Raw genomic sequence first — 211,139 nt, forward strand, 5'->3', positions numbered from 1 at the left:
GCACATGCCAAATAGGGAAAGAAAAGATGTGTGTGTTTGATTTATGTGGATTGAAAATGTCCTGTTCTTTTTCACCTGACTCTTGAACCCCCCCCAAAAAAAAAAAACCAATCCAAAACAAAACAAAACTAGACTCTAAAAAGCTGTGCTTGTAAGTTTCTCACTCAGAGGTCAAAGGTGCAACATCTTTCCAAGTCAATGTAAATGAAACCTTACACCTCAAATGTGACGATCAATCAAATATTTTTTTCTGTATCTTTGTTAGTCATGTTTAATTAGATTAATCACAATCTGAGTGTTAAGAAAAATCTGGTTGCTGATTCACTGATTTCCACTGACACAGATTAGAATGTGTCAGCTGAGACAGGAGGAGGACAGACAAAGAAGTCAGCAAAGCGAGATCACAGTAAAGACCCTTAGAGCTCTCTTTGACGTGATTTTGCAACAGTAACAACAGGGACAACCAGTGGACTCAAAGAATGATCCGGCTGATCTCTCTCTCATCTAGTTCACAACCTCTGAATTGAAACCAGGACGAGAAAGAGAGAGAGAGAGAGGAGGGGCAGAAATACTTGAAGGCGGGGGGAAAGGGGTAAGAATGGAGTAAGAAACTTGAGGAAGAGGTTGTATTTGTGGTAGTGTGTGTGTGTGTGTGTAGGAGAGGGTGTCTGTAAGAGTAGGGGGACACTGTGGGGTATGAGACAGCACCCCGCAGTCCCACGTAATGGCAGAATAGAACTTAATAGGGTAGAAAAAGGCTGGAGGCTGTTAACTCACAAACGGTCATTTTGAACTCCCCATTTTCTCTCTCAGTCACTCCCTTCTCCCTCATCCCTTTTTCCATGCACGTCCTATATCTTTAACTTGGTTTCCCATCCCTGTCTGCCTGTGTAATTTGTCGATTTTCCCTCCATCCCCCAGCACCCTCAACCTTTCTCCCACCGTTCACCTTTCAGTTGTTTCCCCCTTTAGGCTGTTTTCCCCTTTCTTCCTCCCTTTTTCACCTCTGTCTCTAACCACCACTACTTCTCCTCTCCTCTCCTACACCCGTACTTCTTCCCATCCATCCTTCCTTCCCTGTCTCATCTCTCCCTCCCCTTCTCACCTCCCCCTCCCTCTCCTCCTCCTCCTGTGTCTCCTTGGAGGAGGTGTAATGATAGCTATTTGAGTGTCATCAGAGGACCGCTGTAATGGCCTCTAAAGCACTATCCTGTGGTTGCCACGGTGAACCTGGCACAGCCACAGTCCCAGAATAAGGGGTGAAAAAAAAGGAGAGAGAGAAAAAAAAAACTAAAAACATCTGGTTGGCTATCGACAGGCATCACCGTGCCAACGGCAGCAGGAGTGCTGGCGCATCAGCAGACGATGACGCAGCCCCCGGGGGCCACAGAGAGCGAGCTAATGATGCGTGGGATAGGATACATATGAGGAGGAAGTACAGTAATAGTGATAATAGTGATACTAATGAAAATAATAGCACTGAAACAATAACAGTATATGACTTTTTTCATTTGTGAGCAGTATATCTGTCTCCCCCTGCCACCCCCTCTTTTCTCCCACTCTCAGCAGTGTTCTCAATATGTGTGTGTATGTGCATTACTGTGTGTACAGGTTTGTGTGTAAATTTGTGGTTGAATCTAGGAAATAGGGAGCAATAGAGGGTGTATGCAAATGTAAGGATCTGAGTTTCCTTTGTTTTTATTTTCAGATAAGGAGTGTTGTGAGCTGAATGAATCGTACACACATAAACACACAAGCACAGTGCAGCTCCTCTTACCAATGACAGATCAGATGGCTGGCCCAAGTAGAGGAGCAGAATGAACGATAACAGTGAAGTGATTTCATCCGCATAATTAAACATGTCTACAAAGACATTTTAAATTGCTTTTGTCCAGATTAATTTGACAGAGTAGCCAATATGTGTGAACCTGCAAACGTATTGTATCCTTTAACATCTTAGCTCAAATGGCAAATGTCAAGTTAATTAACTTAAACACGTTGAAAGAAAAGCTATAACTCTCTGATCTTTACGATGAGTTTTCAGGGTTCACACCAGACTATGATGGCCTGTGCTGGACCCCCTGTCTGCGGAACAGGGACGCCCTCTGTAGGTTATGGTCAGTAGAATAAAAGTATAATAAATAAAAGTATAAAAGAATAAAAGTAGAATAAATACTTAAAATCCAGCCATAGGTTTGGTCTCATGTCTGCTGTCAGTGATGATTTTGAAACTGTTTCAAAAGCTCCTCCCGATTTATTTCAAATGAAATACTGTCAGTATATAATTATCATTCATTTTAGATGTTTGAATATATGATTTTTTTTATTTTTTTTTTTAAACCTGTCTGCCTGCTAAAAAGAGCAGCAATCCATCCACGCAGCTGACTGGTGATCATTCTGTTAATGCAGATAAGTGTCAGATTTGAAACAGAGAAGCCCTAAGATCTTGAATCAGTTCCATAGAAATGTCAGATGTCTGTGTGTTTAGTGTTAACAACAGTATAGGAACAATGACACCACTCATGTCTTTCGGTGTCTGCGTGTGTGTCTGTGTGAATTTGTGTGACATGCATTGTTTATCACATTTTGTGCAGCGGTTCAAGACCGGGTCAAGGGGAGTAAATCTTTAAATGGCTGGCTTTTTCTTCAAAGCCTGAGACCCTTTACCGACCTTTGTGTGTGTGTATGTGTGTTTCTATGTGTTTGACGATATATATGTTGCTGTGGGTCACTGGGTCTATGTGTATGTTTATGGGCAGCATGAGGGGGAGCGTGTGTGTGTGTTTTCTAAAAGGAGTAGTGATGGTAGATTAGCCAGACTGGGATGATTGGGTTGAGGATTAGATGGATTCAGGAACAGACACGTCTGTTTACACTGCAAAGAAGAGTTATAATAGGCTGATTGGTAAGGCTGACTACTCACTCACACACACACACACACACACACACACACACACACATACTTTCAACCGCCACACATGTTGATCAGCTTGTTACTGTTGCTTTTAAAACACCCACAATCTTTTGTCCCTTTGCTTGTTTCTCAAATTCAGATGTAAAGTCCAACTGCTCCAGCCTCTCAGACGCATTTCCCATTAGGACTGACCCAGAGAGCTTGCAATCAGAGAAGGTGTGTAACAAAATCTTCAGCATTGGCAGGTAAGGAGAGCTGCACTTAGGCAACTACCCCTAAGGCACGGGGAGCACTCTAGTTACCCGGCACTGTGTGTGTGTGTGTGCGTGTGTGTGAGCATTGTTTCTACTTACCTGTCTTTTTATGTGTCACAGAAAGAGGTGAAGTGCAGAGCTCAGAATAAAGAACCGAGGCAGAGAAAGGCAGGATTATACACATGGCAGGTTAGAGAAAGGCAGTGAGAGAGAAGGAGAGGATGGGAGGAAAAGGCGACAGGGAGAGGCTTAAGATTACAGAGGCAAGCACCCTTTGTTGCTGAGTTCAGTTGTGATGGACGGCTTATGTTTAGGGAATGAGTGAAGGAGTCCTTCAATGCACCACCATAAAATCTGCAGGACTGCTGAGGATGTTCTTCTTCACTGATCAAACTTTTGCCTGACAAACAAGGAACCTGGATTTGGAGGAAGGTGAGGCAGAAGTCAGAGTCAGAGTCTTCAATGGGATCCAAACACTATAGGCAAAGGAGGGGTAAGAACAAAACCCAAGAGCAGTCTAGTCTCAGGAGTGGGGGGGTGATTGAGCCTTCAAGGTAAATAACAAGTCAAGCAAGAGCAGGAGTGAGGCTGGGCGAGAGAGCACTGTTCAACAGGAGAAAAAGAGAAAAGAGGGAGCGGGTCGGCTGCAGAAGTGGAGATAAGCAGTCAGGAACAAAATTAGTCTACAGTGGTAGAGAGCTTGACGCAGGACTGAAGAGAGATCAAGGTTGACTCAAGTCTGTGCTGCTTCTAACCTGATTAAGGAGAAGAGAGGTGGTGGTGGAGGTCAGCTAGGAGACCCAATCTACAACGTTTGAGCCGTCAAGAGAAGGAGGGGAGAGAGAAAGAATTACAAGGGGACGCTTGTTGAAAGAAGCCTCTTAAGTCTGGGAGCTGGAATTAGAGCCACAGAAACTACAGAGGGGAAGCCACAAAACCACAGTAAGTAAATTAGGAGGCTGTGGCTGGAAAAATGTATAATAAAGCCTTGGGCGGGGAAGGAATTTGTGGTCATGGAAGTGCTTTATATACTGTACCTTAATGAATTGATTTCCTGCCTTTAAAACATTTGGATTTCATCATTCTCCATGATATCACCTCCTTCCTCATTTCTCACCCCTTTAAAAACCCTTATTCCACCTTTTCAGACATACACTGCGGTGCTCGGTCTATTTGCCCCACTCTTTCTTTTTCTCCCCATCCCTGATTTGTCTCAGCCCCGCTCCTCCACCATCTTCCAACTCTCACTCTGCTGAATCTACAGGTGGAGATGCCAGCTAACGGGAACCCTCCTCTGAAGCTGCAGTTTGGTCTAATCAACCATGAGGGTCGATACCTCACTGCTGAGACCTTTGGCTTCAAGGTACGAGGAGAAGGCCTGCCATATACTATCTACAGGATTATTGGTGTAGTGGTTCTCAGGCTAGGCCAGGCTTGTTGTAAATAGATTTTAGACTGAAGTTTTTTTGTTTTTCAGGTGAACGCATCAGCTCCCAGTCTAAAGAAGAAGCAGATATGGACTCTTGAGCAGGACTCCAAGGACACCCAGGTAGTTTACTTGCGCAGCCACCTGGGGCGGTACCTGGCCTCAGACAAGGATGGCAAGGTCACCTGCGAGGCCGACGGGCACAATTCAGACTGTCGTTTCCTCATTGTGGCTCAGTCTGATGGTCGCTGGGCCTTGCAGTCTGAACAGTACCTCCGCTTCTTTGGAGGCTCTCGGGACTACCTGTCCTGCTTTGCCCAGATAATCACAGATGCTGAGCTGTGGGCAGTACACCTGGCTCTGCATCCGCAGGCCAACCTGCTGTCTGTGGCCCGCAAGCGTTACGCCCACCTCTCCATGGAAGACGGGGAGATCGCTGTGGATTTGAACATTCCCTGGGGCGTGGCGGCTCTCCTCACCCTTGTCTACCTGGATGGGAAATACTGCCTAAAGACCTGCGACAGCCGCTTTCTGAGCAGTGATGGGAAGCTCTTAACACAGAGTGGGCGGGCCACGGCATACACACTGGAGCTGAAGTGTGGGAAGCTGGCTTTTAAAGACTGTGAGGGGAAGTATTTGTCTCCCATGGGGCCCACAGGCACCCTAAGGTCTGGACGCTGCTCCAAGCCGGGCAAAGACGAACTGTTTGACCTGGAGGAAAGCCACCCGCAGGTGGTTCTCATGGCAGCCAATGGGCGATATGTCTCTATAAGACAAGGTAGGAAAACAGAGATATACTAACAAAAGAAAGGATGTTATAGTTTTCCCTAAAGCCCAAGCATGAACAAGCAGCAACTGTTGCAGTTTCCTACATTGCCTAAAATGTTACATTGAATCTCAAAAGTCTGATTAAATGGATAAAGTCTGTCCTTAGGTGCCTCTGAGGGTGATCACATGAGACTTTAGCTGACACAAAGTGACCTATTCACATACATAATGAAAGAGAGGGCAAGCAAATACTACAACTACTATAGTTACTACAATTGACCTACATAAATACTGTGCACTAATGCACTCCCAGAAAACAGAGCTTTCAATTCACAGGAAGTACCTTATCATGTGGACATGTTGAATATGCATGATTAGGAGACTAGACCACTCTCTAATGGTGACAGCTGATAGGGGGTGCATAGTAATTATGTGTAATGTATTCTGCACATCAACATGCACGGACATCACATTGGATAGTCGCAACTTTTCAGGAACTCAAGATAGATGAGCCGATATGGGAGACTATCAGCCTCATCTGGGAGACCAGAGAGGAATACATCATTTGTTTTAGGGTTTCAGCTGATTTAGGTTACACTAGTGGGTGATTTGGTTCAGTGACAGATTTATTGTGTACCCACGTTGATAATAATTACGAGTATAGATTTCTCAACAACAATTAGCAATGAGTTTAAATTTTGGTAACGTTAAAGTGCAATAACATTAAACAACTCTAACATAAATGTGGAAAGAGCAGGAGCTTGTTTTCTCTTACCAAATAATGATTGGTGATCTTTTTGAAAACCCCCTTTTTAATGCCTCTCAAATTTACCACCTGGCTTTGTTGGGTAATGGCGTTAACATTTTACACTTTTGCCCCTTGGGCTTATTGAAACAGCTGCTTGTAACTTATATGCAGTACAGTAATTCTGTGCTGATGGTGTATCACGTATTTTCTCTTTGGTCTTATGACAGGGCTGCCTGAGTGTGTTATTCAATCAGCAAACAGACATGACACCACAATACTTTACCGATGGATTACTCCTGCTCCACAGGGGCTTCGAACTTACTTCATTTGGAAAACAAGGTTGAATTTCTTTGATCAGTTTAAAAACTAGAAAAATTGTAATTGTGGGTGTTATGTTACATCTAAGCAGAAGTGCACCAAGTACTTGCCAAGAGTTTCAGTTGCAGATGGGCAAAGGGGTTTGCTGGTCTGATTTGAAACTGGATTTGGGATGGATTAGCATACACCAACAGTGCTTGTCAGCATATTTGGCCTTGACACCCATCTGCAGGCTGCAGATTCTTGTCTGCAGGGTTGAGTTACCTCAGCCCTGGGTGCTGTAACTGAATCTCTAACTGCTCATTGTTCCTGGTTAGCAGTGGGAGCTTCAGGCAGAAACCAAACGACTGGGACCTCTGTAAACCAATTGGTTGAAAAGAAAGAGCTATGCAGCAGAATGAGGAGTGGAGCACACATCCAGTATGAAGAAAACCATAATGTATACACGCATATTCTCACACAAAGCTATAGTCACAGCATGCTCTCTGCCTTTTTTCAGTCTCTTCCTACACTTGTTCTGCACAAACAAAAGCTTTATCCTTTCTCGACACACTCACCCACACATAAACATACCATCCCGCTGCGGTGAGTGCTGAAGTGAGGTGTGTTGAATAATTGATGAAGTTGGCCCCTGTTCCTGGAAGGCAAGGGGGAGTCTGCTTTCAGAAACCCAAGCTGCCTCTCACCTGGGGCCAGAGCTTCTAAACCCCTAATCTAACCCCCTAACCCCTGCCTTCAGTCTGAGCCTATGTGCTGCTGAAAATCAAGGAAACACTCAGTCAAAGATAGTCTGTATTTAGCACTACGTGACACTGCATAATCACGGCAGAAGATTGCATTTTTGTTGCTGCTGTTAGTTTTGTTTCCTGTTTTTTAGGAAATGCATTTTGTTAAAGCTTGTTATACGCAGTTGTCTGCATGTTACTCGCAGCTTACACACAAGGTAACAATATATATATCTATATTAGACAAAAGGTTGAATTGTTAGGTTACACTAAACGTTGGCTAAAAGAGAAAATCCTTTCATGCTGGTGCCACAGAGTTGTTCGGCGCTTGTGTATTGCCTTCTATCTGAGGGTTTAATGAGATGATTAAAGGAGAAGATGAGCAGATATTAATGCAAACGAGGAAGAATACAACTGCTGGAGGACTCTGAAAGGATTCTGTGATTATGGTAGTATACGTGGAGACAGGTGGGCTCTCCATCCTCCCTAATGTCGCTTGTATCTTTGCACATAAATTGGCACCTTTGTCTATTCTCCAGTTAATACAGAGGAGTGTGCTAAATGGCTGTGCACTGAAGAGAATCCTCATATTTGACATATAGCACAAGCGTAAGTCTTTGTATACAACAGTGAAATGCAGTTCTTTACTTTCCATCAGCTGTGCTCTTTATTGCCTGGGGAGTGTACACATGCGTGTGTGTTTGCTTTCGTATGTGATGTAGATCTGTCATCATGTCTCTCATCACCTCCCTGTCTTCTTCAGGTCTAAGTGATCCACTCTGCCCTGAAAGTGAAGAAGAAATGATAGTTCAAAGACGCATACAACATTCATATTCACACATGCATATATATATATATGCATGCATTGATAATGCACTCATGCACAGACACACATAAGAGATAAATAAGAAGAAATGAGGGGGCCGAAAAAAAAAAACTGCAGAAAGTGCAGTTTTAAAGGATGCAGGATTGGAAGAAAGAAGAAAATAAGGTACAGGGCGATAGCAGCATTATCTTACTATAAATAATAGATGTCAGCTGCATCTATCACTGATGGATTAGTCAAGCCTGCTCCACTTGCAGGCTGCAGGTAGGACAACACCAGAAAGTGGAGCTGGATCTGGGGTCTAGTCCAAAATGTGCCACGGCCAAAGATATCTGTGCATGTGTGTGTGTGTGTGTACCTGTGTGCACTATTGCACAGTTTGTCAGTGAGCATAGCTGTGATGACAACAAACCAAATCACATCAAATTTACTTTCTGCGCCAAATCACATAGAGCAGGTCAAGACTAAACTCTAAAGGATTAGTTCCTGGTACTACTTAATGTACATTAGTGAATATTAGCAGTAAGTAAAAATGGGGGGTTTAGCTGAAGAAGTAATAATGGAATTGATTAATCGAGCTTAATGATAACTAATGGTAGCTTTTTCAGCAGCAGTTATTGAGAAGGAACATGGAGCAGAGATTATTTAGTACCTGTAGGATGAAGCCACACAAAGGACAACACAGACTATGGGAAAAAACAAAGCTAATGGTATGTAATGCTGAGTTGGTTCCATAGAAGAGGAGCCTGATAGCTGAAAGATCTGCGTCCCGATTTACTGTTGGAGACTTGTGGAACCACGAGTACACCTACATCCAGAGAGCAAAGCGGCCTACCGAGACTATAAGGAACTATGAGCTCTCTGAGATACGATGAAGCTTGGTCATTAAGAGCTTTGTATGTTAGAGGGATTTTAAATTCGATTCAGAATTTTACTAGGAGCCACTGAAAAGACGCTAGCACAAAAAATGTGATCTCTTTTTCTTGCTCCTGTTAATATTCATCCAGCGGCATTCTGGATACAATGGAGGCCTTTCAGAGATATTTTGGGACATCTCAATGTAATGAATTACAGTAGTCCAGTCAGGAGGGAGCAAATGGGTGGACTAGTTTTTCTGCATCCTCTTGGGACAGGATATATCTGATTTTTACAATACTGTCCAGGTGAAAGAATGCTGTCCTAGATACTTGTTTTATCTTATTTTGTATGCTTGAGCACCTGGTGTGTCAAAGATGGCCATCAACATACCTATTGATATCTTCAGATTGCTGGCTGCTGGCTTGGATTTCGCTGTATCTAATGTCTTTCGCCCCCATTCCCTTTCTCCCGTTCTCACTTCATCCGTCTCTCCTTCCTCTGTCTCATCTCCTCTCATCTATCAGATAGTGGCTGTGAGGTCCCAGCTGAGCCCAGTCTGAAGATCATTTCTAGGTTGAATTAGTGTGAAATGGACACATGGAATAGGTAGACAAAGCATGACATTGAGTGGGGATGAGGGAGAAAGCGAGTGATGGGCCCCCAGGCATAGGTGGAAAGTAGAGGGGCAGAAATGTATGCTTGAAATGCACTTAAGATCAATGATAATTTAACCAGTCGTAAGACCTCATGATACCAAGCTTATCTGGTGTGAATAAGACATGATTAAAGCGTCCCGGTAGCTCAGTAACCATGACATCTACAGTCAGATATGAAAGTGATGCTAAATCCCTGAAAATAATCTTTAAAACAGATGCAGGTACATTTGTTGATTCTTGGTCTGAACAGCAATTTTTGGTGTGGAAGAAAAGACTGTAGTAACTAGGCTCCGCAGAGTGGCATGTATATCTGCATCTGACTTGTATTATGTAGATGTAATTTATATGCATGGATCCATCAGAGGCCTTAAACCACTGAAGTGTATCACAGGTTTAGTACGAGTGATGTAGCCCTCCAAAAGCACAGCACCATAAAATGCAGAGCCCACCTGTCCTGACCTCACCAAGGACATGCAGACAGTATCTTTGCCCTGTGTTGTTTTAAGCCATGCCAGGCAGCAGTTAGTGGATGGTTTCTGTACAGTCCTGTTCATTCATGATCCCTCATCAGGTCAAACGTTTCATTTGTCATTGGTCATAATAGTTTACATCACAGCTCCATGTACATGTATACTCAACTAAACACACTGTTCAAGAGCTTCACAACTCAGCATCTTGTGTGTGATAGTTACTGCTTTAGGACACACAAAACTGCAGGCGTGCTTTTGTAGCTTCATAAAACCGATCATCTATATCCGCAGTAGTTGTCTTGTTCTTTGTAATGCTTTCATAAATATTTCAGTGGACATTTTATTTTATTTACCTGCGCTTCTTAAAATTCAATTTTCTTAAATAAACTGAGGTAATCCTTCATGAAATTATATTTGGGGTCATTTAAGATGGATAAAACAATGAAACTCTCAGTATATTTGATTATTTATGCTGACGGTCGTTGCATGGATGGGGTCAGTAATTATTTGCACGTCCTGCTAAGTACAGACCATAAAATCCTTTGGTCTGTCCTGTTTTTCTTTTATTCTTTCATGGAGGGGATTGGGGGATTGGAGGAGTAGCACTCAAAAGCTGATTATATGAGAGTCCCACAGTGAAGAGGGCAGACGGGCAGGCCTTGAGGTGGGGCAATGGTGAGAGGTGGGGGTTGGGAGGGTCAGGGTTAAGGAGGGAGAGATGGGGGATGGGAGGACGGTAGAAAAAGATGATCAGGGAGCAAGTTTGGGGGATTTATCGCTGTTGTTTACAGATTAAGAAAGATCTTCTTGGATTTAGCCCTGTGCAATCTGTCTGTAAGTGGTGTGATAAACTGTCGTCTTTTGGTTTGTTTACCAACATGAGTTGGAAGAAAATATTCTACCGGACTGTTTGAGCAAAACGTGCATTTAATAAAACATTTCAAAGTTTGTTAGCTAACAAACAGTGACTGTGAAAAGTAGAGAGGGAAGGTCGTCACTGCTTTTTTGTTTACCCAAGTGTTTCATACCAATTGTTCGTTTGTGTTTCGGTGTTAAGTGGTATCAGTGTAATTGCCGCAGAGCTTATCAGTGCAAGTCTCAACTTTTTCCGAATCTACACATGTATTTTGTCTTTGTAAGATTTGCCTGTATAGTCACATTTAGTCCATTTACTGTGTGTTCTGTTCATAAATGCATCCAGGAGTCAGTTCAGTCAAAATATATTTGCCTGCCTGGGCAGAGTTTAAGACAGAACCGAAACACCCAAGGATCAGACACAGTTACCAACTCTTTCATGCTTCGCCACGTTAAACACAACAATTCAACCTGATTAGCAAGCAGCTGTCAGTGGCCTTTTTACTTGCCTTTGTAAATCCAGGGAGTAATAAAATATATCTGTAGACACATCTATAAAAATTCTTTTGGGACCTTCAGAGGCAAAACTGCCACTGAGAAATGACTGAACAGTTAAGTCAAAGGAATCTCTGTGCAGCAACTGAAGGATGGGTCTCTCCAAAAATGAAATAGTCCTCAAGTTAGCTTTCTTGCTGAAGAGGATGTGCTCACCATTCCCAGGGGTCAGCCTTGCAGCCAATCAGGAGGATGAGACAGACATGGAGACGTTTCAGATGGAGATTGACAAGGAATCTAGGAAGTGCACGTTTCGGACCAGCCAAGGGAACTACTGGGCCCTGGTGGCTCACGGAGGCATCCAGTCTACTGCCACTGAAGTGTGAGTGAAGGCCCTTTTTTCAACACACACGACTCACAATAAGCTGAGGTGTATGTGTCACTTCTACATTTTAAATTATGTACAACATGATTCATTGACAGGAATTTCATATAATTATAAAATAATAATTTCATATACATCTATTAATAATAGAAATGATTGATTGAAGCAATAGTTGGTGGCACTCATGAGATTATAGCACTGGCTTGAGTACATGATGTGAACCCCTGAAAGATATGTTGGCAAGTTAAATTTTACAGACACACCTGTCTTTTATTGGTCCTGCTTTACCTTCTTCAGTTTGTAACTCTCATCTTCCTCTGAAATGGTGCAGGTCAGCTGAAACCATGTTTGCAGTGGAGTGGCTTGGCCACAAGGTGGCAATAAAAGCTAACAATGGAAAATATATCTGCACCAAAAAGAATGGCCAGCTCTTGGCTGTCAGTGACTCCATAGGTAGAGCAGCTTTTTCCTTTTCCGCACAATCCTCCAAGCATCTTTTCAGCAACAGTTCTATTTCCAGTTTTTCTCATGCTCCCTCTGATGTGTTTCATTCATTCACTGTCAACTTTTTTAACAGGTGAGGACGAGCAGCTCACTCTGAAACTGATTAACCGACCTATGCTGATCCTAAGAGGGGAGAATGGCTTCATCTGCCACCACAAGAACTCCAACACACTGGACGCAAGCAGATCTGTCTATGATATTTTCACCCTGCTATTCAGTAATGGGGCCTACCATATTAAAGGTCAGGGCTCACTCACTCAAACTGGCCTCTGCCTCTCACATCTTGTTTGCTTGTTTTTCACTGTACAGGTCACTAGCAGCAAATTTTTTATTCTGTCTGACTGTGCATTCTTGCTCTATATCCTGCAGGAGTGAATGGCCAGTTCTGGTATGTAAACAGCGCCGGGTTAGTGTGCTCAGACGGTGACACCCCTGAGGATTTCACCCTGGAGCTCTTGGAACACAGGCGGCTCGTCATCCGTTGCAAGAATGGCAAATACCTGCATGGAGACCAAGGAGGCACCCTGAAAGGAGACGGACACAGACTGAGCAGCTCAGCACTGTGGGAGTATTAAAACAAACCTGTACCCTGACTCCTCTCATCCCGAAGCGATCTGTCATTAAGTGCCTCTTTAGCATTCAAACATATCTAAAGTTGAACTTAGTGGCATTTCATTCCATCACCCCCCCCATCCCTTCCTGTTGCACTGATGGTCCAGCAGAGGATGATGATGCAGGAAGAGGAAGAGAAACTGACCATAGATAATGAGGCAAGAGGAGTCTTGATGCATTGTTTGCGACAGCACGTGATCTGGAAAAAACATTGGTGTGACTGAACATTAGAGTTTTTGTGTTATTCCTTTAGATTTCTCCAGGGGGTATTTTCTGCAAGAATAAACAAATAAACTGAACAGAAACATTACTGCAGAAATTTTGATTCTCCAGTAATGTTCCATTGATCTAAAACTAAGTGTCAGCATAGCATAGAGCTATCTTTTCACTTTTCACTTTCAACTTGTTTAGTTTACCTTCCTTGTTTCACTCCTAACAGATATTGCATTTGTGAGAGCAAGGCAGCCAAGTCAAGGTACAGGTGTCACACGTAAAGGATCATATTGAAGCCTACAGTTGCAGGGTAGATATATTATATTATTTACTTTGCATTGTATGAAAGTTCATGGTAGAATAAAATCATTCAAGGTAAAGCTTAAGATTTGTAGAGTGCTGAAAAAAATATGAATAACCATAAAATAAAAATGGATGTGTGTCAACTAGTCATGACATTGAGAATAAGATTGAAAAAGTGGAAAGTGGGTCTGTAGTTTTGAAATTAATCCTTCTGTCTGAAGAAAGAATCAGAAAGAAACATCCTGCCGATTTATGAATTATATTCAAAATGTGTGAAAACTATCTCATTACCACAAGAAACTCTATTCGAATAGCTTCAATTCTCACCTCCACCGACAGCTCTGCAAAGCAACAATTCATTTCACCACCATGCGGATTGAAACAACGGTCACCTGCAGACTTGAACTCAGCACTTTCCCAGGTAGAGATGTGAGAAGAGGTAGCATCCTGTTGAAAGAGAAGAGTTTCATTTTCCTCATTATTTCTTCCGTTTGCCAAACTGAGACAAAACTCTGCTGTTTTTGGGCGACTGTGTTTGCTGCCATTTGGGGAATCGTACAGGCCTCAGAGGTCCCACAGCTCAGGGTCTGGTGCTGCTCTGGACTTGTGGAGATCAGCAGTTTTCACTGTGCTCAGCACATGTCAGAAGGCCCTCACTGGTCATCTGATCTGTTCTACTGGTTCACTTCTTTAGCCTGCTACTGTTGGTTAAGTTGATGTTTCCACACAATGGCAGACTTTTTCACCCATGGCAGGATATAATCTGTATTGTTGCCATGGTGAGAGCTGGACTCTTCTGGTTTGCATCCCAGGACAGGAGCAGCACCTGTGGTCAAACTGGTACACCACACAGCAGCAGCAGATCTTCTGGTTCTTCATGAAAGAGTCAGGTGATTATTTTGTCAACCGATGCCAGAGATCCTGGTGGTGAGTCACTCTTCCCTTCTGCTTTTCATTGAGGAGATAAATATTCATGGTCTCTTCGTGGTTATCCATGAATGCAATGCATTATATGCCCAACCTGCATCAGAGCTCATTATCCAGAGAGGGCAGAGGTTCACACAGCAAAGCCCCGAAGCTCCAGATGTGCTGAGCTGCTTCTCCACGCTTAGTGTTTTTGGACACCTTGCAGACACATAAAGAATGAATTGCAGTAATAAACACAGGCACAACAGCCTAGAGAGTGATGTAAGATAAAATGTTTCAGCCCACTGATGTCTGCAAGTGGGAATAGGAGATGCTATTTGACATAAAACATCTCATGCGCAGGCAGCAATGACAACAATGTTTAGTGAACAACAGTCTGCATCTGACTTGTTTTTTAAGAATGAACACAACGTTTAATGGAAGCATGGGTCACCTACACAACTGTTTTCACTTCATGTCTGATTACGCCTCTTTTCACCCTCATAATATTTACCTCAGTAACAAGATGTAACCAGATAACTGAACTCTGGCCAAATCCACCAGCCTCAGTCCCAGGAATATTAAACTCTCAGTTTGGTCTTGAATGAGGACACTCAACAAGCCCCAGTGGTGCAATCGGTCAGCGTGTGGTACTTAACTTTTAAGACAGTAAGTTGAACAGTGATGCTGAGCTTGAGCGCTCAAGTGTCACCTAGAGCAGCTGAGTTTTAACATGGTCGCTAAGGAAAGGAATATACAACAAAAAGTGATTTACAAATAACGACCAGAAAACGCCAAATGCTGCACCGCAAGTACAGGCTTTATCCTTCATATGTGATCTCCTGCGTACTATAACCTCTCTTACTTAAAATTGCTTTCAATCCTCAGTCCACAGGCTCCTGAAGGGCAGGACATCAGCACTGTGCTATTACAAACTGAAGATGTGATAGCTCGTGCTTATTCCTGTTGGTCAAACAGCAAAGACCCCGTCATATGTGCTTAAAAGGCTTTTTGATTCACACTAAGATGTCTGCCATGGAAATATGAGACACAGCTCACATTGCCCCTATAAAACATTTAAGGATTGGAGTGAAAACCAGCCTGCAACATCACAGTGGCTGCGGTGTATGTCAGTTAGCAGCTTCCTCGTGTAAACAATAGGAGCGAATTGCTTTCTTTCATTAGAAGTTGATACCCTGAACTGGAACGAAGAGTGCTCCTCGGGTCCAGCTGTGTCAGAGGTGAAAGTGTAGAGTGATACTCCTGTTTTGAGTTTTACCTGCACTGGGCAAGATGGCAACACATACTCTTGTGATTGTGTTCAGTGTCTCAAAGAGAAGACCATTTCTGCCATTTCTTTTATCTCACTCTAGTTTTGATTCCTTTATCCTTATTAGCTGCTGTCTGGAGAACCACAACTCATGAAAAACACCTGACACCGGTTGCGTCTGGAACTGGTTGAATTTCTGACAATTTGATTCTCTGCAAAACCTACAAGGCTATTTCAATTAGTTTGCAATAACATTAGTAGTAATGTTGTTTTTCAAAAGTGCACCAGACCATGATACAAGGTTTAATTAAGTAAGTTGCTCAATTAAGCCCCTACAATCCACCAGTTGGCTGTGAATGTATTTGTCTGCAGCCTTGTCCAAATAATATCTACAGCAGGCACTAGTACCTGAGTAAATGCTACACCTACTTACTTGTCACATCAGTGGACGGTGGACGTCTCTAAGATTGTAATTTGCATAGATTTTTCCTCAGTGGTTATGTGCTGAACGCACTGGTTTGTAACCAGTAACTGAGTTCTTACTTAAGCTACAATAAAACAGCAAGACAATAATGACAAATAATGGGTTGGATGAAGACACAGGCTCTTACAGTGACACAAAAGTATATTTACAGAAAAAAAATTGTTATGAACATTATTTCTCAATCAGCTGCAAAGATAGGTTACATAAGACCAACAAGGTTGAGGGCAGATGTGCAGGTTTGGCTAAGAAAAAATGATTAAATTATAAGAAGAGGATTTTCTCTGAGTTCTGTGTAAACATTGAGGAGTGATCGGGTCATCTGCCCTGTGGACACGCCCACGTCAAAAGCTCCTGAGAGCCGACTTTGCCGGATCTCCTGCAACAGGCGCTGACATGAGAGGAGAAAGGAGAAAACATAGAGCTGCATAATAATGGACAATAACATTCGTGGTCTCATAAGTCTTGGGTTGAATGGGTTTAAAATTATTACAACCTCTTGAATTGCTTCAAAAAATTTATGAAACAGTCGCTGCACTGTATCAGGTTTATAGGATAACTGTTCACTAATGTAACGGAAAACAGAAAAAGTCTGATCTTTGACTTAGTTGCAGTCACCATTGAACAAATTGAAGCACATGTAGGTCTTACCTCGGCTCGCTGCACTGCCTGTCTTAAACCCAAACTCTGGAGTTGAAGTGTCGAAGTGGCACTCTCAGGGGCATTATGCAGCAGAGCCTGTGTCAGGGACCAGAGTGACAGATGAAAAAGAAGGAAAAACATGCTCTTTTTAAAGCGTAAAACAGGATTCACAAGTCTAATGAGATCAAACTGTATGTGGTCCACTTACGGCTACAGCCACTATGAATTGCCTGTACATGGAAGAAAAACTGAGCTCCACTTTGTTAAAGTTTTAAAGAATTTTTAAAGCAGGTGAGGGAATAAAAGAAATACCAACAACCGAAAACTTCAGCTTTATTTGTTATTACAAGGCATGCATGCAACCAGCTGCAGGCAGTTCCTCACTCATTTCACAGCTCACATTCAGTGTTTGTGTCCTTCTTTTTTGACATCAAACCAAAGCAGAGAAAAATCACACACCCCATGTGTGCCAATTTAATTTTGCAATCAAAAGTGTGCACACAATTTTTGGCTTTTGAGAACAGAAGTACCATGAACTCCATTACTACATCTTAGATTTTTTAACAGTATAAGATAAAGCACTCAATGAATCTCCAAGTGGCCGCTCATCATAGGTTTCTCTGAAATGCTATAAAGGCAACAGGGTGTGCGTACATACATGTGTGTGTGTTTGTACCTGTATGCGGTGCAGAACAGCATGGTGCAGTCCGCACACTGCTGCTAAAGAGGAGCTCTCTATCCTAACTTCTATGGCGCTCAGGGACTCCTCCTTCCCCGTGCTCTCCTCCCTAACATTTTCCTGGAGAGCAAAAGAGTATTGTATAATACACATCTGGTCTATTCACATTATATGCTTTTAGAAAGGTTTATAAACTTTTACCTCTTTTGCAGTGAGTTTGACTATGTCTCCATTTGGACCTCGAGCATTGATGACTGAGTGGCTCAGCGCCATCTTTTCTCTTTGATGCCCCATCATAACTCCACCAGCACCTTCAGACCACAGCCAGTGCAACAGAGAAAGGCAGAGATTCTGTGGGGCCACCTTGGGCCCCTGAGGGTCCGAATCTGAGCATTTCAACACCAGCGTGTCCCTCAGTAAGTGTGATGACACCCGTACACTCGCTGAATACCTCTCTTGCTCAGCCTTTGAAGCACTCTCTCCTCCAGCCCCTGCCCGTCCCACGCACCCATGAGTGCGATGTGATCTTAAAAAAGCTTGAATGCATTCTGCTGGGATGCTGTTGGATTGAGACGTGGCATTTTTCTTGTTGGGACTGTTAAGCCGCAAGGCATGCAGCCAGTCTACTGTCAGTGTGTTCAAGGGCAAACTGATAAAACTACTCTGCGAGGCAGAAAAGTGCAGCGCCGCCTCCTCTCCCAGTAGGCTTGAGAGTGAGAAGATGAGTGAGCAGCTGACTCGCATAGGAAACGATGTGTCGCCTGCAGCTGCCAGGGGCAGTGATACTTCTAATGTTTCCCCAGGCTGGAGGTCATGGAATGGGAATGAAAAACTAGTGGAGGAGTTTTCCCCTCCTGCATTGGTGAGTGAGTGAGGGAATGGAAAGACTGTGATGCTGAGTGTCCAGCCTTGTTCAAAAGTGTAAGGACTTGAATTGTGCAGGACACACATCAAGTTCAGGGAGTCTCTTTGCAGCAGTCTGCTCCACTCAATCATGGCACTACACTTAATTTGCTTCTCCGACACGGAAAGATGTTCTTCGGTATTTGCACTGGGTATCAGCAAGAAGCTGATGTTGAGCACCTGATTCAGGCGCTTCAGAATCTGGTTTTTGGATTTGATGGCAGCTTTCAGCTCAGATGCTCTAAATGAAATCAAGGAAATGGTGTGTTTAGTTTAACAACTCTCAGCTGTATTTGACTTCAGTGTTGTATCTTTAAAATATCAAAAAAGGAATCATTTTGTACATACCTTTCACAAACATCCCCAATAGAAGATAGGAGATCTCTTACACTGCAGCCCACATGAATGGAAGGCAGTTTGGGAACTCCTGTATCCTCTGTCTCCACAGGAAAGCTAATTCTCTGGATCTGTCCTCTGACAGACAGCCCCAGCAGCTCCACGTCGCCTGGTATGTCAGAAAAAAATAGAAAATTATGATTTATTCTTGAGAGTTGTGCTACACATATGTCGACACAGTAACAAACACTACAATACAAGAAGATACAGACAGGTAAATGACTTCGACTGAAACTAAAATGTCAGCTTAGTTACTCATCGACAGAACACATATTTTGCAGTCACATCTAGGAAGGAACTATTTAAAACTGGGGCAAGGAAGTATTATACCTTTTGTGTAGTGGCCATACAGAAAGGTAGAATACAAGGACCACAACTCATTTTCAGATTTCTTTTCTGTCAGAGTCACACAAAATTCATGAAGATCATGTCAGCAGCTGATTCAGCATCCACTTGAACCCACAAGGAAGAGTTTTCAAAACAGTCACTGCTTGAGTCACTTTACTAAACCAAACTAAAACTCACTCACTTGCAGACCTGTGTGCAGGTGCAGCCAAGGCGATGACTCTACACACATTTAAACTGGAGACGCTTTGAACTACAGCAAGTGTCTTGCTGGATGTCTCCTCATCCCTGTCCTGGTCTTCTGTCCAAGACAATCCCGCTGGTAGATACAGTGACAGCAGGTCTGCGCCAGTGCTGTAGTAAAGATGCTGTTTATCCAAAAGGCCACACACCACAGGCCCTGGTACACATCCCTCAATAAATCCAGCTGTGTAGCAGCCTTCCTCTGCTCCCCCACTGACAGTCTTTATCAGCACTAATCTTCCTTGTTCACCCAGTGCTACCAAACATTGTGAATGTCCTGCACCCATTTCCATGACAACAGATGCTCCAACAAACATAACTGTCTGCTCAAGGCTATGCAGGACTCTGAGTCGTGATCCTGGGAGATGCATAGGGAGGAAACACAGACGTCCATCTGGCAGGCCACAGAGAATGACAGGCAATTTGGCAAGGGCAGCATCAATGCCAAATAAAAGTTTGAAGAGGAGAGGCTCGAGGCAGAAGTGGGTGTCGGATGAGATTGCCTCTGACAAAGAAGTGCAGGATGAATATGATGCGTTGGTATCACCAGAATGGACACAGATCAGTACGGGCCTCCTTCTCACTCCTGTCCTTCCCTCAGTATCTCCTTGTACAACAGCTGAGACCGCTGGTAGACTGAAAGCACTGACCTTCTCATAGCTGCCACAATGTGCTTGTTTAGTTGTTTTGTACAGACTCAGGATCCAGAACGTGTCTCTCTGCGATAGGAGCAGGAGGACAGAGCCGAGGAGGAGCAGGGATAACACACCTTCTTCACCAACAACAAGGCATTCAGAGGAGATTTTCAGCTCAGCTGGAGCGAGAGACGCATCACCCGAAGAGCTTGCAGACCTGCATCGGTGACAGATCATATCAAGAGTGAGGCATTCATGAACTAACACAGTTGTGAGTGCAGTGAGTGTAGACAGTTTATGTCAATGTACATGCCTGGACAGCACAGAGGGCTTGCTGACACAGTAAACTCCCTCTGTGCAGGACACATAGAGGAACTGTTTGTCGTGACTCTCAACCAGGTCAGTCACAGGACCAGGTAACTGGAGGATAGCCTGTAACAAATCAACATAACGTAGTGAGGGATTTATCTTTACCCTCTGACTGGATCTGTGTTCAACATTTCACTCACCGCGAGTTTTCTCTCTTGAGTATTGAAGACATAAACCTCTTCGGTGCCAGTGCAGAAGAAAACATCCGACTCGGCACCTGACTTGATCTTTGCTGTGCATGAAGAGCCTGAAAAACCAAACTCTGCCCAGGTCTCGACAGCACACCGGCCCTCCATAACAACAACACCGAAGAAGAAGAAGAAGAAGAAGAAGAAGAAGAAGAAGAAGCAGCAGCAAGTGTCTCCAAGGGTGGAGTTAGATAAACACACAGTACCTCCGAACACGGAGAAGGGTCTGTTACGTTAAAGTCACCAGGAAAAAAAACATACTATGCCCTCCAGAGCCGGAAGTTGACAGAAGATACAAAGCTCTTACAAAATTCCGCGCATCTACTTCTGGACCAATAACCGTAAAGAACTACATTACCCATAGAAGGAACAGGACGTGAGATGTTGGGCGGCGGATGTGTGTTCAGTCCTCAATATTACCAACACATTTAAGATATTGACCAGAGGAAAGGGAAACGGCTTTACTGTGCATTCTTTGAAATAGAAACGTAATGGTTAGTTGCTGTGGCTTTATGGTAGTTTGGTGGTTTTTGTGTGAGGTTTGTTTCAAATCATCCAACGCTGGGAGGCGCACTTACCCATAAACGTTCTTTAATTTGCCCACGAAGAAGAGCTTACCCTCGTCGTCCAATCAAAGCAGCCGAAGCGAAAATTAGTCGAAATTTGAAAGCGCTGTGTTCACTGCAGAAAGAGACGGTCGGCCTATTTTTTATCCTTGAGCACGATGGAGCCGTTCGTTGAAGAAAATATCAAGATGTATTTTTATGAGAACAGACTGAAAACGTTTGAGGGCTGGCCGTTTGACGAGGACTGCATGTGCACCCCGGAGAACGTGAGTGAACGTTACAAACGGTGAACGAGCTAACAAGCTAACACAACAGTTAGCCTTGAAGCAAGGAAAAAAAACATTCATATGTAAATAAAACTGACTGTAACATTTTTATCTGCTCCTAGCGTGTGTTTATCAGCAAAACACCCTCTCTACTGCGATCAAACTGTCACCGAGGTGTAAAGATTACTCTGAGTTAGTTTAGTCTCATGCCGCGGCGATAAAGATTTGAAGAAGTGGAACGAAATTGGGACATTTTCTTTTTTTTTAGCTGTCAAGTTTGATGTCAAAAGTTAGCGAAGGTTGTTTTGAATTCAACTTACGGAATAAGCCTGCTTCTATGTATTATATGTCCCCACTTATTGTGCAACACAACAACCGCATCACATAGAAATGGTGTCAAATCGGACAAGCTGTAATGTGCCTGCCAGATCGACGACCTCTTTAATGTACACATCCAATGTGAGGTGAAATTACAGTTAAAAAGTTAACACTTAGCATATCCATATGTTTGTTAAAATAATAGGCAGCTCAAAATTCATGGACTTTAATAGTAGATGACTTTTCTGTGGGTTAATCAATCATTTAATCTGCTTATTGCTTCAGTTCTGGACATGTTTATATGAATGGTATAGCGAAGTTGTTGATTCATTTGTGAGTGATCAATTTGCAGCTGCGAAAAAAATGTAATAAAATTAAAATTATATTTTTCTCCAGATGGCCAAGGCTGGCTTCATCCACACTCCTTCAGAGAATAGCCCAGATATTGCCATGTGTTTCTTCTGCCTCAAAGAGCTGGAAGGATGGGAGCCAGATGATGATCCAGAGTAAGAAGACCACATTACTGGGGTTGTGAGTCAGAAATGCAATTAAGAGGAAAGATCTGTGTTAATTAGTCCAGTTCAATAGATTTTTAGGGCAATGTGGAAACTAATGTGTAATGTGATTGAGCAGGGTCAAAAAAACAAATGGCTCATAATATTAGGTTTAAGAAGAACTCCCTTGTTTAAATGTCAGGGGAGTATTTAACCAGGAGTAGTCAAATTTGATGAAGAATTTTAATCATGATTTTCAGCTGGGTCAATGCGTGCACCACAGTCTGTCCATCACGCGGTAGCCGTACCCTAATGCACATGCTTCTTTATAATCTAGTTTCCTGGAAATATGACCATTTAAAAAAAAAAAAAAACATGAACACTGCATTGCATGGTAGAAGACTTGAAACTACTGGTTGGGTACTCAACTCAAAATATTTACTAAGCTAGAAAATCAAGTGAGAATAACGAGATTTCAATAGACTTCTTTACAGTTCATCTTCGTTTTTCAATCAGTGAAGAATGCAGGTTTGGTTCTCTAGTGCATTGGTTCCACTTTTCAGCCTTGGTGTTAACATCCATTGTATTATAAACTTACTTTTTTAATGCCTTCTCTCACCATTAAATAGCCATAAATTTTAAGCTCCATCCCCAATCACTAAAAAAATGAAAACCTAAAAGAAACTGCAGAGGCTAGGCCAACCCTTTAAGACACTGAGGTTTATCTTGACAGGAAACCTACTTAATGCATCTGCTTTTCTGGATGCCTGGTACCTATTAAATGAAAGTCTTTGCAATACACTATCTATTTATTGTGTTCACATTATCAAACTTGCATCTTACAGCACGGTGCAGCTTAGCACTAAACTTTCCTATCTGCGATACAAATAGTGAGCACAATCATTAAAGTACTCTACAGTTAAAAATATGGTTAGAATTCACTCTGCTGAATGATTTCATTGAGAGTATAGCCCCATGGCCATAAATACTGTCAAACACACATCCTCCAAAGTGTGAGGATTTAATTGTAACCATTGTTTATCGTTCTAGTGAAATTTTCCACTTTCCACTTGCAACTGATAGAACAGCAGTATCAACCATTCACTCAATGAATGTAAACATTTTTACATTCATGCTCATTAAAGTGACAATGTTTGAATTAATTATTGTACCAATTTCACATGCACCTTCATCCATATTTTTGTGTGGGCAATTTAATATTAGTCTCCTTGTTAAAGTTCACCTCCTCATCAATGTGCTGTTTTATTTCCAGAAAGGAGCACAAATCTCATTCTCCATCCTGTCACTTCAGTTTGCTGAAGAAGAAAGTGGAAGAGATTACTGTGGAGGAATTCTTTAAACTCCAGAAGGAGCGACACAAGTTCATTATTGTACGTTCTTTAGAGGACTCCATAGCTATTAAATTACTATTAATGCAATTAAATTACTGCTTTACACAATGCAAATATAAAGCCAGAGTATGCCAAATAGAAGTATGGAGCTATTGATATATTTTAGCTGGCTGTGCCACTGTCTTTTTTTTTTTTTCCTCCTTTGGGAATGTCTACTAGATAAAGATATTGCACAGTAAGATTAAATCTGCAAATTCCTGTGAATAAATGAGACCAAGGCTTTGTTCCTGATTCATATTTCATTTCCTCCACCCGCAGAACAAATCCTGCAATGAGGCTGTTACCAAGTTTGAAGAGGCAGCCAAAGTGAGAAGAGCAGATATCATTAAGACAGCCATGGGGGAAGAGTGACTGATTAATCAAATTGGGAGTATGAGAGACTCATTGTGGTTGGCAACAGAGTGGTTCCTCACTGGGCTCCTGTTTTGCTTCTGTCATGTCTTTAATGCTTTCATGTCATCTTTGCAATAATGGTGTCACTTTTATTGGTTTTTTTCTCCTGTTGTTTTTTTTTTATGTGCTCATTAAACTTGTTCCTTTTTGGTAAGAAATGACTGCTACAATCCTCATGACCTTAAGTCTGGCTTTAATTGATATAACTTTTATAACAACTGCATTTTATGACATGAGTATGACAGTTTCATCATATAATCTGCATACACTTAGGCTTTATTTATTATTCATATTAGCAATTAGCATTAGAATAAATAATTGACATCTCGGTGACTGAAAATAACAGTTCAGTTTATAGAGACCAAAGACAAAGTTTCTTGCTTAACTAATCCTAACCCCCGCCCCCCCCCCTCTTCACTCTGATGCGATGCGTTGACGCGCCTCCAGCATAAATTGAGGGTCCTCCCAGACGAGCAGTATCCGATCCGTTAAGCAGCTGAGCACAGCAGACTTCCACCTTTCCGCTGTCACAACAGCTCGGTGTTACCCTCCGCTCCGGTCTTGGCGCATCCTGGCGCTGTCTGGGTTGGTCGCCTCACATCCAGCGATGAGCGCGTAAACTGTTGCGGTCATTGCGGATGCAGACTTCACCGTTATGCGTGAATTTCACCTCCGCCTGTGCAGGATGAAGGTGTCCTTTGGTTCCCTGGTGATCGGGGCCGGAGTCTGTGGTCTGCTGAGCTTCGTCTGCTTGGCCACTTCCCTTGGAACCGACTATTGGTACATCATCCAGATGAATCCTGGGAACGTCAGCGACTTTGAGGACATGAGCTCCCACTCTGGGCTGTGGACCATCAACGAAGGCGAGGCCATTACTTTTCCAGAACTGCATGTCATGGCTGGGTTTTCATTGCCTTTTCAGATTTTTTGGATAAGTTGGTATGCAATTGAAAAGATTTTTTAGAACTTAATTGTGCTTTCCTGTTCACACATCATCCAGGTGGGAAGATGCATGCAGGATCCATCGACTCTTTCAAAGCTGACTACTCCAGGTACTCTGAGACTGAGGTGCACATGCTGAGTAAGTTTAAAGCAATCATGTGCTCACCAACACACAGCCTGCTAATGAAGTCTCATTGCAAAGATGGCCATAACTCTGCAGATGCTCTATAATCCATCTGTCTGTGTGTTGTGTGTACACAGACATGCACAGTGCAATAGTGGTGGTGCTTTCCCTCAGCCTGGTCCTTCTGCTGTTCGGTAGCATCTGTGGTCTGGTCAGCTCCCTGGCTCGGAGCCCTGTTCTCCTCACCAGCACGGCCTCCTATTTCTTCATCTGCAGTGAGTTCATCTCAAGCTCCTTCATTCCGCAAAGTAGCATTTGTCACTTCTCAGCTGAAGGGGGGTCCAGCTGTTTCACCCCAGTGCTTAAAGTGACAACAGATACAAGGTGTATGAAGGCAGGCAACACTTGGTCGATCTTTTTTTTTTTTTGTTGTTTTTTTTTGGTAAATCCACGTGAGCATTTTTATCATTTGGCAAGACATAAAATAGCGACAGGAGAGAAGGTGTTAATAAAGATGAGGGAATACATCACAGTGAGTAGTAGTTGTAGTAAGAGAGCTGTGCAGTACCACAATTCTGCTGTGCATCATTCCCCCGGTTAGATTAAGCCAGAGCCATTAGGTTGTGGTGCGGATGAAAGCTGCTTCGATCATGGCAACACAGCTGTGTAGCCCGAGGAGCAGGATGTGTGACAAACACACGTTCATTTTGCATCACATTTTTTTTTCACAGATGTATAGCAGCAATGGGAGCTGTGCATCAAAAAATGAGCTGTTATAAAAATACACTGGAAACTATTTTTCAACCGTGTCATTTGATCTAACAAAAACTAAGAATATGGAAATTGCAACACAGATATATAACAGCAGAAGGTCACATAGTTTTCACGAAGCGTTTTTGTCTCTCAGATTGAAAAGACAAAAGCAGAATGAGTAAAGGTCTGCCTGTGACAGAAGAAGGATCGGAACAGCAGAAAGCTGGAGAGTGTGTTGGACTGCATGGCAATAAAGCAGGGCCATGTGGCTAGACAGAGTGGATGGGAGCTCTGCAGGGCTCACATAACCTGGCATCACATCTGATTATTGAACCCATATGACCAAAGAGACTGAAGTTAATTTATCTCCATGCCAGTATTAGGCTACACTGGTTAAGTATGCGTGGGTGTGGGTGTGTGCACGCGTATTCTGTGTTTGTTTGCTCCTGCTTGTGTTTCATCCTGCACGCCTGTCAGATGGTATGTTAGAGCTGTTATTGGTCTGTGGGGAGGCACAACAGTGAAGCAAAATTGCTTTGGAAACAACTGCAAGCCAAATTTTGTGTTACACCTTCATTATCTATTTCATGTCTGTAATTTCACAGGGTGTTGAGGGCAGATGAAGATAACACTTGTAAAGTCAGCAGGAAACCAAGAAAGATTTGAATATAAAGGATATACATAAACAGACGAGTGTGTCTTTTAGAAAGGTGTATATCCAAGAAAAATCATTTTCAAAGAGACTGTATTTTCTGTATTCATGCATCTCAGAATACGTTCAGTGCACTAAAGCCCGACCAACTGGTGTCAGCGTTTGATATAATGTGTTTGGCGGCACTACTGTTTTGTAGCAGAAGCCTTTAAAAACATTACATATGTTCAGGAGTTAGAACCGAAAGATGGGATTGAAGTGAACCAAAACTAGAACTAAATGTTATATCTATAAGTGAATAGTATGTTTTTGTTATTAATTTATAAAAGCAACTTCTCCGCTAATTTGCTGTCTAATCACTCAAAGTGCATTTATTCATCTCAGATCAGAAGACTGATTGGCTTCTAGACTGTTGTTTGTTGTTTTATAGGTGATTATTTTGATGTGTCAATAAAAAAATGTCTCACTCTCTTGCTTCACAATGTGAAACATATAAAATGATATGAATTTTCAGACTCTTTCTGCATTATAATGAGTCCCCATGTCAGCACTTGTCACGCTTAGCCCTTTAATCTGAAAAGATGTTTGTGCTGGAGCAGAGGAAACCTGTATCTGTTATTTATTTATTTTTTATATTTGTCTGCGTTTGTCCTCGTAGTTTAACACCATGGGGTGTCAACATTATTGATGCGGTTATAGTCTTGCAGCTAAATATTTTATTGTTTCAGTGCGTGCGTGTGACCGTCACCAGCCCTCCCTGGAAGCTAGTTTGTTGATCTTTATTGGGTGGAGTGACCTTTGTGTGGCAGGGCGGGCAGTGCCCCACCTCAATGAATACAGCGGGGAATAAAGGATGGAGAAGGTGTGGAAGGATGCACAGGTGGTGCTGGTAGGAACTGTATCTATTAAAACACCTGGACAAAACCTGCCCTCTGCCGAACACTGCTAAGAGAACAGCCCAAATATTGCAGCTGTCATGTAAAGTGTTAACCTGATTATCTGATCCAGTTTCATAACCAGAGCGAGCAGAACGGATAAACTGTCAATATTTCAAATGAAATTAGACTCTGTGTCACAAAACAAACTTAATAAGACAAGCTAAATGAGAGACCTTCAGCTGTTAGTTACAGATAAATGGCACTTTCTTTTTGCAAGAAAAAAAAATGGTATGCATCTTGAAAACTAAAACTGCTTGTTCTTGTGCTCTAATGTCATTTATGTTAATACAAACAAGAATGACAACAAATGCACCATTTTCTCTTATTTTGTTCTCCCTCTGTCTAAGCTACCAGAGCAGATCTGATCATTATCTTACCATTAAGGATATCAAGTAAATTTGGGTTGCAGGCAGAGTTAGATTGCCGTTCACCATTTAACACCATTCTGTTCTTCAATCTGGGTATTTACAGTAATCAAGTTAGTTGTCTGTGATTAACATAGCGTCTGAGCATCTGGCAGAGCTCTCACTTCTGGATCTGTGGGATCTGCTCTTGCCAACGCCTTATGACCTGCATAAAGAGGACCTTGTGACAGAACACTTATTTAAAAAGACTCTTTATTGTCCTCCCAGTAATAAGCAGCACATGGTAATGAGTGCAAAGGAATATAGTAATGAATTAGATTGCAGTCATCTTGTGAACTTGTTGACCATCTGACTTTAAAAGAAAAAATTCCACCCTCCTTCTAATACAGACATTCCTCTTATTTTCAGGAGACTTTGTTCTCTCCCCCAAATTTTTCTTTGACCTGTTTGCTGCTAAGAGCGTATCCTCATGTGTCATGTCAACAAACCCCAAAACAAACTGGATATTGTGTGTTGTACAATAACATCACCTCCTGAAGGCAATAATGACATCACGCCTTTTTATTAACCATAGTTTGATCTGAAATGAGATACACACTCACATGTGTAGAGATGTGAAATATGTATGTGCAAGTTAAATTCTTTGTTAATTGCTTTGTTCTGCTTTCCCTCTAACGCTGTAATGACTTTACTCACCAACCATCAAACGACATGCCGCTTCCTGCCGGGCTGCTTCGTTTGTTCTTTATTTTCATTGTCACTGATATTCCGAGGAAGGTTTCTTCTGCAGTCAGAGGGTTTTCAATTACCCTTTTTTAAAAACCATTCTATGTTTATGACAAAATTTTAAATACTTAACGTCATAACGTCACTAATAACGTGTGAATGACAGCGTATTTCATTGGTATTACAGTAAGTTGTTTACAATTAAGTTATCAACAATTAATCAATAAGTGATCAAGCAAGCATGTTTAAAGGTATATTGTTCACCATGTAAATATCTAACAATAATATGATAGACTACTAACATCTAATTAGCACTAAGTACAGGTCAAACTGATTATTAGTATTTAGGCATTTATCAAAAACAGAATTGGATTTTTTGGAAATTACATGGCAACAGCTGTTAACATATTCAAGCGAACTGTCCAACTGATCATCATTGCCATCTGTGGATCCACCAGCCTGGCTAGTGGGCCACATCCAAAGGTGATGGCTTATTTGTTTGCTTGGCAGCCTCAGAAACAGAAACACCCATTTCCTGTGAAGTAAAGAGAATCAAAACGAAGAACAGCAGCAGATTTTCACATCCCTGGAGCTGGTGTTGATTTTTTGCGTGACTGAACCAATTAATGAATTAAAATAAAGCTATTAGCTATTTCATTTAGTTCAAACACTAGTAGTTCATTCTGCTTAAATATTATGGCAGGCAGTTTCCCCTTTTTTTCTCCATTAGTCATGTTTGCCTGCCCTCCGCAGTGAACTGCATAAAAATGAGACATCAGATGCAGCTTCCTCATAATTCTCCAAACTCGTAGCACCCCAGGGTGTAATAGTAATAAAATGATTATTAGTCCCACCCTAGGTAGCCTCTGTGCACCACTTGCATCCCCTTAAAACAAGCCATAAGCCTTCAAAATTGCGAGGGTTTCCAATAGCAACACTGACACTTGTGAGGACTGTGTGGGTGTGTGTCTGTCTTAGTTCAGTCTCAGTTGGCTTGGATTATGTGTGAGACGAATATACTTGCGTCAATGTATTTCCTGTGTCTCACAATATGAGATTTTTGGTAGCTAACTGTCCTGGTGTTATTGTCGCTTTTATTGCCTGACTAGGATTCATTTCCTCTGATAAGAACTTGAGGACAAGTTCATGGCAGCTTGTTAGGAAGCCTTCAGCGTATATCCTCTGGAAGCGACTTAATTGAAGTTTTTTAACTGATAATGCGAGAATTTTAAAATGAGGACTCCAACATACCAACACTTGATAGGTGATGTCTCAGTTTAACCCTAATTATGGGTTCAGTGATAAGATGGATAAACATAAATGTCTATACAATTATGGTTAGAAACAGAACTATTGAATTTATAATCAATATTAGACAGACTATACTTACCTATGAAAAACAATAATGTCTATTCCATTTTGAAGAATATCCAAGAAAAGCCCCTTTGTCAGTAAGTGCTTTTGTCTGCTAGCCATGTGTTGAGTTATGAAAAATGAACGAATGATGATGAATCATCAACCTGCCTATAGTTATATAGCAAGAAGAGACAATATTATTCTGGTATTATTACAGCTTTTAGTACTATTGGTTTTGTTCTTCATGTTGATTTTGCAACATTTACCATTATCAAAAATCACACATTTTTCCTGAGTCAACTTTAACCCATAATGATTTCTTTCCTTTTTTTTTCCCCATCAGAGTTCTTTCTAAGATAAATAATGGTCCCCCCCAAAAAAAATAATTCATATTCTTAGAGACCAGCTAAGTTTGGAAACCCAGCTTTGATTCGATCCATTTTTTCAGTGCGCATGTGTGCATCTGTGTCTCCAGGTTTGCTGACCCTGTCTGGCGTGAGTCTCTACATCATCTACTCCTACCAGGCCCTGGCAGAGACAGAGAGGCAGGTGGGCCCCGGAGGCCTTGCCCACATCCACACATCCTTTGGCTGGTCTCTGGGTATGGCCTGGCTGTCCTATGGCCTGGAGCTCCTCACTGCTCTGCTGCTGCTCGCAGCAGCAAAAATGGCCAAACAGCAGCACAGCAGTCCCACCATGGCCTGATCTGAGCCGTTACAGTGGATCCAACGTGTGCAGGACAGTGAACTCTACTGAATGGTATGCATGAACGGGAAGAAATAAAAGTCAGGCGTGTCACAGCCAAGCGGTTCTTCTTTAGAACAAGGTAAGAAACTGTTAGCTAAAATGTAAGGATTTGAAAAGGATTGTAAATGATTAAATTAAGGATTATTTTTAAATTAAGACTTCAAAGTTTAATACACTTAAATTGTCCTCAGACTACAGATTAATACCCTGGCAGTTAAGGGAGTTGAGGTGATGAGTTCAATTACACCTTTCCTGCCCTCTTGTGGTCAGAAGTGAAGTGACTCCTTGTATCCACTGTTCCCAACCCTGTTGTCACAAAGTAGTAATTTAATCTGTGCAAAACTAAACAGTCAATCTGACATCTGAAGATCGCTTCATGATATGTCAAATATGTAGATACATTTTTATTTTCACCACATCTTACGTGCACATTGTGTGTATTTTTAGCGGTGTTGGTCGATTCTATTGTGTATTTGTTTGTTTTCTGTTTTTCAACATGTTAGATTGTGTGAAAATCTGTGGTAAATTATGGCTCTATGTGAAGGCATCTTAAAAATGTCTCACTACTGCAGCAGACTACTTGTGTGTATTTTCAGACCATTGATCTTGTCACATTATTCTCAAGGTCCTAACAGTTTGTCATGGTACTGCAGTGGTTTGGGTTTGATGTACATCTGTGTCTGTGCCTCACCGTGTTTCTTCTCAGTGCCCAGTTACTTTAATAAAAAAAAAAAAAGGGTTTACTTCTCACCCAGTTGATAAAAATAACATCTGATAATAGTCTTCTTCTCATTTCATAAGTTCTAGTAACATCACAATAAGATGACACAAAATGTAGCAATTCTCTGTAATTTAAATTTTACATCTGGATGTGGATCAGACCAGAGCTGGGTTCACCTTTTAGACCCACAAGTGGTTTAAATTAATGCTGGTTATTAAAGCAGGCGAGCTAATACTTGGTTTAACAGGATTAAAATCCTTCTCTCTTTATCCTGACAGGAAGTTTCGGTTCAAGGTCAAAGGCAGAGTAAGATGCAAGTTTAAACAAACTGGCTTCCAGCTGCTGGCACTTAAAGCTTCCTGAATCCATCCACTTACACACACTTCAAGTATTTCCGAGTGGAAAAAAATTACTTCTAACCTCGAAGAGTTTGTCATTATTAGATAGTACAAATACATCTTTCTTGTAATCTCACTGCTGATTCTGTCCATCCTTGAGGTTTAGAAACGCTCCATTATAACCCCTCACATCATATGTCACACATTGTTCTGCATTTCTGCTGCTGAGAGCTTCCTCAGCCTTGTTGGTTGTACTTTATTTATATTGTTAGACTCTGCCTTAATTGATTATGGTTTATATTTCACTCTCTGTCCCATCTATATTACTCTAAAAATGTGAATGAGAAATACATAATTTGAGATTGACACAATTACAATGACATCATACTCCCACAATAACAATAAAGCTGTTGAATCTTCTTTGATTATTAAAAACGTATGGCTTAATGAGCTGTCAGGATGTTTACACTTATTGCTGAAACAAATTGATGAGACAATCAGTGTTCTTCAATGCATCATTTTTAATGAGATGAAATCTTCCATGCTCATTCGCCACCATCACAGTGTTTCTAGTAAACGCCACAGAATGGCTGTCTGTTCATAAGAAGGAGGCATTAACTGTATAAAACATGGTCATTTCATTTGATACAGTGTTTCAACAACGGGAAATGCTTAAAAAGGTGGAGAATACATTCACTACATCACTAAAAATAGCAAAGCTGTAACAGAGACCGGCTGATGTCTGGTGCTCACCACTGATCCTGGAGTGTGAATATTACGCAGCACCAGCTGTTTTAGACACATGGTGCAGGCAGCCCATTATAAATGTCCAGAACATTTCAATTGATCCTATCTCAACCTCAACAATGTTATTTTAAGGTTAACAGCTCTTTAAGGCAAGGTGATCCACCAAACAGGCAGAGAGGCTCTGGGACACATTAGGCCTCGTATTAAGAGACACCTTTACAAAAGACGTAACTGAACAATTAAACAAATAAATAAAATGCGCAGAGAAAATGAAACATCATTGTGTATATTACAGATTGTTCAATATGGTCAGGGTAGAACCTCCATCATAGTGAGAGTGACCTGCTGATATTGACCAGTATCAGTCTCATCTCAACATGTGCTCCTTGGCCTGTGTGATGAGAACAGTGGGACCTGTTTTTCATCTGTTATTCATTCCTTAGATGATGGATCATATAACCCTCTGAAAGTTTTGATGTTTGAATCTCTCCTCATCACGTATTCTCTGATATTACCCTGACAGTTCAGACGCAGTGATCAAGGCGACGTGGGTCGCTCCAGAGCTCCGTGTGCAGACAGACGGGTGGCAACCATTTAGACTCCAGTTACAAGCATCGTGATAATTCATCCAGAAGGACAAACACAGTTAGGTGCTTCTTAGTTTTCTTCCAACACTGTCAGGGAGAAGTCAGTTCAACTAAAAAAAGCCTCCAAAGATACGAGAAGAGAGGAGGAGGGCATGTCAGCCAGGTAAGCACACCTTCCCGGCAAATAGCAGACCCACAATGGTGAAGAATATGGAGAGAACAAAGAGCACGTAGGATGAGCCCACCACTGTGTTGTTGGGCAGCTTATATGGCTGACCACCAACCTCGCTGATGTAGAAGCCAATTGGGAAGATGAGAGCAGCCATGCAGAAGAGGACCACTGTGACAGAGGAGAGAGAGGAGAGCATGAGCACACCATGTGGAGCAGTGATCAACCACAAGCACCTGCAATCAGGGACCAAACAGTCAGCAGCAAGTACTGGATCAGCGATTAATTAACCACAACTACAGTATAAATAATAAAAGGAAGGAATAAGCAGTAATAAGTGGTGAGATAAAATAATTGACTTCCACGTGTTCATTGTCTGTTTTGAGGAATCTTACAGATTTCAAAGTACCTTCTGAGTTAAAAAGCTTCTCTCAATATTGATTCTCTGTCAGCCAGAAGCCACTTCACATTTCTCAGTTCATAGAGTGGCATGAAGCCCGTCCCTGCTCTGCTGCTCACTAATGCAGAGCAATTTTGTCTCCTGTCTCTAAATGTAGCCATCACCCCATCAATTAGAGCTCGTCTACAGTGACTTGGTCTGGATAGTCATAATTATCTGACTAAGAGTCTCCAGGAAAAGAAATGTACAATTCTGCCATTAAGATGTTGAACTTTAGTGGCATTTTATAACTATAAAGGGCAATTTTACCTGGAGACAGTTATTTTCTGACCTTGGTGTAGAATTAATGCAGATCATTTGATGTGTAAAAAACTACCTCTGCTCTCAAGTCTTCTCAGTCTTTAAGTGTCATAATGGAAAGAGACAGTATCAATTATGTCCATATATAGAGTGGAGCACACACTTTCTACATAAATGTTTAGTTTTGTTCTGATTGGCAACAAGTGAATCCAATCAGGCAGCTGGTTAAAATGAGAAGTGACAGTGAACACTCACTTCCAGTGAAAGCGATCCATCTGGCATATCGGGTGGCCTCACGGCGCCAGTGTGACATCACCAGTAGGCCACAAGTGACAGTGAGGGAGATGATGCCCAGTATGATGAAGAAGAGTGTGGTGACCCATTCCGGGGGCAGCTGTGGGGGGATGCAGCTCCGGTCTCGACCGTGGATGGTCTGGCACTGCCGGACCAGACCCACAGTCAGAGAGCCTGCATGGAGACAGAGCAGAGAGGTTGGTGTAAGTTTCCTGTTGGATCCTTTAAACGGCAGCAAATGTACCAAAAAATACAAACTACATTCACGTGTTGCGCCCAAAAAACAGATCAGACAAAACAATACAACAATGAAAATTTTTGTGTGTTAAAGTGTTAAATACAGCCTATATTGATTATCCAGTGCTACACAATGATTCCGGCAGAGCACAGGCAGAAATAAGACAACACTTCATCATCAGGACCGGACACTGCTTAGCAGACTGAGAGACATTGGCCCCTAAATCCTCAATATGCCGTTTCTCCTGCTTATCTGAGTCTGAGCACAATGGATACCTTGTCAACAGCCTACAGCTTTCAGCAGACCACTGACTGCTTCAGCTGACATTCCTGCAGTAGCTGACTTGAAAGAAATCTGATTTGTTCATTTTCCATCTGGATACCAAAAACCCAACTGCTGCAGGTGCAGTACAAAGTTTGGTTTTCCCCAGAAGAGCAGGCCTTTCTGATGCACTCATACAAAACCTTAAAGTTCCTTTCACAAACACACTTCATTACATAGATAAAATGTTTCTGCATAACTTAAATCAAATCTTAAAACAGCATTTAAAGCTGCACACAGACCAACTTGAAAGCAGAAAGTTAAGTTTCAAAAGATGTTTTACTTTGTGTATGAAAAAACATACACACCAGTTAAATTCCACAAAATATTTCATTATTTAAAACCATAATAACACTCAGTATTTCCATGGATTCCAATATTTTTGGATGTGTGTTTTACTTTCTCTGCCCTCCACACTTGATTGAAATCACTTTGCGCCAATCAAAATACAGCGACTTTTAAAGTAAAAGGATTTTTTTGAACTTATTCATTCATTCGTTTTTAACCTTTTATGAAAGGTTTAAAATCAAGCTCTTGAGAGCTTTAAATTTAACAGTTATCATTTTAGCCTGTATAAAATTACAGTGGCTCATAAAAATATGGTGCGTTAAAATGTGAAAAGCAGCTTACAGAACGTCTGCAGCTGACGTTAACAGCTTTTGTCTCTGTATGTCTTTAGAAGACAAACTAAGCAAACACAGCATTTGGCATAATGTGTCCATATAAGGACTGTGGCTATAGGACACACTAACCTCCCAGGAGTCTCTCTGATTCTACGCTGAGCCAAAATGCCTGTTGATATTTGAACGTGTGAATCGCCAGCAGCCCACTGGGATTCACATGCAACATCAAAATGGTCAGAGTTCTTATATGAATTATATAAAGGCTGACAGAGATAAATAGGAAGACAGAAGGCGGAACCAGAGCGATCTGAAGGCCTCCAATGTCCCGGAGCCTGGTGGGTGCTGTAATGTTAGGTTGGAGACTTCATTGTATAACACACACAGCCCAACAGCGACAGCGTCTGTTCAGCCCTCCATCCACACTGACTGATCCACCCAGCATCAGCTCATAATGAGAGGTCCTCCCACACCTTCATTTATTCTGTTCTCTCCCTTCTTTCTCTTTCTTTCCTGGAATTGTCTTGAGGAAGCAGTGCGAGCTACGCATGCGGGACCAGAAGAAAGAGAAGCTTTGTGTGCTCTATGGATTTATTCAAAGGAACTCAAGCTGCAATTCTATTAAAAATAATTGAAAGCACGTCATCAGACAGTGCGTTATGACCTTGACAAAGTGTTGAAAATGCCAATAAAGTTTCTTTGAATCTCCTTTTTCTCCTGCTATCTGACGTGCCTCCGAAATAAAATGATCTTTGAATATTTAATGTTTTCATGGAAAAGCTTCAGTTCCTGACCATTGATCACACACAGTGCCGGGCAACGTTACCAATAGCAGAATAATGGGAACATCAGGCCTTAATCACATCCGCATGCAGGCTGACCTCTTCCTCTGATACACAGGATATCCTGCTCCCTCTAAGCACATCCTTTCATAGGACAGGGTGGGGAACAATTTAGGTAGTGCAATCATTTTCCTGAGTACTGGACTTCATAACAAAACAAGCAAGCCACAACCAGAATATGTTTTCGTAAAATGCCATTAAAGTTAATTGAATTTTAATGAATAATATTCAGAGAGCAATAATTACCTTGAAGAAAAAGCAACAACACAATGCGAACAATGGCAGGATGAGAATAATATAAGAATTAGTAAGAGAAATTATTGTGATCCTAATAAATATCAGTATGATGCATTTTAATAGAGAACTTACTTTAAAAGAGAAAGCAAGTGCCTATGAAAAAAACTACTACGAAGTCCTGCTATTTCACATGCTCACCCAGATTCATCTGGCACAGGAACCAAGAAAAGAGGGAACCTGTCTTTAACTGACCAAAACCCTGGAAACGTACAGCTTTTCCATTTAATACCAAATATCACATAAACTATATCAATCAACAGCTATATGTGGAAAAAAAGTGAGCACAGATTACAGAGACTTGTGATATATCTAATATACAATTGTCAAATAGGGATTCCCATTGCAAGTATATTATGATACTGAGTTCATCGTTTACAACTGAGTGAGGAGGCCAACTGTGACAGCAAATGTTTAGTCATAGTTGTAGAGTGCAGACCAGGATGCATGTGGGTGTGATAGTGTCACATTTTAAACTTAATAGATTCATCTGACTCAGGCAACTGGTAGAAGAATTGTTTGAGAGAAAATGATTCTGTGTAGACATTAAGCACTCGGAGCCAAAATAAAATACAACATGACTGAGGAGTCTCAATTCTCCAGGTGGAAAGCACTTCTTTCCCAGGAGGTGGAATTAAAAGCCACACATCTTCATTTAAAGTAACACTACCTGCCTTGGGTGATTACTAGCCAGCTAATTTAACAGGAACAACAGACTTTTAAGACAGTAAGTACGGTAATTTACCACCATTGTTTACTATGAGGATGCTCAGCCTGTTCTGGTTCCATTATGGAAAAAAAAAAAAAAACTTAATGTGTGAATATTGATTTAATTATGCAAAACTATTTAAAAAACCCATTTTGTTATATGCTCAACTTACAGCTGCAGCCTGTGTTTTTTGTTTAATTTTTTCACAATAAATTAAACTCTGAAATAAGCACTCAGCACACCTGCTACGTGCTTATCATCGCAGGATTAGTTTGGGGGTTGACAAGAACTTCTGGGCAGCTGTGCATATATTGTAGTGGTGCTGTTTGTCTGTTGCATCAGTTATCGGCAATGTTTAGCTTTGGACTTTGCATCTGAATATTGCACTCCTGCTATAACCAGGGACGTGGTCTGTCTGCAGAAGATTGTGGGATTTGGTCAACACCTGTATTCTAAACTTTAATTGCAGGGCTGCACAAACAATGAAATCCAGCTTTCTACTAATGCTAATTACTGGCTGCAATACCATCCCATTGGGTGTAGCCAATTATGAGCTATATCTACGTTTACGTTTTGTTCACATTCCTGGTACAGGGGAAAAAATTACCAGTATCTGGTGGTTCATGTTGGAGGACTTGTGTTGAATATAAAATAACCAAAGCTGTTCAGATTTTACCAAATTTCGTTTTTAATAGTAGACTTTTCAGAGAGATTGAGCTTCCAGGGCCTTTCAAGTGGCTACCTGTTTTTTTTTTTTTTTTGAATGTGTTAATCTGAGTTAGAAATTGAATTGCCCAGGTCATGGTGTTATTCTAATTAAGTCAGCTTCAACCACTCTTGAGGAATCGTTTCAGAAACTTTCATTGTATTCCCATCACACATGGATTGAATTTCTCAGTTTATTGTTATGCCTGCAGGCGCTTTGGCCTTCAAACCCTGAATCAGTTTCCACTTCAACAACTATGGATGATGATAGATTTAGTAACCTGGGTGTGTTGACTGTGGAGTCCAAATAAGCCACTTCCCCTGATTTTTTAAATTGAGTTGCTCACACAGCAGCACAGCAACCGAAGAATAGGACTTCTGTGAAGCGTGTTCTGTGACACCATAATGTGATCAGTCTGAGAATCAACTTAGCAGATATGTTTGATAAATGTGCCTGTAATATACTTATGTAGTTGATATTGTAGTTATGGTGTGAGCTTTATTGTCAAATAAAAAGGCACAACATCACAACTGTTTCAGATTATTATTAATATTATTGTTATTTTTTTTAATCATCTTATGAACATTGCCATATCTAGAGACTTAGGACACAGAAAAAGTTTCTGTGCCCTCTGTGTGAGCAAAGGCCTCAGTCTTGCCCTCCCTGTGAAAACTGTCTGTGACAAATGGAGAATTTCCACTTTTGCATGGAAATTTGTACAGTTGACTTCTTATCTTTTTAAACTTAAAGGCTTTGGTTACCCAGTGTGGCATTAACAACTCACCCCATCTGGCCACAAACCCCTGGATGGCCCTCACTGGCCCCTGACGCTGGTTTGTTGATGGCTTTCAATCAAGTGGGATGACAAAACTTTTGAAATCTTGTCAAATTGCAAATTTAAAAAATCGCGATCAAATGAAATCAGTGATATTGGCTAAAACGGATGCTTTGTTTTAGTTTTAGATTTAAAGCTCCATCAACTCCCATCGGCAGCGACCTACCGGCGGACTCTCCGGTGTTGATCCAGTCCGGGTTGGCGATGCTGGCGATGGCGAAGATGTCGGCAGCGAGGAAGAGGCACCCTGATATCACGGTGAGTTTATCCATGACGGTGGACTCAGCTGGAGGTCAAAGTGTTTGTGCGCCGGGAGACGGGACATTTAGACGTCAGAAACCTGAACCCTGGAAGCAGGTCCCGCCAGCCCGGTCCCCGTTGGTGTGGCGGTGATGGGGTCGGTTTGATCCGCTGTTTGTCCCCGCATCCTGTTGAATCCCGCACGGCCAGACCCGCAGAGAGAAGCCTCTGGGTGACACCTTTTACTGATCCTCCACCGACCTGCTGCCTCCTATCCAGCCCGGGAGCTGAGGGTCGCAGTCTGGGCTCATGGATCACTTCCCCCCGGGTATATTTACCAAAAGCAGATTAATGGGGAGTTGACAGAAACGCTTCGGTCGCTGATCGGTCCTCCGGCAGAGAAAAATGAGTCCATGCAACCCGTCGATCTATGTTGTGAGTCCGCCCGGAGCCCCCGGTCCTCTGGACGCCCACATGTCCGCCCCGGAGCCTGAAGTCTCCAAGTCCCGCCGGGTTAAAGTCCTTCAGAAAGCACGGCCATGCGAGTCGAGACCCCCACTAATGGAAACTAAAATCCAGTCATCTCGCGTCTCCATGTCAGTGGTAGGTAAATCTCGCGAGAAACCCCGTAAATTGTCGACGTCCTGTCACCTTTGGCATCACCACAGATTATACAAATGGATCATTTGAATGTGTTTCTGAGCACCTTTCTCTTAATGACGTTCAAATGAACCATGTGACCTCACATTGAACTTTCCCAGATGCAATACGTGTGTGAATTTACTCGATTTTCATCATTTCTTTTAGCATGACCTTCCCATGAAGTCATTCTTATTTCTTCAGATTTGGATGAAAGCTCCACAATAGACGAGTAAGTTGGACTTTGAGTGGATACAGTATTGTCTGCTGCTCAACTCCAAGGCGGACTGTTAAATCAAAACCAACAGATCTTATAGCATAAAGATGCAGACAACAATAAACAACTACAACTCTTAGGTTGATAGAATTTATTTATTATTTTACATCAGCTGTACAGTAAACGTGGACAGATGAGTGGAGCACGACACCGAGTTGTACCAGAGCAGCATCACCAGAAAATATACTGACAACACCTATAAATATCATGTGGTGTTACGACATATCTCTGAGGACAACGCTGCAAGAGAAAATGATAACCTCCAATTTGTTCCTGTTTGTTTCCAAAATGTGGCAAAGGACAGAATTTACGTCAGTGAGATAAAAATACTATGGTGATGAGGACGGTTTTAGATCTCATCCACAAAAGGTGTTTTTATGAGGTTTCCGCTGGATGCCATAGTCTTCTTTCCAGACATGAATTTCTTGGCAGCCTAGATAAAAAAAAAAGTATACATTTAAAACAAAAAAATAAAATTGAACAGGATTAATAACCACAAAGGATATCTACTGTTACATTGTATCAAAAAATTTCACCCATTTCATGATTATTAACTGGTGAATTTAAATCACAACTAAATTCCTTCTAAACCATCCTAACAAATGACAACAAATAAATGTCTTACGTTGGTCACATCAGCCAAGGAGACATTGTCGATACTCTTGGAGATTTCCTCAGGGGAGATGTAGCTTCCTTGAGTCAGAGCCTGAGTGCCAAGAGCTTCCAACAAACCCTCGGAGGTCTCCAAAGACATGAGGAACTGCCCTTTCAGCTGCAACCTGAAGTAAACAAAGACAAGCCCAGCTTAAGACCACAATGATACAAATTAGATGAGAGAAGCAACTATCATGTGTGAAGGTTTTTAAGTGTTTTTGAGTGGAAATAGGAAATCATTTGGTTCTATTCTCATCACAATAACAGTATGTTGTGACATGTGGTTTAGATTTGGGTGGGGTGTTTTTATTATTATTATCACTACCATTTTTTTCTGCTTATTTGAAGGTGAGATGTTTGGATAGAGTCAACCTATTTATTTCCCAGTTTTCAGTCTTTATACTATCCTAAGATAAACTATATGGCTGCTGACACCACCGACCTTTGTGCCAGCAAATGTCACAAATTTATTTATTAGCTGTTTTAAAGTATCCAGTTTGTAATTCCACTGTCACCATCTTGGTTTTAGGAACCAGGAGAAGCTTGAGGGAAGGATCTGCCCTGGTCTGGACTAACCCTGACTCTAATCTAGCTTGCAGTTTCTGGTACAGTCTATCAATCATGGTTCAACCACACAAAACTGAAACCCTGCTCTATTTTTCCCAAAATGACAGCTTAATAAAATCTGAATTGATTTGATTTGAAATGCTTACTGAGATAAATGAAGTTAGCAGGAAGTCCCTTTTTCCAGAGACTTCAATGCAATCTGACTTCTTTTTACAATGTTTATATGTCTATATGAACATTTGAACTATCGCTACTTGTTACCTCTATTGTACAAAAAAATGACATTAAATTGTTTCACAGTGAATTAATGATTTGGACTTTGCATCAGGGAGCAGCTCCGCTGCATGCCTTACTTGGCCCGAGTGATGTCAGAAGCTGTGATTTCCCCATCAGCAACAGCCTTCACCTGGGCAAGAGCACTCTTAACCACCTGCACAGAGGACAGAGGTCAGGCCAAAATGTTTTACTGCCAATAAACAGGCTCCTTTCATGACTACTGAATACTCACATCACCAACAGCTGCAGCCTGGGAGATGGTGTAAAATCCAAACAGACCAGAGTCAGAGTAGCTCGCATTGAAAGCAGTGACCTGTTTGTAGGGAAAGGCTTTTTACATGTACCGTCGTATGAGTCTCCTCTGTAGTTGAATTCACAGTTTCATATTGAACCAGTCCCTGGTGGATAAACTGTTTCTGACAACTACTCACATCAAAGGGGTCAGCAGTTGCTTTGGCAACAGCCTGGACGAGTTTGCCTGAGCTGTTGGATCCTCTCTTGACATGAGGACCAGCTCCCAGTACCTGCTGCAGCACACTGAAGGCCAGAGCTTCGCTGCTGCCCACTGCTGCTGACTGGCTCACCACAGCTGAGTGTACCAGGCCACTGCTGCTGGCCAAACGGCTCTCACCTGAAAAGGAGCAGGAGGAGATCAAACAGGGACAGTGTTCCATTTTCTTTGGTTCAAGTGTTAAAACTGTAGTATGCTTAGGGTTATTTTTTAAGCATTCTTTTAGCTCACCTCCACGATACAGAGCTTTGGCCCCTGTGGTGCCTGCGCCACTGCGGATATTGAGGAATTGTTCTCCAACTTGCTTAAGCACAGCATGGTCAACACCTGGAGAAAATATGAATACCATAAAATTCAATTATCTTTAATAATGACTATATTACTTTACTTCCCTTTTCCATTAACAGTCCCCTTACCGAGTCCCACAAGAGCCATTCTTGCACTTGTGAAATGGTTCTGGACAAACTGGTGCAGCTGGAAGGAAAATGCAAACATTAGAGAAAGGGAAGTCATTAACACCATCAGTCTTAATGACTACGGAGTATACTCACATGTTCAGACTGAATGTTATCAACCATGTAGTCAGGGCAGTACAGAGAGTTACAGAGCGTGTTCTTGTAGGCTGCACCATGCAGAGCTTCAACCACAGCTAGAAAGGGAGAGGGAGAGTCATGATCATAAACTGCAAAATTTATACCTCTGGACATGGAGCGTGTGTATCAAACTATTTTTTTAATCACTCATAGAAAATAAAAATACTGATTTTAGTTAAAACAAACAGTTTTTTGATTGATTGTTTCTAAAACAACCAGATGAAATAAAGCCATAAATAATCAGCGACAATACCTCCTAAAAACTTGGCCTGTAGAAGAGCATTTTCTACTTAATTAGCCCAAAAATAATAACTGATTGTAACCCATTGGATGCCAGATTTGATTCACTGGAGAAAGTCTTTACTAATGAAGATCTTTTCTGATGTTTGCAGTAAATATGAGCTTTTTCACAAAGTTTTCTTTTACTTCTACTTAACACATTCCACCGTCTCAATTTGCACCTTATTTATGTTGTTCAAGTATCAACATGGCAAATCAAGTCATTAATTAGAGTGTGTTCTGCAGCATGCAGACAGGAATAAAAAGAATGCAATTCAATGATCAATCAATAGGTCGAAAGAAGCAATGGTGCAAAGTCATATTATTGCAAGTGAAATAAATGATCTGGGTGCATTAAAAGAGATATAAAGTCTCTACCTATCTGAGTGTTCTGTGCAGCCTGAGCTTTGTCCGTTTTCACTCTAGGTCTGAGGTCTGAAACCTCCCATGGCCGAAATTCTGGGGCAGTTGTCACATTGATCAAATACTCCATCACTGTATCACTGCAGATAAGAGAGAAAAACATGCAAGTGATTAATTTGTAAATGTTGTGTTGATAGTATGAGCACAACATTGTTATTATTCACAGACTTACATATCATCTCTCAAGCAGTCAACAGTGTAGATCATGCTCTCTCTGGATGAAGTCACGCTGCAAAAAAAAAAACACAAGCATGAAGATAAGCCTCAAGACACTTGAGTACAGCGGTTAACTATAATCCATCTGTCTTGGTATCTGACCTCAGACTGCCCCCCACTGCCTCAATGCCATGGCATATCTTAAAAGCTGAGGCTCCTTTGGTTGTCTGGTGTAACAGAGAAATAAGCATTAGCACAATGGAGTGAGATTAACTAAATATTCATGCTCCAGATAAACAGTGTAAAGAAAAAAAAGCGGGGGCCATATTGAAGCGTTATACCAGGTTGGAGGCCAGTCGGAGGAGGTGGGTGACCCCCTGATTTTCAGAGGTCTCATAACGACAGCCGGCCTTGACAAACACTCCGATCTTGGAGGCTGGGGAATAGTTCTCAAGTGAGGTGATCACCAGCCCACTGGGCAGTTTGGTCACCTGCAGAGAAGTTTATCATTTCCATCAGGTATAGACATTCAGGCAAAACATACCAACCAAAACACACATCCAATTCAGTCTGCTTCAGAGTTTAAAATTGTAATTTAACATCACTGTCCCAGGGACAGAGCATTTGATATTTTGTACTCAGAGGAGAGAAATAGCTACTCCATAAAAGAATAACCAAAATACTTCATTCCCACATCTGAAACCACACTGTCTGGACCAAGCCAATTCTGCAGAGGTACCTCAGCACAGCAACCCTAATCTCCTTCCCAACATACATGCACATCCTAGTGAGAGTGGGTAGCCCCTGGAGAGAGCTTGAGACCAGCCAGTGGCTCCTCAAGGGGGTGGCCTGTTCTGGCAGCTGCATAAAATCATCTCTGTGGAGGGTACTGTAAAGAGAAGTCAAACGCCATTTACCTGCACGTCTTGCGGATGAAGCTTTACATGTTCGGCAGCCCCAGTAAACTCCACCTTACGGGAAGCCTGGGCTGCATAAAGCCTCCTCTGGAAAAACAGAGAACATGGCAAGGCAGGACATTACAGCTAATGTGTTGCTTGCTGACGGATGAAAGCGGAGTACAAGGGTAAAAAACACATCAGATACCTGACACAAAGAAATGACAGGCTTGTGGCTCTAGATGTTGTTGACATGGAGTGATTTTGTCTTTTTCTTGAAAAATAGTAAAATATTTCTATTCTATCACAATTATATATAAGACCATTCATAAAACTGAAGTTTTTGTAACTGTTCCTGGCTACACGTTACTAATAAGTGACAAAATCTGATCACAAACTTTGGTACCTCTCTCAAAGCTTTCAGCTTCTCATAACAGTTTCATAAGCAGTGATTTTGGTGATTAAAAGAAATGGAAATGGGGGGGAAAGCTAATTACGTTAACTTACTGATCTTTAAACACATATTAACATTTCAGTCACCACATTTAAAACCATAAAACCTGCTAGGAAATATGGATTTTTTTTAAGTGAGCCAATCACAGATAGAGTTCAGACAAATTGAATTGAATTGAATTGAATGGAATGGATGATGCTAAATCAAGTCTACACAGACAAGAAGGTGGCTCTCCTCGGTACAGTGGACTGGGTTAATAGCAGTTACTGTCCCCACTGGACGGTACCGGTGATGATGTACCGGTGTCGGTCGCTTCAGTGTTTCTGCTTTAACACAGCCATGTCAGTCTTGAGCTGACCCACTCCTCCTCCGATCTTCATCGCAGCTTTAGAGCTCGTAACTGAATATTTCCACCACAGAGTGAAACGGAGACAGGCGGCCGCTGCATCTGCAGCTCTACCGACACAAAACACAAAGAGTAGGTTTGTAAAGTCCTTACCGACAACCGACTGATTCCCCGGATCATCGCCCCTCTCTCCTTCAGTCAGAACGCTGAGGCAATATGGCCGGCGTCAAAGTGCCCTACCCAGAATGCACAGCGCGTTCACGTCCCTTACGGAAGTGCCGCAGAGCCAATGAGAGCTCGCCCTCTGCTGCCACAGCGGAGAAAGGAGAGGTAAAAACAAATAGAAATAATGTAATGTCACTTTGATTACTGATTATTATTTGACTCACAATGTCCCCCATGTATGTTATTAATGGAATGTTGAGGTTTTATGTTACTCGTGTTTTATAGTTGCGTGAACTAACTGTCCTTTGTTAATATGGTCACGTGTTAAATATTAGTGAAAGGCCTCCATGACTGAGACTACTGAATTAATTCATGCCATGCAGCAAATGTTAGTGCTATGTGTTCACTTTCCATGTGCGCAATCATGCACTAGGACACAACTATTGTTTGGAAAATAAAATACAATGCTTTCAGTGTTTCATGCTGTCAAAGCACCAGGTTAGCCAGGATATCAGATAGACACGGATACATCTACAACTCAGCTAGAAGAACAGAACTCTCTAACAGTCCAGCCCAGTTTGTCTGATTATTTTGTCTTAATGAATATCTTACATGTTATTATGGATATGTGGCACAGTTTGCGAACTAACGACTATCTGTGCTCACTGTTGTATTACTGTTGTTATTGACCACAATACACTGTGGCTAGCATGAATGAGAGAATCACCTGAAGTCATATATTGAAATTTCCAATGCATTTTCAATGCCCCGATGCACACTGCACAGCTCAGCTCACTTTATTTGACATAGGAATCAAAATGTACAAATGTTTGCTGCGATCCATTAGCCTCTGTCATCGTAGTTTATTAGTAACTAAAACGTGACACTTTTTTGATCACATTAAAAATTGACAGCTTGAAACCAAAGTGACAACACCCTCCAGTCACTATAATAAATAGATACAGTGGGATGGCAGTATAAGCTTAATTCATTTTAAATCACTTCATCATTCTGCAGGAAAAACTGCACACGAATGTTACATTTATTCATTCAACTCATTTATTGAAATAATTATATTGACTTTGTAAATGTGTAACAAAAACGTACTTGTCAATCCAAGTCTGCTTCACAAGGCTATTCAAGTCTGTTCTACTTCTTCCTTTCCTTAGTTGATGGAAACGTGTTCTTCTTTGATTGACTCAAGAAACAACATATTCAGCTTTTTGTTCATTGTCTAAATAGTCGAGGATGAACGCTTTTTTAAATGGGTCCTGAGTTTGTGTTAATCACTGCGCATTGAAAATCCAGACTTTAGGAAAAGACAACCGGAAGTGTAAAAAATGTACCGACTACCCTTTTCCTAATATGTGATTTGATTTATATTACAGTTGCAGTAAATATTTACTGATATAATTAGCATATTGCCAGTAAGGCACTTGAGATGACCGCTGTGATCGTAAATATGTTTTGTATGTTTGTGTGTAAAAGTGTTTCCGGTCGCTTTCGGCCTGTGTCCGAAGTGCGCATGTGCCTCCCCTCACACGTGCGGGAAACGTTAGTACTGGTGTGCATGTAATTCAGCTCCGACGGCCGGTTGAACTATTAAAGATCACTTCTACAAACTGCAGATTGCGTTTTGTTGCCCTTTTCAACTCAGTGGAAGGAAATAGTCCTCCGTGAAGCATTTCGCCGAGAGGGCCGGAATATCAGAGAAAAGATTCAAAATGGTGAGTGTGAATGAACGAAAAAAGCTAACAGGCTAGCTAACATTTAGCAAACTGGAGAAACCGGACTTCGGATAAAACTTGCCCGGAAGTGAGATTGCTCCTCCGGGTTTGTGTGTGTAAAATTTTGATTTCGGCGATTAATTTGGCTTTTTCTTTGTTTTAACTATGGTGACCAGACCGATCCTCAAGTGAACCCAAAGGCCTACCCCCTGGCCGACGCCACCCTGACCAAAACCATCCTGGATCTGGTGCAGCAAGCCTCCAACTACAAGCAGCTGAGGAAGGGAGCCAACGAGGGTGAGCGTTTGACTAAATCTGAGTAGATTATAACTCGTCAAGTGGTAAACAAATTTACAATGTGGTGACCCACACGTGGTGCTAACTCAGGTTAACACAAGCGCTGTCATAAGAGTCTGATCTGCAAAAGTAACTTTGCTGTGCTAACACAATTACTAAAGCATTCGTGAGCAGCAAAGATTAGGTTAAGGACCAATATATCTGTTATGTTTTGCAAATGGGTTTCCTGTTTGTTTGTTTTTGCGGTGTTTGGATGGAGGAAATTAGACAACTATTGCCAGTGGGAATTTGCAATGAGCCTTTTATTGCATTATCGGAAAAATAACTTGCAAAGTGTCATGTAGCGATCAGTGTTTTGCTTTGTTTCATAAATTATAAATTGCTTTTGGATTGCTTGGGTGGATTTTGGTTTTAAAGTAGTCCTTTTGGTCTATAAAAATAGAAATGGTCTACGAATAAAAGGTACTTGATGGGCCCCAAATTGCTCTCTGTGCTGTTTTGTTCAGAGCGATTCAGCTGCAGTGTTGCAAGTGAACTTCAATTGCTTCTGATTTTGGAAATGTAAACATTTATTGCTCTATTTCTCCCTCAGCTACGAAAACCCTGAACAGAGGCATTGCTGAGTTCATTGTGATGGCTGCTGATGCTGAACCACTGGAGATCATCCTTCACCTGCCACTGCTTTGTGAGGACAAGAACGTCCCATATGTGTTTGTCCGATCAAAGCAGGCTCTGGGACGGGCCTGCGGGGTGTCACGACCCGTCATTGCTACCTCTGTCACTATAAAGGAGGGGTCTCAGCTCAAGCCCCAGATTCAGTCTGTCCAAATGGCTATTGAAAGACTGCTCGTATAAGCATTGTTCCACTAGTGACCAAGTCTCCTGAAGGAAGGGGAAGATGAATACCTGTATGAAAGTAATTCTGTTTTATGTTTGGTTTAAAAAAAAAAAACAAACAGATGTTGTAAAGGAAATTGAATTGCTCTTTTATTTTTTAGGACATTGAGTCCATTTCAGTGTATCAGTCTGCTATGGCATCACTGGATTCATAATAAAATAATTTTTTTTATGTAGGAAACCTTAAACACTGTCAGTAGTGGTAAGTGATTTATAATTCATTTTTGGAATTGATGTATTTGTATCAGCCATTACAACAATTCATGTGAAAGTCAACTGAAGGTGGGACTGGTATAAACTCAGACAGCTGAAACAAGACATGTCTGCAATTGCAGACTGATTTTTAGGAAAGGAATAGGAACTACAGGATTAAAACTTACAACTGGTGATTATAATATTTATTTTTTGAGCCCATCTTTTATCTGAAATATGTTAAGCAGGTATTACAGCTGTGAGTGATTATTATATCATGCGAGTTCCCTTATGCACCTTTCTGATATGCAAACCCAAAGTTTAATCTGGCATGAAAATGAAATACAACTCAAAGGTACTAAAGCACAGAACTAAAGTGAAGATAAACCACAGTGAGGTGGAAGGTATTATAAAACTATTATGTACATGTTATCTAGATTTTCTAAATATCTTTTCATAACGGAATTAATGCAATATTTTATCCTCCCGCAATTACACGTGTAATTGGACTAATGCCACAGTTTATAAATAGTGTTTATTACCACTGCATGCTGTAGTGACATAGGTGACGGTCCACTGCAGTTCTTCATCAGGAAAGGATAAGTCATGACATGCAAGGCCCATTAAGGCGGCACCGTGGTTTCCCTACAATGGTCCACTGCACACAAGTGTTGGTATCCTGGGAAGGTTCCTTAAAGACTGATATGGCATATCGGAGCAAATAAGCTGTAATTACTCACATCATATCTACTTAAGATCATATCTCTACAGGGAGAAAATACTTCCCATTTCATTTTCATAGCAGCATAAGGAAACTCAGTTTTTGTTTTAGCGCTGCAGATTTAGATAAAAGAGCACCTGTAAGTCCATCTGTAGTTATTTACTGTTTAGGCCAGGTAGTCATGAAAGGCACGAATATACGGTAATGAATAATAAAAACCTATACGGCAAACATATGTCTAAATATAGGACACTCAGGGCCCTACTAGTTTTCATATTATTATTTATACATAACATTTTGTCACATGATCTGCAGTTTGTTCTGCGTTTCTAGTTGGTGAAGGAGGCTCCTTAAACTGGCCCAGTGATATAAATAAAGTTAGTTAGCGGCATCTTGGTCAAAGTTCAGTCTGGCTGTTAAACTTTTAGCCGCAGCTCCCTTTTCTTAAGCCCATACTTTTTGTGTCGAGAGTGGTGTTAGCAAAAAAAAAAAAATACTGGACTTATTGGGACTTCACAGATCTGCTAGTTTAATTAATAAAACACCACATTTGCATCATACATTGCTCGCTGTCATCTAAAGTTGAGTGAAAAAGAATGAAAAATTCGACAGCACTGTAACGGTGTTTACCAATCACACAAATCTTCTCAACCTAAACAAACAACAAAAAAAAAGAGGCTGCTCAGTGGCATCACAACCGTTACAGTCTCCCAAAGTTTTTTTTTACAGAACTTGTGACTTCCGCAGTGGGGTTGACGTGGTTCCGATTGTAATCTTGTTATTGCGGATAGGGAGCTGAAATCATGGCGGGTTCTCCGGTCATTATATCGGAGCAGGAGGTTGCGGGGCTGCTGCAGTACGGAGACCTGATTCCCCGACTGCAGGAGGCTCTGGGGAAGTTCTCCAGGAGGGAGGTGGACCAGCCGGTCCGGACCACGGTGCCCCTGCAGAAACACAACGGGTAAGCTTACTCACACAATCCAGCTCAACCTTCATTGAAGTAAAACCTTAACAGTGTGCTGTTGACACTGGAAGGTTTCTTGGACTCATGCCGACTTACATAGAGACCGAAGGACTTCTGTGCACCAAGTTAGTGTGTTTCTACCAGAGGGAGGCCGGTTCCACTCTACCATCCACCCAGGCCACAGTGGTGCTGCTGGATCCAGAGTATGGGAATGTCAAGGCTGTGAGTAAAGCCAGATAAAGCACTCAACATTCAGGCTGCGCCATTTGACCTCAGACCTGACGTGTTTCCAACCTGCAGGTCATGGACGGAGAGGTCATTACGGCCATGAGGACAGCTGCAGTCTCTGCAATCTCTGCAAAGGTACAACACAGTTTGCATCTCTAAAGCAACAGTCCACAGTACCTGCTCTCTCCTGTTGCACCAGCTTTTCTCACTCTGGTGCGATTTTGTCTGGCAGCTGTTGATGCGCCCACAGGCTGAAGTTTTGGCAATCTTAGGCACTGGGAAACAGGCTCAGAGCCACTACAATGTCTTCACTCAGATATTCTCATTTAAAGAGGTATTTGGAAAGTCAGCTTCTCTGTCCCTCTCAATGCTTTTCTTTGCCATACCGTAAATTATTTCAGCGTTCAGTTTGTATGAATTTATCATCTGTAACTGATTAAATTCTTTGTTGAAATGTTGAGTCATAAAAGGTTAAAATTTTTTGATTGCAACCTAAGAAAGCAAAAGAACTATTTGCCCTGGATCTTCACCTCAGGTACGTGTGTGGAGCCACACTAAAGAGCGAGCTGAGCAGTTCATGAGCTCCGTCACAGGTCCTGTGACGCCGTGTGTCTCAGTGGAAGCGGCAGTGCGGGGAGCAGACGCCATAGTCACTGTAACCAGGTGCACTGAGCCAGTGCTCTTTGGCGAGTGGGTGAAACCAGGCGCCCATGTGGCAGGTGAGAGGAAGTAATTCACACACAAAAGACAAAATTAGAGAGCAAATATTGGGGTCTTTTCAGTTAATGCATTGTGAAATAGGCTGAATTCAGAGGACATTCACTGTTTAAAACAAAAAGGGATTTTTCAGCTCTGTGTACTTTCACGCATATTTCACACATTCTTCCTCTGGTTGCTGAGCAGCAGTGGGAGCTTGCAGGCCAAACTGGCGGGAGCTGGACGACGTGTTGATGAAGGAGGCAGTGGTGTACGCTGACAGCAGAGAGGGAGCAGCAACTGAGTCTGGTGATGTCATACTCTCTGGGGTCAGTGTGTCATTGCGCTTTTGAAGCAACTTCATAAGTGAGGCATGTTTCTTTGGCCACCATTTGCAGAACATGGAAAAAATGAGAGTGGATCTGTTTTCAGGCAGATGTGTTTGCAGAGCTAGGAGATGTTATAAATGGGACAAAACCTGCTCATAGAGAGAAGACAACTGTGTTCAAATCCCTTGGTAAGCCCCAGTTATCAATCAATAGCCTGTTTAGGGTACTTCATTTTTCCAGCTCAGAACATTAAATAAATCCACATTTCAACTCTGCTTTCATGTTGATCAGTGTAATTGAACTTGTGTCTTATAACAGGAATGGGAGTTCAGGATGCAGTGTCTGCTAAACTGGTATTTGACCAATGGAAAGCCAAAAACAGCCAACAATAACTGTCTGTGTATTGGAGCTGTTTCACCTCCATGGTGTATAATCTGAAAAATGAGCCATGAACACACCACTGCTGCATTATCTCGTACTGAAAATCATCTAACTTTGGTTAGAAATTGCTAAGAGAAAATGAAAGAAATGTAAAGCCCTCTAATAATTAATCCTCATAATTTTCTTATGTTAGTGAATGGCCACTATATGAACAAAATGAATCATGTGATGAGCCTCATTAGATGTGTTGCATAAATGTATGTAATGAAATGAAGAGCATTTTCAAAAAATTTATTTGCTTTAAAAAAATCTGCATATTTCTACGTGAAAATGAAACCACATTTAGCAAGAAAGTAAATCCAAGTGTACATTTAACTGTCATGGGAACACTGATAAAATGAACTCAGATCTATAGTGATTTCCTTTAGCGCTCATGCTATATGATCATCACTCATTTCAAAATAAAATGGAACTCCTTAATCCTTAATGCTGAAGGTCATATTGTTCATCATATTGTTAGCAAGTTGACTTACAACCATTAAGTGCTAATACACTGGCTCAAAGACTTCATTAACACAGTAATAGATGGGGTCCAAATGATACGGTCGCACACCATTATCACAGCAATGAGCATCTAGTACTGAGTAAAAAGCCTGAATGTTATAAGCACTTTCTGAGCAGAAAATTGAAATGATGGGCATAACCTTTATAGTTAAATAGGGAATGAGCCGACAACAACTGTGGCTGCACAGTACCTTCACATGCCAGACCAGAAGTCATAAAATAAAAAATAAAAAACACTGTGTGTATTCATTTATCACATAGTGAAAAGAGCGTAGCGATTCACCTAGGAAGCTGTTATTAACAAAATGAAAGAACCCCCTGTTCAATATCTATCAAACACTGTGAAATGTATAATTATTATTCAACTTATATATTGAAGCAGCTGCTACAAGATGTTGAAACTCAAGTCAGTTTAGGTTAAAACCATTTCTTTATAACTGCATTGATGGAAGGTTAAAACAAAAATGAAAGGAAGGAAGAAAAAGCATTTTAGTATTCATGGAGTGATTACAAAGTAATGACCACTGACTGGGTTTTGGCAGCACCTCAGTCTCGTCAGATGATGCATGTAAACAAAACGGTCTGTCAAACCACAGCTGACTAGAGACTGGCAATGAAAAAGGAGAAATTAGAGCCTCTAAAAAACCATTTTATCTTAAAGTAAAATTTAATCAAGGCAGCAGGAATCTCTTAGTGTTGTAGGGTATAGAGCGCAGTGCAGGACTTCCTTCTTTTCTAGAGTTAAATCTACAATAATTTCATGATAAATTCACGTTCAAGTAGTGTTTCTTCACAATGTCTGAGCCTGAACCTAAATCAAATCCCTACCCTCACATTCCCCAAGGCCTTGGTAAATCACTTCATTCCTGTCAATCTGAAAGGGCTAAACAGATGTAAGACACCACAAGCCAGACTTGACTGAAAACAGCCAGCACTGCTTAAATCTGTCAAGTTCTTTCAGATATAAGTCAGACATACCAGCGCTTCTATGTAAGCAAAGACACGGGGGTGAATAGATATTTGGGAAACCATGTTCTTTCACCTTCTTCCCTCTGAGTAGGCGAGCTTCAACTGCAACTGTATTTTCTACTCCCGGTAGTTTTCTTTTACAAAATTCTGCACTTCCTCTTCCTCTTCTTAATAGGTGGGGGGCAAAGGACTGCCCTGATGGCTTCATCAAACACTGTCTTAAGGCCGCGCTGCGTCAAAGCTGAGCACTCCAGGTATTTCACTGCACCTGGAAGAGGGAAAGAGAAAAAGCAGAGAACCAAAGTCAATAACAAGACTGTTGTGTCTTTGCATGATCTTCAAGTCCAAAAATAACTATTCATCCCACATTTGAACACAAGGTTCCTAACAGTGAAATCATTGTGGTGAGAAAGAAAGAAACGTTTAAGCAAAGTAAGTAAACCCATCTTTATCAATCTAGATTAAATTGAAATGAACCATTATTTGGTTTAATGTACAAACATATGGTTACTGGTTCCATTGATAAATTCTGTAAGTTTTGTAACATTTAATTAAAACTCAAATGCCAAAATCAAAATTTGTAGTTCACCAAAAATAAAAACACCAGCAAACAAATCGGGCAGCATCTTGCTATCCTGAAAAAAAATATGTATACAACTTTACACAAAGAAGGAAGTGTGACTGTGAAATAGTGCCTTCTACTCCTTTTCATAAAATACATTTCTGGTGTCAGAAAAAAAGCCACAAATAAAACTCCCCTGAGAAAAGACTCAGTTTGAAAACAAGAGCATCAACTCACTTATTTCTTTTGCCATGGCTAAGCCCTGAGGGTATATAATGGGGGAGAGTTTCTTTTCCTTCAGCTTTTCAATAGTGTCCTTGTCGTCTCTCAGGTCCAGCTTGGTGCCCACCAGGATGATGGGTGTGTTGGGGCAGTGGTGTCTCACTTCAGGGTACCACTACAAGAGAGAGATAGAATCAGCGTATGCACACAAGACACAGTACAACACACTGTGTGGAATCTGGGTGGGTTACTAAAAGGAAGAGTCCCCCTCCCCCCCAATTTCCTGGTTGTTTTCCAAATTCAACATGATGTGACCTCTGAAGAACTCAGGAAGGGGGGAAAAAGATCCAACAACACTTCAAAGTCAAAGCAATCATTATCATTAACATTTTCAATTAAAAAAACATGAACACAATGGCCACAGGGGCTGGTGATTAACAGTTTGTAAAAAAAAATGTAAATCTTTTTCAAGGCTTTAACATCACATAAACAGACAATAGTACATGATAACAATGAGAGGTGGAAATTCTAAACGTACACTTTCGCCTTCATTTTCAATTGAATCCCTGAAATAAATAAGTCCTAGTTCTATCTTTTACTTTTCTTTTACTGAGTCTGAAATGGAAAGGCACAAATTCCACATCTGGATTACTGACAAAATGAACTCAATTCTTCTTCCACCCAAAATGATCTGTCCATTAAACTTGGTGGAAAACAGTTTGAGGTTGATTGCTAACAGATGTAAAAACTGGGGACAAAAGCCATCGCTGGCAAAAGTAAAGCAGACTGTTTTCACCTTGGCACGGACGTTTTCAAAGGAAGCTGGACTGACAAGTGAAAAGCAAATCAGGAACACATCCTGAGGAGGGAAAATGACATTGTTAGCCAACATTCAAACAAATAATCAATGCCAGATAAAGAAAATTTAGTGTTTCTGTTGCAACTGAGAACTTAATCTAAAATGTATTTGGATAAGATTCACAACTGATTGTGAACTGGTCCTGTTGGTTAAATACAAACTGACTCCTACTTTCAGCTCGCTGGGAGTCACTGGCACAGTGACTTGTTTGTTGGTAAGAGGACAAAGAGGGCAAACAAATAGCTCCCTTTCACTTTCCTTCAGCCGTCCTCCAGACAGTGTATAGGTACTGTGGATACAAGGCTCTACTCTCCTGAGAGCACAGACTCTGGCTGAAGTACTACAGGCCAGTAAATGAGTCCAAATCAATACTGGCAAAGTGAAAACAGCATTCATGCCAACACTGTCTGACTGATAGAGTCTGTGAAGGACAGTGGACAGAGAAAAACTGTTGTTCCTGTTGGTGTGTGCACAAGCGAAAAAAAAAAATGTACACATACTGTCTGTGGGTAAGACAGAGGCCTGAGCCTGTCATAGTCTTCTTGTCCTGCTGTATCCCACAGCCCCAGGTTCACTGGTTTCCCATCAACCATTACATTGGCAGAGTAGTTGTCGAAGCTGTAGCAGGAAAGGTGAATATTAGTTTTCATTTAAGGAAAAAATGTTTCAGTTCATGCTATAATGTACAACATTGTACAGTGTCAGTTGCTGATGAACTACTCCAACCATTTACAGCTCTGACCACAGCTGTTCTTGAGAGGTTCTTCAGTGTGTTACTTACACAGTGGGGATGTACTCTCCAGGGAAGGCATTGGTAGTATAACTGATGAGCAGGCATGTTTTACCAACAGCCCTGGCAGGAGAAAGAAGTGACCAAAGGGAGAGCAGAAAAACAGAGTGATAAATGCCCAAGAATAAAGTTCAGCTTATACCTATTAGACAAGTTTATTCATTAGTTTTGACAGATTAGTTTGTGTGTTGTCCTCAGTGACATTAAGAGGCAATTTAAGTAACCCTGATACTATGTATAGTAGGTTTGACCTGCCTTCCTTGCAGGAGTTCAACAACTGTGAAACTGAGACTGAAATCAAACATCCACACTTTTATGGCGTGATAATGGATGATAAAAAAAAGGAAAGTGTGGACAACGTTAAGCCCTAACTTGCCACATGAGTCACATGAGAGAGGTTTTACCAGAGGATCTGGCCACCTTATTCTTAATTTTAAATAAAAGAAAACGAAAAAAAAAAAACAATGTTTTGGGTGTATCCTCTACAATTCTACTGATTAGACATTTTAACCAGTTAAAAAGTTTATTTTAAGGAAGCAATAACCCTACGTTATACACCAAGTATAACAATGAGTACCCTCAAATACAACAGACCTCCCCTTGTCCTGGAAAAAGTTTCCTCTAGAGGATGATCACACAAATGTTACAAAATGCCTTGTCTGGTTGAACATTATTTTAACAAAATCTGTTCATTTATGAGTCTAAAAGAGCATCAGTATTTGTATGCTTGCATATATACTCAAATGGCATTCATTAATGTAAAGTGTAAATTATTATCCTATAAATCGAAACATTTGTCTTACCAGAAATCGAAAATCAGTTTATGTTATGTTTACACTGGGATGTGTGGCCAGTTAAGTAGACTTCAACCCCTTATCTGTATCTGTAAAAATATATCAGTTGGATGTTTTTGTTCTTTAGTTTTGATGTGTTGGAAAAGTAATGCTTTCATTAATTACATTTTGCTCTAAATCTTGTCAGAGGAACTACTTTCATCGAAGATAGATTTTCACTCTTATGAAAAGGTGTTTGTCTAAGTGTTATTGTTCATGTAAAAATAAGTCACTGGAATGTGATTTCATTTAGACATGAAGCAATAAATAATGCGCACGACTGCCCAAAGTAGCTTTAGATTTTCAGTTAAGGTTAATGGGAAAAACATTGGAATGCAATAGCTTCTTCGTGAATCCATATCTTGTGTATAGGACTAGATTGAAGTTAAAGACTTTTGTCGACATGGCAGACGTCAGAGCTAATAAATGGCAAGCTGTGGCCCATGGAGTCACACCTCAGCGGAGCATGCAGATAAATCTGTCTGACCCAGCTGGAGCGGAGAGCGGCCACAACAACAGCTGTCGCTCAAGTTGGCGTGTTATCCGAGGCTGCTGAGTTGCTAGCCAACTGTTGATAACTGGGTCAACGCTAACAATCGTGTTTTAGCCTTAAATTGTCCTCTCACGACTCAAGCTCGGACATTTTAGAGGTCAAAGTAGGAATAAAAAAAAAAAGACGCTTTCACTTACCCGTCCCCCACCACCACACACTTTATGGCCTGCATCGGACGGCTCTCTCGCTGGTGACCCAGCCAACGTTACAGCAGCTCGGTGTCGGTTAGCCTAGCGAGCTAACGGCGGCTAAAGTGGACCGGTCCCGTGGCGTGAAAAGTCCAGCGGACACGGAACGACGGTGGCCCGGAGAGTTCACAGTCTAACCGCTGCACAAACTAGCCGGTTTGAGCCGTTTCCTTCTCGCCAACACCCCGGCAGGACGGGGAGGCAACACCCAAGGAAAAACCACAAAAGAAAACTCTGGAGTCAAGGCTGGGGTGGTGAGGGGACCGCCCACAGTTTGGAAGCTGCGGCTCCGATATCCCTGCAAGTCACATCCGGTCACACACGGAGAGACAAACGCCGCCATCTACCGGTTACCACGGCAACAAGGCTGCCGGGTAACAGGACAGGTGGAGGGCTGCTTGGAAACGGTCACTTCCTCCATCACACAGCAAGGTAAGATCATGTGTTTAAAGTATAAAATGCACAAATGCTTTGTTTCATGTTATATTACCACTTCATTTTTTGATGGAAAATGATTTCATTGACTCAGCCTATCGAGGTGGCGCTGTTAGTATTTCAATTTCTAAAGTAACTTGATGTCAAATAAAATTTGCGAAGTAACAATAATGAAATGTAGTGCTGAGTTGTAATCTAAAAGTAGGCGCAGTACTTATTGTTTGTGGAAAGTGATTCTCATTGATATTTAAGAGCTGACTCTGGATGTGTGATATTTTGAACAAATGAACAAGGGATCCACTTCATCAGCCTGTATTTTAATATTAACCGACAGTAAAAGAGATTTTTGGTCGTATTTCTGTTCTGGTTGTATGTAGTAATAGCTTAATTGATTTGTCTTGTCTTTTTTCAATCTACATTTGAGTGGGAAATATTGGCTTTTTAGATTTGTGTATTGGCTAAATGAATTGTCAAAAAATATGATGCATTTGCATAGATGTATGTATCCAATGTATGCAATGACATACTTGATTTACTTGTTATCTCTTATATTAGAAGAAAAATCTAATGCAGGACTTTTTCTTTGGGGGGGGGTTACTCAAAGATTTTTACTCTTCCGTCTTTATTTGTAAAGTGTTCAACGTCTTCCTTTATTCCTGCAACACAATCAAGCGTCAGCTTGACATATGAACACTAGAGAGCAGTATTTTACAGTTTTAAAGCTCAGAGAGGTCAGTATATAATAGTGAATATTTTTTTTTCCTACCACAGTAAAATATAAACTTCTCTCAGCCTCCAGCTCTCTCCCATTCAAAGTCTTAAACCATAATCTTTGTAATGGTTTTATTTATCCATCAATTAATCACAGGCTGCGTGACAACCATTCAGTATAGCATCATCCTCATGCTTTTAGTGCACCACACACACATTAGCAACCTTTAGACTGGATTATGTTTTTTGGGGATTTTTCATCAACCAACACATTAATAGGATAAATGTCACCATCGGGAGGGGGGGATTTAAAGCAGGAGAGAGAGATTAATGAAGGATAAACAGGCCTGTCGCTGGCACATCAGGGAGGCTGTAAAACACAGAGGAGTCATACTCTGGGCCCTCTGCCTGTCAAACTGAGAAGACATTAAGGAATAAAATCTTCCCTGAGGCAAATAAACACATAGTCGGATTTATGTCTTACATCAGTTACAAAACTATTGGGCATTTAGGCAGTGTATCTTTTGTGTTTTTTTTTTCTAAAAATCTTTTGTTAATAATTTTGAGGCTGCCCTATAGCCAGTGTATTTTTCACCATATGTTGTGTAATTTTAGGGAAAACCTTCTGAGTTCTACTATTTCACAGTGAGGTGTTTCTGTGTTCTATTGTTGTAATAGTTGAGTTTAGCACAAGAACTGGGACAAATTTTTCAGAAATGAAAACAAAGATGCCTAAAGAAACCATTTTAAAAAGCACATGATGGTAAGCTATTGTTCAGGCTGCACTTTCACTAAGACATTTTATCACTTCATTATGTCCAACCATTAGTACTCTAAATAATCATCAAGATTTAACGACCCCTATCGGCGCCCTCATTTGCATAGGTGTCAGATTGACAGTCTGCAGGCAATCAGCATTTAAATATCTGAATGTGCTCTGTAATGTGAAATCACAACAGAATCCACAGGATGTCTGCTGTCAGTAGAAGATGGATAAAGTCAACATTTTTAACAGAATGGAGGCTGAATAGAGAAAGTATTCGCAAGATTTTCCCAGGATTTCATCATTCCAGCTGAACTGAACACATCTGATTGGGCATTGCAAATATGTATTTTTATTTGGTAAAAGATTTTTCAGACTATTGACTTTTTATTTCGCAGCTACATTAAAGAATAGCATTTCACCCATCATTTAGGCCTTTAAATCAAACTCATAATATACATGTACACAGTGCTGTAGTAAATGCATAGATACACTCTTTATTCCAATGATAAGTCTGTGTGTAATCTGCATTTATGGCTGCAAAACAAAACAACATTTCTCTCCTGAAACTGAGTTAGTAATTCAAATCAATTTGTTTTTATTCTTTGAACTGTGGTCTGCCCTCAGACATTCTCTGGGTGCTTTGCACAAACATGCGACTGCTTGTTGAGCAGTTACAGGATAGTTTCATGCATCCCTGTGCAGCTTGTTGTTTAGCTCACCATAAATAAACTGCACTTTTGAATAAGTCCTCGCTCTGTGAGTATGACACACAACAAACACAGAGCTTTAGTCATGAGATGGCAGGGGAATTGAATCCTTTTGCGATCAGATTCAATCCGATATAGTGGTGAGTCACATGCTGCCACATGGGATGTTTCCAGCCAATAGGTCAAATCGCAGCAAGTTGGAAAGATGTCCCACGTGTTTCCTTTGTCTGTCTCTTTCTGTGTGTGTGTGTCTCTTATCCAGCTTCTCTTCCCTTCTTTACCGGCACTGCCTGCCTCCACTCTTTTGACCACTGTGAGAAAGGAAGTGTGTCACATTTCTTGTATGTTTGCATTGAGAGGAATGTGTGTGGGACTCCTGCAGATGGTCTTCAATGGATGTAGGAATTCTTCGGACACTCTTCAGGCTTAAATTCAAATGATCGAACAAAATGCTTTACTCTTTAATTAAAAAAAAAAAAAAACCTGTATTTGCTGCTCTCAATCATTACCATGAGAACAAATAAATCAAGTGTAGCTCACTGCTAAACACTGTCGACATAAATGCGAAATATTTTATTGCTTTGAGGCGCTCTTCAAGGGAACAGTATTTCACTCTGTCTCAAATGGACATTTTTCAGGGCTGTGGAGATGTTGAATAATAAGTTTGTCTCGCTCAAAATACATCAGAATCTTTCATACAAAAGCCCTTATGTAGTATTTCTCAATATGTACCTCATTATAACAGTATGGGTCATGAAGCAGGTTACTCTGGCGCAACATTAGTGCCACACAAATGTAGCCAAGATATGTACTGGATGAATCCGGTTCCTCACAGCACAGGGTCATTTCCTTGATGAGTGCAACAAAAGTCCAGGGCATTACATTTTCAATGAGTGTCTTTGGTGGGAAGAAAAAACACCCATCACTACAAAGGTAGCGTGCTGAAATGAGAGGTGTGTACTGAATTACATGTTTTGTTCTTTGAGATTCCAGTGATTATTTTACAAAAAATTATTATTATTATTATTATTATTCATCAACTGCCCATAGTCTGCCCCCTAACCTAGACTAGGCCATTGGCTGCCCCAAGACATGACATGGTTTTGACGACTTTGAGGTAAGGAAAAAAAAAAGTATCAATAAAAAGGCTGTTTTTTAACAGACTATTCATGTGATGTATGACAAAAGATTATTTTTGCATTCACATCTCCAAAAAAACAATGAATTGTTCCAGCTTTTTTGACATTTGGTGACTTTTCATTTCACTACAACAAAAGGTTAATATTTGGAGCTCAAAGTGAAAAGACTGAAATTGTTGACATAAATCCCCATCTTTTTATCCAGCCATATGGTTGGTTCCATTAGTTTCAACTTTACCTTGCGTTAGGTTACATGCTGTCATCCAAATGTTAGCATATAGCTGCTACTCTGTGAGAATAGAGTTGGTCTTCACGTCATCAGTTCATCCAGTCACTCCTTGACTCTGTTAATGGGAAGCTGCGATGTGGCTGGCACACAGGCTGCCTGGCAGAGATCTGCTTTCTGAAAGACATGGCATGCATTTGTGCGGTATTCTCAGCTGGCTTGTAAATGGAAAAGTAAATAAAACTACATTTTAGCACAGGCATAGATGATTTCAGGCTTAGGTTAACTTTATGGTTCAAAAATTAATCACTGGTTCAGCCAAGCAGTGGCTGCTCCTTACTTTTCCTGATCTTTTCTATTTTAGAGAGGGATGAGCAAACTTCACATTGACTCACATGATATTTTTGGTATCTGTTTGGAAGACGATTTCTCTGTTTTTCCAATTGGATTTAATTCTGGTAAAGACTGTGCACATTGTGGGTACAGCAAACTAACAATTGTGCATCACTGATTCGAGAAAATAATTGAATTGGCTGATGGAGATGGCTCCTGTTGGACTCTGCTTCCACTGAAACTGGAAATGGAGCCTCTTCCTGTACTGGTCCGGAAATCTGCACTTAACACAGGATTATTCCTATAACTGACGGCCTTCCCCTCCCTAACACAAAGCACCTTTTATTTGCATGTCATGGGGAACTACAGCCATAAAAATGAAAGGAAAGAGAGATACTAATGAAGATGTCATGTGTCCAAAAACCTTTCTCTGATGTTTTTTTTTTTTTTTTTTGAATCCAACTATGTTTTGTTTTTGGCTGCAGGCAGGCCTCTGGGAGGTGGGGGCGTTAGGAGGAATTTATGAGAATTTACTGGAAATTAATTGTAACTACCACTGCTGCAAAGTCAGTATTTGTTTGTGCCTGGAGCCTTTGAGGGGAAAAACAAGTGAAAACATTAATTTTCTATTTTTAGAAAAAGAGAAGGAAGTTGTTTTGACAGTGTGCTGTCATCCATTTGGAGTTGGAACCTTTAAGTGAGAAATAGTTTTCACTAAAGGCAGTAAAAAGCCTCTTATCTTTGAGAGCAGCATATCAATTAGTAACATGTGACGCGATCATAAGATTGACCCTGAACTCGAACTGAATGACTGAAGGAATTGCATCCTAATGTTAAAGGCTTGTTTTTCTGTTTCACATATATATTATTGCAATTGTGGTGCCTAATCAGTGTTCGACTCAGTGCCACAATTGAATCAAGTTTGTGTATTTGAAGAGAAATTGGGTTAAGATCATATTTGAAATTTCGCTGTTTGCTGATATAATAAATTTGAAACAGAAGATTTATAAGTAGCTCGATTGCCAAGTTGGCAGATTGAATAGCCACCCTCAGGGGCCTGAATTTCCATAGACCAAAAGATCTCAGTTCTAAAGTGATACATTTCCTCTACAAAAGAAGAAGAAAATGGCAAAAAATAAAAAATAAAAATGGTGTAACAGGTACATGGAGTCTACAGGACAGACACACACACACACGCTCTGCACATATGTAGGAGATGTGGGGGTGGAAAGGTGAAAAAAGCTGGTGCTTGCTCCTGTTTAATATGTTTAAACTGTTAAATCTGCAAATGCCTGCAATTTAGGAGTTATTAGCTCATAATTTGTATATTTTAGGTAGCATTACAGCTAAATAAATTCTCAAAAATCAATTCAATGTGAGACAGATCAGATTTCATAACAATATGAGGGTGGAGGAGGGCAGGGTCATCACATCATTTCCCTTTCTGTAACTCTCTCCCATTGTCCCCCTGTAGTGCTGCACAATGAGTCTGCAGCACAACTCCTTTCCTGAACTTTGGACTGCACACTGGGCCATCCTTTATATTCCGCCCATCAGTGCATCACTCTTGGCGTGGCTAGGATCCTCCCTGGAAAAGCCTCAGTGAGCCGTGAGCTCACACAGGCAGGAAGTATCCAAGCTGGATCCTTTTGACCATGAGCTGTTGACGATGTCATCATACCTGCATTGCCAATGACGAATGTTGGGCGGATGTATGAGATCGGGCTCAAAGAAGCAGCAGATATTTAGTGGATAACCTACATATAAGACTAAGCAGTTCTCCGACAGGGTGGATTTAATTGAAATAGGCCTGTAGAGACAAAGTAATTAATCTTAAAAATCAGTTTATCTTCATATTATTGATTCAGCAATTTAAACCTAAATACTACCCAGTGTGTGTGTGTTTGCTGTATTACTATTTGGCATGTGTGTGGCATGACCTTTTGTAAAACATGCAATGTTTATTTCATCCATCTTCTAACACTTTCCCTTTCCGGGTTGTGGGAGGTGTAATATTAATCTGAGACTGAAAGTAAATTTTTGACCTTTCTATATGGTTGATATGATCATAAGCTATTTTGAAGCTTACAACTTACTGGCTTACAGCTCAGTGACATCTTTGCAACTACTGCTTATCTGCTGAAAAAAGACCATGTGATATGAAGGCTGTTCGGTAACTTTAGATCAGATTAAGTGGTCATCAGATACAATAGCTGCAGAGAGGCCACTGAGTTGAAATGTTAAAATGAACTTGAACATCTCTGAGCCACATCTGATGAAACAAAGTGTTTTGGGGTGGATTTGGGGAGTTTCTCCCATTCTTCCTTGCACATACTCTCAAGCTCAGTGAGGCTAGATAGGCAGCGTCGGTGCACAGCTACTTTCAGGTCTTTCCAAAGATGTTCAATCAGGTTCAAGTGTGGGCCACTCAAGGACATTCAGAGACTTGTCCTGAAGCCAGTCCTTTGTCTTCTTGGCCATGTGCTTAGGGTCACTGTCATGCTGGAAGATGAAGCGTCGCCCCAGTCTAAGGTCTCAAATGCTCTTGAGCATGATTTCATCAAGGATGTCGATGTACTTAGCGGCATTCATTTTTCACTCAATCCTGACAAGTCTCCCAGTTCCTGCTGCTGAAAAACATGCCCACAGCATGATGCTGCCACCACCATGCTTCACTGTAGGGATGGTATTGGCCAGGTGGTGAGCAGTGCCTGGTTTCCTCCAGACATGAAGCTTGGCATTCAGGCCAAAGAGAATTTTGTTTCTCCTGGTCTGTGAGTCCTTCAGGTGCCTTCTAGCAAAGTCCAAGCGGGCTGTCATGTGCTTTTTTACTGAGGAGTGGCTTCTGTCTGGCCACTCGACCATAAATGCCTGACTGGTGGAGTGCTGCAGAGATGGTGGTCCTTCTGTAAGGTTTTCCCATCTCCTCAGAGGAATGCTGGAGCTCTGTCAGAGTGACCATTAGGTTCTTGGTCACCTCCCTGACCAAGGCCCTTCTCCCCCCGCTTGCTCATTTTGGCTGGGCGGCCAGCTCTAGGAAGAGTCTTCCATTTCTGAATGATGGAGACCACTGTGCTTTTTGGGATCTTCAATGCAGCAGATATTTTTCTGTAAACTTCCCCAGAGCTGTGCCCTGATACAACCCTGTTTAGGCGGTCTACAGACAATTCTTTCAACTTCATGGTTTGGTTTGGTTTGTGTGCTGACGTGGGATCTTATATAGACAGGTGTGGCTTTCCAAATCATGTCCAGTCAATTGAATTTGCCACAGGTGGACTGCAATCAAGTTGGAGGAACATTTCAAGGCTGATCAGTGGAAACAGGATGCACCTGAGCTCAATTTTGAGCTTTATAGCAAAGGGTGTGAATACTTATGTATGTGCAACATTTCAGTGTCTTATTTTTAATAAATTTGCAAAATGTTCTAAAAAAGTTTTTTCACTTCATAATGGGGTATTTTGTGTGGAATTTTTGAGGGAAATAAGGAATTGAATCCATTTTGGAATAATGCTGTAACATAACAAAATGTGGAAAAAGTGAAGTGGTATGAATACTTTCCGGATGCACTGTATATCTTCAGCAATTGCACTATTCAAGGATACACGACACTGAACACCTGTGGGTCACTGGCATGTAATGCATAGTGTGTGTGTGTGTGTGTAGGCAGTGGTGGGGGGGGGGGCAGGCCAGGGGCGGGGCTTGATGACGTCCAGTCTTCGCAGTGGAGCCTGAGTGAACGCAGCCGGAGCAGCTGAGGATGGAGCCGGAGCAGAGCCGGAGATCCGCCGCTGCTGTCTCACCCCGCCGCGGTCACACACCGCTCAAACATCCCATCCGCACCTGAGGATCCCGCTTTCATTCACACCCAGACCGCGACTTGTGCTTATTTATTTAGCTCTTGTTTTTTCCTCCGTCTCTTCTCCTCGTTCATTTTTTTTTTGCCGCTGACGGTCCACTTCGCCGCCCGCCTGTCATCAACACAGCGCCGGCTTCGACTGAGAGGAAGCTCCCGGTAAAAACCGCCCGGAGAAATCCCCGGTCCCCCGGACACACCTTATCCTGGACTGGCCCTTCCCTGCTGCCGTAAATATGGATGAAGATAATCACGGTAAGGCTGTTTCTGTCTGTGTGTCCTCACGGACGGACGGTTTGAATGGACGACGTGCACAGATTGAGCTCTAACGTATCACCGGCTGGGTGAGAAAAATAAAAGGGTTTAACACCTGTTAATAAAGGAGCAGGTCACACAAATACTCTGCACGCTGGGAAACAGGCTGCTGCTCCTCCACAGAAATGCAGCAAAACCCCAAACACAGCAGCGTTTTTCATGCAGCCACCTTTTCCGTCTGTTTGATGTCTTGCTGTTAGACTTTGAAGTTCCCTCACTATCTCCTTGCTCTGTTTGAAGCCTGTAAACTGGTGGACGTTGATAAGATGTGTAGCTGACAGGCATCCACATGGAGGACAAATCCTACAGCTTCCACATGTTTTCAATGTGCAAAGCATAACAAAAATAAAGAAAGCAAAATCCCTGTTTTAACACTGAAGGAATACAGAGATGCCACAGGAGGCTAACTCTATAATTGTTATGGTCCCTATAAAGTTTATATAGTCATGTGAAATATTATGAATGTGTAGAAATGTCACATGCAGACACTCTAACCACATTAATTATAGAGAAAGAAAACTGGCTTAAATCAGCAGTTATTTTGGATTTGTTTGCAGATCAACTGAAAAATATATACATTTCTTGTTGTTACATTTCTTGTTGATTTCTTGTTGTATGATAAAGAGAAGCAGCAGATTTTCACAATACGTTTCAACCTTAGAATATTTTGCACTTTAATTAAGAAAAAAAAAAAAACCTGACCGAAATGATAAATCAATTGACCAATGGGACATTTTTTCATCTATACAGAGGAACATCAATAGGTGAGGTGCCATAACAAAACCATAACAAAATGACCCATACAAACTACACTAGGCTACATTACCACCAGGGATGTGTGTTAAGTGAGGTAAAATCGAGTGCCAAAGACGAGCTGTAGTGAGATACTATGTGTAAAAAGTATGTCGCACCTCGTCTCGACAGTGTGATTCTGTGAAAGCTGATTGAATTAAACCTGTGCAGCTTCATATTGAACCTGGATTTACTGCTCACATGGCGGCTGGAGCTTTATGATATGATAGAGGCTACACAGACAGGACGCCTCTCAGCAGATAATCCAAACCGCCTTGTGGGCCTTAAGGCCTTGAAGGTGGTGTAGTGTAAACAAATGGCTATAGTCTGATAACAGTTTGTCAGTTAAACTGTGACGATTAGCCGAGGCAGGGGAGACCCTCATCTGAACTTCCACCAGCATTATCCTCATGTGTGGACTGACTGAATGTATATATTCCTCATGGAGGTGTGCATATTGTTGTGCTGTTGTGCTACGGTTACTTTCTATAAAATAACCTTGTACTTTTCATCATTACATTACTTTTGGCATTAATTTTTGCTCTGTACATTCATAGCACTCAGAGGATGATTCATCCTTCAGCCCAGATTTCCCATCTTGGTTTGAAATACATAAAAATTTGACAAAAGAGTGCCATTAATTGACTTATTTTGCACATTTGAGTCCACTTGACTCTGGGGAAAATGTTACCTTTGCATAAATGATCTTACATTTTTAATGGAGGTGAGAGTTTACGGTATTTTGTGATCTATCTGACATTTCAGAGGCCTGTTTGAAGTTAATATTATTCTCAATAACAGTTATTATTGCCTTTCTGTAATATGAACCAGATAGTCTGTTTGTACCACATGGACACCACCTCTGAATGAGGCAGGTCTGAAAGATATCAGGCACTAAATCATGTGACAGGATGTCTGGGAGCACAGAGGCTACATGGAAATATGTACGACATCAGCTCAGGAGGAGTGTATGCAGCTCCTTGCAGCTCTGTGTAGTGTGACGATTATTAAAATAACTTACCATAAATGCTCAACTAATCAAGGGCTGTTGTTCGCTCTCTCACACCCTCACTTCCCCTTGATGACCTGCACACAGCACTTAACATTATTCACATGCACACCTTGATATGCTGCTATCACAGCTTGCATGCTTTGAGCTCCACTCGTACAAAATAATATATTAGTGAAACAATACCTTTTTGTATTTAAGCTGTAAATGGTAGTTTTACTAATATCCTTATACACGCTGTGTGATGTCAAAGGTTATATGACTATTGATAAAGGTTACAAAGCAATTTTGGGGGGCATTTTAGCTCAGTGCTTTTAAATACATCCTGGCGAACTGTGCTTTGTAGCACTAGGTGTTTGATTATTATTATTTCTTTTGTTTCTTTCATGCCCATAGTAAGTGTGTGTACATTAGGGACACTCATGCCCGAGTGTGCAGTTGGTTATGTGTGCAACATATGTTCAAAGTTGGGGCTATAATTTGTTCTGCACCAGTGAATCAATCTGAGAACAACTGAGAGGGCGGAGGGGCAGCAGATGCCATGATATTCTATAGGATTAAGAAATGGTTTATAAAGAGCTAATGCTCCCCAAAGCCACTTCTCATGAAAGTGAAACAGAATATGGATGTGACAATAAAGAGCTGAATCAGGGCAAAAACACCCTGTTCTCTCAGTGATGGACATCACTGCTGGAAAAATAGTTGAACATGTGGAGGCTGACCTGCACAGAGGATCCACTTTTTTATTTTTTCTTTTACTCAGTGTCTGAATGAAATTATAATGTGTGCCACTGTGTGTTATTTGTGGGACTCAGCTGCAGCATGGAATTCATTAGTACATGTTTACTGCGCTCACTAATCAGAGTTGGCGCTTCTCTGCTCAGTTTACATGCCATAGAGCAGACAGGGCCTGGCCTCAAAATGGATGAAAATCAGCAACAGGCTTGAAATCCAAAGTGTTTTTATTACTCACGTGTCTATTTTTAGCATCATTGTATAGCTGGAGTGAGAAGTGGAAAGAACACAGAAGCAGAAACTGGCTGGGAAACAGTTCACTGAGCGGCTGGAGGCAGGCCATGAATTTTAACACTTGGCTTTCTTGTATTTTCTCTTGAGCGCTATGATGCGCTAGTCAGGGGATTAATGTGGAGTGAATGAAAGGCTGTCATGGGAGTTAGGGCTAATGAAACATCAAGATGAATATAATTGACCTTTTGGAATATTCCTGCACCTTTCCAGTCTGAAAGAAGATGTCTGATGTGAATGAGGCTCCGGACAAAATATGTTTTGTGCAAAAAAAAATTGGCAAATATGTCTATTTATGAGGTCCTGTGAGATTTCCTTGGCCATATTTCCTGTGTGAGTGTCGCGATAACCTCAGGGTGTCAATCAACGCTCTTCTCACTATCTGAACGTGGGAAAAGTTGAATGGGAAAGCCCTTTCCTTCAATTCTTCTATTCTCTTTGGACTGAACGTGTGAGTGTGTGTCTTAAAAATAACAACTGATATCACACTGCAGCACTGATATTTTGTCTGTATGTGGACTTTTTAATGGTGCAGGCATGGCAGTGCCTGTCTGCAGATTGATGAATGCACACCTTGGTCTTGTTTTTCAGTGAAACTCTCCCTTAGAGGAAAAGTCTGTGCCTTTGTACTCTGCATTTTTTTAAATTATGTCCTCTTAAGTTAATGGATTCCTGACTTTGAGCATTTATTGTCTTTTATTATATTCACCAGGGAAGGCATTAAACCCGGTGGCTTTTGTAAATATGTGAATCAATATACTCTTATATGTGTGATTTCTTTGGATGTAGGACTGTATTTCTGAGGGGAGTTATTTGGTAAGAAGAAGAACTTGCACTCGGGGCATGTCTGTGTTGTGGCTGTTAGGTAGTGTGTGGGTGGACAGGCGACAGTCACTTGGGGCGAGCTGGAGCTGCTCGTATACTTCGTCCCGGGAGGCTGAAGGGCTTAAAGTAAGTGGTTGGTACTGAATGGCTAGACAGCAGTGAAACAGAGATCTGACATCTGTTTCTCTCTGCATCTGCCTGTTTCATCTGCCCTAATGTCACCCTGGAGATATGTCTCATGTGTATCTTAAAAGAGAAATGCATTAGAGCTGAATTGATCAGTGTAGTAGTTGATTAGCTGAGAGTTAACCAGCAACTATTTTGGTTATTTATTTATGGGGAAAATTACAAAAAAATAAAATAAAATAAAAATCAACAGTTCAGGCTCTCGAAACCTGTGTGTTTGTTATCTGTAAGAAGACCAAAAGTAAAGCTATGACAGACCCGTAGAGTCCCCCCCCTTCCATGTGGAATAAAAGGTGTTACAAATAAAGATTTAGTGATATCTTTTGGTGAATATAGGCAACAATAAATCAGTCAGAGAGAAAGGGCAAATGAAAGTAAACAACAAGCCGGGCCCTGTCCAAAGGTAACGGTGTCAACCAACCAACAGGGGTTAGGCCCCACACCATTTGTAAAAGAATGTATATGACAGAAAAAAATGACTAAACACATTGATTCTTTTATTAATTATCAGTGAACAATACCAACACCACCAACTCTGTGTGACAGCATCCAAATGTTACCTAATTCCTTTTAAAAGATGTTGCTGGCACGTGAAAGTCTACTTTTGTTCACCTGGAAACAGAAAGAATTTGCCCTTTAGTGGAAAAACATTGAGTTGGATTAGCCCTAAGCCAGGAATATAGCCGTGAGTGAACGTCTGCATTGGTTTAGGCAAAATTTTGGCACAGATGCCAAAAATGCGTTAAAATGAACTCTTTACAATCTTACGGGTTGACCCGGCAGGCTGGTGGTGTTGGTTAAAGGCTTAAGGGGAGATTTTGCAAGAACAGAAATTCATTTTGACTGCCAAGATTATGGGTTTTGTGGTGCAACATTAGATGATTAAACATACAGAACATTACACCACATGCAACAAGACAAATGCACAAACACAGACAGAGACACTGTTGGCGCATTATGGGCAGGGACTGAGCCTGAGCTTATAACAAACTGCACTATTTAAGTGTTGAGACTACACATGGACCTGATTAGGAGAGACTGGGGAGGCTTTGCAACATGTTCCCATCTCCATGGTAGTGTGTGTCTCTGTGTGTGTGTGTGCGTGTGTGTTGGGAGTGAAGACATTGTTGCTGTCTCTCAGCAGACAACATCTCCTCTGTTGTGATAGCGGGTACGCCTCGCCTGGAATTATGTCTGGGAGCTGTCGAGAAGGTAGGCTCTTTAAGTGTGAGATGGAGAGCAGATGGGAGACAAAAGGAGCAGCAAATTAAATGAGTGGGCATCAGAAAAGAACACAGGCAGACATTAATGGCAGCAGAGATGGACTGTGTTCGAGTAATCCACACCTAATTTCAGTGGAAGGAGAGAGTAGAGAAAACAAGCTGCAGCTGACCATACAGACTGAATGAAGGGGGGGGGGGGGGGGGGGGGGGGGGGGGCTGGATGGCAGACATGTTTCCTGGCTTCTTGCTTACTTCAAACGCAGACTCACCAGAGCCCAGCTCCGTCTCACCTTTGCAAAATGTCCTGGCACTCTGTCACTTCATTTCCTGCACTTCATAGTGTATATTTTCTCTTCTGCTCTGCTTCAAACAGACTTTTGTGAGGATAGAGCTGCTTTTAATGGAAAGTCCTGCAGGTAGCCATGGGACAGGTTGATATTTGACCTGATCCATCCTTAAGAGTCTGTAGTGAGCTTGGAGTCAGAACCAAAAGAGGCCAACGAAGCAAACTTTGTGGGTGGTTTGTAAAGCTGTTGTTTTGATGAAAGGCTTCTCTGGTCTTATTGTGAATGGGATTGTGGTGGTCCGCCAAAGTCAGTGTTTTTGCAGGCAGGCGCACAACCATCACAGGAACATCCTGGACAAGCAGAACGGTTTTCCGTCATCCAGGGTGACCCCTCCTCTTCTCCCTTTTTCTGCCGGTCTCTGCACATTGTCAGCGTGTTTGGAGATATCAAATCGTATTTGCTCTTGTTCATTGTAGTGGATAAAAAGAATAGCACCCAAGCCTACAGATTTCAAAATTGCTCCCTAGCTAGATATCTGTCACAATAATGGAGGGGAGCATGTTCATATCAGATAAAGCGTTATATTCATTCGGCTTCCTGTCAATCACCTGACACCCACAGGAAGCAGCAGAGGTGTCTGCCAGAAAATAATCCAACAGATATGTTGCCTTTCAAAATGTATTGTAACATCAGTTCCTTTCATCCTTCAGCTCAACCTTTAACGTTTTAATTTTAAAGGGATAGAATCATTGAAATGGTGATACAAGAATTAACACAACAGGAGATTTTATTTGAGCTTGTGTTTGAGCTAAACGCTAATTATCAGCATACATATTGTCTAATCTTTACAATGTGTAAAGTTTACCGGGATTATCATCATTTCAATGCAGCAATCTAGCATGCAAAAATTTTCAATCCAGTCAGTTTACTGACTCTCCCATGGCCATAATTGTTGATGTGGCTGATGCTAAGATCACATAGTTTCAACTGTAATTACAGGCAACTGCATAGGACGATGATTCGGATCCTCCTCCTCCCTCTGGATGACAAGAGGAACAGTCAAGAAACCTATATGATATGATATTAACCTGGAGATTATAACTGTTTCCCATAAATAGTTTTTAAAACCTGGACATTCAACTAAGATCTGTTGCAACGGGTGAAGAGTGAGCTACTTGGACAGCACTCAGCTTGGGAAAGTCCCTCATCCTGCCTGGATGCCAGAAGAAACAGCATCCTTCTAATTCATTCTCAGGCTGATCAAATCATCAGATTATAGTTACTATGGTGGCCAGTATATGTCAGTGGAAGCCCCTCAGATCCTACTGGCCTATTCATTGACTCAAATATTGACATAGTGCTGATGCTGAGCAGATGTGTCATATAAGGAGGACATGGTGTGCAGACCGCCTCATACGCATCCACACACTAGCACAAATACATTCACAGCAGGAGGTCTCACCACAAAACTGCAGATTAACCAGAGCAATCAGTGTGAAGGCTCTTCAGCTCCCCAAGCCCCAAATTCTCCCTCGGACCCCGGAGGTAGTTAAAAACTAGAAGCCATTGTAGCTCGAACTGTTTGTACTAAATAATTACTGATCAGGCCCCAGCAGGGTGCACTGTAATGATGCATGCTGTCACAGACACAAGTATTATAACAGGCACATTTTTTAGATATTCAGGCAATCTGAATGAAGTTATTCAATCAACACTACAAAAATAGAAAATTTTGCTAGTAATCAACAAACGCAAATTGCTAAATATTGGTTCGCTTTCCTCAGCTTGTCAATTGGGAGGATTTGTGGCATTCTTGTATCATACATCATTTCATATCACACATCTTCAGGATTTGCAGTGTGGATTGGATAAATTAATATTTTCTGACATTTTCTGGATCAAATGGTAAATTAGTTAATTGAACTGAATAACCGGCAGATTGATCAGTCATGAAAACCTACAACTGGTTGTTTCCACAGCAGCAGGTATTTTGTCACCATGAACTTGGCTTTTTTAAAATTAAGACTTTTTGTGTTGAACCTTTTTAGAGAATGAAAGAGAATAAAAAGCTTCTTACTACCACATAGCAGCTTTTTACACGAATATGCCGACTCCTGTGTACTTGACCTTTCACCTTCTCCTTATCTTCACATTGGCCTTTGTGTTGAGTCATTCCTGCTTTGTGGCTCAGAAAGTACCTCTACAGACAGTTTCGCTAGTCTATCTGCTGCTAACATCACATCATTTTATCCAACATCAGTGAGGCTAAAGTAGGTTAAATTAAAGCAGCGACTAGTTGGTAGGAGCACTTCTGCTCTAACAGAGTTGCAATGGGCTTAAAGAGTGGTGGCGAGTGCAGATGTGTGGGATTAGTGCCAGCTGTCCTTGGTGTGTATGTGCTCATGTGCATTTCTATCCATGCATCTGTCTGTCTGCATGTGTGACGCCGGCTGTAATTCAGAACATGTCTTCGTCTACAGATAGAGGGATTGGGGGTGGCGGGCGTCAGATTAGAGCCTGGTTCTGGTGGAACTTCCCCCCTGCCTTCCTGCTTCCTTGTATGTGTACCATTGTGCTGCAGGGCCAACCAGGGTAACAGGGTTATCTTTTTTTTTTTTTTTTTTTTTTTTTTTTTTAAAAAAGCTCATCCACTCTAAAAGACATTACAGAAGCTAAAGTCGCTAGTTCAAAGCCAGTGGATCTGGACAAATCCTCTCTCACATACATGAGTCAGTGAAAACTGGGACTGCAGCCAGTGTTAAGTAAGCGTGGGATTTTCACTCTGAGCTCCATGTGAACTGAGGACCTTGTTGCATTTCCTGCAGAACACATATGAATGCTGGGTGTAGGTCCTTGAATCGGATCTCAGGATGTGGCTATTATATATTTTTCTCTCTGTGTCCTAAAGAAATGGCTTTTACTGTCTCCATCCAAAACAAACATCGTAAAAGTTATGAAACTGATAGAGATCGTTGATGGTGTGTATGTGGGCTAAAGTATCCCTGCATTAGTTTAAATGCCATTAAAGCCCTTGGCTTCAGTGGGCGGTCAGGGACAGTTGTTAGTTTTGGGTGTGAAGAGCGGCAGGAGATTAAATCCTAAAAGTAGATTTTGAGGGATTTAGATTTTTTTGGGGGAGAATTACTGGAGCATCTTGTTCGATGGTGCACATGTTGTAGTTTAAACCTTTTGCACCCTCTCAACCTGCCACTCAAGACAATGGATTGCGGAGTTCTCACATGCTAGACTTCTTTTAGAAGTCTCGGACCTTACAATGTGTTTCAAAGTCAAGCTTTCTGTACATTTAGCTATATTTAAATCGGTGCATCGGCAGCAAAAGCTTCCCTGCCCTCTCCTTCCTGTGAAGAAATGACTCACACTGAAATTGATTTTAGCATATTGCCATTCAAGTGTGGCTGTTGGTTGGCTTGATTTCTGCTGAACGAAGCTTCAGCCCCATGACGCCCTTTTTGCTTGCCGAAGACACTAAACTCATTTCCTGAACCAGACATAGAAGGTCACGCGGGGGAAGTTTGTTAATAATATAATTGCATTCCCACCACTGTAGAGGGGCCCTTTGCCACTAAACAAGATTTTCCCTGCAGTTTGAACTGTATATTATAGTATATTCAGCAAGAGAAACCTGGTTTGGAGGATAATGGTTGTCAAAGGCTGCATCCTCTGCTATTCATTAGATTAGTAATGAATGAAGATTGTAATCATGCACACTGCTGCAGCCAGTGGATATCTCCATTTGCTAATGCACGGCCCCAGGCAAATGGGAAAACATGATGCTGTCTGCTGTGTGCACATTACCTTGCTCTGGGCAAACGACTCAAAAACAAAATCCTAATATGATAGCTGTAAGTCAATTGCGAATTGATGTTTTTCTCTATTGATTCAACTACTCTTAACTACTAGTCGCTTTTTTTTTGTTTGTTTTTTCCAAAAGCAGAAGCTCAAAGTTCAACGTTTGCTCATTGCTTTGTCCCCTGAAGAGTTCAGATGTACAGTGTCTGAAATAAAAACATTCACATTTGAAAGCTGAAGTGTACTCTTAAGGAAAGCCATCTATAGATGTAATGTGGAACAGAGGAAAATCACAACATGAACACGCTAACAAACTTACAGTATTAACAATGTATTGTAGCAGGTCTAGCAATGTTAGCTTAAGCTTAATGTGTTAGCAGCATAAAGCAGACCAATGAAAATAATGTGTTTTTTCAGGCAGCTTCTTATAAATGTACTGTAATACTTAATCATTCATCATCTCTTAGTTTTCTTAAAACTGCAACAGTGTTGTGGCAGCAACAACTATTTGAAGTTTTTCCTTGAGTCATGTTTTTGGTCTTTTTAGATAAAATGCATCAACACATGGTGTCCTCCAAATATAACTGGGTGAGTCTGAGTTAGTCACTTTTACATTGAGCAAGTTTCAGTTCACAATTTTGGAAATGCTGCTATTTCCTTACTTGCTGACAGTTAAATGAGAAGCTTGTTACATTCTTATGTGAAATGTTCAGTCAGCAGTCAATTGGCTTTTCTTTGCTTTAAAAACTGCCAGGACAAACAGCAGCAGCGCGTCTTCATCCCTGGTTAACGCTCCTTCCTAAATTCTTTGCATGTAGTCTAAAAAAATCTGAAAACATTCCTCAAGTAAAACATTAAAGAATAGTGTAGCAGTTTGGAAACTTTTGTCGGCACACTAATTGGCTTTAAAGCTGCATCACTCATAGTTGTATCGCTGAAGCGCTGGGATTTAGCCAGAGGTTAACATAGCTAATTAACGGCTTTATTTTCAAACTTTACCTCGCCCTCTGTTACTCTGTTCTCTGTTAAAAACATGCCTCACAAAGGGAATCCCTCAGCTGTTTCTCCCACTGCTTACCTGACCCTGCTCACAGTGCCTCACAATTGCATAACCAGATCAGGAAGAGCCTTTGGTCTCATTGTTAATCTGAATGTTGTCTATAACACTTAACTCTTTTACAAGCTGTTCAATTAAATTCCTCCTGTTAAGCTCAGTGACCTTTTTCTTTAACTTTTAATTGGCACAAATTTATGCCTGCAAGGGAGAATAACACGCAAACATGCATATATATATATATATATATGCATGTTTGCGTGCATATATACTTAAACATTTCTCTTTAGCAACATGTAGGCATAAAGCTGAAACTGTGATATTACTGTTTTCCTGTTTTCCTGCCCCCAGACTAGCTTAATGAAGTGAAATTGCATGAGCTCTCCATGAGTCAGAAAGATCTTAGAAAATTAGAAATGAAGTGTGTGTGAGTGGGGAGGGGGGGTGGGGAATAGGGGAACAAGGCTAAAACAAAAAGGCAGAAATCAGCACTAAGTAGAGAGCAAGTCATACTCCCTTCTTGCCCAGAGCTGTAAAAGCCTCATGGCCCGGGGAATCAGGGTTGTGGGCCGTGTTAAATTACCAAATTCACATGTAATGAAAGAAAAATTAATCTGGATTGGTTTTATTAATAGAATTGCCCCCTGAGCCAAATGGAGAAGGAGGGAAGGAGCAAAAGACTTTCATGCGGAATAATTAAGATCCTTTGCTTCTTCTCTCTAGTTAATTAAGACAAACGTGCAGGCTCTTGATATGTGTTGCTTTAGTAGAACCAGAAGAAAGCACTGACAGCAGTGACAGCACATCCCTGGTTGTGGAAGGATGAATCGATAACTCCTGATGAACCTGATTTAGACTGGATTTAGGGCTCATGTCTGTTCTCCTTCATAATCTTTGCCCTTTTCCTGGTATGGAGGGCTGGTGGACACGAAAGCTAAGGTGTACTGTGTTTTCTCCATCATGTGTTTCAGTTCCTGAGGATCTTTCCCTGGAGGAGAGGGATGAACTCTCAAACATCCGATGGCGGAAGAGAGAGCTGCTCGATGATATTGAGGTGTGTATGATACTGTAACAGCCAGGCAAGCCTGTGGTATAGCGATGTATGACTGCCTTGTTGATCATTATAAAGATTTTGTCAGCAGTAGGTTACAGTTCATATATTTTGCTTCCTTCTTTTTGCTTATCTACTGCTGCATTGTGGGTTGATTTGCAAGCTGTAACTGATGCAAATTGACTCATGGTACATCTATGCACTCCTTGTTGCTGCATAAACTAATGTGACCCTCATCTGTGCTTTGTGCTGTTTTGCCTGACCCTCTTCCTTCAGAGGCTGAAGTTTGAGATAGCAGAGGTCATGACGGAGATCGAGCAGCTGACATGCGTTGGTGAAAGGTAAGTCACTGAAGTCAAGATGCTTTGTGTATTGGAGGTTTTCAGTATCCAAGTGTCAAGTGTGAGTTGTACTAGCTTGTACAGTCTATTACTGCAAAGCTCTATGTTTATCACCCTTTAATGTCATAGTTTTAGTAACATTTAGTTGGAGAGGTTGAAATCCAAATTATTCAGGTAGTAGTCACTGGCAGAAATCAAAACACCTCAGCGTAATGCAGCTGAGTGAAAAAATCACCAATTTAAGCTTGATATTAAAATTTAATGGACATCTCTTTGCAGCGTTGCCAAAAACTGAATCTCATAATCTTAGTAAAGCTCGAAAAGGATCCGGTCTGAGTTTGAAATGTCATGTGTCATTTTCACTTACAATTAGATCAATTTATTGTGTTTGCGTTCAAAATGCGGAATCAAAACTTATTTCCATCTTTTAAAAATATTTTTTAATATTTGATATTAAATTGTAGAATGAAGTTCAATAAAAGTTAATCAAACAAATGGAGACAACGTGACCTGGACAGCCATAAATGGCAGCCAGTTAGTGGTGGCTCTTTCAGACCCTGCTCTGCCTCTGTTTTGGCTAAATGTGGGATTTGCATGATGCTTTTTGTTTTGAATGACACGCTGCATGCTGTATATGAATAGGGTAGCTATTGCCGGGGAAGGATGTGGGTGTTTATGGCAACAAGGTCATCACAGAATTACTGTATCTAAACAAACTGATTGTTTGCCTAGATGCATTAAATTTATTACACACATTGAAGCATGTGAGTCTGACCAGACAGTGACATTCAATGTGTGTCATCACAAATCAATAAGGCCTGTTGTTTCCTTAGTGATTCATTGTGTGTCCACAATGTGTGCTGTTTGTCATTCCTACTTTCTCTTCTTATCTGTCACTTAATCATCCCCCTGCGTTAGACAGACACACATACACACACAGATGCGGGTTAGTTCATTCACAGTGGGGGTTTTATTTGTTTCTCTGTGCATATGTCTTTCAGATTAGATTCAAACATGACCATACAAACATCTAATGAGTAGAACAGATGTAGCAGGAAATAATCTCCTCAGTTGTGTTTGACATTCAGGTATTTGCAGTCAGCGACATAAAGTCTTGCTTTCTGTGTGTTTGGGGGGAAAAATGGTGGCGTCCCCTGTTTAAATGTGGACCCTTATGCTCCTATGTTCCAGTAAAACGTCCCAGAGAAACAAACAGATTGCCATGGGCAGAAAGAAATTTAACATGGACCCAAAGAAGGTAACGCTTCCACTTGGTTATCGTAAACCACCACAGCCTTCAAAGCCTTCAAATGAGACAAATCAATTCTCATCCTCAGTGATGAAATCTTTTCATTTTCCTCCATCTGTAACTATATGAGGTGTATAGCCAGATTGTTTTCTCCTCTTTTGTCCCCAGGGCATCCAGTTCCTGTTGGAGAACGACCTCCTTCAGCACACTCCAGAAGACATCGCCCAGTTCCTCTATAAAGGCGAAGGTCTCAACAAGACCGTCATCGGAGACTACTTAGGCGAGCGGTAAGACAGCCAGGCGGAGGGAGAAAGCCCTGCTTACATGGGATTTATATCCCCACTGTGATTAGAGAGGGAAATTATGGGCTGGATTTATTGACTAAAGAGGGAGAGCATGATTGAACCGCCAACCTCCCAACATGAATCTTTGAGTCAGTGTGGGCATCTTGTCATGGTCTATGCACGTGGACTTATAACTGGAAATAAAAGGGCCGTCCAGCTCCTCAGATCTGTGGCCAGACTGCAGGATAATGAAGAAGAAGTGCATTCCTGCAGCTGTAGCCCAGCGACTGTCTGGGATGACCAGAGGACGACTGAGATGAATGGTGCTATCTGAAGGTTAGATTAGATAGTTGCACTTTACACTATATGAAGAGCAATGGAAAGGGAGAGAGGAAAACATCTGAGGTCCAGCACACAAAAGACACCAAACGAAACTGAACTTGACTGAACTAAGCTGAATTAAAAATGATTAAAGCCCAATAACAATGAGAAAATCATCAATTTACACCATTTACTAAAGAGAGGGAATTTAAATATAATAAACAGTTAGCAGTACCATTAATACATAAACAGCTCGTCCAGTTGGCTTCATCAACACTGATAAAACACAGAGCTCCAGTTTGACCAGTGATCCAGCCTTACCTCTACTCCTCTGAAGTCTGGTACTGTGCTCAAGGTTCTTCACAATATCATCTCTGTACTGAACAGAAAGTAATGCGTTTTGCATGTTTAATTTTACAACCCAACACTGACCTTGGCCAATGCAGATATCCTGTTTAAAGGATCCTATGAGAGTCGGTATCAAATTTTTGGTGTTGGTGTCTTTTAGAAGTTGCCGCACAGACATATAAAAAAGGCCTGGATAAGAAGAGATGATCCATTTCAATCTGCCCATCATGTTATCAAAGCAGGAAATCACATCAGCCTTAGCCTCTCTAAATATTAACTGTGCTACAGGTCTCATTGTGCGTCAGTGGATCAAGTGACAGTAGCTGAAACAAACCCACACAAATGCACCCTGAATGAGGCTCATATGAAGGTTGGGAGGTTGTGGGGGGGTGGACTCTGGGGACTCTGGTGACTCTGCTCGGCAGCGGGCTTTATTCATGGAGAATCATCAAAGAGGCCACCTACCATGTGGAAATCATACTAAACACATGCTTGGGTTTGCACTCAGTAATTATCACTAATTAAGCTTGTGTGGGGAGCAGCAACCTATCGTTTCATGCTGAGGGGGTGGGAGACAGTGGGAGATGTTTGCAGGCTGAAGGGAGCAGACAGTTTTTGTTTGTCAGCTTGTTTTTTTTTTTTTTTTTCCTTCATTGTTCCTGCATAATTCTGGTATTTGTCGCATACACAACACCCACCTCATGCTGAAAGCAATATATATTTATTTTTAATTAATGTTTCACCTTTACAAACAGCAGGCCACATCCATGTTTCTTTTTAATACCTTCACCTATAGCAATAACCTGTATAAGCCTCCCAGGACAGGACTGGTTTTATTCGGCAGACAACGGTAAAAAGTGCAATACAATATAGTCATAACAAAACCCAGTTCATCCTCCAAATAATCCAAGATTGTTATTGCTACACAAGTTTGTTGTTTGCTTCTTGTATGAGCCAGAACTCTCTGTTCTCTTCTCAACCTTTCCACTGCGTCTTTGGACAAAAAAACCCACACAAAACACTAAGTCGGAGAATTCCTGGTTTCAGTGGAACAATACACAATAGAAAACAAAAAAAGGATCCCAGACCCTGATGTTCAACAAACAGGATCAGCGACGTGGTGGCTACAGCTAGAGAGCAGCTGTTGATTCTTCCTCTGAAACCGCTATGATGGACAACAAACCCCTGAGAGCAAAGAACCTTTGTTAGTTTGGTTTTGTTTTTCATCAGTCAAACGTACCGATCCCCCCCTCAGGGTGGAGAAATGCTCAACACTGGCCAGCTGTTGAAATTGCTTGCAGACCCACTCAGCGTCCGGTATGAATAAGGCCACAAACATGATAGGAATGCTGAGAAGGAAAAAATCAGGTTGAGAAATGCTTTTATGAAGGAAATATGTTTTTCCTCCACCCAGGCCTCTGGGTTCACATTGTGTTTAGAGGTATCCTGGATCAGTTTCAAAAAAGAAATGGCTCCAGGTAAAACATAGAGTTAAAATCAGGTTTTCTCCTTTTCTCTTCACCAGGGATGACTTCAACATCAAGGTGCTGCAGGCTTTTGTGGAGCTGCATGAGTTTGCAGACCTCAACCTTGTCCAAGCACTACGGTGAGTGGGTTATTAACCCAAACAGTGCACCACGTGTATCCTGGCATGCGTTGTGAACTAAGATCCTCTCCTCCTTCACTACGCAGGCAGTTCTTGTGGAGTTTCCGTTTGCCAGGTGAAGCCCAGAAGATTGACCGAATGATGGAAGCGTTTGCCTCACGGTACTGCCAGTGCAACCCGGGAGTCTTCCAGTCCACAGGTCAGACAGAGCCAGGGCTTATTCTTCACCAGCTGTCTCCTTAGCTGCCTATCAGATGTGAACTCAGAACCTCTTCATCATCACCACCTGCCACATCATGACCGATTTTTAAATGTTATTTCATGATTTATATAAAAGTTTTTTTTTAACTGTTTATTTCATATTGGTAACGTTTGTTCAAGTTAAATTTTTATCCATAACCTAAATGTCTTCATATATTCATTGCTATTAGCTATTTCAACTTCCCCATTATTTGTTACTAACTATTCTATTCATTCATTCATTTTACTTAACTTTTCAACCCATTTGTACATTGAATTTAGCTAATATCAGCAATGCATTATTTACTCCCAGCTGACTCAACATTCACTCTCATAAATGGTATTCAAATATTTATTTTTATTTTATTACTTTTAGCTCACAAGCTCATATATTTCTGGCCAACAGTTTCGTTTATATCTTATCCATTCACCCAAATTTTATAACGTCCACCTATCATAAAATTTTTTTTATTTGTCTTATTTCATATGAAGTTTTAAGGTTAAAGTTAATTTAATCTTTTCAGATTGCCCTTGTCTAAAGCATCTATGGTAGATACCCCTGGTCGGGAGCTGGGAGTCACTTTGTCAGTGTGAGCGATGTGTGAAATCCAAATCTGTCCACCATCACATGCCAGCAGAAATCCAGCCTGTGGGTCTATAATAGGATGACCTGTTTTATTTAATGCATTTGAATCATTAAACCGTAACAGTTACTGTAAGTAAGGTTCAATGAGGATTAGCCAGATTGTCGTTTCCAGTTCAGTGCAGCAGATGAGTTCAGAGTAAACAACCAGCAACAACGGGACATCCATTATTGAGGAAGACTCCACCTGGCTAAGTGATACATGTGTTGTGATAAACAAAACCATCCTCAACAGTTAGTAAATAATTAAAAGGGTTGTAGAGCAACCTATATAGACTACAAGCTATTAGACAAAATACAGTGTGTGTGTTTGTGTGTGTGTGTGTGTGTTCCTTTGAAGGTGAAGGGATGCTCCACATTTAGGTGCCCTTCAGGTACTGAATTAAGTTTAGGACATTTCTATGTTATCAAATTGCATGAAGATCGATGATGATTTGTGTGTTTTTCAGACACTGATTTAGGCTTTGTGGCCTCTTTTTTTCCACATACTTTGTGTGTGTGTTGCAGTTTAATTAAAAAATAAATGCTTCCTTTCTTCAGTCATCCGATAATCTGCACATCAGCATGCGTGTGTGTGTGTGTGTGTGTGTGTACAGGGCAGAGAATCAGTACAGGACCGCGTGTGGCAGGAACTGCAGACTGAGCCCATTAAAAACATAAAATGATCAGAGCTCTTTAATTATCAGGGTGTTGAGCAGCCTGCACTCATCAGTGCTTGTGCTTCCTCACCATCATCAGTTCTATCGATGCACTGGCTTTCCTCTTCGCCCATAGTGCACGCTGTGTGCCAAGCTCCTGTGTGTTTTTTCCTATAAAGATTGTGCGCTGGCAGACAATAAGCAGCACAGGACAGCCAGCACCAAAGTGTGTCAGTGTGAGGAGACAGACAGAGTGGAATGAATGATTCATTTTCAGGCACGAGTCCGAGCATTAACACACAGTAGAGAGATTGCAGACCTGCAGCTCCACTGCTCTGTCCTACAACACACACACATACACACGCAACTTTTCAAATGCAGTACAAATGTAAAATGACTGAAGAAATTGCCACATAATAGACTACAGGGTAAATATGTGCTTGTCTGTTATTACTTAACTTTGCAGTGTTCTTCATTGTATGTTTAATTTTTGCCATATGGCCAGAGATTTGGGAGATTTCGATCTACAGGTATATTCATAGAGAACATGTATTAATACTGGCAGTAATTGGGCCCCCGTGGCAGGATTTACACTTTCATAACCCACTTTTTTCTCTCCCTGCTGCTTCCAGATACCTGCTACGTATTGTCATTTGCCATCATCATGCTGAACACCAGCCTACACAACCCCAACGTCAGAGACAAGCCCCCCGTGGAGCGCTTCATCTCTATGAACAGAGGCATTAATGAAGGAGGAGATCTGCCAGAGGAGCTTCTCAGGGTTAGGATTTCTCTCCAGTTTATGTGTGTGTGCATTCATGTGTGATGACAGATCTCTGTGACCCTTCAGTCACACTCATTCCATATGACTGAGGTGTTCCCTGCGCTGTTTCCCCTTTTGATTAACAGCTTTCCTCCCCTGTCTGCAGAACCTTTACGACAGCATCAAAAATGAGCCCTTCAAAATCCCAGAGGATGATGGGAATGATCTAACCCACACATTCTTCAACCCCGACAGAGAAGGCTGGCTCTTAAAGCTTGGTATGTGCGTTCAGTGTTGCCAAAGTCTCCTTGTTTACATTGCTTTAAGTCAGGACGACCTCAGTATTTGATGAGCAGTTACCTGTGTTTCCCTGGCGAAGAGTGTGTGACCTGTATGTTTAGCTTTCAGGTGGTCATGTTGAAGGACAATAGATCTTGGGCAAGAACAAATATCCAAATAACTCACTTGATTTAGTGGAACATTATTTAATGAAATGATACAGTATAAGTGCTGACAGATATCATGAGCTGTTTTTTTGATTTGAAAGAAGTCATTGCAATCAATGCATTTGTTCACTAGGTCAAACTGCACCTGCAATTTTGATGAATTGTCATGTATGAGTTTGTGTTTCCTTGATTGGTGCTGGGTGACGTTGTCTTTGCGTTCCACAGTTCACTACATTCAAATACTGAGTGGATTTATGACACATCCTGGCATTTTAAATGGCTCTTTGTGTTTATTTTTCCACTGTGCTCACCAACTTGGGCCTCTACTGGCTGATTACGTACCATGCAGTTCATGAAACAGAGCTGACTCTCACCACCCACCATCAGCAGGAACATTTGGAAAATATGAACCTTTCCAGACTTGATGTTAACAGTGACACTAAACAGAACAACAGAAATAACTTTTCTGTCAGTTCATGATTTCAGTCCATCCTTGCCCAAGAAACACATCTGCACCGAAGATCTGTGATGATGTGATCTCTTTGTCTTTCATCTCATGACCTCTCCTCTTTGTTTTGTCTCATACTGTCCTGCTCCTTTTTCTGATTACAACCTGTCTCTCTCTCTTTTTCCTGCTCTCAGTCTCTCTGCCATGGTGAATTTGGTGCTTGCTGTCTGTCTGTGTCCTTGTGCTTTTTGTTCCTCGCTCCCTTTCTAACCTTTCACCCTGTCGCTCTGTGCTCTGTTCTTTCATTCTGTTCTGTGATGGCTGTACCTTCTTAAATCTCTGTATTAGGAGGTAGGTAACGCTCCTTCATCCATGGCAGCCATTATCTCCTTTGTACACTAGGCCTCTGAACATGCTAGCCACCTCATCTAATTGGTTTGTAGATCTAAGCTGTTACTGGGTAACTAAGTGATGGCTCTTTAAGGTGATTGTTTATCTCATTTAAAGGAAAGTCAAGCTGGAGGTCAATGATCTCTCTCATTCTGCATGGGGACTGGCTACATTCCTGTTGTGGCTCTGGAGGAGCCTGCATGATGCTTAGGGCTTGTCCTGTTGGTGCTAATTTAGCATAAAATGAAGCAATGTCTTAAAAAATACACCTCATGAAACCTTATACTCTATTTTAACCTTCCTTTTCACATACATTATACGTGTCAGAGCCATCCACAAATAAGCTGCGTGCTTTGTGCAGATAAAATTCAAATATAGTCCAATGATTTTTGGCCAAATACTGGAAGGACTTCTTGGTGATCCTGCACCGATATTTAGAGAGGTGCTAAAGTTCAACTTTGACTTTGTGTACAGCTGCTCACCCCTCAAGTTCAATTCACTGTTGAACTGTACTGCCCTTCTGTAGTAAAATTCACCAATGAGCACCTTTAAAGTTCACAAGTTCACAAAAGCTTTGTCTTCCTGTTCTCATAATAATAGCATAATTGTAGCATCATACAAATTGAACAGACATAAGTTAAGCTAATTCTTATTTACACAACAACAACACTTTAAGCACTAAAGGACTAAATCAAGACTCTTCTCAACAAAACTGCTGCAACTGTTTGGCTATTTCTCCCAATACCAGCAATGCATAGCTCTGAAGTGAGTGACTGAAACAGGTTCCCAGGGGTCAGATGAACAGGTCCCCTCATGCTTTGCACCAGTGGACTCTGCCCTGCGCGTCATGCAGCTCCTGTGTATCTATCCGTCAGAACACGCAGTCATGCTCGAGCTTCAGTGAATGGGCTGCTTGAATCTGCACTGTGGGAATGCATACGGGCCGCTGCGTGACCGCTCATGCAGTGGAATAAAGGAGACCCCTTGCCCCCTTTTCATTTTTGCCCCTCTGTTCCTGCCCCCCAGGCCTCCATACCTCCCACCACTGCTTCACAGATCCCCCTCTCTCTGTCTCTTTTGCACTCTGTCCCACTAGCTGCACTTGCCAGATCATTTTAGATTTTCCCCATTAGTGAATTCCACTTTACTAATTTTAGCACCACCGGAGGAGTCCCTGCTTAATGATGGGAAGACTCTCAATATGACATAAAGCCGCACTGCTGAGGTTGTGAGGCTCCGCAAGCTCTCATAAGAACTCCTCTGTTAACTAAAACTGAGCCCACCACTATGCCTGAATCCATCATCATTGAACTCGATAATAAAACTCTGTCGTTTTACATTATATTTCAGAGTATCTACAAGCTGGGGAGTGTCCCAAAGACACAGAGCACTCTGTTAGTCCAGTTTTCCTGTTGTAAGAAAATGGTTAAGCCGTGTTCTGACACAAAGACAGCTCTAGAAAGTTGCAGCATGTAAATTGACTGATGTATCGTCTAATCTAGATTTATATCGGATATATGACCAATCAGTTTAAAATACTGTGAGAACTTATTTTACATGGGCAATATCTTTATCAGGTCTAAGAATCATAAAAATAGACAATATGAGACTACTCCCTCACATTTGTTTGTAATTTTGAACCTTCCCACATTTATTTTAATCCGCTCTATAAACAAAACAGCTGAATGATAAATCTGCATCAAGGCCCTGCAGTGGATCTCTGTTACAAATGTCAGGTTTAGAGGATGAAATGAAACACATGTCTGAAGGGGATAAAGAGCTCTCCAGGCCGCCTTATGGTTGACTGTAGCAGAAGAAAACGTATTCCCACATTTACCCAACATAAATAATCTATATTTTTCATGCTTGTTTCAGTTGCGTGAGTAACATGCAGTAGCTGCACGGTAAAGTAAATGTTGCTCATGAATAATACACCATGGATGTTGGATTTGACCATATAGCAGTATAGAAAATAAAATCGGGGTCACATGCACATTACATATTGATTACATCAGTAACGGCAGCTTCCTGCTTGTTCTGTGAAGTCAGCAAACATGTTATTATAGTGCACATACTGCAGACTGTACATTGACATCAGCCACATTATGTTTTTTTGATTACATAGGTAGATTTCAGATTGTCTAATAAACAGAAAATACAATAATCCCAATAATCCACTTATAAAGTATGATCAAGGCAGATGGAGAGTTTTGGTTTCTTACAAAGAAATCTCTCCAGATTATTCCTACGGTGTTTGACTAGAGCCCTCCCCCCACTGCTTGCCTGCAGAGCCCTCAGGGAGTGATCCCTGGGGACTGGGAGCGGTTGGTGGAGGAGTAGCCAGCCTCTGATTGAGCCTCATAATGCAGAGACACGTTTATCTGAACCAGATGTGGCACGTGGACCTGAGATCTCCCGCAGGTTAGCCGTTATGAGCACAAACACTGTCACCTCTTTCGTTTGAAATCAACCGCTGTGTGTTTCTTTCCGCAGGCGGTCGGGTGAAAACGTGGAAGAGGAGGTGGTTCATTCTGACCGACAACTGCCTCTATTACTTTGAGTACACAACAGTAAGTAGGCAGATGTGTGTTTGTGCTACAGAACAAACTGCACCACATGGACATGGCAACTACTTTGAGAGTCAGTTGTGAGTGCAGAATGAAACTCATGCATTTACCTGCGTAACTAAAAAAGAAAAAAAAATGTGGAGAGGATTTTATATTTTGTTAAACGTCTAGCCACTTTTATGACCCTTAATTGTGACTTCCTGGAGTTGCTTGTCAGAAACTCAAAGAAGTCATTCACATCTGGCCAACATGAATTCTACTCATAGTCCCAACCAAGTGGCAGCTTCCTCAGCTGAAAAATGAGCATTGCTGGCTCCAAAAGTGAGTCAATTCATTTCCACGTTAAACAGACTCAAGCGAGGTCAGACAAGATGCTGATGGCAGAACAGCCCACTTACCCTCAAAACAGCTCCTTGCAAACTTATGGGTGACGTCAATAAGGTTAGTCTGTTGTTACGGAAATTTGCGCAAGACAGATAGTTAGTAACTAGTATACAGACATGATGACACACGCACACACACACACACACACACACACACACACATACACACACTAAGAGGCAGAGGTCTTTTCCCTCCAGCTCTGCTCTTTAACAGATGTAGCCCCTTTGACCTAAATGAACCTCACTCCAGAAATTAACATGAGTGAAGCATCATGGGAAACATCTGCAAAGTCTGAGGCACACATCTGGCCCCCACCGCGCTGTAAGCCAAGCTCCTCCCCCAACCCACCGAGAGTCACCCCACGCTTCACCCCAGCAACCCAGCAGCCCAAATTCTGGGAACACACCCCCTCCCCAGACACACACACGTGCCAGCTGTGAGCAGCCGTCCCCATTTCCTTCCCCTGCTGTGCCCCCTCGTTAGTAGAAAGATGACAAGCTGGACAAGGGGCTGTTCCTCAAGGTCCCCAGTATAGCACACACACACACACACACATACACAAAGATGCTTCACATGTGGCCCTGCAGACACAATAGCAGTCGCTGGAGGATGGAGAGTGTTAGGTTACGTCTCCCTCGGGTGCTGTCCCCTACGTGACCAGGATGAATGAAAACCTCCAGTGTGTTTTAATCACCACGTTGACTTGTTTTACTTCAAGCTGTCAGACTCAATATAATGTAAAGATAATAATTCAAATACATGCTAGCCTGCTGCAGAGGAATCTGAAGGTGCCACATATCGCAGCAAGAAGACATTCAGATTTTATATGATATTTTCATTTTTTTGTGTGTAGCTTGAAATTGCTTAAAAAAAAAAAAAAAAAGAAGCTCACCACTGTGGATGGAGTCCTTGTTCTCATGTACATGGAGAGTTTTGCATGCAGAACGAGTGGTGTGTTGATGCTAGTTGCATGTGTGTGTCTCCAGGATAAAGAGCCTCGTGGAATTATTCCTCTGGAGAACCTGAGTATCAGAGAGGTGGACGAGCCCAGGAAACCTGTAAGAAGCGACCCCAGACACAGATCACAAAACAACAACAAAACAACAAGCAAACTTTATTTTTTCTCAGAGGTGGTATATTTTCTTCACCCTTCATATCATTTGTTTGCCGTCTCATTTCTTCCCAGAACTGTTTTGAGCTCTACAATCCCAACCACAAAGGTCAGGTGATCAAGGCCTGCAAGACGGAGGCAGACGGGCGGGTGGTTGAGGGCAACCACGTGGTGTACAGGATATCAGCGCCCACGCCAGAGGAGAAGGAGGAGTGGATGAAATCCATCAAGTAAGAGGCAGCAAATAAGTGTGGCTCCATTTTCACTGACAGGGCACTTAGCCAACACTGGGCTGCTCCCATGTGGGCCTTTCTCATGTCTGACCTTGACTTCAAGAAACCTCCAAACACACGCAGAGCTGAGAGCTTAATCGTAGATGTGCACACCAGCACAAATACACACACACATGCTGGTGACTAAATGTGTCTTTGTCTCTCAAACTTCTACATAGATAACGCTCAGAGGCGATTTCTGCTCTGCTGGATAAGCTCACTTCCTGTTGAGTAGCATTCAGCGAAGAAACAGACACCTCCTCCGTGCACTATACCTTACTGCACGCTCAGGAGCGTTTTGGCAGCTTTTAAAGCCCATTTTTTACATCCTAATGCCACCTTGTTAAAAAGTGAGGAGAGCGGAGGTGCAGCAGTGAGTTGGAGCCAGTGGATAATTCATCAGCTGGTTATCATCCACTCAGCTGCACCTTCACTGGCCTAAATGATCAATATCAGAGGAAAAATCATATTACACAGTCTGCCCATGCTCTAATGATATTAGAAGACCACTTAGCATTGACAGAAGTGCATCCATGAAATGAAAGTGACAGGTTGTTACTGCAGCCTTGTTCAGGTGGCACTGCTTTGTGTCAGGTAACGTGATTGCAATGAAGAGAGAGCTGCTCGTTTTTCCGTTGACCTTTAGATGACACTAGATTACTGTTTCCACATTCCTGTTGCAGGCCTCAGAGCTTTTGGTGGAAAAGCAGGAGCGCTGCGTGTTGCGCATTGTACGGTAAAGCCTCTGCCTGTTGTTGGAGAGATAAAGATCACAGGTTGGACTCAGCAGCACAGACTCAATTGCACTCTGACTTGACTCAGCTGCTGCGGCGGCAGACTGTTCTGCGGTCAGCAGATTCACTCACACATTAAACCCACACTTGACTCATCTGCACGGGTGGAAACGGCTGTAACCAGTCTGTGTACACACATATAAACACGTACAGGACTGGCCCGCTTGGCTGCTGTGAAGGACGTGGATTACTCAGCGTTATTCTCTTTAGTGGATTCAGTCATTAGTCATCTTTAGTTTGACACTGATGACACACATCACACAGTAGCAACATTTCAAAGCACCTAAAACCCAAATTTAACAACAATTAATCAAACATCTGTGATGTCAGGTGTCAATCTGCTGAAGAGCCAGATAAGAGTTAGTGGAAACCAAAACAAAATTAAAAGGACAGTCAATATTCTACTTAATATTCATTATGAAGTCACAAAACCCATTTTAAATTGTTAAATTAATTATTTCTTTATAACAGAGCATAAAGTTAAAAGGCAGAAATATTCCAGCGTGTCTGTGGCTCCTTTTCTTTTTAGCAAATACTCAGCTTCCCTGTGATCAAAGTCCACAATCTTCACTAAGAGAGTCTTGTGTTGATCAGACATTTTCGTGAATCCGCCTTAATAAGCAGGCAAAGGGAGGAACAGTTACACAGACACGTTGGAAACCTCACCCTATGAATCAGGAACAGCACTGTGGTCATCAGGCATTGTTGTACTTGAATGGGGATAGTTGATGACAGCTGCATTTGAATGCTGGGGGCACTTTGTTGTCTTGAAGATGATACAAATGATGTTGAGATATTAATGGCACAGCAAGTGGAGTTTGAGTAAAGAACAGACTCTGAAAGTGAAGGAAGTCAGTGTAAACTTCAGGTTTTGATTTTGATCAGTCAGAATCAGAGCAAAGGGTTTTTCTTTTTCTGAACCCTCCAGAAGCCAGTACAGGCATGTAATTTGTTTTGGGAGGGATGCACTGACTGTTAGCAACAAGACAGATTAGGGTCAGGTTAGTATACAGAGAAGAAAATGAATCCATCCCAAAATAGTCCAGAACACTCCAAAAATCACAGTGATCCTGTGAATGTTGTTTTCTGCCAGCTCTACAGTGGAGCTGAGGACGTATCAGTCCAACAAATCCACAGTCCTAAAATCAGAGTCAAGCGTGTGTGTAGGACTGATGTCCTTTGTGTCTTCTCTTCACAGAGCCAGCATCAGCAGGGATCCTTTCTATGACATGCTGGCCACCAGGAAGCGGAGGATAGCAAATAAGAAATGATGATCTTCATCCACCTCTGCATCGCCACTGTTTCTGTGACCAGCAGAGTCCTTGTGAGTGTGTGAGCGTGTGTGTGTGTGTGTGTGCGCGCGCTACAGTGGTTATAAAGGACTCCCAGTTGCTATTTCAGGGCCAGAGGACAGGTGGAGTTTTTCAGTCTGAGCAGGTGAAGTTTATTTCCGCCTGGAGATAAAGGAGACAGATGTGAATGAGCTCTTATTTTGGCTGGTGCAGCGTTTTCACCCTGGGACGAAACAGCATCAAAGGAACTGCACCATGTTGACCTAACTGGATATGAATGGGCAGCAGGATAAAGACTGGCATGAACCATAACTCGCTGTGGCGTTATCGCCGCCTGCTGGATGAGGGAGGGATCACGTCCCCTGCACTGCCAAACAGATTAGAGGATTTGCACCCTGAACTGCCCTGATGTTGTGGATTTCCTTTCCTCTGCTCTCAGCCAGATGCCAGTCAACATTTCATCTTCACCTCACATGTCCTCGCCCACACCAACGATGTTTTACAACATCCTCTGATGACAGGAAGCCTCAAACTTTAAATCAGCTGGTCTGATTGTCAGCCCTCAAATGACTTATCTGTATATGCAAACACCGATTTAGTCAATCCTAGTCTCTTTTTTTAAAATATATTTGCAGTGCGCCCCCTGACTTCTTTGAAAACAGAGGCATACAGTTCAGGGAGGAACAGCTGACAGAGTGGAATGACCCTTTTAAGTGGCCACAATTTGAAAAAGCTATAATGCATCAGTTATGAATTCTGTTGGGTTATGTATTGAATATCCACCCCTGTGATCAAGTTCATTTCCTTTGTATTTATTTTCCTTATTGTTTAACAAGAGGCACCCCCCCCCTCCACTCAGACTTACATTATGCATGTGTAGTATATAAATGTACATACTGGTTTTTTGTTCTTTGTCGTGTTTATGTGGCATGGAAATCATAAAGGTCAGAGTCTTTACCCAATCACATTTTCAGTTGACCAGCTAGAAGTTTACAGTTATGGAGGAGGGACTGTGTGCAGAGCAGTGAAACCTCCTCACTCTTATTACTAAAGATCAGATAATACATGATGTTATCAAAGAATAAGTCAGAATGCTGAGGAAGCATTGCAAACAAGCGGGTATTAAAACACCCTCATCTCCAATCATGTGAATGCACCCCCTCCCAGACTGATCAAACCAACCCAACGCTTTTATGTTTCAACATAGTTTGATGTTGGTTTGGGAAAACTGGACCTGAATACTTTGAATAAAAATACATGCTGATCAGAAAACAGCTCTGTGAATTCAGTGACACACAATCAACTCAACAGAACTTACCAGCTCTTTGGTGATTTCAAACAGATTACATGACAGCAAGCGGAACTGCCTGGATGATCCTGACCAACAGAGATGTGACGAGTGTGGCCAGCCTCCATCCACACTGACTAACCACACAGTGGAGGCAGACAGGAGCTTTTCCAAAACTCCCTGGTAATTCTCAATCAGAATTATTCATCCATTTCAATGCAAAGTATAAACAACGTAAAAGACGAAGAACAGATTACCATTTATGACATTAACAAATGTATTTTAAGGCTTTTACCTCATACAATGTATAAATTCTGACATGCTAAACTAAAAGGTATAACAGCAGTTTTCCCAACATCAGTCTAAAAGTGAAACAAAAACAAACACAAAAGCTAACTATACCCATTATTGTCTGTTGTCCAAAGAATATGGTCAATATTAACAGATTTTTCTAAAAACAAACCAAAACAACGTAACGTCTACTGATAATCCTGATACAGGATTTTATGTATAAAAATAACTGATAGTACAGTTCAAAATTAAATTCACAGTATTTTTTTATGATGCTAGAAGACACAAACTGTAGTTTTTCATTAAAAAGCAAACACAAATGGTCCACAGCTATGATAGCAAATTTGATGTTTTTCTTTTTGAACATTTAAAAAGAAAGAATGTGTGAGATGAGAGAGTGCCAGGATTGAGAGGAAGAACCTCCGCAACGTGTGAAAAAGTTTAAAAACCACAAAGAGTGAATCTTAGGCTTCGGAGCAAAAAGGGAAACACAATAAAAAAAAATAAAAAAAAAGTAGCTGGGAATTGTCCTCAAGTCTGTCCAGGGTTAACGTGGAGGTATCAGTCAGTGAAGCCTTGTTCCCAGCACTGCACTGGTCTGCCAAATCCATACAGATCTCTCTCTTTCAGGTTGTCTGCTCCCAGTGGGATCAAAGAAAATGAAAAAATGAAGGGAAAAAAAAAAGCTAAATATTTCCAGCTCTGTAGATATGGTGACATCTTAAACTTGCAGTCAATATGATGTCTTTCAGTTCTTGGAGGCAATTTCCCTTTTGTTTCATTCTCTATTGAAGCATGTGGATATCTGTAATGGATGTTAACAAGTTTTCAAGTCCTGAGTTCCACTGAGCAGCAGCTGAGATGTTTAAGCTCCAGGCTTTGTTTCTGTTCATACAAGTATATATTAATATTTGTCATCATAAATGTTCAACAAGGTGAGTTTTAGTTTTTAACCATAGTCGGCGGCAAATAAATCTATGCCTTAAAAAAAAGACTTCACGTCATTTTAAAACACTTCTGTTGTGGTAAAAATACAATATATTCCCGATGAAGAAGCACCGTGTCAAAAAGATGTTGATGTCATTCCTCTGCTGTTGTTAAAATGGTCTTGATGTATCTGAAACAAGGAACAAGAGGCATTCTTCATTTGTGTTGAGACTTCCTCCTGTTCAATAGCACTGACAGCATTTCAGCACACTGTGATGATCATTGAAAACAATGCCCACTCACCGAGTCAGTGATTCACGCCAATGGAGATTACGTGGGAATCGCCGTTCGTCCGGCTGTAGCCATTTCCTACAAAACAGCATCAATGCTTTAAACTGACGAGCTCTGCGGCAGCAGTGAATTCCGCATCATAGTGATGGACACTGAATGGGGAAAATCCGTAATACCTGCATGTCCGTTTAGATGGCGGTGAGCTGAACCGTTGGTGGGTGAGTTGTGATGTGAGGGGGGTAGATGGTCACTGCTGCCATCAGGGTGGTCTGTGCGCCGACGTTTTTCGGGTAAACAGCCATTGTCGTATTTAGTGTCCTTGATGTTGTGGCGGCGCTTGCGGTTCTCACTTTCCTCGCTGCTTCTGTTCTTGTGGCTCTGTGTGGCTCCCGGGCTCTTGCCCTCACTGTCCCGGTGTCTCCTGCTCTTCTTTTTCTTCTTCTTCATTTCATTTCCTCGGTCTGAATCCATGTCAGAACTTCTAGTGGAAGACACACAACACAACATGATCATTATTAATCTGCTTAAATTTAGAAATGACTGATACTCATGGACTTCATCAGCTCATAATGCAAGTCATGTAGCCATTAAATATCAAAACAAAATTTAAACACATTAGAAAAAGAAAAAAGAAAAGCCACCCCAACAACAGAATGTGAGGTGAAATCGTCAAAAGGTCTTCCTTCTCAGTCCAAAACTCTTCTATGACAGAGAAAGGCATGAACACCTTACTGTTGAGAAGCTGAAACACTTTCACACTTCAAAAATTGATTATCACTAGCATCACTCACCCGCTCTCACGGTGTCTCTCTTTATCTTTTGACTTCTTCTTTTTCTTGCTCTTTTTGTGTTTTCTAGAGTGAAAGGCCTCAGAGTTGTCATCTCTCTCCTTGCTCAGATAATCAAGAGTCCTCTTGGGATTTTCATTCTCCCTGTTTGGAGCCGATCTGGAGATGGAGGGAGGAGCCTGAGGGGGCAAGCCCTTGGGCTTTGAGGATGTTTCTGTTGCTGTGGTGGACAAGGAAGTCTCCTCTTTTGAAGAGTAATAGTTCCTCTCCCTGCCGTTGCTCTTGTCCTTTGTGACCCTGGATTCTCGACTCTCTTGTTTCCACCTTCTGCGGCTGATAGAGTCATTGTTGTATGTAGAACCATGTCCCCTCCGCTCAGAGTCCCGGTCCTCTCTGGATCTGGGGTATTGGTTAGAGTACCTGTTACGATCACGCTCCCTTGGGTGAGGGACAGGTCGCTCGGAATCCCGTTCTCTGTAGTATCGATTATGAGGATGCAAGCGGTCCCTGTACGAGTGACGATTGCGGTGGTATTCTCTGTAGTCACGTCTGTACCTACGATGATCACCGTCACTTTCGCGCTCCTGACTCCTGTCCCTGTAGTGTCTTTCTCTCTCTCTGCTCCAGTCAGAGTGCACTCTGTCTCTCTCCCCTTCTCGGGTGGATCGTTTTTCATTGCCTTTAGAGCTGGGCTTGTACTGATTCTGCTCCTTAGCAACTGTACGTCCTTCAGTCCCTGCTGACGGTCCATTGCTCTGTGGTAGATCCTTGGCTTCAGCCAACTTCTGTGAAGCATCAGATGTCCCACTGGTGTTCTGGGAGCAGTCCGGGAGGGTGGATAAGGCTGCAGGGTTGCCATCATATGCAGAAGAGGAAGCAGATTCTCTACATCTTACAGAATGAGTCTTTGTAGCAGCAGATGAGGGGGGTGTATTGACAGCAGAGAGTGCTGTACTCTGAAATGGGGGTTCAGATACAGTTTTAGCCCTTGTATGAGAAATGGGGAGGTTCTTGCTTTCACCGTCTGAAGGACTGATGCTCTGAGAGGAAGTGGACTGTTGGGATGAGCTTGAATCATATGCTTCTTTGCTGAAAACACAAAAACAGACAAGCGGATCGTTTTACTTTAAAATTTAAAATGTATATTTACACTGAAGCCTTAGATTAGATTCCTACTTCTCATATTTGCTTGGCATATGCTCAGTTTTTTCCCCTCTCATTGTTAGAAACCCCCTTACCTTGGTTGATCATGGTCACCATCCTGTCCATTAGCAAAAATGGTAGCAAAAGAGGACAAATTTCCCAGATTACTACCAGAGGTCTGAAAGGTGCAAACATTATGTCATTACTCATTATAAATGACTGTGCAAAGAAGAAATATTTTACAAAGAGATAGAAAAATACTAACCATATAATTTACCTTTTCAGAGTTGTTATGCCCATTGACTTTGTGTTGTCCATAATTATGTCCATTTTGGCCTGGTTTAGAAACGCCATAGGTTGAACCATTCAATCCGTTACTGTTGTGATGTACTCCTGACTCTCCATTTGTGGCTTGAGGAGAATTATCAAAGATATCACCTGCTGTGTTGTTTCCATTAAGATGAGACTTGGCTAAGCAGCCATTATCCAGGGTGCCACAATTCTCCTGATCCGATTCCTCTGAAGACTCATGGCCGTACGGTACCAGGAACGATGCTCCATTGCCTCCGGTGTGGTGATCACCATTACTGCAAGATGTTCCGTTAACATGGTTAAGCTGACGTGGAACAAAGCGAACGTCTGAGTGGACATCTGAGGTAGACTGTGAAGAGGATAAAGAGCTGGAGGAGGAGCTGCTACTGGCAGAGGATGGCTGGCTGCAAGAGGAGGAGGAGGAGGAGGAGGAAGAAGAGGACGGGCGATTCTGTTTGCCTTGTCCAATGAAGAATGAAAGTTTCTGCCGTTTGTCATGGTCTGGAATCATTGTGGGCCGGCTGATCGAGTGGGAGATGGAGGAGGAAGAGGCCAGCCCATGGCTAGGTTTTCCCATAACACTGCTGCTGGTGCTGGGCTTGGAGCTTGTGGGATAGTCCCTCAGAGATCCATTCCCATTGACGTAGAGTCCGCTCTGATGAGAAAACAAGGACACAAAAACCAGTCAAATCCTGGCCACGTACTTAAGACTAATAACATATAGATACTCTGAAAGTTAGATGAAAGCATGTCCGCAGTACCTTAGTCATATGTGGGGGCAGCTGGGGACCTATGAAGCCAATGTTGTTGTGGTGGACAGTGGTGTTGATGCGTGGTATCACCACAGGTCGTGGAGACGACTGACCAGGGATTCCTGGATTATGGCTCATATGACTGTAGTCCCCTTTTTTCATATCATTGGATCTGATGGTACATAATAGAGGCACATCAACAGTGGAAAACACTAACACAGCTAAGCCTCTTGTCAAGAGCTGGAACTTTTTACTCAAGGAAGAAGAAGAAAAAAAAAATTACCAGTGTGCTGAATGCAGTGTAAAGCAGCATTAAAGGCTACATCAATTTTATATGAAATTATGTTAACGTGCTATTTTACAAGAATATTAGAAAGCAAACTGAGTGAGACCAGTTAACAATGCTGTAAAGAGTTTCTTTGACTGTATTTCTCTAAGATCTTACACTCGTAAGTTAAATAATACAATCATAGTTTACTTACTTGATGTAGAAAAGGACATAGGCCTGCTGGTTGAGAACAGACCTGATGTCACTGACAGACACAGAGGAGTCGTTCATTTGATACCACTGGCCGTTGCTTCCCTGTGAGGCCAAAAAAAAAAAAAAAAAAAAGTTGGCTGATTGACACTGCAGATTTATCTGTCTTACATTGCAAATATTTACTGTCTCCAATTTTTCAATGTGATTTGTTATAATGAATGTTTAACTGTTGAGTAGGAACCATTTTAACACTTTCAGATAGATACCACCATACAAAGGTTATATATATATATATATATATATATATAAAAAAAACCTTTGTATGTATACAATGCCATATTGCTGAAATGTGGTCTGAAGCGACAATCCAGAATCTCTGTATTTTCCCAGTAGAGACCTAAATCTGTCTCAGCCTGGGTTTTGGAAGAACTCTGCTTTGGATTCTGATAAAGTGAGTTGTTGATAGTGTTGTAGAGATAAATATGCCCATGTGCACTTGGCAACAACAGGCATTTGGATTAGAACAGTGATCTGTAGCAGTGCCAGTACCTTAATATAGCAGAAATAGTGTCCAGCATGACAGCTGAATCCAGAGTGGACCAGCACGGCATACAGCCCGTATATCTGGGAGTCTCCCTGGGACTGAGACATGAAGGGCCGCAAGTCCAGGTATTCTGTATATTTCACATCCTATTGACCACAGAACATCTGATTAATACCAAACCACAATTAATACATCACTTACCCATCTATGGGTATATTATGGCTCTGATACACACTGTCAGGGTACCTTTGTAATTTTGCCTCCGCTGAAGTTTGCAAAGCGTTTGAGTGAAAGTGTGAGCACATTAGAGCTGCGGTGGATGGTAAATCTCTTTGAGGCTGTGACCATTTTTTTGCACCTAAGCAGGAGAAACATTTACTGGTTAGTCAACAAATGAACATATACATGAACAAACAAATACACTTTGCATCTTTCCTAAATTCCTTTTGTTAATCCAATAACTTACTTGGTGCACTTGTAGGCGTTCTCTCCATCCAGCTGCTCTGGCTTAACAAACTGCTCCAGAGCCTTGGAGACACTGGGAGCAGTCTGCACAGAAAGAAACATAGATTTCGAGTTCAGGTACTGTTAAAGATCTGTGATTAAACCTGAATTAATTGATTTAATAGACATTTGACTAAAACAAAAGATATCAACTTAATTTACCTTAATTTCCAGAGTAATATCCAAAAAAGGGTCAAATGTGTCTGAGACTGCTTTGCAGTTTAAACATTTAACTGGAAAAGACAGGTCAGTGCTATTAGAGTTATTCGGGAAGTTGTATATACATACATAATATATAAACATTAGGTCAGATTGAAGACCCAAATCAAGACAACAAATCAACATTGATAACTTACCTCTGGACCTTAGATACCCGCCAAATACTTGATGGATGAACGTGGTTGCCTGTGTTTGCCTGTCCAATCTGTCACAAAGATAAATATGATGAGGAACAAAAAGAAACTATAAAAGGTATTGACATAATTTACTGTCAGGCCTATTAATCAAATACATAAACTAATATTTTCTGGGTACACTGGTAAAAGGGGGTCAAAACACCCTATTTGGCACTGTCTGGATTTGCACAAGTTAGGAAATACTAGAGCACAAAAAGCATGAATTAGAACAGGGGGAATGAGAGCAAGAGTTGGTAGTTAAGTCACTGAAAAAGACATTATTAGCAGTAAATATATCAAATAGGTCCTGCCATAACTTTAGTTAAAAATACATGCAGGCCAATGGCTCTACACTGATCTCATACATATCAGCAGTAATTTTATGGAGGGATCTCTCCTGAGAGGTCTCTGCTGAAAGTTCTGAGAATAAACAAAATACCCAGATTCAAATTTCTTTCTAACATTTGACTTCAGTTTGTCACTTCTATTAAAATGTAAATATCCAGTAACGAGCTGATGCCTTTCAAAGTAAATATGCCATTGTATGCTATCTATTCATTATTCCATGCACACTTTAGGATGAAACTTACTTGGTTCCAGGTAAACAGGACTTTTGCATAGCATCCACTGTGTACCGCAGGAACTCATGGGCATCCTCTTGGCTTCCATAGCGGAAGTGCTTTGCTATCCCTACAGAGGAAAAGCACAAAGGGAAGACATAAGTCATTATGAAAGATTTCTAACTCTTAACTCTCACTGAAAAGTTTCCCTCCAAAATAAAAAGGTAAACAGCCACACAGCGCCTCCTGTCATTCATTTTTGGTAAGTATTTTACAGAAGGCCACAACTTCAGTGTTCTAACATTATGGACATTAACTTACTTTTGAGCTCATTGAGCACACCAATGGGCTTAATAACATTCCCAGAGTTGGCAAAAACCTGAATGATGTGGTTTTGCATGGTGCACATCATACAGAACCCCGGCTCGTGACCTGTGGAAGACACAGATGCACAAAAACACTGACGAGTAAGACGCGATTCAAGCAAGAAAAGTAGCTCATTGAGACGCACTAATAAATCAGTTCTGTGCCTGTAAAATTAAGAGCTTTGGTGCAAAGGTGCATTATGACAAACTGAACATTAACTCACATGTTTTAGAGTGCTCCCGTGTCAGCATGTAGTTGGCAAATGGAGGAGTGTAGGTGAGACACTGCAGAGCTGAATTCAGGAAGCAGGTGTTCCCCATGTTCTGCAAACCTGCTCCAATGCGGTGAACTTGGGTCCACTTCAGGTTAAGCCGCTCTGGAGGGAACAGGACCTTCTGGGGCAAGTCAATGCCATCACCGCCGCTTATCACTGGACACAGAAATGCAACATCATTGCTAAAATTAGTCGATGTATAAGTCAGGTCCAGTACATCAACAAGTATCCATGTGTGTGCTATGTTGTTTGTGTAAGTCCAAATCTACACATGGTAAATGAAAATTACGACAATACAGTCATACATATCACTCTAATCGGTTATCTAATCGGATTAAAGATACTAAGTAAGACTTCAAAAAAGTGTCAGATGAAAAAAAACAAAACAATAATACATAGTTTACTTTCTCTTGTTTTTCCCAAAACCAGTCAGGCTGCTGCTCTTTATATCCAAACACCAATTGCGTCATGAGCTAAAATGATTGATCATGCTCCCACCTTAAAACTAGCTTAGTTATATAACTGGATGAATGAAGATAGAGAAGCAGCACCGCAACATCCACATAACTGGTTGTGTCACATACTAATACAGAAACAATGGAATACATATCAGAAAGGCATGTTTTTTTTGTGTTTCTTTTTACAAAATCATGTGCATAACAGCCTTTCCAGTATGAGCAACTAAATAATGACTACTGACATTAGTCTTAAAAAGATGCAGAATTGTTGCTTGCTCTTGCCTTGCTCCTTGGGCCGATCCACAGAGGTGGGTGTACTGTTGTAGACAGCAGCTCCAGGTGTCGGGCCCAGGCAACCCCCTGGAGCCTTCAGCCTAGGAGAGTCACTGGGCATGGTAGGGCCCACCGCCCAGCTGCTGGAACAGCTGCCGTCCATCCCCACGTCTCCACTGGTGAAGGGGGATCGCTTACACCGGACTGACTCGTGGTCAGATTTTTCTGAAGATCTGTCAACTATGGTCATTGTTCATTGCTGTGTGAGGGGCAGAAAGAGAGTGGTACAACTTCAGAAATAGTAGGAAATGTAAATAACTTAATTTGTTTTTCATTTATGATATGCTTTTACATATAGAAGCATGTAGGGGACATACGGTTTTCTTAACTTATTTACCTGATTGATGACACATGATAGATTGCCAAGCTTTCACCAGGTTGACTGATCAATCGCTCTCACGTTCATCCATTACCTTAAACTATGAATCTGTCATGCAGTGTCGCCTCGTATCGAAAACGAAATTACATTAAGCTCAGTGACAGGCATTCATGGTGCCTTATAAGGTTTAATTTGTCTACAAAACAACGTCCGAAAACACTTGTAGGATATTCTTTTCTATATGAATGTACTCGCTGGACATTTTTGAAGATTTATGAAGCTTTAAGTTGAAATTAGTTAACAAAAACTTACGAGGTCCGTGTTTTTGCTTCAGAAACGCAACCGAGGAAATGTCCTGGTCGGAAGCACGTTTAAACCAGCAGCTGTTCCCTCCCACCTGCTCGAGCAGGCTGGCTCACATTGGCTAACAGACGGCTGCTAGGCCTTTACCACGCAGCGCCGCTAAGGTTCAATAATACACGCATTAAGGCTCCGTTAGCCCCCGTGGGGGACGGAGCACCGGCTGAAAGATGCCCTTTGTAGTCGAAGGCCGGGTGAGAAGGACCGAAGAGGACCGAGCGGCCCGAGAAACCACCGCCGCCGCCATGGAAACGGGGAACCTAACACATAGCCACCGAACGCTGCTAACATTACGTGCGGCGGTGCTCGTGCGGCAATATTGATGCTAATGCTGCTAGCTAGCGTGGCACGACGGACGCTCTCTGACACGGCGGAGGACAACGTAGCGCTCCGATACGGATTTCTTTGGGTAGCTTTCGGTTTCCGCTTCGACGGAATTTCGATTTGAGACGCATAGGCCCGAGAGACAGGACGCCCGGCTAGCCGAGAAAGGAGGGGCTCGGCACCGGCGGCTGTGTGCTCATTGCGCTGCTCTCTCCGACATGACAGAGAACCGGTGTAAGGATATTACAACCGCTGTCCGAGGCTTAGGCCCGCCGAATTACTGCGGCTGCACAGCTAAACTGCCATTTGATCGTATGAACATCAACACACTCACCTATAATCTGTTACGAATACGTCAATAGCGGTTGTAAATTCATTCCTTATTTCCAGCGGGTGTCCGGCGGTGAACAATGACGTAGCTAATTGCCCCACGGGTACATCCGGGTACCTGCGATGAAACGAGTTCTGTGATTGGCCCATTCCGCCGTTTCTGAGGAACGTGTTTCGGGAAGTCGCATGTACACACCTCTGACCTTTGTGTTCATGATGTACAATCAATATTAAGTACTTTATTTCCCTTAATCAAAAGAATAACAGTTATTAAAGGTTATTAATAGATGCCAAAGTGACCAGTAACAAAACATCCAAACCATCAACTAAATGCACAGACAACCACTGCATTTTTGAACATCCATGTGTAGGAATAAATGTATCCAAATCTCCATAACAAAATTGGAGGGATTACTATGTCCACAGCATTTCCTTCATGATCACGAGGCTGCATGGAATACCTGTGATGCACCTTTTTCATAGATGGGCCACTTTCAAAGCAACATATCCAAATTACTGCTTCTTAGAAATGTCATTAAACATAGGAGCGTTTATTGAATAGCTGAATGAAGCTAAATAATCGCACCCTGACATCCACATGTAAATGAGACAGTCAAATGCTTACACAGACACATGCATACACACTCGCTCCACCACTCATACCAAATCACTGACACATAGTATAGCAGTAGTTAAATTAAGTCAAGTTTTAACAGTCTGTTAGGTGTTAAAAATCTTAAAGCTCAGGTCTTGTTTGACTCAGAAAAATTAACTGTGGCCCGTGAGCTCTGAAGTTGACTGATCTGTCTCCTCAGCTGCATAATCTCTTCTTCCTGCTCCTCAACCCTTCTCTGCAAACCATGGATCACCTGATGGGAAAAGAATTAGGTATCTTCAGCGCAGGTGAAAATGAAATAATTCTAACAAATTCTAACAAAAACACAAAATTAATTAAAAGCTTAAATGTGGTTACTTGTTTCCATGAAATAATGTGCAAACTGTAGATTTTCAGTTTTGTATTTTTTTTTTTTTTTTGAACATGTTTCTTCAAAATCTGGGATGATTAATTACTTTTTAAAGCTAAAAGACTTCGTACCATGTCTTTACCACAGAAGAGTTTGCTCTGCAGAAGCTGGCTGGCCGTGGGCCGAACACTAGGCTCTTTACTTGTTAGCTTCATGATGTAATTAGTCAGGACTGGCCACCTGAGGCGGAATGAGTCTGGGATTTTCCCCTCTTTCACATCGCTAAGGGTCCGGACTCGTTCCATTTCTGTCCCAAAGGGCTGGAATAGCTCGACAGCCAGCACTCCAATGCTGTACATGTCTGACTACAAGAGAAACAATAATACAAATTAAATTTTAATTTTACAGATTGACAGTTGTTAAAAAAGAGGAGCTTAAAATAATGAACAAAACCAAACCCTGTTACATGAAAAATCCTTGTTCATCATATTCGACCTGCTGTACTGTCACAGTGTTTACCTTTGAATCATAGTGGGACCCCGCCAATTGTTCAGGTGCAGCATACACAAATGTACCAACACCTGCAGTATGTGAGGAATCTGCAAAAGACACAGAAAGGTGACATATAAGCAAATAGCACCATCCACTGGATCCGTGAGGTACTGTGTCATGAAAATATAACAAGCAAGGAACTCAGTTTTACCACTGATGGAAGGGGTTGCGCTTTTATGTCCATCCAGTAATAAATCCCTGCAGGCCAAACCAAAGTCCCCTATCCGAACATGGTAGTCATTTGTATGAAGGAAAATGTTCCTTGGCTGTAAAAAAATAAAATATTATGAAATTAGGTCCATAAGATGCAGATGTCCAGTTTTTTTTTTTGCATGAGGCCACAGTGTTTCATATAAATAATAAGATCCACAGAGTCTGTGAGGGAAGACAGAGATATATACTTAATGTGGTAGTGAATGTGTTCATCGTTATAACAATTAATATAAAAATGAATAAGAAATGAAAAATATCAAACAAAAACTTATCTACTATGAATTTGGAAATATAGAACTGCTGGTCAGATTAAAGTTCAAGCATTTACAAGAGAATACACAATAAGCACAGGAACACCTTGGTAATTACTCCACAGGGTGTCAACCGCCCCTATAATTGGCCCCACAGTCACTAACAAGTTATCACTTGTGGCAGATTCTGGAAAGTTAGCAGCAACTCTCAAACCTGTATGATGAAATCAGACTGAAAACATTGAGCAGAAAAAAACAGAAGTAGCTGCTGAAAACATCAAACATGAAAGAGAGAAGTAGTGACATTTCAATTTCCACACCCACAAATTAACTGCTATCCCTCTGACAAATTCATATTTGCAACAGCAAATTAGAACAACCTTATTCAAGCAGCAGTGGAGTACTTGGAGAGGCAAATGGTATACATAGACAGGAGAGGTAACACTACGAAGATTCAGAACACTGAGTTGTACACTGCCATGATGGATGATCACTTGGGACGTACAGAATGTGTGTCAAGAAAGTATGGGAGCGACTTTGCAAAAGTTTTTTCGAAGGTAAATAAAACCAACACATTTTTTTCATTGCTGAAGCGAGCATAAGTTTGAAAAATGTCAAACATGACTTCATATAACAGAAAAGTCACATCATCATGTTCTATTACCAAATATAAGCAGTCATACAAACGGTGATAATCGCAAAAGCATAAAAATTACAGTTGCTTTTTTTACGCTCCTATGGGATAAATTTCAGAGTGAAATAAAAATGCAGCAGGCATTGTGGGGTTAAGACCAGTTCTATCTTGTTTTGACCTATCTTGCTTTAGGGGCGTGCTACTCCCCCCCTTCATCTGGCTGCCTCTTACAGACAAGTAAAGAGAATGAAGAGCCTGCTGTCAGGAGGAACACACCCTGAAATGAGGTGTGGGTAATCACACAACTCTCAATGCTACAGCATTTTTCAATTCCCTTTTTTTTTTTTTAAACAATCCAAACCTCTCCATAAATAAATAAATTAATCCAGATAGAGTTGTAGTATAAATACAGTATAAATTAAATTCTATATTCAGTGACTTGAAGACTCCCTGTTCCAACTGCTATGAATGCAGACAAACTGACAACCATTACAATGATATACTTGACACTTTTTTTTAATCCATTGAAAGTACACCAGTGTCACACACTCTTTCTGTCACAGGGACCATCTAGGTCGAACTGCACTACATGTGGTGATAACTTGTTGGCCAAGCATCCTGACTATTAAGCCAAAACCAGACTCGAAGTTGAAGACAGCTGTGATCAATGCACAGAGGAAGGCAGAGGCCTGTCTACAGCTCCTGTGGGACCATGGTGCTGACATCAATGCGCAGGTGAACACTTTATCCTCTTTTTGCACCAATCTGAGCACAGCCTACTGCACATGTATTACAACAGATGTTAACTGAAACTTTAACTACCAACATGCTCAAACTTGTTCAAACAGTTCCTGGTGAACAACAGCTCGTTAGTGGAGTTTCACTGGCCATTGATAGTCATGTGAGGCCTCCAGTTCAGGAGGCGAAATGTCTTGGATGAATGAGAATATGCACAGACATTTAGCAAAGGTATGGTTCCTTTTAGCTAGATTAACCCTTCCCACAATTCTAACTTCCCTAGGTGGAAGGAGAGAGTTGGGCGACAGCTCTCCACCTATCAGTGCGCTATGCTGTGCCATCAGCTGTCCAGATTCTTGCCAGCTACGGTGCTGATGTTAATGCTGTGGACAGCAGCGGGATGACACCTCTGCACATGGCTGCTGGGATACTCCATACGGATATTACAGCCATCTTGATCAGGCAGGGAGCAGATATCAACAAGGTTTGTCTTGTTCTGTTGAGAACTTCACATTTCCTGCAGTTTTTTCTGGCTTGAGTTTTCACAATAAAATGTAAAAATGAACTAATGTAGACATTTTCAAATACGTTTGCCTGGCCAGTCCAATAACTTAACACATAAAATTACAGATTGTTGACAACATGAAAAATTTGTTATTTTAGATCAATTTTGAGAGTGAATGATAGTTAATTAATCAACACAAAAGAACCTAAGGTCTTTATACCAACTGTCACATCATATGTTGTAAGTTCCATTAATTCCTTACAATCTTCAAGGGTGTGAAGAGCACTGGTAGAACTCCTCTGCATCTAGCTGCTGTAGCAACGGCTATGAAGAGCACTGAAACTCTGGAATGTGACTTTAGCTGCATCTCCGAATTGCTTCAACATGGAGCAGACCCCAATGCAGAGAGCAAGACACGAATGACCCCTTTACATGAGGTGTGCAGCATGGGCAACGAGGCACTGGTCGACCTGCTGCTCAGGTTTGGAGCAAACATCAATAAGCTCAGCCAAGAAAAGGAGAACTGTCTCTTTCTGTTCCTGAACCACAGGTGTAACATAAGGAGAATCTCCCTACTGGTGAAACTCCTCAGCATCACTTCCCCTCTCACCGTCTACAACCAAAATGGCCACCTGCCCTTCACATTGACATTGCCCTGTTATTTTAAGCAGAGAGACCAGCTACTAGAACTCATTTGGCAGCCAAGACGGCTACAGGACATTTGCAAGAGGGATATTTATCTGAGACATGTCCAAGGCAAGGAGAGGGAATTGAAACAAAGCCTGCCACAGAAACTATATGACTTTGTCTTCAACCACTGGGAGAACATACATAACATCTACTTTGAGAATGACCATGAACAAACGGGCTCTGATATTACCTCTAGATGACATCTCTTTACATCAATCTACAAAAATGCCTTAAATCTAATAACTTCAAACAAACATGCACATTCTAATGACATAAAATCCATCAAGGCCCCTTACCTTCAAGTCTCTGTGTATAATTCCCCTGGAGTGAATGTATTCCACCCCTTCAAGTATGTTTCTGAACAAGTGGAGAGTGTGTTCAGTATCAATACATCCATAAGGACCTGAAAACATAAAAGTGCAATGTATTTGAAATTGTATTTGTATCTTACAACATTTGTGAAATAAAGCACCACAATTAATGCATTAAATTAAATTGCCAGCCATTTAGAGAGAAACTTAATTTCGATGAACGACAAAATCTGACCAATACAATATTGCAGAATCACGCAATGTGTAAAACAATTACATCCTGAACTTTTTTCTTCTTTGGGTTTGGCATTTCTCTCAGAGATCCAGTCCTTCATTGAGCGCTCACACAGCTGCATCTGGATGTAGAGCATCAGGTGGAACTGTACCTGCAGATCGGGAGGAAGTATTTGAATTCTTAAATATAGCAATCTTTATTTTTACAGTAATTAGTCTAACTTCTGAGAGAAACCTGAAGCTGCTACCTCTTTGTAAGGCTTCCTTTTGCATCTGTCAGCCAACTGTTGATACTCCTTGTCGATGCAGGAGTTGTTGTTCAGCTCGATGCTACTCCTGCTGGATTCCTCCTCTAATATTGCTGAGGTTTCCCAACCTGTGGCAGGACATTTGGAGCTCTTCAAGGCACCTTGCTGTCCCAAGAACACACAGGGGACGTAGTTCTCTGGGATGCGGCACGTTGTCTTGGGACACACCATCTGGTCCTTCTCTTGGTTTGGAACTAAGGCTTTGATGGACTGGGTCTCTCTCTGACATACTTTAGCAGTTGCAGCTGTTTCTTTTGATGCTTGACTGAGGCTTTCAAAAACTATAGAAGAGCTGCTGTTGCTGCTTTCAGGGCTCTCATCAAAACTATATTAAAAAAAAAAGTTTAAAGCTGTTATTACCTCATACATTTGATTCATAATTTATTCAAGAGTAAGCGTTACTAACAGTATTGCTTCAAGAAGTCATCAGCAAGCATAAGGAAAATTTAAATGTTATTTTTGTTGATGCATTGATCCCTACCTATCTTGTTGTCCAGGTGATTCCAGAGCAGGAAAAAGAGACTCAGGATCTGCAAAAAGACAGTTAACATATAAAGCAAGTCTTATGAAGATTATATTGTTATTATTTACCAGTTTCTGCCCATAATTTCAGCCATCCCAGAATGTTGCAGGCCACCAATCAAATACTCACATGCTGTGGGCTGAACATGTTCCATCCATGCAGTGTGATAGCCTACAACATTTACATGCTGCAGGCTGGACAGCACTTTGACTTCTCTTAGGACCTAGAGTGAGCAAACTGTGGGTGTCAATTACAGTGTAATTGGAGTGTAAAAGGAGTCTGTTTAAAAACCCTGAGGACTCACCTTCATACAGTCATCCTTTGAGACTTTTTTAATTAGAACTTTCTTCACAGCATAATATTGTCCATCCAGTTTGTTCATAACCTAAAAGATGATGTCCAAGACACAACTGTGTTAATCACTTCACATTGAGTTTTTAAAAGAGCTTGATCTGAGGAATGATTTGAATTAGAACTGAGTAAAACACCTTAAAAACATTTCCATATGATCCTTTCCCAAGTCTGCAGATTTCTTCCCACTCACTAAGATACCGTGATGTCTGTGCTTGAAATAATCCCTCCTTAGGCCTGTGGGAAGGCAAAACCAACATGTTTTATGAAAAACACAAATGTTCCTTCAAAGCAACTCAGCATTGAAAACAACATAAGACACTTTACCTTGCAGAAGGATTGTGTACATTTGTGCTAAAACCCTGTAAAAATCAGATAAAGACACATTAATTGATTCATTTTAAAAGCAATAGCCAATTTTCAAATCTAAGGTGAATGTTCTTTGAACAAAGTGACTAATGACATCTATTATGCCAAGCAAAAACACCCACTTGACATAACAACTGACCCACTGCTACAGATCCATATGTATCAACCCAAACTATAATTTGTCCATTTACCTGTGGATAGAATGAGGAGCTGGCAGCATTAAGCAGCTCAGTGAAGGCCCTGTTGTGCTGGAGTCTGACAGTGCTGAACTCATCACTTATGGCCAATGGTGACAGGAGGTTCATGGCCGCTAAACGCTGCCCAATGACTGTCAGACAAAACAATGGGGGTTTAAACAACTTTAAACATCTCACAATACCTCACACAGCCTGATGCAGGCACAGAATACCAAATGTATGTTTCACATTTCTCTTTTATGACTGCAAAACATTTTAGTAACTACCTTTAAAAAGCATTTGTGAGCGTGCTGGATTGCTTTCATAGACGAAGCACAAGTGCTCCAGCAGAGAGCCCAGGAGAAGGTGGTTGGGAATTGCTGAAGCAAACTCTTGGATGGACGGGTAATGTTTACCAGCTATTAACAGCTCACGGTCATTATCTGTGTCAGAAGCTGAACATACACAGAAATGAAAAAAATGAGAGAGGGTAAGCAGTGTGAATTTCCAGTTTTAGCATTTTTATGATTTTATTTTATTTTTTACAGTGAAACATTTTATGAGGCCCAAACTGAACACTGTAGCACAAAATACAGTTCAGACAGTAGATAAAGTAACACAATATACATTTCAGATTATTTCTGACTTTGTTCAACATCCAATAACATCAAATGCTTATATATCTTTATTTTTCTTGTATTGAATTATGTTTGGCTTACCTTCTTCAATAATTTTTGCAATCATTTCAACAATGTTTTTCTCTCCTAGGTCCATTTTCCACTTTTGGTGGAGTATTAAGCCCTGCAATAATAATTATCCTGTTCACCCCCAAGACACAAAATGAGCGCATCTTGAATATACATAAGGAGGCGTGCACAGCAGAAATGCTTATCTGTCTGGTCCAGTGGACACCAGCCTCCTCCACCTAGTGCAGGCGTTACTATAAACACATGACCAAGCTTGGCCCCAGTGCCAGAAAGGGAAGGAGGGACTGTATCATCTGTCAAAATTCCCTGACACTTCTTTACTTTCATTTGATCACCCTGCATGATGTGTGGAGTAGCAAGTCTGGACTTCATGTTGTATCCAGTCATATCTAGGTAGATCGGAAATAATTTTAGAAGAGCTAGAATAAAGTGTTTCTTTGTAGACTGTAAACTGGGAATTGCTAATGCCCAATTGGTCATTAAATGAACTCTAAAACCTGTGATCTGACATATGGATGGGTATGATGTGTTAAATGATCACTGCACAGGTGTAGAAAGATAGTGGACACTGTCCAGCTGTTCACATATTCTATACGTGTAATATTAGTTTCCTTTAACATCGTTGACAGTCCACCGATTTGCCTCCTGTGGTACACTCTGGGCCACATGATGGTGATGTCTATGAGTCTAAGAGTTATGACAGTTGTCTGTTGATTGTTGATATGACTGTATTTACAGATGAAGTCTGGGGAGGATGGGCCCAAACCTGCAACTTGTTTTGGCCATGGTCTGGAAATCTCTAATAACACCGTACAGCCCGGTAAATGAAATCGGAATAGCCGTGTCAGTCGATCACTGAGGGATCACCGTGTTTGCTCCGCACGGATGGGCCAGCGTTACTTTAAACACCTGGAAAAAAAGCTGCTTACTGTCAAACTGGACCTCGTCGTCCTCTTCGCTTGCCAAACTTAGCAGGCTATTGTTAGCCCAGTCCTCCTGTTTCCTCATGGCGACGTTAAGGCTGTGTCTCCCCAGAAGTTTGCTGCTATTAGCAGAACTTCCCTCCGACAGCAGGCGTCCGTTGTTGGATGTTGAACTGTCCATTTTACTTCAATGTGAATCACGATAGCTTGACGGAACAAAGCTGCTCGGTTCACAGTAGCTATCCCATATTTAAAGCGAGAGCCGGCAAAAAAAAAGAAAAGGCTTTAGCTTCTCGGGTGTTTACATCACGTGGACTTAGAAAGAAGGACATAGAAAACTACCCTGAAAGTCCCCATGCTGTCCGCCATGATCACCGACGGCCATGATATCAGGGACCGTCTGAAAATATAAACAAGCGCTTTACCACGTCCTGAAGTAGGGGGGAAACGCTAAACCTAAAATTACAGCGTGAAAGCAGCAAGGATATTTTGCCTTAAAAACATCTATAATCCACAACTTTACACAGCGAAGTGGGAACCGGAAACATAAAGTGAGATATTCGTTTTTCAACAGAAGGAGTCACTTGCACATGCGCCCTGACACACACAAATTCCAGTTTGTCCAGTGATGAAATCGTACAACATTAGAAGCAGCGAGTTTATTTTTATTTAGACTATGTGATGCGATTTTATTTTTTGGGGCTATTTTGTGTCCATAATATTTTGCGTTCGTCTTGTGATGTTGTTTTTTATTACACACTCCATATTAAAAATTATCACTTTTGTCAGTCAAGCTGCGTAGTTTTCGCGCAAAGGTGATGTTCGTGAACAATATCCGTCCTGCGCGCGGAACAGCTTCATTTTTGTGTTTTCACCACGATGCTGTAAGCGGCTGGACTTCCAACTCTTACTGAAAACAAAGTAGTCACATTTGCATGAATACCATCACATTGACCGGCACCTTTTGGTTTGTCTACTTCAAATTAAGTGTCATCAAAGTTTGAGAGAATTCACTCTGAAGCTTAAAGATGTCTGATACTTGGTAAGTTAGCCTATCAGATTGTATTTATTTTTTAAACATTCCCCGCAGATATATGTTTTTGCACCATGCAGGTCTACGTGTTAATATGCAACGCTAAATGTTAACATATTTTAGTCCCAGTTGTCACCTTGGTCATGTAGGTTTTCTTAGAACTGTAGCATACATCCCTTAACAAATTGCTAAACTTTGTATATGTATGTGCCTACATCCAAAGAAACATACTCTGATCAAGTCACGTTTCCACAAAAGACACATGCAGTGGTCACCATTTAGACAGTTAAATGGTTAAGGGGTTAAGTGTAATTATGTTGGTGCATCATTAACACAGCATTGTGCTTGTTTTCTTCTCAGTAGCTCTGAACCTGCGGGAGCTATAAAGGCCATTGACAAGCACTCAGTACATCAGATATGCTCAGGACAGGTGGTGCTGACTTTGGCCACTGCTGTTAAAGAGCTGGTGGAGAACAGCATTGATGCAGGAGCCACCAACATTGGTATGCAAAGATGTAGACTTTTTTTCCCCCATGGAGGGTTTTTATAGCTGTCAGTTTAAAAAGCTGAAATTGCTCGTCCTTTTTTCTAGTTGGATTAATTTTAAATGTAGCACTTGATAGAGCTTGCGTTGTGGACAGAGCCTGGCATTGCTGGGCTCATTATTCAACAAGGTTAAAGTTCAGGTTAAAGAAACCCAGATTGCATATTGTTGCTTGTTACTGCCGCTGTATGCTCAGCATCGCATTGTTCCATATTCCAGATGTGAAACTGAAGGAGAGCGGAACTGAGTTAGTGGAAGTGTCAGACAATGGCAAAGGAGTAGAGGAGTCCAACTTTGAAGGACTAAGTAAGTGTCATCTTTGTATATGTCTGCTCCATTAAACATAGCTCACCTACTGAAACCTGTTTCTCTGTTTCCACAGCACTGAAGCATCACACATCAAAGCTAAGAGATTTCTCTGAGCTCATCCATGTGGAAACATTTGGCTTCAGAGGTGAAGCCCTCAGTTCTTTATGTGCTCTGAGGTAAAACACTGAAACAGCCATGTAAATTTAACACATCATTACTGTTCACCTCATGTACCTCCAACTCCTTGTTCCAGTGATCTGAGTGTGGTCACATGCCATGAGTCCACTCAGGTGGGGACCAAGCTGGTGTTTGACCATAAGGGCCATATGGTTCAGCAGTCACCCCATCCCCGTCAGCAAGGCACCACAGTCAGCCTGCAGCAGCTTTTCTACACCCTGCCTGTTCGACACAAGGAGTTCCAGCGTAATATAAAGAAGGTCAATCATTATAGGATCATTTTAATGTTTTTGCATGTTTTCCCCCTGCTTACTGATCACATACATTTGATATAACTCCTCACAGTTTCCAAATCGTATTAAAGTGTTCTTTTTGTTTACACAATTTCATTAGTTATTTTTAAATGTATTCCTTTATCTAAACTGCACATATAATTCATAACAAATCCCCATTCATTTTCAGGAATATTCCAAAATGATACATGTGCTACAGTCGTACTGTATCATCTCTACAGGAGTGCGCATTACCTGCTCCAACCAAAACGGGCAAGGAAAGCGCAACACAGTGCTCAGCACTAGTGGAAGCCAGAACATGAGAGACAATATAGGAGCTATATTTGGACCAAAACAGGTTGGAACTTGCAGAAATAGTTTTTGCATTTATGCTGACCATCATGTTTTTTCAAGTGTAGGTGTGGGTCCAACCAAACATTCATAACACACACAATATACATATATGCCTAATATTTCCAAATTTCTGCCCATGTCTAAGTAAAACTGAATTGCTTGTGGTTTGATGGTCATTGCCGTTTTTTATCTATATTTTATAGTTTAGCATCGTAGAACTTCCCCAACACCCCGAGAACTTAAATGTCTGATATTTGCCCTGCAGCTACAGAGTCTTCTGCCTTTTCAACAAGTGTCCCCCACAGAAAATATCATTGAGGAATATGGACTCAATGATGCAGATCTTCCCAAACAGCTTTTCACGTGAGTGGCACCACTACATGGAAGTGTTGTATCCCTCTGTTTACACACAGAGCTGTTTTTTCATTGTAAAAATTGTGTTTGGCAGGATCTCAGGGTTTGTGTCAAGAGGAGACCACGGTGTTGGGAGAAGCTCCACAGACAGACAGTTCTTTTTCATTAACAACCGGCCATGTGATCCCCTTAAGGTAATTCATGTGTTGCAGATTTATTAGAAAATTTAATTTTAAGGATTCACAGAACTTAGCCTGATCTCTAGATTTTCACAACTTGCAGGTGACCAAACTTGTGAATGAAGTTTATCACATGTATAACAGGCATCAGTATCCATTTGTTGCCTTGAACATAGCTGTTGCTTCGGGTAAGAAATTTGAAGCATCAAAACTCTGCTCCTGAAATATGTAATGGGCTTCATGTAATACATGTTTTCACACTGTTATTTCAGAGTGTGTGGATGTGAACGTAACCCCAGACAAACGACAGATTTTCCTTCAGGAGGAGAAACTGTTGCTGGCTATTCTAAAGACTTCTCTGGTCAGCATGTATGAAGCTGGAGTCAATAAGATCAGTCTGAACTATACGCCCATGCCCGGCAGCAGTAAGATCAGCTCATTATATTCATGCTGTATATCAACAGTTAAGCTGTACAGTGATGTTACTGATTCTGTTGAGATGTTTCCATTACAGTGCTTTTCTGTCACTTGTCTCTAGATGGATCTACATCTGAGCTGTCACAAGCTGCCCCACCTAATGTGAACATCCCAGAGCCTGGAGAGGCCACAGTACCACAGAGACAGAAGCCAAATTCAGCCTTGAACCTGGCTGGCCTAAAGGCGGCATTTTCAAGTCATCACAGCTCCTATTCAGGGAACAAGTTGGGCACGCCGAAATCTGTCAACAATGGCCCAACACAGAAAACACTACAGTCTTTTTTTAAGGGTTCTGCAAAACCTCCTGCATCCAACCCAAATGTTAGATCTCTTTTGAAACCTGCAAAAGAGCTGGCTGAGTGTTCCCCAGTAGGAAAGTCCGTGCTAGATGGATTTAGATACAGAGCAATGCCATCTAGTGATACTGACCACCTAAAAGATAGAGCTGAGTCCAGTTTTGTTTCCACTACAGCTGTTCCAAACAGTTCATGTTCTGGGCTTGAACCTGCTTCTCCAGAACCAATGATTGATATACCAAATGTAAAAGATGAAACATTTGGAGAACGGGCAGACAATAGTCGGACTGTTCCTGAAGACCCAGAATTACTGACTGACCCATGCACTTCAAATCAGGACGGGCCTGTGAGCCCTGATGCCAAGAGACCCAGGAAAGAGAATCTACAGTTTCCTGCAGAACTCAAAACTAAAACTTTCCTAAATTGTCCTGATGATGCCTGTTCCTCTAATTTGGATGCTCCAGTCAGCTTACAGAGGAGGATAGTGCCTCTCCAGTTCTCCCTCCAAGAGCTGGAAGGGAAGATAAGGAGAATGAAAGACAGAGACAAGCATAAGGCCAGTGAGGAGCTACACTACCGACGGTTCAGGGCCAAGATCAATCCTGGAGAAAACCAAAGTGCAGAGGAAGAGCTGAGGAAGGAGATCAGGTGGGATTTTACCACCATACTAAAACTACTGCTGACTGGAGTTGGCAGCATTGGAGTGTAACGTTCAGAGCAGTAAACAGTCTTATTTTCATCTCCACAGCAAAGACATGTTTAGAGAGATGAATATCATTGGCCAGTTTAACCTGGGCTTCATTATCACTAAACTCAACTCGGATATCTTCATGATTGACCAACACGCCACTGATGAGAAATACAACTTTGAGATGCTGCAGCAGCACACTGTGCTCCAAGGACAGAAACTCATAGTGTGAGTATCTCAGTGTGTAGATATGTTTTTTTCCCACCGTACTCTTTCACCTTTACACTGGTCAGGGGATTAATTTTATTCCATTTTGTTCACAGCCCACAGAAACTTCACCTCCCTGCAGTCAGTGAGAACATATTGTTAGAGAACATTGAGATTTTCAGAAAGAATGGCTTTGAATTCCTTGTTGATGAAGATGGTATGGATGTGATTTTGACTCATTTCATTTACTTTACGGATTTCCCATTTTGATAATCCAAATTACCACATTTTTCACTGCGACTGCAGCTCAGGTGATGGAGAGGGTGAAGCTGGTATCTCTGCCCACCAGTAAGAACTGGACATTTGGTCCAGCTGATATTGAGGAGCTGATCTTCATGTTGAGTGACAGCCCAGGTGTCATGTGTCGACCATCTAGAGTCAGACAGATGTTTGCCTCCAGAGCTTGCCGGAAATCTGTGAGTTTATACTGATAATATACTTGGAACTTGTAAAAATTTACACAGATAAGGTTTTGGGTTTATCAAACCAGTGTTTGTTTGTTTATGCAATTGGCTAACCTCTTTTCAGTAAGTACTAGCTTAACTGTCTTTTTGTTAAATATACCTTTACAGTAGCACAGATTTCCCTTTATAATGAATCTCATAATGAAAGTATTTTCATTCTACCCTGATTTGTTAATGTGTTGCAATTTAACAGTACTGTTAATTTTGTTGCAATTGCAATAATATTTTGATTTGAGTGAAAAAGTAAATATCTGCACATGTCAAGAAACTTTTGTCTGCAAGTTTAATGCAGTAATTTACTGAAATGAATGGAAACATGTTGCTGTGTGAAGGAGCAAGTAAAAAAACAAACTTCAAGTTTTAGTAGTAACACGAATGTTTGTGATTTGTAGTAAAATGATAAATGTAATGTAACATGGCAGTAAAGATTTCAGTTTTAATGCAGTGGTTTTGCATATGTTCACCCTCAGGTGATGATTGGCACTGCTCTGAGTGTCAGTGAGATGAAGAAGCTGGTGGTCCACATGGGGGAAATTGAACATCCGTGGAACTGTCCTCATGGCAGGCCGACCATGAGGCACCTTGCCAACCTGGACATCATCTCACAGGACTGATCATAACAAGGAAGAAACTGTTAAGAGGAATTTATGACGTACATTTCATTTTAGTTTATCTCTGTTAAACATCCAAGTCACCCTTACTGATTCAAGGACCCTAAATATCACTGTAGATATTGTATACCTGTATTTTATAATTTAATGTTCACGTTCCTGGTTTTATTATAGTTGAAGGAAATAAAAAAATCGTTGCACTTTTTGACCGAATAAGTTTGCCGTAGTTGTAGGCGTTCTTCCGTTGCCATGGTGAGAGGACTAGCTTGTACATGAGAAATACAAACGAAACAAGATGACAAAGGGCAGAGACGAGAAGAAAACTGCTACAACAGGTGATAAACAGGAAAACGAGGGGAAACGGGGAAAAACTAAGCGGCCACAGATAGCGGAAGAAAAAGAAGGGAAGTTCTGGAGCTACTCCGGAGGTTCGAAGGAAAATTTAACGGAGCTGAACCAGCGGCCCGAAATCGACGACCTGTTACAGCTCCCCGCACTTTTTAGCCTGACTGTCCACAGGTAAACAATCATTCACCCTTTATTTTAGAGCATCCTCACCATGAACATGATCAACCTGGGCAGGAAACACCCAGTGAAGTGTAACCTGGTGTCTCTGACAGATATGAAGGGGAAACCTGGGAGGGCCAGCGTCATGGAGAAGGTCTGGCTTGTTTTGAGGGAGGCCAAATGTACAAGGTGCAAACGCAAATAACCACTCTGAATCAGCTGAAGAAGTCCAAACTGCAAGATGCACACGCACACTTTGCAATACAGTTCCCTATGTTTGAAATAATCACTAAAAGTTTAAAATAAATAACAAATGTGTTTATTTAAATGCAGTGGGTTGTCATGCTCTTGTGCAATACACATACATAGCTTAAAATGCATTGATAAATCTTTTCTGTGACTACACAATGAAATGTATTTTCATTGTGTTTTCCATAAGGAACTATAATGATGTCACTGCTTTGTTTTTGTGAAGGGCATGTTTAAAAAGGGCCTTATGGATGGAGTTGGTGTCTTCACATGGTCAGGCGGAATCAAATACGAGGTAGGGAAACACACGCAAATTGGCATAAATTCGATAGCCTGTGATGCCATTTGTTTCTTAACATGTATCCTTCCTGTAAAAATTAAATCAAGAATAAGTGCAAAAAGTGCATTTGTGCTCCAATCCAACAGGGAGAATTTGTGTGTAACATGCCCATGGGCCAGGGTAAATACACCTGGCCAAATGGCAGCTCCTATGTTGGGGAGGTGTACAATGGTGTGCGACATGGGACTGGATCTTTTAAAGATGGCATAAACGGTGTATCATACAGGGGCCAGTGGGATCAGGGCAAGAGGCATGGAAAGGTATGATCCAGCACTTCATTATTGGGTACAGTTTTCTTGTTGTTGTACATGTTTTGTAATAGATGAACTTTTTTGTTAGGGTACTGTGTATTATAGCCACGATAAAACCTCTTGGTACAAAGGAGACTGGGTGAAGAACAACAGAGAGGGAATGGGAGTGAGGTGGTATGTATGTGTGAATGATCGAACATTGTAGCCTGACTTGCATTTGAATTCCTCATGGTGACATATGTTTAATAACAGCTACCCGTCTGGCAACATTTACTCTGGTGAGTGGAAGAACAACCTGAGACATGGAGAGGGCACCATGAAATGGCTGAAGCAGGGACAAGAGTATGTTGGGATGTGGCAGGACGGCGTTCAGGTATGGAACACTAAGCAAACTTGCACCTTAGTCTGTATCATCCTCGACCTCTTTCAGAGAGTCGACAGTTCTTTTATCACAGCCTATGTAGCTTTTTTTTATCTGAATAAAAACATCAGTCTATATATATGTTTTAGCTGTGATCCACATGAGTTCATTTCTCTGGCAGCATGGGCAAGGAACACACACATGGATCCTGAGGCGAGTGGATGGTTCCCAGTATTTGCAGAGTAACCAGTACACAGGAGATTTTGTACATGGTCAGAGGCATGGGCAGGGAACATTTCACTACGCCGGTGGAGCGATCTACAAAGGCGGATGGAAGAACAATAAAAAACATGGGAAGGTTAATAAGAGCTGCAATTTTATTTCATTTTTAATAAGTATAGGTCACAGATTCAATGAAATGCACATTTTTCCTCATTATATTCAGTAACTTGCCTTTAGTTGTCAGCAGTTTTTTGAAAATGGTCACTGTGCTTTATGGTTCATAGGGAAAATTCACTTTTAAGGATGGGCATGTTTTTGAGGGCGAGTTTGTAGATGATCAGATGATGGCACCCAATTTGCATGGAAACAGAGCACCCACTCCTCTGTGTGGTAAACACCAAAGCACATTCTCTCCATTCATAACGTTCACTCCACTTAAAGTGACTTACAATTTTGTATCTTGTTATAGGTGCATTCCCTCGGTCAGGGAGTGATTCTTCTTTCTCAGGGCCAGACAGGGCTCTGAACATTGAATGTCTTCTAGATAAAATTCCTCAGAGAAAGTGGGACAGTGAGCGCAAACAGGTAAGGTCCTACTTCATCATAAAACTGTCAACATACAGTATGATCTTATCCCTGCACATCCTTATTGTCAATCCTATTTTTTCCCTGATGCTGTTCCATGAGTAACAGGTGGGGTTTGTGCTACTCAGGAACGACACAGAGCTGCGATCTATCTATAGTTTCTACAGTAGACTTGGCCATTCCCACTCGCCAGATAACACCTTCCTGCTGTCCCGCCTGCAGCTGTGGTGCCTGCTCAAAGACTGCAACATCAGCCATCACGACATCACTCTGACACAGATAGACCGTTTTATCAAAGGTGAGAGAGTCCACCAGTGACCAGTTTCTCTTACATCTCACATTTAGAGGATGTGGTACTTAGATACTATGGTTAATGCTACCACATTTTATGCCTAGATGATACATCTGCAGTGATCCACTGTCCTTTCACCCCAATGAAGTTTCATGGATTCCTCAGCTGTCTAGTGATTGTAGCCTACCACATCTACAAGAAACACATGGTGTAAGCAATAAAACCTATTCCAAAAGGTCAACACTGACTTATCCACCAGTGGATTTGAACACGTGTATCTCTTCATACAGAACTTTGAAGCAATGTAAAGTAATTACCAAGCGCCAAACATGCATGGTTTTATGGATGGAAATCAGTTGTTTATCACTTGGACTGAAATGTCTGTCAAGACTGTCAAGACTTGGATGGTTTCCACAGCATAAATCCTGATGAATTTGTGATCCTCTGACCTTTCGAGTACATTTGAATTTAGCTATTGGATAGATTGAAATTAAATCACCTCCTTGAGAAATAATTTTAAAAGCTCTTTAGGTAAAATAGATACATTATACATCATAAATTTAACTGTGAATTAAAAACACGACTTTTCCTCTTTTGACAGAGAACAAAAGTACCTTCTAGCTGCGTGCTTATCCAAACTGCTGACAAATGACATCCTTCCTAATGCTACAAATGTCAAAGGTAAAAGTTTAGCATCATAAACTCATGCATACAAACAGAGTAACCTGCAAGTGGATTTATTACAGTGAAATAATGAAACTAGAGAAATCACAGATAGGAGAACCAATTATTTAATGAGATTTAGTCCAAGACAGTGGAGAAGAAACTATTCCTGGAAATATTTCTGTCCTTCAGGCCAAAGCAGTTTGGAAGTTTCCCAGCTCCATTTCATGCGCTGATAGTTTTGCTCAATATTTGCTTCTTTATCCAGGCTTTCTGTTTGGACAATCAGGCCTGTCAGTGGTGGCTCTGAAGAACACACAAAGATGCTGGGAAGTCTATCAGACTTTTTGTAGTGTCCTTGCAAGAGATGACCAGACCATGACCTGCAGACACCTGCTGTGGATGTTTAAGGTACAACAGACTGTCACATGAAGGTTTCTGTGCATGTGAACCGTGTTTTGTCAATTTTCCCTCTTAACATGCAATAAGTAATTCATGCTGATTTTTTGCTTTATTCCTTTCAGCTGCATCTTCCCTTTACTTATAGAGAGCATATCACACTCAAGATAAATTAAAACAAACTTGTCACATGTTTAATCCAGACTATGTTAATGATATTGTGCTGCCTGTGACACTGCCAGGATCTCCGTCTGTTGGATGATCAGCTGACCACAGCGAGGTTACTGAAGATCATCAAAGCAGATAGCCGAGACCCCGACAACCTGTCCTCTTGCCTGGATCTGGAGGTCTGCCTGTGGAGATCTGCTGGCTCACTTGTCCACCCTTTTTTCATTTCCTATTGAAAGGACAGTCATTCACCTAACCTCTTTTGCTCCTTTGTTGTTGTCTTGCTGTTTTTATGCTGCAGATTACATTCCTGGAGTTTTTTGATGTGCTTCTGGGCTGTGCTGAGGTGAAATCTCAGTGTGGTTCTGAAACTGTGATGGAGCACCAGAACTTGTCCAGATCTAATGCTGACACCAGGAGAGACCTTCCTGAGGTGGAGAAAATCTTACTAACTATAAGCAGCCTTTTCCAGTCAGTCAGCCACTCATGAGCTTTGCAACCAGCTAGCAACTCGGGTGAATTGCCCCATCACTCCTGAAATATTCAGCTCTGTCAGTAGAGGTTGGATAAAACGGGCAATCTAGCATGCAAATCAAAATGTATCTTTGTTACCATTTAAGTAGACAATGATTAGTTTTGATGGACAAATGTCATCTCTTGTAAATATCACACCTCATTTATGTGTAAAGGTCAACGACTTCCAAATATCTAGTGTTGAGTGAGTACTATTATACCCTTCCTGTACACATTAATTTAGTTTGCAAAAAATTTCTTATCATACATCTCTGCTCAGAACAAGTCAGAGGATCAACGAGATGTCAAGACTGAAGTTAACGAGCAACCTCATCCCACAGGTTTGTTTTTATTGTGTGCTGGAAATGCATATCTGTTAACTAAATGATATTTAATGTTGGCTAGAAAATTATAATTATCATCAAATGTCTTGATTCATCAAACACTAGCTAATATTTAGTCTTATTTGAAAAATGTGTATTTCATTTCTCCTAGAACATACAGGAGAGGACAGACGTGAGGACATGATGACCAGAAGAACAGAAGCAAAAAGCCAAACACTTGATGAGTTTTTCAACCACTTCTTCTTTCCTGCATTTGAACATCACCAGCTGGTTACGCGAAACATGAAGAGTCATATTGCTGTAGCTAAGGCCCAATGAAGATGCAGGTAGTCTAATTTCACTAATTTCCATCTAAGATTTATTTTATGGCTTTTGTCAGTAGCAGACATTACATTTTTTTTATGTAATGTGTCATTATCGATGGATTTCGTTCCCACTAGGGAACAATGAATGCATTTTTAAATGTTTCTGCCCTAGCCATTATGCTTTTTCTGATTGCACACACATAACCAAAATTAGTTTCAACTTGAATTAGTGCTATACAACAATAGTGGCTCATTATGTTTCAAAATATTTGTTATAACAAAATTAAATGTTGACAACTCAAGCCAACCCGTTTTGCAGACACAACAATGCCACTAGAGGGCAGCATATTCCTTTCATGAAATTGATTTATGATGTTGACTGTCTCAACCAGCCAAAGACCCTGCAACATTTAATTCCATAAACTTGTGAAGTGCTAAGTGTTGGACTCCCATGTTATAGGCAAGGGAGCTAGAGGTTGATGAATTGGAATGGATGATAAAGCAGAGAAACCTGATGAAGGCAGGATGAAACAAACTGTTCACATAGAGCAACATTAAACAAAATGCCTCGATGTCTATCTTCAAATACAGTGATAAAGGCATTGAGGGTAACTGATTTATGCTTGAATGTAAAATGAAGCATTCTGACCATTTCCACATTGGAACTAAAAACTTTATTAAACAATGTTGACAGTCAAAACTATTTTGCAGTAATCCAAAAACCAATATAAAATCAAATATTTTTTTTCTCAAAGGGAGTAAAACAACGCTGAAAACATGTCAGCATTAAAAATACAACAGGAAAACTATGTGCTACACATTAGAGGGAGGGGTGAAGACCATGAGGTCACTTGGACAAACAGACTGGCGTATCCAGTCCTTTGTGTTTGGGGTGAAAAGAAGCAGGGCTGATTCGGCTGTCTGGACCTGAAAAATACAAAATTCGGAATTAATATTTAACATTGTGAAGGCTGTAATAAAGAAGCAAAGGTATCAGTTCAGTTTGGGGAATGGTACCAAAACAATATTTTTAAGAATAATTAAAAAGACTTTAACCTGTGGTGACACTGTGGATAACACTGAAGGCACCGCTGATAGTGCTGTGGTGACAGTGAGAGAGTGAGCATAACCGTGAGTAACAAAAGATTTTTATTTTTTTCTTTTTGTAAATAATTTGTGCCAATGTGAAAATCAACCTACAGTATACTAACAGAAAACATAACTAGGCAATAAGAACAGTCACACTTAAAGTGACAATATGCAGGCCAGGTGTCTCAGGCGTGATGAATGTTTTTGTTTTGTTTTTTTTTTTGGTGAAAATCAAATTATCAGTAATCACAACCCTCCTACAATAATTCATTTTTAAAATTATTAACCGAGGCTTACTTTAGCTTTAAAATCCATTCGTTCTGTTAAAGTAAAAACCCAGGTGTTCCCTGTGTGTGCATGTTCAGTAATTATGTGTTTAAGTCAAACCTGGTTCTTGTTGAGTTAGCAGATCCTCAGATTGACTTCTGGGACTCTCCATCTCAATATCCACAGCCATGGGTGACAGTGTCTCTATGGCAACAGATGGTGAGAGGCTGCATCTCTGCGATGGCTGAAAATAACGCTCAAAGTCCAATCCAGGAATTTCCTAAAGTTGCAAGGTAAAAATGTTTATCGCACAAAGAAAAGTGTTTGGATCGAGCTTCAGATTTGATTTTTTTATGGATACCTCTGAGAACAGAATTCTGGTGAAGCCTTGAAGTTGAACTAACCTCAACAATAGAGCTGTCCAGTGTACAACAATCAGACCCTAGAGCCTCAACGTGGCCCTGCACAGTGGGAGGGGAGGAGATGGAAGGCTGGCTGGGACTCACACAGGGAGATAATGTGAAGCTCATAGATGATGGGGGTTCATGGGCCTTAGAGACGATGGAAGGTGTTTTGCACGGAGAGAGGGCGTGTCTTGGAGAGACAGAGAGATCAACATTATCTGCTTCAGCTGGTTTGTCTTGCTCCTGAACAACAGAAATGGATGGAAGTGAATGAACAGGAAGGACAGGGTTGTCCTCCATAGAGACTGCTTCTGCTTGCTGTGCAGAGCTTCGCTCAGGCTGTGTGTCATCTGAAAGCACTTCCTTGACAGGAGAGAAACAAAGAGAGATGTTTACGTTGTCTTGTCTCCTTTTAGTGGACTGAGGAGTGCCATGCTGAGAATTTGGTGCTTGTGCTGGAGTTTGGTCATGAGTAATTTGCAGGCGGGCGGGAGTGAGAACGGGCTGAGCAGGAGAGGCAAGAGTCTGAACAGGGGTCTTTGCCAATGCAAGGGATCGTCGAGTGACTCGTCTGGGTGTGAGATAGTTAGAGCAAGGTGAGGCCTGAGGCAGCACGGCAGCACTCAGACGGCTGGACCTCCTCTTTGAACCTATAGAGGCAACAATATGTATTAATTGGCTAGCAAGTAAAATCTAAAAGCTCAAGCAGCTGAGAAAAGTACACAAGCAAACTTTGATATGCATCACAAAGAGCAATTATTCACATTTTCCTCACCTGGTGGTTTAGCTGGGCTCTGCACCTGGAAGAAGCCTCCATCAAAGACCACAGTGTCTGGCATTTTGCTCTCTGCTTGGGGTTGTGGTTCTTTAGAATTCAGACTTGGGTCATCCTCACTTTTAGCAGCATTGTTTGCAGCTCTCGCTGCCTCTGCTGCCTGCTTTTTGGCTTTCATGGCTGCTTTCACCGCAGCTAGGCGAGATTTGGCTGCTGCTGTGTCTCCTGTTGGCTTGGCAGGTGCAGCTGATGGTCTCTGTCAAAGGAACAGGTTACATTTGTACTTTATCCTTCTTAACTTCACTATAAGCACTGATGATGCAGATCAAGTACTACTCAAACATGAAAATGGAAGCTGTATTTTGTAGTTACATGAGTAATCTGTGATCATATAGCCAAATTTGAAGTATATAATTAAAAATAGAACCATTAAAAAAAAGAAAATGGAAATGTGTAACAGTGTTAATGAAGCTAAATGAACTTAAGCATTAATTTAGTATTCACCTTCACTACTTTCCTCAGCTGTGGTGGGGGCTTCTGCCCCTCCACCCAGCCCCTGCCCTCTGCTTCTTTGAGAGCCTCAAACTTCTTGTTGATGTCCTCTACCTGTAAAATACCAATATATATATATATATAGCTGTTAAATATTTATATATATATGGTATCTGAATAGAGTCTCATCCTTCCTATGAAAAAAACTTACCTGGAAATATACCATGTCCCAGAATCCCTGCAGGTCAGTGCAGGTGGTGATCTTCTCACCTCGGCCCAGCTCGCAGTCGTCCACCAAACCGCTAAACTGGTTAAAACGCTCCTTCATCAACAGCCTCGCTTGGCCGATTGCTGTACGCATTTTGTCTCTCACTAATCAGACATGATCAATAAAGACACTGAATTACAAGCGTTCTGTTGGGGGAGACTGACTACACTCCAAATGAAATACAGGTATGGAAGGTATACTCACTCTCTTCTGGAATGGACTCTTCCTCCACTTTGGACTCCCACTGGACACAGAGAGCTGTAAGTCTGTCTGTCTCATTAGTAATTTCAGACCTGAGTTGTGGAAAAGCAAATGCATTTAAAACATTGAATTATCAGAACAATCAAGTGTGAAAGGTGACAATATATGACGAGAGGAAAACAAGATGAAACCTGAAGTATGGTACATCATGCTTTGATTCTAGGGGGCTGGCTGAAGTTGGAGGCACTGCTGTAGGAGATGTACAAAGTGGGGATCGGTGAGGGGATTTATAGAGAGAGGGTCCACTTGATTCAGACTGAGGTTCGTCATTGAAGACAGGAGGTGTTGGAAGACTGAAGGTTGTGCTGGGCAGGAAGAGTAACATAATTGCATTAAGTTTGCAACACAATATTTTATATCTTAAACATCCTTTAAACAACAAAAAGACAAAACTAATAACAAAGGAGGCAACAGACTTACCTTGGTGTAAGGAAGGCGTTTGCTGAACGAGGCGTGAGAGGCTCAAATTTGAAGGATGACAAACCAACGGGAGCCTTGAACACAAAGCCCTCAGGTGCAAACGAGCATGGGGCCTCAACAGAGTGAGCTGGAGCCTGGTCCACCACCATGTCATCTTCCTCTGAGCTGGAGGGCGGGGGATTAAGTGTTTCAGGCTCCTACACGCAACAAAACCAGCAAACAGCAAACTAAATTTTAGTAAAAATAAAAAAGAAAATTGTCTGGACAGGTTGAACACAACTTTTGTAAAACAGAAATGCTCACCTTAGGGCCAAGAGCCTGGGTCGTGTCTGTGATAGCTGTTGTGTATCAAAAAGTAAATACATTAAAATAAAGAAGGAAATTAGAAACTATTACTCCTGTTTTCATGGGAAAGTGAAAACAGAATGGCCCTCATAAACTTTAAATACCTTCGCAGTTTCTTTGTCTGCCAGAAGGGGGAGGCATGGGGTTGGCAAGGGCTCTACTCCGTGTGGTTCTTACATCTGAAGGGTGGATGGGATATTTAAAAGTAAGTTTTCAGGAACGCACCATCTTTGTTTGCTACAACAATCTGGTCCCTAGTTTCTGTGTATTCATGCCAAAGGGGGGGGGGGAACTACCTAAAACCCCCAAAAAATAAAAACAAAAAACCTACTGCTTTAATTCTGACTGTGGTTCATTGTATACCTGCTGCCCTGTCCTTGGATATGTCTTTCACTGCAGGAACTGCTGTAACAGGAGGCCTGTTGGCTGATCGGGTTGACAAAGGTCGCACAGTCGGCACTACTACAGAGTGGGATGACATGAGGCACAGACCAAGATGTAAATAAGGGAACGTGATCGTGTAAAACCAAAGCATGGCTGGTCTAGAGGTCCGGTTATGTTAATGAAATGTCCTTCTCATTGGTTACCTGCACAAACTCTGGTCTTGGTTGTAATTGGTGCTGGCGCAGGCTTAACAGGAGCTGCCCGGGATCTGGTTGACCTTTCCACGGTAGGTTCTGCTGTAGGAAGAGAAACAGATCAGCTGCTGTAGAAATATTAATGATCATTTTAAATAAAAATTTACTTTCAATTAATTTACCTTTCTTTGCCACAGTATTCATGTCTTGTTTCTTCAGAGGCTGTAGATATGTTGGAAAAAGAAAATGATGCACAGAATGTCTGACAGCTTCTAATTTTATTGTAGTTAATAACAGAAATATGTTCAAGATTTGAGAGGAAAAAAGCACCTGCTGCTGTTTCATTGAACGGGTCACTCTAGTACTCTGGGATGGAGCTATGTTCACTTTTGCCTAGAAAAACAAGTAAAATTGACGTCGCTTGACGTCATTTAACTGTACTAAAATACACAATATTTTGTTTGTTGTAACTTCACTTTTTCATTCCCAGTAGAGTTATAATTTACAGTAATAAATCTACCAACGAGTTTTTGCTCACCTCCTTAGCCCCTTTTGGAGCAGTTGGGACCACAGGCAGGGAAGCAATATCAAGGCCATCTTTATGATGATACAAGCCAGTCTTGAATACCCCTTTACGCTCCCTTTCTCTCTTTTCTTTCTCCTTCTCAAGAGCCTTTCGCTCTTTCCAGCGCTCAAGCTGTTTCAATCTCTCCTCCACTGCTGCACCTGTGAAAAAACGGGTGTTAGATGAGGTACAGGTTTTCTAAAATGATGAGCCCGAACAAGGGTGAGGTTCGAGTTGAAGCTGTAATAAAAAGTCAAGCATTACTTTTTGCAGGTTTTGTAGTGTTCTGCGTCTTCTCATGGATGGCTGACTTGTTGGCCATTGCCATGGAAGCATCCAGTGAAGACATTTCCAGCTCTACGAGCTTGTCTAGCTGCCTGCGTGTGTTCATGGTCCGTTCCCGATTCTCTTTCTGGGACTGAGACCTTCTGCGGGACATTTTCACCCTCAACATAGACACACTGGTGTCCCGCTGGCGCAGGTGAGCAAACCGAGACTCCATGATATCTGAGGACATAAGGAAGAAGAACATAAGCTGATGGGCCAGAGCAAGGCTGCATATATCTATATACATCTGTTATTACAGATAACTGTCTCTGTACATAGTCAGAAAAATGTGAAAATGATTTAAAGCAGTACTTTGACAAAAAAAAAAAAAAAAAAAAAAATGCTGACAATTTTCTTTCACTGAACAAATATTGAACGTAAAACCCAAACACACCCCAAAGGTTTATCAAAACATCATTATTGCGACGAGCTTTTCCATCTTGATAATATGAATTGCCTCTAAATATAGAAGCAAACTTGGACGAAATAACAAGAGCCATGTACATATATGATCAGCTTAAAGCGGAGTGACGAAACGTTAGGTTACGCCAAGCTAACGTTAACGTTGTTTATCGCGGACCAGTCGATAAAACTTCACTTAAAATAGCTCGGACTAGAACGAACATTTCGCTGTCGTAAATAACACAAACTGATACCCCCCCCAAAAAAAATTCTTAAGCTGCACAATAATTTGTGATCTGAATGTTAGCCAAGAAGATAAAGTTCCGCTGACTGAAGAAACAAGCGGAAGCCACGAACCGAGTTAACTGTTCAGCCAGAATTGAAGCAGGAGATTTAAATAAAGGAAATTACCCACCTCGTCCTTTTCCTGACCGCACGAATTACAAACAAATGTCTTCTTTTTGTTAGGACCGTCCGGTTAAAACAAATATCCAAACAAACAAAACTGGAGCAGGAAACGGACGGACTGTATTCAGGCTGAAAACACAACAATCATGGCGGGTGAGTTTTTGAAAATTTTCTGCGGGGACGCTGATTGGCTGCAAGTCGATCAGCAACGTTGAGCTCTGATTGGCTCTTTTCTTCTTCATCGGATTTATTGTCTGTTGTGATAACCTGGACTTTGCTGCCACCTTCTGGTATGGAGCATGAAGTGTAACTGCACTAATTTACGTTTTGTTTGGTTGTTGTTAATACAGTTAATATGTATTTTATATTCATAGTAATCCAAAGCAGAAAATAAAACCAAGAGATATATTTTTATGAACTCTTATCTGATTTTGGTTTTAATCTGATTTCATCCTGTTTTGGCAAACAGGATAAGTAGATATTAATTACATTAGTAATTTCCTTGAATTATTGCAATTGTGACAAAATCATATCAGGAACTGAAGGTGGTGCTGGTGCTAGATGCTACTGGCATCACAATTATTCAGTTGTACTTCTTGACCATGAAATAACCATCATTTAACTAGTTGCATGTGTTAACAAAGCTTCACTTCATAAAGAGTTCCTCAGCAAAAACAAGGCAGATTTGTTCTTCTCACACAACAACCATTGGTGACAACTACCATCAACAGACAGGGCACACCTTATAATTATTGAGATTAAATGTTCAGTGCCTTAATCAGCATCTGAAGCAAAAAAAAAAAAAAAAAAAAAAAAAGACTTACAGAGTAAAATTAATTCTTAATTTATTTCAAGTTAGGGTAATTGTTTACAAACCACCTTTGACATGATGACATCTTATTTTGAAAGTATCTGATCATCAAAGGAACCTGGACTAAACTGTTCTGTGCATGTCTGCCTTTCAGTTAGCTTTGTCACACTGTGTGTATAGAAAAATGCATGAGCAATATGTAATCTGAAAGAAATTGAATAAACAGCAAAAAAAAATCCTAAAAATATGTACAAATAAAAAGAAAGAAAATAAAGTAAATGTACAGTAAAAATCTGGATTTTTACACATAATTACAAGAGGAAATTACAATTTTTTTATAGGTTAAATAAAAAAAAAACTTAGTGAGAAGGCTTTTTATTGTATTTTTTATTTTACAATGCAATTATTGCATTACGCTGATGCTGTCATGATACCCTGCAACACTGACAGTTTTTAGTGTGTTGAAACATCTCTGGGCTCTATCAGTCCAAGAAGAATATGTTGTTGAACTGTGTTGCACAAAGCCTCTTAACCTCCTCTGTGGAAGAGAAAAGATAAAAGGGCATTAAGGGTGAAGTGGAGATTAAGCATCAAGGCAGATTGTCTGTTGTGGTAGTCATGACACAGATTTACATTTGCCAGGTGGTGGAGACATACCGTTTACTTCAATCAGATTGGCGTTCTTCTGGTTCAGGATAACATAAAGTTCTCTCTGATCTGACTTCTTGCCGACTACCCAGTAGTCTGTCATTGCTTTTACGATGATTTCTTCATCTTCATCGACCCTGGCACACAGATAGAATTGTATTTTGGTGTAACTAAGATGATATTTACTTATGCAGTCTACAATATGATATTAAACAATTTAATGACCTTAAAATCAATATTAAATCACTTAAGAATCATGGTAAGTAAAACAGCATCTGCATCAAAATAGGAACTGATATTGACACTGGGAATGTCAGAGCTGCTGTATGCCCCGAAGACTGAAAATGGGATGTTCACATGACTCGAATCTCATGACTTCATCAGATGGTAAGTTTGCATAGTTCCCAGCAGCATCACATTATGTATGAAAACAACACAGCTGTGCTGGCATCCAAAAAATGTTGAGTTTGTGGTTTTACACATTTTCTTTCTTGGGTTTGTGAAACACAACACAAAAGTAAAAGTTTCCACTATTAATACCAACCAATTATATCTACTTTTCAGTTCCTCCTGTGAAGGAATGCACTGAGCTGACAGAGCTTGTCGTTTGGAAAAGCTCTTTCACGTATTGGATGTGTTTTATTAAAATGAATACAGCTACAAAGTTGCTCAGCTAATATTCACAGTTTTACCTGGCAAAGTCACAGTTAATGTCTCCCAGGATCTTCATGAGGTCAGGATGGACAGAGGTCAGGCAAACGCTGGCAGTCTTCCTCATGTGGATGGTGCTCTTCTCTGCCAGGTTCATGTGGTTGAAGTAGATGAACTTAAACTGGGGCTCCTTCTCTGGTCTGAGCAATCAGGAAGAAAACATAACTCAAACAAAGACTGGACAAAAAGAAATCACAAATCGGTATCTACTACAATCGACTAAGAAACAAGTTCTGCATTTTGATATCTCCTCTGTCCACCCACCCAAAAGTTAGCTGAGAGCACACTTATTATGGTAACAGTGCTGTAATTGCATCTCTGGAAGTGTGGGTGTGAACACCCACACACATTTCTATCTACTTTGCATCGATTTACAGTTCCATCAGGCTGAATCAGGACACAGAACTGGATGCAAGCTGAGGAATTTAGAGGAGCATTATTTATTCAGAGAATTCTTCACTAGAGTGATTGAAAAGGAGCCCGCCAAATTGTCCTGGCCAGGGAATCCAGTTTTAGATTACAGGACAGGGTGTATGTGAAGTGAACTATTGGAATTAACGGAGCGCTGGTCAGGATGCTAGTCTTTAAAAGCACACTGCTTGAGTTACCCCTAAGTGGTGCCATGATGATATCCAGTTGTATCAGAGTCTCATCTATCTTTGCCAGCCTGGCTGATTACACACAAACTGCAAGCAAACGTATGCCAAACAACATGGATGCTGTGAACACAGGATATAAAAACTGGATTTTCTGTTCAGGTTCAAACTAAAGCTAATACTCTTCTGCTACATTGTTGCTGATATTTTTTCATACTTTAGAAATAGTTTTGTTCCTGTATTGAACATGGTGCTGAAATAAATTCATTTGTGTTAATTGTATTAATAATAATTAACTTATACGTGACATCTGTTTCTTATTCCAACTCTTTGAATATGTGAATTTCATTGGGCATTTTATGTAACTTATTTTATTCATTGTTTTTCTACTTTTAAGTGATCCATAGTGGACACAAACAATATTATCAGCATCAGCAACATTGTGGTGACACACTATAGCAGCAGCACAGTCTGTTACATATACACAAGAACATGATGATGCTTCTGCACTAAAGCTTTTTCCCTGTTTGATTGGTTCAGTGATGCTGATCCAATTACAACACCTGAGGTGAAAGTGAACAGGACAAAAACAAAACCGTGAGTTATAAATGAAGATAGTGGTGGATTCTCAACTGACCCTGATATCCTGCGGTTAATGGTGAACTGTTCACATATATCAGATGCCAGCAAGGTAAGCTGAGGGCCCACCAAGCTGTCCAGTTGTTCACAGAACTCCCTTGTCAGCTCCACTGAAGCTGGAAAAAAATGCAGGAGGGAAGGGTCGCAGTTGAAGAAAAAACATGATATTTCAGCTTTACACAAGCAGCAGAATGATCCAAATAGCATAAAACAGCAAAGTAATAAAACAGGATTCTCAGACATCTCAGAGCAGAAAGGAAAATAAATAAAATTTTATCATAAATGTGTTGGTTTGTACTCACCACTGACCATAAAACAAGCAGCGGCGCTCATTGCCTGGGGAAGAGCAGATGAGTGCAGGTGAAATGCAAACTCAAGGTCACGGGGTTAGAAATGACATTAATGTGATGATGAGCATTGTGGCACGTACTTCATCATTTTAAAACTCTGCTGTCTAATCCCAAAAATCCATATCATTTGATAGAGCAGTAGAATAGTCCATTCTAAATCCACTGTTCATAAACAAATCCTCTAGTCACAGATTATGAGAATCACCCTAAAAATGAATAACAAAATTCTTCCTGTTTTAATATGTTGAAATACTCCAGTATGAGTATGAACGATTCATGTGATTGAATCTGCAGGCTGTCAGGAAATAGTAGCATATAGATATTCATTTATCAGTAATACCTTATAGACAATCAGATGCAGCTCCTCATAGCCGTCCCCTGTGCTGACAAATATTTTTGGAAATCGAAATTTGGCCTCGGGATCTTTAAGGTTGGTAGGTCCTGTCAAAAACCTGGAGATAAAAGTACATATTCAGATAATGTGAGTGAAATTCACAACGATTATCTGACAGACAGAATTACAAATGAGAGAAAAGGAATAAGCTCCCTAGAAACCCAAAAGGCCGTGATACTAATAGAAATACAAGAAACTCAAGAGCAGAGGAACTGAAAATGTTCAGTAGTTCTTGAACAAAGGAATGGCTGTGAGGTGATTCAAATCATGGAGTCTTGGGATCATGAAATTCTGACCATTTCAGGATCAGTTATCTTGATGCTCAGTATTGGTATTTTTCCCAAATGTGGTTGGTTGAACCACTAACAGCTAAAACCTCTTGATATTTTTGCCACATAGGACACATCCTACCTACTAAAGTGCAGCTGGACTGCACACAACCACAAAATGGTAATTTTAATTTTGCAAATTCCTTTCCTCAGTTCTACGATCAATCCACGTCGTTCAACCCTTCAGTCCTCCATGACTGATCCTAATGATAAGATCATAACTTAACTGATGTGCTGTAACCACAGTGGAATTCATGGATGACATTTAACATTAAGTGGAACCATTTGAATTGGAAGGCATGTCTATGTGCTATGTGTAGCTTTGCCTGCACGGATCTCCAAGTCCAGTCCAGATATTTTTACATCAGTTGTAATGACTTTTTCTAGCTTTTATCGAGTGACATTTATAATTTATTGTGTCTAACCCAATTAGAGCTGTAAAATCTGTAAAAATGAGGTGTCACCAGGAGCCAGAGTCGGACTGCTGCAGCAGCCACACTTCCCCTTCGGAAACCAGTTACATCAAGCAGCATATAGAAAGTTTTGATCAGATAGTAGATCCCTGAGCTGGGAATTACAATTAACTGGAAGCTTTCTGTTCTCAATGTTGGGAATATTAGTCACATTTTATGCATAGAAACACCGTAGCAACATGCCCACAGACAGAAGGAGTCTTGTAGTGTACGTCTGAGATAGTTATTATTAAATTAAAATTACATTTCCAACTTTCCAGTTTAAATGGAATGCACCATTACTCAAGGGAGTTCCCAACTTGCAATCTAATTTGGTTCATTAAAAGCAAAGCTCAATGCTTGCTCAACTGATACAACAACCAAGTTCTACTTTCATATTAATCCTATCCATGCAAAAGATGTTGGTCCACAGATATACAAAAAGACACATACCTTCCATAGTGCAACAAATTCCCTGCAACCTCTGGCCTCAGAGGAGAGTCCCTGCCAGCCAACTAAGAGCAGAAAATAATAGCAAATGTGATATTACTCTGAAAGCAGTATATATGGCTTATTTTATGGTCCTGTATACTGTCTGGATCTTAAGTACATCTGTCAGTTGTATACACCCATTTGCTCACCTCTGGTTCAGAGTGTCTGGGGAACAGCGAGGTGGTCAGGTACTTGTACAGGATCCTCATGTCATCTTGTTCTAGCCCACTCCTGCAGACAAAATCAAAAAGTTACACTTTTACACCTCCTAGCCTTCACAACAAACCAAAAAGATAGAAAATATTGAGAAGTGAAATATGTGCCTGAATATTTTCCAGTGCGCTGCATGTTGTGGTCTGTGTCACCTTCATGTCAGCCATGGCTGTAAATGTGCTATGACGAATACTCCAGAGCAGAGCATGAAAGGACACAGTACAGCTGCTTAATTTGGACATTAATTAAACAGCTCCTCTGTTTGTCTACTGACATTTCACAATGACAGATAACATTGCTCTCGAGCCATTTCATTAGTAATCACATAATCCCCCGGTGCTTATTGACCATGTTGACTGACTCACAGTGCAAGTAAAGTCAAGTGACAAATCAGGGGGCAAATAAACTGCAAAGAGGATTAGATCTTGTGTTTGAAAGAACTGGTGTCTACCCAGCATGCCATGATGTTTTCAGATGCCAGTAATTAGATCTTTGTATCAGATGGTGGGAACCATTGAGTCTTACAGATGGTATATGTCAGGAAGAGGCAGACAAAGTTTAGAACAAAATTTTAGCAAGTATTTACCAGATAAGCTGGTCATTATAGAGGAAGGCTGTGTATTTGATCAGGCTGAGGCTCTCCTCCACCCTGTTGACGAATGACTGGATCTTTAGGTAGGTCATCTTGTCCAGTGGGAAGAAGCTGATGCCTCCAAACACATCCAGCAGGTCACAAGACTGCAAGTGGAGAGTCTGAAGATACTAGAAACCAAGAAATAAAAGACACACACAGACACACACACACACACACAAGAATGACAAGACACATGAGAAGCAAAGGAGCAAGGGGTTAGTTTACCTGTTTACAAGTGCCTCCTTACAGTGGATTAAAGAAACTGCAATAAGAAACTCTGATTGGCGTTCTGCACAGACGTTTACATCACCCCGGAGGAGAGAAGCTCTGACATTCAAACTCTGATATGCACACCACAGCTTCTCTTTTTGTCTTTGTCTTTGAGTTACATGGGGAAGAGGGAAGCCTGTGGAAACTTAAGAAGGGTGTTCCCTAATTAGAAATGAATGTTTTATACTTTGTGTTTAGCCAATAGCTCTATTGTTCATGCTGAGTGGATAACAGCATGAGGTGAAAACAGCTAATGTAGAGACTATTATTGCGAAATCAAGCAGGGTTGCAATAAAGTGTTCCTGAGAGTGGAATGAGAATACAATAAGTAAATAGTAAATCCATGTCCAAATATCACAAGCAGAGGCCTTGCCGTGGAAAACAATTCAGATTTGATTTATTCATTAATTGTATCTATTATTTTTATAAAAAGAATCATGTTGTCAAAGGTCACATTACACATATCCATTTAACTAAAAAGTAAGAGGATTGTTACCCTGTAGAAGAATTTTTCAAGCTTTTGAATGAGCAGCTCCACTCCCCCAGCTTCCATTGCTCTGCCAAATGTGCCATTGAAGAGCTGGAGCATAAGAAAAATGATCAATATTAGTATATTAGTAGTGTCACTTCACTACCTTCTGAAAAAAGTCCTTGATTAAAAAAAGAAAACAAACAAAGCATTTCACACTTTAAAAATCAAAAGATCTAATCATGATCGTAAGATTGCATGTTCAAAGCACAACATAACAAATTCTAAAATATATAGGAACTGACCTTGTACATGCTGTAGCATTGTCTCACAACTGCACTGTAAACAGTATCCTGCAAAGACAAGTGTGTATGGTTAGTAAGATGGAAGGTATGCAAAGAAAACATTTTGAAGATTTTTAGGAGTCTTTGAACACTCACAAGTATTTCCTCTTCCTGATATTCTATTGTGGGAGGTTTACCATCTTTGTTTGGTTTTTCAATCATTGGATTTCGAACAACCTGAGGAATAGCAAAGAAAAAGATTTACAAGGTAAAGCTATACTGCATTCCAAAGGAGGTAAACAGAGCTTCGGCAAATAACAAACCCTACAAACTATTGTACATGAAAGCCTTTAACGTACCATGACTATCCAGAAATTGTCCTCAGGCTCAAAGAAAAACTGACGGTTTTTCTGCGTGTGAAGAGATTTAGCTGGTTTTGTCGGACAGAAGGTCCTGGAAGAAAAAAGGAAGGAACTTGTTGGTGCAATGCTACTATATGCTGTCTCTGTTTGAAGTAAAGCACTTAGATCTGTACCTGGTGAACTGTACAATGGCTTCACAAAGGCCCACATTTCGGATCTTCTCATTCTTCTCAATGTCACTGGGGTGGTAGAACAAGATCTTCTTCTCTTCCTAAAACAGATAATTTATGTTAGAAATGTTATATCCCTATACATGTTTTCTTCATGACTAGTAATTTGAAAACCTCACTTCTCCTTCTCGTGGTCCAAAAGTAGGGTTGTAAATGAAAAAACTAAGCAGAGATGGTGTGTACTGTTTGTCTTGCATTCCTGATGCCATTCTGGGACTGGAAGAGAAATATACCAAAGTTGATTAGGAGATAAACATTGAAGCATCTCCAGATTTCATCCAGGTTACATCAATGTCAGCCTTGTGCTATCTTTACCTAATCATCAGCATTAGTGTAACTTGTGTCTGGATTTCCTTTGCTCCAAAGAAAGTTTGGTTAGCATGCCGTGTGCCTGCAGAATGAAAACAGACATATCACACAATGACACCTGACAAATGTAGAGATAACAACAATATTACTGAGTAAATAACTGATGGGTCACCACACACTGAATATAGCTGATGTGGATGGGTCAAAGTCAGAAGAAAGCACAGTATTTGTATTAAAGATGCACAGCTCCAACACATCACTATCAGTAGATTATCTTCTTTATTTCTTACAGGGCTGACTTATTAGACTGCATTAGTTATGTATAGGTGTCATGGTAACTAATAAACATGTCTGAGTGGTTAAATATTCGTTGAGGTCAAAAGTACAGTAGTCAGAAACATGGTCAATGTAGGATTTGTTATAGCCACAGTGTCATTTAGCTCAGCTACAACAATCACAGTCTTTTCAGTTTTCACTCGATGGCAAGTTAACTGTGACATCTTCACTTCCTAAGTAACAGAAGAGTTTTTTTATTATTATTATTGTAATCACAGCGCTCGAATAACTGATCTACGACGGTTTTCAGCTGCTGTGTGACAATTTGTCAGTATCCTTGTGTTTCACATTTACAGTGTAACTGCAGATGTAGCTCCGCTGTCGGCCAGTCTGAACTAAGAAGCCTCCGCGTCTTCAAACATGAAGCTGCTTAAGGAAATAAGTCGGCGGCTGCGTTAGTTAACCAGCACAGATGCTTGACATTAACCGGCCACCGAGAAGTCAGTCAGTCAGCTAGCTAGCAGGCTAATTGGCTCTGCTAGCTGTGGAGTGCGGGGAAAAATACATCAAACTGACGGAACAACACGGAGGAAACACTCACCTGACGGAGAACACGCACAACACGGCCAGCTGCCGGTGGTTATACACAGTGTAAACAAAAATAAAAACGAGGAAATGAGATCAATGAGAGGAGCCGCAGCATTATACTTTACATCCTGAACTTCCTGCTTTTGACAGCGCGGTGTCACACGCGCAACTGTTCGGGTGACATCGAGTTAAAGCCAAATAAAGGTTCCGAGTTCCCACTGTGAACACGACCTGTGGAGAATGTGCTGTATTTGAGGACAAAGATGTAATTTAAATGTGAACTTATTTTTTAAATTGATTATTGAATATTGAATATTTCAGTCAGATATAATTTGATTGTCAGGTGCAGATTTGTCATTTAATTTCTAAACAGATACAGAGAAAAGAATCTAACTGAACTAATACAAAAAAAAATAAAATAAAAATATCCGAGAACATCCTAGTTGATGGGCCATGTATAATAAACTATAAAGATTAATGTGCAAAGGTACTTTGGAACTTTTAAATTATTTTCCATCTTCCAATACACCCAGGGAGCCATTTTATGAGGCCCAAGTTGATTTTGCAGCCAGAGTAAAAGAGAATTATATTCAAGGAAGAGGAGAAGAGGGAATCCTGCAACAGACGATGTGATGCCTGCAGAGCCCCCATCTCAGACAAAACACGCTGATGAGCGCCAACAAGTTCTCAGATAAGTTTTCTTGCTAATACATTGTTTCCAAATATACTCAAATGCTGATTTGTTTCAGGTCTTTGTCTACTTACATCACTTTGTATTGGTTAGTCACTGACAACATAACATAAGTGTCATTATTTTTCAAACTGTTCTCTCTTCATAAACCTTTAAATAGTATTGTGCATTCATGAGCTACCTTATCTGCAGGTTGAAGACTATATTGGATTATTATTATGCACAATGAGATAGGCACAAAGAGGCAATATATATTTCTACATGTTTATTTATCTCATTCATTGTCGGAAGTGGGAGGAGCAAAGACAAGATAACATGGACCAGCACAGTAGAAAGACAAGTTCAAAATCTATTGTCTTTAAATGGACAAAAGGTCATTTAAAAACAATGAATGCACATGGATAGTAGTAGAAAAGAAGAGATTGCGGGCAATGGAAACTGGGATCATGTGAATCCAGAGATGGGGAGGTGATTGAAGACCAGAAAACTTGAGATCTCTTTATCTGCAAATCTCAGGACAGGACCATTGTCTGGAATTCTAGAGAAAAACAAATTGTGTTCAAATTATTGTAAATCATATTAACAACTTCATGCAACCTTTAATTGAGTGACCAGACAAAACAGCAGGCAAAATCATTATTTTGCCCAGAGCCTTGATCCCTTTATGTAAGAAAACTAAGCCCAGGTTTTGTTGGTAGCTGGCCAATAGACACGACTGGGACAAGCATGGAGGTCATTACCACAATCATCAATGCATATGGTCTAAACAACATGGTTAAAAAAGATCCAGTATTCACCAAGATGATTCTAAGCAATTTTTAGACAAAGTAAACCCAGAGTAATGATTTTAATCATCATCTTCTCAACTTAAATTTGCCTAAACAAACTGAATTCTTGCCCTGTTGCATTATTGCTATACGTTGTATTGCTTGTCAGTGTTAATGCAAAGAATCAATATAATTAATAAAAATACTAAAATAAAGAAAGAATCCCGAGACAGTGGATTCCAATAACCCTAAATCAATTTTTGCACCTATATTCTCCTATGCATTATTCAGCAAAAGAGTGGTAGCTTTGATTGTTTGAATTTAGATGGTTTGCCCGTTAGCTCTCAATGGCAAAAATGCATCTTCTCACTGAGCTTACAGTTACCCTAAGCTACACTGAGCCGCTGAGAATTAATGCAAACAATGAGATTATTTCTGCATATACCATGAGTTTAAAAACACTATTGCATATATCAGACACTGACCCTCGACTCCAATTCTGCCATCACTGTCATCATCAGCTGCTGAGATGAAGCTCTTGGTTTCTGCCTCAGTAAGTGTCCGCGCCCCAGGGACAAACCGCTGCAGGAAGTACCTTTAAGAAATACACACACACACATATATATATATATATATATATGTGCTTCAAAATGTGACAATTTGAAAGCAATAAAACCTAAAAGTATAGTTGTATCCACACCTTTGGTTACATAAAAATGAATGAATTATATAACAAAGATAGAACAATAACACTTTGTCCATAGTGGATTATTATAGAAGACGGCTTAATGGTGCCATCCCAGTAATACTGCTGTGTGATGTCGTGCCCTAAATCTCTTTTTCTTTTGGCAGACATGCATGCAAATACACACAAGTAGTAAACCTACCTATGAGTCCTAAAGAAAATTTTACAATTTGGAGAATACTTTAAAAGTTGCTTTTAAGATAGAATTAGCTACTTCGGTGTTTCCACAGACACAAAATACCAAGGCAGCATCACTTGGCATTTACTTTTACTAACAAACAGAACAAAAGCTCGCAAACTTCTCAATGTCTTGTCACACACTTGAGCTCAGACTCTTCAATGTAGCCACTGTTGTCCTCATCAAGGATCTGGAAGACATCTTTGACTTCCTGGGGTGTCTTTGAGGACAGACCACACAACTTGAAGAACTTCTTGTAGCAGAATGAGTCCGGAGCTGAAAACCCATAAACACATAATGATCATAATGAGAAAAAAGGAGCATTAAAAAAAAAAAGGTTGAAACTCAGCCATGAGGTTCACCAGGTTGGCAGCAGATACAGAGATTAAAGTAGCATGTGGCTGCTGTCCAGGTGGGAGATTTTCTACCCCTGATTTTCTGTTTTAAGGACACAAAACTCCACGAAATCATAGAAGATGATTAAAAACCTTTCCAAATTCAGGTTTCATTACCCCTCATTCAAAGCTGGATATGACTTTAGAGGAAAGGACACTGCATAATATTCAAATTTATGTAGCTTTAGAGAAGATTATTTCACTCTCTGCAAGAGTTCTGAGAGCAAACAAATGAAACTTATTCTGAACTATTTCCAAAATGCTGATCCATTGTTGAGGCATTTTATCAAAATGAGGAGTGAATTAGATTTGTTACAACTTTTGGGATAATTAAATGTAATCATTTTAATTAAGTTCAAGCTGGAGTTACATGAGTCATCTGTTTTGTATAATCTGCTGAACACTGGACAGCTGCTGGCATTTAGATTTGAACAGGCATTGGTTATAAGGTGTGTGTATGCGTGTGCATGTGGGTGTGCACGTGTGTGTGTGCGTCAAAATGCTACCTTGACAGTCCTTGACAGCATTTTCAATAGCCTCAGCTGAAAGGATGGAGGTGAGCGACATGTTGGTCCTGCAGTGTAAAAGGACAACTAATAAATTATTCACACATACTCTCTCTCGCTCTCTCTCCCTCTCACAATCATGCATTTGCACAATTTCTTTTTTTCACCAATTTCAGGCTTTTTCGATTTGAACTCAGTCCAGTTTTGTGTCACACTGGATTAACTTTATTGTATTTGCTGATGCAACTAGGTTAATATTATGATCCCATCAGAACTCCTAAAGTGATTATTTGGCAAATACACTTGAACGGTCACAAAGAAATTGAGAATTCACTGTGGCAAAGTCATAGGCTAAGCTGTTAACTGCTCACATGCTCTTTTGTAAGTTAATAATGCAATATGTTATTATCCATTCTTGGCTCATTGTGCTCCAGGTCCAGTTTCCCCTGGTGGCACTTTAATTACTAGGACTATATGCTTCCCTTGTTATACTTAATTGGCTTGGTTGAGCTGTACAAGATAATTGGCATTTAGGGACTGTATAAAAATTATAGGTGGCAGGGTATAATGATGGCAATCTTATAAAAAAAAAAGCACTACCTGTCACAGTGTGCAATTCTTTGGTCTTTACTGTGAACAAAAAACAAACAAACAAACAAACAAAAAGCCCAACAGCTTATCTCCAGATGTTTCGGTTTTTTCCCCCATTCATTTTACTAATGGGGAGAAAAAGCAACATTTTGCTTAAATTTTTACTTTCTGACTAACCCAAATAATTTATGTATGTTCCCTTAGAGCATAGTAGTTCAAATCATCTTGTGTTTTTACAGATAGTGTTTTAAATTATAATAATGGGGGCTTAGAGAGTATTATATTATTGATCTAACAGCCTAAGGAAACTTTCATGCTCCTTCTACTCCTTTATATTGAGAGTTACAAGGATACAGTCATAAAATCATTTCTTTGCAAGTTAAAAAAGAATTTAAATGTTTCAAAACCTTAAATAAACCCCGGCAACAGAGTGAAAAGGTAATTAGGCTGCTCAGATGAAAACCATAGCATAGTCTACAGGCAGCACATCTGGTCAACACCTGTACTGAAATGTGTGGGACTCACCACTGTTGGCTCGTCTTCCTCTGGGTCCAGGTCCAAAGCAGCAGCAGATAAGGCTTAGTGGTGGCCACTGACAGCTGCCTTCGGCTTATATACCCACCGGCCTGGGTGCGCTGACTGATGCTGCAGGATCAAGTTCAAAGGCCCCTCCTCCTGGAGCATCTCACCTGCTCACCTGCTCAATTAACCCTGCCCCTTTTTATCCCCACCGTCACCCCATTCCCTCAGTATCATAACTGATCCAAACTTTAGCCCCCTGCTCTCATTGGCCCCCGTCCTCTCTCTCTCGCTCTCGCTTTCTCTCTATGTGCAGGTGCATTTAGAAGCTTATGCACATCTCAAATTTAATCAGTCCCCTTTTCTGTCTTTGGTTTTAGAGAATAATCTCCTAAATTCAGATGGGCATTGGGAATAGTAGGCCATAAATCATCTTATGACTTGCCAAGGGATTGTTATCCTCATCAGTGATCTTACATCATATGCTGCACTGATATTTAGTTACAGGGTCAAAAACCTCGCTGTCTAACTATTTGGTGGATATTTTATTTATCTTTAAACCCACTTGACAGATTGAAGGGGGGATTCGGTATAAAATTTACTATGCAGAAGACAATGCATGTACAAGCAAACTTTCGCAACTGCAGATACTTTCATATCTTTTCTTTAATGTGAGAGCTTACACGATTATTACCCTTTTACCATTCTCCTTTGATTGTCTTCAGAGACAAAGGACTTAGAAAAAGGAAATGAAATAGGGAAATCAGTCTGGACTGTGCTCTAAATGAAGAAGTGCCCCCTCTAAAAATCACTAGTGTCATCAAAACATGTACCCAAGAAAGCAAGCTATTTGGTTTGATAGTAATTTGTATTTAAATTACAGCACTGCTGTAATCAGTAATTTAATGAAACGTTTGACTTATGAGTTATAATAGATGCTGGTGAATGCGTTATAATGTTTTTCATCTGGAAATGCAGTAGCACACAAACATACACATACCTGACTTTCTGATGTTGGGGGGTGTGGGTGCAGGCTTTTTGGTGTTGCACCTGGTCATCATGGCAACTGTCCACTCTAAGCTGAAGAGTCTGTTGCAGAGCGATGCCTTCCCAAGCACCTGACACAGCAGCATCTCTGGTGAATCCAGTCAGCACTAACAGCATTAGCACAGAGGGGATGGAGGGTTGCTGTAATGAGAACCATGGGAATAAATCTCATTATAGTTTCACTTCAACCTGAACCTGAGAAAGCACAGAAATCATTCTTCTTCTGCGTCTCAAAGCTTTGTGATTTACTACCAGATTAGAGGCTCCACCCTGTGGCTGTCACCCATCGGTGCAGGGCATGACAGGGGCTGGGTGAGTGAGTTAAACCTCCACCTCATCCTGCTTGAGAAGAGAGCTGGATTATGTAGGACATGATGTCGTGTGAGAGTGCTTATGCATCAGACTCTAGATTAAGAGGGTAAATAACATCATCGCAGCTGGATGACTTCTCAGAAAACTGCTTGTTGCAAGTGTAAAAAGCCGAGTATGATTCTATGAATTTTGGAGGAAGGGAAAATATTTCTCCTCAAAAGTGAAAAAAAAATTATTCATTTTGGGGGATTGGGGGTTTTCCTGCTACAGCCTTACTTAAAATAACTAATACTATATTATATTCGTAGAAATAGCACTTTTTAGCTAATTCTGAAGAGTAAATTTTATTTAAAGAGGCAGGATTATTGTTCAAAGGTTATGTAGAAAATTTACTCAAAAAAAAAAAAAATGTATGTTGTTCAAGCAACATAAGTTGCTTTTATTAAATAGCCAAATCCTGGACTTGTTGTGCATTATATCCACTGCCATCTGTGCTTAAAGGAGAAGAAGCGCATTTTTCAGGAGGAAAGTTTTTTCTTTCTTTGATTCACAACTGCAATAAATACCAGGGTCAGACTTTGAATTATTGAAAAAGAACCTTTATTGTTTTCTCATCGTCCGTCCGTTTCCCATAAAAGTGCATCATTACTGATCTCATAGTAAGCAAAACTCACAGACTAAAATGACGACAGAAGTGAGAGAGAGAGAGAGAGGGAAAAAGACACAAGTCAACCATGCTAAACATTTAGTCAGGTACATTCAATGTGGACAGCAAAGATGTGAGCGCGGCCAGAGAGAGAGAAAGAGAAAGAGAGGGAGAAGGTTGTTTATGGTCAAGGGTGAAAGGTCAAGTGTATAAAATTGGTGTGGAAATTTGAGAGAGAGTGAGAGGGAAGAGGAGAAGAAAGGAGGAGTATCTTGGCTCAACTTGTTCCTTTAGAGTAGATGTTGGTCTGTTTATTTATTTAAACCTTGACCAAGGCAGCAAACTCTGCAGGGAGACAAAGGCAAAGACAATTTCTTGGGTCATTTCATGCTCTTCCCAGGTTGGTATGCTGCGATTTGTCAGGCAGTAAAAAAACTATTTCTCACCATCAACTCCGATCTTGCCATCACCATCAGAGTCACCGGCTTTGAGGAAAGTCTTGGTCTCAGCGTCGGTCAGAGCTCTGGCACTGGCAGAGAAGTTCTGCAGGAACAGCCTGGAGAACACAATCAGAGAGAAATAGTTAGTGCTGCAGAAATAAGGTTTCTGCTGATAAATGCTGGACATTTGCTGCACCAAATTTTTGTGGAATCCTATAAAGCTTTCAGTTCTATGTTGATTCCCTGCGTCCCTTTTTTAACTGGGGATCATTTAGGACTTTTCACAATGAAACTAATGTTACATCAACAAAATGCTATGGACTTCTCCCAAAATTTAAGGTACGTTCCCTCTATTCCTCCTCTGGTCTATGCTAGCCTACTATAGGCATAAAGTTACTCCTGTGGAGAACATATGTCAGCCAAATATTTTCAGATGCTTTAAGTCACATTCTGAAGTCACTGTCATCCAAAAGAAAGATGAGCCTGGGATGAAATCTAAGAGAGGATGCCTACTTCAGCTCGTCCTCCTCAATGAAGCCACTCTTGTCCTGGTCAATGATGGCGAAGGCCTTCTTGATGTCATCAGCGGACTTGGCAGCCAGGCCGACCTTAGCAAAGAAATCCTTGTGCTTGAAAGAGTCGGCAGCTGACAGGAGACAGAAAGGGGATCATATCAGATGCTGACGATATAGCACACCCGAAGCTTGTCTTGAAAAGGAAAAGCAGTGCTGCAGTTTCTATCCTCAGTCCTCTATCTATTCCTCCATCTGTACTCTGGCTCACAGTCGGAATTTTATCTTAACCTGCAGAGAACCAACTAATACAAATTAAGAAAAAAGCTCTCTGAGAAATGACATCTCAGTCATATTCGACACATTTTGTTGCACCATTGATCCAAGATGTCCTTAAAATGAAAATTCCTCGGTTTTGATGCAGAAATGATGCAGGATCAATCACATTACACAAAGTGTCTATCCACAATGATGACCAAGGTTATGATAGTGTATGCGGTGACGTTTTGTGGGGTTTACCTTGGCAGGCTGCAAGGGCTGCAGTGATGTCAGCGTCGGTCAGAATTCCGGCGAATGCCATTTTTAACTAAGGGAGGAGAGAAGAGGACAATTCATCACTTCATCTGTTCAGTTGCAGTAAATCAGACAGGACGAAAATGTTTTACTTCACATCTAAACCTTTTAACTTTCCTCCCTGCATTTTAAAGTTACAAAGCTACATGAGTTCTTGTTTCATAGTTCCTCTCTTTGAGTATTCCAAGGCACAAATGATCAGAAAAAGTAGTCCAATTCCCCCCCTCCCAAAACCAAGCCCTCCAAGGCAAAAGATCAGACATCCTTTGCAGCTGTGGTTGGTTAGCAAATAGATTTCTTTCCATTTGGTTCCTTGGTTAGTCCAAAGCCAGTCTCTGAGCTTCTGATGTTCAGAATCTGGCCCTTTCTTCAATTTATATCCCGTTGCATGAAGGCAAAGCCCTGGGACTCATTCTGCGAGTCAGGCAATCGTCTTGGCTTAAGGTCTGCAGCTCTTCAGTGAAACTCACCTTGGTGTTACCTCTAAGACTAGAGTGGATTCGCTCTGATGAATCTGATGAATCTGCTCACTGCAGTGAAGCCCACAGCGACTCTCTCAAGCTTATATACCTTCACTCACACGAAATATGATGCATAGGCTGTGTAATGGACACTGTGTGCAAAGCAGTCAAAGCAGTTGGTTGAAAAATGTGTCCAGTAGACAGAGCTGTGCTATTTATATCTACATAAATGAAGATGCTTAAATGGTAGGCTAAGTGTAGATGCAAAAGTGCCTGATATTGCATAGGGCTAATAATATATGCTGCTGATTTGGGTGAAATGTACACTGTGGCCATGTAGTGTTGAACTGCTAAACTCTGCAGAGCACAACGGAGTGAAGAATGAGGTAAACTTTTATTTTGTCTATGGTAGTCATTAAAAATCCCCAGGCAGGTGAAGCTGGCATGTCTGTGTCAGCTATTACAGCAACTTTTTCTACTACCAGTTTGGTTTGTGTATCAGTGACGCTGCATTTGCCTCTTTGCTATGAGCCTGATTTCTCAGGTTGCCGCCATGTCAGGAGGTTAAACATGGTCTCCAGTCCTTTTCTCAAGTGATATATAAAGTGTTGACTAGTTTGAAGTCATTATATGTTTAATGTGATGTTTTCTGGGGACACTTATGTTGCCAAATCTGTCTGGCCAAGATATTTATTTAATGAAACTATGGCTGAAGCACAGTATTGCTAAATAAGTGGCTAATAGAAAAACATTATCTATCGCCTGTGTGCGTCTACACCATAATCAGTAGTGCTGATTGATGACCCACACTTGCACTATGAAGTGAACAGTTTTGATGAAAATGGGTCTGGGCGTAATTGGTATGCATAAAATGTCTGCAATGGCTTTGCTCGCATTCCAGTCCCAATAAAGTGTCAAGTTGTTGTGATTGATCAGGGCCAGAGTGATACTGTGACTGAAAAAAACAAACAAACAAACAAACAAACAACCAAAAAACTAATAATAATAAAATATATATAAAATGATTTCATAGTTCACATTTTTTAAGAATCGTGTCTTTATGTATTTAGACTTTTAGATATTTACACATGTTGTACTATGAATTTACCCAATGAATGTGTACACAATATATATACATATTGAATTTGTGTATATGAGAGGGAAAGTGCATAAACGGGAGCAAGTGGATATATAAACAAATATAAATATAGACCTGTAGCTACATTTCCAAAGTGTTTTCTCCTTATTCTAAAGAATAAATAGGATTCATGCTCGCTTGTGCCATTGAAGTTGTTGTGGAGTTGTTGCGGTGAAGCCGTGCATGATTGTGTGTGCTGAATGCTGTCTCTATCAGAAGACCTACAAATGAATAAAATAAATGGAACAAACACGAGATGATGAAATAAGTAGTGGGTCATACTATGAGCTATAGTAGTAGGGAGGGATTTGATTGGTGGGAATCCTGGAAATGCTTTAATTTATGGTAGGTCTGCATAATCATCATGCACTTCACGCAGCCGAGGACCATCTGCCAGGTTTTATGTTTTTAAGACCTCTTACACCCATTCAGATCATTTCTCCATATGGCGGTGAAACTATTTTGAGATGCAATTTGAGGCAACACTAAAAGCTGATATCATATCATCAACATCGTCGTGGCCATTATCATCAGGCGACACCATGCGGTTGTGTAGTAACACACTTTCTCACTCGGCTCGAAACAATGAGACAAAATCATTTACTGGCCCAGAGGTCTTTCCATGCTCACATTTACTCCCAGATGGCTGCAGCCTGTTATGTGCCTCTTATACATCAGGTGGCAGTATTGAGATGATCCTGCAACTATTAAGACATGGAGTTCATAAAAAACAAACAAAAAAAAAACAACTACATTTTACTTTCCTGAATGCACATTCTCTGATAAAATAACTTTAAAAACACTTGGTTTTCCTTTTTTTTTTTTTACATGAAATAAGTTCTCAGTTTAACTGCGGCTTCTATGCAACCGGAAAACTTGAAGTATGCTGTTGAATGTGTTTTTTTTCACTTGAATTGTTTTAAATGTTTGTTCTTTTTCCAGCCCGAGAGCCTACTGACATTTTTTTTTTTTATAAACGTCTCTCTGCTTCCACTTTACTTCAAATCTTCTTAAAAGCTCTGTAAAACTAATCTTTGGCCTTTAACATTTGCTGTGGTCAAATGAGGTCTCTTACCTCAGACGACTTAACCATGGATACTGTAACTATTTCTGCCCTTCTTAAATATCAGGCTTAAATTACAAATATCTCACAGCAGAGATGAAACCTATCAGGCAAGGCCATGAACGTCTGTAACTTCAGAAAGTGAGGGATGCTCCCCCAACAAATGCTGACGTGTGTATTTGAAATTCTCTTTTCAAATAAATGTGTAAAATATTTAGGAATCTAAAGCTGATGTTCCCTGCTTGACTAACTATCCAGGGAGAGTAAAATACTCTTGAAATAAGTTCCTAATTCATTTTAAAGTTTTTTTTTGTCACGCCGATAGTTTGTGAATGAGCAGATATTTGATAAGGAGGGAATTACATGTCATTAAGGTCCACCTGAGAGCAGGAGTTGCTGCAGCAGAAATAGTATCCCTCCCTGTGGCTTGCCATCTGAGAGAAAGTTGCAAATAAATGTGCCTCACTGACAGAAGTCCTGTAAAGGTTCTGTCCCAGAAACGATCCTTTCCCAGAGCTCCTCTGCGGGGTGACTGCCAAGTATCTTCTTCATGGCCGGCACAGCTCTGAGGGGCCCCCAGTCCTCCTATTGTTGTTTTCTCAGACGCTCATCACTGTCTGCCAGAGCTGCCTTTGATCCAACAGTGTGCACCAGCCTGGCCAAAATTACTCCCCCGTCTACAATCACACCAATAAATATTTCAACCCTGCACAGTAGTTAAGACTGACGTGCCAAAAAGCAAGACGTTGACTGGTCTGGATCCAGAGAGTACTGTCCTGATGTCATTCAATACAACAGTGAAATAAATAACTTCCCTGCAGCACCAATAGACAATTCCCGCTTGCGATCCAGGAAGTGAAATTAAGTACATATTGTAGTTGTATTTGAGGAATACAGCGTTATTATGCTATGATTAACTTATTATTGAAAAGCGAATGTTTATTTACATTTAATTAAATGTAAAGCACTTTACTGTGAATTGCAGTTTATATTTATTGCCATGTGATTGTGCAAAAGTGAGAGACATTACATTGTATTATAACCACAGTCAGCTTGTTTGATACAGACTGTAGTGGGAAAAAAAGAAACACTATTTCAAATGTTATCTTGAACGACCAAAATGGGCTAAATGTAGCTTGCATGTTGTGTAACTGCAAACATACCGTTCACACCACACTATTCCAGGTTGTCTGGTTGAGTTTGCCAAAGACACAGATGTATCATTTTCACAATGGAAAGTAATGTGTTGTTCGTTGGACATATTTTAGCCTGCCGCTGGAAATAAGCAGAAAAAAGTATATTGCTTTTGATGACAAACAGTAGATTTATTTATTAACTCTTCTGGCACGGAAGGACAGAACTGAACAGCAACACATTAATTTACTCTAATGACTTCATTACATAATTTTGAAGAGCGATGCATTTTCCTTTATGATTCTAACAGTTGAATCATCATCCCCACTGTGAGATCATCACCAAACTACACATCATAGAGACATGGTCCTGCCGTTAGGAAGATTTGACCAGTGCAGAAAACTCTGAAAGAGAAAGCAAAGCAGAATTTGAGAAATTTTAGATTTAGATTTTGGATTATTTTCCTCAAATTGTTCTGCCATAACCACTTACATCCAAAATAACCGTGAACTGACACACTGAAGTAACTCTGGCAGTGACACATCGTGTGAGGTGATTGTTATACCTGGTTTCATCCAACTCAGCTCATTGCATACCTCTAAATTAAGTGGTGATGTGATAACCTGAATGCTGTCTGAAATTCTTGTAACTAAGTGGATAAATGTGTTTAATTCCTCACATTTTTATTTCAGTTTCAAGTATCGGCCACAATCTCCTCTCAGACTGCAGGAATGCTTTTCCCTTTCTCCTGACAATGTTGCACATTTGAGCAACTAAACAAAACTAAGCAAAACAAACAAACAAAAAAAAAAATAAACGAACAAAACTGAAATGATCAAAGAAGTCAAGCGTTCCCTCAGAACCTGTCTACCTTCCCAGCCGATCTTCCCGTCTCCATCTGAGTCGCCCTCCAGGAGGAAAGCTCTGGTCTCAGCTGCAGTCAGAGGTCTTGCTCCTTTGGCAAAGTTCTGCAGAAAGAGTCTGATGGCGAACAGTGAGGTGACATCACAGTGAGAGAAAAGCATTTAGCATCTGAGAAACAAGAGTGATGCAATTCCTTTCTCATTGTTTCTTTAGGTTGCCATAAACATTTTTGTGACATGCAGCTTGATACCTCTGCTGGAACAGATGTGTGCGTGTTCATATACAAAGGATATTTATATAAAACTCAACTGCAACTCATCCTGTTCTATGTAGCCACTTTTGTCCTGGTCCAAGATCTCAAAGACCCTTTCGATCTCTGCTGGACTTTTCTTGGATAAGCCCACAGTTTTGAAAAACATCTTCGGGCTAAAGGAATCCTTCGCTGAAAGTAAAATGACAAAAACACACGGCAGGATTAAGTAAATTGAAATCATTTTTCTGAATAAGCAACAGCCAACATTCATTATTTAATGTAACTACAGTGAAATGTAATGTAATGTTAGCTGAGGCCTCACATCCTGGGCCAAGCGCAATACTTCAATCTGTAACCCAACATATAATAAATAACCCCTCCCCCCGCATAAAGCCCCCCTCACCTTTACAAGCATTAATAGCTAGGGTGATGTCTGAAGCTGCGAGAAAGTTGGTGATAGCCATAGTCCAGGAGACTCTGTTGTGCTGGATCATGCAGCCTGGTGTGACATGTGGCTACTGATGGGCAAAAAGAAAGAACCAGTGCCAATGAATGGGCTTCACCCCCCAGTGTCAGAAACCACCAGTGTCCTTCTGTCCACTGCCACTTACAGCTGACTACTTCAGCCATTGTGTGCGATTGTGTGTGTGAGTGTGTGTGAAAGGGTGGCTAAAAGAGATGCTTGCTGTTGCACAACTGTGTTTTAACAGTGGTCTCTTCATGGGTTCATAGTGGATTCAAATCTTCCTTAACTGTCTGTCTGTATCCAAAACAGGAGTTAGTGGGGTTATATTTGGTGCATCTGGAGGGAACCTGGCTGGCCTGCATTTCCTGTTCGCTAGTGTTTCCAGCTACGGTTGCTGCCTGCCTGCCCGTGGTCGTTCCCTGGCAATGTTTCCGCAGGCTGTAAACATCCTGTTATTATGGCCTCTGTCACTTTCAGGCTGCGCTCCATGGAGCTGTCCCCACTCACAGTCACAGACTCCTTATGTCCTGTAGCCTGTGAAGAGCTCAGTTCATTGAATTAATGAACTTTGTAGTTTGTACAGTGTAGCTTCACAAGCTGTGAAATTAAGCAATAAACTACAGTAAAGTGAAAGTCTTTTGTGACTTTATTTTAACATGGAGAGATATGTTTCAGTGCTTGTGGTATTCACGCATTCATTTTATGAGCCTCTCATTGCTAACTGTGTGTTGCTGTTGTTTCTTTTTGTTTGTTTGTTTGTGTTAGGCAGGATATGTTGTGCTGTAGGTTTTGTGTGACTTTGTGATGTATAATCTTTCTTTAGTTTACCCATTGCAGTTTTTTTTATTTTTTTTTTCAATTTTATGTGTTAATTTTTATGTTAGAAAGCTAACGTGAGTTAGTCATTTGGTCAGTTTCCTTCCTTCGTTAGCTAATCTTTAATAACTAATTTTTATGGTGCACCACAGTCAGTGTTGCTCTGTGCACATTTAAAATTCAGAGTTTATGGAGAGTTACCATGCACCAAGTGTTCATCAGAAAATAATACTATCCAGCTATTGGTCAAATGAAAACCTCATCTTGAAAAATAAAACGACATAAACTCTAAATTACAGAACTTGTAGGCGGAGGCTTTAAATAAATTCATTGCAGACCCAATTTATACTGATACAGCTGCATTATGATGATATGATGAAACATAGTTTACATAAAATTTGAAGCGTACTTCAAATGTGGAAATATTTGACACTGCGGGTGGAGGACAAAAACACTTGTTTTTGTTGTACTGTAAATCGGTTGGCTCGGTGGAAAACACCTGCTGAGGTTCTCACTGCTGCAGGTGCGTTGGCAGTTTGGACCTATTACATGCAGGAACTGGAGTGTAGTTAGTTGGCAAAATTATTCACTTTTGTTCTAGCAAAGAACACACCATCCTCATCTTTCAACACCACCTTTGACCCCTTTTGTGAGCCAGGAATGCAGTCGGTGGGAATTCATGTTGACATTGGCCTACTTCTTGATGCTTTTATGATTTTAAAAGCTGTGTTTTTTACAGTTTCATTGCATATCACTTTTTTTTTAACAATCTTGTGTGAGGGGCTTCTGCAGAGCTTCATCACACAGAACTCTAGCACGTGTGGGCCCAAGGTCCAGCCCGAGTGACGTGAGCCCAGCTTCCTCAGGATGGACTATAGAGAGGCCTGCAGCAGCCAGAGGGGCAGAGGAATGACAAAAACATCCTCTGTTCCCCCTAATGTACCTGCCCCCCTTGGCCTTGCCCCTTTCCACGCTCTGATATTTGTTTTCAGGAAGACCAGGCTTCCTGCATGATGGAGCGGTGGATGAGAGGAGGAAGAGGGGGATGGGACGGACAGGAAAAGACAGACAGAAAGAAATGGATGGGGCTAGGTTGATGGTCCCGTCCACGTATGGATTTGGGGAGTTTGTTTAAGCTGGTGGATGTTTTCCTGATGTGCGAGGTACAGACAGCTGTTAGGGAGTCTGAGCAATGGAAACAGGAACGCTTCACGTACTGTCTGCGCAGATAGCATTTTTTTTTTCTCTGTCTGGTGCACCTGAGAAAAGTCATGTCCCATGTTGGCAAAAGTAACAGGGAGTGGCCTGCTGCGTGATTGGGAAAGGCTGAAGACAAAATTTGTCAGCGCATACAAGTAAATTATGGGACTTTGTGGATTTGTTCTGAGACATTTGTACTTTCACTTGGCTGAAATATAAGCTCTCCTAGTTCATAACATCATTTTGTGTTGGGAAATACTCCACGACGAGTCCAACCCTCATGAAGCATCGAAGCGACAGAGGTAGGTATTATACCAGTGGATGGTAAGTTCACCTTTCAAACTAAAGGGCCTTTCATATTCTGTCAGTGCCGGGCACATTTCTCTTTTGTGCTAACAGGTTTGCATGTTTTCAATGATAGATAGATGATAGAGGATAGAACGCTGATTTGACAGGATTCGCCGCAGACATATACAGGCTTCTGTGCAGAGATATGGCTTCGCATAGTTCTACCATTAATTATAATAATTTATTATTAACAATAAATTCATTAACAACCATAGATATTAATGACTTCTAAGTCGGAAAGGTAAACGTATTATTCACTGATCTGTGCCCCAATAACACAGGTTGGTTTTTCTACAGGAAAAACATGAGCATGTTATGGACAGAACCAATCCCCCTAAATGATCAGAATGCCCCTTTTGTCACTCTTATCACAGTTAAATGAATTTGTTGCATCGTTATGGTTCCCATCTTCATCTCTCAATCCTTTTTTGAAAGGCTAAATCATAATGTTTCATGTCACTGAGTACTGGGTAGGGCTGTAGTACTGAGGATGGTGGCTGGTTTCATACTGACCTTTAACGTTCACTGTATAGTCACAATAAGGAACAACATATATTTAGCCCTATGTGTTGGCTTTCAGACAGCGACATTACATTAGACTGAATATGCAGGCCCTCAGCAATGATGAAAATGTTTGGCCTCTCAGACAGAGACACAGTCAGGCAGATAGAGGTAGGAGCCTCTTCACTCATGCATCCTAAAGGAAAGTGGAAGCTCCTCCTTTTTTCTGGGCTATGTTACTGCTCAATCTATTTCTATCTGACCAGCTGTGGTGTGGGCATGCTGGTGACGTTCTCAAATTTAACTAAAACCCCACCCCACCCAAACACACGCTTTAAGGTCCACCCATCACCGCCACCCACAAACTCCTGTCTGCTAATTGTTGAGCTCACGCCTCCGTTTTGGCGCCGATCTTTTGGGCTTACATGTGTGATTGTGTGTGAATGTGTGTGTCCCTGTCTTCCCTGTTCTGCTGTGTGTTGACATCAGTCACTCAGGCTGGATTTGTTTGAGTTTAGTGCTATTTAGTCTACAATACAGCACGTGGTTGTTTGTAGGTATGTGCATGTTTCTACAGTGTGTATATGCTGACTTCATGAGAGTCAGACTAAAAATGTTCTTTCTTACATAAATTTTTGCTGTCTTGTGATCATGATTTGGGCGATAAAGTCCCTGGGAAAAACTAATGTTAGTTGGTTTTATTTAGTTACTTAATAACTTTTCGGTGTCTGCCAGCGGCTGCAGCATTAACGCTGTCACATGGACAAAAACCAATTATTTGTCACTTTACAACAAGGCGAATATGAAATGTGTTGTGATAAGATTTAGCCACACAAGACACTAAACTACAAGTATGCAAAGCCAGCAAGTGTTAGTTACTTTTGTCTCTCTCTCTCGCTCTCTGTTTTTTTAAGGAACATGTTTATTTGATTTCTAGCTAAGAGTCAGAGGAGATACTCAGTCTTCCTCTCATGCTAAATATGAATCCCTAACTATCAGCTTGCCAATCCAGTTTAGTATCCAGACTGGAAATGGGGGAGACAATGGTAAGATAATATTCCTAGTGCTAATTAGAAAGTTATGTATTTTTTGATTAGTACATAGAAAAAAAACACAAACAAACACATAACACATAAAAAAAACAAAAAAACAAACACGCAAAACGAACATGGTACTGTTCTAGAAGACATTATGAGTGCTGAACTATTTCTTGGCCCTGTCAGCCTGTCAGAGCAGCAGACTGCTCTTATATTTCGCCAGCAGTGATCTGGTGGTTTCGCCCGTCAGAGGCTGATCCTCATACGTCTGGTAGAATGACTTCAGATGATGAGATAAATGCTATATGCGCTGAGATCTAGCTGTTTGTAAGTCCTTGGTCCTGGACTCTATTTCTTATCTGATTGAGTCCTAACCAAGCGGCAGTCCTGACTTGAATGTGATTGCCGCTGTGCAAGTGGATCAGGGTCTGATTAATTCCAGCTAGATTTAAATGTAAGTGATAGGATTTGTGCTGAGGAGTAGATGGGTTTGGGAGGGGGGAGCCAGGGACTCCCTTGGAAGCTTCTAAGTTGAGGGGGGTGGGTTGAGGCAGCAAAAATAGTGGTGTCAGGGAAAGCGGCTCTGGTTGGATTTACAGGTCTCTCGGACAAATAGATGTGCAGGACATACTGCAACAGACACAGTAGACTGACAAGCTAAGACCTCTCCCAAAATATGTTCCCTGAACAGCCTATTCTTTTCGTTGCAGAGTCTATACAACGGTTACTGGAATCTACACGCCAAAGCAGGTCTTTGTATAAAAGTGAGGAGAAGCACAGTGTACTGTTTCATGTTCATATAGCGTGAGGTACTGTGATATACCCCAGGGCTCGGCCTTATTCCCAAATAAAGATATTTATGTATATTCCAAAGCCACAGGCCTCTGTAAACCTCATCACATTTAAGATTAGCCGCTGAAAAAAGACCTTCTCTTATCTGGTTGGGGCTCTACGTGTGTGTGTAAATGAGAGTTCTGTCAACGAGTGCTCAATCTCAACCAGCAGAGGAGTCCCACAGCTGCCTTCCCCTTTGCCTGTACATAAGTCTGCGCCTCTATTAGTGTGTCCCCACAGGTCAGAGGTCATGGCCATTCTTTTCAGCACTTTTCCCACCAGCAATCCTGACAAGGAAATTCCTCCTCACTCCTGTGCGTGCGTGTGTGTGTGGCAACTGTGTGTTAATTGTATAGTGCTGCTACAATATCATTTGCCATGCTCAGCTGCTCCCATAGCTGTGCTTTAATTACAGGACGGGATGAGGTAAGTGTTTACATACACTGCTCAACCAGCACCAGTGCTGGAGCTGAAGTGGCTCCACGTAAAGTGACAGACAGGCGCAGGCTCTTAATAATTGCTATTACAACCAGACTGAGATAATAGTTAAGTGTCGGAAGCTGCTGTATTTCTTAGCCTTTACTTCACGTCAGATGTTCATAGTTGTGTTTCAGCCATATTACCCTCACTGTGGGGAGCTCCCTCTCTCTGCTGCCGTCAGGTGGTAGACAGCAACAGTGACATGTGCTGACAGTTTGCACCAACAGAATCGTGTTGTTCACTTGTTTGTGTTTTTGCTCTGTGAGTAATTAAATTACATGACATTAAAAAAAGTGATTTCCTGCATGGATTTGCATTCTCCGTTAACATTTTATGTCGAGGCATTATCGAATCAGGTTTGTTTTTCTGGAAGTATATGAGCTTTGGATATTTGGATGTGAGTTTGTTTTTATGTGAAACAGCTCAAACAAAACATCATCATGGAGATCAACCTGTGTGTCTTATTGTGATGTAAACACCCGTGCATCTATGGTTGAACGTGGCGCACTGTTGTTGTGTACTGATCTCATTTCCTTTGAAGGGACATTCATTTCTCACCCTGTTGTGAAATGGATGCTGTACAGTGAATATTAGAATAATAATTGACTCTCAGCAATCTGTATTCTAACAGCATCAGGAAATTAGAGATATTAAAGCTAGATCTACCCCGGCCCCCCAAACACACAGCTCTCTCCTCCTCTCTCCTCCTGTCGCTCTCTCACTACAACTTTTCATCCAAACATCCCCTCCCTCCCTCTTACTTTACATTCACACTCACTCATAGTTCACCCAATATGGCAGTGCCCTTGGCAGCAATGGTGCTAGTTCAGATGGGCGCTGTTCCCAGGTCTGGACCGGGGCAGAGCAGGTGTGCTGCTGTCAACAGAGGCTCATAAATACTCATCCAATGATCTGAGCTGGATAACACATTTATGTCATCATATTAAACATACCTTGTCAGCAAACCCTTGTAAGACCTTATAATCTCTCACCTAAGAGAAAAGTCTACAAAGGGAATTGATGGCATGGCACACTACTCCGTGGGCCAACCAGTGATTGTTTACAAATTTAGAAGCAAATTAGAAACAAATTAGTAAGTCAATTCACAACCACATGCAGAGCAACACCCAGACCTGTTCCAATTTAAATACAAAGGCTACCCCGCCCCTAAAAAAAAGTTCCCAAAGCTTGTTTTACACTTTAACGACAGGGGAAGCCGCAGTTTTATTACTGCTGAAGTCACGCATCTTGAACAAATGTGTACATGTCAGTGACATATTTACCGCTCTGTATGCTGTTATCTTAGTGTCACCTTTCACCCCCCAGCCTTTCTACCCAGCTGTGTCCAAATAAAGGCTGCAAACAGCACTGCCAGCGCTCTGACTGGATGCCACATTTTCCCATGCTACCCATAGTGCTTTGCACAGCCCAATATCACTGGGGTCACACAGCGGCATCAGAGACTGGAGGTCCATATGTTCCTATTGAGGCTTGAAGCATGGTGTATTTGGCATGCTCCGAATAAGCCCAATGATCTCCAATTACCCCCCTCTCATGGATTGTCTGGTGTCACTTGCCGTCTGCGGGCTGGATATGATGATTCTGCGCCTGCAGTGTAACAGGATAGTCGCACAGTTCGTCTGGCATATACTGTGCAGGTTACAACTCATTTGGAGTTGCAAGCCCAAGCTGGTTAATTAAAGAATTCAAACTGAAATGTCACTTTGGTGCTCAGGCTTGTCCTCACCCTCTTTAACACAACACACACATTCTTTTTACTAGTTCACCTGCTGTTGCCCCGTGAGCTCAGGTTTCCCTGTACGCGGCAGGGAAGCCATTTAGTCATTCCTGTGCAGTCATAACCAGAGAGCTAGCTAACTGGCTTTGAGCGTGAAGCAGCGTAGATCAGAGGAGAAAATATATCCAGTGATTTGTCCTGCTTAAATAAACTACATCGGTTATAAAACACAACTGTTAGGCTTCCTAGTGTTCTTCCCAGTCAATGGGGGAGCCTGAAACCAATGACGTATCACTGATTCATCTGGCATTTAGATACACAACTTTTTGAGATATCAGATTATGACAAACTCAAACAGGACACATCAATCACAACTCCAATGTGAAAATAGATTGTGAAATAGACTGAAACCAGCTCACATTTTGTGACAGCGAGAAGGCCTAAGGCTCCCTGACTATGCCACATCCTCATATGTACTGCTAAGTCCGGTGAAAATAGAGTTGACTACACTGAAACACTGTGGCGTTTTAGGTTGCTGGGTGATCTGATGCTGCAAAGGACGACCGTACAGGATCTGAGCATAAAGAGAGACTTTGGCAAAAAGCTAAACGAGCATTAGGACGGGAAGTTTCAATGGAAACCCCATCTGTCCATCTCTGCGTCTCTTTTCCACTGTTCCTTTACCCCTTTCCCTCATATCCCCTGCAGAGATGGACTGAATGGCGACTCTGTTGCCTCCTGGGAACAACATCCTGATGCTGTTTGGGTGTGTAAAACGGAACTCCAGCATCAGTGATTTTGTTGCCAGTGGGACGACTGGACCAGCACAGTAGGATAATAACAACAGCAGTGATGATGAATCTTATTGCAGTATAACTGAAAGCCGCAGCAGAAATAATGCAGGAGCAGTAGGAATCATAAGAGTAGTTAATATTTATGATTAACATTGATGGCAGATGCATTAATTTTTATTCATATAAGCAAAAGTTAAAAATGATGAATCTGCAGTAACCTGTTTCTAAATTTAACAAGCCTCATTTTCTTTGAACAGCCAGAGAACAGACTCAAGAGGTTTACTCCTCTGTTGCACTTTCCTTTACCTCAGTGCTCCCAAAAACCTGCTGTGGTGATTTTAACCTCTGGAGGGAGCTAACGTTCATTTTTGCTCAGCTTGGCTTGGCTCTCAGGAAAGTGGACTCCACCTAACACAGACCATTACGCAAGAAGGAATCATATAAAGAAATGCTAAATGGTCAACAAATGAATTAGTATTAAAAGATAACACTGTGTACAACTGATTATTTCATCAATAACAAAAGCATTTGTTCATACAGCAACACATTATGTGTTGACTCAGTGCAGGGTTTGGCCTCATGATGCATCTCCCTGGTTTCTGCCTGGTTTCGCTGCAGACACTTTCTGGTCTTGTTTGTTCTGTGGTCTTGTCTCACTCAATAAATGTATCAATGTAATTTATAGAGGTGAAACTATCCAAACACTCTGTCTCTGGACTGTCATACGGGATAATCATTTTGATGTGAACTATAACTGTTTTAAACTCATAATCAATATAGCAGTATATTTATATATATTGTTACAATTCAGCACCAGCTTCGACTCTCTATCAGTAAAGCCAGCAGCATTTCATTAGACCAGAGAGGTTATTGATCCCTATCTTTTCCTCTGCAGGAGTCCAGCAGCCTCCAGAGAGTGTGCTGAGTACATGAGCTCTTTGCCCTCTCTTTGTCCTCACATCCTTTTATACGCTGTCCTCTATAGCATCTTTTTTAGCACCCTCTTTCACTGTGCTGTCATCACCCCTTAGCTCCTCTGATCTACTCCCTTCATTTCATTTTCCCCCTCATTCCTTCAATTTCCATCCCACTGGATTCCCCCCTCCTCCTCTTTCTCCTCCTCTTCTCCTTTTCTATGCATCCCTCTGCCTTCTCTCCACATCCATACGTTAAGCTTGTGCCTTTCGGTGCCCTTGATGAGCTTCCTGTCGTGCATTAAAAGCTGGGGGAATGAGCGGGGCTCACGGAATACAAGGTAGGAGAAAAAGGTGCTGGTGTTATGCAGGGTGGATGCAGAGATATTAAGGTTGTTGCAACACATTTTGCAGCATCGTGATGCAGCAAGATTTCATAATAGGATGTGCCAGTTGATAACCATGGTCCCCTTTTTACTTCTGCAGAGTTAGTACAAAGTGAGTGCTTTCGGGATGGAGCCACGATGGTGATTTCATTGGATGATTTGAAAAGGATTTCTTCAAGGAGATGCAGTCACAAAGGAAACAAACGGTACCATTTTCATTTTCGTTACTGTGACTGATGATCTGTGTGGACGCTGCAGGTTTGACTTGTGTGTCTCCCTCTCTTGATGTGACAGGACCTACGAGGTTCCTCTTCCTGTTTTGGCTGTTTGGTCTCATAATCTGTCCTTCCTTGAGCCTCTCCACCTGTTACACAGTGAGGTGTTAATTTACCTGAAACAGGGAGATTACAGGCTTCATGGCCTGCTGCATATGTGTGTGTGTGTGTGTGTGTGTGTGTGTGTGTGTGTGAGACACCATACAGTAGTGTGGGTCTGTGTGTCCTTTTACATCCTTTACGTCACAGCTGCTGTGAGTCAGCGCCTCTCTTCCTTTCCTGAGTCACTCATCCAGCAGTTGCTTGGTTACTGCAGAGCGGTGAAAGTTTCCTATTGCGTCTTTGTCTCCGCAGATGGATGGGCCTCGATATTTATTCAAGCTCAGGAGTGAGTGGCCAAATAATGTATGTGTTTGTGTGCATGCTTTTGCTTGTGTGTGTGCTGTTTCATCCAACAGACAAAGGCTGACAAATCAGTTTCAGGTCATCCTGTTGATAACAGGCACTGAGAGGCTGCCTGCTGCATGCTGCTGTTGGCCAGGGTTAAAAAAAGACACCTGTAATTACATTTGTATGGTAATTTAATTCAATTTCTTTTCAATTTGGAGGTGAACTGAAAAGCGATTGTCGTTGCACAGCACACAGTCTGTGAACAAATGCAGCCAGATTATTGAGAAAACTGAAAGAGTTTATTGTCCAATCTTTTCTCAGTCTTTTTAGGTCAGAGAAATTAATTAGTGACTCATAATACTTATAGGATTGGAAGGCCAAGACCAAAAGAGTTTTCACCCACTGGAAATATTTGTCAAGCTCTTCCATACTGAAATTTATCATGGGCCTATGATTTTTATTTTCTTTTTCTTGTGCATCACACGATGATGAACTGAGTCTAATTATATGCAACTGGGTCTTTGTGACCCATTCATACAGGGGTGAAGAGCTCCAGTTCTGGATATCACCAGGTCAGATGAACCTGCCAGATGAGAAGCAGCAGCCAATCATGTGCTCCTGTATCCTTGACCAAACAGGAAGTGTCGCTCTTAACCTTTGGAGGAACACTGACCGCAGATTGAGCTTGGTAACACAAGCATCGTCCCTTTCTCTCTCTCCTCAGCACTGTTGTCTTCTAAACGAACCAGCCCAGCACCAAGTATATAAATCATTGGCTTCTTCTGTCTCAGAATGCCCAAAGGAGACCCCATGGACCAGAATTATTTTAAATATGCAGGACATTTTTCCTTCGATCACAAAGAACATAAATTTGGCAACCCAGAGGCAAACTACCACAATGAATCGTCCTGATAGGTTTATCATTTTGTGTGACGAGGACATACAGTCACAACTTTTTAGTGACATTTGCTGCATTCAAGATTGTAGGACATTACCAGGAAATACGGCTTGCCAATTCAGTGACAATGACAACGTGTCAGGTGATTTAAAAAACTCCACTGCCGACTCGCCCTCTGATCCCAACAACAACTATGAGAATGAACAGAAAGAAATAGTTATCAGAGACAACGTTAACGTACACAGACGTAAAAGTCTTTTAAAATCCTGTCAAAACAACAATCGGCCAGAGGACTCTGGCAGCGACAGGAAGGTGAAAATGAGGAAGAGTGTGTCCTTTGATGATGATGTCACAGTCTACCTGATTGAACAGGTACTGGTCTTTTGTTGACATGAATACTGAGTCTTGGTTGGTGTTGAGTTTTATTTCCCACTGAGCTTATGAAGGAGTTGAGGTCTCCGTGAAAGTGACGGAATAGCTTCTTTAAATGCAGCTTTAGCACTAGATCACTTACCAGCAGCAGTTGAGGCTTTGATGCTCCAAACATCGCCGGTTTTCAGTCACCATCCACTGTTGGTTTTCTCAGGAGAGTCCCACCGAGGAGCTGCACTCTGAGGCCTGCACATCTCTGCCAAGCGACCCTCCCTGCAACCTGTCGGATGTCACATTAGAAGACAGTGGTACAGCTCTGAGAGTCCACAACAATATTTCTGATTGGTTTATGCCATTCACTACATAATCTAAAGTATTTACATCCCTCTAAAGTATCTAACTTGAAAGATTTTACAGAGACAAAACATTGTTGAGCGGATGTAATAGCCGAAGCTAAATTAATGTGATGATTCCGTTTGTGCTCTACACCAAATCATTTCACTTCAGATATTTCATATATATTTTGCAATTATATCTTTACTTACTGGGAGTTAAACTTTCTTCATTGCAGAGTTGGTGATATAGCATCGTTCTCTCTCTGGCTGTAGTCTCTGCAAGTATGCAAGTCTGAAATAAGCATTTACTTTTAATATATCACGTATTCTGGGTAAAACAGAATGTGGGCTCACAATTTCAAATTCAAATCACTGTGAAAAAAACATCTTTGATTGAATTTAAGTGATGAATAAGAAAATAAACTTTACAACATGGAAATTCTAAAAAAAAAAAAAAATCGAAAGAAAACGGAAGATTTTCACTCCACTGTGACTTTTCAAACAAGGGCCCGTGACAATGTAATAAGATCAGGGTGGGAAACTACAAAGCTTAGCAAACTTATCTGTCTGTCTGTATGTCCCAGACCCAGAGGCTGCAGGCTGTTGGCAGTTCGATGTCACTAACTGTGCATTTGGTTGGTTTTGCCTGCAGGCTTGGAGTGGGAAGACGACTTCTCAGCTTTGGAGAAGAACTGCCATTTTCAGTGCATCAGTCCCTCTGGGTACCACGGCCTTAGCCTGCCAACTCCGAGCTGGGCTGCTCCGTCCAGACCAGAGCGTTACCTCCTGTCCCAAACCTCCCTGATTCTCACCCATGTGATGGAGTCAGACCTGGAGCTGTGAGACAAGCGGTCAGTGACACACAGAAATTGGTGCTGTTTTTTATGAAAGAGGAAGTCAAACACACTGTCTTCAGGCAAAGGCCACCTTGCTGTCACCATGGCCTAATGTGACATCCACACTTGTTTTTCTTTCAGACAGCCAGCGTTGGTCTCATGGAAAAACTGACTAATCGTCCAGATCTCATCCTCCTCACCTCTAACTCATCTCTCCACCCCCTCCTCTTTATGATGAGTCAGGGATTTTAATGGCTCTCTCTCTCTCTCTGCCCTAAATGGACTGAAAGCACCTGCCGTTTGTGACAGCAAAGTCATGCAGCACTGTGTGACAGTGCATTCAGCTTCAACATTTGTTGGTATGACATGACCACTTGCTAAGATGTGATAAAACAGCTAGTTGCATAACAGTGTTGGTGCCTCTCCAGCTGCAAACATCATTGGTAGCTACTCTTGTCCTTGAACATGGGCTCTCAAACGATGACATTAATGTTTTCAGTTCCAATTTACATGAGTTGAATAAATTCTCATCTGTGTCTGAAATCCCTTTTCTACCTTATAATTGTCAGATTCAACAAATTCCAGGTTAATGTTGTGGAGATACAGAGAGTATACGCTGTTTATACAGTTTGTTTTGCTCAAACAGAGCATGCTTGTGTAGGCCCTGTTTACTTGCCTCATTACTGAAGTGTGTTCAGCTCAGAATTTATCAGTGGCTGAGGCTAAATAAACAGTGTAAGCCTTAGGGCCAATGGAGGCAGAAACTGAACAAACTAAAAGTAATAGATAATGTTTCCACAGAGCCAGCATCAGCGAGGTTTGGTTGATTAGATACAGTGTACCTGAAGAGGAGGAAAGGAAACCTGGCAGGACCAGTCTTAGTGGTCACACACACACACACACACACTCACACACACAAGCTGTTCAAGGACACAAGCTAAAAGTGTTTGCCTCTGGGAGCAACACACCTGGAAATGATCATTATTTGTACACATCCATGATATTTCAGCAAAATGTTACGTCAGATCAAATCACAATGATGTCCACTGACTTCATTCATAAAATGTTTTTTAAATGTAAGATACCATAAAACCATAAAGTCTTTGATTTTATTCTTTTTCCTGACTGGCATTCTAACATGCAACTGAACCTTGACATTTAAAATATCAAGTCAATATTTTTCTGGCATGGCAAAAAAAAAAAAATAAAGTCAAGGTACTCCTACTGACATAGATTTGCTTGATTTACCTGTGGTGGGCGCTGATGTTTTTATGATGTTAATGTTATTTAGAATGGGGGGGGGGGGGGGGGGTGGACTTAAATGCCCCCAGGAGCAAAAAAGACAGAGTTCATATCCAAAACCACACAGAAACACAATGCATCAATGTCTATACTGAAATTTTACATTTAAAACAGATAGAAGGAGGCTAGTGATTTTACTGGACACATTTATACTGTTGGAGGTTGTGAAATATTGTGAAATATTCGCTGTCTATCACACCAGAAAAGAAAGCAGTGTGACCTGAAAGGATCAGTATTGTTGTATCAGCAGGCTATTCACTTTAACTATTGACTGTGGTACGTCCTTCTGTCTCTCTGGGTTATAAAAGTATTGGTATACATCTAAGAGACACTCAGGTCCCCAAAAATCTGGACTCGATCAGCATGTCCACCGTTGAGGATGTCGAAATTTTATAACCAAAGAATGATCAAAACTATTTACTAATACATACTAAGATGGCAACAGGATCTGATACATACAGCAAGACATTGTCTGTGTAAAGGGAGATTTCCTGCTGGGCTCCATCCACACTGACAAGTTATTGTTGGGTCCTTTTGCCAATAATGGCCCATAATTAAAGACAAGTGTTCAAGTTAGAAATGTAGACATTTGTAAATGAGCACTTTCACAAGAATTTTTAAAACTGGCCCGAGTGAGTTAAGAAAGCTTTGAGAAACTGTAAATTGTAATTATTGTGCCACTGCACTAAATAAACCATCAGAGTATCTTACTCCTATGCCTCCACCCTATTTTTAGTTTCCATTATCTACCTCAGTAGGAATAATCCTAACTACTAACAGTTTTGTGTGGAGCCCCAGGTCAAACAGACAAAGCTGGATTATATAAGATCACACATAGTAATGTGTGACATGGGTGTGATAGTGATTATTCAAAAAGCGTTAATTATGTTACCACCATTCTTTGTTTTCTATAGGCCAATTTATTCAGTTCAACTCAAGAATTTGCAGTTCTTACACAGAAGCACCACAAAGAGACAGGGTTAGAAGAGTTTTTCTGTGGAAAGAAACATAGTGAGGTGGTTTAAATGGTGATGCCTGGAGAGCTGTATTCAAATAGAGCAGTGGGAGGTGATAAGCCACAACGGAAATTATGTTAACTGCTCAGTCGAAGGACAAGGAGCCAAAATGAAACACAAGTGTCTTAAACCTACCCCAAAGCCCGTGTTACCTGTAAGTCATGATAAAACACAGCACAGCTCATTAGATGTGGACCCTGATACTGTGCGTTTTAGAATGACACAATACGGACACAAGAGCAACACATTGAGGTTGCACATTTTCTCATCGGGTTTTACATGGCCTCAACATGGAGTTAAACTACCCAGCACCTTCAGTGCGCCACCCAGGAGACTCACTGAGGAACACTTTTCGTTCAAACTTGCTTTAAGGCGCAAAAGTCATCATTAACATGGTGTTTAAACTGTAAACTGTGACACCATGATGCTAACAAAATGCCACGAGGTCAGTGAAACAAACTCTGCAATCGTAATAATCTGACAACAATAACTACGTGATTCTCATCTGGACTCTGCTCCAGGACAGCAGATACTCTGACTGTAACTAATGTTGGACCAGACGATAGTGAGGATGTGTTTTATAAAGCTGTGGAGCAGCAGCATCAGCAGGGGGAGGAGGAGGAGGTGGAGGGGGCGGGGGGAGTGGGGGGGAGGGGCCCCGGGCAGCGGGTCTGCTCTGTGATTGGCCGAGCAGCGAGACGTGTACATCAGTCAGCTGCAGGTAGGTCACATGTGACGGCCGTCTGATGAGCGAGCGGCTCCGCTGCTGAGCGCTGCTTCCTCTGCGGGATGGTGACGCTTTTTCTGTTAAACACCCAGAGGGAGGAAAGTTAGTTTAACTTCCAAGGTAAAGGTTGCTATTTTGTTTTTCTTTTCTTTTTTAAGTCGTCATGTCTTATTCAATTGTATTGTCCCTATGTGTGTGTGTCAAATCTTACTTGTGTCTCTCATATCACTTTGCACCCTACCGTTGGGGAGATTAAACTGGGTTAGGAAAATAATGTGGGAAAGGGTCAACTCTAAAGGGATAATGATGGAGACATATTCTCTTGTCTTTTTTTTTAAACTGTGTACTAATCTATGTAAAGCAGCTTTATCCAATCATTTTTAATATCAGCACATGTGACGCTGCGTTCTAAAGTCATTTCCAGTATTTGTGAATAGTTATAGGAGGCTGTTTAAACATTTGACTAAGCTTATTGGCTGGTTTGTTGGTTTCAGTGCTTCCAGACAAACCATTTAGCAGTTGAAGTGAAGTGGAAGAGCACTGGAGGTGAATTAGCCGGCTGCTGCTGGCTGATCTGTGTGTTTTTGAGTGTAACCTTGAAATGGGCATTATCTCAGGACTGTGGGGATAAGGGAGGCGAAGATTAGCAACAACATCATGGAGCTTTCACACTGCAAGAGGCTGATTAGATACAACAGGATGCAAGGTTGTTTGAATTGGAGAGGGGCTTACTCAGTAATTGGGGATTTCAGATGGTCTGAGAAAAAAGCAGTAAAAAAATATATTTATCAATTTTTTCTTAATCTTCCTGTAATTTCTTCCAGGCCTGTTGAAGCTGTGTGATCTACACCATCAGAGAGAAAGAGAGTGAGAAAGGTGAAGGAGGCAGTAGGATGAAATCCAAAGGGAAGGCTGTGAAACCATCCAAGAGGACCTGGTCTGACCCTGAGCCAGAGCCAGAGCCAGACACAGAACCTGGCTCCAGTGAGCAGGAGGGCTCAGAGGCCTCTGTGCGGATCAGTGGGTCCTGGAGGGGGTCTCTGAGGAGCGCGGACAGGAAGCGTCAAGGAGGAGCGGGTGGAGGGCGACGGCGGAGACAACATGGCTCCAGCACCAAGGAACGCAGCATCCGCAGGCTGGAGAGCAACGAGCGGGAACGCCAGCGCATGCACAAACTCAACAATGCCTTCCAAGCATTGCGCGAGGCCATCCCACACGTCAAGACTGACAAGAAGCTGTCCAAGATCGAGACACTGACCCTGGCTAAGAATTACATCAAAGCTCTGACCACCATCATCCTGGACATGTCAGGAGCCTGTCTGCCAGCTGATGGAGTCCCATCAGAGGCCAGCACTGCCAAGCTGCTTCAGTGCTACCAAAAGCACCTGGAGGAGGAGGGGGAGGAGGGTCTCACCCAGTACCTCACCCACATGCACACCTTAAGCCAGCTCAGCTAACATTGGCTTCAAGAGGGTTTGGAGACCAGGTGAGCGAGCAGAGGCTGGTCTCCACAGCAGAAAAACATGTGGGAAGACTTTCAGGGTCAAATCTCAAATGACACCCCGCTCTTACAGTCTGTCTTCTCTGTGATCGGGTCAGAAGTGATGTTTTCTGTAGGAACCAGGAGCTGCTCCAGCTCGTAGGTGTCTGACAATGAAACCCACGCTTGAACAAAGCGAAACATGGCCTGTTGAGAACCTGCCGCTCACACAGAATCTGAAATTATATGAGGACCATTCACATAGCAGTCAGTCTGCACAGAGAACCAACCAGATTATGGACCATGGTTAAGAAGTGAAAAGACTTATTTGTTGTTGTACTCAGAAAGGAAGGGCTAATTGGTCACCAGTGTGTCTTATTTTTTTTTCTTCATTTTTGTATTTCTCATTGTCTATGGTTTGAGCTGAGGCAGGGACTAGTTCTCCTTTGTGTTATCGTGTGATCTCGTGTTTTCTCTTGCGCAACCTGCTGAGTGTAGCCTCTAGTCATAACTGTCACGTCCAAGAAAAAGAGAACGGCAAGCACCAAAGCTAAATATTACAATTTCAAAGCTTGAGAGCCTGTTTGTTCATTTGAGAACACGATTTACTCGTCTTCTTAAAGGCTGCACATTCAAAGCAGCTGGAAGGCAGAAGTTATGGTTAAAGTGTTTTAGTTTTTTGTCTCTCCGTGTCTTGACATTTTGAGGACACTGTAGTGAAAAAGATGCAGAGAGGAAAATATTTGAGAAGTTGTTATCAATAAACACATTTATTTATTGACAAGGGCTGTTATTTTGGTCATGCATAACACTTGAGAATTGTATTTCACCATGTTAATAGTGCTGATGTATTGCTCATATAACAGTAACACAGTTTGAATGTAGTTATTCACAAATAATACAGACAGATTGCTGGAGACGGAACATTTACAAATGCATGATCAAATTCATTTATCTACTCAAGCTTTGGGTGAATCTTGTTACAAGCTAATGCCTAAACAGATCCAAATCCTCAGCATGTATAGTTTATGAATGGAAAAATGTATTTTAAATTAAGCTTTACATAGGTCTATTGCACCAACTACATTTACTGTAATACTAATATCATACAGATTTATAACAAAAATATAGTTTTTGACAACTTTTTTTCCCTCATGGCTCAGTTATTCTATCACCATCAGTCCAAGTGAAAGAGGAAGGTTCAGGTTTAGAATCTCAACCACATGACTTTTACAAGTGATCCACATTTTTTTTCCCTTATTTACCACGGTACTCATTTAGCACAGTAATCATTGCACATATTCCATGACATTGACAAAATAACCATAATATCCTTTTTTAAGAAAATAACATTAACATCATTAAAAACATCAGCACCCACCACAGGTAAATCAAGCAATGACAGACCTCGTCACAGCAGGAACATGCTGGTTCTAAAAAGACACAACCGTGTCCCAGTTTATGGAAAAACCTCTTAACTTCCCTGTAAAAAATAAAAGTCATTTTATTTTTTCCACATGGTGTTAGGGCAGCAGCTAAACCCTCCGTGAAGGATGTGTCTTATAGCATTAAAAGAGATGGAGGATTGACTACTTTTGTGAATTACTCAGGCCACACACTCAACCATGGTTCTTTCCCTGTGCTCATCCAAACTGATCCAATCTGCTCACACAGGTTTCCTCACATTGCCCAGATTCAGATTTTATATCCAAAGGTGGATTTTGGATGACAATGAATTGGAACACATTATTGGTGGCACACAGAAGCTACATCCATTTTTTTCTATAGTCAGTTATACAGCAGTGTGTGTGATTAGGAGAACAGAAGCAGCCTGGATCAAACACTAACTAATGTGTTATTAACCAGTTGCCTTCAGGCTAAGATGAAATGAAACTTTTATTTTGCACACAATAGGAGACCTGGAGCTGACTTGCCAAGCCACTTTAAATTAAATAACCTAATGTTTACCCATACACACATTTTACTCAATTCATAAAATTCATGTGTTATAAAACATCACCCTTCTACCTCTACATTGACCCTTCATGTGGCAGAGACCACACAAACCATCATAAGTATCACATCCTCACAAATAAATAGACAAAATGTATTAAGAACATCAAGTTTGGTGTCAGTGACAAACGATAAGGACCAATTGAAGAGAAATGCCAGTACCAACAAGATGAACTCTGATGTCAATGACCTACATACGGGTCAGACTAGAGGTTGTCTTCAGAGTTTCTTGTAAATCTACAAAAATCAAAGCTTTCTGCCAGGCTGACCCAGAGTTTCAGTTTAACATCTAAAACTTCAGTGTTAAAAGAAAAGACGTTTTGAACAAAAGTTAACGACTGGTTGTACAGTGTAGGGTGTCTATGCACAGTACTTTTGCACCTTTTGTGTGTGTGTTTGCATCTAGCATTCGACAGCATTGCCATTGACCTCTGTGTTCCTGACCAGGAGGGGGCTCCGAGGGGCTGAGGCAGAAAGGTTGGTTAGAGAGGGAAGACGGATGTGGGGTGGGTCCATGGCATTCCCTCTGATTGTGATGTGATCCCATCCGCCCTAGAGGACAGAGAGAGATAGAGAGGGATAATTCAGTTACGCCCAGTTTAACTTAAATTTAACTTTAAAAAAACCTTCTTTCACATACAGGCTCTTCTCGTGGTGAAACATCATTTTGTTTATTTTTTTTAATTCGCTGTAAATTGTACAGGTCAATATGTAAAAAACTTGCAATATACTGTAATTCAAAGTTAACCTCAGCCGCAACTGCAAGTAAATCGTTGTCATCTTTCAGTTATTGAAGTTAGATGTCACACATTGCCTCTTTAATAAACTTTCTTCTGTAGACACTGTGTAGCTGAAGTCCAGCATAAGTGGAAAATACTCATTCAGGCAAGTTCAATAAGTAATCATGGTAACTGTCTCCGATTGCAAATGTAGGCTCTATCTGTATAAATAGCAAAAAAACAAAAAACAAAAAACAAAAATCCAGACTATCTTTGAGGACTACAACAAATATTTCAGTTTATTTTGTGCCTTACCCCGATGCCATAGTCCCATGACGCTCCTTTTGGCTCCATGGGCTGCACTCCAAGTCGATGGCACACTGTCCCACAGCTCAGACTGTGGGTGCCCTGCACCCTGTCTGCTATGATCCACACCTTCACAGCCATAACAACAAAACCACAGTAATGACCCCAATTCAACAAGGAAGCAAAAGGAGTTGCCCTTTTTATAGCCTACAAAGGAACCTGAAAGCCACAAAACCCTTGGCGAGTTTAGAGGATTTATGTACTGCATTTCAAATATGGAACGATTATTATAAAATAATACTTAAAGCTGCATTATGTTTTATGTGTTGGAGAAATATTTGATATCCCGACACCCACCTGATCCAGAGGCCCTACAGACACCTTGCGTACGTTATTAGAGATGTGTTCCCAGGAGGATCCCTGAGGGTAGCTGGGAGTCATGCCTTGTCTGTACCACAAGTTACCTGGACAAGAAATTGCCAAATCACAGATATCACACATGATCACAGAGAATCTCCCACAAAAAGAGAAGTTTCTAAGAAGGAAAATTTTAATATCAGATATTTAACAATGTGTGTGCTAAATAGTTGCCTCACCATTTTCATCTATGGTGTAGACTGACGTTCTCCCAACAGACACCTGCTTAAGCTTCTGTTTGGCAGGAGAGGGGATGTGGTACCAACAATCTCCTGCAGAGGGAAACACAAGACACACACACAATTATCAGATTGTAGTAGACAAGTTTAACTCTGCTCATTTAAACCTTTATGCTTCTTATCGGAAGCAGACACTGACCTGCAGGGCTCTGAAGGGAAACTGACCCCCTATAAAAGGCTGACCCATCCTTTGCAATGGCCCAGACCTGGCTAGCACCACCGATGGAGATGGATTTGAAAGGTTGGTCGGTTCCCACATGCAGCCACGAGGATCCCTGAGAGAGCAACAACAGGATGTTAGAACAATTAGCTCTCAAGTAACCTTTGTTTTGTTGAAGCTGTACCGGAAGTACCACTTCATTGTCCAAATTTAACACATAACAACAGGAATTACACATTTAAAATGTCCCCCCGCAGCTCTCTGTCAAAGTTTTTAATGGATTCAGTCTGTCGGTACTAAGTATAAGGAGATGATCCAACTCAATGTGGATATGAGGAAATGGGATCATTTATATGAATGTGCTAAAATTGCAGTGCACAACCTGTTCATGAGATGTCTGGTTGTACATCATTCATGTGACTCACAGCAGGTGTCAGTGCAGTGACTCCCAGTCGGCAGAGCACATCTCCCTTGTTGCTTATCGCCCACAAAGGAACCACATCCACGCTGCTCTGGTCGGCACATGGCAGGATGGTCACATCACATAGCGGGATGGGTGGGATTTCTTGCCAAGGTCCTGTAGTGGTCAGTTTACATTTCCTGAACAAGGAGGGAAAAAAAAAAACAATTGGTCACATGTGCTACAAGATGGATGCTGGAGTATGACTATCATTGATTAATAACTATCATAACTATACGATAACTATCATAGATTGATGCAAAGACGCCTTTCTTTTTATTGTATTCAGAATTTCCACATTTGTCACATCAAGCGTTCAACACAATTTTAATACCAACAGTAAAACCGTTCATTTACATTGTTGAACAAATCCATTGCCAGTGTTGCTTTTTACAGTACCTGGCCCATCGTCTGCGACGAACAAAATCCTTTAGTGTTTTATAGCCATGAAATGACCTGAGAGAGAGAGAAAAGGAAAAAACAAGTGAAATCCATGACTGTGAACAAACGGATAGACAGCAGGTGTGTTACATGAGCAGGAAATTAAACTTACGCTGGAAAATCAGCTGCATATTGCCAACCTTCTCTGTCTGTCTCTCCAGAGACACCGTAGTCGACAACCCAGTCAGAGACCTGAAAGGAGCACCAAGTGAACATATGAGCTTTTTTTACCACATGCCTTAAAATGCTTAAAATTCAGTAAACCTGAGCATCACAGAACTGTTTTCAAATCTGAAAAGTGCTATAGCTGTACCTACCCATGTCCACTGAGGTGAGGGGGGTTTGGTATTTGTTTTTGTGCACTCGTGTAGCCCTGATGCATCACTCCACATGTACCGGTCTGTGGGCAGCCCTCTGAAGCAAAGCAAATGCACTTAAAGTCAGTCATGACTGACTTCACATTTCAGATCAAGCTATAAAAAACAGCATGCGCATTCAATACTGATTTGATGGTTAAGGCTTAAATGTTTGGGAAAAGAATGTGTAAAATGTATCTGCCTGCATAGAAATTCTTTAACTATGGACAAAAAACCGTGACAACTAATCTTACACTAGTTTTATTTATCCCACTTTCTGAAGTGTAAACTATAAAAGTTGTCAAGACTCCCTCAGACCTGTGAAGACTGTGACTGTGTGTGTGTGTGTGCGTGCAGAAGAGTACAACCTGACTCTGTATCTGCAGTGAGCTCTCTACCTGTTGGTGTAGCCTGTGACAGGGTTCCACCTCTGGTTCTCGTAGATGTAGACATTCTTGACGTCAGTCTGTGTGTATATGTTATCGGTGCTGCTGGCCAGTCCCTGGAAGAAGCCTCCTCCGTAGCCCCCAGTGTAGACCCAAGCAGTGTGGTCATATCCGATCCCCCACACAATCCCACTGCTGTTACACTCCACCATACGCAGGTGACCTCCAACCTGCCGCCAGAACCTGCACAAAGTAAATTTGGTTATGGTAGAAAAGGACATTCCTGTCTATCAGCAGTGCTAAACACTGGTATTTTCTTACATTTGGTCGCAGGGTGTTGGGTAAGGCATGGCCTCCAGCCTGGGAGACGGCTCACTCACAAAAATGTCCCCTTTACAGGTGATGGACCAGATGGCCTGTTTGGAGGGAGGACCCTGGATCCCCCTAGAGTCACAGCATGAAACGCTGAGCAATGCCAGCTGGGAGAGAGACAGTGATAGTGAGAGGAGATAAGAAGAGCCAGAGAGAAGGTGAAAAAAGGAAAATGATCGAAATCTGTGTACATTACACATCATGATAGTGCAAATTCTTATCTAATAATTTTTTCTTGGCAAAACTCTACCAAAGCTCCTGTGACTGCAAAGCATTTTTGACACCACTGTACTCTCTGCTTTAGTTTCATGTGGCGATTTAGGCAGTCAAGCAGCTATTATGCTGCATAGTAGCCATACATACCCAATCATGCATTTCCAGCTCAGTGGCTGCTGCCAGTCTGATTGGCCACCTCTGTTTAGTCCGCTCCGGTGTGTAGATGGCAAAAGTGTGTTTGGAGTCATTTAGCACAGGAACTAGGATGGTGATCTCATTGATGAAGGCATGCAAGTACTGGACAGGGAGATGGAGAAAAAGAAAGAAGGAGAAAGAATAAAAATAGTAAATAGAGGAAGAAATGAGAAACAGAAAGCAGTAGTGAGTGCAAAAGAGCAAAAGCAGTACTGATTCGTTTCAATGAGTCATTCTGTTTTCAGCAGGCATCTGTTGACTTTGTCTTTTGACAATGTCATTGCATCATTGAAACATCGCTCGACCTCCCTTGGTAAGACATGAGACTATCATATGTACTGTGTTAACACACACATAGTGCACAGCATAAAAAAATACTCACAACTCCGCCTCACCTTCTTTTCGTCATAGAAGTTGTAATAGACAAAAATGATGCCGTCCTTGTTTCCGTCTGGCCCTGAGAACTGCTCTAAAGCAAAATGAACATCTATCCACTTGTGCGGTTTCCAGTCTCTCCACCACTGCATGGTCCCCTTCTTCACCCACACAGTCTGACATTGGAGTGGATGTTCAGGTAAGTAATGAATGAAACAATGAGGAAAGATAGCACATCAACACAAAAACAAAAAATCCCACAGAAGTTAGGAAGTTCCTGCGGCTGGGCCAATACAGCATGTACCTTTTCTATAGCTTGTTCATAGTGTCTGAAGTTATCCATCTCTTTCTTGGTCCTCTCACTGAGTTGTTCAAAGATTTGTCTCCGCCAGGCTGTCGTCTGGGCTGGGGTTACAGACAGACTCATGGACTGGAACGACTGGACCAAAGCTGAAGGAAGAAAGGTAAAATAAGAAGATCGGTGACTAACATCAATAAAGGAAAGGAACATTTACTTTCTTCAGACAAGGATTGGAAATGTAAGCATCTTATCTCTGCTCTCTGATGTCCTCACCCTCTTCATCTACATAGCAGCCTAAAGTTTTAAAGTACCAGTTCACAAGAAAAAATCTCAAAATATCACTGAACTCACATGAAGTGTTCAATGAAGAGGTGAACCAGTTGAGGTGGGAGTGACTGTCAACAGAGCAGCCTCCTCCACTGACCCAAGCCCAAATGGGATGCTCATCTGCCCCATACTGGTCGTCTAAGGCAAGAGTGTATGTAGCCACAGATGACAAGCTGCAAGTATCAGCTGATTCTAGCAATGCTCCAGACTGGGCCTGCTGGACCTGCACTTCCTCAAGGTCCACATTACTCCACTGGGGGTCAAGAGGACCTTCAGACTGACTGGGAGAAAGAGCCAGCCTGGCACAGGGAGCTTTAACCTCTCCTTCTCCAGGTACAGTCTCCTCTTCCAAAACAGAAGGCGCAGCAGATCCAGCTTCTCTTGTGGTTTTCGCAGGCTCTCGATCAGAGAAAAGTTCAGAGATGAAGCTGTCACTGGTAACTTTGGGGATGTGGGGTTTGGGGGTATCAGAGGGTAGGTTAGATGGCTGATCTGTGGGGGCATCAGCAAAGCACTCCGGGGAGTCAGATGTGACGTAGCAGGTGACACCATCTGCAGATCCTTTCTCTGTGTCTGTTTCCACATCACTCACTACTGACTGGCCACACACCTCTCCACGGAAATAATACCCAGCACTGTAAAACCAAGAGAGAGAAGGAGAAACTGAATGAATTCTTTTCCCTGAAAATATTTTAATATTCCATTTATGTTGATATGATGAGCTGAGGCCTCTCCACCTTTGCAGGCTGCTTGTACTCGCCCTGGATTGGGATCGATCGCCATCTCGTGGAACACTGATAACCTTCCAGGTTTTCCCACTCAATTCACTGGATGTCACACCTTGTCTGAAGTATACAGCACGGTCCTCCCAACTGATACCCCATACCTACATACAGCGGCAACAGTTTGTCATTAATACAGCCACAACCTATAATCAGGAACCATAAAAGCTGTGCTATGCTACACTAAAATAACCAGAAGAGAGGGGGAAACATATATGTTGTTTCACAACATTAAGCTTGAATCACCTGGTCATTGAGTCCTACGTTGATCATGATCATTTCTCCGACCATGCTGAGCCAGCCGGAGCCACAAGGGTTGTGGGAGTTCACACCACGCCTGAACCACAACTGCAGACATGGGAGCATGGGGAGAAAAACGCTCTTTATCATGACACACACCTGCTCCAACACTACTGTTACCATTTCAGTCAGAGTCCCCCACAGTACCCTGTTCCTCTTAACTAACTGTGAAAAAGTCCAGTATTTGTGACCGAAGTCAAACACATGAAACTGCACCATTCAGTTCACACACCCCAAAACCCACAAACCTCCCCCACAGTTTGTTAACTGTGGGTCTGTATGGCTTTATCATAGAATGATTTATTTTGACCAAAGCCTGTATGTAGGCAGTGCTGCAGTCAAAATGCTATACATTTTAATATCCTCTTACAAGTGAGTCATAAAACAAAAACAAGAACAAAGAAACAACACTTAGTAAATGCTTCTCCAAATATGTACAACAATGTCTGTTTGTGCCAAAACTTAGTTCAAATATAGAGATTATTTTGTTACTAATTACTGATAGGTGAGTATTGGGAATAACTACACAATGATTTTATTGCCAGCTTGTTAGCTACCCCTAGCTAACACTAAGGCGGTCTAATGTAATTAATTAAATCTTCTTTCATGAACAGTTTTTTGAGACCGTTCAACTGTGCCAGGTTTGTTTTGCTGTTGAAAAAGGTTCCAAAAACAACAGATTGTAATCAGGATGTAGCTGGTGAAGATTTCACGACGTGTGCATGCTTCCAATACTGAAAAGTGTCGTTGATGATGTTCATCACTGGATAATCTTATCTTACTTTGTTGTCTTTGGTCACAGCCCAAACAACATTGACTCCAACAGCTACATGTATGGCTCCCACATCAGGAGTAGGAGAGTCCACCACTGTCCAGGAGGTACCTGATCCAGAAATAGTCTCCATCAAGAAGATAAACGTCCACACATTGTCACACGTTGTCACACATTGAGTCTCCATCAAGAGTATAAACAAACAAACAAACACAAACACAAACACACACACACACACACACACACACACACACACACACACACACACACACACACACCACTGAGTATGTGTACCTTTGGGGCAATCTCGGCCAATGCCCTCCCTGACAATGAGCTGTCCCTCCCATAACACTGCCCAGACTAGGTCCCCTGGGCCACAGCTGATCTGGACCACCTCCCCAGGGAGAGGTATCTCCTCCCACAAAGAGCCCTCAGGATTGTGGTGACAGATCCCCTCTCTGAACCACATCTGGATGAAGACAGAATGGGGGATCAGATAATCGGGATTGATAGCAAAACAGTAAACTCAGCAAAAAAACATTTGCATCATGTAATGCAAACACATTGATAACACAGAAACAAATCATTGGCAACAAGGAGTGTGTGATCTTACTATGGACATTAGAAGACAATACAGACATTTACATGTGTATAAAGCATTTAATTCAAAACCAAGAGTTGAGTTGAAGTGCTTTGGATATGTAAGGCTTAGGTTTGTATTACATCTGTGCAAGTCTTACTGTACCTTGCCCTGCAGAGACACGGCCCAGAGTGACAGCCGGCCTCTGGGCTCCTCAGTTATCTCCCAGCCTCCACAGCTGATGTCACTGAAGGGATCTGGTAGACTCGTCTGTTGTGAGGGTATCTGTCAGTGCACACAGGAAGAAAGACAAGGTGAACAAACCGACGGGGTTGCCACACTCACACATATTGTGAAACACTAACCTTAACCCAGGTGTCCATGGCTTTGTATCGCCTGTAACGGAGCCATCGCCTGCGACGAACACAGGAGTTCCACTTTTTGTCTTTGGTGTAGGTGGCAGGGAAGTCGATGGCGTAGGTCCATCCCTGCACACACACCTCAATCGTTAAAATAGGGCAGCATATTGAAGTAGGAGGGTTAAAAAAAAAACTCAGCTGGACACTCACCCCTTTCTCCGTGGGCTCTCCCTCAAAGTTTTCATCTGCATACCAGTCCCCCTCCCACTCCCAGCTGCTAGAGGGAAGTTGAAAACTGTCCAGAGGCTGGTGCTGCAATCCTGTGACATCACTCCACTGCCAGCGGTCACTGGGTAATAATCGCTCAGAGAAACCATCAACAGGATTCCAACGCTGATGGAAAGGCGGACAGAGATGGAGGTTAGAGCCGGCAAAGTATCAAAAACAACCTGCTCTCCCTTTAATCAGATACAATCCAATTCTTTTACACTGTGTTTGATTGATGGATTGCCAAATAATGCTTCCTTTTGAACTGTAGGAGGAAGTCACAGGAACTCTTACTTCTGAGTATTGACCTAATACACATAACCTTTCAGCACCCAATGGTTGATCAACCCCTCCTGAAGTGCCTGAAGTGAAGTCTGCTTGCATGCAATGAATGTTTTTTTTTTTATTTTATAAAATCCTTCCATAAATATTTTTTATGCTTCTTATGGCATGTCGCTACACCAAGATAAAGCTAAAACAGAGGAAGTGCAACGCTGCTGGATGAGGGTGTTGCACTTTTTCAGTCATTGAATCACATCACACCACTCCTTGAGGAACTTCACATTTTCACTTTCCTATCAGAAGACTGTGCAGGAAAAAAAGGAAATCCACAGAAAAATGCAAAGCTGTTTTAAATTTAGTTTAAGAAAATACATCCCAGCTTCCTTCTCTTTCTATAAAGAATGACACTGGGAGAGACCCACTTGATTCTCATAGGCCTCCTCCTGGTAGCGGACAGGTAGGTCAGAAGCATGGACATTCAGGTAGATCTTATTGTCACAGGCGATGCCCCAACAGCACTGCCGAGCCGCTGTCACTCGTTTGAACTCCATCTGGGCATCATGGCAGCGCTCCCACTGCTGACCGGCTGTGGACAGGCTGTAGACCCGTCCATGCACATCCACCGCCCACAGTAGTGAGATGGGCATGGCTGCACCTGGGAACTGGGGTGAAGGAGAAATAGGGTGGGTGAATGGAGCTGACAAACTGACCATAATGTATGACAATTTTAGGTAGTCTGCATACTTAAGTCATTGAAGAGTCATTTTCCATGTGTGTTTGCAAATAGTATCTTGAATTTCAAATAAAATCATTTAAGTAATTCAGAGTGAAAGACCAAGTGAAGGGGCTTATTAAAAAAAAATATCTCTTGCTAATCGGATTATTTACACCTGTACTTTTCCTACTATGACATGACCAAAAGCCAGTTGCTTTTATGGCTCCAGATACATCACACGTACTTTGAGTGCTCAATAACTCTGAGTGCCTGAAGCGTAGTGTTCTACAGTCTGGGCCGTGGATTTTTAAACCATTTTCATTAATTGCCTCCATAAAACACAATCATTGGAGCAAGCTCTAATACTCTACCAATAAATAATCAGAACTATTATTATTACCAGCTTTCATTTTACTGCAGTTTCTCTCACTTCCCTCTGGCTATTTCAGTCCAATTAGTGGAGGCAGGTGGCGGCCCATTCTGAGTCTCTTTATGCTCGGGGTTTGTGTCTTAAGTGGAAGCTTTTCCTTATCACTGTTGGTTGGAATGACTGGGTTCCTGTAAATAATTTCATTGAGCAGCGCTAAACCTGCTCAATTTGAAAATGCCTTGAGATAACGCCAACCCATCTGGTGATGTATAAAAATAATCACAAGAAATCCCTGTTCAGCAACAGCAGACAGGAATGACAAGGAACAAGGAGAATAGAAATAATAACTGCTGTAATAAGTACACTTCTAAATTTTGTTAATCCAGATAAAGAAATAAATCTTTCGCAGTATCTTGCACGGCCTAGTTAAAAAACACAAGTGGGTACGGTAAAACTAAGTGATTAACTAATTCATCTCAGTTGGAATAAAATTAAAGGTCAGAGTGTACTCCTGATCCTGATTACAGTAATCAGGGTCATGAGTTGAGGTGGCAATGATCCTTGTTATTGCTGTTTCCCCTATCCAGATCTGACCCAAAGCCTTGACAAATTCATGAATTTAGCAGCACCTCCACAACACCTAAACCCCAAAGAGGGCCAATGTGGCCCATCTGTAAATACTGTGAAGAAAGCTGTGCTTGCTCTAAGTCACATCTTACTCATCATATCTCACAGGGATGCTGCTGCTTGAAGGCGCATCCTCGGTCTCATCCATTCAGCACGTACAATTCTTAATACGAGTTTATCCATACATTTTAAAGTCCATACTATGATGACATGGCAGTTAAATAATTATGTCCGTGACAGGGGCTGTAAAGAATTATCGGCAGGTTAACTCCATGCTACCTGCACGCTAATGTCGCTGTTAATGGCCGTAGATTCATAAGCTCTCTGGGCAGTGAATCCAGCTTTAGGCTCTAACGACGACACCAGGCTGGTTCTCGGTGCGGGCTTAACGGGCTTAGTCCGCCTACAAATAGCTAAATCACAAAGTGTTCACCGACCTGGAGCTTCGCCTCATGAACCGATCAGCTGGGCCGGCAGGATTCAAACCGCGTTCATACAGCGGACGGCCGGTGAGACCGTGATGCCTCCCGTCCCAAACAGGAAGCGCAGCAGGTTCCTCTGTGGCTGTGACGTCCAGCAGGGGGCGGTGCCGGATCACGTGTCAGGCCAGAGAGTCGACAGCAGAGCTGCGGGATCCTGGTCCGGAGCCAGGAGCATTAGGTTTCACCTGCCAGCCGCCTCAGCGGAGAAAAACAGTCACACACACTCTGATTGTCAGCGGGATGAAAATGCTTTTGCACTTTTCTGTAGATATTACTCTATTTTGTATATTAAAGTGTGTGTGTTTTTTTTAAGTTTCTGCTTTGCCCGCGACCCAGAAAAGGATAAGCGGTTGAAGATGAATGAAAAGTTACTGATTTAAGAGTTTCACAGTTCCGTATCAATAAAGTAAATCAACCAGGTGAGCTGTCTATGGCCAGTTTTTCAATGACAGGGTACCTTCCACGTGTACTTTCTAATCCAGGGGCCATTACTGTAAATCAGATTACTTGGCTTTAAAATGCCTGTCAAGATTTCATCCCATCCATTCTGATGTGGTCTTTCCTCTTCCTCTCCCTCATTCCTGTTACCATGCTCTGCACGGGTGGGTTCCCTTTTGAACAACAGACGATGAGACAGTCACATGGAACACCATTCAAAGCAATTACCTTTAGTGTGTGCTGCAGTAGATAGTACTGTTTTTGTTCATGCAGCTTGATTAAATGTCAAATAATTGCGCAGACCTTTACTTTATCATGTTTTATTGAGAAAAAAAGAAAAAGACTGCATTGGTCAACACAGTGGCAAGGTACTGTGAAGAAAGCATGTGGCTGTGACATCAGTATGATGGGTTGGCCATCATAGACCCGCAACAGCGGGTCCATGAGGATCAAAGCACAGTTTCATCAATCAGTTTCTTATCATACATTTAAATTCTGTAAAGTGAACACATTAGGGAAAAAAAAAATCCTCACAATATAGTTAATACTTTGTTGATTTCATACAATGACCCACTATATACACACAAAATACTGATATCTATATTGTCATCTTTATTTTGCATAAATGTGAACTGCAACAGTGGAACCACGAGTAGTGAAAAATATTCCCTTCATCAAAAGGTAATTTTATCCATATAAAATACAATCCAGCAGTCAAATGAAAATCAGCGTGAGATCCATGGCTCATAGTGAGCACAGTGGCTGCCATGGCTAATAGGGGCACTTTCACAGAATCGACTTCTGTGTACATATTTAAATATTTCATACAAACTTACTGTATATAAATAGCCTTCTCATTTCAAATTGTGACATACTGCCTTCACTCAGTTGATCAACTCTTTTCCCAACATTCCCACCCTTCCTTCATCCTCACAACCTTTGTTTATCACAAAGCCTCCTAAAAAAAAAAAAAAAGAAAGACAAAAATAATTTTGATAAAAATAGAAATAGAAATAACAATGACATTTTTTTTGGCAAGTCAGGAAGACAGCCTGGGTTCTTGTCCGTTTCATCAGCATCAGGTCACTGCCATTTACATATGTTTTCATTGTGTAGCACAAACAAGCCTGAAAAGACCTCGTGACACTTTCTGAGCCCTTTCCTTCTTCTCAAAAAGACAATCATACAGTGAGAATTCACCCCAAAATGAAGATGCAGGTTTTAAATCCATATTCATATCAATGAAAACTCCAACAGCTTTGCCTCAGCCTCATACTGCTAACATCTCCAAATACAGTACAAGACATGAAATGTCACTACAAATTTCTCAAGATACATTTTGCAACATACAGATCCAAAAGACTAAGGTGGGTCCGTGTATCTGTATATATATGGTAGCTGACAACAAAACTGTTGGAAAAATTGCTTGGATTATAGTTAAAACATGTTTTGAAAAAAATTTAAGACACTGGTTTCCACTAGTGTGAAGGAGAGCTGTGACTGAGAAGTGTTTCTGCTTTTATATGTTTTTTTATATGTTATGAACTCAGACCCCATTTTTAGCATTTACAACCAGCTCTCTGTATTGGAGTGTTCATTGGTGATGGTGGACACCATGGCAGTCAATGCCAGTATACATATAGTCCAGTGTAATTTAATGTCACTGGTAACTCCTTATAAATACTGACTATTCATGATCTCTGCAACATGTCAGAGACGTATGAAATCACACTGCAACTTTTCCATATGTTGCTGCTTCACACTAAAGGTATTCAGCTGACAAAGCATTGATTGGCTTCTGTACATGTAGGCTAATTGACAATTTGATTAGAACTTTAAGTAACATGACAGCGATTAGTCGCAGCTACATTTTGATTTGGGGTTGAATTATCACTTCCGCACTAACACAGATGGGATGGATGACATTTTGAAAAAAAATTCTTTGTACTACAAAGTTTTTCAGGACATCCAGTTTCTCTATGTATTGATTGTGCAAAGTGTTGCTGTTGTGGCTAATGTAAAACACGCTGGCATGGTTGTACAGACTTATGTTGAGAAATAGTTCCCTCTAATGGAGCAGACTGATACTGAGAAACTAACATACAGGCTGGTGAGATTTCAGGTTGGGCTGATACTGAGTGTGTTGTAAGGGTCCCATGTGGCATGGTTTCCCTGAAGGCATGACAGCGGGAGAAATTCTCCTGTTCTCCATCAGATATTTGGGGCTGATCTATCATTTGTGACAGTTGGCCTCAACTTGACTGTGGCAAACGGATTCCCTCCTCTGCAAAAACAACGGTAAATTATTTTTAGTTTCACTATCAAGCAATCAGTCAGCTAACACATACTGGGTGGTAACCTGTGAGTTTGTGTTAGTTGTGTTAGGTCACTCACCCTAGAAAGGGAGCCTTTCCTGTTCCATTGACTAAAGAAACCTGTGGTCAAAAAGAGGAGAAGAACCTTGAAGATCCAGCAGACAAAGATGAATAACACACAACATTTAAATCACACAACCACACACCATAGTCACAACAAACCCACACCCTTCTTCTAGCTGTAATGAAAGTCGCTGCTGTCAGACTGGTTTGATAAGATTTCTCATCAACAGTTGTCCCCCCTCCCTCCTTCCTAATCGGCACAGTGCATCTTTGACATATACTTAAGATACAAACTTAGACCTCACTGGTTCTGGAATCTAGACAATCTAGAAAGGCTGTCAAGAGACACACTTGTCTTTTTTTTTCTCACCTTAGGACGATGATAATCTTATCGTCTCCACAGAGCCAAGTGAGCATGGGGAAGATAAAGGTGAGGGACATACTTAAACTAAGATTTTATCATTAATTTAATGAACATACAGACAGAAAATCAAGTATCAAAACTGCTGCAGGAACTTTAATTGAACTGTATTTTTTGATGCATTTCATTTTAGGAACTTACAAAATTTATTAAGGTCTTCAACTAAACTAAAAAAAAAAACAAAACATGCACTGCCCTATTCTTCCAGTAGAGAGCAGACAACATCTAGTCATGTATTTATAAGGCAGGCTTTGACTCACAAGACTCTGCCTTTCAGGCTGGACTTCCTGCTGCCACAAACTTGCATTATGATCAATCATTCCATGAATCTGTTTTCTGACTATACAGGGAAAATATAACTGAGAATTCTTCTATGACCATAAATTCTTCACGTAAAAAACTTTCCGTATCTGAACACGTTAAATATTATAAACTAATTATAAGTGAGTACAACTAAGACTTTGCAGCCACACAACTACTGTACAGTAACCAAAACACAGCAACTATACATTAATAGGTAAATTATGAGGGAATTGCAACAGGTCACATTTAAGAATAGATAACTTAAGATGATTTCTCAACTTTACGACCAGTCCTGCTGAAACCTAAAGATCCTAACTGAGATTTACTATAATAGTGATTAAAGCTAATTTTGGATAGATAGTCTTAAAACCTAACACAATCTTATTTTCAATCATTATTGTTTATTGATTTATTGCTGTTACATGAGCTAGTGAAGCAATAACAAATTCCCATCGATTATGAGATTACTTAATTTAGGATTCAATCAAGTTCTTGAAACAAAAAACATTTTAGTGCAGAGAAGTTGGGAGCTGCCTGAAAGCATTGGTCTCCAAAGCATTGGTGGTAGGGCCCACCTTTTCCCTAAAATTCCAAATCTAAAGAGCACAGTCAGCCTTCTGGATTTGAAGGGTTTACGTGAGAAGATTGTAAGTTTCACTGTACTCTGGGACAACATTCATAAAAACTAGAGTAAAAATTAAAAGACTATTAAGATGGACTAAGAGTTGGACATTTATTTCATGGTGACATCCTGAGGCAGCAGATATAAAGGACACGGTACGGGCAGAGCAAGAGGAGGCTAACGATGAGGGGGGAGAAAAAAAAAAATCTGTCTGCTGGACAGATACTACTTCTTTCTAAAATCAGCTGACACAGTGCAGGCACAAAATGAAAGTGTGTCTGTGCCCCTTTGTCCTTTATGTCTCCCTCTGTAGCTCCCTCCTTCTCTCATCTCTTTCTATTCCTGAATAAAACCTGGCAGCTCCTTATTTTACACTTGTTGTGTGTTTACACATCTTTTACGCTGTCATCGATCACTTGAGTCTGTATCGGCTGTAAAATTGTAAACATGCAGAGACATTACACCTTTAGGGCTCATATATCCTTCGGGGAAACCAAGATAAATATACTGAATTTCCTCAAACAGGTTTGAGAAATGTGGGTGTGTTTCTGGCTGTGATGAATCTTGAGGGTGTGGAGTGGATGACTATGCATCAGGGAGGGTGTTGATAAGACATAATTAATCAGGCTAGACTCTTGGCATATGTAAAAGGTATTTTGTGGTTTGAACTTGGGGACTAAGTAAGGCAATAAATATATTCTATTAGGAAATGGAAAACCTGTAATGGAACGTGTGAAGGCCTGTTTCACGCAAACATGGTTTCTTCCCACCGCAAAGTCTTCTACTGTTTCTTTACCGAGTAGATCTAGTGCAGCAACCAAGGGGTTGGTGCCTTGCCTGAGGGCACATTAACAAAACTTGGCTTTAAACCAAGAGAATGAGCTAAGAGACACTGAAAAACTCAGTTGAGCTGAGTTGAACTGCAGGTTCACACTTTGAGTAACCCCTTAAATGCAATTCTTTGACCAGTTGTTATGGAAATACCATTTGGTACATATTTTGCTTGATGCTTGTAGGTACATTGTATTTTTGAACATAACCAGTCTCCTGTAAATTGTAATTAAAACAGCAATTTTAAACTACGAGTACAATACAGTAGAAATTTATAAAAAAAATTGCATGGTTTAATACTTAAATATTACTAAGAATTCAAAGGAATAAATCATGAAATGTTGACCACAACCATAACAGCTTATATGTTAGTATGTTACAAGACCACACAGCCCAACATTAAATCCATGTTAAAGAGTAGTCTGTTTTAGCTCTGTTCTTTGATTAAGTCAACATCCTTTGTTTAGCTTTTTTGGTCTTGCTTTTCAGCACATCATTCATTTTGTTAAAAGGTTTTCTGGTAAACGGGAATTTTAATACTAAGAGATTATTAAATGGCACACAACCCATTTCCACCTGGCAGTGCCTTCTATCAAATCAATAGTTTATTATGGAAGTGGAGGGCAGTGAACAGGGATGGCACATTATGTCCTCCTGAGGCCTTACCTTATCATTTCAGTGAACAGAATGGATCTAGTGCAGGTTTTAATAAATACACCAGACCAGATCTGGTTGGCTTTTGCTCACACAGGGGCTAGTACTAACCATGTTCTGTGGGGAGGGTGTGGAGGAGACCACTGGGCTAGAGGAGGTGTCGTTGCTGTAGTCTGGCGGGGGAATCAACACAGGCTCTTCCTCCTCTTGCTCTGGCAGACTGGCCACACTCAGACTACGCAGTGGCGTTCCCAGGTTGCTGCTAGACATGACATCAAGTTTTAATCAACAACACATCTGTAACCACATTTTGAATTCACTTCCTGGCATGTGATAAGTTTTCTTACCTATTTAGGATCACTGGCTCAGTATAAGGTCTGCAGTATGATGATGGAAACCAGCCCCGCCTAAGGAAGACAGGAAAATCAAAACATCATTAAACTTCATTGCACTGAACTGTCATTGCAAAAATAACATCCACTCTTACAAGAAATAGTCTAAGGCCCCTTTAGTGGGACAGTCCGTTTTGTCTAGTGTCTATGTGGTGATTCAGCAGGCGGTCAGCCTAGGTTGGCACAAAGACTGGAAAAGAAATGAGCCTGGCTCTGTGAGAAAGGTAAAAAATAAATAAATAAATAAATAAAAAAACACCTGCCACCACATCTTACCCAGTAAATTAACACTTGAAGCCATTCAAATACCAAAGTGTAAAAGCATTGGTTTTAAGGAGGATGCATTCCAGACTCTTATTCATCAAATGGCACAAGTGGGTGGGTTTGCTCTGTTTTCCTTTTACTGTTCATCTTATTTCTGTCATTTGTACAAAAAGAAATACATCTCTCCATCCCTAACAGATGAAATATATATCAGTGACTTTCAGTCTCTGGGGGTTGTGTGGTAATATAAAAAAATATGCCCCAGTTGAATTGTGTTTACTGGCTGGACTTCATTCAATCATTGATTGAATAAAAAACTGATACTGACATTCGCCCTTCTTTGTGCAACTGATGTTTTTCAAGGGCTTGTGAGTTACAATAGCTGAGAATCACACTTACAGAAAAACCACTTGAATCCAATGCACACATCAGATATAAAATATATAACAGAGAGATTTTGTTCACTAAGAAGCTGAGGTTGTCTCCAAGTCACGTCTAGTGAAAAAGACGGCTTATCAGACCAATGCACTGGATTTGTTGCTAAGAAACAGAATGTACTGTGATTTATCCCAACATGTCCTCTTCCTGACAAACCACAGCTGACTGCATTAAAACCACTCTGAATCAAAAGGCCACTTAATGACACACACACACACACACACACACACAGACACACACACACACACACACACACACACACACACACACACACACACACACACACACACACACACACACACACCACTGAGTATGTGTACCTTTGGGGCAATCTCGGCATTAATATGTTTTAAAGTGGAAATGAAAAGTATTGAACATGAACTCTATAAGTACTTCATAATGCCTGTATTATGAGTCCTAATTGATCTCCTGAGGATCTCAAAGTTAGAGATCAGAGTAGGTAGATCAGAGGCCACACATACATGCTTCTTGTGTTACATATACAAACACATGTGACTTGTATATTGACAATATTGTCCCCTGTCTGGAAGCAACATGGAGTCACAGCTGCTGAACAAAGGTGCGATTACACCTTTCAAAACTCCTAGTTGACGTATTCATTTCACTTGCTCATCATTATGTGTCAGTGGGAAGCAAATAAAACAATTGTTCATTGTTGAGTGACACATAAAATACCAGATGTCTTCTGTGTGCACCTTTATTTGTGTGTGCTGTTGTTGGGCAGGACAGAGAGAGAGAGTGCTTCAAGCTTTAAGACTGTCATGTTGACATAGCTGACATAGTCTGTGTTTTTGAGCATGGTGCATTTGCACAACATAATATAAAGAAACACAAAGCAGAAACGAGTACTTCCACCTTAGTTATGCTAAACATGCCCATGTGCCAACACTGCTGTGTATTTGTGGAAAAGAAAGTACATTGTGTCTTTTTGGTGTCTTAGTGTTTAGTTGGCATTCGAATTAAAGTTAACATTAAAGTATGTTTTGATATTCCACATCAGACTGTCTAATCCACATTGCACCTCATCCTTTGATGTAAATGGAGTGGAGCCACTGACATCCCTGTAAGATCCAAATATGAAGTGGGCCAAAACTTACTGCCCCGTCTTCTCCAGCTCTCCGTACTGCCAGCCGTCCCTCTCCTCCTGGATGAGCAGAATGATGATGTCGCCGTCGTCGAAGCTGAGGAGTGTGTCATTGTTCCCTGATGTGTGGGGAAAGATGGTCCTGACTCGCTGTTTCCTGCTCACATTAAGACCGGATGAATGGGATGTTGATCGGGACATACTGCCCTCTCCAAGACTGCCCTGGTCTGGACACAACACAGGTTCACAAATAAGCATATTTCTCAACATGTGAATTCCTTAAAAAAAGGCCAACAATAACAATCAAACATTGCTGGGATTGTGACTGACAAGCAGTTTAGCCTTAAAATAGGACTGTGACAGCTCGGCCAGTGATAGGTGACAGGTTATTTATATTTATTTCCTTTACAGCGGCCATCAGTACCTGAGTTACGGTCTGAGTTGGTGAGCGGAGATCTGGACTCTGAGTTGAACATATTGGCTAGTGGACTTATCTGAGCCTTTAGTGGCGGTGCTGGAGGAGGTACCATAGACTCCATGTTGTTCTGAAGACAAAACAAAGAAGATGATGAGAAGAGGCTGCAATGATCACAGCTATGGAAGATTAACCCATTGTGAGGAAGAGATTTTTATTAGTGATTACAGCACTTGAGGCTTTTAGTCTCCCTCCTACGCAGCAATAAACAGCCAGGGCCAAAAAAATATTCAAGGAACTTTAACAACAGTATGCGGAACATTTCCCCTGGCTGATAATCAGCTACGAGTTACCTGCATATTCAGTCACAACAACTATCTATCTGATAAAAAGCAAATCAGTCCTTTTAAAGATATGCTCCAAGCCACAGCAAGCCAGGATACTTTTTCTACCTTTGTCTTCCTTTTGAACTATTTAGCAAAGCTCTTATCCCCTTTAAACAAATATTAGTATGTGTGTGATCACAAGCAAGAAGTCATTCTTGAAAATGAATGACAATATCACCAGGAAAAAAAAAAAAAAACTCACCCTGTTGTAGCGTTCAACCAGAGGTGACTGCTGCGGAGTGGTAGCAAGTCCCTCTATCATGGTCACCACTGTGTCTGGCACCTTGGTGATGTCGCTGCACTTTTCCTGCCAGCTGGGGAGCTTCACGGCCAGCATCTCTTTGGCCTGGATACACCAGAGAAAGAAAAGTAAGAAAAGGTGGACGGGTTTGTCTGCGAAGGTTGGTCATCTCTGTAAATGCTTACTTTCTCATGGAAGTTGCTAATTTGATAGGAGAACATGCAGTGTTTGTCCGCCAGGAAACAGAAGCGTCTCTTTTCTTCCAGCAAGGCCTCTCTGCAGCCGTCAGCAATGAACTTCTGCATGTCCATCTGGCGTGATGAGATGGTCTCCATGTACTGCAGACGGGGTCACCAAGAAGCAGAGTGGTCAGAGCACAGCATTAGCAACTACTTTAGATTCACTCTACTCTACTCTAAGCGACAGATAGTGTATTATGCTATACTGAAACCACAAGAGTTTGTTGCAGTAACTGCTGAGAGTTGTTTTGTTGATCATGACAGCAGGTCCATCAAGAAGTACAATTACTGAAATCAACTGACTCAATCCACTCAGTAAAGACATCAGATTAAAATGAAGACATAATTAAAATAGAATATTAACTTGATAATAAGAAAATAATGAATACATTCAAAGAAAAAAGAAAGAAAATAATGATAGAACAACCCAAAATGGAAAGAAAATAATATAAATAAATAAAATGATCTCAGTTGTTATACTTTTAATTTATTTATTGTCTTTGCTATTCCATTTTACTGCTATTCTACTTTTGGTCTGTGATTGTGTTAAATCAAATTAGCACATTAAGTATTAACTGTCTGTAGGTTAGGGTGCTGCCACCTACCGAAACACACTGTTTATGTCCGAGGCATGTTTTCGTCAGCTTGATGAGATGCTATCTAATTGCTGTACTTGCTCTTATCAGTGTAAATAAAACACCCATGGCCATATTTCTAGTTTATTACCACTGCTCAAACACTGATTTATGCTTTATGACTGTGAACTTCAAGCTCTGCAGTATAAGCTTTTCTAAATTCATTTTTCCCCTCTTTGGTAACCAAAATTAATACAGGAAAACATGGTGCTTCTAGCATTACAATCAAAGTCTCCACACTTTGCATCGAGTTTATTTGGGCACCTTGCTGCTCAGGGATCGATCTCAGACTAGTGGGAAACCAAATCAGTATGCTGAAAGACAGACCTTCCCCACAGAGAGGCTGGGATTGATTCTGCCTGTCATGCAGATGCGGATGCAAATGTGTGGCTGGACCTGACATGACACATATCAAATCCTTTCAAATGACTTATCAACCTTCCCTCCATCCCTTTATTCTACATCCACACAGCAGATCTTTCCCATTTTCCTCTGGTTGTCATGGTGATGGTAGTAGCCTGTCTCTCAGAGCGCAGACCCTTTTCTTCAACTGCCTGGTCTGGTTTTTTCTCTCTCTCTCTCTCTCTCTCTCTGATTGCATGTTAGACACTGAATCAAACCCCTTCCTTTCCCATTTTCACAGCGAACAATCATCCACACTCAAATCAAGAGGTGGGAGAGCAGACAGACAGGACTCTGCTCTCATCAGCTGCTCTGCAGACGATTATTAGAGCAAGAGGCAGTGAGCTTCGTCTCTCTTATAGTTCACTGTCAGTTTTTAATCAGATAATGAAAAAGACACTTCTGGGAAAGGAGGGGTGAGTTTTTGAGCTCACCCTGAGATGCAGGTTTAGACTGCCAAGCTTCATCCAGATGAGACAACTTACTGTGCAGGTGTCTTTTAATTTGCCATTCAAATGCAAAGCTATATAAACGACAACGATTTTAGCAGCGAGGAAAAAGGAAAGAGCATGCTGAGAGACAAAATATCCCTTTTACAACCTGTAGTAACCATTTGTTTAATGATTCACTTGAAACAAGCCAGAATGGCACACACAAACAGTGCACAAATGAAAACAAGTGACAGACAGGAGGTATTACTCAGTCTGTGCAGGCCCTCTTTCATCTCGCCACAATGATTAAGAAAGCAAATTGCTGTCTTAAGTGTTAAAATTGCTTGTTGGTAGCAGACAACAAGATGTAAACCCCCAACAAGGTGAAACATTCAGGCTTGTAGAAGAATATACAGCAACTGATACTCTCTGGAAGGCTGAGCGGCTGAACTGACTAAATCAAACCCATGTCAATACTGACAGCAAAACTTCTGAGTCGTTTTTGTGTACTTCTGTTCAGCTGTGGCATTTGCTTTAGCCCTGTTTGTTATTTCAGCGCGATTTCAAGAGATTACATCTTGTGAGATCACACTGCTGTTTCTCCACAACTACTTCTAAATATATATACTGTACCCTCTGTGCTTTGTATTATTTGTTCCTGCTTCCATTTGCCATTTTTTGCAAGAACGTGGACCAAACCATTTGCAAAGGGCACAATGCAGGGATCAAATAATGAATCTAATGTCAACAGCAACAACAGCGGTGGATTATTCATTGACATGCCATGGGTCAAAATGCCAACAAAACTAAAGGTAATGAATCAAAAACATGATCTTTCATATCCAGCAACAGATGCTGTAAGATTTTCTTTCATATAATCATTGAAAAAAGCTAGGTAGTGGATCAGAGAGGAGTTGTGTCATGCACTTTAATATTTCGGGTTTCCAAAGATGAGGAGAGCAATCCAGTGTGATTGGAGCTTGAATGGCGGAGGGCAGACGCGCACTGTCCATTCATCATATCTAAAATGTCTTTGGGCAAAGTCTCAATTTGGGAGAGTTTGATTTTCCTGAATGCTGCAGCTAGGTCTGTTTTAGACAATTAAAAATGCAGCCTCCTTGCTGTATTTCCCTGGATAGTAAAATTGTCTGTCTCAAAGCTTTGAGTGTATGTAGTCATACTCTCAAACATACATGCCTGACTTCATGCACAGATCCATTTGGGTGTGTTCAATCATGTACCTGTAGCTGATACACATGGAACTGAATTATAATGTCTTTATTCTAATGCCAGCAAACACAGAAACTTCAAAGAGTTTAAATTGCAGTGCCCCCTTTGATGGTTTAATATCACTTTTTTTCTGTGTTGGGTAAGGATCCAAAGACGCTGAGGGGTGTTTGATCAACTTTCATTAGTGAGGTAATGCTCTTTATTATCATCTTAACCCACGATTGGAACGCAAACCCTGGCATATAGTCCCACAAGGCAGCTTCTTCTTACATAAACACTTTTACAGTACATCCACACCTCCTTCTTTGTGTTGGTATGTGAACATCTACTTATCTAATCTATCATATCACAAATTTTAGACCACAAAGATTCAACAGTGCTATCCTTGAAAAGCCACTCAAAGTTTAGACAAGTGCATGCTACCATCTAGAAGAGAGGAAACTTTGGAGTAAGTGTGGTTTCGGTCACTCACCTCGTTCTCCTTAATCTCATACTTGGATGATTGCTTTCCCTGGCTTTTCCTCCTGAGCTTCTTCAGGTCTGTCTGAGAGCGCTCCAGGGAGTCCTGCTTCAGCTTGTGTTCAGACTGATACCGTTTAAAAGTGGCCTGCACAACGTGTTTAAAAAGGAAAGGGTTGTTTTTATTATGAAAATATTCAAATGAAACCCTAAAACAATGAACCCATGTATAACTAAACCTAAAAAGTGTTGAATCTTCTCTTTAAGATTTTATTCTGTATTTTTGCCTCTAGAGCAGTTTTGCCAAAATGAAATGTATTTGTACAAAAACCACAGGGAAGGTGGACTGGCAGATGCTTGTGCTGATGAATAGAGGTATACTGTACAAGGTGACACTTACATTCATATATTTCACATCCATCTCGGTCTTCTTTTCCAGCTCAATAATAATCTCTCTGTGAAACCTCTTGAGCTGCAGAGAGAAAATACACACACTTCAAATACATTGCAACATACATCACCCCTCACTCATGCTGTCCCAAACACAATGGCCAGTTCGGTCACATTCGATCACAAGAACGGAGTGACCTGATGGAATGGATGATAACGGGTTTCTGAGAGGATGAGATTCCAGCCACTAGAGGTGACTTATCACCCTGCTATGGTTAAAGGTTTACAACCCCTTTCCTCTTGTAGATAAATTACATTGTGGCTGGAGGTAATAAGGAAACATGGACAAATGAGAGAAAGACTTTCTGTTTACTCTGAAGTAAACACTGAGCGTTAAGTTGCAGTTACAGCCATATTCAAACTGCTGCTGACACTTGAATTCAATTTACTATTTGTCAACTAGAGGAATCTGAAGTATTTCATCCTGAGGGATGAAATTATTCTGTAGCTTTTTGTTCTTGTCAACCTTCTTTAACTTTTTGTTGTTTGTTTAAAAATGAGGAAAATAAGCTCAAACGGTTGTAAAAGGTCAACTGTAAAGAGAGGAGAGTAAAACATAACGCCACCCTTCTAGAAAGGCTACTTGGTCACATTTAGAGGCTAGAAGGGCTGGTCAACTAATGTTTTTCTATCGTCAACAAATCCAATGAAATTTATAATCCATACTTAATGGTTTACCCTGGTCACTAAAGCCATTTATATCTACTAAATCTTTATAAGCTGAGAAATAGTTTCACGCTATAAAAAGACCAAATTATTTGCATTTATTGGTGTTTGATTTGGTGTGGTCAGTATTTACAGCAGTAGGCGGATTGTGGACGTAGGATCAACTGCAATTAAATTTAAGTGCCCATTGTAATAGTAATGAATGAACGTGTGCTTTATTTCCACAAGATTTTCTAAAAAAGAAAAATAAATAAAGAAACAAACAATAATAATATTAACAATATAAAAAGAAATAATCACTTATTGTCTTTTGGCTACTTACATTCTCCTCAAATTCATCATGGACCTTCCTGTGGGTCACTGCAATCTCCATTAGAACCCCACCTAGAAAGACATGAGGAACAGCTTTCAGTATTTCAGAGAACTTGTGGATTTGCGTTGGTGCGTTAGTGCTACAGTGATGAGCGCTTGGTGATTGTGTCGATTCATTTTCTTGCAGAGAGGTAGGAGAGAAGACAATGTGACAGATTAAAATGACCACATGTTCTTTTTACACTTCGTCTTGTGTGTTATGTATCAGTGTGCTAATTAGTGAACTGGTTTGTGGTTTTATCTCTGGGTCAGCACAGTTAGCTGCTTTGCCTGTTCAATATCTTCAACCTGAGATAACCAACAGTTCAACGTTCATGTTTATTCAGAGGTCTAACTCTCAGCTCTCTGTGATAGTGACAGGAAGCATTTGCTCACAAGACACCAAGCAATCAAATTCAGGGAAAGCAGCCGATGCCGTTTACAATAGTTTTTTTGAGAACCATCTATGGTAAACACAAATTTCCTGTATTTCCTTTTTTTCCTCATCAAACCTTTTTTTTTTAATTTTTACAGTCAACAATCTTTCCAGATGACTTAGCTCCCTTCAATATTTCAACAGCTGTCAATAAGTAATCTCTATGAAACATTCTGGCATTGTGTGGCCAGATACAGAATAGTCTCCATTCACAGACAGGCTATAGTGTAGATAGAGAAGCATATTAGACGAGACAATGGGAGTGTGTCAATACTGTAAACAGAAGTGGACAATCGCAGCAAAGCAGTTTATAGTGTTACCTCTATCACAATGGGGCGAAATCTAGACTCAAGGTTCACTATAGGACACAGTGTTCTGGTGAAACCTGGAAAAACAGTATGGGAACAACGTATCCGGACATGTGACGGTGTCAGTGAGCTAAAAGAGCAAACATGAACAACCTACATGGATTTCATCACCTTCAGAAGAAAGTCAAGAGAGCGCAGGTGTCAGGTGTAAGGTTCACTTTGTGATTTTTAGGTGACAAACGCTACATGCTGCCCATGTCAGGAGCCACCCGACCCAAACACTCACGCGTTTGACCCAGCACCTGACATTCCACTCTGTTCGCCTCCGCTCAACGCAAACGCGAGTAATAACCCACTGTATCAGAGCACTGTTACGTCTGTGATCCAGCAGGCAGCGTCCAGCTACAACAACATTGCCCTCTGAAGGTCACCAGAACGTACTGGTAAATGCTGCCTTTGTCTTTCAACGGGGAGGGGTGGCGCTCAGCACGGGGCTGTTTATACAGCCCCAACAACAGGCTGCGTGGAGCGGTGAGGGCGCTGAGAAAGGCTGTGAAGGGGTTCAAAGAGGCTGTTGTATACCTGCAGGTTTAACCTTTGGGGTTAACAAGGTGTGAACTCCTATCGAGAAATGGTAAATGCGACAAAGTTTTCAACAACTTAAATTTGGACTGTACAGTGCGTTTATCTGTCTTATGAAGAGGGAGCTGAGGGACACAGAGTGTAGTGAAGATGTCCATGGACATGAAACGTGACAGGTGTAAAAAAAGTAAATAATTGATACTTTCTACTTTAAGTGACGATAAAAGACTCAGGAGAATTTATCTGCCCAGCATTTTTGTCATACACTGATCATTCGACTTTATCAGCAATATAGCAGCTTTTTTTTTTTTTTAACTAATCTCATATCTCAGTTTGTTGCTGGTCATTTGTTCTGTTTACAGGATTTTAAGTACCAAGATAACCTAATCTCCCCTCAACAATTCGGAATATGTAGCACCATATTTACATGTATTTCTTTTACATTTTGACACAGACCTGCACAAACTTGCCAAAAATCCCTGTGGAAAACTACACAATCCATGATTCACTCATATGGCTTATGATTCATTATAATGACGCCTTTATTTATTCTTTCCTCCACACATAATGTGAATACCTCAGCTCATAATGAGGAAATGAACTTTGGTCATTTAATTCAATACAAGTTGCTTGCTTATGAGTGTGTTATGCTCCGATATGATGGTAAACAACAGTGGGTAAAAACATTCAGACCCAAACTGAACAGTCTACCACGATTCAAGGTGACGACCGAAAGCCATGAAACAATAAAAATACATGTCTTTTGGTCCCATTGGGATCATAAACGTTGTGTGTCATGCATACCTGCAGTATCTATTATGAGATGACAGGAGGACAGCTAACACATTCTCCACAGCAGACATGATTCATGAGCTGACAACGACTGCCTATTTGGCCCTAGATAAGGAAAGTGTGCAATATGAGGTGACGCTGGCAGAGGTAAACACCAGCCACTGACGTGTTGGCACCTTTTCTCTGGCTCACCTTCATTTAATCTAAATGACAATCCTCCCTCATTTTGCCAAGCGCAAACAACATCTGAGTTGAGTTTGTGCTTAACTTTGCAGCAGCCATTGGTTATTGTCTAATAACAGCGTTTCATCAGTGGGATGCATCACTGGGCTTGACCTCGTAGGCTTACAGCGCGGCTGATGAAACATGACCACCTCCTGCGTGACTCAGGTTGGAGCAGAATTCACTGAGGGTGGGCAAAAACTGTTAGGAGGTTTCCATAGATCTGCCACTTCCTCCTTATCATGAAGATATCACTGTGATCGATACTGCCAACACTGTGGTTGAAACACACGTATTGATGACTCACTGTTCCTTAAGGCACAGGCTGTTCCAAGTGGATTCAAATCCATTTGGTCAGGAAGAAAGATTGTGTCGTCTTACCTCACAACTCCAGTTTTCAACAATATCTAATGAATCTCACAGCTCTAAGAATTTAAGACACAACAAACAACCTAACAATCATGGTATGACCGCGAAGTTGAGTAAAGTTGGGATGTGTGTTAGGTCAGACGACTCATTGTTCAAAAAAAAGAGCATTTTTCAGCACTGATCATATAAACATTTGCTGTTGAAGACCATATATACAAAATCATATAAATGATTGAAATCTCAATCGTAACAAAGTTGAGATATTCCCGATCTAATTTTTATATCTTGATTTTTTTGTGTTATAAATCATCTAAATAATGCAGCTCTAATGAATACAGAAAACAGTGTGATATGCTTGCCACCTATGAGTATTGATTATAAATTAGAGAAACAACTATCACACAGCATGTCTACTGTTCTTGCACTAGATCAGCTGTGACAGCTTACTTAACGTAAAGTGAGGATCTGCACTGCAGATACACAAAGCACAAAAGTACAGTACATAGAAATAACTCCAGCCCTTGGAACTAACAGTAAATTTCAATTTACTCAATACAGTAAACTAAAAATTTAATTGCTTTTAAATCATGTGTACATCATGAAAAAAAAAGTTGGTTTGAACTTCTTAAAGAAAGTTACTGCCAATAAATACAGCAATCACTGATAAGTGACTAGAGAGGTTTGAAAGAAGAGAGAGAAGAAATCATGGGATATTTTTGCGAAATGACTGGAGCGTGAAAGGTTTTAGAGGCTCCAACTTCATGGTCCATTGGGCACTAAGTGGATCCATGCTCCCCTCTCAGGAAACTACCAGGATAACCTTTAGTTTAAATGGCGGTTGCAGAACAAACGTGTTTGAGATGTGTGAGTGTGAGATCATTACTGTGATGGCAGAGGAGTCATCTCTGATTCAACAGCTGATTCAACATTTCAACTGTCTCAACAACAATATGATTTAGGAAAGCAGTCTACTGTTGACTTTGATGTGTAAGTGGAGTAGCTGATATCACAGACTCAGTGACAAGGAGACAGACCAAACTCCTAATACAGTCTCAGTCATGTATAGTTGTAGGAGTGTATACGTAGAAGCCAAATTTAGAGGTGATGCTTGGTGTATTTTGTGACTTAAGACATTTAGGTTAGCTCTCACAGGAATTAAACTAAAGTAAGCCACATGTTTCCTTGCTGGGGCTTCACTGTTGACACACAGATCTCAGAGTGGTATTGCTCCTCTTATTTAATGTCCAATTTTTTGAATGAAACTTCAAAGAGAAATTAAAGCGCGCAAATTTGCACCACACAGTTTTCTGCAGGTGTTTTTCTTATTCACTATTATTCAGGGACAAAATATTAAAAATGTATTTTCTCTGGCTTTTGTAAAACATTTATGGTTCCCAGCTGCTGCTTGCGATGTTGTCCCTGTAATGAAAGATACATTGGACATTGTGTAGCGATACATGCAGTGTCGGTTGTGTCTGGAGAGGAAAACAGTCCCTAAGCCAGATGGTTGAAATGTCACAAACTCTTATTAATCATAACTTCAACTCGCCTCAGACTAAACGAAACCCTTTTCAGCAGCTATTGGCAGAAAACACTCAACAAATCCATGTTCTCCAGGGAGGGGAGGGGGGGGGGTAAATCACTCTGGTTGACATTGCCATTTTTCATATGCTGTCGGTGCACTTCAATATTTCAGAAAACAATTTAAACTAAAGCTTGACAAACAGTGCAGAGAAAAGGTGGAAGGGGTGGGGTGCGTGCTATTTTTTCTCCGGTAACATTTTCAGTCCTTCAATACCTGCTGCTTTTTAGAGTGGAATAGCAACTCCCTGTGCAGTCCAGCCGTTCAGTCATGCACAGGAAGTTTCTAATTGTACACCCACAGACCTTTAAATATACTGTGTGGTTTATTAAATTTATGGATACATAGATATATGCCATAGATAGAAGCAACAGAAAGCAATGTCTGATGTAAAATGTGTGATTTCACAGATAATTCCTTTAAAGACTAATGCTTTAATAATATCTTTTGGCTAGAGGAATGAGTTGACAAGCTGGAAATCACAAAAATGTCTCAGAGATCTGTCGGTCTGTTTAGCTCTGAGGAAAGCAAAATTTATATCTTGGATCTGCTGAAATGTAGAAAAACAGACCAAGCAGAGAAAAAGAGCAACAGTCAACAAAGTGACTGAATATTTTATTCCTACATTAGCAAATATCAACCACAATTAGACAGCATTAGCTGTTTTATAGCTTAGATGATTGGTTTCTTGCTAATTTTACTCAAAGTTTATATTTTAGTTGTGTTATTTCTTCGTTCAAGAGTTACACTTACAGAAAACTTAGAGTTGGTCCTTCTGCTAAATGACACAACCATGAATATTGGAAAAGCCAATGCTGCCCTTATTCCCGTACAGATTGAGCCTCCGCTGACAGACTGAAAAGACCTGCGGTAAGTTTGGTGAGGCAGATGGAGGACCAGGGGATCAGCCTGGATCTCTGTTGGGAAGACAGTCTCCTCTGTCTGTCTGTTTGTTCAGCGTGTTTGCTGCTCCTCTCGCTGCTGTGTGTGAGAGAATTTGCAGTCTCGCTGTCGTCTACTCCAGACAAGCTGTGAAACTGTGCGCATTTTTACTAGAGGCCATTTTAGAAATTTATCTATTTTGAGTAGCATTCTTACAGTTTGGGCCAAATAATGCTAATAAGAATGAGCAAACATTCAGCTACAGGAACGTTCACATGCATCTACTCTCACTCAAGCATGGCAGAGAAACTAGATAAATGAGACAAACTATTGAACATTGTAATTTAGTGTTAAGGCCGCATTCCCCAAATTCCCATATGTTAAAAATCTGTTGGGATCTAGACCTGTTGGGACCTTTCAGTTGCCGGACTTTGTTGCTTTCAATATGCAGAGAAAAGGTCACAAGCCAACCGTGTTACATGAACATATTATTTAATGGAGTGATGAAATACAGACTTTGTTAACTGACAGGTGTGACCTGACAAACTCGACCAACGTTTCTTGAAGCATCAGTATGGTGAAAGTCTCCTGTCAGGATTTACAGGACTAAACTATATTTACATGGAGCCATAAACAACAACTTGTGTAGGTCTAACCTGTGTAGATACTGAAATATGTGTGCTTTACATTGCATTCTACGAAATTTCAAGGATTTGTTGAGAACAATTTCATAGTTTCCTGCACAGACACTTCTACTGTTCTGATGATGAGGAACATTGCTTACTTAATGCTTTGCTAACTGCCTTTTTCCTTTATCAGCCCATCCATCACATGTGACGGACACCTAATCTCCTCTCTTTCACACAGAGAATAATGTGCATATATCTTGAAATCGCATGTATGTCACAGCATTTTTTTTTTTTTTTCAAAGCTATGCGTCATCATGAGGTATCGTGTATGTATATTCACTGTGGTTACGGTTTTCACTTAAAAGACCTCAAGGATAATGGAACATTATTTTTCCATTTTCACTTCCCTCCTCTAATCCCTTGCCTGTCACATCAAACTAAAGTTATATTCAGGCTATAATGGCAGGAATATATATATATATATATAAAAAAATAAAAACTTAATTTCTTGTAATTGCCTGAATTAGTAACTTTGGACATTTAGGTCAGAAATGAATTTTCACACTGACAGAATAACTGGAGATGAGTCACTGGAAGTATTTAAAAACAAACCATGTGAACTTGATGGCAGGTTCAGAGCGGAGAGTGAGGATAGGAAGCACTTCAGTCAGAGGTAGGGGCAGATGGCAGCTACCAGCACATAAAAGCTACACAAATTAACTGCTTAATTTGTATTTGTTTGCTGAATTCTTCACATATCCTCCTTTCTTGGCTCTGAGCAGTGGCTTCCTGGAGCCTTGCTGAGGTTGCCAGGTAACCTTCAAGAAATAGTCATGCTTATACAACTACTGTAAGGCCAGCTTTGGAGATGCATCTATGTGGATTTAGTTGATTTCAGGCAAAGCCAGGCTAACTGTTTGTCCCTGTCAACGAGCTTGACGATAAGTTAACAGCTACTGGATGGAGCCTGAGAATAATTATCTGAGTTGAAGTCTTCCCCACTGAGACACTGCAGTATGGATACGTGACCTCCCTGAGACTTCACTCACTGTTGTGAAATTAAAATGGACTTCTATCAAACTCACCGAGCTCTCTGGAGACTGGAGACACGATGGCGCTTTCTCCGATCTTCGAGACTGCATCATAATAGGCCTTTCCAGCCAGAGTCATAGCTGCACACAGAGACAGAGAAACATGGTTTGTGTTTTGGTGAAATGTACACAAGAGCAGTTAAGACCAATTGGTGAAAATTTTTTACCTGTGACGGATTTCTCATAGCTCTTTCCAAGGTTCACCAGGTTCCTTAGGCCTGGGTTGAACTGCTCCATCACATTCTGGGACAAAGAACAGAGATAACATTTGTGGAGGCAAAAGGAAAACCACAGCCTCCTTTGATAAAGTTTATAGCCATTTCATTTTGAAAGTCACTTTATATTTTACTTGCTCACAAAAATATCTAATTCTTTTAGAGTCTAACCATGATTAATAAAGATCATGAGTCTATTTCTGTGGAAGTGGGTGGAGAGAAGAAATAAATGAAAACAGGCTCTATAAATATCACCACGTGAGAACAATAAAGCTTTCAATTTTTAACTTGACCCTTCACGTATGCTTTACTCCTCCCTCAAAAGAGCGAAGTCCCACACAAAGTTGCAGTTATTTGCGGCGTGAACCTCGTCACAACCCCCTCCCACCTACCTTGTCTCGCCTGCTCTCTCTCTCTCTCTTTTTCCTTTTCCATTGAAATGTCTCAACAATCAAGTGCTGTTCACCTCCCTGTCTCTATTCCCCTGGCACGCCCTCAATAGAACAATGAAGGGGCAGGTATGACTTTACATGGAGAAAAGAACAGAGCAGAGGAGCAAAAAGGGGAAACAGGTTCCTTGTTTTCTTTTCTATCTCTCTATCTCTCCCAGCTGAAACTCTGGCATGCTGTAAACTACATGTGGGACTCTCTGTCTCTCTCTCTCTCTCTCTCTTACTTGCTCCCTCCGTCGGACACAGTTTGCTTTCTCTAAATCAGTGAACTCATTCAACTGGCAGAAATTATCTTTAGACTAAAATAATAAACAGTAAAACATTTTTAACTTTTGCAGGTTTCTTTGCTTGTTTGCAGACATGATCCTTACAGGAACACAAACACAGACTCTCATCTGCTTATCAAATCTGAGAGGCAGCAGAGTAAACGTGATTAGATTAATCTAAGTTGACGCAACAAGATTCATCTCATGATCAAATGACTATTGATTCCATTATGTTCCAGCGGGTTGATTGATGGCTTGGCAGAAACTTTTTCTTTCTCTCCTCCCTCAGATGGACAGCAGGACATTGACTGTAATGTGGTTTACTGTGATTTCTGCATCTTGGAAGGATGAAATAACAGGGTGTGTCCCTTTTGGCTTCTGCAGGCATTTATTGACTGTTGTTAGAGTTCAGAGATACTTCCTTTCACTTGTAGACAACAACTCTCAGTTGCTCCACCAGGTAATTTTTTTTGGGAACTTTTAACAATAACACAAAGGCAATAAAAGGATAATACGTTTTCAGAAAGTGTGACTCATCCCAGGTTTTTTCTTAAATGCACTCATAAATCATAACTCAGTATTTTATAGTCAGGGTTAAAATGAAGAACGTAAGTTTGTAAGGCTGATTAGCCTTCACAGTGATAAAAACAAAGCCCGTCATGTATGTGCTGGGTGTATCACTCACCTTGTATGTACTTTCGGTCAGCTTGCTCACATCCTCTGGAGCCCGAGACATGACGGCAGGTCGCTGCTGAAGCCCAGAAGTCGGCAGAATGACAGAGAAATGAAAGCGGAGCCGTGTATTTCCAGGTGTTCCCCTCACTCTCACTGATGGATCCCAGGGCCGGTCCTGCTCACCGTCACCGCTCCGGGCGTGTGGACACCACGACGGCGCACGCGCTGACTGGCACGACGAGGGACTTCCCCGTGAAGATGAGGAGAGCGAGAGCGGGGGCGGGGCCGTGACGTCAGAGGTGTCACGCAAAAAAGAAAAAAAAAAGTTGGTGAAAAATAAAGTCATGTGATAGCATCCGTGTTTTGGCTATCTCAAATAATGGACAGGTGAGCTGAAAGTAACATTATGGCCAAAAAGTGGTTCTGATGAGTCGCCAATCAAACGACACGCCTGTTCCCCTGCACCACCACACAGCAGATTTTAGGGAGGCCCTTTGTAACATATATGCAATACATTTTGTGTAAATGTTGTGACAGGGCCGGACAAAGGCTTTCTGGGGCCGTAAATAGATTACAGGCACCCCCACTGCCTCGACAACAACAACAACAACAACAACAACAACGAAAAAAGAATACTATTAACTTCTGTCAACACTGCTTTACACCTGCTGTAAATCCATGAGTCATCCTCCCAGGCTGTGAAGAGGGTCAAATTGGGTCAAGGATACAGCCAATATGGGAAGAAATACGGGGCCAGATAGGTGTCTGCTTCATAATTTCCAGATGCCTCACTTGAAAAGTAGACTGAATGAAAATAAAACAAATGAAAAAAATAAAAAATTGGGACATTTCAAAATCTCCTGGGGCCCTCTGGTGGCCGAAAGGACGAAAGGACAAGCAGCATACAAATATGAAATCATTTTCATTGGAAATACTTCGGTCAATACAAGTACACTAGGTAAACGCAGTAAGTGTAGTGTATTATATTCCACCCTTGGAAGCCTCATTTAAGTATGAGTGGGGAACTAACATTTGATCTAATATTTCATTTAGATACTTGTTTATTTCAACATCTGCAGTGATTTACACATGGTGATGTATTTGAGTTTAAAATGTTGTAGCAGGATATTAAAAACACAGAGGAAAAGTTCATGGAAACGTGGTTTGGCAATGTCTGTAAAACATGACCGTCCACGGCCTGATGAGGGTGATATATCCTTTCATTTGACAAGCCAGTGTGCATCTTCTCAGGCCTGATGCATGCAATGAGAATGAAAACATGACTAGATTAGCCTGGTGCAGGTTGGTTGTGTGTGTATGCGTCACACTGTCTTTAATGACATAAATTAAACAGATGTATTAAATAATGGTTAGACATCAAAAACACTTTCTGGCTCAGAAAACTAGAAGGCTTCAAGATGAACTGATTTATTTTAATGGAATGAAATTACCATAGATTTATCAGAATTATCTGCTCCATTTGACATTAACTTTGAATTTAAATCCAGTAACCAGCAAAATTTATTAAGTCATATTTGCCACTTATAACCTGTTGGTGTCGTTCTTGGGCTCTTAGCGCCACCATATGGATACAACCTGTTTCATTTTAAAATATCCATATCCCTCCACTGCCCCTTTGAAATCCGGCTTCAGGTTGCCTTTCTTTTTCATAGGAACAAGAAAAATGAAACCCACATTTGAGAAAATGTCCCACATCACTGATTAAAATGTGACCCAGGCCAGAGCGTCTTGTATAAAAGCTGTTTATCATCAGCCACATGACTGAAACCCGTGGTTATGATTTCAAGCTCCTACAGCTCTATTGGCATGAAGGAGTAACATCAACCTCACCATTCCTCCCCCGATGTCCAACTCCTTTGACTGTATTTCCACATGACAAAGACTTCCAGTGGACTCCCGTGAGAGGACAAGCAGACATGGACAGGTAAATTTAAAAATCAGCTCTTTTTCAAGACATTTGACGTTTTAAAAAACTTGCACTCAAACTTTGGGACATCTGCCGAAAGAGAAAATATCGTATGGATCTTGATGCTTCTTCTCCTGCTCGTCCTGGGTGTGGCAGAGACTACAGAACCTTTGACAGCCTTGGGTAGGTCATATTTTCACTTCTTTCATACCTTCCATACCTTTCTCACAGATACAGGAGCTTCCTAAACAAGTATACTATCTCTTTGAAACAGAAAATATTGCTGGGAAGCTGGTTTTCTATCAAATGGAGGGAAATGCCACCTTCGTGAGAGACACAGGGGAACTGGCTTCAGATGTTCCCACAGAGACCATGTTTGAACTCTTCGATCCCCCAAAAAATTTCAGCACTGCTAATTTCACCTACACGTGGGATTTAGGCAATGGGTACAAGAATCTCTCATTATGTAAAAAATTCACATGGGATTGGGATGCTATTCTTTATCATTCATACGTGCTTTGACTTGCAGAGAAGTGATCCAAGGGACAGAACCAGTTGTCCGCTACCATTACTCAGAATCAGGGAACTACACACTGCGGCTGAAAGTAGGAGTGAATCTGACCAAATATTCCCCTGGAATCACTGGGTTGTACTCCACAGACGTTCAAGTGCTCGGTTTGTAGTTTTACATCAGCAACTTGTTGAAATTAGATAAGTGAAAGTCCTTTGTAGCCTGCATGTACAGTTTTCTCCGAAATAAAATTAATCAGATTTGGAAGTAATATCACTGGTCCTACATGCAGTTTCAGCAAATGTCATCATGGCAGATTTCTGCAGCATCTCTGCAAAGAATCCAAGAAAATACATTAGACATAAATTTGCACTGTGAAATGATCTGATCTGTCATTAGATGTTCAGCATGAAATTAACAGATTTAATTAAAAATACATTTTGTATTTGTAGTCCTACCTGAGTTAAATTGTGCTTCAAGTAATCCTATTAAGCCTAAAAACTGAGTTTAATCTTGTAGATGTCATCAAAAGCATCGAGCTGACAGGCCCTTCTGATTACGAAGTGTCTCAGAACACCAGTTTGGCTTTTCAGGTTGATGGAAGGTAAGACACACTTGGTTTGTGCATTACGCTTTGCAGAGGGTAGAAATCACATGTTATTCAGTTGCAGTTTTCCTCCCAATTTAATGTTGTTTATTTTTGCTTTATTCTATCATAAAGTTTTACTGATATTTTTCTCTACCTGTCCTTTCACATATGACATTTTTGACCGTTTTCAGGTAAATAAATAAATATATGAAACATAAAAATTGTTAGCACAGAGTTAAGTTCCTCTGTGTGTGTGTGTGTCTGCAGTCCTCCCATGTGGGTGTGCTGGCGTTTCCTGCAGAACTGTGTGCCAGACACGATGGGGGGCTGCACGCTGACCATGCTCTATGAAAACACTCTGAGACTGAACCACACCTTCACCTCTGTTGGTGTCCACTGCCTGGACATCAGCGTCCGCAATGATGTCAGCAAGCTGGAGACATCCTTCAGCCTCAATGTCAAGAGAAACAGTGAGCCACACACACACACACACACACACACACACATGAAGTTTGAAGCTGAACTTTCTTCCAAGACCAGCAAGTTGTAGCAAGTAGCTGTAGAAACAGCAACATTGCAAATAGCTCTTTGGACCTTTGAAAGGACCCGGACAGATTGAAAATTGTCCTCACACTAACGATTTTGAACCAAAAACCAAACAACCACACATACTGACAGATTGCTTTCCATAACAAAAAGAGGGAACCAGAGCAGAAAGGGGGGCAGAAACTTAGGTACGAGACAGAACGAGTTTCATTGACTGAGGTTTTTTACAGTTTGAGGTTGTTTCTTATGCAATTGAAACTATTTCATGCTTGAATAGTTACCTGGGCTGCTTGAGGAGTTTGAGAATTCTTCACCATTTTGGAAAGATGGAAACATTCAAACATTTGGCAATTCATTGATGCAAGATGCTCATACAACACCATTCAGTCACAAAGCAATTGACTAATTATAATAATAGAATAATTCAAAAGACATTTAAATAGAATAGGTGAGACAACCTTTCTTTGGAATTAAAACTAATTGTTAATTTGACATCCAGGTCAATTCACTTTTACACTTAGTACTCGTGTATATGGAAGGAAACGATGCTGACTCATTAATCAATTCATTTTTTGGATTTCTTAGCAGTACAGTCAGATCACACACAGGATTGCTTTGTGGCATTAGAAAATATAAAGATGACAATGTAACACATTCCCCCTAATGATCATAGTACTTACAGATATAATGCAATATCATACCTACATGCACCACCAGTTACGGTGACCTATCCTAACTTTTAAATAGCGTAGAGAAATACATTTTCCCATTATTATAACCCTGCCATCCACTCTGAGGAAACACAAAATATGGGAAACAACTCTCAGGAATTCATGAAAGTTCAACAGCATTGCAAAAAATTAAAATAACAAGCAACAAACAAAGAGCATTTGCACATTTAAAATCCCTTCAACTGACAAGGATTATCAATGAACTGTGTGATTTTATTTGAATATCATTAATTTAACTTGTTAGCTTGTACTTTAACCAATTTTCTTTTTTTGTTTCTAGTCACAGAAGAAATGACTCATTCAGTCATAAACTATTTGACTTATCTTTCTCAGACTGAATGTAATTCAAATGAACAAATCAAGATCACAATTATAATTATTCTCCAGTTTGATACACAGAGCTAACTATTTTTAATTTCTTCCTTTTTTGTTCATCAAAATTATGATTATCAAAAAGGAGAAGCTGTCGCTGTGTCATGGGGTGTTTCAGCTGAAACCATGTCGCATTAAACTGTGTTAGTTCCATCGTCTGGGAGGCAGCAGTGAAAATGGAGGAATCCAGCCATATCTGAAGAGGGACAGATGAGTGGTCAGCACATGTATGCTGTGCTCAATCGATTTGTTGTTTCTGGGATTGCCCTGAATAGTTTTTCTGAAAAATCTTAGACAAGCTTTTAATATGTTTGTCAATAAATCCTGACCCTCTGGACCTTCTTTATGTGAACAATGTTCCAGTCCATATATTATGTTAGAGGTAACTACGCTCATACGTAATATGTTTTTTCTGTGTGCATTTCAGCTAACCCCCACATGTTCTTCATCATGTCATGTGCTGCCATTCTTGTTGCAACTTTCTCCTTCATCACGGTCATCGCCTGTTGCCCTCGACGTCGCAACAGATTCCAGGTACACAAGGCGCATAATAAGCTAATTCCCTCAATGAAATGTATGTAAATACTCTCAGGTATTCTGTTAAATTTGGTTAATCCCAAAATCAATGGATTACAACATATATAATATCAAACTGGGGTCACAGATCATCCAGGCCTAATGAATAATCATCACATCATTCAGAGCTATAATTAGTGTTGATTAGGATTAGCTTTCATGTAAATTCTGATCTTAAATTTGAAACGTTATATGATGCTGTGACAACAAGGAGGCTGTCTGTGCACCTGAGCTACAAACAATATGTGGAGTAGAAACTTCCAGAATGTTCAACACATTTTGCATAAGATTCATTTTTATTGTTTGTGTGACTTCATTCAATCCCAGCAACTGAAATTTTGCAGACTGACATTCACCATTATTGATGTAATCTTGCAGATTGCAGCATCGACTAACGCTCTATTCCTGAAGAACCAAGACTCAGACGGTCAAAGTGCAATTCTCTTAAACTTCTCCAATGTGGAAAGAGGAGAAAAAGAACCACTGGTGTTACAGTATGGGACCCAGTAATGTTCTTAAACGCTGCACTTAAGCTCCATCTGTTCTGCCTGTGTTTCAGCATATTGTGGTTGTTTGTATGTATTAGTCAGAGGAAAATGCACAGTCCCGTAGTATTATTCTGTAGCATTAACATTACAAATCACCATAATAGAGTCATACTGCCATATCTGTGCACAACATGTAGTAATTTAATAAATCAACTTGCATACGTAGTGCCTGTTTATAGCAGGACTATGGTCTGAACAGTGCTAATGATTGCTTCAGTTATTCTTGTATATTAAATTAATTACCCTCTGGATTTGACGTAATTTGGTGAAATTGATCTAAGCATGCTTTGAATGCATCAGACATCTTTTTCATTAATGTCTCCTCGTTTTTGGATTGCTGTGTTTTTCAGGTAAAGAATAGATCATGAGTACCTCTGACTAACTTTTTCTCACTCTAATTTAAAGGAATTCCCTGACCGTGTAATTTCTGCAGTGAGCTCAGTTTGACCTCTTTCAAGAGCATTTCTTGATGTGTTGAACATTTGAAGATGGTTAATTTAGCAGCAACCAGTGGAGCAGCACACATACAAAGCGCCACCATCAACACAACTACAGGGCTGCAAAGTGAGCATTTTGTTGGGTAGCTTTTTCCATGTTCAATGGATGGATGTGTACTGAAGGAAAGTGGTGATGCTCAGCCATGTCCAACACAACCGTGAAAATAACAAACGACACACCAACAAAGCGACTGAGAAAAAAAAATGCAGGCCAGAGGGAAAGGCTTGAATTATATACTACTCTCTCATTTCAGACTTAATGGAGGCATTTTTAATATTTTGCTGCAGCTAACATAGCCAGCATTTCCCATTTCAGCCTCAGAGGAACAGCTTGAGTTCGTTTCAAACTTTAAACTATCTCGAGTCTCTTCTGCATCTGTGCTGAAGTTTGCATTCTGATCACTTAACAGGTGAGTGTGTTTCACAGTTCTGACATCTGTTAAATTATTTTTATGCTCCTTAGCACCTTGATGATTTTTAATGACAGCTTGTCCTCGGTTAGAGATGTCACGACATTATTAATGTTCAGCTTTTTGATGAATGCAAGCTGCCAGAGATGCTGTGATCAGCTGCAGGCGCTTCAGCGACACCTCACTTCTGCCAGAAGATCGACCTTGAGCTTAAACTCTGCAGAGGTCGAAATCTATGGCAGTCCACTGTTTTGAGTGAGAAAAAAAAAAATCACAAACCAGGCTTTGAACTTTACCATGCTCAACAGAAACACGATTTTTGTTTCTAAAGTTGCCGGTGTGTTGGCACAGCCCTGTACTTTTTGACTAAAGATAAGAAGAAATAGCAAAATTCAAAACAACTGTAAATAACCCATCTTGAAAAGATCAGCTCTCCCAAATAGGCTACAAATCAGATTCAAAAGCACAACAATGTGCTAACCTTCTGTAAAAAACACTGAAAAGACGATGCTTTATCAGGACTTCACATCAGTGTAGGCGGAATAATATTCAGAGACTCTCTGAGCAGAAATGTGTTACCTAAAATACAAAAATATAACCACCACGGTTAATACAGCATTAACTGATTATTTAAATCTGCCATTTGGCCAATTTAGATCATTTGGAGTTTGTTAAAATATAAATATAAACACAACACTGATGTAAACATACCCTTTATGAAATTGATACGGCAAAGACATTTACAGAAATTTGATTATTCACAGATTCAGCAGACCACAACATTTGCATTCATGATAGATGTCCAATATTCGCCCCACAGTGAACGCTCTTGGTGAGGTGCAAGTAGCAGGATGGAGAAGCTTTAGAGCTCATATGTTGTGAACAGAAGCAGTGAGATTGAACCAAAACATTAAAGACTTTACAACTCCTCAGCTATTAGAAGATAAGCTACTTTCCCTCCAGGGATTAGTAATGTATTTATGATTCTGTTAATTTTCTGTGTGCATGACACACATCTGATTTGCCGTTGGCAAAAATATTGATCAGTGCAGCTTTTAGTAATCCCTGACTGTGCTAATAATGTTGATTTCACGAGGATCTCCATTCAATAAACATCATACAGCCATCTGTGATGTTTCCAATGTTTTCTACTTCATTATATTTATTTATTTATTAACTTGTTTTTGTCACACCTGGTGAGATTTATTAATATGGTTAGTTTTGTGCTTGCATGCTGTTATTGGTTCATGTTTATTTGCAAGATAGAATCACTCATTACATGTTTCTTATATTACTTTTGAGGACTCATTACTTTACAATTATCACATCAAAAATCAATCAACCTTGTCTTTATCCATTTATCCAGCTTCTAACAACAGACGCAAAGCATGATCTACTAAACTCTGAACAGAAACAGAGAATCAGACGCTGACCAGCCTTGAACATCGTTTTCCATTCGAACTAACATTATTGATCAAGACTTTTTGCACCAATTCTATACTTCCCCCGAAACAGAAGTAAAAGGCTGTAACTTGACAAAGAAGTGTCCACCACTCCATGATGGCATGCACATTCAAGCTGAATAACAGCCATCCTCAGACAAGGCCACTAGAAGAGCAGCCTTAATGAAACATACAGATCAATCAGGTGATTTCACTCCAGAAGACACTCTGCTACTCAATATGTTGTGTCATGTACATGCGATGTTTTTATCCTGCACAAAATCAGTATCGCTATTATATTATTTCTGATATTAAAGAGGCACATTTATTTTTGTAACATAACAAGGTGTTAAACTTTTAGGATGCTCAAGCAGCTAGTAGATTAAATAATCAGCATGAGGTTTTAGGCCAAATTGAGATGCTTTCAGATCACTGTGTGGTGAGAAGGGATTGATTGGTCCAAGGGAACGTTTCTGTGACGTCACCTGTGACCTTTCAGCCTCTCTCATCTGTTAAGTGTTGTTAATGCCGCCCAGGACACCTGTTGTTGTCTTGACCAAAGCCTTCTAGAGTCTAAAAGCGATAAACCAGACGGATTACGCTCGTATGTGTTTATTTTAATACTTAAATTTTAATGTATTTACGTGCACTGGTTCTTCAATGTTTTTAAATTC

At 41.1% G+C, this 211,139-nt stretch overlaps 25 protein-coding genes across 44 annotated transcripts; 12 read left to right on the forward strand and 13 right to left on the reverse strand.

Annotated features, from left to right (window-relative positions):
* The first annotated feature begins 2,969 nt into the window (after positions 1–2,969).
* On the forward strand, positions 2,970–13,408 carry fscn2b (fascin actin-bundling protein 2b, retinal). Its single transcript, XM_029528426.1, has 8 exons — positions 2,970–3,159; positions 3,933–4,110; positions 4,433–4,531; positions 4,646–5,372; positions 11,539–11,695; positions 12,030–12,151; positions 12,276–12,443; positions 12,572–13,408. Exons 3-8 carry the CDS (start codon positions 4,439–4,441, stop codon positions 12,775–12,777), a joined length of 1,473 nt encoding a protein of 490 aa, XP_029384286.1. The 5' UTR covers positions 2,970–3,159; positions 3,933–4,110; positions 4,433–4,438; the 3' UTR covers positions 12,778–13,408.
* A 2,739-nt stretch (positions 13,409–16,147) lies between these two features.
* On the reverse strand, positions 16,148–20,693 carry faap100 (FA core complex associated protein 100). The gene is made up of 8 exons (XM_029528423.1): positions 20,340–20,693; positions 20,144–20,262; positions 19,137–20,047; positions 18,560–18,716; positions 17,510–18,452; positions 17,306–17,428; positions 16,639–16,725; positions 16,148–16,378 (listed from the first exon to the last, which is right to left on the reverse strand). The coding sequence occupies exons 1-8, from the start codon at positions 20,493–20,495 to the stop codon at positions 16,247–16,249; spliced, it is 2,628 nt and encodes an 875-aa protein (XP_029384283.1). The 5' UTR covers positions 20,496–20,693; the 3' UTR covers positions 16,148–16,246.
* Positions 20,694–21,040: 347 nt separating this feature from the next.
* birc5a (baculoviral IAP repeat containing 5a) lies at positions 21,041–23,957 on the forward strand. The gene is made up of 4 exons (XM_029528439.1): positions 21,041–21,219; positions 21,934–22,043; positions 23,305–23,422; positions 23,702–23,957. Exons 1-4 carry the CDS (start codon positions 21,112–21,114, stop codon positions 23,792–23,794), a joined length of 429 nt encoding a protein of 142 aa, XP_029384299.1. The 5' UTR covers positions 21,041–21,111; the 3' UTR covers positions 23,795–23,957.
* Positions 23,958–24,516: 559 nt separating this feature from the next.
* Positions 24,517–30,397, forward strand: tmem235b (transmembrane protein 235b). Its single transcript, XM_029528436.1, has 4 exons — positions 24,517–24,699; positions 24,837–24,917; positions 25,040–25,177; positions 30,168–30,397. The coding sequence occupies exons 1-4, from the start codon at positions 24,522–24,524 to the stop codon at positions 30,395–30,397; spliced, it is 627 nt and encodes a 208-aa protein (XP_029384296.1). The 5' UTR covers positions 24,517–24,521.
* Positions 30,398–32,014: 1,617 nt separating this feature from the next.
* LOC115060509 (uncharacterized protein C16orf52 homolog B-like) lies at positions 32,015–39,395 on the reverse strand. Its single transcript, XM_029528438.1, has 3 exons — positions 38,727–39,395; positions 33,957–34,169; positions 32,015–33,172 (listed from the first exon to the last, which is right to left on the reverse strand). The coding sequence occupies exons 1-3, from the start codon at positions 38,830–38,832 to the stop codon at positions 32,988–32,990; spliced, it is 504 nt and encodes a 167-aa protein (XP_029384298.1). The 5' UTR covers positions 38,833–39,395; the 3' UTR covers positions 32,015–32,987.
* Positions 39,396–39,798: 403 nt separating this feature from the next.
* uqcrc2b (ubiquinol-cytochrome c reductase core protein 2b) lies at positions 39,799–45,164 on the reverse strand. Its single transcript, XM_029528427.1, has 14 exons — positions 45,025–45,164; positions 44,093–44,179; positions 43,517–43,666; positions 43,338–43,402; positions 43,192–43,248; positions 42,975–43,099; positions 42,276–42,373; positions 42,141–42,198; positions 41,956–42,051; positions 41,645–41,844; positions 41,446–41,526; positions 41,291–41,367; positions 40,342–40,495; positions 39,799–40,149 (listed from the first exon to the last, which is right to left on the reverse strand). The coding sequence occupies exons 1-14, from the start codon at positions 45,049–45,051 to the stop codon at positions 40,066–40,068; spliced, it is 1,359 nt and encodes a 452-aa protein (XP_029384287.1). The 5' UTR covers positions 45,052–45,164; the 3' UTR covers positions 39,799–40,065.
* Positions 45,165–46,589: 1,425 nt separating this feature from the next.
* On the forward strand, positions 46,590–48,074 carry LOC115060512 (NHP2-like protein 1). The gene is made up of 3 exons (XM_029528440.1): positions 46,590–46,763; positions 46,940–47,060; positions 47,653–48,074. Exons 1-3 carry the CDS (start codon positions 46,761–46,763, stop codon positions 47,913–47,915), a joined length of 387 nt encoding a protein of 128 aa, XP_029384300.1. The 5' UTR covers positions 46,590–46,760; the 3' UTR covers positions 47,916–48,074.
* Positions 48,075–49,673: 1,599 nt separating this feature from the next.
* Positions 49,674–52,129, forward strand: crym (crystallin, mu). The gene is made up of 8 exons (XM_029528434.1): positions 49,674–49,831; positions 49,906–50,056; positions 50,135–50,197; positions 50,295–50,396; positions 50,598–50,781; positions 50,966–51,087; positions 51,191–51,275; positions 51,406–52,129. The coding sequence occupies exons 1-8, from the start codon at positions 49,674–49,676 to the stop codon at positions 51,477–51,479; spliced, it is 939 nt and encodes a 312-aa protein (XP_029384294.1). The 3' UTR covers positions 51,480–52,129.
* On the reverse strand, positions 51,738–57,262 carry rac1a (Rac family small GTPase 1a). The gene is made up of 6 exons (XM_029528437.1): positions 56,958–57,262; positions 55,426–55,497; positions 55,145–55,262; positions 54,582–54,644; positions 53,801–53,960; positions 51,738–53,269 (listed from the first exon to the last, which is right to left on the reverse strand). Exons 1-6 carry the CDS (start codon positions 56,990–56,992, stop codon positions 53,139–53,141), a joined length of 579 nt encoding a protein of 192 aa, XP_029384297.1. The 5' UTR covers positions 56,993–57,262; the 3' UTR covers positions 51,738–53,138.
* Positions 57,263–65,090: 7,828 nt separating this feature from the next.
* On the forward strand, positions 65,091–92,866 carry LOC115060504 (cytohesin-3). Of its 2 annotated transcripts, XM_029528433.1 has the most exons (14): positions 65,091–65,433; positions 76,677–76,759; positions 77,033–77,097; positions 78,289–78,355; positions 78,515–78,633; positions 80,825–80,905; positions 80,992–81,104; positions 83,059–83,207; positions 83,356–83,467; positions 83,598–83,600; positions 86,967–87,043; positions 88,411–88,482; positions 88,611–88,765; positions 90,800–92,866. In XM_029528433.1, exons 1-14 carry the CDS (start codon positions 65,415–65,417, stop codon positions 90,870–90,872), a joined length of 1,188 nt encoding a protein of 395 aa, XP_029384293.1. In that variant the 5' UTR covers positions 65,091–65,414; the 3' UTR covers positions 90,873–92,866. The 2 variants fall into 2 exon arrangements, with proteins under 2 accessions (XP_029384293.1, XP_029384292.1); XM_029528432.1 differs by lacking the exon at positions 83,598–83,600.
* On the reverse strand, positions 90,949–102,105 carry usp42 (ubiquitin specific peptidase 42). Of its 6 annotated transcripts, none has more exons than XR_003842265.1 (19): positions 101,938–102,103; positions 100,550–100,799; positions 99,759–99,965; positions 99,491–99,601; positions 99,200–99,299; positions 98,571–98,638; positions 98,377–98,447; positions 98,177–98,259; positions 97,957–98,068; positions 97,716–97,856; positions 97,168–97,268; positions 96,695–96,857; positions 95,887–96,588; positions 95,717–95,799; positions 94,482–95,567; positions 93,867–94,171; positions 93,703–93,768; positions 92,212–93,589; positions 90,949–91,055 (listed from the first exon to the last, which is right to left on the reverse strand). XR_003842265.1 is itself a non-coding variant. In XM_029528419.1 (19 exons), the coding sequence occupies exons 3-18, from the start codon at positions 100,788–100,790 to the stop codon at positions 93,707–93,709; spliced, it is 3,636 nt and encodes a 1,211-aa protein (XP_029384279.1). In that variant the 5' UTR covers positions 100,791–100,799; positions 100,938–101,044; positions 101,232–101,246; the 3' UTR covers positions 91,705–93,589; positions 93,703–93,706. The 6 variants fall into 6 exon arrangements, 5 of the variants coding, with proteins under 5 accessions (XP_029384279.1, XP_029384280.1, XP_029384282.1 ...); XM_029528419.1 differs by lacking the exons at positions 90,949–91,055; positions 101,938–102,103 and adding exons at positions 100,938–101,044; positions 101,232–101,246 and having other exon boundaries at positions 91,705–93,589; XM_029528420.1 differs by lacking the exon at positions 90,949–91,055 and having other exon boundaries at positions 91,705–93,589; positions 93,867–94,168; positions 101,938–102,105.
* On the forward strand, positions 101,477–107,158 carry LOC115060502 (ankyrin repeat domain-containing protein 61). Of its 4 annotated transcripts, XM_029528431.1 has the most exons (6): positions 101,477–101,915; positions 101,994–102,836; positions 104,741–104,835; positions 105,112–105,283; positions 105,570–105,770; positions 106,064–107,158. In XM_029528431.1, the coding sequence occupies exons 3-6, from the start codon at positions 104,795–104,797 to the stop codon at positions 106,679–106,681; spliced, it is 1,032 nt and encodes a 343-aa protein (XP_029384291.1). In that variant the 5' UTR covers positions 101,477–101,915; positions 101,994–102,836; positions 104,741–104,794; the 3' UTR covers positions 106,682–107,158. The 4 variants fall into 4 exon arrangements, with proteins under 4 accessions (XP_029384291.1, XP_029384290.1, XP_029384288.1 ...); XM_029528430.1 differs by having other exon boundaries at positions 101,477–102,836; XM_029528428.1 differs by lacking the exons at positions 101,477–101,915; positions 101,994–102,836 and adding an exon at positions 104,108–104,471.
* Positions 102,142–110,967, reverse strand: eif2ak1 (eukaryotic translation initiation factor 2-alpha kinase 1). Of its 2 annotated transcripts, none has more exons than XM_029528424.1 (15): positions 110,390–110,967; positions 109,041–109,208; positions 108,769–108,905; positions 108,536–108,570; positions 108,346–108,445; positions 108,162–108,242; positions 107,987–108,080; positions 107,816–107,864; positions 107,275–107,659; positions 107,070–107,178; positions 106,778–106,884; positions 103,602–103,716; positions 103,418–103,497; positions 103,030–103,263; positions 102,142–102,802 (listed from the first exon to the last, which is right to left on the reverse strand). In XM_029528424.1, exons 1-15 carry the CDS (start codon positions 110,562–110,564, stop codon positions 102,677–102,679), a joined length of 1,995 nt encoding a protein of 664 aa, XP_029384284.1. In that variant the 5' UTR covers positions 110,565–110,967; the 3' UTR covers positions 102,142–102,676. The 2 variants fall into 2 exon arrangements, with proteins under 2 accessions (XP_029384284.1, XP_029384285.1); XM_029528425.1 differs by lacking the exon at positions 110,390–110,967 and adding an exon at positions 109,473–110,230.
* A 148-nt stretch (positions 110,968–111,115) lies between these two features.
* On the forward strand, positions 111,116–116,640 carry pms2 (PMS1 homolog 2, mismatch repair system component). 3 transcript variants are annotated; one of them, XM_029527564.1, is made up of 16 exons: positions 111,120–111,267; positions 111,372–111,425; positions 111,780–111,919; positions 112,180–112,266; positions 112,343–112,445; positions 112,523–112,706; positions 112,909–113,076; positions 113,338–113,435; positions 113,521–113,620; positions 113,709–113,793; positions 113,878–114,030; positions 114,144–115,026; positions 115,127–115,294; positions 115,390–115,490; positions 115,580–115,749; positions 116,268–116,640. In XM_029527564.1, the coding sequence occupies exons 2-16, from the start codon at positions 111,412–111,414 to the stop codon at positions 116,409–116,411; spliced, it is 2,598 nt and encodes an 865-aa protein (XP_029383424.1). In that variant the 5' UTR covers positions 111,120–111,267; positions 111,372–111,411; the 3' UTR covers positions 116,412–116,640. The 3 variants fall into 3 exon arrangements, with proteins under 3 accessions (XP_029383422.1, XP_029383423.1, XP_029383424.1); XM_029527562.1 differs by having other exon boundaries at positions 111,116–111,425; positions 111,777–111,919; XM_029527563.1 differs by having other exon boundaries at positions 111,116–111,425.
* Positions 116,641–116,670: 30 nt separating this feature from the next.
* On the forward strand, positions 116,671–122,000 carry rsph10b (radial spoke head 10 homolog B). The gene is made up of 17 exons (XM_029527565.1): positions 116,671–116,927; positions 117,029–117,104; positions 117,391–117,459; positions 117,591–117,764; positions 117,844–117,929; positions 118,008–118,128; positions 118,298–118,474; positions 118,623–118,728; positions 118,808–118,923; positions 119,032–119,221; positions 119,320–119,425; positions 119,817–119,896; positions 120,147–120,289; positions 120,520–120,624; positions 120,747–120,878; positions 121,239–121,299; positions 121,454–122,000. Exons 1-17 carry the CDS (start codon positions 116,704–116,706, stop codon positions 121,618–121,620), a joined length of 2,133 nt encoding a protein of 710 aa, XP_029383425.1. The 5' UTR covers positions 116,671–116,703; the 3' UTR covers positions 121,621–122,000.
* A 264-nt stretch (positions 122,001–122,264) lies between these two features.
* On the reverse strand, positions 122,265–128,349 carry dlgap5 (discs, large (Drosophila) homolog-associated protein 5). Of its 4 annotated transcripts, XM_029527719.1 has the most exons (20): positions 128,216–128,349; positions 127,336–127,578; positions 127,045–127,232; positions 126,837–126,899; positions 126,689–126,728; positions 126,516–126,608; positions 126,292–126,390; positions 126,033–126,107; positions 125,887–125,921; positions 125,584–125,780; positions 125,295–125,468; positions 125,107–125,195; positions 124,846–125,006; positions 124,647–124,748; positions 124,143–124,398; positions 123,764–124,017; positions 123,368–123,610; positions 123,084–123,243; positions 122,664–122,707; positions 122,265–122,534 (listed from the first exon to the last, which is right to left on the reverse strand). In XM_029527719.1, the coding sequence occupies exons 2-20, from the start codon at positions 127,571–127,573 to the stop codon at positions 122,421–122,423; spliced, it is 2,625 nt and encodes an 874-aa protein (XP_029383579.1). In that variant the 5' UTR covers positions 127,574–127,578; positions 128,216–128,349; the 3' UTR covers positions 122,265–122,420. The 4 variants fall into 4 exon arrangements, with proteins under 4 accessions (XP_029383579.1, XP_029383578.1, XP_029383577.1 ...); XM_029527718.1 differs by having other exon boundaries at positions 123,368–124,017; positions 127,045–127,226; XM_029527717.1 differs by having other exon boundaries at positions 123,368–124,017; positions 126,516–126,605.
* Positions 128,350–129,033: 684 nt separating this feature from the next.
* On the reverse strand, positions 129,034–137,416 carry ccz1 (CCZ1 vacuolar protein trafficking and biogenesis associated). The gene is made up of 17 exons (XM_029527260.1): positions 137,279–137,416; positions 136,408–136,483; positions 136,212–136,308; positions 136,036–136,133; positions 135,860–135,953; positions 135,657–135,737; positions 135,522–135,569; positions 135,244–135,327; positions 134,430–134,605; positions 133,780–133,861; positions 133,592–133,653; positions 132,304–132,415; positions 131,916–131,949; positions 131,612–131,729; positions 130,360–130,518; positions 129,677–129,804; positions 129,034–129,557 (listed from the first exon to the last, which is right to left on the reverse strand). The coding sequence occupies exons 2-17, from the start codon at positions 136,419–136,421 to the stop codon at positions 129,502–129,504; spliced, it is 1,443 nt and encodes a 480-aa protein (XP_029383120.1). The 5' UTR covers positions 136,422–136,483; positions 137,279–137,416; the 3' UTR covers positions 129,034–129,501.
* Positions 137,417–138,208: 792 nt separating this feature from the next.
* On the reverse strand, positions 138,209–142,878 carry pvalb9 (parvalbumin 9). 4 transcript variants are annotated; one of them, XM_029527264.1, is made up of 6 exons: positions 141,664–142,796; positions 141,148–141,177; positions 140,548–140,615; positions 139,790–139,922; positions 139,209–139,318; positions 138,209–138,494 (listed from the first exon to the last, which is right to left on the reverse strand). In XM_029527264.1, the coding sequence occupies exons 3-6, from the start codon at positions 140,606–140,608 to the stop codon at positions 138,469–138,471; spliced, it is 330 nt and encodes a 109-aa protein (XP_029383124.1). In that variant the 5' UTR covers positions 140,609–140,615; positions 141,148–141,177; positions 141,664–142,796; the 3' UTR covers positions 138,209–138,468. The 4 variants fall into 4 exon arrangements, with proteins under 4 accessions (XP_029383124.1, XP_029383121.1, XP_029383123.1 ...); XM_029527261.1 differs by lacking the exon at positions 141,148–141,177 and having other exon boundaries at positions 142,658–142,878; XM_029527263.1 differs by lacking the exon at positions 141,148–141,177.
* Positions 142,879–143,599: 721 nt separating this feature from the next.
* Positions 143,600–145,711, reverse strand: LOC115059534 (parvalbumin beta). Its single transcript, XM_029527038.1, has 5 exons — positions 145,658–145,711; positions 145,134–145,200; positions 144,616–144,748; positions 144,109–144,218; positions 143,600–144,007 (listed from the first exon to the last, which is right to left on the reverse strand). The coding sequence occupies exons 2-5, from the start codon at positions 145,192–145,194 to the stop codon at positions 143,982–143,984; spliced, it is 330 nt and encodes a 109-aa protein (XP_029382898.1). The 5' UTR covers positions 145,195–145,200; positions 145,658–145,711; the 3' UTR covers positions 143,600–143,981.
* Positions 145,712–149,358: 3,647 nt separating this feature from the next.
* LOC115059535 (parvalbumin, thymic-like) lies at positions 149,359–150,573 on the reverse strand. Its single transcript, XM_029527039.1, has 4 exons — positions 150,504–150,573; positions 150,157–150,289; positions 149,855–149,964; positions 149,359–149,387 (listed from the first exon to the last, which is right to left on the reverse strand). The coding sequence occupies exons 1-4, from the start codon at positions 150,562–150,564 to the stop codon at positions 149,359–149,361; spliced, it is 333 nt and encodes a 110-aa protein (XP_029382899.1). The 5' UTR covers positions 150,565–150,573.
* A 10,294-nt stretch (positions 150,574–160,867) lies between these two features.
* Positions 160,868–163,851, forward strand: LOC115060201 (serine/threonine-protein kinase LMTK1-like). Its single transcript, XM_029528067.1, has 4 exons — positions 160,868–161,549; positions 161,764–161,857; positions 162,537–162,735; positions 162,862–163,851. Exons 1-3 carry the CDS (start codon positions 160,890–160,892, stop codon positions 162,725–162,727), a joined length of 945 nt encoding a protein of 314 aa, XP_029383927.1. The 5' UTR covers positions 160,868–160,889; the 3' UTR covers positions 162,728–162,735; positions 162,862–163,851.
* A 2,807-nt stretch (positions 163,852–166,658) lies between these two features.
* On the forward strand, positions 166,659–168,097 carry bhlha15 (basic helix-loop-helix family, member a15). Its single transcript, XM_029528133.1, has one exon. It carries the CDS (start codon positions 166,659–166,661, stop codon positions 167,220–167,222), a length of 564 nt encoding a protein of 187 aa, XP_029383993.1. The 3' UTR covers positions 167,223–168,097.
* Positions 168,002–180,123, reverse strand: tecpr1a (tectonin beta-propeller repeat containing 1a). Its single transcript, XM_029528132.1, has 24 exons — positions 180,020–180,123; positions 178,293–178,532; positions 177,532–177,714; positions 177,328–177,450; positions 177,128–177,247; positions 176,677–176,851; positions 176,393–176,493; positions 175,557–175,658; positions 175,266–175,414; positions 174,553–175,163; positions 174,205–174,350; positions 173,921–174,076; positions 173,478–173,627; positions 173,064–173,221; positions 172,755–172,985; positions 172,318–172,414; positions 172,113–172,192; positions 171,959–172,015; positions 171,525–171,699; positions 171,079–171,214; positions 170,880–170,972; positions 170,641–170,747; positions 170,293–170,412; positions 168,002–169,810 (listed from the first exon to the last, which is right to left on the reverse strand). Exons 2-24 carry the CDS (start codon positions 178,515–178,517, stop codon positions 169,661–169,663), a joined length of 3,645 nt encoding a protein of 1,214 aa, XP_029383992.1. The 5' UTR covers positions 178,518–178,532; positions 180,020–180,123; the 3' UTR covers positions 168,002–169,660.
* Positions 180,124–181,466: 1,343 nt separating this feature from the next.
* Positions 181,467–202,520, reverse strand: baiap2l1a (BAR/IMD domain containing adaptor protein 2 like 1a). 2 transcript variants are annotated; one of them, XM_029527489.1, is made up of 14 exons: positions 202,327–202,520; positions 200,876–200,951; positions 200,703–200,789; positions 193,787–193,848; positions 192,749–192,820; positions 192,362–192,496; positions 189,138–189,290; positions 188,914–189,057; positions 188,335–188,455; positions 187,924–188,137; positions 186,059–186,118; positions 185,823–185,970; positions 182,897–182,937; positions 181,467–182,786 (listed from the first exon to the last, which is right to left on the reverse strand). In XM_029527489.1, the coding sequence occupies exons 1-14, from the start codon at positions 202,375–202,377 to the stop codon at positions 182,714–182,716; spliced, it is 1,437 nt and encodes a 478-aa protein (XP_029383349.1). In that variant the 5' UTR covers positions 202,378–202,520; the 3' UTR covers positions 181,467–182,713. The 2 variants fall into 2 exon arrangements, with proteins under 2 accessions (XP_029383349.1, XP_029383348.1); XM_029527488.1 differs by having other exon boundaries at positions 185,823–185,973.
* tmem130 (transmembrane protein 130) lies at positions 202,376–208,484 on the forward strand. The gene is made up of 8 exons (XM_029528395.1): positions 202,376–202,381; positions 202,484–202,615; positions 204,475–204,689; positions 204,773–204,918; positions 205,274–205,358; positions 205,611–205,813; positions 207,420–207,526; positions 208,467–208,484. Exons 1-8 carry the CDS (start codon positions 202,376–202,378, stop codon positions 208,482–208,484), a joined length of 912 nt encoding a protein of 303 aa, XP_029384255.1.
* The last annotated feature ends 2,655 nt before the right edge of the window (positions 208,485–211,139 follow it).

Source organism: Echeneis naucrates, chromosome 19, assembly GCF_900963305.1.
Source record: "Echeneis naucrates chromosome 19, fEcheNa1.1, whole genome shotgun sequence".
In the NCBI taxonomy this organism is placed as follows: domain Eukaryota; kingdom Metazoa; phylum Chordata; class Actinopteri; order Carangiformes; family Echeneidae; genus Echeneis; species Echeneis naucrates.

Bases quoted from the DNA above. Each gene is read 5' to 3' on its own strand.
- fscn2b (XM_029528426.1), top strand. From the start codon at position 4,439: ATGCCAGCTAACGGGAACCCTCCTCTGAAGCTGCAGTTTGGTCTAATC. The intron at 4,532-4,645 runs GTACGAGGAGAA...TTTGTTTTTCAG, and splicing joins CTGAGACCTTTGGCTTCAAG to GTGAACGCATCAGCTCCCAG. The intron at 12,444-12,571 runs GTCAGGGCTCAC...TATATCCTGCAG, and splicing joins TGGGGCCTACCATATTAAAG to GAGTGAATGGCCAGTTCTGG.
- faap100 (XM_029528423.1), bottom strand. From the start codon at position 20,495: ATGGAGGGCCGGTGTGCTGTCGAGACCTGGGCAGAGTTTGGTTTTTCA. The intron at 20,048-20,143 runs GCATGTACATTG...TCACCGATGCAG, and splicing joins AAGCCCTCTGTGCTGTCCAG to GTCTGCAAGCTCTTCGGGTG. The intron at 16,379-16,638 runs GTAAGACCTACA...CTCTCATGTCAG, and splicing joins AGGCAGTGCAGCGAGCCGAG to CGCCTGTTGCAGGAGATCCG.
- birc5a (XM_029528439.1), top strand. From the start codon at position 21,112: ATGGAGCCGTTCGTTGAAGAAAATATCAAGATGTATTTTTATGAGAAC. The intron at 21,220-21,933 runs GTGAGTGAACGT...ATTTTTCTCCAG, and splicing joins GCATGTGCACCCCGGAGAAC to ATGGCCAAGGCTGGCTTCAT. The intron at 22,044-23,304 runs GTAAGAAGACCA...TTTTATTTCCAG, and splicing joins GAGCCAGATGATGATCCAGA to AAAGGAGCACAAATCTCATT.
- tmem235b (XM_029528436.1), top strand. From the start codon at position 24,522: ATGAAGGTGTCCTTTGGTTCCCTGGTGATCGGGGCCGGAGTCTGTGGT. The intron at 24,700-24,836 runs GCGAGGCCATTA...CACATCATCCAG, and splicing joins GCTGTGGACCATCAACGAAG to GTGGGAAGATGCATGCAGGA. The intron at 24,918-25,039 runs GTAAGTTTAAAG...GTGTGTACACAG, and splicing joins GACTGAGGTGCACATGCTGA to ACATGCACAGTGCAATAGTG.
- LOC115060509 (XM_029528438.1), bottom strand. From the start codon at position 38,832: ATGGATAAACTCACCGTGATATCAGGGTGCCTCTTCCTCGCTGCCGAC. The intron at 34,170-38,726 runs GTAGGTCGCTGC...GTCTCCATGCAG, and splicing joins CAACACCGGAGAGTCCGCCG to GCTCTCTGACTGTGGGTCTG. The intron at 33,173-33,956 runs GTGAGTGTTCAC...CCTCTGTCACAG, and splicing joins ATGGATCGCTTTCACTGGAA to TGGTCCTCTTCTGCATGGCT.
- uqcrc2b (XM_029528427.1), bottom strand. From the start codon at position 45,051: ATGATCCGGGGAATCAGTCGGTTGTCG. The intron at 41,527-41,644 runs GTGAGTAGTTGT...CCCTACAAACAG, and splicing joins CAACTGCTGACCCCTTTGAT to GTCACTGCTTTCAATGCGAG. The intron at 41,368-41,445 runs GTGAGTATTCAG...TCCTCTGTGCAG, and splicing joins AGGCTGCAGCTGTTGGTGAT to GTGGTTAAGAGTGCTCTTGC.
- LOC115060512 (XM_029528440.1), top strand. The intron at 47,061-47,652 runs GTGAGCGTTTGA...TTTCTCCCTCAG, and splicing joins GAGGAAGGGAGCCAACGAGG to CTACGAAAACCCTGAACAGA.
- crym (XM_029528434.1), top strand. From the start codon at position 49,674: ATGGCGGGTTCTCCGGTCATTATATCGGAGCAGGAGGTTGCGGGGCTG. The intron at 50,057-50,134 runs GTGAGTAAAGCC...TCCAACCTGCAG, and splicing joins AGTATGGGAATGTCAAGGCT to GTCATGGACGGAGAGGTCAT. The intron at 51,088-51,190 runs GTCAGTGTGTCA...ATCTGTTTTCAG, and splicing joins GTGATGTCATACTCTCTGGG to GCAGATGTGTTTGCAGAGCT.
- rac1a (XM_029528437.1), bottom strand. From the start codon at position 56,992: ATGCAGGCCATAAAGTGTGTGGTGGTGGGGGACGG. The intron at 54,645-55,144 runs GTATGTGTACAT...TTCCCTCCTCAG, and splicing joins CTCTGTCTTACCCACAGACA to GATGTGTTCCTGATTTGCTT. The intron at 53,270-53,800 runs GTGAGTTGATGC...TCCCTCTTCCAG, and splicing joins AGCCATGGCAAAAGAAATAA to GTGCAGTGAAATACCTGGAG.
- LOC115060504 (XM_029528433.1), top strand. The intron at 81,105-83,058 runs GTCAGACAGAGC...TGCTGCTTCCAG, and splicing joins GGGAGTCTTCCAGTCCACAG to ATACCTGCTACGTATTGTCA. The intron at 83,208-83,355 runs GTTAGGATTTCT...CCCTGTCTGCAG, and splicing joins TGCCAGAGGAGCTTCTCAGG to AACCTTTACGACAGCATCAA.
- usp42 (XM_029528418.1), bottom strand. From the start codon at position 100,790: ATGACCATAGTTGACAGATCTTCAGAAAAATCTGACCACGAGTCAGTC. The intron at 95,800-95,886 runs GTTAGTATTTTT...TGCACCTTTCAG, and splicing joins CTGAAAAGGTAAATTATATG to ACCTCTGGTAGTAATCTGGG. The intron at 94,172-94,481 runs GTGAGTGATGCT...GTCTTCCACTAG, and splicing joins GAGAGACACCGTGAGAGCGG to AAGTTCTGACATGGATTCAG.
- LOC115060502 (XM_029528428.1), top strand. From the start codon at position 104,331: ATGGTATACATAGACAGGAGAGGTAACACTACGAAGATTCAGAACACT. The intron at 104,472-104,740 runs GTAAATAAAACC...ATCTTGCTTTAG, and splicing joins TTGCAAAAGTTTTTTCGAAG to GGGCGTGCTACTCCCCCCCT. The intron at 105,771-106,063 runs GTTTGTCTTGTT...ACAATCTTCAAG, and splicing joins AGGGAGCAGATATCAACAAG to GGTGTGAAGAGCACTGGTAG.
- eif2ak1 (XM_029528424.1), bottom strand. From the start codon at position 110,564: ATGGACAGTTCAACATCCAACAACGGACGCCTGCTGTCGGAGGGAAGT. The intron at 107,865-107,986 runs GTGAGTATTTGA...GTCTTTTTGCAG, and splicing joins ACATGTTCAGCCCACAGCAT to ATCCTGAGTCTCTTTTTCCT. The intron at 103,264-103,417 runs GTAAACACTGTG...TTTCTCTTGTAG, and splicing joins GGTCCCACTATGATTCAAAG to TCAGACATGTACAGCATTGG.
- pms2 (XM_029527562.1), top strand. The intron at 112,446-112,522 runs GTAAAACACTGA...TCCTTGTTCCAG, and splicing joins AGTTCTTTATGTGCTCTGAG to TGATCTGAGTGTGGTCACAT. The intron at 115,295-115,389 runs GTGAGTATCTCA...TTTTGTTCACAG, and splicing joins CAAGGACAGAAACTCATAGT to CCCACAGAAACTTCACCTCC.
- rsph10b (XM_029527565.1), top strand. From the start codon at position 116,704: ATGACAAAGGGCAGAGACGAGAAGAAAACTGCTACAACAGGTGATAAA. The intron at 117,460-117,590 runs GTAGGGAAACAC...CCAATCCAACAG, and splicing joins CAGGCGGAATCAAATACGAG to GGAGAATTTGTGTGTAACAT. The intron at 118,924-119,031 runs GTAAGGTCCTAC...CATGAGTAACAG, and splicing joins GGGACAGTGAGCGCAAACAG to GTGGGGTTTGTGCTACTCAG.
- dlgap5 (XM_029527716.1), bottom strand. From the start codon at position 127,573: ATGGAGTCTCGGTTTGCTCACCTGCGCCAGCGGGACACCAGTGTGTCT. The intron at 127,233-127,335 runs GTAATGCTTGAC...GTTTTTTCACAG, and splicing joins CACTACAAAACCTGCAAAAA to GTGCAGCAGTGGAGGAGAGA. The intron at 125,781-125,886 runs GTGAGCATTTCT...TGTTGCGTGTAG, and splicing joins CCCAGGCTCTTGGCCCTAAG to GAGCCTGAAACACTTAATCC.
- ccz1 (XM_029527260.1), bottom strand. The intron at 135,738-135,859 runs GTACGTTAAAGG...GCTATTCCTCAG, and splicing joins ACAATTTCTGGATAGTCATG to GTTGTTCGAAATCCAATGAT. The intron at 131,730-131,915 runs GTGAGTACAAAC...ATTTTTTTCCAG, and splicing joins TGCTTGTTTTATGGTCAGTG to CTTCAGTGGAGCTGACAAGG.
- pvalb9 (XM_029527261.1), bottom strand. From the start codon at position 142,821: ATGCTGTTAGTGCTGACTGGATTCACCAGAGATGCTGCTGTGTCAGGT. The intron at 139,923-140,547 runs GTAGCATTTTGA...ATGGGTTTTCAG, and splicing joins TGCTGTCAAGGACTGTCAAG to CTCCGGACTCATTCTGCTAC. The intron at 139,319-139,789 runs GTGTGTGACAAG...TATTTCTTAAAG, and splicing joins ATTGAAGAGTCTGAGCTCAA to GTACTTCCTGCAGCGGTTTG.
- LOC115059534 (XM_029527038.1), bottom strand. From the start codon at position 145,194: ATGGCATTCGCCGGAATTCTGACCGACGCTGACATCACTGCAGCCCTT. The intron at 144,219-144,615 runs GTAGGCATCCTC...TGTGTTCTCCAG, and splicing joins ATTGAGGAGGACGAGCTGAA to GCTGTTCCTGCAGAACTTCT. The intron at 144,008-144,108 runs GTGAGAAATAGT...GTCTCCCTGCAG, and splicing joins TGGCAAGATCGGAGTTGATG to AGTTTGCTGCCTTGGTCAAG.
- LOC115059535 (XM_029527039.1), bottom strand. From the start codon at position 150,564: ATGGCTATCACCAACTTTCTCGCAGCTTCAGACATCACCCTAGCTATT. The intron at 149,965-150,156 runs GTTGAGTTTTAT...GTTCGCCATCAG, and splicing joins ATAGAACAGGATGAGTTGCA to ACTCTTTCTGCAGAACTTTG. The intron at 149,388-149,854 runs GTAGACAGGTTC...TTTCTCTTTCAG, and splicing joins CGGGAAGATCGGCTGGGAAG to AGTTTTCTGCACTGGTCAAA.
- LOC115060201 (XM_029528067.1), top strand. From the start codon at position 160,890: ATGTGCTCCTGTATCCTTGACCAAACAGGAAGTGTCGCTCTTAACCTT. The intron at 161,550-161,763 runs GTACTGGTCTTT...TGGTTTTCTCAG, and splicing joins CAGTCTACCTGATTGAACAG to GAGAGTCCCACCGAGGAGCT. The intron at 161,858-162,536 runs GTACAGCTCTGA...TTTTGCCTGCAG, and splicing joins TGTCACATTAGAAGACAGTG to GCTTGGAGTGGGAAGACGAC.
- bhlha15 (XM_029528133.1), top strand. From the start codon at position 166,659: ATGAAATCCAAAGGGAAGGCTGTGAAACCATCCAAGAGGACCTGGTCT.
- tecpr1a (XM_029528132.1), bottom strand. From the start codon at position 178,517: ATGCCCATCTCACTACTGTGGGCGGTGGATGTGCATGGACGGGTCTAC. The intron at 177,715-178,292 runs GTGGGTCTCTCC...CCTTTCCATCAG, and splicing joins AGGAGGCCTATGAGAATCAA to CGTTGGAATCCTGTTGATGG. The intron at 175,659-176,392 runs GTAAGATAAGAT...CCATGTCTGCAG, and splicing joins CTGTGACCAAAGACAACAAA to TTGTGGTTCAGGCGTGGTGT.
- tmem130 (XM_029528395.1), top strand. The intron at 202,616-204,474 runs GTGTCACGCAAA...CCTTTCTCACAG, and splicing joins GCGGGGCCGTGACGTCAGAG to ATACAGGAGCTTCCTAAACA. The intron at 204,919-205,273 runs GTTTGTAGTTTT...TTAATCTTGTAG, and splicing joins CACAGACGTTCAAGTGCTCG to ATGTCATCAAAAGCATCGAG.
- baiap2l1a (XM_029527488.1), bottom strand. From the start codon at position 202,377: ATGTCTCGGGCTCCAGAGGATGTGAGCAAGCTGACCGAAAGTACATAC. The intron at 200,790-200,875 runs GTAAAAAATTTT...CTCTGTGTGCAG, and splicing joins CTATGAGAAATCCGTCACAG to CTATGACTCTGGCTGGAAAG. The intron at 188,138-188,334 runs GTACTGATGGCC...TGTTGTGTCCAG, and splicing joins CAACTCAGACCGTAACTCAG to ACCAGGGCAGTCTTGGAGAG.